The sequence below is a fragment of the Nycticebus coucang genome, chromosome 1 (assembly GCF_027406575.1).
Source record: "Nycticebus coucang isolate mNycCou1 chromosome 1, mNycCou1.pri, whole genome shotgun sequence".
Classification (NCBI taxonomy): domain Eukaryota; kingdom Metazoa; phylum Chordata; class Mammalia; order Primates; family Lorisidae; genus Nycticebus; species Nycticebus coucang.
The window spans coordinates 27,098,661-27,342,453 of NC_069780.1; the positions used below are offsets into that span (position 1 = coordinate 27,098,661).

Below are 243,793 nucleotides of genomic sequence, written 5' to 3' on the forward strand. Positions count from 1 at the left end.
TTCCGAGGAAAGAGTAGATCGGAGTGCTACTTAAGGAATTCCTGACCTTTGCCTGGCTGGATTTTAGAATTGCCATGGCACAATGCCTCTTGTATCTCTGCTTTTCCAAATAGGTATATCTACAGCAGTCATTCTAGGCATGTCCCATCAGTACCTGTGAGGTGTGGGAGGGGAGATGACTTGTCTCTAACTCACAGGTCTTCAGATTGAGAGGTACAATAATTGAAGAGATATACTTAAAGAAATGTACCTTAAGAGGCTTATCTGCCCCAGAACCTGATTTAGATGATGAGATTCTAGACTTAGAAGTGATGGTGTATTGAGGTGAAAATTTGGGGACCTTGTGAAGAAGGAGTGAGTATGTTTTGCATGTGTGAGGAACACAAAGCCTCAGGTCCCAGAGCACAGACTGTAGTAACCAGCCTCCCTGATGACTCTCAATGATTCTTCCTGCTGGTAGTCACACTCCTATTGGGCCCGCTACCTCAATGAACAGGGCTGATCCATGCAACCAATAGTATGCTATAAAAATAACAGAGTGTGACTTGGTAAAAGACACTGCAGCATCCACTTTGCTTTCTCTTGGATCCCTCACCCTGGGGGAAAAGCCAGACGCCATGTCATAATGACACTCAGTCAGTGCCATGGAAAGGTTGGTGGAGCAAGGAATGAAGACCCATGACCAGCAGTAATTTACGCCTGGTGTGTGAGCCACTCTGGAAGCAGGTCCTTCAGCCCTAGTCAAGCCTTCAGACCACAGCCCTGGCCAAACACTGACTAAGACCTCCCAGCAGATTCTGAGGAAGAGCCATCCAGAAATTGTAGGAGATAATAAATGTTCATTGTTTTAGGCCACTAATTTTGGGGGTAATTTGTTACATCGTAATAGATAAATAATAGATAAATAAGCCTTATTTCATCTTATTTCAATTCTGGGGGTAATTTGTTACATCGTAATAGATAATAATAGATAAATAATAGATAAATAAGCCTTATTTCATCATATGAGTATACCACAAGCTATTTAACCATTCTTAGATTGCTTCTCATTTTTCGTAATTGCAAATAATACTCATGTGAAGAACCTGGTAATAAATATAAATGATCAATTGTCTGAAAGTATGTGTCTAAAGTCTCAGAAGTGAAGTCACTAGATATGAACAACACACATTTCAACCTACATTATACAAGAGTGTACTTTTTTTTTTTTTTTTTGTAGCCCACTTTATGGCCCTCTGTAGAGTGCCGTGGCCTCACACAGCTCACAGCAACCTCCAACTCCTGGGCTTAAGTGATTCTCTTGCCTCAGCCTCCTGAGTAGCTGGGACTACAGGCGCCCACCACAACACCCGGCGATCTTTTGGTTGCAGTTTGGCCGGGGCCAGGTTTGAACCCGCCACCCTCGGTATATGGGGCCGGTGCCTTACTGACTGAGCCACAGGCACCGCCCAAGAGTGTACATTTTACACAGTCTCTGCCATGCTTTTAGAAATCACGGGACACCGATATCCACTATCACTATTCTTACATAACATTGTGCTGGACTTGGTGCACTTAAAAAAAAAAAAAGGAAATGAAGTTAATAGTATAAAAGAAAAAGTTTAAACTTCCATCATATTCATTTGATCTGACAGATATGTGGAAAACACAAGAGAAATTACTGAAAAACTTTAACTGGTAAGAGAATTCAGTAAGGTGACAGGAGACCAAAGAACTACGTCTCTACCAGAGGTACATTTAAGGGGCTTTGAATAGAGATCCGACCAAGTGTATTAATAGGCATTGGCAGTAGAAAAACAGAGCTGTTTCTTGATTGTGTCCTATTTAATTCAGCTCATTCAACAAGCAAGTTACACAAATACATACACTAATTTTAGCTGTATAACACTTGAATACTACACGTATAATCCTCGGATGTGTGCACATGCACTTACAATCCCTCATCATCGTGGGGGAGTTGTTGTTGCTAATTTTGAAAGCACAATTAGCAGGAGGAAAAGAATGAAACATCTGGTGATTGGAGCAGTTTGTCAGCCTGAACCACCTTATTCCTTACCCAGCCCCGTAGTTTCTCCGGGACAAATGAGCCAGGTCCTTGTCATTCCGCACCTTGTTTCTGAGGCCTCGGCTGAGTCACTCTCCCACTCTCAGCAAGCTCCTACTTGTGAAGGTTTCTGCTAAATTATCCTGTTCCTAACCCTAAAAGTATGTTCAAGCCCAAAGGCCTAACTAGGTTTCTTTTTGAAGCTTAAATTTACAAGACTGCGTATTGTTAGTTCTCAGCTAGTCGTGGTGATAGATCCCTAGAACAGGTGGCTCTAGTTGCTGAACCACGAACTAGATTCTGCCTGTGAAATTTACCTACTTTATCAGATCCATTAGCAAGCAACAGGTTAATCAGAATAGGCTGTCTTTGCTCACTTTAGTGCACATTCCCTGAAGAAACACATCAACAAGGAAAAGGACTAACAGTGGGGAAGGGACTAAAAAGGGGGTACGGTCCAACAAGTGAACACCAGCTGTCTGGAGCAACAGAGACTGTAATCCCACTTGGCACTTTAGGGTACATCTCTAGGCTCAAGAACTCTTACAGTGGTAATTTTATAAACTTTTGGCCTCCCTGCCATATCTGACAAAAATCCCTAAGGCTCAAGTGTGTTAAAAGTTAAGACATAGGAAGATATCGGGATGTTCATTCCTGCCGCCTTCGCAGACACTGGAGAGCTGAGTGTGGCGGCCACTAAAGGGAGACTTGGGTCTGTGTGGGGCATGTAAGACTCTCCCATTTTTAGCCTGGAGACCTGTGTGCTACAGTATGTGCTGTGTTTACTCACAGTAAACTTCACCCTAGGCTTGTCAAAACCAGAACAACTTAGTTTCAAATGGTGAGAAAGAGAGAAAACATGAGGAAGGTATTCTAGGCATCCATCCGTCTATGAAACTATTAAAATAGCACATTCTGGAATCTCCAGAGTGTGAATTTTCCATCCTGCTTATAACACTTTACAGTCTTTCCATTTATATCACAAGATATTAAGGAATTCACAAAACAGATTTACAATTAATTTTATTTCAAGCGAATATATAGCATATCACGTTTGGTGAGTCAGAGAGAGGAAATCTGAAAGAAAACTGAAATAGTATGTTGTGAATGTAAAAAGAAGTTGAAAATCATGGCTCTATAGATAACTCCAGCATAATATATGGATACAGAGCAGAAGAGTGTCCTTTTGGAAAGTCAGCAGCATTTATAGGGCTCTGAGAGTTTAACCTTGATCTGTATGGAATTTCAGAAGCACATGTCTCAGTTCATGATTCAGTTTGATTCAACAGCTATTATGTGCCTTTACTAGCAAAAAGAAACAATGCACCAATTCAGTTCAGCAAATGTCATTGAGAGCTGAACATTAGGCTCTATGCAAAGCCCTTATAAACTCCCCAATAATGCCAAGCAGCAAATGACTTTTTAAAGCCATGTTACATATTGACTTTGTAATGCACAGTATGCATCTAGGCACAGCAGATTTACTTCCCTAATTATGTGTTGCTTATGCTAATATTAACATTAGTCTGTATTCCCTAATCGCCATCAGAGAAAGAAGTAGCTTTAAGACACATGCTTGGCAATGAGATAAAAAAGGACTGAAAATACTCAAATGTGAAAAATTTTATAATAAAAAAAGAACAAAAACTTTCAAAGATAAAACCTAGCTTCTCTTCATATTCTCTATTCCTTCCTCTCTATACCTTTTCTCTTTCTTTTTTTGTGTGAAATTATATAATGACTCCTTAGGATTATGGAAAATATTTGTTGCAATCTTTATAAAATCATGGATCATGGTAGGGGCCCCTACTAAGGGCTGATACTGCAAAATATGTTACCAAAAAATCTTCCCTAGAGCCCTGTGGAGAAGAGATATCATTATAAGTGTGGAGATGATGACATTGAAGCTGAAAACTATTTATATAACCAATAAAAGGTTAAATGAGATTTGAATATTGGTCCACAAATATTAAGACCTATACATTTCCACTATCCAATATACTCCAAAACTTAGCGCAATTTACCAATAGCCAACAGAGACATGGGCAAAGGAGAGGAACTGACAGTTTGCAGAAAACAAAATACAAATGGCTTTTTAAAATATTTTTTAGATGTCCAATTGTTAGAGCAGCCTAGTGGCTCAAAGTAGTAACCAAAATAACTTAAAAGAGCAAGGAAGTTTTTAGCAAGAAAACAAAATTTTATTAATGACTTGCAAAACAAGCCAGCCCCATCCTAATGACTGCAGGCTCCATGGAAAGCACAGTTTTGGGTTTTATACACAGCTTTGAGGAGTATCAGCTGCTTCTTGGAAGTCTCCTAGGGTCTTAATTAACTCTGTTCTCAAAACAACCCACCTGCAAGATCTTGGTAACAACCCACATGCAAGGTCTTAATCAGCCTCATTTCCATAATAGCCTCTTTGGAAAGAGTTATGGAGAATCCTCCAAGAACTCAAATTAGACCTCCCATTTGATCCTGCAATCCCAGTACTAGGCATCTACTCAGAAGAAAAAAAAAATCATTTTATCATAAAGACATTTGCACTAGATTGCTTATTATCATAGCTCAATTTACAATTGCCAAGATGTGGAAACAACTTAAATGCCCATCAACTCAGGAATGGATTAATAAGCTGTGGTATATGTATACCATGGACTACTATTCAGCCATAAAAAAGATGGTGATTTTACATCTTTTGTATTATTCCGGATAGAGTTGAAACACATTCTTCTTAGTAAAGTATCACAAAAATGGAAACACAATTATCCAATGTATTCAATATCAATATGATGTCAGTAAACAATCTAATTCATGCCAACGTAGGAGTGAAATACAATGCAATTCAAGTTGGGGGAGAGGAAATGAGGGAGGAGAGAAAGGAGGGGCTTGGGGTGCTCCCACCTAATGGGCACAATGTAGGCGTGATAGCGCACCTGTTGGGATACAACTTCAAGATGGACTCTATCTAACAATTTCAAATAATGTGACCTGGTTGTTTGTACCCTTACATTAAACTGAAATTGTAAAAAAGGATGGAAAAACAAAATAATAAAAAAAATAAATAAAAGGAGAAATACTCCCATAAAACCCCAGCTGCCAGACCCTCTGCCTCTTCATCAGTTTGTGTACAGAGCAGGCTTTCTGTTACCATAGAGAGTGCTCAGCTCTTTTCTCACCACACTATGATTAAAAACATATAGTACCAACCCTTCATCTTGCACTAGTCTAAAGCATGTCCTCACAAGTCACTGAGTCCAGAGGAAAAGCCTGCCACACCCAAAGGTATCACAGAAACTTCCCATACTGTATACTTGATATGTCAGTACCAAGGTTAGAACAGAAAAACCATTCACCCTTGGGCCTTTTTCCCTGTCACTGGTTAGGAGGCTCAGACTGAAGTTACAGTGCTTGTCAGAAATGCTTACAAAACTGACCTTTCATTGTCCCCTGTTGTACCAGCTGATACCTGGTCAGCCAGAGCTCTCCAGCCTCTCTTTCTTAGCCATGAGGAAGCACATGAGACCTCACTACGGAGCTCCTGAGAGAAGGGCTACTGAGTCAGCCTTCAAAAATGAAGGAGATTTAAAACACATTTTCCTGCTCAATTGCCATTTTGGCTCTGTGGGGGTTTTCAGCATGCTGTGGAGCTTTGTGTTAGAATTCAGATGTCTTGATAATGAAAATCTGTGTTGATCCTAGTGAATGGGATTGACTGGAATGCTACTCCCAGGGCAGAATGTGGTGTGTGAGGCACAGGATAAAGACAGTGCACATTATTCTATTTCTCCTTTGGGTTTGCGTGGATGTGGATTTTGTTTGTTGCCTCCACATAATTCTATCCAGTGGAACCTAGTGTTGCATATGTATAGGTTGTTCTAGGCATTACAGATGTAGGCAAGTACAAAACCAAGTCCCTGCCCTCAAAGAGCTTGATATCCTGTTAATATTCTGCCAGAGTCTATAGAAAAATATGTAAGTAATTCCATATAATGTAGCAGGCAAGTGACGTATGATGTGAAAAAAATTAAACCAAATAAGGAAGAAGAAACTGATAAGGGGTATATTTCAGTTGGGGTGGCCAGGGAAGGTGATTCTCAGGAGGTGCCACTTCTGTGGAAATCTGAGTGACGTCAGTGGTTATCCAGGGGATCCAGTGTACAGAGAATAGCAAGTTCAAAGCCCTGAGATGGGTGTGAGTTTGACAGAATTAGCAGAGGCTATATAGGAAGGATTATAACCAGTACTCTATTTTCAAGGGCCCCATTTTGAAATTTTCCTGCTCATTTCTTGCTATGCTCTTAATGAGGAAATTCTGACCTTTATCCTCCTTCTTTCCACCAAGCAGCTCCCTTGCACAAGTTTCCCCCATGTAATTATGTGCTTATTTAGATGTTTCAGAGACTAAGTCTCCAAATAACCCAGACCCCCTCCAGGAGAATACCTCCAAGCCACAGTTAACTACAGATAAACAGCCTTTGAAATAGCACCAGCGCATTTGCCAGGTGGAGCACTAACTCAAGCTAGTCATCCAGACAGGTCACCCTGACCAGCACCTTCCTGCCACGCCTGCATGCCCTTCATCCCACATTCTTTTAACCCCCTACCCTCATCTTAAGACTTGGAAATGGTTTCTCTGAGGCATGACCATTTCCCCGCTGATGGCTCTGGAATGAAGTCACGCCCCTTTCACTATGCTTTGTCCTTGTTATTGGCTTTTTGCAAGTGGTGAGCAGCAGAACCTGTCCTTGATTACAGGGTGAAGGAAGAAAAGGGGAGAATGGAGGGAAATGCATTCAGCAAAAGTAGCTGAGATCTCTCATGAGCCTTGTAGGGTTATAAGGACTTTGGACACTGGGAAGCCATTGAAAGGTTTGAGCAGATGAGTGACATGATCTGATTTACATTTTTAAATGATATCTTTGGACTCTATAATTATCTGAAAGTAAAAAATTTTTAGAAACATCTCTCTGGCTGCTGGGTATAGAGAAGACTACAGGGAGATGAGGCAGGCAGACTCTCAGACAGTCCCAGTGATCCCCAAGTTCTGGGCTTCCCACCCTTTAGAATGAGTACAAGCTGGACTTACTGACTCATTTATAATGAGCAGACTATGGCAGAAGGAAAGGGATGTCACCTCTGAGATTAGGCTACAGGAAGGCTGTGGCTCCCATCTTGAGCATTCTCTCCACATTCTGCCCTCCTCTTATGACAGCTGCTGTACGGAGAGGTCCACACAGTGTGGCAAGCTACTGGCACGCCGTCCAAAGCCCACAAGAGCTGAAACCTGCAGTGGCACAGGAGTGATCTTGAAAGTAGTTTCTTCTGCCCCAAATTCTGAGATAACTGCTGCCCAATAGGCAGCAACTTCATAAGAGACAGAAGACACCTGGCTAAGTGGCTCCAAGTTTCCTGATGCACAGGAATTGTGTAGCACTACATGTCTGTCATTTTTAAGCCATTGTTGTTTGGGGATAATTTGTTACATGGCTATAGCTAACTAATACAAGGGAATAAGGAGGTGTCACTTCTTGGAGAATCACTGGACTGTCTGAGAGTCTCAAGAGCAAAAGCAGAAACACCAGTTAAAGGTCAACGCAGTAGTTAAGAGACAGTGACGTGGAACAGGGCAGTTTAATAGTGGAAGTGCTGGGGAGGAAGAACAAAGGGGACAGGGACAGCAACATGCTCTCTGTGAACTGGAACCACAGCCCTGAGTTTTACTCAGGGGAGAATAACACTGGAAGAGCCTGTTCACGGTGTCAGATGGCAAGGACAGTTTTAGAAGGATTTTTACATTGGTTCCTCTAGAAAGGTGAGGGGACAAGAAGTCTGAGGAAAAGGCCTGGCCTGAGGCTAGCCTGGGACAGTGTGGCAGGGATTAAGAAGCCGATTGAGGGAGGCCAGGAAAGTGGAAGTGACTTTGGTCAAGACTAGGGGCTTTTAAGTGACCTCGTTTACTTACATTTTTCAAGCTTCAGTTTTTTTGACTGCAAAATAAGGATGATAATGGTACTGGGACAGTTGGAAGGATTGGCTAAGATAACGTGTGTATTACCCTTAGCACAGTGCTTGGAATGTAGTATGTTGTCAGCAGATGAGCCCTGAGCAGCCACAATGTGAACTGTTGCCTGCCACTGCTATTCCAAATCCCTGGAAACACACAGGGCTGTTGAAGGAGGCGGTAATGCCCTTCATCTCCAAGCAAAGCTGCACCGCTGTGTGGGAGATGACTAAGCCCAGTGCACACCACACAGCCCCGCGCAGCTATTCTTCTAGGAAGAACTGTGATCAAAAGCCCGCTTCACTCAGCCAGTGAGCACAGCTGCTGGTTCTCTCGCCCACCCTCCATAAGGGAGCCTTTAACCTGCCTTAAAGACAGCCCTGCTGCTGAGCTGGAAGTGCTCAGAGTGGGGACAGGGCTGATTCACTGGAGAAACAACACCATGCAGAGTGCCCCTCCTTCCGACCGCTCCATGCTCACTGTGTCACTGCATCCTCTTCCCTGGCAGCTATGGTCTGCTTTGTGACCTGGTGATAGTCAAAGAGACACCCAGGGAATGAACAGGTCGAGGTGTTGGTGGGTCACTGGAAGACCACAGCCCCACCCAGCCACCCACAAAGTGCAAGCTGAGCCCCAGGCTGGCTGTCATGCCATAGCTGTGAGACACACTCTGGCGTGGGTGGTACACATCCACCTGGGCCTTTGTGGTCCTGTCACTAAGAGCTAGTGCACAGCCTCAGAAAGCAAGACTGGCTCAGCAACAGATAGAGCCAGGGACAGAATCATCGCAAAGTAAAGCTGCCGCCAAAACTCTGCAGGAAAGAGTGGTCACCTTCTTAGATGATAATAACAGCAGCCAAGAGCACCATGAATACAAGGAACAAGGTTATCAACAGGCCAAACAAATATATGCCAGTGTATATAAAGGAGCATCATCTATTATCATTAAAAACGAAATAGTAATGTTCATAGCAGGAAAGAACTAGAAAGAACAAGTGTTTGTTTTATGTATGTATGTATGTATGTAATCTTCAAGCCCACTGTTCATTACAGATAGCCACCTGGATCCTAGAGGATGTCATCAGTCGGCTTCCTATTCTAAAATGAGAAACTTCAGAAATGCAAATGTACGTATAAATCTATTTTATGTACATTTATGTATCTATTTATATGTGAGCAGGTTTCACTTAGGCCTATAATTAAGCCATAACCTCCTGCTAATACGCACGAACAATTATATTTGGAAACAGAAGTATCAAAAGTTACACAATTTGCAAATTTTCTTAATATTCCTTCCCACTGTGGATCTTTGCCAGCATTCTGTCATTTCTAATCTGTGGTGTCAATTTGACAGTTAAACCAAACAGGAGCTAATGTTTGTGGCAGGAGAAAATAATCAGCACATCCATTCATTAGCATCCTGTTCACACATTCACTGTCAATTATAAATATTTGCTTGTGCTAAACTCTACCACCATCATTGAAGCCATTACTGCCTGTAACTTAGCGATATATTTGAAGAGTCAAGCTTCTGGCATTTTGCAGCTGGGGCTCAAGAATAATCAAAATGTTCATAAACTAACACTTGGGTCCCAGCAGAGTGTCTTACTCAAGATAACAAATGATTATCCTAAACAATGGACTACAAGTCAAACTCTGATTCATGAGTTTCATAATGATGTTTCTCAGTTATAGCCATTAGCTTTTGTTCAAAGACCTTTTTGATTGTTATTGGGGAAATTTTTAGGGGACATTCAAGTACATAGATGAACTTGTACATTGGCAGATGCTATGGCATTCTTGGGGGAGCTCCAGATCCTACTAAATGCAATGGAAGTTGTTAGTGCCCTATCCCGATTCCCTTTGGGGCAGCTGTTCCTATCCTCAGCTGCTATGAGGGGCGACTGCTAACTAGTCACAGCTGCCTCCTTCTCCAGAGACCTGTTCTCGGCCAAATGGCATCAGTCTTGATCCCCCAGAGGCTATGCCCTCCCACAGTCATCCCCAAACCTCAGCCCATGACTTGCTGGCATGGGGTGTGATGGGTTGGTTACCTTCTCTCAAGGGAGGGACCAGCCCTGTAGTGTAGTTCATGCTCCACAACTTCCCCCATAGGACGAGGCTGAAACTAGTCTCCTGGGAAGACTACATTGTTGCTTTGTCTTTTTTCCCCTGGCCTAATCTTGTTCTCTTACTCACCTTCTGCTGAGAAGATCCAGGGGAAAGAATCACTTGTAAGAGAATCCCCATCTCAGGGTCTGCTACAGGGACTTAAGCCAGAAGAACTTCTCTTTGTCCTCCTGCCCAGGCCCACGCTGAACCCTAAGATCCACCAATTGAACTGGTTGCTATTTCCCAGTACTTCAGGCAAATGGGTCTTTTGCCTTGTGGTAGTCTAGACATTTTCTCTACAGACTATGAGATTCACAGTCCAAGGATAATGTTTCATTGATCCCCAGCACCTGGCACAGTTTTGACTATCTCAACCTTGAATGACAAAATCCTTCTCAACCTTTCTTGAAAATAAATTAGAAAAAGGACAGGGTGGCGCCTGTGGCTCAGTCGGTAAGGCGCCAGCCCCATATACCGAGGGTGGTGGGTTCAAACCCGGCCCTGGCTGAACTGCAACCAAAAAAAAAAAAATCTAAATTAGAAAAAGGACAAAAAGCCCAAAAGAAAAAGAGACATAGAATATGAGCAAAGATAACTTACTAAAATGGAAATGGACACACACAAAAACATAAGGCATACTTCTATGCTTATTCTCACTCATAACAAGTGAAATGTAAACTAAAACCACCCTGAGATAATATTCTTCAATCCTCAGACTGAGAAAAATTATCCCCATCGACAGCCCAGTGATACTGGACTCTTGTTCTCCATGTTACAAATGAATTATTAGTCCAAGAAATGTCCTTGTGGGAATGGGAATTCACCATTGGAAAATGAATCTGATAAAGTTTTATAAAAACCTTCTGGCTCAGTGCCTGCATCTCAGTGGTTAGGGTGCCGGCCACATACACTGAGGCAGGTGGCTACGAAACCAACCCAGGCCTGCTAAAACGACAATGACAACTATAACAATAACAACAAAAAATAGCTGGGCTTTGTGGTGGGTGCCTGTAGTCTCAGCTACTTGAGAGGCTGAGGCGAGAGAATCATTTAAGCCCAAGAGTTAGAGGTTGCTGTGAGGTGTGACACCACGGCGACATAGTGAAACTCTGTCTCCAAAAAAAAAAAAAAAAAGAAAAAGAAAAAGACCTTCAGAGCTGTGGGTGAAAGGAGGGAAACCTCAGTCATTATCCTGAATATCTCCCTCCTCAGGAATGTTATGGAGTATATTATGTTCCTTCTCTAGATCATAAAAAAAGTGCTGCCTTCTTGATTTCCTCTATGTGTTCCACCCACGCAAGAGTCCTGATTGTCGCTTTTACCTATTTCTCACTTTACTCAAGATCTAAAACCACAAAACATCTTGCTCACATAAAGATCTTGGCTTCAGTTTGTCATGTTTTTCCTACCCATCTTTCCGCAAGATGAGATTGAGTAGAGTACACATCTTTATCCTTATGTATCTGCTACTTAAGTGTATTCCTATGTCTGCTTCCTCCACAGATCTCTGTGGTTTACAGCATTATCGTTCCCATAATTTTGCTTCCTCTCTCTGTAGAAAGAGTATAGTTCTTCACCTCCATGGTGTCAAGTTCGGTTCTGTAATTTGCTCAGGTCAGTGAAATGTGAGCAGACTTTGAGGCCATCTCCCATCAGTATGCTCTTGCCTGCTCTACAAGACCATCCCCAAGGCTAGTATATCCCAGAAAAGGTTTATTCTTTCAGCTGGTCTCCTCGGATAAAGAAAACATGGAGCAGAGACACAGAGGACATGCGTGTGAGTGAGAAATAAACCTTTGTGATCTTTAGCTCCTAAGATTTGGGGGTCAGTTGTTTCTGCAGTATAATGTAGCCCAGCCATCCACTATAACCTATAAGCTCCAGTAGATCATATTCTCCTTTGTATCCCAAACAGTACGTCACATAATCCTTGTGCACATTCAATAAAATTTGGCTGAATGGAATGTTTTTCTTCCTCTTTTGTGTCTCTTCCTTTCAGTCCAAAAGTCATTATGAAGGGCAAAGGAAAGGGTTGAAGAGATCTGTGGTGGCCCAGAGTAGGAGCCAGAGCATAAGAAGGGTGGGGAGATGGTTGAATAAATAAACATACCATGGATAATACGAATCAGATTTCTCACTAATAAGTCCTATTTGGGTGAATTGAAATTGGAGATGTTAATGTGGTGGTAGCTTACCAAAAAAACAGACATTGCTTTATGTGGCCCACCCTCTATTAGCAATGAATTGAAGCAAGATTGATGATAGTCAACATTTCCCATACCACTACTCACTATGGTCTGAATGTCTATGTCCCCCCCAAATTCATATGTTGAAATTCTGACCCCCACGGTAGTGGTAATGGCAGTTGGGTCATGGTTATGAGGTGACTTAGGTCATGAGGCAGAGCCCTCATGAAGGGTTAGGTCTAAAGGTATTCCTCATTCCTTCCACAATGTGAGGACTCAAGGAGAAGAGGCCACTTATGAGGAAAGGGGTTTTCACCAGATAACAAACCTACTAATGCCTTGATCTTGGACTTCCAAGCCTCCAGAACTGAGAAATAAATCTCTTTTGTTTCTAAGCTATGCAGTTTTTTATGGTACTTTGTTATAGTAATCTGAACAGACTAAGACACCAAGATTGAAAGTCTAAGGAAAATCATGGATCTAATACACTTTTGAAGTGGCTTCATCTTCAAAAAGTATATTAACAACATAATAGTTAATATTCCTGAAGAGGTAGATATCCATGTTAATAACTTTTAATTAATTAACAATGAGGATTATATTCTTTCATCCGCATCTCAAAGGGGTTTTCTACAACTTTATAAAATTGATTTCCCAATTGTCAGATGCAACAGGGGCATCTCTTGATCTAACATTATAGCTGCAGCAGGAGGAGGAAGAACCCACTGTCCTTGGGCTGGACACGTGGGTAGAATAAGAGCTCATCTATTTGGATTTAAGCTCGTTCACTCCGGTGTCATGTCATTTAGTGATATGTATATTTTGCCTCATTTTTAAAAACCTGTTTTGTTTTTTTTTCAAAAGGAAAAACAGCCTAGAGCATCATCAAACTTTGGGGCTCACTTTACCACAATGACCTATGCATATTATAACAACTTCATTAGCATAATGATACATGGGAAAGTTGCTTCCTAGGCATTCATGGAGCAAGAAATCCAGGCCCATCTTCTCTTAAAGACCTGAATTAGGAAATGCTACTCTTGGGACCAGATTTTGAGGGCTAGAGAAAGGACCTAAGGGTGGGAGGATCTTTTCACCTAAAAGTTTTCCTCTGAATTTATTTAGGTTAATCTAAGCCATTCAATATAGAAGAGAAAAATGAGAGCTCAGGGGTGGCTGAAATGTCAATCACAAAAAAAAGCTCATTCTGTTTCAGAATATGATGTGATTTCTTTGGGCAGGGACAGAAATAACACTCATTCTTGGATCCAGCTTCTTGAAGAGGCTGAGAAATATCTTTGCCCTCATGGCCTCCTAGTTCTGTTGAAAGGCTGTGTATCTCAAGTAGGGCCTCAGGGGGACAGAGAACTAGATCGTCAATAACCAGGAAAGTCAGGCATTAAACTGTTTTCTACTGGAAGCTATCCTGGGTACCACAGTTCCCAAGATGACAAAGCACCACCTGTGCTCCCTACTCTAGTGGGACAGGCAAATAAACCAGTCACTGTGATACTTGGAGTGGGAGAACTGCATGCCAAGAGTTGACAAAACACAAAGGAGGGGATGACTAACACCGTCTGGGGACCTGGGGGGTTCACAGAGCCGGTTACTTTCGAAGTGTAAGAGTCGAATAGGAAGAGATGGTTAAGAGTCTAATAGGAAGAGAACAGGAGATGGAGGGTTCCAGAAAGCTGGAGCTTATTTTTTTGATTACTTATTGACTATTAAAGTAATAAACATTTGCTTTAAAAATATGGAAATACTAAACAAAAAGAAGCAAATCAATGAATCCCCCCCAAATCCCCAGTGACTCATAACTCTAATAGTTAGGGACAATATTATGTCAATAATTATCATTTTGCCATAATTCCTTGTTTTATTTTTCTATTTTTTTTTTTTTTGAGATAGGGTCTTACTCTGTTGCCCTGGTTAGAGTGCCATGGTGACATAGCTCACAGCAACCTCAAACTCTTGAACTCAACTCTTGCCTCAGCCTCCCAAGGAGCTGAAACTAAGGGCGCCTGCCACAAAGCCCAGCTGATTTTTCTACTTTTAGCAGAGATGGGGTCTTGCTTTTTCTTAGGCTAGTCTCGAACTTCTGAGCTCAAGCAATCCATCATGTCAGCCTCCCAGAGTGCTAGGATTACAGGCATGAACCATCACACCTGGCCTATTTTTCTATGCATTTTAATATAGAATTGTACCTATACTATATTTACAACTTGGCCTATTGCTTATTCCAAAAACATATTCTAGCATTTGGTAAATCAGTATTTGATAGCATCTTACTATCTCATCAAACATATTTTTCATAATATATGTAAAGCATTAATCTATTGTGGATGTTTTTGCTCTAAGTCCTCAATTACATAAAGAATGCTTATGTGTGTGATTTTTTTGCCTTATTTCAGAAGTCAAAATTCTGGGTTAAAGTATAGGGACACTTTTAATGTTCTCACTAACTGCTTGTATAGCTTTCTACAAAGGTTGCACCAATTTAAATTATCCCTAGCAGTATATGACAGTGCCTTTCTTACTAAATCTTTACCAAGAGCGCAGATAATTTTTTAATGGGTTTTCATTAAAGTGCGCTAATGTGTACAGCTCACTGGAATAGTACTATTTTTAAAATATTCAATAATTTAATAGGTAAAATTTTGCATTTCTTTCATTATTAGTAAAGCTAAGTGTTTTCTCCTGTTTATTAAATCTTGAGCTTGCTCTTTTGTGAATTGTCAGTGCATGGTATTTCTCTACTAAGGTCTAAATGGTTTTTTAAAATCTGTACACTTTATTTATATTTGTCATATTTGAAGTAAACATCTTCCCCAAATTGTTTCTTTCCATTTTCTTTGTGATATATTTTGACAATCAAATTTGTTTTTTTTGTGGTTTTTGGCCAGGGCTAGGCTTGAACCCGCCACCTCTGGCATATGGGACAGGCGCCCTACCCTGTTGAGCCACAGGCACCGCCCGACAATCAAATTTTTTATTGTTTTTGTGGTCAATGTTTTCAATCCTTTCTCTTTTTTTTGTAGAGGCAGAGTCTCACTTTATTGCCCTCAGTAGAGTGCCGTGGTGTCACACGGCTCACAGCAACCTCCAGCTCTTGGGCTTACATGATTCTCCTGCCTCAGCCTCCCAAGCAGCTGGGACTACAGGCACCCGCCACAACGCCCAGCTATTTTTTTGTTGCAGTTTGGCCAGAGCTGAGTTTGAACCCACCACCCTCAGCATATGGGACCTGCGCCCTCCTCAAATTTTTTATTGTTTTTGTGGTCAATGTTTTCAATCCTTTCCTCTTTGACTTTTTAAAGTAGAATTCAAAATATTTTCAGATTTCTTGAGACTTTATTTTTTGACTCATAGGTTATTTAGAAGTATGTTGTTTAATTTCCAAATATTTGGAAATTTTCTCGCTTTCTGTTATAGATTTCTAGTTTAACTCCATTGTGGTTGGAAAACATTATTTGTCTTATTTTTATGCCACTGAATTTGTGAAGGTGTGTTTTATAGCCTAGAATTGGTCTATCTTGCTGAATATTTTATGTAAGTTTAAGAGGATGTGTATCCTGCTGTCATTGGATAGTGTTTTCTATAGCGTCAATTAGATCCAGTGGATTAATGGTGCTTTTTAGATTATTGATATCTTTTCTGATTTACTGCCTGCTTGATCTATCAGTTACAGACAGAATGATCCAACCATAGTACTGGATTTACCTATTGCTCCTTTCAGTTTGATTTCAGTTCTATCAATTTTTGCCTCACGTATTTTGATGCTCATTATTAGGTGCTTACGTGGTTAAGGTTGTTGTGTTTTCTTGGAAAATTAACTTTTTATCATTATGTAATGCCCCCATTTTAGTCCTGAAAAATTTTCTCATTCATAAATCAGCTTTGTCTGAAATTAATACAGATACTTCAGATATTTTTGATTAATGTTAGTATTGTATATCTCCATCTTTTACTCATAATATACTTGATTCTTTATATATAAAATGGGCTTTTAAATTGGGTCTTTAAAAAAAGTCTGTGCTGACAACTTCTGTCTTTTATTGGTATATGTACATCTTTCACATTAAGATCTTTACCAAGAAGACCAAGTAGGGTTCCTGGAGGGAAAGATCATAAAAATGCAGGGTATCCCTCAAGACTTCAGGAGTTTCTGTCACTGTAGTATCTCCAGGAGGACCCAGGTGTCTCTGCTGCAGCTTCTCTCACCTTGGGACCTGCAGGTCCTGGGAGATCTCTAGGGAAGTTGGAGGGACACATCAGAAACAGAGAAATGCTAAGACTTCACCAGAATCACTGATCCACAAGGATCGGACAAGAACCAGTTGAATACAAGACTGAGCCACCTAACCCCACCACACCAAGCAGGTTTCCCCAGCCTCAGACTGTAATACTGTACAGGTCCTTTTCAAAGCTAAAGGGGGAAAAGTTGCAGTCATCAGTCCCAGATCCTTAACAAAGGGCTGGTTAACCACAACTCCAGGAAACTCCAATCCAATCTCACCTTACCAGATCACCTAGCCAACAGTGAAAAACAATCATGAGGCAGAATCAGCGGAAAAACTCTGGCAACATGAACAATCGGAGTAGATCAACTTCCCCAAGAAATGATACAGCAGATACAGCACAAGATCCCATTCACAAACATATGGCTGAGATGTCAGAAATTGAGTTCAGAGTTTGGATAGCAAATAAGATCAACAAAATGGAGGAAATGATGAAATTAGAATTCAAAGCAGAAATTCAAAAGATATCTCAAGAATTCAAAGAATTTAAAGACAAAATGACCAAAGATTTTGTCACATTAAAGCAAGAATTTGCAGCCCTCAAAGATCTAAAAAAATACAGTAGAATCCTTCAGTAACAGAATGGAGCAGGCAGAAGAAAGGATCTCCGATACTGAAGACAAAGCTTTTGAATGCTCCCAAACACTCAAAGAGGAAAAAAAGTGGAGAACAAAAATGGATCATTCTCTCAGAGAGCTCTGGGATAATTCGAAGAGGTCTAATATTCGCTTTATAGGAATATCTGAAAGTGATGAGGTTGCTGCGAAGGATACAGATGCTTTGCTTCAGGCAATAATTAAAGAGAATTTTCCAGACATGCCCAGAGATTCTGAAATTCAGATAGCAGACAGTTTTAGAACACTGGCATGACTCAACCCAAATAAAAATTCTCATAGACACATTATAAGTTAACATGAGGAGAAAATTCTGAAAGCTGTAAGACGTAAGAAAACCATAACATACAAGGGGAAGAACATTAGAATGACTGCAGATCTCTCCGCTGAAACATTTCAAGCTAGAAGAGGGTGGTCATCGACCTTTAATCTCCTTAAACAAAGTAACTTTCAACCCAGGATCCTGTATCCAGCTAAACTGAGTTTCATCTATGATGAAGAAATTAAATACTTTAATGACATTCACATGTTGAGGAAATTTGCCATAACTAAACAAGCTTTTCGGGATATTCTCAGACCTAACCTCCATAATGAACAAGACAATCCTCCACCACCAAAGTAAACTCACTCAGAAACTTTTGATGAAATTCTAACTTCTATAGTGGTGAAAGGATTAAAAATGTTCACTGGGCTTTCAAAAAACTCGATACCCAAAACTCTGTCTGGCTTATCATTACTCTCAATTAATGTGAATGGCTTAAATTGCCATCTAAAGAGACACAGGTTGGCTAACTGGATACAAAAACTCAGTCCAGACATCTGCTGCATTTAAGAATCTCACCTTACCTTAAAAGATAAACATAGACTTAGGGTGAAGGGATGGTCATCTATAATTCAGGCAAATGGAAATCACAAAAAAAGCAGGTGTTGCAATTTTATTCGCAGATACAATAGGCTTTAAACCAATCAAAGTAAGAAAAGACAATGTTATTTGTTGAGGGCAACACTCAACATGATGAGATTTCAATTATCAACATTTATGCACCCAACCAGAATGCACCTTAATTTATAAGAGAAACTCTAACTGACATGAGCAACTTGATTTCCCCCAGCACCATAATTGTTGGAGATATTAACACTCCTCTGGCAGTGTTGGATAGATCCTCAAAAAAGAAGCTAAGCAAAGAAATTTTAGAATTAAACTTAACCATTCAACATTTGCATCTAATAGACTTCTATAGAACATTTCATCCTAACAAAACCGAATACACATTCTTCTCATCAGCCCATGGAGCATCCTCCAAAATTGATCACATCTTAGGTCACAAGTCTAACCTCAGCAAATTTAAAAGAATAGAAATCATTCTTTGTATTTTCTCAGACCACCATGGAATAAAAGTTGAACTCAGTAACAATAGGATTCTCCACATGTATACCGAAACATGGAAACTAAATAACCTCATGCTGAATGATAGCTGGGTCATAGACGAGATTAAGAAGGAAATTACCAAATTTTTGGAACAAAACAATAATGAAGAAATGAACTATCAGAACCTCTGGGATACAGCAAATGCAGTCCTATGAGGAAAATTTATAGCATTGCAAGCCTTCCTCAAGAGAATGGAAGGAGAGGAAATCAATAACTTAATGGGACATCTCAACTAACTGGAAAAGGAAGAACTTTTCAACCCTAAACCCAGCAGAAGAAAAGAAATAACTAAAATTAGAACAGAACTAAATGAAATTGAAAACAAAAAAAATCATACAACAGATCAACCAATCAAAGTGTTGGTTTTTTGAAAAGGTCAATAAAATAGATAAACCATTGGCTAACCTAACCAGAAGAAGAAGAGTAAAATCCTTAATTTCATCAATCAGAAATGATAAAGGCCAAATAACAACAGACTCCTCAGAAATTCAACTAATCCTTAATGAATACCACATAAAACTCTACTCTCAAAAGTATGAAAATCTGAAGGAAATAGAGCAATACTTGGAAACATGCCACCCTCCTAGACTTAGCCAGAAAGAACTGGAAATGTTGAACAAGCCTATAACAAGCTCTGAAACAGCATCAACTATAAGAAATCTCCCCAAAAAGAAAAGCCCAGGACCAGAAGGCTTCACATCAGAATTCTACCAAACCTTTAAAGAGGAACTGGTACCTATATTACTTAATCTTTTCCAAAACATAGAAAAAGAAGGAATACTTCCCAAATCATTCTATGAAGCAAATATCACCCTGATACCCAAACCAGGAAAAGACCCAACAAGAAGAGAAAATTATAGACCGGGGCAGCGCCTGTGGCTCAGTTGGTAAGGCACCGGCCCCATATACCGAGGGCGGCAGGTTCAAACCTGGCCCCAGCCAAACTGCAACCAAAAAATAGCCAGGCGTTGTGGCGGGCACCTGTAGTCCCAGCTGCTCTGGAGGCTGAGGCAGGAGAATCGCTTAAGCCCAGGAGTTGGAGGTTGCTGTGAGCTGTGTGAGGCCACGGCACTCTACCGAGGGCCATAAAATGAGACTCTGTCTCTACAAAAAAAAAGAAAGAAAGAAAATTATAGACCAATATCTCTAATGAATATTGATGCAAAAATATTCAGTAAGATCCTAGCAAACAGAATCCAACAACACATCAAACAAATTATACACCACAACCAGGTGGGTTTCATCCCAGGGTCCCAAGGATGGTTCAATATACATAAATCCATAAATATAATACATTACATAAACAAATTAAAAAACAAAGACCATATGATTCTCTCAACTGATGCAGAAAAAGCTTTTGACAATATCCAACATCTTTTCTTGATCAGAATGCTTAAGAAAATAGGTATAGAAGGAACATTTCTTAAACTGATAGAGGCCATCTATAGCAAACCCACAGCCAATATCATAGTGAATGGAGTAAAATTGAAATCATTTCCACTCAGATCAGGAACCAGGCAAGGATGCCCACTGTCTCCACTGCTTTTTAACGTTGTAATGGAAGGCTTAGCCACTGCAATCAGGCAAGAGAAGGCAATCAAGGGGATCCAAATAGGACCAGAGGAGATCAAACTGTCACTCTTCGCAGACGATATGATCATATATCTGGAAAACCACAGGGAATCAACTACAAAACTTCTAGAAGTGATCAAGGAATATAGTAACATCTCAGGATACAAAATTAACACTCATAAATCTGTAGCCTTTATATACACCAATAATAGTCGAGGGGAAAAAACAATCAAGGATTCTGTTCCCTTTACAATAGTGCCAAAAAAGATGAAATATGTGGGAGTGTATCTAACTAAGGACGTGAAAGTTCTCTATAAAGAGAACTTTGAAACTCCGAGAAAAAAATAGCTGAAGGCATTAACAAATGGAAAAATATACCATGCTCATGGCTGGGAAGAATCAACATTGCTAAAATGTCTATACTACCTAAAGCAATTTACAGATTTAATGCAATCCCTATTAAAGCACCTCTCTTGTATTTTAAAGACCTGGAAAAATTAGTACTTCATTTTATATGGAAACAGAAAAAAAACTCGAATAGCCAAGACATTATTCAGAAATAAAAACAAATCAGGAGGAATCACGCTTCCAGACTTCAGACTATATTATAAATCGATAGTGATCAAAACAGCATGGTACTGGCACAAAAATAGAGAGGTAGATGTATGGAACAGAATTGAAGATCAAGAGGTGAACCCAGACACTTATCGTCATTTGATTTTCGATAAGCCTATTAAAAATATAAATCAGGGGAAAGATTCCCTATTCAATAAATGGTGCTAGATGAATTGGCTGGCAACTTGTAGAAGACTGAAACTGGATCCACACCTTTCTCCTCTAACAAAAATTGACTCTCACTGGTTAAAGGACTTAAACTTAAGACATGAAACTATAGGGCAGCGCCTATGGCTCAGTCGGTAGGGCGCCAGCCCCATGTACCGAGGGTGGCGGGTTCAAACCCGGCCCCGGCCAAAACTGCAACCAAAAAATAGCCGGGCGTTGTGGCAGGCGCCTGTAGCCCCAGCTACTTGGGAGGCTGAGGCAAGAGAATCACTTAAGCCCAGGAGTTGGAGGTTGCTGTGAGCTGTGTGAGGCCACGGCACTCTACCGAGGGCCATAAAGTGAGACTCTGTCTCTACAGAAAAAAAAAAAAGACATGAAACTATAAATATTCTTAGAGAGAGTACAGGGGAAATGCTTGAGAAAATTGGCCTGGGAGAATACTTCACGAGGAAGGTACCCCAGGCAATTGAAGCAACACCAAAAATACATTACTGGGATCTGATCAAATTAAAAATCTTCTGCACTGCCAAGAACACACTAAGTAAAGCAAATAGACGGCCCTCAGAATGGGAGAGGATTTTTGCAAGTTATGCTACCAACAAAGTTCTAATAACCAGAAACGGAGAACTCAAACTTATTACTAAGCAAAAAACAAGTGATCCCATTTCATTGTGGGCAAGAGACATGAACAGAAGCTTCTCTGAAGAAGACAGGAGCATGGTCTACAGACACATGAACAAATGCTCATCATCTTTAATCATCAGAGAAATGCAAACCAAAACCTCTCTGAGATACCATCTAACTCCAGTAAGAGTAGCCCACATCACAAAATCCCAAAACAACAGATGTTGGCATGGATGTGGAGAAAAGGGAATACTTCTGCACTGCTGTTGGGAATGCAAGCTAGTATGTTCCTTTTGGAAGGAAGTTTGGAGAACACTCAGGGATCTAAATGTAGACCTGCCGTTTGATCCTGCAATTCCTCTTCTAGGTGTATATCCAAAGGACCAAAAATCATTTGGCAATAAAGATATTTGCACCAGATTGTTCATTGCAGCTCAATTCATAATTGCCAAGTCATGGAAGAAGCCCACATGCCCATCGACCCATGAATGGATTAATAAATTGTGGTATGTGTATACCATGGAATACTATGCTGCAGTAAAAAAAAATGGAGACTTTACCTCCTTTATGTTTACATGGATGGAGCTGGAAAATATTCTTCTTAGCAAAGTATCTCAGGAATGGGAAAAAAGTATCCAATGTACTCAGTACTACTGTGAAACCAATTTATAATAACTCACACTTGCACATGAAAAATGAAACACAACTTTAGCCTAGGATGAAGGAGGGAAGGGGAGGGATGGGAAGGGGAAGAGGTGGGAGGGATAGTAGGGGATAGTAGGGGGACCACAACTATGGAGCACATTGCAAGTACAAGTTGGTTCTATCATGTGTAGAACACAAATGTCCTAATGCTATAATTGGGTAAATGAGGTGAAACCTATGCTGATTAGTATGATGTAAGCACTCCAATTTGTACAAATAATCAACTCACTGAAATGGGCATAAACGTATTTATGATCTATGTACAAAAGACTTAATAAAAAAATAAAATTGGTGAATATTAAAAAAAAAAAAAGACTTCAGGAGTCTGACCTGACCCCCACACCAATCTACACTCATCCTCCAGAAATTAAATCAAAATTGCCATTTAATGGACAATTCTTAATTGATCAATGTCAGTGAAAATCTAGGCTAAGGAGATAATGATTCAACACATCTAAAAGACCATTTATTTTCAGATACACAACCATAGCGTAAGTATTCTGTCCAGAAATTTTCTGTGACATATCCTTTAAAATGAGTTGTTTCTATGACCACCAAAAGCACATTGCCACTCTACACCTGCAGAAGACCTCATAAAGCCAAATCTCGAGGGCAGAAAGTCAAGGAGAAGTGACATGGGAGGCAGAGTCGGTAAGGTAAGTCCTGTGTTTCTGGAGAAAGCAGCTCCAAGAGCTTCTCAGAAGTAACACACTAAACAGTGTCTTACACCCAAAGTACCCCCCCCCCCACTCTGCCTCTTTATCCTGCTGGTGACTTTGTATCTATCTAGACCTGCTCAGTTTATAGTCTGGCCAATGTCACATCAAGTCATTTTGCCCTAAAGAAATTTTACAGACTTGTATGGCTCGCACCTTCCTACTATGGTGAATGAATAAAGGCTCTAAATTTGTCTAACTTCTGGGTGAAGTTACCTGGAATCATCAGTAGAACTTAATAAAAATATCATGTTATGGCTTGGCGCCCATAGCTCAGTGAGTAGGGCGCCGAGCCACATACACTGAGGCTGGCAGGTTTGAGCCCCACCCAGGCCAGCTAAACAACAATGACAACTCCAACCGGAAAAAAAAAAAATCGTCCATTAGCCGGGCATTGTGGCAGGTGCCTGTAGTCCCAGCTATTCAGGAGGCTGAGGCAAGAATCACTTAAGCCCAAGAGTTTGAGGTTGCTGTGAGCTGTGATGCTACAGCCCTCTACTGAGGATGACATAGTGACCCTGTCTCAAAAAAAAAAAAAAATCATGTTGGGCGGCGCCTGTGGCTCAAGGAGTAGGGCGCCAGCCCCATATGCCGAGGGTGGTGGGTTCGAATCCAGCCCCCCCAAAAAAAATCATGTTAATTATATCACTTTAAGATTCAAGCCACACATACACGTGTGCACGCGCGCACACACACACACAAACATAATAATGAAGACAGTTAGATACAGGCTTAAGGTCAGACATAGAGATCAACAGAATAGAATTGAGAATCCAGAAAAGAAACTCTTATGTTTTTGACAAAGATATGAAGACAATTCAATGATGGAAATAATAGTCCTTTCAACAAGTGATGCTGAGATAGCTGTATATCCACATGCAAAAGAATGAAGTGGGATCATTATCCCATACCATATGCAAAACTCTTAGAAGAAATAAAGATGGGTGGCGCCTGTAGCTCAAAGTGGGAGGGCGCTGGCCCCATGTGCCAGAGGTGGTAGGTTCAAACCCAGCCCTGGCCAAAAACTGCAAAAAAAAAAAAAAAGAAGAAGAAGAAATAAAGATGTAAATAAATCTTTACCACCTTGAATTAAGCAATGGTTTCTTAGATATGATGCCAAAAGCACAACTGGCAAAAGGGACAAAAATAGATCATTGAACTTCATCAAAATTGAAACTTTCGTGCCTTAAAGAACATTGTCAAGAAAGTGAAAAGACAACAAACACAAAGAATGAAAGAAAATACTTGTAAATCACATCTATGATTAGGGACCTGTGTTTTGAATATGTAAAGAAGTCTTACGATTTGGCAATAAAATAAGAATAACCCTAGAACATAGATCTTAATTTCTTTTTTCTTTCTTTTTTTTTTAATTTTCATTTATTTCCCTGAGACAGCCCAAGCCTGCATTCTACTTGGATGAATTTTACAAGCTAGTTTTCTGCTGCTTCTGGTTTTAAATTTTAACCATGTTTCTGATGACAAGGAATGCTGCAAAAATACTTTTCTTCAACAAAGAGTTATGATCACAAAATAATTTTTATCCATTCTACAGTGTTTCAGAATTACCAGTTGATTTTTAAACACAAAGTAGATATAGATGCTAATGGTGGTTACAGCAAACTGCTATTCATATAACACTAGTGCTCAATGGGGAGGAGTTCTTTTTGTACAAATTAATTTAGGTCTAGATCTTGGTTTCTAATACCATTCTGCAGTGGTATCAGCTAAAGGAACAGGACTCTTTCAAGAAATGGTATTCTGTTATAGCAGCAGAAAACAGACTTTCCATGTTTTTCAAGCCAGGGGGGATAAAAAGAATAAGTCAAATAAATGTGACTAAGACAAATTTCAAACAATTTATAAAGGTATTCTGACCTCAAGAGACACCTTATAACTCCTTAGGCCTTAGATACAAACCATGCATAGGAGTACAGCGTAGAAAGGTAGAATGGGGAAAGAAACTAGATAAATATGCCTCAGCCAAGGTCAACACCAACAACGGTAAGCTGTGTCAATAGCATGTGAGGGAAATGGCACTTTATGTGGTCTTCCTTCCCAAAACACAACCCTGACGTAATCATGAGAAAAACATCAGGAAAGTCAAACAGAGGAACATTCTGCAAAATATTTGACCATGGAGGTCACCAAAAATAAGAGTAGTCTTAGAAACTGTCACAAAGCAGATAAGAGGGACCCTGGGGGGACATGACAGATATATGTAATGTGGGATCCTGGAACAGAAAAGCACATTAGGTAAAAACTAAGGAAATCTTAAGAAAATATGGACTTTAGTTAGTAATAATGCATTAATACTGGTTCATTAATTATAAAAAAAAAAACTGCCATACTAATACAAGATGCTAATAATGGGGGAATCTAGGTATAGTGTATATCAGCACTCTCTGTAATGCCCTCACAATATTTCCATAAATCCAAAACTGTTCCAAATATTGAAGTTTATTTTTCAAAAGATACAGTAAGTGAAGTTTATTAACAATTAAATCTAGGCACAGTGACTGATTCCTCTAATAACAGCAATTTGAGAGGCCAAAGTGGCAGGATCTCTTGAAGCCAGGAGTTTGAGACCAGCCAGGGCAACATAGTGAGATCTTGTCTCTACAAAAAAATTAAAAGTTAGACAGGAACAGTAGCATGTACCTGTAGTTTCAGCTGCTCAGGAGGCTGAGGAGGGGTTTACCTAAGCCCAAGAGTTTGAGATTTCAGTGTATAAAGGGGTTTGGGGTCACCAGATGAGGGGGTTTTAACACAAGGAGTGAAGAGGTTTGACACAAAGTCTGTGTCAGAGGACCGAGGAACTCTGGGAGGAGCCCTCCGGAGCAAACCTTGGGTCTGTATTTATTATCATAAAACGGAAGAAGTAGACAAAGCTGCTTGCCCAACATTAGCACTGATTAGGGAAGACATAAAGAAGGTCAGATAGAATGTCTGCACCTTTGTTTTGTAAAACTGCAGACCTTGCACACAGTCTCTGCCTCCAGCATCAAGAGACCTTTGGAATCTAGAGAATCTTTACCAGAACTATTAGGCCTGGTATTGTCACACCTCATATGCACAGTCTCTCTTGGAGGTACACCACTCACAAGCTATTCTCCTGATTCTCTAGATCTCTCGAGCAGGAAGTGAGTCGTTTTTGTTTTCCCCTTTTATTAAGCCATATACACATCAATCATGAATACATTTATGCATATGTGGGGTACAATGTGTTGTTTTTTTTATACAATTTGGAGTGCTTACATCAAACTAATTAATATAGCTTTCCCCTCATTTACTTGATTATTGTGTTAAGACGTTTATGTTCTATATTTGATAGATTTGACTTATACCCTTGTCATATGCTCCATAGGTGTGGTCCTGCCTTTTATCCTCCCTCTATCAAACCTCTCCCCTCTCCTCCCTTCCCACTCCATTTCTCTCCTTCATCTGGGGTGATAGTTGTGATCTATCTTACATAAGAAAGTGAGTAAATATAAATTGATTTCATAAAAGTACTGAGTACATTGGATACTTTTCCCTCCAGTCTTGAGATACTTTACTTAGGAGAATATGTCTTATGCTAAAGATCAGGGCTCAGTTTTCCCTACAACTGTACTCCAGGTTGGGCCACAGAATAAGAATCTGTCGCTAAAAATTTAAACAAACCTTTATACATGAATATTTAACATGTTGAATGTTCGTAATGTTCAATACATGAATATTATGGCATTACTCATACTAGCCAAAAAGTAGAAACAACCCCAGTATCTATTAACAAATGATGAGAAAAACAAAATTTGGTATACTTAAAAAAAGTGGAATATTACATTCAGCCATAGAAAGAAATGAAGCACTGTACAGGCTCATGCATGGATAAACCTGGAAAACATGTTCAATGAAAGAGACAAGACACAAAAGACCACATGTTCTGTGATTCCATGTACAGTTGTCTATTGGTATCCAGGGGGCATTGGTTCTAGGACCCTCATGCACACCAAAATCTGCTCATACTCAAGTCCTTCAGTTGACCCTACAGAACCCATGCAGATGTTAAAAGTTGGCCCTCCATATTCACAGATTCAACATCCCACAAATACTCTATTTTCCATCGTTGTTTGGCTGCAGATGTGGAACCTGATGATGCAGAGCCTACTGTACTCATCAAGAAAAATCCATGTGAAAAAAGTTGGAGAGAAAAGAGAAGGGGAAAATTAGTAAGAGATTATAAAAGGTCAATGGAAATCTTCCATGGTCAAAATTGGAATTGTAAAGATATGTCTATAAGATTTTATTAAAATTAAGTTAATATTAATAAAACACTAATATAAGGGAAAAAAAAGAAAAAGGAAAAATCCATGTATACATGGATCTGTGCAGTTCAAACCCATGCTGTCCAAGGATCAGCTAGTTGTGAAATGTACAAAATAGGCAAATGAGTAGAGATGGAAAGTAGATAGGTAGTTTCCAGAGGCAAGGAGGAAGTGGGGATAGAGCAGGACTACTAGTGAGTACCGGGTTTCTTTTGGTAGTGATGAAAATTTTCTAGAATAGATAGTAGCCCAACTTTCTGAATATACTAAAACACACTGACTTGTACACTTAAAATTAATAAAATAAGAAAAATAAGATTTTAGCCACACAATGAACTTCACCATTTTCCTCCAAAGAAGGAAAGAAGACATGTCATACCACACATATACTATTTTTGGAGAAACCAAGGCACCAAGTGAATAACCAAGCTGCTATCACCTTGATCAGCAATTATTGGGCACCTGGTTTTGGTTGGGATGCTACAAACCATGTCCCTGCAGAAGGTAACGCATGAAAAGGTAAAGAATATTCTCTGCCTACAGAAAGTAGGAGCCCCAGGATGAACACAGGTGTCAACACTGGCTCACACCTGTAATGCCAGCATTCTGAGAGGCCAAAACAGGAATATCACTTGAGGCCAGAAGTTTAAGATCAGCTTAGACAAAATAGTGAGACCTCCATATCTACAAAAAATAAATTAAAAATTAGCTGTGCACTATGGTATGCACTTATAGTCTCAGCTACTAGGGAAGTTAAGGAAGGATAAGAGCAATGAAGGGAAGCTGGGTTGCTTTTGACTAGGCATTTAGAAAACTCCAGGTTTGTTACAATCACTGTGTCAGGACTGGCTGTGAATACAGCTGAAAACATTGGATCTGTGCTCACCAGCTGTGTGGCTGCAGGCAGTGGCCCCCATTTCCATGGGCCAATGGAATAGAATACCAGAAGCCAGTCTGAGCAACAGAGACCTGCAATACCAACATGTGATACTTTTTATTTTATTTTGTCAAAGGCAAAAAATCAATGCTTCAGGGTAACTTCTTCTCTTACTAGAGAGAGAAAGGAGACTACCAGATTTCCCTGAGGAATTCTGAGGAAAACAATGTGATTAGACAAGAGAGCAGAACACACAGAAGCTATGTACGAAGGCAATTCAGAAGATGCACAAAGGTCCTCTCACCGCAAAGACCATGACATGTTTGCCCCGCCCTTGCAAGGGCTGGAGGCCAAAGAGCCTCACCTGAGGCGACAGTGAGGAGGGCATGGCAGGAGGTCCGGGTCAGGGAGGGGCTTCACAGGGAGAAGGAGGCTGACCAGCATTCAACTGAGGCAGAGACTCCTGATGTAGCTCTGACTGTGAGTCAGGATAGGAGAGAAGACCCAGCTGTTCCTGACCTGGATAAACCAGGTCACTGCTTGTTAAATGGCCCAGGCTGGCAATTGCCATGGAAACCATAAACCACTTTCTCAGAACCAGGAGGGCAAGAGAGGGGGGCTCTCTGTGGGTGAAGCAGAGGCTGGCGGGCCTGCTTCTAAAGCCCGTGCCAGGTCCATTTGTCTTCCACCTTTGGTACAACAATCTCTAGGCTCCTTCCATTCCCACTGGCTTCTGTGGGGAAACAGAGTGGAGAAGAGGTTAAAGAAAGGGTTTTTTTCCTGGTTTCATTGACAAAATGCCAGTTATTAATCAGAACCTTGTGATGCCAGGAACTCTGAACGAGACCCTTCCCATATTCCCAACAGCAAAGAGAAGTTGGCACTGAGTAGAAATGTAAATGATCACGTGTGTAACAAAGTGGATGTGCTTAACCCCCAGCGCTCAGGCCTGTTCAGGACCCACTCCTCCTCTGGTCACAGCATCCTCATTCTCTTTTGGGACATTGCCACTTCCTCATGCTTGGTCCATGTGGTCCAAGCGAAGCCATGCCCTGCCCACAAAATCCACACATCAGCAGTGACTCAGGTGTGGCCGATGAAAGTGTGGTTATTTGTCCATGTGACCCAGATACCTCTATGAGGATCAAAGGAATTTTTAGTTCAACTGTGAACGAAGGTGTTGTGTTTGAAAATGCAGTCACTAGCTCACTGCCTGAAGCAATAAGCTTGGAGCTGCCAGGAAATATCTTCTCTGAGTTGAGGAAGCTCTTCTGCAGGGGAAAGAAATCAGGTCACCTACAGAGGCAAGTAAAGCTGAGAGAGAGAGAAAGCCCCGGCCCCAGCTGACCCTTGATCCAGCTGTGAAGTCAGCTACCTGGAGATGTCCCAGATACATGAGCCTAAAAATTATCTTTAGATTAAGCCAGACTATGTTGTTTTTCTCTCTGTGAAGTGAAAAAACTTAACAACACTGTGAATTTATTGAATCACAGTTTTTGCTATAACTTCTGACAGGTGATTCTGTATAGGTCCCTCTGACAGCATAATTTTTGGCAAAACAAAGCTCGACAAAGCTTGTGGAAGGACTGCCAACTGACCAACTGGACAGGGCATGTGAAATCTAACAAAAATGACAAAGTTAAGCTCTAGAATTCAAAGAAAAAGAAGTTCTTACTTGGTTTTCTGATCAAATGACAGGGATAAGAATAGTAATAATGGTATGTAAAAGGTTAACCAACTGTTAAATTATTAATAACTACTTTTATTATTTAAAAAAATTATCATTTTAGGGCACTGAGAATTGAGCCTCCTAGAGCAGCACGCCCAGAAAGGCAGGTGCTGCTGCAAAGCCGCCTCCCCTGACCTGTCCCCTGCACCCCAGCCTGGTTGACTCCCCCTTAGTGATGGGCCACAGCTACTTAGGAGGCTGAGGCAAAAAGGATCTCTTGAGCCCAGGAGTTTGAGGTTGCTGTGAGCTATGATGCCACAGCACTCTGCCTAGGGCACAAGAGTGGGACTCCTTCTCAAAAAAAAAAAAAAATAGTAATAATAATTAGCCCCCTCTCCATCCCAAAATAAACCAGAGAGTATTTGGGTGAATGAAGAAAAAATGTGTAAGGAGTTACTGAAGTATTCTGTAAAAGAAAAGGAAAATCTCTTTTGTCTGTATTAGTTGCGAAGGGTTACTCTTTGGGAATGAGGGCTAATTATGTTGTATCTCATATAATTAGATTGATGCTTTAAGAAGGGGGCAATTTGTAGATTGGATCTCTGATAAAAAATACTTCAAAAACAGACAAGAAAGACCAAGAAATGAATGTACTACATAGAAAAGTATCTATGCTTTTCAAAAAGCAGCAACACGAACTTAGATGCAGTGACCTCACCGTTCAGTGTGCTCTACCACTTGGGCCCTTTCTCAGCATCTCCAGCAAGCTGCGGCCCTCAAACGTAAGAGGGCTCTGGACTGCATGCTTGCAACACCCTTAATAAGCATTCCTGCCCTTTCTGATGGGGTTAGTATGACAACCCCAGCGAGAATGGCCCACACTACAAAATTCCAAAGCTGCAGATGCTGGTGTGGACGTGGACAGGAAAGAACACTTTTACACTGCTGGTGAGATTGCAAACCAATACAGCCTCTATGGGAAGAAGTATGGAGAATGCTCAAAGAGTTAAAAGTAGACCTTCCATTTAATCCCAGAATCCATTTATTAGGTATCTACCCAGAAAAACAAAAAAAAAAATCATTTTATCATAAGGACATTTGCACTAGAATATTCACTGCAGCCCAGACCATAATTGCCAAGATGTGGAATCAACCCAAGTGCCCATCAACCCATAAATGGATTAATAAACTGTATGTGTGTATATATATATATATATACACACATATACATACATACTATGGACACTACTCAGCTATAAGAAAGATGGAGACTTTACATCTTTTGTATTTACCTGGATAGAATTGAAGAACATTCTTCTTAGTAAAGTATCACAGAAATGGAAAACCAAGTATCCAATGTACTCAATACTAATATGAAACCAATAAACAACTACATGCCCACATGAGAGAAAAATACAATGAAATTCAAGTGGGGTGAGGGAGGAGGGGGAGGAGGTTAGGGTTAGGGTTAGGGATAAAATCTGGTACTATTCACCACAAATGCTTCTATAATACTATGTTGGTGCAATTTGAAAAATAAAAATGGATGGGGGTAATAGATCTCCAGAGGGCAGATGTTCACAGCACACTCCAATAGCGCTGAGCCCTAGTGTCCCCAGCTATGACAGAGAAGAACTAGACAGGAGCACTTCAAAGTGCCATCAGTTCCTATGATTTTGTCACCCTATTAACTGAAAATAGGTGGAAGAATTCATAAGCTTTGAAAAAGAAGACATATATAGACAGATAAATAAAGATTCTTGGTATACTGAATCTCTCTTATACAGATGCACAGTACTGGTAAGTCGTACTATATTAAACAATGTTAATGGATGCTAAAACCCACAACATTTCCATAAAAAGCAACCTAAATGCTGAAATAACCAATCCCCACCATCCTCCCCCTAAAAACAGTTTAAAAAAATACCCATCTGATGGTTTCAAATATTCTCCTGACTAGAAATATTTTTAAAAAGAATCTAAGAAAGATTTATTCCATAAGGTGTAGAGAACTAGTTCTGGCTTACAGAGTTCAAGATCATGAATTGCTGGTTCAAGCACAGTGACAACAGGTTCAAGCTCTATTCTCTTGAAATTTTTAAGAGGAAAAAGTAGGTAGATGCTGGAAATTTCTCTTAAATTATAGAACAAAGTATCTGGCATATTGTACAGAGACACATTGTACAGGGTGCGATGGCCCACTGGGTAAGGCTGAGGCAGGAGGATTGCTTGAGCCCAGGAGTTTGAGGTTGCTGTGAGCTAGGCTGAGGCCATGGCACTCTAGCCTGGGTGACACAGCAAGACTTTTTTGTTGAATTAATAAAGGGAAGACTACAATACAGAAAATGCAAAGACACCAGACCCAGAAAATAGTCGATGTAATCACACATCAGAAGAGAGAGGTCCAAGTTTAGAAGATAATTCTCCTAGTCTTACCCACCACTCCACTCAACCTTGTGTCAGCATATTCCTTGTAAGGACTGTCATTTAACTCACAGATTTGTCCTTCCACTATCCTCGAAAGAACCTATTCATAATATAGGAAGAGACGACAGAAAAAAGGGGTCAAACATTCAATCAGCAGGGTCAGAATAGCGGCAGATTGCACAGTTGGGAGTTCAGTCTCAGACCTCATAGACCCAGTTTAAACCTTGGCTCTCACCACGGACTTGAAGCAAGTCATTGACTCTCTTTGACTTCAGACTTTCCTCAGATGTCTTACTCAGCTACTGATTATTCAAAGAGGTTTTAAAATAACAGGTTTGAGATATAAATCAAACGCCCTACCATTCTCATATTGAAAGTGGACAGTTAAATAGTTTTTAGTCTAGTCACAGAGTTGTGCAACTATCACCACACTTTTATTTTTATTTATTTGGTTGTTTTGAGACAGAGTCTCACTCTGGCCCTTGGTAGAGTGCTGTGGCATCATAGCTCACAACAACCTCAAACTCCTGGGCTCAAGTGATCCTTTTTGCCTCAGCATCCCTAGTAGTTGGGACTACAGGCACCAGCCACGACATTCAGCTACTTTTTCTATTTTTAGTAGAAACAGGATCTAATTCTTGATCTCGAACTCATGAGCTCAAGGCATCTTCCTGTCTTGGCTTCCCAGAGAGCTAGGATTATAGGCATGAGCCACCCAACCTATCACCACAATTTAGAATGTTTTCATGTGCTCATTAGCAGTAAGTCCACATTTCTCCCCAGCCTCCCTCCCCCCACCCTAGGAAATCACCCATTTATATTGTCTCTGTGGATTTGCCTATCCCGGACATAATATATAAATGAAATTACACAACATGATCTCACTTAACATAATGTTTCAAGGTTCAACTGCACTGTAGTATATATCAGTACTTCATTGCATTTTATTGCTGAAAGTTATTCCATTTTATGGATCTACCACATTCTATTTATCCATTTATCTGTTGATAGATCTTTACATATTTTTAAATGGCTACTGTTCCTTGGAGTGACATTTAAGTGGGTTGCTTTTTGGCTCATCTGCCTTATCTACAGCGGGGTTTCTCAAATAGCCAATTCCTCATCTGCCTTATCTACAGCAGGGTTTCTCAAATAGCCAGTTCCTCATTAAAATAGCTAGTTAGCCACCACCAAGCAAGTGTTCTTAAGATGTCATCACTGTCCTTTGCTCTGTCAATCAACCAGTTGCAAGATCATGCCTCTTTTGCCATCTTGACCTTGCTCATGGTCATGTTAAGGCACTGTCACTATCAACAACAGCACTGGCACCTTCTACATTTTCCGTTCATTCCCTCAACTACTGTCACTCTAACAATTCTTCGCCCTCGCCAGACTATCCAGTCCATCCATCCAACAACCTTTTCACTGTCCCTCAATCTCTTCATGTTCTCATTTCCTTCCTTACCCAGCTGATATGCCATGATCAACATCATCATCATCGACATCATTCTCTAGCAGAAAACCTCTACTCCTAGCCTCTCTGACCTCTGTTGTCCTTGCTGGGCAAAGTTGCAATCCTGGTCTAATGCTCTACTTACTCTACCCATATCTGAGCAGCTGACCATGACCGGAAAAGCCCACCCAGCATGCTGAGGAGAATAACTTCAAATTGGTGATTACAAATCCCAAGAGGGCACCCAGTGGGCCCAAGAAAGCCTATTTCATTTCCCTTGTTTATTTACTCTCAGTTTCCTCGACAGCTGTTTCACACTTCCTTCCCTCTTCTTAAATTTCTAGTCTCTGTACTCAATTTTGATATGAGGACAATTAATGACAATTATGGTTATGGGGGGAGGAACAGAAAGAGGGAAGGAGGGAGGTGGGTGGGGCCTTGTTGTGTGTCACACTTTACGGGGGCAAGACATGATTGCAAGAGGGACTTTACCTAACAATTGCAATCAGTGTAACCTGGCTTATTGTACCCTCAATGAATACCTAACAATAAAAAATTAAAAAAAAAAAAACTTTCTAGTCTCTTGCCCCTTCTCACTCTCACTGATGAACTTGCTTTTTAGTTCACTGAGAAAACAGCTGCAATCAGAAAATAACTTTCTCAACTTTCTTCCAGCAAATCTGCCAACCTCATTTCATCTGTATGCACATACTCTGCCTGCCTTCCAATTACAATGGATAAACCAATTTTGTCAGTGTGAGGGAATAGATAACACTTACGAAAGTTCTGAAAGGAGATTTAGATAATGTTGAAGAGTTTAGAATTTAATTAGTGAAAATTACATAGAAAAGTAATTCTAGGGCCAAATTCTCCATGCGTGCTAGATTCCAGCCCTACTATGTCATGCAAAAATTTGCACAGCCAAAAAAAAAAAAAAAAAAATCATACTTTGCCCCCTGACTCTCATCTATGGATAAAGTTTGCATGGTTATAATAACGAAAACTGCTGAATATTGACTTTTTATGCAGTTAGGCATCTTTTATTATTTTCCAACTATGGAAGATGGGAATTTAGCTTTCATACCTCCCTTATATCTCTAATAAAAATAAGAACTTTAAAAAATATCACCTCTCCTCTGTCATCCCTTTCTCGCTGCTTACAGAAGAGTCATACCAGAACATTTTTGAGCATTTTCCTCCATGAGGAAGGCTTCAGGGGTGGTTAAAAAAAAAACATTAACATCCCTCCTCTGCCATACCACTGGGATCTTGTCCCCATGTGTGTGCTCTCTCCATTGCTACAAAATCCAGCCCAGTAGCTATATATTCACCTTTCTTTTCCAATCATATCCTTTTTGTACCCATTATGTCTGAAAAAGTCAGGTACAAGATGGACAGAGACATTTTTAGGTAAAATTTACAAAGACCCATTATGTCACACATTCTGGCCCAAGTGGGCCGCTATGGGGAACTTGGCAAGCAGGGTTCTCAACTTAGTGCTCATTATTATGACCATGTCAATACAAAAGGAAAATCCCAGTGCCTGAATCAGAACAATGATTGAATCCTCTGTCCCTCCTCTTGGCTAGCTGCCACTTGGAGGATGTTCCAACAGGCTGGCCCAGCATTGCTGTTTAGAGGGAAAGAAAGAAGCACCACGACCCAGAATGCTCAGGACAGAATCCCAATATGTCTACTCCTCTATCACCACTGAGGAAGTGATTGAGAGGAAATTACTTCTTTTTAGAGACAGCTACATGCAGTGACCGAATTGCCTTACTAAAATGTATGGACCAGAAAGAGATGAAGAAGGTAGACTTAGAAATCTTTTTGAGGCTGAGCGTGGTGGCTTATGCCTGTAATCCTAGCACTCTGGAAGGCCAAGGTGGGTGGATAGTTTGAGCTCACAGGTTCAAGACCAGCCTGAGCAAAAAATCAAGACCCCTCCATCTCTACTAAAAATAGAAAAACTGGCTTGGTGCCTATAGCTCAAGCAGCTAAAGCGCCAGCCACATACACCAGAGCTGGCAGGTTCGAAACCAGCCTGGGCCTGCCAAACAACGACAACTACAACCAAAGAATAGCCGGGTATTGTGGCAGATGCCTATAGTCCCAGCTACTTGGGAGGCTGAGGCAAGAGAATCGCTTAAGCCCAGGAGTTGGAGGTTGCTGTGAGCTGTGATGCCATGGCACTCTACCCCGGGTGACAGCTTGAGGCTCTGTCTCAAAATAAATAAATAAAATAAAATAAAATAAAAATAGAAGAGGCAAGAGGATCTCTTGAGCCCAAGTTGGAGGTTGCTGTGAACTATGACACCAGGTACTCTACCCACAGTGACAGACTAAGGCTCTGTCTTAAAAAAAAGAAAGAAAGAAAGAAATCCTTTTGAGTTGCTTTTTTGGTTGGTTTGTGTTTTTGTTTTTTGGGGTGGGGGGCTTGAAGAGGAGGTTTGTTTTTGTTTTTGTTTAAGTAGTTGAATGCAAAATTAATACCAGAAACAACGACAAAAAGATATATACACACACACACGTACACACATGTACACATCAAGCAATTACAATATATAATAGAAGAACAGGTTAATGATCAAAATTAATATTGCCAAAATAAGAAATAAACATCAATGAGCCTGTGAATAGGACACCCTGAGAACACAATAGAATTTATATTATTTTCCAGCCAAAAGTTTGTATCTTGAATCTAACTATCAAAAAATATTTGGCAAACTCCAATTGAAAGACATTCTATGAAACAACTGACTCGTACTCTTTATAATGTCATTCTTATGAAAGACAAAGAAAGATTGAGGATTGTTCTCAAAAGGAGAATGAAGAGTCATGACAATCAATATATATATGATTCTGGACCGATTCTGACCCAGGAAAGAAAAAGACTGATACAAAAGACATGGGACAATTGACAAAATTGAAATGTAGACTGTAGATTAGATTATAGTATTCTATTAATGTTAAATGTCCTGAGTTTGGTTACTGTACTGTTGCAATATAAAGAATATTCATGTTCATAGGAAATATACACCAAAGAATTAAGGGGCAAAGGAGCAGTATAAAAGCAACGTATTCTCCAATGGTTTAGAAAAAATGTCTCTATATTGAGAAAGATAATAACATAAATGTGGCAAAATGTTAAAAATTGGTGAATCTGAAGACAGAGATTATGGGAGCTCTTTGCACTATTTTTGCAACATACAGAAGTTTACATTTTTAAAAAATAAAAATGAAAACCGAAAAAGATTTTAAAATCATACATACTTGGATAAACTTATGAAGAATACTTTAGGATCTCAATGAAGAAAACTTTAAAACTCTACTATGAGGTTACAAAAGGGGCCTTTTAAAAACATTTTCAAACATTTTTTTTTTAGAGACAGAGCCTCACTTTGCTGCCCAGGCTAGAGAGCAGTGTCACAATTGTAGCTCTCTGCAGTCTCAAAATTCTGAACTCAAGTGATTCTCTTGCCCCAGCATCATAAATAGCTGGGACTACAGGCATCCACTACCACATTTGTGTGTGCATGCGAAGATGGGGTCTCATACACCTACCAGTATTGTCCAGGCTGGTTTTGAACTCCTGGCCTCAAGTGATCCTCCTACTTCCGCCTCTCATAATACAAGATTACAGGCATGAGCTGTGCCCAACTAGAAGGAGTCTTGAATAACCAAAAAGACATATCCTAGAAAGAAATAGCTTCATTGAGATGTCAATTTTCCTTAAGCAGAAGCATAAATTTAATCTGATCTCAATTTTAATATATAAATAGTAGAAAATAATTTTTAAATACCATACTAGATATTAAAATGTACTATAAAGCCACAGCTGAGTAACACTATATAATAAATTAGACTGATTGATGGACTCATTACAAAGACAGAAATACATACAAACAAACCTGCAAATTTTTGGCCTATCAATTCTCATTGTAGGATTTTGTTGACATAGTGATATTTTCATGCATGGAAAATAACAAATATATAAGGTCATTCATTATAACATACTAGTATTATCAAAAGACTAGAAATAGCCTAACTATTCATTAATAAGGGACTAATTAAATACATTATGATCCTTTCATACAGTGGAATTCTATGCATCCATAAAAAGAAATTTGGGTGCTCTCTTTATACTGGTAACAATCTCTTAGTGCAGAGCAGTATATTTAGTACACCACCATTTATTTTTTTAAAGGAAGAGGAGGAAGAATTTACTTACGTGAGTCTCCATCTTTGGAAGGATACATTATAGTTGAGTGGCAGTGGGAATTTCTCACTACTAAACCCCAGAAGTAGGCAGCCTCCTCCACATGGTGGGGCTTCCATGTAGGGGCCACCCCTGTACATTTTCCAACGTGGAGGTGGAAAGCAAAAAGTCCGTTTGCTGGAATCATTTTGGCAAAGGAGAGGAAGGAAACGATTGAGCTCCACACACCAATTTTTTCCGAAATTCATCAATCATGTAAATCCGTTCTGAGAGCAGGACAGAAGGGATGGGATTAGAAACCAGGAGAGTTAGGGGAAAAGAAAAACCCTTCAGGCAAACATTGTGGGTGAACAAGAGGAATCCTTCCACACCCCCTGCCTCAGTGGGATGGAACAGAAATTGATAACCATAAAGGTCTCTGGGAACAGGCACTAAATACCTAGGGGCATGAATTAAGGGAGATCATTTACTGAGTCCCCTTTTGTATTTTTGAAATTTTGAACCATGGGGCTATACTCTTTTTTCAAATATAAATAGAAGTATCTCTATATGATTCTGTACAGATTAATAGCTGTAAGGAAGGGCTACAGTAATCAAGACTGAACTCATGCAGCATTTGCTTCAGGACTGGTGAAAGGAAGGAGGCTTTACCAAATTTGATAGGCTTTTAAAATTTTTCCACAAAACAAGTGATCTACCCAGAAAGTGTGACCTTCACAGCTGTGATTTTTGTCCTTGTACATGAAACGTGTTATTTTCCCATCAGTAATAGATAGGGTTTAAGAGTGTAGCTGCAGGAGGCTTTATCTGTGGTGAACCCAGGCTCTAAAGAAGAATGCAACAGGATCAGTGAACTGCCTTCCCAGCTTCTGGGGCTCATGAAGGGTGGGCACATGGCCGCAAGGGTGGAGAGCTCCTGTTAACCGACATTTACAAGGTTAAAGAAAGTCTTTTCCATGCTCTAAGACTGAGGTCCCTAAGCTCCATGGCCTGTTAGAAACCAGCCACACAGCAGGAGGTGAGCTGTGGAAGCTTCATCTGTTCCCCAGCTTCATCTGTATTTACAGCTGTTCCCCATCACTCACAGCATCGCCTCAGCTCTGCCTCCTGTCAGGTCAGCAGCAGCATTAGCTTCTCATAGGAGCTGGAACCTTCCTGTAAATTGCGTGTTGGAGGGATCTAGATTGTGCACTCCTCATGAGAATCTGACGCCTGATGATCTGGGGTGGAGCTGAGGCAGTGATGCTAGTGCTGGGGAGCATCTGCAAATACAAATTATCATTAGCAGAGAGGTTTGACTGCACAGAGACCATAATACATCAACGGCTTGCAGACTCTTATCACACACACACACACCCAACACACCCACACCCACACAGGCTGGTCCATGGAAAAACTATCTTCCATGAAACTGGTGCCTGGTACCACAAAGGTTGGGGACTGCTGCTGTAAGGGGCACTTCTCCTTCGGGTCATATTGGCCCATGCACAAGGGGAAAATGGACTCGTGCTGGTGGCCAATTTGTGTCTCTTCAGACTGACTCCCTTTTGCTTCTTGGACTCTGGCCAAATGGAGAAACTGAGACACAGCTCAGTAGCTCTCACCTTGACTCTGCTATTCCAGACCCAAGAGGTGTAGATTTTAGGACTACTCCTATATGTTAACAAATATATATTGGGGTTGTTTCACACATATTTTTACTTATGTTCCTGTACTTCTGATAGACTCTGAAGTGTCAAAGCAGGCATATTTTTAAAACAGGTGCTATAAATAGGTCCTGAGAGGCAGCCAAGGAAAATGTCACTAACTCACAGTGGCACTGAAAGAAACGTTTCAAAGAATAATTGACTCAAAGTGCTTCCTTGCTGGGCATGCAAAGACTGAAGCAATGGTGAAGAGATTTAATGTGCCAAATTTAAAAAGGGCATTTGGGACACCCTCCTTCCCCCGACCCTGTCCTACCCTCATGCCCTGGACTCCCTGCATGGAGAAACCAGCTTCTCCTTGATTTGCTTTGCTATATTTGAAGGGGGGGGGAGGGGGGTTGTGTAATTTGGGTTCTGAGTTTTCCACTTAGGAGAATAAAGTTAGGAGAATAAATTGTGTATCAATGAAGAAAAAAAGGAGAAGGAAAGGAGTATTAGGGGAAAGAGAAAATGTAAAGAAATCGTAAGCAATATTAAAAACAAGACCAACCAACAAACACACACACAACACCTAGCTCTTTTCCCAAACGCTGCAGCTTAGAGGCAGCCTCAAGAAAACCACTGCCCCAGAGATCCCCTGCCTGGGGCCAGTCATTTGTGTCCCAGGACCCCGGCCTGCCAGGCAAGGAGCTTCCTTTATGCCCCAGTGAAACAGTGGCTGGTCCCTAGACCAGAGTTTTTCTTTTGTTTGTTTGTTTTGGTTTTATTAAATCATAGCTGTGTACATTAATGCAATCATGGGATACCACGCGCTGGTTTTATATACAATTTGAAGTATTTTCATCAAACTGGTTAACATAGCCTTTCTGGCATTTTCTTAGTTGGACCAGAGTTTTGTGATGAGTTTTCCCCCAATCCATATAAAATTGACAAAACAGGGAGCAATGCACTTAACCTTTAATGAAGGTTTAATGAGTTCAAATAATTCCCTTTTATTCTGATTTTTTTTTTTTATCTTATGGAAATATTATATGTGTTTGCTTCTCTTCCCCCTGGTTGCTTTTAAATACACCTACCTGACAAAATAAAGTGATTGGAAACACACTCCCTCCTCCAATTTTAGAAATACACAAGCGCTGTCAGGAAAGTATGCAGCCATGCATGTCTGTATTTTTCATAGTATATGGCTGGATACTTTCCAGATAGCCTTTGGATGTCTCAGTGACCTACGAAATAGGATAACTTAGGAAACACTGATCACAAATGCCTGTTAAAGGGGTATCACAGGAAGTGAAACTCAACATAATAAAATGTGTTTAAGGCAGATAGATAGCACTTTCTGCTGAGAAGTCCACTAGGGGGAAAAAACAGATATCATTATGGCTAAAATGTACTTCAAATAAACATCAGAAATAACAGTGGATCAGCTTAGCAGGTGCACAAATAATCCTTTTAAATTGAAAATGTGTAAACACATCACCCCCCCAAAATTATATCAAAGAGTAATTTTAAAAGGTCTATTTGTCTTTACAGACAGCACTTTCTTCATAAATTCTTTTTTTACTTTAATACTTTTTTTTTTTCTTTCATCTTTTTTTTTTTTAATTGTTGGGGATTCATTGAGGGTACAATAAGCCAGTTACACTGATTGCAATTGTTAGGTAAAGTCCCTCTTGCAATCATGTCTTGCCCCCATAAAATGTGACACACACTAAGGCCCCACCCTCCTCCCTCCATCCCTCTTTCTGCTTCCCCCCCCCATAACCTTAATTGTCATTAATTGTCCTCATATCAAGATTGAGTACATAGGATTCATGCTTCTCCATTTTTGTGATGCTTTACTAAGAATAATGTCTTCCACTTCCATCCAGGTTAATACGAAGGATGTAAAGTCTCCATTTTTTTTAATGGCTGAATAGTATTCCATGGTATACATATACCACAGCTTGTTAATCCATTCCTGGGTTGGTGGGCATTTAGGCTGTTTCCACATTTTGGCAACGGTAAATTGAGCTGCAATAAACAGTCTAGTACAAGTGTCCTTATGATAAAAGGATTTTTTTCCTTCTGGGTAGATGCCCAGTAATGGGATTGCAGGATCGAATGGGAGGTCTAGGTTGAGTGCTTTGAGGTTTCTCCATACTTCCTTCCAGAAAGGTTGTACTAGTTTGCAGTCCCACCAGCAGTGTAAAAGTGTTCCCTTCTCTCCACATCCACGCTAGCATCTGCAGTTTTGAGATTTTGTGATGTGGGCCATTCTCACTGGGGTTAGATGATATCTCAGGGTTGTTTTGATTTGCATTTCTCTAATATATAGAGATGATGAACATTTTTTCATATGTTTGTTAGCCATTCGTCTGTCGTCTTTAGAGAAAGTTCTATTCATGTCTCTTGCCCATTGATATATGGGATTGTTGGCTTTTTTCATGTGGATTAATTTGAGTTCTCTATAGATCCTGGTTATCAAGCTTTTGTCTGATTGAAAATATGCAAATATCCTTTCCCATTGTGTAGGTTGTCTCTTTGCTTTGGTTATTGTCTCCTTAGCTGTACAGAAGCTTTTCAGTTTAATGAAGTCCCATTTGTTTATTTTTGTTGCTGTTGCCATTGTCATGGCAGTCTTCTTCATGAAGTCTTCCCCCAGGCCAATATCTTCCAGTGTTTTTCCTATGCTTTCTTTGAGGATTTTTATTGTTTCATGCCTTAAATTTAAGTCCTTTATCCATCTTGAATCCATTTTTGTGAGTGGGGAAAGGTGTGGGTCCAGTTTCAGTCTTTTACATGTAGACATCCAGTTCTCCCAACACCATTTATTGAATAGGGAGTCTTTCCCCCAAGGTAAGTTCTTGTTTGGTTTATCAAAGATTAGGTGGTTGTAAGATGTTAGTTTCATTTCTTGGTGTTCAATTCGATTCCAAGTGACTATGTCTCTGTTTTTGTGCCAGTACCATGCTGTCTTGAGCACTATGGCTTTGTAGTACAGACTAAAATCTGGTATGCTGATGCCCCCAGCTTTATTTTTGTTACTAAGAACTGCCTTAGCTATACGGGTATTTTTCCGGTTCCATACAAAACGCAGAATCATTTTTTCCAAATCTTGAAAGTACGATGTAGGCACTTTGATAGGAATGGCATTGAATAGGTAGATTGCTTTGGGAAGTATAGACATTTTAACAATGTTAATTCTTCCCATCCATGAGCATGGTATGTTCTTCCATTTGTTAATATCCTCTGCTATTGCCTTTCTGAGGATTTCATAGTTTTCTTTATAGAGGTCCTTCACCTCCTTCGTTAGGTATATTCCTAGGTATTTCATTTTCTTTGAAACTATGGTGAAGGGAGTTGTGTCCTTAATTAGCTTCTCGTCTTGACTGTTATTGGTGTATACAAAGGCTACTGACTTGTGGACATTGATTTTATATCCTGAAACATTACTGTATTTTTTGATGACTTCTAGGAGTCTTGTGGTGGAGTCTTTGGGGTTCTCTAAGTATAAGATCATGTCGTCAGCAAAGAGGGAGAGTTTGACCTCCTCTGCTCCCATTTGGATTCCCTTTATTTCCTTGTCTTGCCTAATTATATTGGCTAGAACTTCCAGCACTATGTTGAATAGTAAAGGTGACAGAGGACAACCTTGTCTGGTTCCAGTTCTAAGAGGAAAAGCTTTCAGTTTTACCCCATTCAGTAAAATATTGGCTGTGGGTTTGTCATAGATAGCTTCAATCAGTTTTAGAAATGTGCCACCTATGCCTATACTCTTCAGTGTTCTAATTAGAAAAGGATGCTGGATTTTATCAAATGCTTTTTCTGCATCTATTGAGAGGATCATGTGATCTTTATTTTTGCCTCTGTTAATATGGTGGATAACCTTTATGGACTTGCGTATGTTAAACCAGCCTTGCATCCCTGGGATGAAGCCTACTTGATCATGATGAATGACTTTTTTGATGATAAGCTATAATCTATTGGCTAGGATTTTGTTGAGAATTTTTCCATCTATATTCATGAGTGAGATTGGTCTGAAATTCTCCTTTTTGCTTGGGTCTTTTCCTGGTTTTGGTATCAGGGTGATGTTTGCTTCATAGAATGTGTTGGGGAAGATTCCTTCTTCCTCAATTTTTTGGAATAATTTCTGCAGTACAGGAATAAGCTCTTCCTTGAAGGTTTGATAGAATTCTGGAGTGAAGCCATCTGGACCAGGGCATTTTTTAGTTGGAAGCTTTTTTATTGTTTCTTTGATCTCAGTGCTTGAAATTGGTCTGTTCAGGAGGTCTATTTCTTCCTGGCTAAGTCTAGGGAGAGGGTGTGATTCCAAATATTGATCCATTTCCTTCACATTGTCAAATTTCTGGGCATAGAGTTTCTGGTAGTATTCAGAGATGATCTCTTGTATCTCTGTGGGATCAGTTGTTATTTCCCCTTTATCGTTTCTGATTGAGGTTATTAGAGATTTTACTTTTCTATTTCTAGTTAGTCTGGCCAATGGTTTATCTATTTTATTTATTTTTTCAAAAAACCAACTCCTTGTTTCATTAATTTTCTGAATGATTCTTTTCTTTTCAATTTCATTGATCTCTGATTTGATTTTGGATATTTCTTTTCTTCTACTGGGTTTAGGCTTAGATTGTTCTTCTTTTTCCAATTCCATAAGATCTCTTGTGAGATTGTTGATGTGCTCTCTTTCTGTTTTTCGAATGTAGGCATCTAAAGCGATCAATTTTCCTCTCAAAACTGCTTTTGCAGTATCCCACAGGTTTTGGTAGCTTGTGTCTTCATTGTTGTTATGCTCAAGGAAGTTAATGATTTCCTGTTTTATTTCTTCCTGCACCCATCTGTTATTCAACAGAAGATTATTTAATTTCCATGCCTTTGGGTGGGGTTGAGCATTTTTGTTAGAGTTGAGTTCCATCTTTAGTGCCTTATGGTCTGAAAAGATACAAGGTAAAATTTCAATTCTTTTGATTCTGTTGATATTTGTTTTGTGTCCCAGGATATGATCAATTTTGGAGAATGTTCCATGGGGTGATGAGAAGAATGTATATTCTTTATCTTTGGGGTGGAGTGTTCTATATACGTCTATCAAGCATAGTTGTTCTAGGGTCTCATTTAAATCTCTTACATCTTTGTTTAATTTCTGTTTAGAGGATCTGTCCAGCTCTGTAAGAGGTGTGTTAAAATCCCCTGTTATGATGGTATTATCAGATATCATATTGCTCAGACTGAGTAAGGTCTGCTTCAAGAATCTGGGAGCATTTAAATTGGGTGCATAAATATTTAGAATTGAAATGTCTTCTTGTTGTAGTTTTCCCTTGACCTATATAAAGTGACCATCTTTGTCTTTTTTGACTTTAGTTGCTTTAAATCCACATGTATCTGAAAATAAGATTGCAACTCTTCTTTTCTTCTGAATTCCATTTGCCTGAAAAATTGTCTTCCAACCCTTGACTCGGAGCTTTAATTTGTCTTTTGAAGCCAGGTGTGTTTCTTGCAGACAGCAAATGGATGGCTTGTGTTTTTTAATCCAGTCAGCCAATCTATGTCTCTTCAGTGGGGAATTCAAGCCATTAACATTTATTGAGATAATTGATAAGTGTGGTAGTATTCTATTCGTCTTATTTGGTGAGAGTCCATTGCTTAGTTTTATCTTTTGCATCAGTGTGGAGGTTAGGTTCTGTCCTTTGATTTCTGAGTTCTTACTTTGCTGCTGATCCATTGTGGTGGTCAGTGTGCAGAACAGGTTGAAGTATTTCCTGTAGAGCTGGTCTTGTTGTGGCAAATTTCCTCAATGTTTGTATATCCGTAAATGATTTGATCTCCGTCAATTTTGAAGCTTAGCTTAGCAGGGTACAGAATTCTGGGCTGAAAATTGTTCTGTTTAAGTAGATTAAAGGTAGATGACCATTGTCTTCTTGCTTGGAAAGTTTCATTAGAGAAGTCTGCGGTAACTCTGATGGATTTGCCCCTGTAGGTCAACTGGCGCTTACTCCTGGCAGCTTGCAGAATCTTTTCTTTTGTCTTGACTTTGGACAGGTTCATCACAATGTGTCTTGGAGAAGCTCAGTTAGAGTTGAGGCGACCCGGGGTCTGATAGCCCTCTGAAAGCAGTGTGTCAGAATCTTTGGTGATGTTTGGGAAATTTTCTTTTATAATATTCTCTAGTATGGCTTCCATTCCTCTGGGGCATTCTTCTTCCCCTTCTGGAATTCCTATAACTCGTATGTTGGAACGCTTCATAAAGTCCCATAATTCTGACAGTGAACGTTCTGCTTTCTCTCTCTTCTTTTCTGCCTCTTTTACTGTCTGAGTTATCTCAAGAACTTTGTCTTCTACCTCTGAAATTCTTTCTTCTGCATGGTCTAACCTGTTGCTGATACTTTCCATTGCATCTTTAAGTTCCCTAATTGACTGTTTCAGTTCCTTCAGGTCTGCTATATCCTTTTTATATTCTTCATATCGTTCATCTCTTATTTGATTCTGTTTTTGGATTTCCTTTTGGTTATTTTCCACTTTATTAGCAATTTCCTTCATTGTTTCCATCATTTCTTTCATTGTTTTCAACATGTGTATTCTAAATTCCCTTTCTGTCATTCCTAACATTTCTATACTGGTGGAATCATCTGCAGTAGCTACCTCATGGTCCCTTGGTGGGGTTGTTCTAGACTGGTTCTTCATGTTGCCTAGAGTTTTCTGCTGATTCTTCCTCATGAGTGATTTCTTTTATCTGTTTCCTTGCCCTAATTTTCCTTTCACTTCCTCTTGCTCTTTAAGTTCTTGTGCCTGTGGACTAAGGGTTACAGGACCAGAAGGGTGAGAAGGTTGAAGAGCAAAAAAAAGGGGATGAAAGAAAGGAGGACCGAGTGATAAGAAAAAAAGAAAGATAGAGAATGGAGAGGGGGTGGGTATAAGGAATATTGACAAATAGAAGAGAGGCACAGAAAGAGGGAGACAGGGCAATATAGGTGTACAGTAGGGTACTTTGACACAACCTTAAAAAACCCCACCTTCTGGGGGTGCCCAGTTGCGTGGTTCCCTTGAGGTCAGCAGCTCTTTGCTAACCTGATCAGACACAGTACCCCACCTCCACCAAGTAGAGAGGAAAGACAAAAATGCTACAAATCAAACCAAAACAAGCAAACAGAAAACTTTACAGGGATAAAATTGGGTGAAAAACCAAATTATATCGGTAGAAACACTAGCAAAAATGAAGTTGAAGTTATTAAAAAAGGCAGCAATGGGAAATTATAATTAAACTAGGAAAATTGAGAAAGAAAAAGGGATCTGTGTGGAAAAGATTGAAATTAAAAAAACAAAAGAATATCAGCAACGTCAAAATAAACAAACAAAAAAAACAACCAAGCAAAAAAAGAAAGAAAAAAATACACAACCAAAAACAAAGCAGTTTGTATATGTTATTGAATATTGTCTGGGCAACACGTGGTCTTCTGGGGTATGAGATGTTAGTCACAGTTCAGATACGACTGGAGGCTGCTGATTACTCAAACCCCAGCAGGTAGACACCCTGAATCTCTCTTCAGCCTACTTAAAAGGCACTTTGAACTTGTAAACTTGCTGAGCAGAAGCTTTCCCAGCTTTCTTGCTGGAATCGCTGCTGAAGTGGCTATCCACTTACTCAGTGTGCCAAAACCGGTCTCACTCTGCCCCTGAGGGTTAGGGCTGCAAGGCGGCTCAGACCCCACCCTTAGGCTACTTGGTTGCTGGGATACCAGCTCCCACCCGTTTCTAGCTCTGCGACCCTGAGGGCGGAGCTTGCCGGGGCAGATCACTGACAATGGATCCGTGTGACCCACCGCCAAACACTATTAGCTCCGTCTGGCTCAGCGGCTCAGACTGGGGCCCTAGACAACGGCCAAAGTTCTCGCACTCCCGCTCAGGCCTTCCCCAAGGCAGTTCAACTCAGTGCCAAGTCCAAGGACATCAAAACAGTTCACAGGTAAGGCCTTTCTGGTTTGCATTCTCGCTGCTACTGAACTTACAGTTGTGGGTGGGTTTAGACGGATTGAACACACGCGACCACTTGCCGGTTTTCCACGGATTTAGTCCTCCTCTTGGGGTCCAGAAGTCTCTCGCTGACTCCCTGTATCCTCATAGGAGTGATGATAGGCAGTTCCCACCAGCCAGAGACGCCTGGAGTCCTATCTCCCCAGACTCACGGTGCCCAGATGCAAGGAAGCTGTTACTCGGCTGCCATCTTGCTCCGCCCACTCTACTTTAATACTTTTAACAATTATCATTTAAAAAACCAAAATAGAAATTTACTCTTATTTTGACAATGGTAAAATCAGAGCACAATGTCAACATAAAGTCCAAAATTTTTCACTCCTGTGATCCTAGAAATCATATTTTATCAAGAAGTGTTAAAATGTCAGAAATGGCATATGTCTATATTTCCATTCTGATATACTTTGGGATTCAAGTTTGCTGGAAATTTTGTAAACCTAAATCTCTGAATCTGAATCATCTGGATCTCTTTCTTCCAGAACAAATGTCTACAACAGTAGACCTCAAGTCTGATAATAAGACGTGAGTGTGGTTCTTCAAGGGTTAGAACAATGCCCTGGAAATCATAATAGATTCATAGGATTGGACAGTAATTCAGAACTCTCTTTACTTAGCAATTCTTCACAACGTTTTTATTAAGTGTTTTTTTAAATAAAAGAGTCCTATAGTCAGACAAGTTTAGGAGATCCTGCAAAATGTATTTCTCCTTTGAAAATTCACAATATACATTGGCATGTTAAAGATTTTGAGAAGTTCTGCATTACAGAAATCTTAACATGGCTTATATGTGGATATGTTATATATTAAGAAAAAAGAAAGAAAAAGAATAAAACTTGGCTTAATGTAATATTCCCAAACTTTGTTCAGCATTTAATAATCATGAAGGAAACAGACTTTGGGAAACAAAGATCTAATACAAACCATTTCATTGGTTGAAAAATGTGGGTCAGAGAAAGGTAAAGAGACTCCTCCAACATTATTCTAGTAGGTAGTAGAAGAGTCAGAAGGAGGACTGTAACCCGGCCCCCATGGATACCAACACAGGGCACGTTCTACTATGACATGCTACCTTTCTTTCTTCTCATAAAATCTTCCTTGTGATGGAAAACATGTTATGAATATAAAATAAACTCAAGTGGGGCAGCACCTGTGGCTCAAAGGAGTAGGGCGCTGGCCCCATATGCCGGAGGTGGTGAGTTCAAACCCTGCCCTGGCCAAAAACTGTTAAAAAGAATAAATAAATAAACTTCAAGTGGATACAAAGTGTACTCTCATCAACTTCCTTGCCCTTCCAGTTGATGTTCACACATTTTTAAAAGTTAAAGGTAAGGATGTGTATATAGAAGGAAGAAAGGAGGCTCATGATTGTTGTATGACATGAAGAAGTTGCTTTTTCCATAGGCTACTGTTATAGTCAGATTATGTGTTATGTGTATGAAAACTGAGATAAAGATAGGAGCTTCTCAGTAATACAGGGAAGTCTTCTATGGGGATCAAATTATATGAGTTACTATTTGAACTGGGACATTCTGTATCAGAGATTTTTGGAGGCATGTGTCTGACAACTGATCCTTCAAATGTAAAATAATATATTATCCAACGTAAATTCTCCACAAAATATGTTCATGCAAAATATGTAATCCCTAAAACTTTTATAGAAATTTTTTTCATTTACAATGTAATAAAACTTAATTTTTAAATAGGGTGGCGCCTCTGGCTCAGTGGGTAGGGTGCTGGCCCCATATACCAAGGGTGGTGGGTTTTAACCCGGCCCCAGCCAGCTTAAAAAAAATATATTGAAATAATTTTCATGTAGCATTGGTGACACATACTTTCTATTAGTTTAGAATATTGTGAGGTGTTTAATTATGGTGTACCTGAACGATTTTCACTGGTCCCTTAAAACAGGCCTTAGTGATTCATTTTTTACCAATGAGTTAAAAAAAGAAAAAAACACACTTCCAATTTCATAATTCTTTTTATAGTGTAGAAACCACTTCTGAAACATAATTAAGAAAATTTTTGCAAAATGTTTTTAAGAACTGCATCTCCAAATTATTCCACATAAAAATCTTCTTGTGATGATTAGAGAATAGAATTTCAGAGTGGTCTTCTTATAATTAATGACAGAATGGTTGGTAACAGTGGCTGTCTGCTCTACAATATGCTGAGACAAAACTAATATGCAATTTGTTTAAAAAAAATGCAGTTCAGTATCTGTCACTTTTTGTCACTTTTTAAAACTCCTTTTCATGAGAATATTTTTCTCAATTTAAAAATATTTTTATTTTTTAACTTTCTTTTTTCTTGAGATGAAGGTCTGGCTTTATTACCTGGGCTAGAGTGCAGGGACATTATCACACCTCACTGCAACCTCAAACTCATGATCCTCCTGCTTCAGGCTTTGGAGTACCTGGGACTACAGGTGAGTGCCACCAGGATGGGCTATTCTTTCTTTTTTCTTTCTTTTTTTTTTTTTTGTAGAAACGGGATCTCACTCTTGCTCAGGCTGGGATTGATATCCTGGCCTCAAGCTAGGCCTCAATCCCGGCAGGGCCTCCTATCCCTCTTTTGAGACTTAGAAGTCAGGTAAGTATTCTTATTTGATTTTTAAGGGCACTTACACAACTCAGCGATGCCTTACACATTGCCTGCTGCACTTTACCATCAGCCCTCACCCTCACCCGGCATCAGCAGGCAGGATGTGGAAGGGCCCAAACCTTGCTATTTTCCCGTCAGTTAATTTTCATAATAAAAGTAAACATAGTCTCCTATCTATTATTATTTTTTATTTTTATTAAGTCATGTACACGTAGATCATGAATACATTTATGCATATGTGGGGTACAATGTGTTGATGTAAGCAATCTGACATGCTTATATCAAACCAATCAACATAGCTTTCACCTCATTTACTTGATTATTGTGTTAAGACATTTATGTTCTACACTTGACAGATTTGACTTGTACCCTTACAATATGCTCCATAGGTGTGGTCCCACCATTTACCCTCCCTCTGTCAAACCTTCCCCTCCCCTTCCCACTCCATTTCTCTCCTTCATCCTGGGCTATTCTTGTGTTCTATCTTTCATAAGAAAGTGTGAGTAAATATAAGTTGGTTTCATAGAAGTACTGAGTACACTGGATCCTTTTTCCTCCATTCTTGAGATACTTTACTCAGGAGAATATGTTCCGGGTCCCTCCATGTAAATGTAAAAGAGGTAAAGTCTCTATCTTTTTTAAGGCTGCATAGTACTCCATGGTATACATATACCACAATTTATTAATCCATGCATGGGTCGATGGGCACTTGAGCTTCTTCCATCCCTTGGCTATTACAAATTGAGCTACAGTGAATAATCTGGTGTAAATATCTTTTTTGCAAAGTGATTTTTGGTCTTTTGTATATTCTCCTAGTAGAGGAATTACAAAATCCAACAGCAGGTCAATTTTTAGATCCCTGAGTGTTCGCCAAACTTCTTTCCAAAAGGAACATAATAGTTTGCATTCCCGCCAGCAGTGGAGTAGTGTTCCCTTTTCTCCACATCCATGTCATCATCTGTAGTTTTGGGATTTTGTTCTGTGGGCTATTTTTACTGGAGTTAGATGGTATCTCAAAGTGGTTTTGATTTGCATTTCTCTGATGATGAAAGATGATGAGCATTTTTTCATGTGTCTATAGATCGTGTGCCTGTCTTCTTTGGAGAAGCTTCTGTTCGGGTCTCTTGCCCACAATGAAATGGGATCACTTGTTCTTTTCTTATTAATAAGTTTGAGTTCTCTGTGGATTCTGGTTATCAGACCTTTGTCGGAAACGTAACCTGCAAATATCCTCTCCTATTCTGAGGGCTGTCTACTTGCTTTATGTACTGTGTTCTTGGTAGTGCAGAAGCGTTTTAGTTTGATCAGATAACATATATTATTATTTTTTTAATCACAGACTGGCTTCTACAATGTCTCAAAAGAAAACAGAATTCAAAAAAAGAAAAATTACAGATGAAGGAAGATTGTTCAGTGAAAAGTGGACAGATGACTACTTTTTTGTTGAGGCAAATAGTAAGGTACTCAGCTTAATTTGTAGAGAACTTGTGTGAGTTTTCCATGATTATAATTTGAAATGGCATTATATGCAAAAACGTGCTGCCAAATTTGATATGTATGAAAAATTGTGTCATAAAGACCAAATAGTGGAACTGAAAAAAACCTATTTTCTCAACAATTTTTTTTTTTTTTTTTTTTGAGAAAGAGCAACTCAAACTCTTAGGCTTAAGCAATTTTCTTGCCTCAGCCTTTGGAGTAGCTGGGACTACAGGCACCCACCACAATGCCTGACTATTTTTTGGTTGCAGTTATAATTATTGTTTAGCAGGCCCAGGCCAGGCTCAAATCTGCCAACCTTGATATATGTGGCCAGCGCCCTACTCACTGAGCTACGAGCACCGAGCCTCAATCATTTTTTTTAAAGTCACAAGTCAGATAAATTCCATAATAAAAGCTAGTTATATGACATCATATTTAATAGCAAAAATCAAAACCTTTTACTGATGGTGAGTTTATTAAACAATATATGGAAGCACGGCAGACATAATTTGCCCTCAAATAAGGGGGGATTTTTTTGTTGTTGCTATCTTTTTTTTCTCTTTTTAAATTTCAGATTAATATGAGGGCACAAACCACTAGATTATATAATTTAAGCATGACAGGTAAAATCAGAGGTATAGTTGTATCCTACACTCAGGGAGTATATCCATGCATTGCACCCACTGGGTGATACGCCATGGACCCCCTTCCCCTCCTCTCCACTTCTTGAGTTTAATTGATATTTTCTCTCGTGTGGGTCTGTGATTGTTAATCTAGTTTCAAATTGGTATTGAGCACATGTGATGCTTATTTTTCCAATCTCGTAATACTTTACTTACATTTACTTTAGTGTTCTCCAAATCCATCCAGGTTGTTACATTTACTTTAATGTTCTCCGAATCTATCCAGGTTGTTAAAAAGGATGCAAAATTTCCATCATTTTAGGGATGAATAGTATTCCACGGTATGCATTATACTACAGTTTATAAATCCATTCATGTGTTGATCTGGGGATATTGCTAAAATCAGTTTGTCTTGCCAGACTATAGCCAGATGAATTGAAGAAATTGGAAAAATTTATCAAAAGAAGTTTGGAGAGTAAAGCTGCTAATTTTAAATTTTATGGATTATACTCTCCAATTAAAAAGCAGATCATCAGAATGGATTAAAAAAGCAAGAGTAACTCAAATATATTCTATCCACAGGAAATGAGCTTTAAACATAAATACACAAATAGATTGAAAAACAAATAGAAATAGTTATGTAATGCAAACAATAAACATAAGCAGGGTGAGATGGGCATACAAACATTAGTGACTATACCTGACAAAACTAGTATCACAAAGGAAGGCCACAGGGTAATGGTACACAGATCAGTGCACAAACCTGAAATAAAATATTAACAATTAGAATCCAGTAGCCCATGAATGTGGTAATAGTCTATGCCAGCTGTGTCCAACCTTTTGGCTTCTCTGGGCCAACTGGAAGGAGAGTTGTCTTGGACCACACATTACATACACAAACACTAACACAGCAGTATCTCACTTCCCTTTGCCATTTGTTAAAAAGGCCACCTTCCCCCTCACCCCCACTGATATGTACTATCATCTCGGTCATGAACCAAGTGCTCATAAATGCATGAATCTTTTTCTGGGCTTTCTATTCTATTTCATAGGTTCATTTTCTGATCTTTCTACCAAAAGAACATATTTGAAATTCTTAACACTTAAAAGTAAGTCCTGACACTTGGTAGAGCAAGTTCTCTCAACAAATCTTCTTTGAGAATTTTGTCTATTCTTAGCCCTTTTACTGTTAATTTACACTTTCCATTGCTATTTCGATTAATATTGAACTGAATGTATAGCTCTATGGGCCAATCTGGGTGAATTAACAGTTTTACAGTATTGGGTCTTCCATTTCATAAACATGACATCTCTCTCCACCTAATTAGGTCTGTTAAAACTTCTTTCAGTAATATTTCTAGGTTTCTGCATAAAGGTCTTTCACAGTTTTTTCATTAGATTTGTTTCATTAGGTATTTTTTTGCTCATGCTAAGATCTATTTTAAATTGCATTTTCTAATGGCTTGTTAATGGTATATAAAAATTAGATTGAGATACTGCCTATGAACCCAGGAACCCTGCAAAATTCTGTGTTCACAATCCTATCATCTGAAATAATGACATTTTAAAAAAAAAAGTTCATACTCCTATTTAATGCTATTTTCAGACTGAGTGATCTCTCTGGGGCCTCCTGCAATGCTCAGCAGAAGTGGGTGAATTTTTTCTTCTCCCATTCTCAACGGAAACCTTTTCCTGATTAAATATAACATCTATTGTACATTTTGATAGTTACCTTCTATCAGCTTAAAGAAGTTGCCTGCTACTCTTAATCTACTAGTATTTTTCAAAATCATGAATACTGAGCTTAATATAATCCTTTTTATGTATTTGAGATAATCTTATAATTTTGTCTCCTTTAATCTATTAATTGGTGAGTTGTTACTAAATTTTCTAATGTTAAACCAACCATGAAGTTCTCACATAAATCAAATTTGATCATATATTGTCTTTTTTATGTATTGCTGAATTTGTTTTAAAATTATTTTATTAGGATGCTTACATTCATGTTCATAAGTAAAACTAGCCTTTAATTTTTTTCTCCACTTGTCCTTGTTGGGTTTTTATATCAAGATTTTAGAAGACTTTCAAAATGAGCTGGAAAGTTTTCTTCATTTCTTAGTCTCTGGAAAAGTTAGAAAGATTGGGGTTTCTATCTAAATGTTTGGCAAAATTCATAGTTAATGCCAACTGGGCCTAAACACTATTGTGTGTGAGACAGGTTTCTGATAATGGATTCAATTAATAGTAGCTTGATTCTATTCCTTTTTCTTCTGTAGTTGAAGTTGCATTTTTGTTGGAATTTGTCCATTTAAATCAAATTTTCAAATTTACTGGCATAAAGTTGTCAAAAATATCTTATGAAAATAAGTAATTCAAAATCTAAGCTGCTGGAACACTAAATTATTTTGAGCCCTAAAAGGAATGTGATTATGGGGCCTGAGTCCTATGACAGGCAACTGTAACCTAAGCTGCTGTAACCAAGTAGCTATTGTCTTTGTCTCTCTGATTATACATTGACCTTCAATCTTACCTGCATTATTTCATGAAATATTGTAAATGACTGAAGGGTGTCAGGGAAGACTCGCTCCCTCTTCACTGTTGACTTTCGTTATAAATTAACCTTCCTTTTACCTTTCTCCCACAAAGACTTCAGAGCTATACCATTCCCTTAAGATGGAATGTTAAATACACTCTTAAATTGGAAAGAAAATGAGGCCTGGTGCAGTGGCTCACACCTGTGAGGCCAAGGCAGGAGGACCCTTTGAGGCCAAGAGCTTGAGACTTCATCTTGACAAAAATAGAAAAATTAGCCAGTATGGTGGTGCATGCATATAGTCACAGCTACTTAGGAAGCTGAGGCAGAAACACTGATTGCTTAAGGCTGGGAATTTGACCCCACTGCACTCTAGCCTGGGTGACAGAGCAAGAGCCTGAAAAAAAAAAAAGAGAAAATGAAAATCAACTGTAAGGAAAACACATCATGGCTCTGTGCCTGTAGCACAGTGGTTACGGCACATGCACGGAGCCTGGCAGGTTTGAACCTGGCCTGGGCCAGCTAAACGACGACAACTCCAACAAAAAAATAGCCAGGTAAGGTGGCACCTGTGGCTCAAAGGAGTAGGGTGCTGGCACCATATGCAGGAGGTGGCGGGTTCAAACCCAGCCCTGGCCAAAAAAAATACTGCAAAAAAAAAGAAATATATAGCCAGGAGTTGTGTCAGGCGCCTGTAGTCCCAGCTACTTGGTAGGCTGAGGCCAGAGAATCGCTTAAGCCCAAGAGTTTGAGGTTGCTGTAAGCTGTGACGCCACGACGGCACTCTACCAAGGGCAACATACTGAGACTCTGTCTCAAAAAAAAAAAAAAAAGAAAGAAAGAAAGAAAAGAAAAAGAAAGCAAATCATACAGAATAAAAACTCTTAATAATTATTTATTATAACTGTTAAACCAGCCTGTATAGAAAATATCGGCATCCTATTAAATTTCCTTGTTTTCTTCCTATATAAGCAAAAACTTAAGTTTGCAGCACTGACTCCATTTTGCCAGGAGTCTATGTATCCTGGGATGGCCATTTCCAGATTTCACTTTAATAAACTCTAAAAGTGGATTCTGACCCTTTTGATAATTTTAACAATTTGTTATCTTTTAGTATTTGTAGACTCTGAAGTGATATTTTCCTTTAAATTCCAATCTAGGTGGAGTAGTTTTGTTTGTTTTTGCTTCTTTATTGCACTAAACAGATTGATCAACTGTATTAATCTTTATGAAGAACCAAGTTTTAGCTTTGCTGATCCTCTCTTCTGTATTTTTGTTTCACTCTTTCTCCTTTAATATGTCTTTGTTTATATTTCCTTTTTAACTTCTTATGATGAATGCTTATTAATTTTCAGCTTTTTTCTTTTGTAATATAAAGGTCTCTCTAAGTCGTGTTTTAATTACATCCCCCATGGTGAAGAGTCTTTGTCAATTTGTTTTTCTACTAAAAAACCTTATGTGTTTTTTTGTTTTCCTTTGAGACAGAGTCTCACTATGGTGCCCTTGGTAGAGTACCATGGCATCATAGCTCACAGCCACCTCAAACTCTTAGGCTTAAGTGGTTCTCTTGCCTCAGCCTCCCAAGTAGTTGGGGCTACAGTCACCCACCATAACATCCGGCTACTTTTTGTTGTTGTTGTTGCAGCTGTTATTGTTGTTTAGCTAGCCCAGGCCAGGTTCAAACCTGCCAGCCTCGGTGTATGTGGCTGGCATGGTAACCACTGTGCTACGGGCACCGAGCCAAAACCATACGATTTTTAAATCCTGCTTATTTGTCTCCTCCTTTTGGAATTTATATGCTCCATGAAGGCAGAAATTTTTGTCTATTTTGTTTGATGTATCCCTAGCAACTAGTTGTGCTTAGCACATAGTAGGTGATCAAAAATATTTAATTTAATGGACAATTTTAGAAGTTGATGATTGCTACAAAAAATAGAGTTGGGTGTGGAAGATTGAGAATGCAACATTGGGTTAACAATGCAATAATTTCAGGCAGTACAGTCAGGATAGACCTCACTTAACACTAATTTGAAGAAGAAAAGGAAGGTACCACATGGACATCTGGGGAAAAGAATTCCAGGCAGAGGAAAATGTTGGAAGGCCTTGAGCTGGAATATTCCAGAAACATCAAGGAGACCAGAGTAGCGGGAGTGGAATTAGCATGGAAGAGATTTCTAGAAGATAGAAAATTAAAGAGGCAAAAGGGGCCAAAGCATATAGGGTCATTTAGATATGAAAGAACTTTGGCTTTTATTATAAAAAATAAAGAGCTATTGCAGAGTTTTGTGCATAGGCATTGCATTTTTAAGGGATAATTGTAAGAGATCATTCTGGCTGTTGTGAACTAAAATAACATCTTAAGGTCCCCAGCCAACCGAATGGACCCCACTCTTGGCCAAGGAGATCCCTTAAAAAAAAAAAACCTTAAAACTAAGTTGCTGGCCATGAGCAGAAAGGAGGTCAGCACCTAGTTGTGCTTTGTCCCTTTTGCAATTATTCTGTGTAACAATAAGATATAAAATCATTAACGAGCCCAAGGCTACATAAAACAAAGGTTAAATCACACCTTGCAGGTCATCAATTTACTTAACAGGTACCTTGAGTCTTGGTACATGTCAGGTGGTTTGTCTATGATTAACAGACTTCCTTATCTTAACTTGAAACATTCCAAACCTTCAGACTAAGCTTCATTTCTTTATCCAATGACAAATCAAAGAATCTTTAAACTTGCCTATCATATAACCTGTAATCCCCGTTTTGAGAGGGATGTCCTGCTTTTTGGGGCCAAACCAGTGTATGCCTTCCATGTACTGATTTAGGACTTCACGTGTAATTCCTGTCTCCCTAAAAGGTATAAACTGTAACCTAATCACTACAAGTCCACTTGCTCAAGGTGTGGCTTTCTAGGCCCTGGTCATGAATATTTAGCTCAGAATAAACGTCTTTAAAATTATTTTACAGAGTTCAGGTTCTTTTCCATTGACACTGTGCTGAGTATATAATATAAGGAAGCAAGGAAAGAAGGAGAGAAGTCTAAAGGTAGGCTAAGCCTTATCAAAGTGACTTCAAGCAAAAAAATGGAAGAACAAAATTGAATACAATTGGTAAACACATGGCCTTTTCGAGTTTTGCTGGGAAAAGGAACAAAGAAAGGATTCAAGCAAAAGCAAAGGATTTTTTTGTTTTTTGTCTTTTTGACAGGATCTTGCTGTGTCATCCAAGTTGGAATGCAGTGGTATCATCCATCATCAGAGCTCACTGCAGCCTCAAACTCCTGGGCTCAAGAGATATTCCTGCACTAGCTTCCCAGGTAGCTAGGATTACATTTGCACACCACTGCACCCAGCTAATTTTTCTGTTTTTTGTAAAGACGGTGCCTTGCTATGTTGGCTGGCTGGTCTCAAACTCCTGGCCTCAAATGATCCTCTTGTCTCAGCCTCCCAAACTGCTAGGATTACAAGTGTAAACTACTGTGCCTGACCAAAAGTTTTATTTTTAACTTGGTAAGGATAAACAGATATTTATATGCTAATGGAATGGCCCAATAGAGAAAAAAAGCATGGGCGTTTCCCCCCAAACCAAAATTTAAAACTCTAGGAGAGGAAAAGAACCAGTGAAAGAGGGATAAGGGTGAAGAGCAAAAAAGATCAAGGGTCTAATGGACAGCAAGGCCACTGAGAAGATTTTTATGCAAATACCGGTTTTGAACTGTAGCTACCGATAAAGCCATTTCCCCTGTGAAGTGTCAGAGTAGATGTCATATCTCCATTCTCTTTCACATAGCCAATTTATAATTATGCATCAGGAGACTATGCTTTCCCGCAGAAGTGAGAGAGGCTTTGTCAACCTTTTCTCTAACCTCCACAGGTGGGTGGCTGTTGACCCTCATTACCACCATGTCTTCTGTTTATTTTATTTTCTGGTATACTAGAGGTGGCTTATCTTAATTAAATCCTACCTCCTCATGCCCTATACCATATTCCCTCATCAAGGGACACACTGTCTGTTCTCTTTATTTTGCAAATATCGCAGCAGAATTTAATAGGTAGGTTATTTGCCAGCAAAACGCTCTGTTAGAGAAAGACATGATCATCTAGATCAGAGTTTCTTAACCTAAGCACAATGGTAATTCTCTGTTGTGAGGGATGCTGTCTGGTGCACAGTAGCACCAGCATTCCCGGCCTCTCCACCAGATGTTAGCAGCACTTTCTCTCCCTACCCAATCCCAATGGTAACAAATAATATCTCCAGACATTGCCCAATGTCCCCTAGGGATCAAAAATCACTCCCAGTTGAGAACCTCTGATCTAGATGTAAAATTTCTTAATACATTATCAATAGGTTCTAGTGGTATCAATTATACATGGGAAAAACTCTGGAGATTTATTAGCTGTATCTTTATTCTCTGCTTTATTTATGTGTAATAGATGCCATGGTTAACTCTCCACTTCTTACCACTATTCTCAAAATGAATATTATGGACCCTCATTTTAAAATTGGTACCTTTGTACACATGATTGGCCTGGGGAGAATGAAGGAAAGAGATTAGGTAGACTATGGAAATTTTAAAATACCATTGCTGAGTTTTTATTATCAGAGGCTCTTCAAAATATTTGCCTCAAGCATTGCAGGAGAGAATTTTTTTCTATCAGCTGATTGCTGATAACCTAAAATTGGTCTTCTCATCATTGGACCCATAAATATGTATAACTTTTGTCAGGTATCAAAAAAAAAAAAAAATAGAACAAGAAAAGCTCACTCTAGCTTGAAAATTGCAGGAATTTACCCTATCAGAATTCAAGACTTAGTGCAGAGTTATAGTAGTTAAGACAATGTGGGACTGGCACAGGAATATACAAATAGACCAAAAAAGAGAATAATTAGCAAAAGGCTAATTTATGATAGATATCAGTGCAAGTCTGTAAGGGAATGAATGTCTTTTCAATAATTAGCACTATAACAATCAAATTTATACAACAAAATGAAATTTGACCCCCTACCAAATGTGATATACAAAAATTAATTTGAGATGTATCACAAGTCTCAGTGTGTAAGATAAAAGAATAAAGCTTTTAGAATAAAATGAGAATTTCTTCAATACAATCTTTAATAGAATACTAATCATAAAAGACTGACTTCATTAAAATTAACAACTCTATTCATCAAAAGACAGGATTAAGCAAGTCAAAAAGCAAACCACAGACTGAGAGATTTTCATGATACATATACCAACAAAGGCTCATATCTAAATCAGTAAGAAAATGACAAATAATTCAATATTTTAAAATGAGCAAAAGACCTGAACAATTCCATCACAAAAGAGGCTATTTAAATGACCAACAAGAATATAAGGTGCTCAACCGCTCTCATATCCTTTCTAATTTCACATGTTACAAATCTGACAAAGAGCTAATAACCAGAATCTAATAAGAACTTAAGCAAATCAACGTGAAAAGAGCAAACAACCCCATTAATCATTGGGCAAGAGACATGAACAGAATCTTTTCCCAAGAGGACAGATGAATGGCCAAGAAACACATGAAAAAATACTCACCAACCCTAATCATCAGAGAAATGCAAATCAAAACCACCTTAAGATATCACCTAACCCCAGCAAGATTAGCTCAAATCACGAAATCCTAGTGCTGCAGATGCTGGCCTGGGTGTGGAGAGAGGGAAATACTTATGCACTGCCTGGGGTGGGGGGTGGGAGGGTGGGATGCAAACTAATGCAACCTTTTTGGAAAGAAGTATTGAGAATCCACAAAGAGCTAAAGTAGACCTTCCATTTGATCCTGCAATCCCATTACTAGGTATCTACCCAGAAGAAAAAAAAATCATTTTATCATAAGGACATTTGCACTCAAATGTTTATAGCAGCTCAATTCATAATTTCAAAGAGCTGGAAACAACCCAAGTGCCCATCAATCCATGAATGGATTAATAAACTGTGGTATATGTATACCATAGAATACCTTTAAAAAGATTTGGTTCTTTTGTATTGACCTGGACAGATGTGGAGAACATTCTTCATAGTAAAGTATTTCAAGAATGGAAAAGCAAGTGTCCCATGTACTCAATACTAAGTCAAAACTAGTAGGTTTACAGCTACAGGCCCACACAAAAGAAAAGCACAATTAAATTCAAGGAGGAGGGGCTCACTATGTTCTCATCTAACATGTACAAGGTAGGTATATAGGGTATACCTCCTAGGTAAAGGATTCAACTATAACTCAGAGTTTACCTTACAAACACAAACAATGTAACCTAATCATATGTTCCTCATGTTAATCTGAAATTTTATTTTATTTTATTGTTGGGGAATCATTGAGGGTACAAAGAACCAGGATACACTGCTTGCATTTGTTAGGTAAAGTCTCTTTTATAATTGTGTGCCGCACCTAAGAGGTGTGCCATACATCATGACCCCTCATCCCCTTCCCTCCTTCCCTCTCTCCACTTCCCTATTCCTCCACCCCCCACCAGGTACTAGCATCACTTGTCCTCATATCAGAATTGAGTACATTGGATTCTTGCTTATCCATTCTTGTGCTTTACTAAGAGATGTAAAGTCACCATCTTTTTTATCAGCTGAATAATATTCCATAGTATACATATACCATAGCTTGTTAATCCTTTCCTGGATTGGTGGGCATTTAGGTTGTTTCCACCATTTGGCAATTGTAAACTGAACTGCAATAAAAAGTCTAGTGCAAATGTTCTTATGATACAAGGATATTTTTTTCTTCTGGGTAGATAACCAGTAATGGGATTGCAGGATCAAATGGAAGGTCTACTTTAGCTCTTTGTGGACTCTCAATACCTCCTTCTAAAAAAGTTGTATTAGTTTGCAGTCCTACTACCAGTATGAAAGTGTTCCCTTTTCTCCGCATCCAGGTCAACATCTGCAGCTTTGAGAAGTTGTGATGTTGGCCATTCTCACTGGGTTAGATGGTATCTCAGAGTGGTTTTGATTTGCATTTCTCTAATGATTAGGGATGAACAATGAACCTAATCACATGTATTCTCATATTAATCTGAGAATTTTAAAAAAGAAAAAAGATGACTATAATCAAAGATAAATTACAACAATACAGGCAAGCTGGTCTTCTGTAATAAAGATAGATGAATTGAGAAAGAGTTAAAAATGACCAAACTGTGGTCAATTGATGCTCTCAATTGAAAATAAGGACTATAAATGTGGCCAAATAAAGAGGTTTTAGGAACACAGAGCAGATCCTTTTACAGCAGCAGTTTTCAATCCTGACTGCACATTGTATTGCCTGATGATTACTTGAGGAGTTGGAAAAAGTACCAAAATGGAAAAACTAGATAGATGAGTAAAGACATGAAACATTTCTAAACATATGCACACATCATATAAAACTTAAAATACATTCACTACAGTGGGACGCACATACACACCCCCTGAGATTTGAGAATTAAGTTCGAGAACTTATCCTAGGAAAAGTGCTACACATCTCATTGCTAAATATAGCTACAGTCACCTTCAAAGTACTCCCCTTGAGAAACACTGGCACCAATGCCAGTGCTGAGTCCATCTTTCAAAGCAATATTGGAACTCTTTTTCTGAAATGGCCATCAAAGCTGTTATATTATTACCCTTGATGGCCTGAATGTCATCAAAATATCAATATTTCCTTTATTTTGGAGTAAAGAAAAAAGTCAATGGAGGCTGGATTAGGTGAGTAGGGATAGTATTCCAATATACTTATTTGTTAACTGGCTAAAAACTCTCTCAAAGACAGAGCTATGTAAGCTGGTAACATTATCATGATGCAAGAGACAGGTGCTGTTGGCCATGATTTTCAGTTAAGATTCTCCTGTTTCTCTATCAATGTTTACTTGGTCTGCCATGTTTCTCACAGTCAGCTGATGATTTTGATGCACAGTATGAATTTTTGCAATGTTTTCACAATTCTGCTCATTACTGGCCTACCTGACCTCTCTTCATCAGTGACACTTTCTCTCCCCTCAGAAAAATGTTTAATGCATTTGTACACTGCCATTTCCCCCATAAACTTGGACTAACATGTCTCTGACTTGACTTCCACTCTTGCCAAGTTTAACAAGAAATTTAATGTTTGTTCATTGCTATAACTCAAGCTCTTAGATTCTCACAAATCACAGAAAAACACAACAGTAGTGAATACCACTCAGAAAGGCACCACCATATGTCAACATGAACACAGCTATGCAACACTGATATACCAAGGTTATGAAACTACTGAGTTGTTTGTACAGTGCTGCCAATGTAAGCACACAGTGGCAAGTTTGCGAAGTTAATTGTCACACCTTGTGTATGTGCATGTGCATTCAACATCAACCCAAATAGAAGTATATCAAATATACCAAAATACCACTTTTTATTTTCCATTGCCCAAAACTGAAACACTCACATGCTACTACTCTGTTGGCAACAAGGTGTGGAAATAGCCACTCATACACTGCAGGTGGGAATGCACATTGATGCAAATCTTAAGGAAGGTTAACTAACAACACTGCATGTACATTTACCTTTTAATCAAACAATTCACATCACATGTCCAGGAGTTTACTCTTAAGATACATGAAAATACGCCTGCACAAAGTTACTCATTGCAGCATTGTCTGTCACTGCATATGTTAGAATGTATATGGTCATCTGTAGGAGAGTGGTTGAATAAACCATGGTATAAACAGACAATATAGAGTACTGTTTCTGCAAGTAGGAATGAGTATGGTCTCTATGAATTGATGTGGAACAATTCCCAGATACACTGTCAAATGAAATAAGCAAACTGCAAGAGTGCCTTCATTGCTATCCTTTGCGTAACAAACAAAAAATAAAATATACATATACCTACTCCTTTGAGCAAAAAGAAAGAAAGGAAATAAAGCCCAGAAACTGAGTTTGGTTCTTACAAGGGGTAGGTTGGAATGGGGTAGAAAGGACAGAAGGAATTAGGGGGAAAGGAAGCATAGCATGTTTCTAAGTATAACTTTATAAACCACTCTAAATTTTGGGACTATGTTAATTAATGTCTTACACATGTAAGGGAGAAAAAGGGAAGAAGGAAAGGGAAGAAAGAAAAGGGCAAGGGGAAAAGCAAAGGAAGAGAAGGAAAAAGGACAGAGCAGAAGAGAAAAGAAAGAAAAAGAGGAAAGGAAAAAGAATAGAAAGGGTAGAGAGGAGGGTGGTGCCTGTGGCTCAGTGGGTAGGGCGCCGGCCCCATATACCAAGGGTTCAAAGTTCAAATCCAGCCCCGGCCAAACTGCAACAAAAAATAGCTGGGTGTTGTGTGGCAGGCGCCTGTAGTCCCAGCTACTAGAAGGCTGAGGTGAGAAAATTGCCTTAAGCCCAGGAGTTGGAGGTTGCTGTGAGCTGCGTGAGGCCCGGGCACTTTACCGAGGGTGATAAAGTGAGACTCTGTCTCTACAAAAAAAAAAAAAAAAAAAGAGAGAGAGAGAGAGGAGAGAGAAAAGAAAAAAAAAAAAAAAGAAAGGGCAGGCAAGAGAGAGATGAGGAGAAACAAGAGATGAGGAGAAACAAGAAATGATTGAGGCATAGGGACCTAAAATGAAACACAAACAGAAAAAAATTAATCAAATGATATTTAAATTGATGACATAACCACACTGAAGGCTAGAATGGGTAGAGGAAGTAAGTTTTAAACATAGTATTTAAACTATGTACCCTAAATCTAAAGATAAAAGGAGCTCCCAAAATATAATGAATCCTATTTTAGAAGGCTAAAAATTCTTAAACTATATTCTGAGCATTCTAGGATTGAATAAATAATACGTTGGGACCTGCTTTCTCACTATATGTAAAAAGGAATTATATATGTGTATTTGGAAAAGAAGATTAGAAAGGTTCCTGTGGTGCTGAATTGAAATTAGAGATACTGGTGTGCACTCATAGGCTTAAGGGATATATGTACAAAGGGGTTTTGAAACAGAGGTGTGTACGGGTATATACACATAGGTTCTTCTATCTCTTAGATCTGTATACTGTGACAATTTATAAGCAATGACACCCTGGTAGCAATTAGCACATCAACCGCCCAGATCGTGGTTACTAAATTCCATTCTCCACTAAGGGAATCAGGGTCTATGGAGAAATTGCGAATTTTCGGCTACAGAAGGTAAAGTACAAGATGAGCCAAGGTAAGCCTGGGAAGCCCTTTTGTATCCAAAAGTAAATTCCACTCAAAGAATGATGTTGAACATGTCAAAAGAATAAGTGGCTCCCATTAGCCAAACCTGGGATCACTTGAGCACCAAAATAAATGACAGCAAAGGATTATGACCAATAGAATAAAACACAAACCATGAGTCTATACTAAATTAAACATGGGAAACCTCTCCGTATAACAGGAAGCTAATGTATACAATGACAGAAATATAAAAACCACCATTTGGCAATCGTCATCATAACTGGTTCTGGGAAGACCATCTAAAACTTTGGGGTAAACGGGTTATGTATAGTTTCAAAGAAGTTCCACTACAAGATATTTATGAGAAAGGGAGAAATTAGTTTATAATGGGAAACCTGTAGGTTATCTACCTTAATCAAGTGATCAAAGTTAACATCGCCAGTTCATGGGACAAATGGATATTATGTGCTCCTTGTTATGATATCCTGAGAAAAACATGACTTTTGTTGTTCCTGCCAAAAGTGCACAACCTGACCTTAATCACGAAGAAACACTATTCATACCTAATTAAGAAACATTCTACAAAGTACCTTACACACATTCTTCAAAAATGTTAATGTCATTAAACCTAAAGGACTGAGGTCCTGCTCCAGATTAGGAGACTAAAGGGGTTGGGAGTGGTGGCTCATGCTTGTATAATCCTAGCACTTTGGGAGGCCAAGGTGAGAAGACTGCTTAAGGCCGAGAGTTCAAGACCAGCCTGACTCCATATCTGGGAAAAAAAAAAAGAAAGAAAGAAAAATTAGTTGAGTGTGGCGGCGCAACAAGAGTTGAAGACTGCACTCCAGCCTGGTTGAAAGAGCAAGGCCTCATCTTAAGGGGGGTGGGGGGCTGGGGAGACTATAGGGGTATGACAACTGAGTGCAATGTATAAACTTTCATATGCTAGCAAGGTTTTCATTTGCTATCACAGACAGTATTGGGACAGATAATAAAATCTGAGTAAGTTGAGTAAGTGAATTAATATTATATTTTTATTTTGATCACTGTACTATGGTTATATAAGAAAATGTCCTTGGTTTTAGGAAATATATACGGATTGGTATATACGGATTGGCTGAACTCAACTGGTTCAGGAAAAAAATTAGAAAAAATAATAAATGTGATGAAAGTGTAACATTTAATAAATCTGGGTGAAGATATACAGAAATTCTTGTGTTATCATTTTTATGGAACTCTGACATTATGCCAAAACGAGAAGTTCAAAAAAATTATCTGGGGTTCACACATAGTTCTGAAGGAAAACTGTCCATTTATGATTCTAACCTACATAGAGTTCAGGGATTAGGGAGAAGCGATACTAGATGGGAGGAGTTCAGGACAGTTAATACGACTGACCTACACTGCAATGGAGAAATTCTACACATTCCTCTGTATGATAAAGCATACATCTTTAGTTTTCATCTTTCATCTTTTAGTTTCAAATAACTTTATATTGGACAATAAAAGGTAAATACTGTTAGAAATAAAAGGGAGAATCAGGCATATCTACAAATCTATTATACAAGAACTACAAACCCACAACTAGTCCCACCTCCGCAGTATTGTCTGTGTCCAGGATTTTCAGACTAACTGGACACCACAGCAGGACCCCTATAACTTAAAGAAATTTTAAAAAGAGTAATCATTTAGTGAATGTATTTAAGATTGGGACATATTAATTAGATTCCCATGATTTCATGTTCTATTTTGTTCTCCACTATCTATTCAACACAAGACATTAGACAATATGTGCTGAATGGATAAATAGTGACTCTGTTCTTTGATGCTTGTGGGAGATTTAGTGATAAGAAACATCTTTTAACGAATCAGAATTCTACTGGGATAAAAAAAGGAGTGTGCATGTTTCCCTTCCCCTCTTAAATCTGGAATAATACCACATTTTGATAAGGTGAATATAAGGTCTTCCACTATACCAACAAAAACAAGTATTCATGTTATTACAGATGACACAGGCTAATTGTCATGAATCGTGTTAAGATTAGGTAACTAGTCTTGCAGTTTAATTATTGTTCTAACCCCAACCCCTATAAAACATATTCTACAGACAGTCTATCTAAAGCCAACATTAGCACTTTTGGTAGATTACTTAACTGATGTAATAGTTAACATTGTCATGTGGCAAGACAATTCATTCAGTTATCTGGGAATATATTTTGTATTTATGTTAAGAGCTTAGATAGATGTTCAATTAACCAATGAATTATATAAACAAATAATAAGGGCTTTAGAGTTTTTTATGACCAAGGATGTTAACTTATAAACTGCGGTATAATTTTCATAGGCTCATATTCCCAGGGACACTTTTTAAACTGCAAACAGAGACAGACTCAATGAAGAGGACCGAGATCAGTATTTTACAAACAAGCCAGGATCAATGATATGTAGCTGTCTATAGTCCTAGCTAATTGGGAAGCTGAGGCCAGGAGGATGGTCTTGAGCCTAGGAGTTTGAGGTTGCAGTGTGTTATGATTATGCCTGTGAACTAACACTGCACTCCAGCCTGGGCAACATAGAAAGACCCTGGCTCTAAAAGGTTAATTTAAAAAAATTTTTAATGAGATGAACTAGCATAGAAAGTCCCAAAATGCATTCCATGTGGTAACATCAAATACAGCTCAACGAAATTTTTGTTTTTACATATATATTATATATACGTAAGCTGAGCCACAATATAAAATGCATTTCTTACTGCAGGCTGCAGTAAGAGACATCCGAATACCACTGTTTTATGCTTTAGAACTCTTTCCGGTAGACCCTAAGCCCACGTAGACCCATCTATGTGCTGATTTGGTGGCATTCCATTCAGGAATATTTCACTTTTAGCCTAAAAAAAAAAAAGGACAATCTTATTCTAAGCTCAGCTCCTAAAGCATATGACTGCCCTTCAGATACATGTCCAAAAGTAAAAAGCACTGCCATTTGAGACACTAAAAGCTTATTTGAGAAACAATACATACAGTACAGTTGTCCGGGAGAACTTTTGGAGACAATTAAAAATAAACTATTATCTGCACTGTCCAAAATAACCACTAGCCACACGTATTGAGCACTTAAAATGTGGCTAATACGAATGAGGAACTGATTAATTTTATTTAATTCGTCACATCTGCATAGTAACTGCCATTTTTGACAGCATAGAGAGGATTAAACATTTGATTTTGAAAATGTAGTACGTGGACAAGGAAATGATGAATTTATGAGTAACAGGTATCGTAAACTACCCTGATGTGACCATTGCATAGTGCATGCATGTCAAAATACCACACATATACTCCATAAATATGTATAATTATTATGTATCAATAAAAAAGAGATTTTCAAAACACGATACATCGATGAAAAGGATCATCTGAATCACTTGATTTTTTGTTGTTGTTGTTGTTGTTGCTGCAGTTTGAACCAGCCAGGGCTGGGTTTGAACCCGCTACCTCCAGCATATGGGGCTGGCGCCCTACTCTTTGAGCCACAGGAGTCACCCCATCTGAATCACTTGGGAGCGTCTTAGAAATGCAGAATCACAGACCTAACTCCATGCTGTGAGTCAGAACGACCAACTGACTGATGTGCACAATATTTGAAAGGTCTGACCTACAGGACTGATTCTCAATGGGAATAGTTCCACTGAATATTACTGTGCCAAGGAAAATTTATGGTACACTTTGGTTAGGGACGATACACACACACACAGAACACAGATCTGTACACCTAAGAGCTGGTATCTCAAATAACATTCAAATTACCTTGCCAGACATTCATGTAAATTTTTTCTAAGTCCATAGTTTGATAATCTAATTCCATCTTCTTACATTTTTTGTATAACTTTAACATACTCTGAATTTTCCAGGCATACCACATGTGAATTGAGAAAAGATATGCTTTGTCCAGAACTTTACTCAGTACTGCACTTTCAGAGTAGCCTGTATTTAAAAGTATTTAAAAGTCATGCTTACACTGTACTAGGTATACATTTGATTATCAGATTACTTCTTTATAGTTAGCAGTGAACTGAAATATTTTATTACATACTTTATTAAAAAACTACTTCCCTCTTATTTCCCCTATTATTTTGTCTCCATTATTTTTCCCAGTTAGGATTTTTTTTCTTAAAAAAAGTAAGTTATATTACCCATGAAATTCATGTCAGGATAATAGTTAATGTGCTATGTTACATTCGTTTTTACATATGGAATGCTAGGTCTGACAGATTTAAGAATCACAGATTTAAAGATTATTGTACCCATTTCCTCTAGAATAGGGTACCTTAATTTGGGAATACTGTATAGGGCTCTCAACCTAAAGAATCCATGCAGTGACTTCAGGAGATCTACAGAATTCCTAAATGGTACATACAATTTGATATAGAGTACATGTATCAAATCATCATAAATTATCAGAGTGCAGCCATTCTGAGGGGATAGCACATAACTTTATTCCATCTAATACAACTATTAGATTAAGAATCACACATTACACCTTGGCTGCATCAAAAACTTGCGTCTTCAAAAATATGGTTGATTCCTCAGTTACGTTTAAGGAATTGCAATTAGTATCACTTCACCAGCCTACATTGACAGACCTTTAAAAAACAATCCTACCAGGATACTGCTAGTGTTTTTTTCTCATTTAATTATTTTGATGGCCACAGTGGCCCATGCCTGTAATCCTAGCCCTCTGGGAGGCCAAGGCGGTGGGATTGCCTGAGCTCAGGAGTTTGAGACTAGCATGAGCAAAAGAGACCCCCATCTCTACTGAAAATAGAAATAACTAGCCGAGTGTGGTGGCAGACACTAGTAATCCCAACTACTTGTGAGGCCAAGATAAGAGGATCATGGTGGCGCCTGTGGCTCAAGGAGTAGGGTGCTGGCCCCATATGCCGGAGGTGGCGGGTTCAAACCCAGCCCCGGCCAAAAAAACCACAAAAAAAAAAAGATAAGAGGATCATTTGAACCCAAGGAGTTTTAGGTTGCTGTGAGCTATGATGCCATAGCACTCTACCCAAGGCAACCCAGTGACTGTCTCAAAACAAAAACAAAAAAATGTGTAACTGTTACACAGCATGTTAGTCACTGCTTTACTTAACACTGTTAAGATTCATGGAAGAAGGCTAACACCCATTAAGCCGATGCTGTGCACCAGTTACTATGCTACGCTCCACAAGAGTAACTGCCCTCTGATAGCACTCCCTGTTTCACAGATGAGGAATCTGGCTTAGAGAACGCAACTAACTTAACTAAATTTATACCACTGACAGAACTAGAATTTCAATGTGGGCTGTCTGCCTCCCAAAGCACATATATGAGCAAGTGGCTGTTTTTTCTTTAATCTTACTATAAAATATTGCAGGGTTCCTCAAACTACAGCCTGCGGGCCACATGCGGCGGTGTGATTGTATTTGTTTCCGTTTTGTTTTTTTACTTCAAAATAAGATATGTGCAGTATGCATAGGAATTTGTTCATAAGTTTTGTTTTTTAAACTATAGTCTGACCCTTCAACGGTCTGAGGGACAGTGAACTGGCCCCCTGTTTAAAAAGTTTGAGGACCCCTGATCTATTGGAGCTTCTCTTCCTTTGGAATAGCCTGCTAGGGCGGCACCTGTGGCTCAAGGAGTAGGGCGCCGGGTCCCATATGCCAGCAGGTTCAAACCCAGCCCCCACCAAAAACCAAAAAAAAAAAAAAAAAAAAAAGGAATAGCCTGCTAGATTACTCAGGACAAAAATTGTATTATACAAATGGCAGCTTCCTAAGAATGCCATTAGCATCTTGGGGTGAATCGCTTCTCCCTCTCATTTGGTCACTTAGAATGGGATGCATTTGGGCTTAATCTTTTTTTCACATTTTCCCTTTCAAGTTTTTTCCTTCTTGCAATAAGGCAAGGAATAAATGCACACCACATACATTAGCAAGAGAGTGTGAATACAGCTTTAATGGACAATTCAGAAGCCACATGGAATCATTCTTATAATTAAAAATGCTTATTATCGGGCGGCGCCTGTGGCTCAGTGAGCAGGGCGCCGGCCCCATATGCCGAGGGTGGCGGGTTCAAACCCAGCTCCGGCCAAACTGCAACAACAAAAAAAATAGCCGGGCGTTGTGGCGGGCGCCTGTAGTCCCAGCTACTCGGGAGGCTGAGGCAAGGGAATCACCTCAGCCCAGGAGTTGGAGGTTGCTGTGAGCTGTTTGATGCCACGGCACTCTACCGAGGGCAATAAAGTGAAACTCTGTCTCTACAAAAAAAAAAAAGAAAATAAAAATGCTTATTATCACTATGATAATCACTATGATAGCTCCACTATTTTCCACTTTTGAGAGAATCCTGGTTACCTTGCCTGATTTCTAAAGAGTAGAAAAAGAACACCAAACAAGCAGATAAGTAAATATTGAGCACATGTGAGGGCATAGGCAAAAAGGTAGGAGATCAGTTGGGACGTCACTTAGGATAAGAGCTCAGACAGGGATAATCAGAAGACAAATTGAGAAACTGCAGTGGGCTTGGAGACACTGCCTACATGGAAGGTGAGAGGAAATACATATTAGCAGTGACTGACATGCAATGTAACAAACCAAGCTCAGTTGACTGCATTGATGATAAAGCCATTATTAGGTAGGGAAAAGGCTTTAGAGATTTACTGGAAGTAAAAAGGAAATGGAAAGCAAAACATTCATTTTTTGCCAACAATACCATCACTACAAAACATTCAGAATAAGGGTCAGCAAATTTTTTCTATAAAGACCTACATAGTAATTATTTTAGGTTTTGCAGTCTCTGTTACAACCAACCAATCCTGCCATTTGTGGTACAAAAACAGCCATGGACACATGTAAACAAATGAGTGTGGCCAGGTTTCAATACAGCAGATGTGAGCCACGCTGGCCCACGAGCTATGTCATTTGCTGAAACAGACACCTAGAAGGCAAGGAGAAATGAACCTAAATGGGAGGGAGGGTCATGATTAAAGACAGAGATTTGGAAATTACTGGCACAAATAAAGTGACAGGATGGATAATCCAAGAATAGTAGAGATAGAAGATAAGAACATTTGGAGACAGAACTTTGAAAACAACATGCAGAAGAGATAAATTAGTGGCTTCAGAAAGGAGAAAAGGTATGCTAAATAATCACTTGAGTCCCTTAAATATCATTCTGGCTCAACTGCAAAACTCTCATGCATAGAAAAGCATAGGACACTGCAGTATTTAAGTATGGTTATTATCTGAAAGTTATCATCCAAAAGGCAGTCCTAGAACACAGAAAGAGCCACCAAAGTATACATAATATGCTTAACTAACTCTTTGACATAAAGATGATGCAAAATGGATCAAGGTGAGACAAACTGTATACTTCACATGTGCCATGGAGTACCCTACATACTAACACATGTCAGGCATCATGCACGAACCATTCACCCAAAAGTGAATCAAAGGTTGAAGTCAAAAAAATAAAGCAGAAAAATAATACCCTTAAGAATAAATCAAATGCCAAGAGAAACTGCAACAATAAAAATGTGTTTGGGAAATGGTCCATGTAGAACACTGTGATGCCCTGGGCTGAGTACCATGGCCTCATAGCTCACAGCAACCTCAAAGACCTGGTTTCAAACAATCTGCTTGCCTCAGTCTTCCAAGTAGCTGGGACTACAGGTGCCTGCCACAAAACCCTGCTAGTTTTTCTGTTTTTAGTAGAGATGGGGTCTTGCTCTTGCACACACTGGTCTGGAACTCCTGAACTCAGGCGATTCACCTGTCTTGGCCTCCCAGTGTGCTAGGATTATAGGCAAGAGCCACTGCGCCTGGCCACCAAAATTATTAAATGAGAAAACAATGCTAGCATAAAGGTTTTTGTGTCCAAAAAGTAACATATGTATACACACAATTGTACATCTCATCTATGCACAAAAAATTTCTAGACCTGTACACGAAATATGAGTAGTACCCTTGAAAAAGAAGAGTGGCATTGAAGGAGACAGGAAACTATAACTTTCTACCTTTCCATAGAGAAGAAAAATAAAATAAGCATTTGTTATGACTGGTCAAACATTAAAAAACTCAGATTAGTAATTTGTGAAGGTGAATGAGAAAATGCAGATGCAATTGCATTTACAATACTATAACATACTTAAAAATGTTAAATGAGTATGTACCCAGGGAATGATGGGCAAAGGAGCAGCCCAGTGCTACTGGGAACCTGGGAGTAGTGCTTCTCAAAACTTATGTGAAGGACCAGTTTTAAGCCTCAAATTATACTGTCAGATATGCTTTGGCAAAATAGTTTTTAAAAATTACTAGAAAAATGATTACATACTTTTAATGTCACAGTAATATAAAACTGCTGTAGAAGTTTCTAGACACTCTCAATTTTCACACAGCTGCCCAGAGACATGCTGAATAATTTTCTCAATGTCAATCTGGCCTAAAATCTTGAATTTGTGTAAAAAGGATATGACTCTTGAGTTACTTTTTTTCACTATTGAACAATGAACATACTCTCTCTATATAAAAATAATAATTGGAAATAAAAGGTTGGATAGAGACTTGTGTCATTAACTTGTTTTAATTTTAAAATGTAGAACATTTTTTTTGGTCACTATGTCTCACTAAATTATCCCTTTGAATGCAACTTTAGCATTCAAGAATCTCAACTCCTATCAATTTGTGTATTTCACTTTATCTTGCCATTTACCTTAGAAGGTAACTTAGTATACAGACTTAAAATTGTATGTGGCAATACACTTGTGTCACTTAATGACAAAAATATGCTGAGAAATGGGTTATCGGGCAATTTTGTTGTGTACTTAGATGGTACAGCCTATTACTATTCTACTCCATATGGATAAGTATTTGTGTGTACCTAAGCATAAAAACAGTACAGTAAAAAATAAGGTATTATAATCTTATGGGACTACAATCATACATACAGTTCACAGTTGACTAAGCCTGTGTGACTATCCACTTATCCCATACTTCTGTAAACTCCCAAACCTTTGCCTCCAAACTTCCCCCAACTAACTAGTTTAGGTGGTTGTTAACAGAGTGAATGTAGTAAAATTTTCCATGTATTATTGCTTCATTACTAAAGGGAGTAAAACAGTACATGTATATATGCCCATATGCCCTCTTATAAAGACTGACTACAATCTGACATAATTTACTACAGCCTATTAGATAGGTCTAATAATAATGATAGATCCTAATAATGTGATTTAAAGTCTCTGGAACCAAATTTCCAAAATTCAAATCCACACCCAAATTATATTAAAGTTACTAAACTTCTCAATGCTCTGTTTCTCATTTGTAAACATGAGGATAACAACACCTATATCCCAAAGGATTATACAGGTTTAGTGTGCATATAAAGTGACTAGCACATTGCCTGACACAGAATTAGTACCATGAGTGTCATAATTATTTTATTACACGGTATGTATCAAATCCTCTGTAGAATTGAATAAACATTAAAGTCATTAATATATCACATCCCTACAATGAATGAACGAACTGCTATTCATTCACTAAAAGGCTATTCAATTCTCTATTATGAAAATATATCTATTTATTCCTCATCTATAAAATGCCAATGAAAAAAAGAAAATATATCTATTTATAATATCCTGTTGGATTGGGAGGAAAAAGAATAAATATCTATTTATAATATCCTGTTGGATTGGGAGGAAAAAGAATAAATTGGGAGATTATGTATAGCCTAATTTTATGTTTAGAGAAGGTTAAGTTATGCGAAGTTGCATACCAGTGGCAATCGCTAAAACTGATTCAGAGTAATTTATCATCGCTCCCTGCCTCTGAAAAAAAGATCTAAAATAAACTTTTGATTTTAAAATGGTTAAGGATGTAAATAATCAAAGGCTACAAATTACCTTTTTTCAAAAATTTAGAACTGTACATACTTAATATTTCTATTCCACGCCTAAACGCTGGTTGTTTCTTAAAAACGGACTGCATTAATTTCTAATATTATAGATGATATACTACCCTAAACTTACTCACTGCCAATACACCACTATTACTTTTAAGCAAGCTCTTAATGTGCTCACAACCATACATCTCAACAAAGACAATAAATCAGCTTAAACAGTCACCCAGGCTTAAAAAGCAAATATTGGGTACAGTACGCGGACGTAAACACAAAAGATTCAGCATTTCTAGAATACTGGACAAGAGGTGTTTGTGACATTGAGAGTACTTACATGATAACCTTTGGTACCCTTTAAAACTGTTTGAAAGTTCTACAATAAACTCAATACTATTAATTTCATGTTTATTTCATATAGTATTTTTGTGATATTTTATCAGTTTTAAATGATCAATTCATAATCACCATTTAAAGACAAATATTACTCTCAACTAAAGTTTCTGCTTCCTATATATACTTCAGCTTACCCTTTGGTCTATGATAGCCATACCTCATTTCATAAGATCCCAACTATACAATTACATATTATATACAAAATATTTTCAAGTTTGCTTTCAAAGAATACCTATGAAGATTAGATCAAGTTTTCAAGTTTACAGAAAACCATAACATAATAATTTACCACTATAAATAATGTCTTAATAGCTGTTTATTCCACTCTATTTATAGCAACACTAACAAAATTCATAATGCACATCCCCACCACCACCTGTACTTTGCCTATACTAACATTTTGACACTTACATAAGAACATCTCCATTAGGCAACCAAGTTTTACTACTGTTCCTACCAATCGAATGGGGATGCACCAAGATCCCAATTCTCATGAGTTTTAACATATTAAGAGAGTATATATTTTTACCTAAGACTGAAAGGCTGTACCTTACTTTATAAAAAACAAAGATAGCCACAGCAATTTAATTCCATATATATACTACCTATTCAATTTATTACAAATTGTAATAAACATAATCATCAAACTAGTGCTCCAAACTTACGTTGTTCATGTGGAAGACACTACAAAAGAAGACACAATAGAGACTGCCTTGCAAATACAAATTCCTTCTATAGAGATGGAGAAATAAAAGGACAAATCTAGTTGTCTAAAAGACAATTCACTGTACACATTTTATTTACAGTTTTGTACACTGTCTTAAAATGAATAGGACCGCTTTTCTACTTGAGCCATTTTTAACCAAAGCAAAATAACCTAATACAAAGTGTTAAAATACAGCATAAAGATACAAAAACAGACATACTACTTCTAGTTAGGAATGTAATTATGATGTTACATTTTTTTAATAATCCACAATTATGTTTAGGAAATCACACAAACATAGATCACTGATTTGAATGAAATGCATAAATTTGTAGCAAAGCTTGGTAGTTACAAAAAACAAAAAAATTACCAAAGAATGCACAAAATTAATGTTTATTCCACCTTTGTGTCATATTCCTGGATCCTTCACCAATGTTACATGAGGAAAAAACAAAAGCAAAACAAATGAAAAACTGAAATCAGAATCACTAATGTTATCAAGTAGGGAAACAAATAAATTAAAATCTAGCAGCCATCAGCAAAAGTACAGCAAAGACACTGCTGTAAAAAGAAACAAAGAAAATTGCTAGAAAACTGTATGCATCATACTCTTTCAAACCAGCAAAATATGCTCCTGCATCCAATGGAACATAAACAGAACTTTTTCCCTGTAAAGTATAGAAATGCAAATTGTCTTTTGAATATCATGGATGGGTAAAATGTGTTTGTAATGGTAATTCTACTGAACTATTACAGAGTGGGCCAGGAACACATTTATGGATTCTGGGGACAATGTGTACTGTAATTCTTTGATTGGGATAGTGGACACTCTAGCCAAAATTAAAAAAAAAAAAAAAAATATATGAACACAGAAGTACAAGACAAAGGCGAATGAGACTTCTCTTATATCTTAGCAACATTTAGATGGAAATCAAATTTAAATGCAGTCCACTCTGCTTTTGAAGAGGCTTTGGTTCAGCTCCCAAATCTCGATTGCTTGACGCAGTCTCCTATGAGAATACTCAGAAGGTGTCTTCTTAAACAACAAACCTATTTTTAGTGGTGGAGCCGCTCTTAGTAGCTGTGTCTGCATGGGACTGATAACCAATCACTATCTTTGGAGGAAGTCCTAACCTTTCCTTATATACCCTCCTAGAAGAAAAAACAGAAGAAAAGTAACCATTAATTTTTATTCACCAAAACTAGGTAACTAAAAAAATGTATGATTATTCTCTATATTTAAAAAGAAAAGAAAACCTGGACTTGAGAGTGAAATGAGAAATTGCATACCCTTTCAGCATAATTTACTCTTCATTTTAAACATAATCTTAATCACTTAATACCTGAGAGCCAATTAGGTATGTTATATTTATTACTAAATTATAGTAATAATTACTAATTATTGTAGCGTGATAATTATTAGTAAATCAATTGTGAACAAGGCAGAGACAAGCTCCAGGCTTGTGGTGTTTACAGTCTAGTAGGAAAAACAAATAACCACAAACACATATGACAGACCTCACTGCATGTATACTTAAATGAAAATCAATAACAAGCACATGTCTATTTTTATTCTTTGATCTAAAATATATTCTACATATGAACCCTAGTAAATATTATAAATACATATAAATTAGTAATTTAAATGTAATTTATATGTATTTATAATATTAAATTACATTTACCATACCTATTATTGACAAGGTTGAACCCACGAAAACACTTTAATAGGGAGATATGTGATATTTTCAGAATAAATTAGAACATACATAATTTCTACCTTACATATTAACTCTACAACCTAATTTTCAAATAAGATGCAACTCCACTATAAAAACAAAATATAATGAGTACCAAAGAGGACAAATATGGCAGTGCCTGTGGCTCAGTGGGTAGGGCACCGTCCCCATATACCAAGGGTGGCAGGTTTGAACCCGGCCATGGCCAAACTGCAAGAAAAATACAGCTGGGCATTGTGGTGGGCACCTGTAGTCCTAGGTACTCGGGAGGCTGGTGCAAGAGTTGGAGGTTGCTGTGAGCTGTGACATCACAGCACTCTACCAAGGGCGATAAAGTGAGACTCTAGCTCTTAAAAAAAAAAAAAAAAAGAGGACAAATATGTAAGAACAGTGTTGCTACATAACAAGGAAGTTCTAACCTCATCAGCAAAGTTATGGAAATCTCTACTTTAAAACTCACATGGTCAAAAGGATCATGTTAAGGGAAAGAAGCACATCCGAAGGCTGAGAAACAAAAATCAGGCTGTATGCCTATGGCTCAGATGAAAAGCGAATATGAGAGAAGGCTGATAAGCTCTTGAGAAAAAGCCCACAAAACACCATTAGGTCACCTTAGGAATTAAGATATTTATTCTACGAAACAAACAGCAAAAATTCAAAAATAAGAAGCAAAATTTTAACTAAAAATAAAAGAGTACATATTTCTATTAAGTTAAATCCTCCAACACAACTAGTTTTCATTTTCCATCCTCCAGAAGATTTTACTACCTTACCCCCAAATAAATTATTTAAGAATAATTGTATGATAAAGTTGCAATTATTAACAGATTTACATTCAGATATGATGAGTTCCTTTCAATTATAGTTGACCATTAAAATGTCAGAAACTGAGAACAGAGTCAGGCAACATGGGTTAAAAAAGAAGGAAAAATCTTGCCCTGCAGAAATGAAGCCAAATGTTTCATAGAGATTTAATATTAATAAAAATACAAAATGTCTATAAAAAATTCATAATTTAATTCTTTTCAAAACTTAATTCGAACAATTAAGTTTTGATGTTGGCAGAAAAATTAAAAATGATAACAAAGCAACAGTCAACTCCTTTAGCTCTTATAGAAACCTCATATAGAATGAAACTTGGAAAATCCCTGTTATCTTTTGATAGAGAAAATAATGAAGCTCATAGGAGAATTCATAACAATTTGAAAAATCAAAAAAGGGCAAACCAAACAATCTGTGACCTATTACTGAGTGGCATCTAATTTTAACATGAAATTTCAGGTCAAATATTACTAATTTAAATGTAGTAAAAAGAAAATTCTAGTTTGGAGAAAAAAATGGCCACATTTACAAAGAATAAAATGCACTAAAAAAGGTTTAAAAAAACCAAACCCTCCACATGTGGGTTCTAAATACGAACAAAAATCAAGATATGTTACTTAAATTTTAATGAAAATTCCATGTAGTGTACACATGTACTAAAAGTACATCTATACCATTTGCCAATATTCACTGAATTATTGTGAGCACTATATATTAGCACATTTCAAAGGAGTGCTCTCAAATAGCACTTTTTAAAGGACGAAAAAATACTTACATTCTCATTCGGTAAATGAATAAAATGTTACACATGCCAAAGTAGAATGCTCTAATGATCATATATTCCATTACTAAGGAAAAACAATTGTACAGAAATGAGAAATATATGAACAAGACGCTGAGCACCAATACTGCAGTTCAAAATTATAAAAGTATTCATGAAAACAATACAAGGAAAATAATGATCTACCATCAAAGTATATCTAAAGCTACAAATAAAAGAAGTTCTGGTTTTTGCTATCTTAATATTGTAAAAGTAGGCAAATAGTAAAACGTACCCTATATGTGTAACAGCTTCTCTGTTTTCACATTCAGTAGTCCATATTGCTATCTTATCACCTTTAGCTCTAACATTAACAACAGCTCCACATACATCATCACTGTAGTCATCAAAAGATTCTCCAATAAGGCACAGCAGCTTATAAAAAAAAAATTACATTCAATAAATTATAAACAGCTTAACAGACTGCAAATGTCTCTACCATATTTGTATAGATCCTTTTTAAATCAACAGTTGACTTTTTTAATGTCTAACTTTGTATATACAGTTGTTATATTAAAAAAATTCATGTTTTATTTATTTACTACCAAGAACATTAACATCTTTAACTTTTTCTGCAAATTGGACAATTGATACGAGGACACACACAGAAATTGAATTATTTTATTAATATTCACTTGCTCCACTGCTATTTATATAAATACTGAAATAGCCATTCATGGTTACATTGTTTCTTGTTTTTAATGAGTACTTTGCTAATTTTTTTAACTGTGGTAAAATATACATAACATAAAATTTATCATTTTAAACATTTTTAAATACACAGTTCGGTCGCAATAAATACACTCAATATTGTTGTGCAATTATCCTACTATCCATCTGCAGAACTTTGAATTGTAAAATTGAAATGTTCTGATTTTTACATGTGGAATTAAGGTGTTATTTACTTGAGATGTTGTTTACTAATAATCTCCACACGCACACCCCCCAAAATTATTTTTTTGAAACACTTATTCAAATACAGTAGAACCTCCATAGTTGACCACCCTCCTACACTGACCACCTCCTTAAGCCGACCTAATTTTCATAGACCAGACATGTACTACATGTAGGTATCAGTACTGCAGGCCTAGTAGTTCCTTACCGAACATCTCTGAATGTTGACCAGTTTAGTTATATTCCCTTAGGTGCTCAACTTGATAGTGTCTGGTTTGTAATTAGCACTTATTAAGTTATAAGTTAATATTCAAATTCATCAGAGTAAGTTCCTTAAAAGGAAGGGAAGAAAAAATTATCCAATGTGGCATAGCTATACAAATTTTTGTCCTGGACTTCCAGGTTATAAGAAAAAAAAAAGAAAGAAAGAAACAGCTAGACCCATGCTCCTTTTGTTCCCTTGCCATCTCTGCGGTGTCACCCTGTCCATATGGTCTAAGATGATTCATTATCACATCAGCACTTCAGCTGACAGGAATAGGGGGGAAAAAGGGCAAATGATAGGTTTACCCATTTCTTCTATAGCATATCACAGAAATTACACATATCATGTTTGCTTATGGATCATTGGCCAACACCTAGCTACAAGGAAGGCTGGGAAATGTTATCTTTATTCTGGGAAGCCAAGTACTCAACCACATTTTATTCTGGAAAAATGGAATACAGATACTAAGAAATGAGGGTATACGTAGCAGTCTCTGTCCCAAAGTGGGAGAAAACATTTTGTAAACTCTGTTATTGCTGACATTTAAGTTATAAGTTAATAAGTGCTAATTACAAACCAGACACTATCAAGTGCTATGACACAAGGCTATGAACAAAAGATGTAGGGTTGAGAACTTGGGAGTCAAAGGACTACGGAAAATATTTATGGTATTAAAGCCAAAAGTTCCAGGTTATATCACAACATGTAAGTTGAATGGTACTAAGCAATAATTTCATTGTTTCTTTTATTAATTTATTAATCTATGGGGTTCAAAACTTTATGCAAAATATAAGATTCTATAATTTTAATGACCAGAGTGAGAATCAACTGCCAATCACTTTATGTCTGACTCATAATGTGGTAGGATCTTTTACTGTACTAGTGGAACAAAAATAATTGCTGACTTAAATATTCTAGTGTGGACATCCTTATCTCCTATTAAATTAAATAACCTAGGTAAAATGTAATGTAATCTAAGTTCCAGTATTCCAAAACTGCCTCTAAAACTGCTTTATAATCTTAAAACCTTACTGTCTCTAGCCAAAAGCGATCGAGGTCACTTCGTCTCTGCTGTTTGTTCAATGTAATTAGCCATCGTCCTCCCCGTTTGTTTTTCTCATCTTCCCACATAGGCTCAATACCATCCTACAAGGTTAGAAGACAATACAATTAGCCAAAAGTTACCCTAACTTTGAGAAGAAAGCATTAGAAACAGCAAGAAGTAACACTGTCAACTTTTTACTTTATTACCCATAAAACTGTCACTGATGTAGTTTTAAAAAAGCATGTAAGATTGAAAGTAGAGGCATGAGATTGAAGAATTAAGTCATGACTTTGTCACTTATTAGCATCAACCCTTAGGTTTCACTTAATTTGGACGTTCTTAAACTTTGTGAGTAGCAGACACATTTTAGAAGCTATGTACACATCTACACTTAAAAAAAACATGCAAATATCACACAATCAGAGTTAACGAATGCCCCATGACCCTATACCTAACAAAACCCATTCATAAATATCTCAAGGACTTATGCACCAAAGGTTACAAACACCTGACAGTCTATTTAGTATTGAATATATAAAGAAAGAATTGACTTGAATAATCAAAGGTCTCTTCAAAATCAATCTCTGTATATGCCCACAGAGTTAAGACCCTCAATTTCTATTATTTACTAAGCCAATTTAATTATTAGCCTGTACATCATAGTATAAATTATTACCACGTTCGTGGCAAGATTTCTTAATGAAATACCTGAATAGTCCAGTCCTATAATAAATATAAGAAATTATCAATTAAGCATACCTTAAAAAGTGAGTAGTCACAGCCAGGCATTAAATTACTAGACAATTGGATATGGTTGTATAAACTAGGTAAAAGAAAAAGATAATTAAAAACAGAGAATGTGAAAAGTAGAATTTAGGAGCTTATATGTATATTTAGAAAATATGAAAAAGATAAAATTTCATTTTTACTTGTTTTTATATGGAGTCAATTTCTAAAATAGACAAAAGAGATCTTAATAGTTCAAGAATCAACTTCTGATGATGCATACAATTTTCAAGAAAATATTTTAATGACTTTACTGATAAAAGTATTTTTACATACTAGTTAACTTAGTACACATGTCTATATTATATTTAAGAAACTCAGAAGAAACATAAGTTACTATAAGAAAATGGAAGAGAAAAGACCATTAAGATTGCAAAACCAAAACAGTCAAAAAGACCAATGATTCCCAACCACCACAAACGGTTAGCACAATAATCCATTTGGGGAGCTTTTAAAAAAATATACTGTTCTAAGCCCTACCCTTTGGGATTATAATCACTTAAATATGGGGTACAACCCTTTTAAACTATTTCTCAAATATCAAAAGTAACAGAATTACATTTGAGATGACTAAGATATTCCCTTGCCTGAAGGCAGGAAGCTAGATCACTTGATCCCCTGTAGTCTCTTATAGCAAAATTGTTATAAAATTGCAAACAGAATAAGAATTTTTTCCTCTTTCCAATATTAGATAGCAGAAATCATTATCTTAGCTATATCTATAGACCGTGCGTGATTCAATATACCTAGTCGATATACCGAGGTTTTCTTGATGGTATTTTGATCTGGTCTAGGAAAATTTCAGTATAGTCTTAAGAGTTGGCATCCTTTGGTTCAAATCCATGTATTAACAAACAAATCCACTTTGGGTGAGACAGCATAAGACCACATAAGGTTTGCTGAATCACTACCTAGTAACTCTTTCCAAAATACATTATCAATGCCAGCCTCCACTAGGCAACAGAAGAGGCCTGGATACTAACAGTGACCATGGAATTATTAACATCACCACTGATTTCATAAAATGAATGGATGTGTGGCAGTGACCTTCTCTGGTAGCATTCAAGGTACAAAAAACATAGATGCTTCTTTTGCTTTTACCTTTCTCTTTCATAATGCTAGAGTCTCATAAGTTAATAATAAGAATTTGTAATTGCACATTTCAAGATGATCCTAAGACTACAAGACTATAAACACAAAAGGACTCAATGGTTATGTACACAAAATTTGCTAGGAAAAAAGTTAGAAATTAGGAAGTGACTTGGTTATTTATAGAAGGCTCATGGATTCCTTCATATCTCTAAATTATGGTGTAAAATTCCACTATATGCAATGACCTTGCTTACACACATAATTAAAATGTGAAGCAATGCTCTAATCAGAGAAAAGTTAGAAATACAATTATATAAACTGGTGAAAGCCAAACAATCTAGATAAATGCAAATCTGATGTGAGGGGGTGGTTTAGCAATCTCCCTTTCCCTCCGTAGGAGACTGAAGAGCTTTTTCAGTGAAGGAGACTGGAGTGAATTCAAGAATCTTAAATAAGCACAATTAAAGGAGAAAAATCACTTGATGTTTTGATGAAGGGCAAAGAAGAATAACTCTAGTTTAACTAGAGCTATGAAGTAGGTGGGCTTAGAACAGTAGAACCTCCATAACTGACAACCTCCCTACACTGACCACCTCAAGTAAACCTAATTTTCATAGACCAGACATGCACCACATGTACGTATCCAGTACAGTGGGCCTAGTTCCTTATGCTGACCACCTCTGTATATTGACTAGTTTTTTATAATCCCTTGGGTGGTCAACTCATGGAGATTGTACTGTAGTTCTACTCTTTTTCTTTTAATAGGTCAATGCTTTTAATGAAAAATGACACAAAGTAGTTTATAATTTATAGTTTCTTTAGGTATTTGCCTTTTTCAGTGATAGAAATGCATACCAAATGTCTATTACAGATCAAGCACTGGAAATATACAGACAAATGTTGTTTCTACCCTTGAGAAAGTATGCATGTATGGATATTACAACCACAACCCATTCTCTTGTGTGAGCAGAACACACTCAGGGTTGCATTAAAACATAAGAGCAGCACCACTAATTCAGCGTGTATATTACCCTAAAATAAAGATGTACAACTTAGAATATTTACATAATTGAGGGAATTTAAAGTTCTTGAAAATGTTTTTAGTAAGTTTTGCCTTTCATGCCCTCAAATAGTATCATTCTACCTATAATCCCTACATATTCTCCAAGTAAATAAACTAAACTAACTTGTTTTTAGAGAATCAATATCAAAACTTCTTGCAAAAGATTTATAATTTTTATTTTATTTTGAAGTTATGTGAAAGTAGGTAATCTCAAATCTTATTCATAAATCACAAATCTCAAAAATGAATTCAACTATTCTTCCTGAAGTTGATCAAAATATAATGAAATTTATAAACTATCATCACAGATACTATCATTCCCTTGACAAACCATAAATTTTGAACACTTCAGCCTTTGATTTCAAAACCCCTGCCACAGAAATTCCAGAAGTTACCTTGATAGAGCTGGCAAAAATGGGGGTCTAATGATGCTCTGGAAAACCCAGTTATAAGGAAAATGTATCTAGGCAACTGAGAAAAGAAATAAGTTCCAAATAGTTGTCAAAAGTTCTGGGAATGGGCCGGGTGAGGTGGCTTACATCTGTAATCCTAACACTATGGGAGGCCAAGGCAGGTGGATTGCTTGCCCTCAGGAGTTCCAGACCAGCCAAAGCGAGACCCTGGGCTATTTTTGCCGAGCATTGTGGCAGGCACCTATAGTCCCAACTACTTGGGCGGCAGAGGAAAGAGAATCACTTGAGCTATGTGAGGTTGCTGTGAGATAATAAGGCCATAGCACTCTCCTGAGGGTGACAAAGTGAGACACTGTCTAAAAAAAGTTCTTGGAACAATAAAGGATTCTTAAGTGAAGGATATCTTAGGACTAAGAACAGAGAATACTCAGAGTTAAAGAATGACCAGACTGAAGCTTTGTCAAACTGATGGGCATAATCATCTATTCAAATAATCTTAAGGAGACAAAAAAAAAAAAGTAGTTCTATAGATGAATGTTCATTAAATGGTCACCTCACCTTTCATTTTGTGAATTTGTTTTAAAATGGCAAACTACACAACTAATGAAACGAATATCCTATAATAGTTACTTACGCCCAAAAGTCTTCAACAGTATCAAACTTAGAGATCAGCCGAAGGTTTGCTTGCCATGTTTTGCTTTTATCATTTTTAAAAAACCAGAGCGCCCATCTAAAATAAAAAGTTAGTGTCAAAAAATGGTAGTTGTATATACCCTTGTTCACAGCAGCATTATTCACAAGTGCCAAAAGGTGGAAACAATCCAACTGTCTATCAACAAATGAACAAACAATAGTATACATCCAATGAAACATTAATCAGCCTTAAGAAGAAAATTCTGACACTTGGTAAGACATGGATGAAAGCTGATGACATTATGTTAAGTGAAATAAGCCAGCCACAAGAAGAGAAATATTGTATGATTCTACTATGAGGTACTGAAAGTAGTCAAGTTCACAGAAAAAAATAGTGGCTGCCATGGGCGGGGGTATAGAGGGATGGTGAAGAGTTGTTTAATGGGGTTTATAGTGCTAGATTTAGAAGATAAAGATAGTTCTAGAGATTGGCTGCACAACAATGTGGATGTACTTAACATTATTGGACTATACATGTAAAAATGGTTAACATAGTAAATTTTGTTATGTGCATATTGCCACAAAATTTTTTTAAACAAAAATTCATAAAGTTATTATTATAATGGCAACTAATGAGTTATAGTCTCTTTTTTTCATTAAAAAATATTTCATTAAGCCTATTACATAACAGATTCTCTGCTATAAGCAAAGACCAATGAGGCTCATTACCCAGGGCAATTCACAGAAATGTAGCAGAGAGACAAATACAGTGTGCTAATTACTGACAGAAGTAAACAAGTACAGTTTTCTAAGAAAACATTTAACCATAAAGGAAGTTGAGGAACAGGAAGGCTGAACTGTCTGTCAGAGGAACAAACAGCTATTAGAAGAAGAACAAATGGGAGCACTAGGAAGGGAGAGAATGATTAAATGTGATTCAGTATGTACTCAAATACTTAACTCTAAGTAATGGTACACATATATGCTCTGAAATAATGTACATCAAATTCTATACACTTGTAATGTTTCTGTCAAAATAATTTTATTCCTACATAATACATAACAGTTTAAATATATACCTAAGATATAATTATATATAGGCATAGCTTAAGAGATACTGTGGGTTCAGCCCCAGGCCACTGTAATAAAGTGAATATCACAATAAAGGGAATATTACCATCAAGCCAGTCACAATTTTTTTTCATTTCCCAGTGCACAGAAAAGTTATGTTTACACTAGTCTATTAACTGAGCAATAGCATCCTATCTAAAAAAAAAAAGTACATATCTTAATTTAACAAATACTTTAATGCTAAGGATCACCTGACCCCTCAGGGAGTCATAATCTTTTTGCTGGGAGAGGGTCCTCCCGCTTTGATGAATGCCAACTGATCAGGTAGCAGGTAGGTGGTTGCTGAAGGGTGAGGTGGCTGGGCCAATTTCATAAAATAAGACAACAATGAATTTGGTTGCACTGATTGTGCCTTTCACAAAAGATTTCTCTGCATCGTGCAATGCTGTTTGTTATCATTTTACTCAGAGAATTCTTGAGTAAAAATCTCAGAAAAATCGGAGTCAATCCTCTTGTCTCTTGCTGCTACTTTACCGACTCAATTTGTATAATATTCTTTTTGTCATTTCAACAATGTTTACAATGTCTTCACCAGGAGTACATTCTATCTCAAGAAACCACATTATTTTCTCATTCATAAACAGAAACTTCTTACCTATTCAAGTTTTATCATTGAAGCAATTCAGTCGTATCTTCAGGCTCCAATTCTAGTTCTTTTTTTATTTCTACCACATCTGCAGTTATTTCCTCCACTAAAGTCTTGAACCCCTCAAAGTCAAACATGAAGGTCGGAATCAATTTCTTCCAAATTCCTGTTCATGTTCATATTTTTGGAAACAAGATATCACTATGCTGCACAGACTGATCTCAAGCAATCTTCCTGCCTCAGCCTCCCCTAGCCTGAACTGCAGGTGCATTCACCATATACAACTCATTTTAATATTCTGACATCCTCCCATGAATCATGACTGTTCTTCATGGCATCTAGAATGGTGACTCTTTTCCAATTTACTTTGCCCAGATCCATCAGTAGAATCACTACTGCAGCTGAAGCCTTACAAAATACATTTCTGAAATAATACTAAGAAATGAAAGTTGAAATTCCTCGTTCATCCATGGACTACAGAATAGATCCTGTGTACATTTCCACCAGAGCTCTTAGATGACCACGTGCATTGTCAATGAGCAATAAAATTATTTTTCTTTTTTTTTTTGAGAGAGTCTCACTATGTCGCCCTCAGTAGAGTGCTGTAGTGTCGCAGCTCACGGCAACCTCCAACTGTTGGGCTTAAGCGATTCTCTTGCCTCAGTCTCTCAAGTAGCTGGGACTACAGGCAAGCAGTAAGATTTTGAAAGTCTTTTTTCCTAATATCCAGTGATCCTTACTATAAACAAACAGATGTGCTGTCATCCAGCTTTGTTGTTCCACTTGTAGAACACAGGCAAAAGATTTAGCATCTGGGATTTTGGGAATGGTGAATAAGCACTGGCTTCAGCTTAAAGCCACTAGCTGCATTAGCCCCAAACAAGAGTTAGCCTGTCCTTTGAAGCTCTGAAGCTAAGCTTTCATTTCTCCTCTCTAGTTATCAAAGTCCTAGATGGCATCATCTTCTGCAGAAAGCTATTCTGTCTACACTGAAAAACTGGTGTTTAGTGTAGCCAGCTTCATCACGGATACTAGCTGTATCTTCTGGATAAGCTGATGTAGATTCTTTGGCAGTTGCTGCTTCATCTTTATGTTACAGAGACATCTTCTTTCTTTAAACCATGCACATGAACCAACCTCTGCTAGCTCTTTTTTTATGCAGCTTCCTTACCTCTTTTATTTAGCCTTCATAGAACAGAAGAGAGCTAGAGCTTTGTTCTGGATTAATCTTAAAAGAATGTTGTGGCTGGTCCAATCTTCTATCCAGACCACTAAAGCTTTCTTCATATGAGGGGTAAAAAGCTGTTTCACTTTTTAATCATTTGTGTATTTTCTGGAGTAGCACTTCTAATTTCCTTCAAAGAAATATTCATTTGCATTCACAATTTAAGAAACTTTTGGTGCACGAGGCCTAGCTTTTGGCCTATCTGACTTTTGTCATGCTTTCCTCACTAAGCTTAACTTCTAGCTTTTGGTTTAAAAAGCTAGAACACTTAGAGGTTATCATAAGGTTATTAACAGGCCTACTTTCAATATTGTTATGTCTCAGTGAATAAGGATACTCAAAGAGAGGGAGAGGATGAAAGAATGGCGTAATTACAATTGGTGTAACAGTCAGAATATACACAACATTTATCAGTCAAGTTTGTTGTCTTACACAGGTACAGGTTGTGGTACCCCTAAACCAGTCACAACAGTAACAAAGATCACTGACCATGGATCGCCATAACAGACATGAATACTGCAGTTGCCAAAATGTGACACAGAGACTTGTGAGCACATGCCATCATTCACTGACAGACCTGCTCAACACAGGATTGCCAAAAAATTTCCCTTTGTAAAAAAGGCATTATTTGCCATGTGAAATAAAATGGGGTATACCTGTATTTTCTATTGCTTGAGGATAAATTCATGTAACTTTAAATAGTTATATTTAAATGTATCATCCCAAGATGGTTCACCTTTAGAAGAATTAAATTCAATACTCTCTAAATTACAATACTAAAGGTAAATCAAGGGGAAACTCCATTTTCTCAGCAAAAAAAGTATCTCAAGAGCGTTCCAAATTGAATATATATTATCAGCCGTTCTCAAAGTGAGGTTTGCAGACCCCTAGAGCCTTTTTTAAAAATAATGCTAAGATGTCATTTTATTTTTCACTGTGTTGATGTTTCTACTTACAGTGCAATAGCAAGGGTGGCTAAATCTGCTGGTGCCTTAGCAAGAATCAAGACAGTAACAGCAAATTGTACCAGTAGTCCCTGTATCCTTCATTACTGCCAACTTTCAGGATAATAACAATGTCAATTTCACTTAAGAACACCCCCAATGAAGAAATAAACATTACCAGTTTCATTAAATTTCCATCTGTTTACATGTCTCTTCCATGTTCAGCACAAAATGTACTTCTACTGCATAATAAAATACAACATTTAGGTGATTTTTGAGATTATGAGGTGAGCTAGCCACCTTTTCCATGAAACAACATTTTTACTGGAAAAAATAACTGATAAACCATGGTTATTTCTTGAAAAATGAGCAGATTAAGCCTGTTGCTTAACGTGCTGAGCTTTCAAAAGAAAAAAAAAATCAGAATTTTGGATAAGTTTCATTTATCACCTTAAGCTTAACAACTTCATAAAAATTGAAGACCTTTTGGATGAATTCAGAGGTATACAATAAAATGTGTCAACATTCAAAAGATCCATATAACTCACTGAACCAGTGTTTTCTAAATATTCCAACAATATACGATGTTACAAAATCATACATAGGTAGAACATTCACTCCAAATGCAAGACAGACTAATGGATTTCAATGTAACAAAGTAGGAAAAAAGTTCTTTGATGTGGTTTCTGATTCCATATTGCAACTAACCTGTAGGAAACCTACTTATCAAAAGAGAACATTAATGGACCCGTAATTATTTTAAAAGACTATGAAAATTCTCCTCCCTTTCCCAACCACATTATCTATTGAAACAATGTACCTCCACAGACTGAATGCAGAAGCAGCTATAAATATCCAACAGACTTCTACTAAATACAGTGGTTAAGGAGATTTGTATTTCAAATATTTTCATTCAAAAATGCTTACACTGATGTGATGGGTTTTAAAAAATATACATATAATTTTACATTTCTCAGGTTTATTTTCAGGTAGAATTATACATTCATTTTAAATGTGAAATATAAGACAATGCCTTATCGTAATGTAAATATATATTTTTCTTGAACAGGGAATCAAAAATAAAAAATACATACAATAGCAATAGACAAATAAGCATATCAAGGCTGTGTGGAGTTCTCAATAGTTTTTAAAAGTGTATAGGGGCTGTGAGATCAACTAGTTGAGAACTGCTTATTTGAATAAAATGATATAACCATGTAATAGATTACTATGCAGCTATTAAAAAGAGTAATTGTGTGGTAAAGTTTTCCTAAGACTTATAGCAATCCACAAGCCATGGAGGAAAACTGGTATCTGCCTACATGAAAATTAAAACTCTCTTTTAAAAAAACATACAATTCCACAGATGATGTTAAAGTCAAATAACATGGATAATCTATTTCACTAAAGCCGCGAAGGATATATGCTTTAATTACTTCTCCCCACATCACAGCAACACTAAAAACTGTGTTCACTAACAGGTAGAAGATACACAGAATTAGCTTTGTTATAAAACACCACTGGAAAGACAAAAAAATAAGTTTTTCTGTTACTATTAGGTTGAAATATATAAAACGTCTACTGATCAGCTGTTTGGCTTAATAACACATGGGGAAGGATTTCACTCTTCAGAAACTCTATTTAACTTTGATGTCCCACTAGCTGAAACAGTCTCCACTGTCTAGAAAACTGATTTTCTCCTCATAAGAAAAAACTGCATAAACATACTTGGACTACTATTTCACTAAGTTTATCATAATACAGGAAAAATAAAAAAACGCTGAAGTCATGAAAGGAAAAAAATATTTTCTTCATCAATGAAACTAAAATATAAATAGGCTTGTGAGCCCTTTTAAGTAAACACAATAAGAAGTAAATAAAAAGAAAGAAGGAAAGACAATGAAAAGCATTGAAATACTACAAGATCCTCAGATATTAATTCCAATTTACTTTCCTCCAGACTCTTGCGATGTTTCTGCACTGCTACTTTCTTTCCACCATCAATGAATTCAAGATAATTTCATATAATCCAGAAAAACAGTAAGCACAAACACAAACATACTGGGAAAGAGTGGGTGGAGTTGGGAAAAACCATATAATGAACTACTACTCAGCTTCCTATTATACACTGTTAAGTACCTCATCTTAATCCTCTCCTTTTGCTCTCCTAACTTATCTGTATCTTCAATACAAACCACCAACCTCTAAACTCCTTATTAATTAGCTCTCCTTTCTCCTTCTAAGTCCAACTTCAAAATACCTGTTCTTGCTCTATAACCTAATCTCTTTTTTCATCATTTATATGCTACTAAAACACATTCTCCTAAAATTGTTCAATCCAATGGGTTATTCTGAGACTTTATTTGACCATTTAGTAATATGCTTATTAGAACAAACACTTTCTTGGTTTCCATGACCACCATTCTTATTTGTTTCTCAAGAGAACTAATTTACTGTTGTGGTTTCAATCATCACCAATATACTGCTGAGTTTCAAACCAATTTCTCATCCATTTTTTTCTGAGCTCCAGACTCATACTTAGGCCAGGCGTAGCACACACCTGTAATCCTAGCACTCTTGGAAGCCAAGGAGTGCTTGAGGATGGATTGCCTGAGGCTCAGGAGTTTGAGACCACCCTGAACAAGAGTGAGATCCTGTCTCTACTAAAAATAGAAAAACTAGTTGGGCATTGTGGTGGGCACCTGTGGTCTCAGCTACTTGGGAGGCTGAGGCAATAGCTTGAGCCCAAGAGTTTGAGGTTGCTGTAAGCTATGATGCCCCATGGCACTGTGCCCCGGGGTAACAGAGTAAGACTCTTTTTTTTTTTTTTCCTTTGAGACAAAGACTAACACTTAAAACTGCTTGCTAGTCATGAGTCATCCAAGTGAAGATGGAACCTTCAACCCTAGTGTATCTAAAAGGAGTCTCATCTAACTTTCCCTTTAAAACTTGCCCTGCTCACCATTTACTTTGTTGCCAAAGTTAGGAAACTTAGGTGTCAGAGAGCTTACCTGTTCTGTAGAGGATGTTTAATATAGTGTTCTGGGTTTGCAACCTCCTGATTAGATTCTGTTTTCTCCTCTTCTGCAGGTGGGGGATTAGGAGTAGGGGTGGTTTCCTAATAGAAAATAATATAAGACATTTTAAATTTCTTAACATACTTATGATGCCAATATTCTAAATAAACTTCAACCAATATTGCAGACAATATCTTTTAAAGAAGGAATTAGAGATCACTCCCATAATAGGCCAGACCAACAGATCAACCTCTAAGAAAAGCACAAGACTTTTCATAAAGAGTAAAGTATCTCTTAAGAGCTAAGAGTTTCTCAAATTTAAAAATATAATAATTATATAAATTTATCCCTCCACTTGCACATTTTTTTCAACATCAGTAAGGATGCCATAGACTATGCAACAAGTTTAGAAAAATGAACTATTTTTCTTAACATACCATCATATTAAAGTACTATATAAGATATTGGAGATTAGGGGGCTGGGGTTAGGGGATGATGAAGGATTAAAACTAAAGTTTCCAGAGTATAACTATAGTACAATGGCAAACCAGGTCCTTGCCTTCACGGAGCATACTATTTTCCCTATTATAATTTGAAAGTTCAGAAACTTGGTATTTTCAATGGGTCCTACCTAACTAAGAAGGTGGACATTGGGTTGAACTTAAATCTTTTTTTAGGCCAAGCATAATTAATACTGTCATCTAAAAATCTAGAGGTGGGGGGGTAGTAAGTTCCCACCTAATGAGTACAACGTAGGGGTATATGGTACACTTCCTGGGTGAAGGACTCAACTGCAATTTGGACTTTCCTTACAAATGTAAACAATGTAACTTAATCATATGTACCTTCATACTGATCTAAAATTTAAAAAAAATTAATTAAAAAAGTAAAAAACTAAAAGTTCCAGAAAGAAAAAGAGTGGGGGATAATTTAAAATTGGTGTTCACCACATTCCTCCATTCTATTAATAAACAGGTGGTAACAAAACAAGATAGCCAAGAAAAAGCACCAGAAGCTGAAACAAAGACTCATACAAAAAAAGGAGATGGGGGAACTGCAACAAGTATTTGTGTATCAGTGAAATAATTACAGATTATTGTAATTATTGTTAATATAACAAGATATTCAAACTAAACTAAATCAGACACACATAATCTACCAGACCCAGAGCAGACATGTGGTAAGTACCCATTTTAAAGAATACATTTCTTCTTCTTCTTTTTTTTTTTTTTTTTTTTGCAGTTTTTGGCTAGGGCCAGGTTTGACCCCACCACCTCTGGTATATGGGGCCGGAGCCCTACTCCTTTGAGCCACAGGCGCCGCCCAGAATACATTTCTTCTTATCAACACATAACTTATAGGCTTCTATTAGCCTGTAAGTCCACTCATGGCAGGGGCTATGTCTTGATTTTGCTCACAATTGTATTGCCATTGATCACAGTGCTTATTAACTCAATAGGAACTTATTGGCTTGATAAATGAATACATTTAAATGTTACATAGAATAGTTAAAGGCTCAAAAATTTATATACAGTGATCAATGGCTTATAATGACCAAACATTTTTACCAGCATTTCCTCATCAACTTAAGTTTTCAAACAAATGATAATTACCAAACACCCTTTTCAGGGAAGGTCAGGAAGAAGGACAACTGCCACCTTCCGGATCGCCCTGCTCCAACACCCATTTTCTACCCCACTAGCTTAAAATGAACAGTAGTCCCAAGATAGACAGTGGGAGTCTCAATGGAAACAAGAGTTAGGGACTGACAAGACAGGTAGGCTTTGGGGGACAGAGTATCAGAGAAAAACCAGCTGTAGGAAAGAACTGAGCCCTACAAAAATCTACATAAAAATCCCTCACAGGTCCCTGGTGAACTCCTACAGTGGCATTTTTGAAACATAACTGTGTGGCCTAGCAGGACAAGCTGAGCCAAAACCTCAGAGGTTGCACAAATTAGAGAAAATGAATTCAGGCTCAGCCAGAATAAGCAAATGAGAACCTCAGCTTTCAATTGAAATCACAGACAGAATAACCTAAGAATGAGGATCATGCCCTTAGCTCTAATGTTGCAAGCTTATGATTAAGGCAAAACTGAAATACACCTAACAAATCCCAAAACCAAGCCTTGATGGGATCAAGTTAATAAACCTATAAATTAAATGCCTCCAAGAGTCAAAGTCTATACTCTTCAGAGGAAGACAATGTAATCCTAAACCTCTATAAATGTTATAATATCTAGCAAATAATCAAACATTATTTGGTATGCACCAAACAACTAATTTTTTTTAAGACAGAGTGCTGTTCTGTTGCCACGGCCAGAGTGCCTGCCATGGCCTCAGCCTAGCTCACAGCAACCTCAAACTCCTAGGCTCAAGCAATCCTCCTGCCTCAGCCTCCCAAATAGCCAAAACTCTAAAGGTGCCCACCTCCATGCCTAGCTAAGTTTACTATTTTTTCCATAGAGACTAAGGTCTCACTTTGCTCAGGCTAATTCTGAACTCCTGATCTGCAGCGATGCTCCCACCTTGAAGCCACTGTGCCCAACCCAAAAAGCTTTTAAATGGCTATCTAGAGATTAAATTGTCCATGGAAGGACAGCAGAAATGACCTAAACAATAGAGTTAGCAAAGACTTAAAAACTATACTGCTAAGGTAAAATAGAAGAAAAGATGGAGAGAAGAGATAAAAACATTGGGGATATGTGAAAAGAGAATTGGAATCTATTTTTAAACAGAATCAAATAGACATGCTGGAACTGCCAACTACAATATTTGAAAATGAAAGCTCACTGAATGAGTAACAACAGACTGAACTCAGCAGAACGCAGGATTAGTGAACTCAAAGACAGATTAAAAGAAATATTCAAACTAAAGCACAAAGAAGGGAAAAAACATTGTAAGAAACATGTACAACATGGTTAAAAGACACAGGAACAAGATGAGAGAGAATGAGACAGAACCAGTGCATAAAGAAACAGACCAAAGCTTACCAAATCTCATCAAAAACTCAAGCCACATACTCAAGCAGCTCAGGAAACTCCAAGCAACATAAATACAAACAAAACTACAACTGGGCTCATTAGAATCAAACTACTATAAAATCAAAGAAAGACAATAGGGCGGCACCTGTGGCTCAAAGTGGTAAGGTGCTGGTCCCATATGCTGGAGGTGGCGGGTTCAAACCCAGCCCCGGCCAAAAACTGCAAAAAAAAAAAAAAAAAAAAAAAAAAGGAAGACAATATAAAAAATAGTCAAAAAAAGCCATGTTTATGGGCTTGGTCCCTATAGCTCAGCGACTAGGGCACCAGCCACATACAATGGAGCTGGTGGGTTCGAATCCAGCCTGGGCCTGCCAAACAACAATGACAACTACAACCAAAAAATAGCCAGGGGTTGTGGCAGGTGCCTGTAGTCCCAGCTACTTGGGAGGCTGACGCAAGAAAATTGCTTATGCCTAGGAGTTTGAGGTTGCTGTCAGCTATGACACCATAGCACTCTACCCAGGGTGACAGATTGAAACTCTGTCTCAAAAAATAAATAAATAAATAAAGCCATGTTCATGGAAACAAGAATAACTAATTTAACTGAAACTATAGAAATCTTTAAGAAAACAGAATAACATTTTACTGCTGAAAGAAGGTAGAATTCGATGTCAAGGAAAAATATCCTTCAAAAATGAAAGAGAAGGACAGTCTCAGACAGACATACCTACCCCAACTCCCCCATGGCACACACCCACACCCCTCCCCTGTGGATCCAAAGAGGAATACCAAAGTTAAGTCTTTGGCCTGTGGTAAAAGATCTCAGGTGGGAGCATAGAGGTATGAAAACAGCACTAGAAAAGGTAAATTATGTGGGCAAATATATAAAAAAATAATAATGGTATAAAGGAACAATTAAAACAGTATCTTGTGGAGGTTAAAATAATGATAAGGCTACCAAAGGCGTGGGCATATGTGGGTTTATGCGGTTTGATATACCAGTTAAAAATATTCTTCCTCCCAAAGTTAAAATAGCACTGCAAATTCTCTTAAATTTATTCATAAACTGAAAAAAATCTTCATTATAAATCATACTTTCACAACACTTATTTAAACCTTTTACCTCAGCAACACAGAAAACAATGAAGTGATTACAATTAGTACTTACAAGTTTGATGGAATCCCAAATGTCACCCTTTAACTGACTTAGTACCCTTCTCTTCTTTTGTATTATACTATACTTCTCACTATTAGGAGAAGGATGGAAGACTAAGATGCTATCAAGTCCTTGGACACAGAGGAACTAAAAGCAAGTCATCACAGGAAAAAAAAACAACACATTCAATTCCTACAATTTTTTAAAAAGCATTGTTCTGAACTAAAAGAAAATTCCTACTTTAACTGATACTGTAGTCTTTATAAAAAAAAATCACATAATTTTGCACTTTTTGTAAAACTAAAAGTAGCTATTCATTTTAAAATAAATGTATGTGGATGTAGGAGTATAGTAACTTAGAATCTTATAGTCTTAACTTTTTGTTGTTGTTGAGACAGTCTCATTGTGTTGTCCTTGGCAGAGTGCCATGGAGTCACAGCTCACAGCAACCTGAAACTCTTGGGCTTAAGTGATTTTCCTGCCTCAGCCCCCCCCAAGCAGCTGGGACAACAAGGGCCCACCACATCGCCCAGCTGTTTTTTGTTGCAGTTGTCACTTGCTTAGCTAGCCCAGACGGGGCTCAAACCCGCCACCCTCAGTGTATGTGGCTGGCGCCGCAACCACTGTGTTACAGGTGCCAAGCCCAGCCTTAACTTTTAACATTATATAAATATATTAGATGTTAAAACAAATGCTCTGAAATATTAAGAATGTTCATTGGCCACATACTCATCTTTTCATATGACTGACAATATGATCCGTACAAGAACTAAAAACTAGATTTCAATTTTTTAAATTCTTGTATTTTAAATTAATATAAGGTTACAAATGTTTAGGGTACACTGTTTTCAATTCTAAGGTAATTTCAAGATGTAGTTGCGCCCTTCACCCAGACAGCATAGTGAACACCTTCACATTTTACACTTAGGTAAGATCCCACCAAGTGTACTCCATCCTTTTCCCTCCCCTCTCACATGTTAGACTGTATTTGTGTTTTATCTTTCATGTGGGTGTGTAGTTGTTTATATACTGTTTTCATATTAGCATTGAGTACACTGGACTTTTTTTCCACTTTTGAGACACTTTACTAAGAAGAATGTATTTCAACTCCACATTTCAAAGAAAAAATTCTATTTTAACAGATATAAGCCTCTTTGTAAGCTTCCTACAAAGCAAGATAGTAAAATAATTTTAAATTTATATTCCATTTAAAAACAAAAATCTTTTATTAGAAAGTCCCATCATATCCTTCTGTCTACTCTCTCAGGCTGGTGATCTCCCAGTGAGTAAATTTCACTGGAATTTACATCTTAAATGACCATATCTTAAAAATATTTCTAGGTTTTAAAATTATCTGGACAAGAAAGTAAAGGATAATTTAACAGATTATAGCCACTCCCAAAGTAATCAAACACATTTTTAACCTCAAAGACAATCTGCCCTTGAAAAACCATGTGTAGAGTGTTTCAGGTAAGAATAAAGTCATGGGGGCGGCGCCTGTGGCTCAGTGAGCAGGGCACCGGCCCCATATACCGAGGGTGGCGGGTTCAAACCCGGCCCCGGCAAAACTGCAACAAAAAAATAGCCGAGCGTTGTGACAGGCGCCTGTAGTCCCAGCTACTCGGGAGGCTGAGGCAGGAGAATCGCCTAAGCCCAGGAGTTGGAGGTTGCTGTGAGCTGTGTGATGCCACGGCACTCTACCTAGGGCAAAAAGTGAAACTCTGTCTCTACAAAAAAAAAAAAAGAATAAAGTCATGGGATGGTGCTACATTCATCTAGAAAAGGGTAACCAGCATGGCTGAAAGAAAGGGGTCATGAAACCAAAGAAGGAGCTAGAATAAATAGTAGGTTGAAGTGAGAGTGTGAAAGGCCTGAAAGGTCAGGCTAAAAGTGTACCTTTCATCTTGTGGACAAGAGAAGCTAGTAACTGGCAGGCCAAAGAGATTCAAATCAGGTGGCAAGTAGGGGACTAGAAAAAGACAACCAATTTGAGTGCCACATATTAACCCTGGTTTTAGATTTGCTGAGTTTTATCAGTTTCAAATAAAAATGTTCAGTATTTTAATTTAGCAGTCCTAGGGCTGATTAGGTTGTAATAGCAACAGAAGAATAATGAAGGGGAAGAAAAGTTAATTTGGGGCAGGAAAAGTCTAGCAATTAGCTGCAAAGAATCTCAGTTTTTTTACTACGTTCCACAAAAATTAGCACATTATCAGGCATAATATTAACCTTGTGGGAGAATCCTAGTATTATAAAGATAGCTATTTCCCAAATCTAGAATCATCCTATGATTTCCCTAATAAATCTGACTAAAGGTTAAATTCTTCTCACCATGTTCAAATCTACATTGCTTAAATTCCAAAACTATGGTGTGCTTTGAACGTTTTGAACGTTCAAGATTACTCAGCAAATCTCGACCCACACATGCTTATAAACTATCTCCTACAAAAATAATGATGAGCTCTCCCCACCATACTCCAATTCTGACCTCCATTACCTTCATTCAGCAACTATTTATACCAAGGAACTTCCAGGATTTTTTCTGCAGATTCAGAGATATCACCTAACCCTTAATTTGAAGTATGTAAAAATCAATACTTCTCCTGGCACTAATACTGGTTTGAATATGTAACTCAAAATGTAGCCCACAGACTACTGCTGGTCTTCAAACCGTCTGCGGTCACCAGTAAGGAAGGGTAAGTATAGAAATGGAAAGCAAACATTTAGGAAACACACAGCAATCTGACAATTTTATGCCTGCTGAAACAAATCAACTTCAGGCTTACATTTAGTTTACTTTAAAAAACAAAACAAAACAAAACTTCATCATTTTACAAAAGTATTAGATTGAAAATTGTTCTAAGAGAAAAATGGGTTTTCACAAAAATATAAGATGCACTGTTTCAAATCACACACTCTAGAATCATGTTAACCAGGTAGGAATCCCAGCTCTGCCATTCACAGCTGTGTAATTCTGAGCAAGTAACTTAAGCTCCCCGAGCCTCAATTTTCTTATCTTAAAAACGGGTATTGTAGTGTTTATCTCACAGGACTAAATGAGTTAAAAAAGGAAAAGCATTTAAATTTGTCTAGTACAAGGGAAAAACAGAATAAATACCACCTCTAAAAGAATAATGAAAAATTTTAACAGTATGGTTGCTTGGTTTCCCATTCAGCAAATATTTATTCAAGGTATAATGTACGGCCAGAAACAGGGCTGGGTATGCTCTTTGATTTGTTTTAGAAAGAAAAAAAAATATTTTAAATTATATATATATATATATATCACTTTCATCTATTCCCTAAAAATCTTTTTATATGATGCATCTAAGGTAGAGGGAATCACCCTTTTCCCCAAGAGCAATAGTGACCCATGACAACGTAAAGTCATTTTAAAGTAATATTCAAACGAGAAACACTTACCTTGCTTTTAAAGGTACTCCCAGATACCTTATTTCCCTTTTTCTATACTGAAGGCATCATACCTTTGATCTCATTACCCACACTCTTGTCCGCAATGGAAATGTGGCAGTAAGCTGAACTATTTATTACCAAGAAATTGCACAAAGGACATTGAAATCAAGCATCAAAAGCAGATCACAGGGGTTAGAGAAAAGAATAAATTGTAGATTAGGCTCATTTACCCACATGCCATCCTGTATGGTCTAAATAATGAAGTCTATGAATACTGGGCTCTGACTTCACTACACCATTTCCTTCTGATAAACAGCAAAAGCAATCCCAGATTTACTTTTTAATTTAATTTAATTCCCTGATGTATAAGGAAGTGATACATAAAAGCTGTTGAAAACCCAAGCTCAACAACAGAGACTGGATCCACCTAGGGCCCCTAATTTAATCAAGTATAGTAGGAGACAAGTATAATGGGAGAAAAAAAATTTTTTTAAATAGGAGTTTAAGTGACCTGGGGCAAGTCCTTAAAATAGCTGTAAGCACCAGTCTCCTCATCTGTAAAAAGTGTTGTAAAGATTTTCATTGACAATCTAAGAGACCACACTTCAGTGATAAATAATCCTCTGCTACCATTATCCACAGTACTCAGACATATCCAGAGCTTAGAAAGACAAGAGAGGATGAGTAAATGAGCACACAGAGCTAGATTTCCAAACTCTGGGAAGGTTTGGCTAGTCCTTTAAATTTTAAGATAAGGATGATTTTAAGAACAACAGAAGTTAAATCACTAACAATCATATCCAAGTAATATATTGGAACCTAAAACTGAATGAGTCATGCCCTTTACACTATGGTCTTTGACTCATCAACTTCTATCTACACCCAATCTTTATACCAGATCTTCCCTGCTCTCTTCACACTCCCAATCACATAGTCTGGATATGGGAAGAGAAAGAGCTAGTAACTAGTTTGGAAATAACTACCCAGATGTTTCTGTTACCATATCCAAATTATTCTTAAACTAATCGTTCCCTTCTTAATGACACAAAATAAATGTGTCAGGATCAAACAATGGCTAACAATCTCCAGTAGCATTGCCTTATTTCCATCCCCCTTCTTGCTTTACTATTTCTTTAGTTGAATTGGAAAGACCATTTGTAGCCACGTCAGAAATGTAAATGCTACATAGGCAAAGATAGCAGTAATTACCTCTACAAGTTACTAAACTAACATGCCAGTAAACTGAAGGCACTACTTTAAATAAAGTATGAAACAGACTGGGCATGATAGCTCACACTTATAATCCCAGAGCTCTGAGAGGCTTCTAATGTAGGAGGATCACAATATAGCAAGATATTTCATTTCTACAAAAAAAAAAAAAAATTATTAGCCACTACATTTTTAAAATTTAGTCCCCACTACTTAGGAGGCTGAGGCTTGACCAGGAATCAGTTACAGTGTGCTATGATCACACCAGGCTGGGGCAACACAGTTAGACCCTATCTATTTAAAAAAAGGTTTGAAATAATAAGAAGGATAGGCAGAGTATGAACAGAAAAGAGTAGTGCTTTATGATTTTTAAAATGGTCATACGGGATTTGAGACCTGCCTGAGCAAAAATGAGACCCAATCTCTACTAACACTAGAATTAGTAAGGTATGGTGGCACAGGCCTTTAGTCCCAGTCAGTACTTGAAGACTAAGGCAGGAGGACTGCCTGAGCCCAGAGTTTGAGGTAGCAGTGAGTTGGGAGGATGCCACTGCACTCTAGCTAGGATGACAAAGAGACTGGGGAAAAAAAAAGAAAGAAAAAGAATGGTAATATCAACTTTCCTACTTCATCTAAATTATGAGTTTTTACTAGATAGGTAACATTTACTAAATAGTTACTATCAGTAATATATTATATATTAGGTATTCAATTTTCACAATACTGTGAAATTACTATTCTCTCCACTCTTGAAATAAAACTTAAGCTCTGGAAATTTAAAATGTCTCAGCTGTAGTCTACATTTAAATCCAGGACCATCAGCATTTATGACTTGGGTATTGATACCACATGTCTTTTATGAGCTTCTTTCAGCATAATTATTACAAAACCCTCATTCACTCTCAACATACTCTTTCCAGGCAACATAACCCTCTAATATATAGGATGTTATGTTCTGCTCAACAGCTTCAGAATCAGCACCTTCCCTCATCTTGCCAGTGTATGTCACTGCCAATCAACTAGTTAAAAAAACCCATGAATTGGGGTGGCGCCTGTGGCTCAAAGGAGTAAGGCGCAGGCCCCATATACCGGAGGTGGCGGGTTCAAACCCAGCCCTGGCCAAACACTGCAAAAAAAAAAAAGGAAGAAAAAGAAGTAACAACCCTGAATTGTACACTTTGCTCCCCACCCCCCCCCCAAACACACACAAAATCCACTATTAGGAAAAAGCAAGTGAATGCCAACAATTAATTGTAGTGAGTTTACATTATTATATAAGACAGCATACTAAAATGCCTATTGGCTAAATAAATAGCCAGGTAAGTAGAACATTTTTACGACTACAAATAACTTAGATGGGAAAATTACTAAGTACAAATATGTAAATAGACTTCATATATTCCTTGAAAACACTGAAACATAGCTACAGATGATTACACTGTTTTGGTTTTTAGTTCTCAAACGTCTATTTACAGCAAGGAATACCAGCTAATCTGGCATCAATCATCATGAAAGTGTGGCTGTGGATTTTGCAGGTCTTCTTCGTCTAAAATAAAAGATTGAAATCATGACCTTTGTACTTGAGCCCTAATAAAGAAAGCTTAAGAAGAAAAGCAACATACAGAGACTTAGCAAAATACAAAAATCCTTCAAGGTTAAAGAACTGCTCATATGGAAAAATTTTTTCATGTCAAAGACTCTAAGACCTTGTGTTAATTCTGATTCAAAAGACAGCACCTTTTAATATCCTTTTCAATTAATATAAAACGACATTTAAACAATAACAATAAACTGGTAGTTATGACGAAGTATACAAATTGTCTTGTTCCAAATACTTCAAAAATTTAATAGCTATTCAGTCTGTTTAAATAATAATTATTACATCAAAATCAATGACTAGCATTAAACTCATGTGTAAACGGTTAGTTTGTTGAACTACAGCTAAAAATTTATATTTTTGGATACTAAGCAACCTCAACTTAACTATATATTAATTTAAAAAATCCCTACAGCTCATGCTTGAATTTCTAATTTTCTAACATATAATTTTAAAACTTGGAAGCATTCTTAAAAACCAGAAAGACTTATGGGCACCCTTCTGAAATTTAAAATAAACATTTGCCTGCCCAGGCATGGTGGTTCAAGCCTGTAATTCCCATACTTTGGGATACCGAGGCAGGGGTATAGCTCGCAACCAGGAGTTTAAGACTAGCCTGGGAAACATAGCAAGACCCATCTCTACAAAAAATAAGAAAAATTAGCTCAGCATGGCAGTGTGTGCCTGTACTCCCAACTACTGGGGAGACTGAGGCAAGAGGATCATTTGAGCCCAGGAGCTCAGGGTTACAGTGGACTATGACCATACCACTGTACTCTAGCCTGGCAACCGAGAGAGACCTCAACCCTAAAAAATAAACAAATAAATGAAAATAAAATAACTACAGAAAAAGTTAAATATTGTACAAAAGTAAAAAATAATTGAACATACATAAGTAACACCAAAATGACACTAGCACAAGCATTTACACTGGCCAAAAGTATGTTGCAGTAGCATGGTAATTTCTATTTCAATTTTATTTTTTTGAGACAGGGTCTCACTTTGTCACCCTTGGTGAGTGCCATGGCGTCATAGCTCACAGGAACCTCAAACTCTTGGGCTCAAGTGATTCTCTTGCCTCAGCCACCCGAGTAGCTGGGACTACAGGCCCCCGTCACAATACCCGACTATTTTTAGAGGTGGAGTCTCTAAAAACTCTGGCTCAGGGTGGTCTCGAACCTATGGGCTCAGGCAATCCATCAGCCTGGGCCTCCCAAGAGCCTATTTCAGTTTTTTAAAGCTTTATAGTAAATATCTGAAAGGCAACACTTTCAAAGAAGGATTTAATTGCTGAATAAGTTTATATCTTTTAAAAGGTTGAAAAGCATAACTACAATTTAATGACACTAATTAAACTTCAGTTCTTAACAAAATCAATCTTATATCAGTTACAGTGGCTCATGCCTGTAATCCTAGCACTCTGGGGGACCCAGGCAAGAGGAGATAGCTTGAGCCCAAGGGACTGAGATTTCTGTGAGCTGATGATTCCACAGCCCTCTTCCCAGAGCGAGAGAGTGAGATTCTATCTTTAAAAAAAAGAAAACTGATCTTTACATGTCAGTTTAAACAAATAAGTAAACTCTTTATATTTTGTTTTAAAGTTCAATAATATTAAAAGTTAAAGATTAAAATTCCAATGTAAACTGTAGCTTTAACAAGGAAATTGGACTTGTCTTTTTATATACCAAAGTTTTAAAATCACCTTTGAAAAGAAAATATATAAATTTCTTTAAAAAAAACTAGAAAACCAAGTATAGTAATATAGTCAGTTTCATAGGTGGATTACATAGTGGATTACATCCTGAATTTAAGTTAACGAACTTACAGAGCTTCCACACAGAAAAAGATCTATATTCTTTAACCTAGTAATTAGACTTTTAAGAGGTTTCTTTAAACAAACTGTCACACAATGAGGTTTTTTTTGCAGTTTTTGGCCGGGGCTGGGTTTGAATCTGCTGGCACCCTACTCCTTTGAGCGCAAGGCGCCACCCCACAAAATGAGTTTTATATTAATAAAGGCAAAACAAACACATATATCTATCAATCGATACAACCAAAAGGTAACAGATATATCAGGGTATTCATGATGCAGACACTAAATGTGATGCTTGGAAAAATTATTTTAAAAGTAGATTTAAATGTGGAGAAAAGTAGATAACAGAACCATATAAACAATATGCACTTTTTTTTTAAGCGTTTTACTTTTAGGAAGTCCTAAATAAACTGTAGTAACATCCAGACAATGGAATACCATTCAGCATGAAAAGACACAGAGGTAACTTAAACCATATTACTAAGTGAAAGAAGCCAATGTGAAAAGATTACATTTTATATGATTCCAACTCTCTGACACTGGCATAAGCAAAAAGATCAGCTGTGGGTGGGTGGTAGGAACAGATAAGACTGTTAGGGCAAACTATTCTGTATGCTACTGTAATGGTATTTACAGGTTACCATACATTTGACAAACTCCAAGAGTGAACCCTAACATAAAGTATGGGCTCTGAATGACAACGACCAGTCAATATATGTTCATCAACGGTAACAAATGTATCCCTCTGGTATAGGATATTGATAGCGGGGAAGCTGCGCATGTGCAGGGGCAGAGAGTGTATGAGAATTTTCTGTACCTTCTGCTCAATTTTGTTGCGAACCTTAAATTGTTTTAAGGAAGCAAAGTATTTAAAAGGAAAAAAAGAAAAAGTCACAAAGAGGGACACAGTAGGAAAAAAAGTTGACAAATAAGTGAACCAAAATATTACCAGAGAATACAGTTGCTGGATTTTGATTATTTTATTTACACTGATTTAAATGCTCCAAATTTATTATAATAAAATCATACTAAATCCACATACGTGAGTCTACTTCTGGATTGGTCAGTATGTTCCAATAATCTGACACTCCCCTCCTGCACTAGTATCTATCAGATCTTTGAAAGTTACCTTTATTTAATCATGTTTTTACTTCTGATGGGGCAAGCTCTTGTATTTCCCTTTTCCTTTTCAAAAATTTATATCTGTTTATAATTCCAATTCTCATTTGTTTATGCTTCCAAAAAAACTTCACAGTCATTTGTGTATGTGTGAAAGAGAGAGGGAGACACACTCACTATGTTGCCCAGGCTAGAGTGCCATTATGTCAAGCTAACAGCAACTTCAAACTACTAAGCTCAAGCAATCCTCTTGCTTCAGCCTCCCAAGTAGCTGGGTTCACAATCATTTCATAAAGCAATAGTTGCACTTTCTTTACAGAGCCAGAGAGCAAATATTTTAGAATATTTTATCATTTATTCTTCTTTTGTTCTTTTCACAACCCTTTAAAATGTATAAACCATTCTTAGCTAGCAGGCCACACTCTGCAAACCCCAGGACCTCACCTGCAAAGATTTTGGCATTTTGATTCAGTTTACACTGAATTTAATTACTAAATTCAGGAAGAACTAGTATCTTTCCAATATTAAATCTTTTCAAAGGCAAAATTATGATACTTCATTTACTAAACTCTTCTTCCCTTGTATTCCTCAGTAGAGTTGTACTATATTTATGAATCCTGCAAATTAGCTGTCAGGTTTACAATTCCTGGGCACTTGAGGAAGGCACTTGTACTTGGGCACATGAATACTGCAAATTACTTGCTAGGATTACGATTATTATTATGCCAATATTATAGAAAAAGTATAACACAGTATTCTATAATCGAATGCAACAGTAAGTTACTTTTAAAACGTTAACTATTATTTATTTCTTTCTTTCTTGTTCAGGTAAAGGGAGAGCTAGTTTAACACTGAAGAATGCCTGGCACCTAACAGGCACTCAGATGTTTGAATAAATGAATGATTCTAATATTGCTCCCTCCAAAAATCTCACTACAGTAAAGGGATATAAAGGAACACACACACTAGTGTGGGAAGAGCAGGAAAAAAGAGGAGATGGAATGTAGATGGACAAGTGGAAACTAATCTATGTATTATTTAGCAAAATCCTTAGAGTCAAAAGCTGGCAACACCTTTAGAACTGAGAGCAAAGGGAGATAAATTAAAGAAAATTCCATGAAAGCTATTTAGGAAGCAGCTACATTACTCAATCTCCATTGCTACTCCAAGTCACTGGGTTTGCATTCATGAGTTCAGAAATAAAAATAAGTAACTTGGAGGAAAAAGAAAATGCCTTTAAAAAATTATAGGTCTATATATATCCTCAAAGGGATAAGTTAAGATTTTACATGCATGTTAACAATTACAGGCATCTATAAATGTGAACATTCAGAAGACAAAAAAGAAGGGTAGAAGGAAGGAAGAGGGAGAGAATAGCTGGAAACTTAACGTGAGACATAAAAGGCTGGAAAATAAATGAAATGTCCCAGAGAATCAGTCCAAGAGACCCTAGATCTGAATAACTATTTCAAAGAGGACAGAGGGAGAGGAGAGAAGAAAAGGGATTCACTAATAAATCTGTTAAGACATGATGGATATGAACTGCCATATTAAAAAAGCCCAGTGAGTACCCATGAAATGAGGACAGAGAAAAAGTCTACATTTGTAGGGAATAGGGATGAAAGAGGAACATGTCACACTTAAAAGCAAAGCCATCAGAATAATTTGAGACTTATTAATAGCTACAAGAGAAATTGAGTAATTTCTTCAAAATTCTAAAGAAAAGAATTCTATGCCCCAGCCCAATCACAGATATGACACTGCTTAATATTCAAGGTTTCAAAAATCATTTCTTTAACACCCATGTACTTTTTCACCAAAACTAGGAGAAAGGTGATTCATCAAAGTGAGACAAGAAACCAAATAAGAAGATGCAGGGGCACAGCAAGCAAGAGTGCTGGAACCCAGAAGACAGGTGAAGTGAAAAGTGCTCCACAGAAGACAGACGTTTACCACATGTAAAAAGCAACAGTCCAGATTGGAGCAATGTGATTCAGGCGAATATGATTGGAGTAATATGATCTGATGGGTGTGATGTACAACATGCCTTATTACTCCACCTTTTCTAAAAAAATACCAAATGTTCCAGTGTGCCTGGCTCAAACTGGGTTCAGATTATTTTTCTTAGGAGCCTTCATCTAACAGTGGCAATTCTGTCCTTTCCTTAGGCACCATTCTAGGTTTTTAGTTTTTTTCAAAACTAAACAACACATACCTGAAAGATACACACATTGGAGATTATTATTAAAAACAAACCAAAAAATCAACAAATAAAGTAAATGATTAACACAAAAATCAGGATAGCAGGTGGGGGAGGGCTGAAGAAATAAGAATATAAGTGAAATATAAGAACAAGTTGAGGTACTGATATAATATCCTAAGACATGGGTACACAGGTCTTCAGTTTATTTCTCTAAAACTTATGCACAGTTTATACTTTGTTTCTACACATAAACATTTCACTGTTTTAGAAAAGGGAAAGAATTCTAAAAAAAATTACAGCCTGAAAGCCAACTATAGTTCCAAGTGTTTTATCCGACCAACAATTTTAAAATTTTGAATTTGTTACCAAACATCTACCTAACAGATATGCTACCTCATGCATGCAATGATACAGGTACAAGGTTAGCACAGCAAGGTTTGAAACAGTAAATCGCTGCAAATAACAAAAACGTTTATTAATAGAGAAATATCTGTGTTGTAACCATGTCATGTAATACATGTATCGTCAGGGAAAAAAAAGGTAAAAGCTTTATATGTTGATAGGCAATGCTCTAAAAGACAGAGTAAGTGAAAAACAAAGTACCAGACAGAGGAGTACACATAGAAGACTACCTTCTATTTTTTAAAAATAGAGGGTGCAAAAAAAAAGTATACATATTTTAAGAAAAGATAAAACTTTATTAAAATTGTAATACTCGAGTCACATTTGACTTTTGCAATTCTAAGAGGTGCTTTTAGAGTCTAAAGCAATACTGGTAATTTGGTAGCCACAAGCTACTGTAGCTAATGAATTTAAAGTTATTAAAACTAATGTTTAAAATTTATTTCCTTGGTTGCACTAGCCACATTTTCAAATGCCCAATTACCAAGTGTGGCTAGTGTCTAATGTATTAGACAGCATAACAGAATAAATACACCATTATCACAGAAAGTTCTCTTAAGATAACCCTTTTCTACATGGATCCTCAAAAAACTGGTAACAGTGGGTACTCTGGAGAGGGGAATGAGGTGGCTGGGGAAGATAGGTAAGAGATAGGCTTTTCACATTACATAGAATTGAGCCTGACCTAGACAGTGTCCTTCGTATTTTTTCATGTTAATTCGATCCTTGTTTTATTTCAGCATAACTGGTTTCCTTTGGAATCCTATGTATTGTCTTTAACACATTTTTAAACACTGTAAGATCAGAACAACAGGCTAAGAGTGCTAAAGTGATCCACATGAATTTTAGACCATGAGTATGCATTAATAATTCAATTTTTAAAAAACCCATAAAAATAAAACGCTAACTACCGTTATCTATAAACCAGTACCCCAAAGACATTTTGCAATCCAAAATAAAGTACAGGCTCAGCATCTGTGGCTCAAGCAGCTAAGGCGCCAGCTACATACACCTGAGCTGGCGGGTTCGAATCCAGCCCAGGCCTGCCAAACAATAATGATGGCTACAACCTAAAAATAGCTGGGCATTGTGACAGCAGTCCCAGCTACTTGGGAGGCGGAGGCAGGAGAACGGCTTGAGCCCACGAGTTGGAGGTTGCTGTAAGCTGTGATGCCACAGCACTCTACCCTACCCAGGGCAATAGCTTGAGGCTCTGTCTTAAAAAAACAAACAAAAACAAAATAAAGTACAAAAGTTTTTCTTTCTTTCTTTTTTTTTTTTTGTAGTTTTTGGCCAGGGCCAGGTTTGAACCCCCCATCTCCGGTATATGGGGCCAGCACCCTACTCCTTAAGCCACAGGTACCACCCTAAAGTATAAAAGTTTAAATGAAAAAAATATATCACTCTCAATCTCACCATCCACAAACCATACAGTATTTCAGAGATAGGATCTTGTATTTCATCTATATGTGTATAATGCTGACTGACCATCAATGTTATCCCTGATGGACAAGTTTTACAGAAGGTAAAGAGCTGGACTTTAGTTGTTTTGGTTGAATTTTAGTTTAGTTCTTTTTTAACAGGATAATGCTTGAAACCTGGGTTTGAGTTCTATTTTCTTATGTAGGAATTAACTATATGACCTTGGTAGAAATTTAAACATCACCTATAAAAACATTCATTTATTTATTTATATGTACATATCACCATTCCACAAAAACATCACATTCTCTTGCCTTGGTTAATACGCAGTTATCAGACCTTGTGGCTAGAGGGGCTATTGTACCATAAGAATTTTTTAGAGAGATACTAATATGCTGACTTAAGTAAATACTGTCACTGTAATACACAGAGCATAGAAAAAATATAACTAATTCCTATATAGCATTTTGTAGTAACAAGCTTAAAATATACAATAAAAAAATAAATATGCTGCAAACCTTTCACCAAAATCACTGAAAGTGCTAAAGTAGTTAAGAGTAAATTCCAAATTCACAAACTTTTAAAAATTGAATAAAACTTTTTCTACTTGCAAAATATTTTAACTGGCAAATCATTCTAACTGGCAAATGCCAGAAATCAAATGAGAGAGAAGGGAAATAGTCATTCACTTTCTTTATCTACTCACAAAATTAATCATATTAATATATGATTGGTGTATGTTCTTGTTTAGTTCTCAGATTTACACACCAAGGTACTATTTTCTTAAGTCTATACTTTTGTTATCCAACACAGTAGTACAAAAGAGCCTAAAAACAAATATCCACACATTTTATAGTTGTAGTAAATTACCTAGTTAAATTTATAAAAATTAGTTTCCCCTTCTGAAGTCACCCAAACAAAATACATTGCTTGCCTATTGGAAAGATAATGTCATAGTTAAAAACGTAATACTCTATAATTTGGTTGCTTTTTAATTTGAACTCCACCCCACCACTTATTAGCTGTGAGATCTTAGGGCAAGTTAGTCACACAAAGTTACTCCATCTCAGTGCCTTGGTTTCCTCATCTGTGAAATAGTATCACCTACCTATAAGGCTGCTTAAGGATTGAATGATTAATAGATGTAAAGCCCTTAGTGCAGCGCCGGACACACATAAATGCCATGTCTGCAATTATTAATAAATAAAGATCACCTACATTAAAAATAGCTGTTACTAACAGGCTGTGTTTACAAGGTCATTTTTTTTCCAGTCAGTTGCTTAGACTATTAATCCATATCCCTAGAAATCCAATCTAGTTAGACATGTCATGATTCTACAGAGACTTCCTGAACACAGTGTGACTAAACTTCAGCTTCCTAGTCCTTCTAGTGAATGATAGTATCAGAAATTCTAATTGAGGAAAAAAATTAGATTTCTGACTATATTCTCAGGTTCTGGAAATGTCAAAAAATGACTACCAGTATTTTAGAGATAAAAATAATCTTTTCTAACTATCTGCCATAGCTCAGTGGTTAGCACGCTGGCCCCCACACCAGGGAGCACAACAGGGATGAGTTTGAACCTTCAAACTGGCCCGTCTGATTAACAAAACAAACAAAAATATTTAATAATCTTTTCTTTTTTTCTCCAGACACAACTAGGGACTTTTAAAGAAACACTAGTGATTTTTATGGCAGGGACAACAGTGGGAAGAGTATCTGAGAGTTATACATTCATTTCTTATTTACAGCCAAGGGTTGATAATCAAAAGGCAGCTATGTGAAATTCCTAGCAAACAGAGAAAAAGGTATGTATATGCATGGATACACCTGCATGTAAAACATTCATGAAGTATCAACTTCACCTAGTTCTTTGTAACTGACAAATGGTCATCTTTGAATACTGCATTTAAAAATCAAAATCACTAGGCTGGGAGCAGTGGCTCACACCTGTAATGCTGGCACTCTGGGAGGCAGAGGCGGGAGGACTGCTTGAGCTCAGGAGTTTGAGATCAGCCGGAGCAAATGCGAGACCCCGTCTCTAAAAAATAGTGGGGGTGGGGTGGGAGGTGGGGGGTGGAGTTGTGGCAGGTACCTGTAGTCCCAGCGACTTGGGCAGCTAAGGCAAGAGGATCACTTCAGCCCAAGAGTTTGAGGTTACCATAAGCTATGATACCACAGCACTCTGCCCAGGATGACAAAGTGAGATGTTGTCTCAAAAAAAAGTCAAAATCACCAGAAGATTATCTTATTCCCATTTTCAGCTAGACTTAGAAATTTCAGTCTTCCAGGTCACACATATATTAAAATGAGACTATAATCCATGCCCATTTCCATTTCTCAAAAAAGTCTCACACAAAGATGGTGCAATCCCCTGGTACCAGTAGATTAATGAAATTTCCAGGGGTAGAAGGAGAGGAAAAGTAGAAATTACTATTGCTAGAACAAGTACAGTAGAACCTCCATAGTTGACAACCTCCCTATATTGAACTTTAAGTTGACCTAACTTTCCTATATCATATTTGTGATGCACATCCAGTCAATATAGTAAGCATAGTTCCTTATGGTGACTGGCTTGTTACAATCCCTGGGGTGGTCAACTTACAGAGGTTCTACTGGTATTTCAAAGGTCCCTTGTTAAGTCCAGGACTGCTAATCCTTCTATTCTTAACCTTATATACATTAAACAGAACATTCTGTAGTTTTATTGCCTACAAAATTCTGTCCAAACTGATTAAGCTGACATAATGCATTTTACATATTATTCTCTGCAACGTGTGTAAACTGTCATGTCTACGTTGAATTAACTCAGACTGTAAAATAAAGTGAAATCTGGAATGTAAACACCAAAACCAAATATACTGTATTTGGTTTAGTAATGAACTTTGATATACTGGGCCCTTTCATTGAAGTAAAAACATCCATGTTGTTGCAAAATTGACTTTATATTCAAATATGTTGAATTATGTAAGACAACATATATTTTTTAATATATATTTACTTTTTTTTTTTTTTTTAAAGAGACCAGTCTTGCTACATTGCCGTATTGACCTCAAACTCTTGGAGTCAAGTGAGCCTCAGGCTCCCAAGTAGAAGGGACTATAGGCACACCCCACTGCACTAAGGTAAGCCTTATTTAATCTTAATAAACTCTATGCAATACAAGGCATCTTTCTAAAGTAGGAAAAAATGAGACATTAGATCAGCTGATTGTCCAACTTGATTCACTTATAAAATTAATGTACAGTTTACAAAATTCAAGAGATACAAGTAAAATTATATACCTGCAGTTTAACTGAAGAAACCAAAATTAATCTCTTACCTTGAAAAGAACAAATCAGTACAAAAAAGTCTAATAATGAAGAATGCAGAATGAAGATAAAGCTAGCTACAAAGAAACATAACCCACTGAAGGTTAAGATAGCCTGGGAAAATTGCCTTGACATTTTCACTGACTATTCCCAAGTCTAGTTTTGACCTAACCACATTTCAAATGCCAATAGGGTTAACAGAGTATTTTGTCCCAAGTTCAAAATTTTGCAATATTACCTGTAAAGAGGTGAAATGGTTCTCTTAATTTTCCCTTTCAAGCCTCTTATACTTCACTGCAATCCAATCCTAATCAGTCTCAATTGCTTCAAAAAAAAAAAAAAAAAAACGAACTATTTAAAACTGTCAAAAAGAATTCTATATAACTAGCCTATAGACAGGGTGCATTAAAAGTACTAAAAATATGCACTTCTCACCACAAATGAAGGCTGAAATTTTATTTTACATACATCCCCAAACTAATAGTTTCTATCCAGGCTCCCACTTTCACGCACTTTAGATTTTTAGATTCCTCTACTCCCCAAATTTAAATGCAATATCCAAATCTCCCCAAGTTAGCCCTAGAACAAATACTGTATCACTAACCACATCCCTGGGAATTAAGCTCCTTAAGTGTTTACATTTCAACAAGGTATAGAATCACATATTGTATAACTTTGTATCCCAAAGAACACTTGGTACAACAGTCCTAAACATATCAAAGACTATAAATATTTACTGACTCAGAATAGTCCTTCACAACTTTATACTTCTGTAATGTCAAAATAAAACTGCATAGTTTTTAAAATCCAAGGGACCTAAATATTAATGACATTTCACTCAAATCATTTTTGTCTTATTGGATTTGCCCCTATTACCAGATGTAATGCTTTTTACGGACATTAGTATAGTGGGTAGGAGCAAATCCAATCAAAAGTGGACATCAGAACCTGTCAACAGAGTTTTAAATTTAAATGCTACATATTTATCTTTCATTAATGTTATGTATGTAACGTTAATGCTCTAAAGGCAGTTAATCGTATCAGGAACTTAATAGACAGTTTTGCAGTCAGCCCAATTCTCAAGAACATAAATGAAAACTCATGCCAATAAAAGAACAAGTAACAAGGAGAAAAACTGCTTTAAGTTCTGGCAACAAGGTAAGGTTGATCAATGTAATGAAAAACAAACCTTTTTCGCAGTCTTAAAAGAGTTTTTGAAATAGTTAAAAGTCTTTAAAAGTCAAAGCAAATTGGTAAACCATCAGCAAAACCACAAGTTGCCATGAAAAGATACACAGAAATATCTGACAACCAAGGTCTAGAACTGGTTCCAGAATGTCAAAGGTTTTCTGGTTGCTAACAAACTCCATTATGCATCCAGGACACTGTCACTTAGGTTTATCAGTCCTAAAAAGGCAGCCAAGGCCCAGAAATTTCAATGAGCCAGGGCCAGCAAATCCAAACTAAGACAAAGATACCCTGTGCTTTAGGAATAACTACTAACTTTTTGCCCTGATCAGCTTGCATCAGTTAAGTTTAAAATGGTACCTAAATAGAAAGGAAACCCTGTAGTATGGTTAAAGACGAAAAAAATCAAATGAAAAAATAATTTTAAAAGTTAAGTTTCTATTTCCAGTAAACTTCATCTTAGAAATGTTACAGAAAATAAAGACTCAGAAGAACAGATGGATCTAGACCTGTTCGCATTCTCCTAGGCGTGCGCACTGCGCTGAAAGGATGAATGAATGAAGACCGGCGCGTGTGAAAAGCAGGAGGTCCGGCCGGCAACTAGACCGGCAGCAGCGATCTCCAGGCCTCGCTCCTCCCTCTTCCCTCCTCCATGACAGCCCAGTCCCAAGCATGGAGGGGCGAGGACAATGTGATCCCCCTTCTCACCACCACCACCCCTCATCCTTCTAGAGCTTTCGCCGCGCAACGCGGAGTTTTCCTCCCCGCCTCGACCTTTCTCGCCTCCCCTACGGCCAACCCCAGTAACTCTCCGGGGCGCTGGAGTAACATGCGCTCGCCCCTCTCGGCTCCCCTCGGCGAGGTCGAAGCTTTTCTGCGCTTGCCACAGCACCACCCCCGCCTAACCCACCCTCCGGGCACACGCGCCCACCGGCTCCCCAGCCCACTGGTCTACTGAAGACCCGCGCGCGCCCAGTTCTCGAGCCCCTGAGCCGGATCTCTAGAGGAAAAGAGGGAGAGAAAGGCTGCCCCGAGGCTCCCTCCTCCATCTCTTTCCAGGCCGGCTTGCCGCCCACCTCCCTGCAGATCCTGGCGCCCTCTCGGAGCCGGCTCCGCGCACTCCTAGAAAGAAGACACAATCCCCAGACATATCTCAGAGCTCGGATCACCCTCCTACCCTTGCAGACACCTCGCGGCTCCGCAGGAGGCGCCACGCGCCCCTCCCCCACAACTCTCCCCCAGTTCTCGGGCCCCCACCGGAACGTGTGCGCTACACGCCGCCTCGGCCAGACTCCGGGACGCCCCCAATTGCCAGCGGAAGGTCAGGTCCAAGATGAGGGGGAGGGGGCGGCCAGGATAGAGTGCGCGCTGGGAACGCCGTCCCGCGGGGTCCCCTAGTCCGAAGGGAGCCGGAGCGCGGGGACCGGTGGGGGTGGGGGCCAAAGGCAATACTCACCGGTTCCACAGTCGCCATCTTAGATCGATCTGATCGCACAACCGCTCCTGAAGGGGGGGGGGGTGAGAGGAAAAAAATGAGATTCAAACCGGATTGGCCAGCTACTGTTCACGTGACGGACGTGTCCGTTTGGCCCTGGCGGCGCCTGCGCAAGACTGCGGCTGCGTGGGTAACGAAAGGCTTCTGGGAAGTGGAGTCTCCCCTTTTTTTTTTTTTTTTAAGGCAAAGAAGTTAAAAAAAAAACGGTCACGTGGTCGATGGGTAGGGTGCGCGGGTCTCAGCCTCGGGGACACTCGCGTGCGGGAGGGTGGATTTTATACTTTTTTTCTCTTCCGCCTGTAAAGCTGCGGTCGCACTTACTGCCAGGCATGCCTATTCTGCCCTTTGTCGCCCTGTCCTCCCATCTTCCCGGAAGGTTGGGAACTGCAGGCTCAGCACACACAATAAAGCTTCATTTGCTTAGTTGAGGTCCTAGGACGAGTTGCTTGTGTGTTTATTTAGTTTTCTTTTGCCTTCCCACCATTTTCTCTTAGTTTCGAAAAAAGGCGGCGATAGAGAGTCGTTTAAGCAATCAACCCTCCCCCGTCCCCCGGCTCTGCTAACGCTGGTGGTCACTCGTTGCCATCACTGAGAAAAGGGAAGGGCAGGACCGCCTGCAGCACCCACTTGCCACGGGCTGGGGGAGAGGGAGTGGACCCGACAGCTTTTCCTGGCCCAAATCCTGAGATAAAGACCTCAGGGCTAAAAATCTTGCGTGGAAGTCAAAATTATTTGGCAGTTCTGTCCAATCGGTTCCAATATTCTGCTTTAACGTGAACGGAAATAGCCTTAGTCCAGGTGCCAGCCAGGGAAGCCACTTGGGGCCCCGCTGACTAAGCCCTGGACTGACAGTCAGGAGTTGTTAGGCTGGGTCAACTATGACTTGACGTTGACTCATTCTCCTTAGGCGAGTGACTTAATCATTCAGTGCCTCAGCTTTTTCATTTATGAACCAAAGGTGATAAAACACTTACCTCACAAGGGTGTGCTATGGTAATGACTGTAACCAGCTTTGAAAATGCATCGGACTCTAGAAATGCTCTGTAATAAGCAACTGTGTGCTTTCCTAAAGATCAGCTGCTTCTCTGCCTGTTTTTTAAAACAATGTTTTAAGTTTTCCTCAAGTTTACTTTGTTGCATTATGATGTGCACCAATGCAGTTTTAAAGATTCAAGATCATTTTTTTCTTTACAGCTGTCGCTGCCCTTGATGGAGATTTTAATATTTAGGAAATTAAGGGCAATTAGAAATTTGTCCCCATGCTGGCATCCTACATTTCCTTTCCCTCTAAAATTTTGTGCTATCATTTCTTAAGACAGTGTTACTCTGCACAGTCTGGCTGTTAGGACATCCAGTAGAGATGAAGAAATCTAGTAGAGTGCTATTGTAAGGTTCTAAGGAGGAACACACTATCTGGTTACTATACTTAAGGATGTTAACACCAGGAAAAACAGTATAGGGAAGCTGCCTGTGCCTGGCTATTTATGGTGTTGCTGATGTCCAGAATTGTGTCATACCTATTATTGAGTACATAATGGATGTTTGGGTTGACTAACACATAATTGAGGCTGTATAAAAAACTCAAAGCCATTGCCTGTTCACATGGTTTGGTTTACCTGGAAAAGCTTTTTTTCTGATCAGCTTAGCTCCACTAGGTTTTAAAGTAGATAGAATTCTTAAAAAATAAAAATAAATGGATTTCTACTTAGAGCCTATGTACTGTTACTTAAACTATCCAAAGTAATTACAGTTGATGTTGATTTTTTTTTGCTGGTTAAAAGTGGTATCCAGTTACCTTTCTTGAAGAGACAACATAGGTGTTCTATTTTCATGAAGCTGTTAACACAGCAAAAAATCAGTAAGATGGACAGGAAATACCCAAAGAGGCATGAAAGCCGGTGATGTTCTTAAACCTTTTTTCCACAGTAGCTCCCATTTTTGTTAAGTTTTCTCTTGATCGAAAACATCCCTAGACTTGTCAATCTGGATTCATACTTTCACAATACTTACATGCTCTATTCTTTATAGTTTGATTACTTTCCATTTTTGTACATGTTGCATGTGTTTTATGGCACATCCATGTGTTTGCCTAATTGAGATTCTACCACGTGAAGGATTTGGTGATTAGGCTTTTCCGTAAGTGTGTGTCTGTGCTTGTTTGATTTTGTTTTTGCTAATCTTGGATATACAAAGCAGAAATTTTGTTTTATTTCTCTGTTCACAAAAAATTATATTACTACCACATTCATGCTTTTATTTTAGAAAAAGAAACTTTAATTAAAAATTAGGTTTATGAAATAGGATATAGCATTAAAACACTATTCTACTTGATTGAAGTATCTTGTTTATACATAACTACTTACAGCCCGCAATAGCATCATAGTAATTTATTCATATGCCTGAGATGATTAGATATCATTATCTGTAAATAACCATGATCTTTTCTTTACATAATATATTCCTTGAGCTGGTATATTAGTAGTCTTATAGATTTAACTCACAGTAAAAATCTTAAAATAATGTGATAGAAGGCATAATTTATTTACCTGCTCGTCGTTGAAATTTTATTTAGGTTTTCTAGATAAACAAAGTCATCATTTTGTTGGGCTTTTCAACTATGGTTCAAATTGATCATAAATAGTATGATCAATCCCTGCAAATTATTACTACCCACTATCTAAGTTTTTGTTGTTGTTTTAAAATTCCAGGCTTTGGAATTTTAGAAATTTCTAGTCTTTGATCAATAATAAGCAATCTTTTTCTTCTTTTCTTTCCTTTTTTTTCCCCTTTCTTTCTTTGAGACTTGCAGTTTTATTAAGAAAACGAGAGTTTAACCTATACAAAAAGAAAGACCTTCGGATCCCGCAGCGGTGGGTGCTGCGGAGACTGCACAGGCTGCTATGGTGCTGCTGGAGGAAGGGGCTGGGAATGGCCTCCATGCCGTCCCGTGGGCAGATGAACACCACCGATGTGCCCCGCACACCACCAGGCCCAGCTGGCGCAGTGCCACCATGAGCTTGTGCTGGTCATTGGGGTTTCTCATGTATTCAATGGTGTCATCCAGCACAAGGTTGAGGAGTGAATCGAACCCTTTGGGGATTGTGCTGGCTTCGCCACCTCCCTGGAACTTCACACCAATGGTCTTGTCGATGTACTTGGACAAGTCCAAAATTCTCTCTTTCTTTTTCTTCTCTTTGTCCTATGGGGAAAGTGAGGCAGGGAGCTGTGGCTCCACCCCATGCAGCTGGCTCCTGGCCTAAGCAATCATTTTTAAAAAATGTTTTTAGCCTTTGAGACACAAGATATAAAATTACATAATAAATGATTCCTACTATTGTAATAGTGAGTATTTAGATATAGTCTAACCCAGGGGTCCTCAAACTTTTTAAACAGGGGGCCAGTTCACCGTCCCTCAGACCGTTGGAGGACCCGACTATAGTTTAAAAAAAAAAAAAAAAAAAACTATGAACAAATTCCTATGCACATTGCATATATCTTATTTTGAAGTAAAAAAATAAAACAGGAACAAATATAATATTTAAAATGAAGAACAAATAAAGTCAACAAACTTACCAGTATTTCAATGGGAACTATGGGCTGCTTTTGGCTAATGAGATGGTCAATGTCTGGTTCCATATTTGTATTAGATTGGAAATTGTTTGTCACATATTTGTCACTGCTAGTTGTAACAAGTGATGCAAGTGTGCATCAGTTAGTCCCGAGACTGAGAGGAGGAGTCGGAGAGTGCCTCACACATTCCACACATGGGCACTGCCGGCCAGGGACAAGTCAGCTGCTAAGCAGGACAGGCAGCAGTGGCAAAAACACCGGGTGGGCCGGATAAATGTCCTCGGCGGGCCGCATGTTTGAGGACCCCTGGTCTAACCTTCAGTGAACATTAACATTCTTTTAAGCCTTGTTCATTTTATTTTAAACTAAGTTGCACCTGAACTTAACATTATGCTCCATTTTTTTATTGCTGTCATTTTCTACAATTATGTTCCTTTAGGAAAAACACAATGTGATGGCTTCTAATAGGATAAATAGTCTTTTAAATTACAGCTGTATAGTTTAGTACTTAGGAACATGAGCTGGTGGCAGACTATCTTGCTTCATGATCCCAACTCTACCACTTATTGTATGAGCATAAGCAGGCTATTTAGTCTCTTTGTGGCTCATTTTTCTCATGAATGAGAAGAGCAAAATAATATTATTTGTCTTGTATGGTTAGGGTGAGGAATAAATGAGTTAGCTTACATAGCATGCTTAGAATAGTTCTTAGAACACAGTAAGCACCCAGTTTTACCAATAAAGAGCATGATGAAATATAATATTAACATGTTTCTTATTTCTAATTTTTAGTAGAATGTAACATGTTTAAGAATTCTTTTGTTCAGAGAGACAATTCTTTTGTTATCTCTGACGATATTCCAAGCTTCCAAATATTCAAAGACAGTAACATTTATTGATTTCCTACAACATACCAAGTATTTCTCATATTGATTACTTCATTTGACTTTTACAACAATTATGTGAATTTGACATTATGATCTCCATTTTTATAGGTGAAGAGACTCAGTAAAATTAGGTGACAAGTTTAAGTTCACACAGGTAGTGTTGAGCTGGAGTTTAAACGATTTTCTTGGCTCCAAGACTGTTTCCTCAATAGCAGCTTTCCATAGGCTCTTTCAAATGCCTAGTCCTCTAGTTCTATTCAGAGGACTTCTAATTCCAAGTTCACTTACAAAACTGACCAGAAACCATCCAAGAAATATCAAGTTAGTAATGAGGACTATGTAATCAGTGGAGGATATTTAAAGGACATAGGAAGCACAGGCACTTCCTTCCCAGACTGTAAAATCTGGTTGGCATACTAAGTCATAGACATATAAATAGTTCAGTGCCCATATAAAGAAGTGTGACTAAGAACCAAAAGGATGCAGTTAACTAGCACCCTAACCAGCACCCGTTCACATAATGAACGTGCCAGTCTCATACTTCCTCCCCTTATTTCAGTCAGGTCTCTGTTCCAATGTCATCTCCGAAGGGAAGTCTTCTTTGACCACTCTGTCTAAATTAGCATTCTGGTTACTCCTTATACCCCTACTCAATTTTAGTTTTGTTCAGATCACTTCGTAATCCTAACTCTAAACATGCTATTGTAGTAAACATTTAATTAATTATCCTTTGTCTCTACTACTAAAATATTTTGCTCCTTGATGATTTGTAGGTAGATTGCTAACAAATAGTTGGGAGAAAAATCAAGTGGAATTTTTTTAAAGTCTAACCTCAGGACTAACGATGTAAATAACAGAAGAGTTACTGTTGCTAGGTGCTATGTAGTTTACATGTATTACCTCATCTTACCTCATTTTTATCTCAAAAACAAGGTTGTGAGGTAATATACGGAGTTTTTATAATCATAGTTCTATCTTTGGGGCTTTTAAACACCATGCAATAATAACTAGGTGGTAACTGGCTCATCTAATAAGAAAGATCATTGTCTGAAATAGAATCTGCAGAGTATCTGAAAAATTCATGAAAGTAGTATGTTGAGCCAGCAATATGATAGTTCCCCAAATGAACTTAATTTATCTATAAAATTAAAATTTGGAATAATTTTAAATACATGGGATAAGATAATAGTTTTTAGAAATAACTCAGTATTATAAACACCCAAAATTTAGTCAGAGATTTGGGTGGAACTTTCATTGCTATACATCTGGGTAAGTATCTGCATTATATTTGTCTAAAGAAAGAAATGTTAAATAGACTGAAGTTGGCTGCTTACCATCTATAAAAAAGGAATCTAGAATGACAGTATTTTGTGATCTGTCTATAGCATTGTTCCAGGCACAGGGTGCGTTGGCACAAAAATAGGAACCTCTGTTCCATTGTCCCTCATTGAGGATGGTTGGTTGAGGACACAAACCATACAAGTAATTCACCATGTTTTGATTCCAGCCTTAGCAAGCAACCCTATGATAAAAATACTTTCCCATATTGACTTACCTGTAGGACTCACCAGGAGACATCAATATCCAGACCACAATAGTTATATTGCTCAGACTCAATTTTTTAAATGGGGCCAGGTGTGTTGGCATGCACCTATCATCCCAACTACTAAGTAGGCTGAGGCCAGAGGATCACTGGTGCCCAGGAATTTGAGGTCAGCCTGGGCAACACAGTGAGACATCATTTCTAAAAAATAAAAATAAAACAAAATATATATATTAGTTTTTTTTGTTTGTTGGCTTGTCATAATTATCCTTTATAAGTTTGGCTAAGGGAAAACTACCTCTGTAGACTGGATTTTCTCTAGGTCCTGAGATTATGGTGATTCTCTGAAGAAATGCCTTCCTACAGGAGCTATGTGGGTGACTAGCCATCTTTCCCTGGGACTTGCCATGTGCCTTTCTTGCTATTCCAAGTATATCATTGGAGATCTGTGAATGAGGAATTTTTTATAGTTTAAAAAATATTAATGTATTTTTGTGTGTGTGTGTGATTTTTTTGGCTGGGGCTGGGTTTGAACCCACCACCTCCGGCATATGGGACCGGCGCCCTACTCCTTGAGCCACAGGCGCCGCCCAATATTAATGTATTTTAATAACAAATTTGCAGAAACAGCAGAAAATACAGGCACCATTAAAAACATGTATGTATCGTAGGACAACTCAGAAAAGTATAGTGAATGGAAGGAATCTACTGAATGATAAGCCTATGTACCATCTAGTTCCACCAATGAGAAATTTACTTATTTTTTAAAATTCCAAATGCTAGCATTGTCAAGAAAAGTCTAACAGGTTTATTTGTAATTGTTATAAATGTGAACTTCTGAAACATGTTCACTGCAACATTTGACTGACTTTAATGCTTTATTCATCTGCCTCTAACCTCTTAATTTTAGAGTTTGAGAGACTGCAATTCTCATTATCTATTCAAGATATTGCTTAAAAACATGGGCTGTACTCTAAAAACCCTACTACAACCCTATGTGTTTCAATTAGTTTATGGAAAACCATGGTTTTATAAAAATAATAAGGGTGGCATCTGTGGCTCAAAGGAGTAGGGCACTGGTACCATATACTGTAGGTGATGGGTTCAAACCCAGCCCTGGCCAAAAGCTGCAAAACATAAATAAATAAATAATAAAATAATGGTAATAATACTCAGAAGCAGCCTATTATACAGCTTTGAAATAACTCCAAACATTTACATAGTTTGCTATGTGAATGATATTTGTGTTGTGTGGTAAGAACATGGAGTGTGTGAATGTTATGTCACACTTTGTCAGACCCTTTATGTGACTTACTGAACTCAACTACTGAACTTCAAAATACAAATAAACTCAAGAGTTTGGCACTTTGAGAGCTTAGGCCAGGGAAGGCTACACTGTCAGCTGTGTCTCAGAAGACTAGCTACTTAGGCAGTGACAACGCCACACCCTGTTAGCTTCTGAGCCCATCTCCAAAGCATCAGTAACACACTGACACCACCACCTAGGGTCAAGGGAATTTATTTGTGTTATTTCAGATTTCCATTCTGTTGGAATGCCATCTTGCCTAAGAATGGTTTCAAGGTACCCTGCAAACTTCAACTAGACTTTACTTTCCACCTTTCCACAGAAGCCTGCTTCCATTCTATTGAGTCAATTGAGCAACTAGGCTTTTCGAATTTACCATGTTGTTAACATACGCATCTATCAAATTATTTTCTTTGAGATTTGTTCTAGTTATTCTCCTCAACCTAAGAAAAAGATTTTTCTTTGTATGGCAGTAAATCTTGAGATTTGTGAAATCATACTTTGATAGTCTCTTTATTTTAACCATGCAAAACAATGCCACTTACATCATTTGAACAAAATAAAAAAATCTGTATTAAAAACTTGCTATGTAAGAAGTCTTATCCTCTTTATGAATGCATTTAGTACAAATTGACCAACAGTTTTCAGAGCAAGTGGAAATTGAGATAACAGGTGCCCAGCACCTGAAATTAGAGATAGTCAACTTTTTTTTTTTTTGTAGAGACAGAGTCTCACTTTACCGCCCTCGGTAGAGTACCATGACATCACAGGACTCACAGCAACCTCCAGCTCTTGGGCTTCCGCGAGCCTCCCAAGCAGCTGGGACTACAGACACCCACCACAACACCCGGCTATTTTTTTGTTGCAGTTTGGCCGGGGCTGGGTTTGAACCTGCCACCCTCAGTATATGGGGCCGGCGTCCTACTCACTGAGCCACAGATGTTCAACTTTTAAGAAGGAGAAAAAGGCTTGAGCCACTTCTGTGTATTAGCCGACTAGGTATGCAGACTATGTATTTTTTTAATTTTTTGCAATTTCAGTAGATTTAGGGGTACAAGTGGTTTTCTGCTATGTGGATGAATTGTATAGTGAAGAAGTCAGGGGTGTGAGGGTACCCATCATCTGAATAATATACTTTGTACCTGTTAGGTACTTTGTGATTCTTTTTTTGTTGTTGTTGTTGTTGTTGCAGTTTGGTGGGGCTGGGTTTGAACCCGCCACCCTCGGCATATGGGGCCGGCGCCCTACTCACTGAGCCACAGGCGCCGCCCCAAGGTACTTTGTGATTCTTCACGACCCTCCTACCCAGAGAGTGTATTGGGTTATTAAGTATAAATCTCTGATTTCCTTAAGAACAAAATTTGACATTTGATCTCTCTGACATTTCACTTTGACACACTTTGGAGGTTTGTGTGTGTGTGTTTTGTTTTATTTGTGAAGGTACATCCTCATTCTTTCAAATTCATGTTTGGGCTTGTGATTATCTTTAAAATACATTTTTAAAGCAATTTTGTGAAACCATGTGCAAGTCAAAAATGTGTGTTATTTTTGAATATGAGTTCCTTTATGGAACTAATGCAGGGCAGACAGGTCGAATATCAACGAATTGTTTGGGAAGGATGCAGCTAATGATCGCACATTACATTGATGGTTTGAGAAATTCCATTCTGGTGATTTTAATATTGAAAATGAATCATGTGGGTGACCTGAGACTAAGGTGGATAATGATGAGCCAAAAGCTGTAGTGGAAGCAAATCCATCTCAACTTATGCAGGAATTAGCAGTAAGGATGTTAGTATTCCAACAATATTGGACAATTTGCAACAAATCAGCAAGGTATAGAAGCTGGATAGATGGGTTCTGTGTGAATTGAACAAGTCAGAAGAGAAATTGCCTCAAAACTTGCTTTTCTTTGCTGTCACATCATAAAAGCAAACCATTTCTGTGTATGATGGAAAGCGAATCTTTCTGACAATTGCAAGTGTTCAGCACAACGGCTGGATAAAGTGCCAAAACACAGTCCAAAACCACATATTCTCTTGTGATGAAGAAGAAGTTAATAGTATCTTTCTTTTCAAAACAGTTAATATATCTGTTTGGTGGTCCAGTGCTGATATTATCCACTATAGCTTCATGAAACCTGGTCAGTCCATTACAGCAGATGTGTACTGCAGCCGACTGGACAAAATGATGAGAATGCTTGTGATTAAGCAGCCAAGATTGGTCAACAGAAACAATCCTCTTGGAAGACAACTCTCAACATATTGCCCAAACAGTGCTGCCTCAAACTATAGAGCAGCGGTTCTCAATCTGTGAGTCGCGACCCCCAGGAACTGTATTAAAGGGTCGTGGCATTAGGAAGGTTGAGAACCGCTGCTATAGAGGCTGGGCTTGGAAATTCCTTGTCATCCGTAGTATTCACCAGGCCATGCACCAACTTATTACCATTTCTTCCAGGCTTTGGAACACTTTTTGCAAGGAAAAATACGGAATTCTCAACAAGCTGTGGAAAATGCCTTTTTTGATTTCAACACTGCTCGCTTTCCAGGCTTCTTCGCTGCTGGCATAGACAAGCTACCATTAAGATGACAAAACTAGGCTGAGCAAAGTGGCTCACACCTGTAATCCCTGCACACTCGGGAGGCCAAGGTAGGAGGATCACGTGAGCTCAGGAGTTCCAGACCAGACTGAGCAAGATTGAGACCGCATCTCTACTGAAAATAGAAAAATTAGCCCAGCATTATGGTGCACGCCTATAGTCCCAGCTACTCTGGAGGCTGAGGCAGCAGGATCGCTTCACCCCAGAAGTTTGAGGTTGCTGGAGCTAGGCAGACACCACAGCACTCTAGCCTGGGCAGCAAAGTGAGACTCTGTCTCAGAAAAACAAAAAAAGATGACAAAACTATGTCAATAATTTAGGTACATACTTTGGTTAATTGTACTGCTTCTTGTGTGAGATATAACAAGCTACACTTTTGATTCAAAATCAGACATTTCATTAAATCTGAAATGAAATGTCTGATTTATATTTACCTTGTAAAAACTGACTTCTAGCACTGGGTGCAGTAGCTGATGCCTATAATCTTAGCACTTAGCAGGCCAGTGCTGGAGGATTGCTTGAGTCCAAAATTTTGAGACCACCCTGGGCAACATAGCAAGATCCTGTCTGTACAAAAAAGGAAAGAAAAATTGGTGGCAAGTGCCTGTAGTCCTAGCTACTGGGGAGGCTGAGGCAGGAGGATCACTTGAGCCTAGGTGTTCCAGGCTGCAGTGAACTATAATCATACTACTGTACTCCAGTCTGGGCAACAGAATAACACCCTGTCTCAAAAAAAGAAAAAATCAAAACAAAAAACTGACTTCTGAGAAATGACAAATTACCATAGTTGGCAGACTTATGAAACAAACTGTTTGATTTATTGTGAGGTAATTTATGGAAATGACACCTTAAGAAAAAATCTGAGCCAAGGCAATGTGGTGAGACCCTGTCTCTACCAAAAAAAAAAAATCAGCTGGGCCTGGTGGCAGCCCTGTAAGTCCAAGCTACTGAAGAGACTAAGCTGGGAGGATCAGTTGAGCCCAGGAATTTGAGGCTGCAGTGAGCTATGATTGTGCCACTGCCCTCCAGCCTGGATGACAGAGCGAGGCCCTATTTCTCATTAACCTTCTCCTTATATCCCTGAGAGTCCAGAGAATTTATTCAGATGAGAGTTAAATATGATTCATATTTTATTTTATAATAAAATAAGATGTTCAGATTAGTAAACATGATCTTATTTCTTTTTATTAGAACTTAATTTTTTTATGCTGAAGGAGTTTTGGTAACATAAGAAAATTAGAAAATATCAATAATCATTGCTAAAATGTTAAAACCAAATGTTAAATTATTGTTTTGTTCATTACAAAAAAATTCCAAAATGTAATTAATATTTGGAAGGCAATGAATATTTCTTAAATGAAAATATTTTAGAGTGAAAGCATTTAAATTAGCTTATTTTGTTTGTTGTCTTAAAAAAGAATATTGCAACTATACCACAACAAAGCTGTAAAGGGGGGTGTTAAATATAGGAAATTCAAACTATTTTCTGACCTTACTTGGAGAATAAAGTATTTGAAGTATTCATTGGAAACCATGTAATTTTTTTTAAAAACTTTGTAATTTTTTTGTTGTTTTGGAAGATTAGATCAGCTGATAGAAGAGAAGATCACTTACAATATTGGACTTAGCTCTACTTTTTAAAAAACTACACTCACATCCAGAGGTAAATTTTGTTTTATTATTTATTTCCTTTTTAACTCAGAACTGGACTTTAGTATAATATTACCCTTCGAGTATAAGAGAGAAATATCTGAATGTACAAACTAAACTTTTGTTTTTCAAAATGGCTAAGAAATCTTGGAGCAGGATTGGAATTTTACAAATTATTTCTTTTTTTTGAGACAAGAGTTTCACCCTGTCACCCTGAGTAGAGTGCTACGGCATCACAGCTCACAGCAACTTCAAAGTCTTGGGCTCAAACGATCCTCCTGCCTCAGCCTCCCAAGCGGCTGGGACTACAGATGGCTGACACAATGACTGGCTAGTTTCTCTTTTTCTTTTTTTATTGTGTTTTATTATTATTTTTTTAATTTCAGGTTAATTTGAGGGTACTAAGAATTAGGTTACAATGTTTGCATTTGTTAGATAGAGTCACTGTTGTAGTTGTGTCTGGCCTCTAGGAGGTGTGCCATATATCCCTACAATGTGCCCATTAAGTGGGAACGCACCCATCTCCCTCCTTCTTCCCCCTCCCCACATCTTGAATTGTATTGAATTTTTCTTTCGTATGGGCATATTAGATTGTCTATTGGCTTCATATTAGTATTGAGTACACTGGATACTTCCTTTACCATTCTTGTGTTACTTTACTAAGAAGAATGTGTTTCAACTCCATCCAGGTTAAAACAAAAGATAGGAGGTCTTCATTTTTTTGTGGCTGAATAGTATTCCATGGCATATATATACCATAGCTTGTTAATCCTTTCCTGGGTTGATGAGCATATACGTTGTTTCCACATCTTGGTGATTGTTAATTGGGCTATGATAAACAATCTAGTGCAAATGTCCTTATGATAAAATGATTCTTTTCTTCTGAGTAGATACCTAGTAATGGGATTGTGGGATCAAATGGAAGGTCTAGTTTGAGTTCTTGGAGGATCCTCCACAATTCTTTCCAAAGAGGCTATATCAGTTTGCTGTCCCACCAACAGTGTAAGAGTGTTCCCTTCTCTCCACATCTATGCCAGCATCTGCAGCTTTGGGACTTTGTGATGTGAGCTGTTCTCACTGGGGTTAGGTAATATCTCAGGTGGTTTTGATTTGCATTTCTCTGATGGTTAGGAATGATGAGCACTTTTTTGAGACTGTCTCAAAAAAATAAAGAAAGAAAATGTGTTTTTTTAAGAAAGTAGGAAAAATCTCTCCTACTATCCTAATATAGCCATGTGTCAACACTTTATGTTTTTACAATTATAGGGCACAAACAATTTTCAATTCTGCAGTATTTCATGTGACATCTTATTGAAAATATTTTGGACATTGTCTATAGATGGATAACAATTTTTAAACAGTATTTAGAAAACATTTTTTTTTTTTTGTAGAGACAGAGTCTCACTGTACCGCCCAGGTAGAGTGCCATGGCATCACACGGCTCACAGCAACCTCCAACTCCTGGGCTTACGCGATTCTCTTGCCTCAGCCTCCCGAGCAGCTGGGACTACAGGCGCCCGCCACAACGCCCGGCTATTTTTTTTTTGTTGTTGTTGCAGTTTGGCCGGGGCTGGGTTTGAACCCGCCACCCTCGGCATATGGGGCCAGCGCCCCACTCACTGAGCCACAGGCGCCACCCTGGAAAACATTTTTAAACTTACAGAATAGTTGTAAATTCACCGAATATGAACTTGGTACATTGCCTTTCTTAGTCTGTCATTACTTCTGAACCATCTGAGAGGAAGTTGCAGACATAATGACCTTTTACCTCTAAAAACTTCAGCAATTTCCTTCTATTAGTAAAGACATTTTTTAATAAAGCCATAATGCAATCAACACAGTCACAAAATGTAACATTGATTTAATACTTTTATCTCAAATGAAATCATAAAATCCAATTTCACCAGTTCTTGTAATAATCACTTTTATGGAATTGTTTGTTCCGATCCAAAATTTAATCCAGGATCACTCATTGCATTTGTGGTCGTGGCTCTTCAATTTCCTTTAACCTGAAACAGTTCCTCAGTTTTCCTTTGTTTCTCATACATTAATACTCTAGGGAGTAAAGGAGAATTATTTGAAACAATGTTCCTTAATTGGGTTTGTCTGATTTTTTTCCTTATAATAGTTTAACACTCAATTCTGATAAGGTGACCTTGTTATGGTGACAGAACATTTTTTTTTTTTTTTGTGATAAGAGTCTTGCTCTGTGGCCCAGGCTAGAATGCCCTGGTATCAGCCTAGCTCACAGCAAACTCCTGGGTTCAAGGGATCCTCCTGCCTCAGCCTTCTGAGTCATTGGGACTACAGGTGCCCACCAAGGGATCCTCCTGTGTCAGTGTCTCAAAATGCTAGGATTATAGGCATAAGCCAGTCAACCCACTTGGCAGAACACTTTTGAATTTGTGCATATTTGGCATAAATACTACAGAAATAATATGATGTCCTTCCTAGTGCACCACATCATCCATTGGTAACATCAGTGGCTTCAAAATGGTCCACTAAATAGATATAACACAGTTTTCTTAACTAGTTCCCTATGGCTACATATTCAAGTTATCTGTATTTTTCTCCTATTACAAATAATGTCCTAATGTATAGACTCACTACAAATATGTTTTCATATTTTATGTAATTCCCTCAGGATAAATTTTCATCAGTATAATTAAATGGTTTATAGGATACAAACATACTTTTGACTCTTTATACATATTGGAATTCATAGTGCTCTCCAAAAGTGTGGTATCAACATAATGTGTCACTGCAAACTTACCAGCTTTGGGTATTAAAAGGAATTAAAAGAATATATTGTTAATGATTCTTATCACTAGTTTCAACATTTATTTATTCATGGCCTTTATCTTGTTCTACTACTTATTATTTTGAAAATATGTTTAAATCTATAAGAGAGTTGAAAAAGTACAACAAACACTTATAAACCCTTCATCTAGATTCTCTAGTTGTTAATCTTTGAATCAGTAAGATTTGATAAGCATATTTGTGATGTTACAAAGTGTGTAGTGTAGTAGCCAAACAGGCCTGTCCCTCAGAATTAGGAAAATAATAGGATATCATAGGTGCAAAACAGATGGGTAGCCAATAAGGCTACTGTTTAATTTGTACTATCCCACCACCAAAAAAAAATTAATGATGGATACAAAGAGGCTAAAGGCAGTTTTACCAATGAAACATCACAATCTCTTGTCCAATTCCTGGACCTGAGACAATTTTAGACCCCAAATCCATTGACTGAAGAAGTTGGGTACCAGGAGAAGGGAACTGTGGCAAAAAAATGGGCATAATGATTCCGCAGTCCTAAATGGATCTATCATCATTTATTTGTGTAATTGTACACTTTGGCAGTGGTCCCCAACCTATTTGACACCTGGGACCAGTGTCAGGGAAGAGAAGGTGGAGTGTCGGGGTGGAGAAGGTGGGACAGGAGGTGGAGCTTAGGTGGTGATGCTGTGTAGCCTGGTTCCTAACAGGTCATAGACCAGTACATGTCCTCGGGGTTAGGGACCACAGCACTTTGGAAAGGAGAATACCCAAACACTTCTAATATTGTTGGACCCAGGTTTGACTTACCATTGATAACCAGAGCCCTAAAGCATTATCTTAGCTCCCCTGTTAGAGTGAGAACATATAGTATTCAAATAATAAGTGGGATTCTGGCCAGGGTCTGGCTCACTCACTCACAGTAGTGTGTCTACAAACCTCGCCCTCCCCCACCAACTTGTCTGTTCAAATGTAACTTGAATAGACACACTTGGTAGGTAGACTCTTGGCCCATGGGAGAAGAGCTGTGATAGTGAAGCCCCTGAAACTTTTCCTCCTTCCACGCTAATTAAGATAATTAACCAAAAGCAATATACTTCTCAGAAAGATAGTGATAATTAGTACCACTCTTAAAGCTCAAAATAATGCAGGAATATGGTCTCCATTGTCCATCTGTCTCATGGAAAAACTAAATAGATCCCCCAAATGACAATAGATTACTAAATTCAACTAACAGAAGCCCCAGTTGCTGGTGCTATAGCAAACATAGTGTCTTTGCAATAGCTGATTAACATGGCCTCAGTATGTGGTATACATCCATTAATTTGATAAAATGTCTTTTCCATTTGATAAAATGTCTCTAATGTCTTATCTAAAGTGAGGATTAGAGAGACTTTGCATTTACTTGGACACAACAGTATATATTTATAATTTTGTCCCAAGCCTATGTCATAATATGGTATGTTATTTGCTTCTGTCATAATATAGTCTGAAGAGGTTTTGATTACAGGCAGTCCTGAGTTATAAATGTCTGACCAACATAAAACTCACAAATAGAGGCTATTACAGGTAATAGGTAAATGTACCTGTTCCAACTTACATACGAATTCAACTTAAGAGCAAACCTAGAGAACCTATCTTGTTTGTAATCTGGGAGCTGTCTGTATTTAGACATCCTGCAGAACATTACGTTCACTCACAATATTAGTAACATCATGCTTATCAAACTATGTGAGCAAAAATAGCCTAGCACATTGGGGACCATGGTAAGACCCATGTGCATCAGAGCATGGTAGATAAACCCTGCTAAAATTCAGAAGCTTGCCATGTCAATATAATTTTAGTCCAGTGGTCAGGGGCATGCCAGGATACCCCATCCAAAGTAAAGGATTGATTATCGTATCTCACATCTCCCACAGTGAAAAAGGAATCACAACACTAGATGTGCCTCTTCAGGTTCTGGAAGAAGCACCATCTATATCTGGGATCAGGTGATAATGAAGCCTACTAGCTCTAAGTAAGGCTCAGAGAAGAAAGGGCTTTGATGTAGGACCACAGTGTGGTGCAAATAGCCTTGCCTCTTGGGCTGTATGGGGCTTCTGTATACCTAGAAGATATACGGTGTTAAAGATATCAATGTGGAATTTTGGCAAATCCCTGTGGGATAATCACAAGTCAGGACTTGTGTTCTGAAGCAAGACTATGCTATCTTCAAAGAGAACTTTACTCCTTTTAAAAACCACTTTCTGTCATGTATCTGCCCATAGGGGTCCAAGTGCAATATGACCACAACTACCTGTGATGAGGTGGGTTCCATCAGACCTATAATACCACAGGGTCAGCAGGCCAAGCAACAATTCATTAAGAGATGAAAGTGATACATCTGGAATCAGCATAAATAGGGCCCAAGTACACAAGCAGGCTGCATCAAGACTTCTTCAGCTCTGCAGAGAGTCCTTCATGGTCAGCTGATGGAGGAGGGAAGATCAAGCTTGAATTATGGACAGGTCAACTCAATGTATGGACACAAAATAAAAATAGATGGAAGCGCCACTCCAGATCCATATGAGTGTGGCCTTGACAAACGCTGGTGAGTGAAATTCCTCCCAGTGAGTACACTGGGCACCTGATTCTCCACTTTGTGTGGAAAGGTAAGTGGCCCAAGGTTGGAACATAAAAACTTAAGGGCAGTGGTGAATGGCTTGGCCAGTTGGACAGGAACCTGAAAGAAGAAATGTCAGAAGATTGGAGTTAAGGTAGATATGGGAAGAGCATATGGATGAACCTATGAAGATCTTTGATGAAGTAGGAAGATCTTTGATGAATAATAAAGGGCTTTGTGTCACATGTTAATGTCTACCAGAGAATGAAAGAGACATGAAACCAATGAGAATACAAAATGACTTGGCCACTTGATATCAGCCAGCCTCTGTCATCACCCACCTCAGTGCTTACACAATGGGTGGATGAACAGCCTGGCACCCATGGTGCCAGGAGATGAAGGCTGTGCATGGGCCCAAAACCATGAACTTGACTTTCCAAGGCTGGTCCAACTGCTGCTACAGGTAAACTCCAACTTTGCAGATGGAATTAATTAATCCTGTTAGAAGTAACAGACTTGATGAGCAGGAGGCGGGCTGTTGTTAAGCAGTGGGGGAAGGGAGGATATGTTTGATGCCCAGGAGATCCAGTTGGGTGCCACTTGGTACTTCCTTGCCCAATTTTTGACAGCAAATGAATAAGCACAGAAACTAGCCTAAGAAGGACATGACACACAGGAGATAAGACACCTAGGATAGGCTCTGGATCAAAGTGTGGGGCAAGGACAGAGACCAGCCAGTGTGCGCTCTGAGAGTGAGGAGAATCCTGAGCGGATAGTGGAGGAAGGAGATGATAAGGATTGGCTGCAGCCCTGAGGTCAGCTGCTATGGTATAACTGTAATTCCTTCTGCCCTCCCCTACTTCCAGATTTCTCCTAAGAAGGTCTATTAGAATCCCAGGGAGCTGTTCCAGAATGTATGTAAAGAGATGGGTCTGAGGTAGCACTGGGAATGAACTATGTGCACACTCCAGAGAGCTAACAAGATTACCCTTCAATGAACAGAGTCTACTTTCCAGGAAACTCAACCAGCAACAATCATTATACCTACATAATATTTAAAAATTTCAAAGGCTGTAAATTTGATATGTAGGTGTGGAAAAAATCTATATTTAGTACATTTTTAAATAAATATTTTGGGCTGGGCACAGTGGCACACACCTGTAATTCTGGCATTTTGGCAGGCAAAAGTGGGAGAATTGGGGCAGCGCCTGTGGCTCAAAGGAGTAGGGCACCGGCCCCATATACCAGAGGTGGTAGGTTCAAACTCACGCCCTTGCCAAAAAAAAAGTGGGAGAATTGCTTGAGTCCAGGAGTTAGAGACCAGCCTGGAGCAACAACATGGTGAGACTTCATCTCTACAAAACATTTTATTTATTTATTTTATTTTTTATTTTTTTTAACTTTTTTTTTTAATTAACTGAATATGGTGGCCTGCACCTGTTGTCCAGATAGTCAGGTGGCTGAGACAGAAGGGTCACTTGAGTCCAGGAGTTTAAGGTTACAGAGAGCTATGATGACAGCACTGGACCTCAGATAATAGGGCAAGATCCTCTCTCCAATAAATAAATAAATAAATAAATTTTAAAAGTTGTATTTGAATTGACCCAGAGAAGTTTATGATTAAATTGTAATTTCCATATATTGGGAAAATATGTAATGGCATAATTTATAATCAAACTCTGAGTACCTATGTTAAGCTAAATATGAGAAAGAAAGAAAGATTTTAAGTTGCAACATGACATATCTGACAACTAAAACTGTGATTTCCATATGTGTTTCTAAATTATTATGTGAAGAATTCCTATGTCCTGACCTAAAGGTTCATTTTTGCTATTTAGGATAATGCAATTTGAGTATGTGGCTGAATGTTAGTATATTTGAATGTATACCTTACTCATTTATTTTATTTTTCTAAATAAAATATTTTTAGGGATAAGGTCTTGCTATGTTTCCCAGGCTAGTTTTGAAGTCTTAGCCTCAAGAAATCCTCCTGCCTTCGCCTGCTGAGCAGGTGGGATTACAGGCTTGAGCCACCACACCTGGTTCTAGTATATTTAATTCTATATTTGGAAATGCTAAAATCCAGGAATTGTCCTTCATATGTTATTTATAGTGTCCCTGCTATTTTGTTTTGATTGAGAACAGGTAAAATTTTAGTATTCAGACTCACTGACCCAATTGTCTCCCATCCCCACCATCAAATTACAGCTTCTGCCTATTAGGGCAAGACATTCCCACTCAAGTGACATTAATATCCATCTAAAAATAATTTCTGAAATTCACCAGCTTAAGATAAAGTTGGACCTTTATTTATCCAGCCTCCTCCAATGTTAACCAGATGTTTTATTTTTAAAACAAAGCATACAGAATATTAGGTTGGTAGTGGTGGCTCACACCTATAATCCAAGCACTTTGGGATATGAAGGCAGGAGAATAGCTTGAGGCCAAGTGTTTGAAGCCATCCTGGGCAACACAGCAAGACCCCATCTCTTTAAAAATTAAAAATTGGGTGGATGTGGTGGTAGGTATGCACCTGTAGTCCCAGCTCTTCAGGAGGCTAAGGTGGGAAGTGGGAGGATCACTTGGGCCCAGGATGTTAAGGCTGCATTGAGCTATCATTTATCACATCACTGTACTCCAGTCTGGGAGACAGAGCAAGTCACTATCTTTCTCTCTCTCTTTTTATTTTTTTTTTTTTTTTGTCTTTTTGAGATAGAGTCTTGCTGTCACCCTGCGTAGAGTGCAGTGGTGTCATCATAGCTTACAGCAAACTTGGCTTCCCAGAGTGCTAGGGTTATAGGCCTGAGCCTTCGCACCCAGGCTAAAACACTACTACTTGAAAAAGAAAAAGAAGAAGAGTTAGCAATCTTCTCTGATTTAAAATGATTGCTCAGTGTCAAGAGAATTTTCAAGAAATGAGTGTTGAGTTGTTTTGTCAGAACTTCCCACTATACAAATGGAATTAATTACCTGTCTGAATACTAGTAATTAATATGACATGAAACTCATTAATTGATGTAAAATGTGCTTTTATCTGTGAAAATTTAACTATTGGATAAGAATAGCTAATATATTTACATGACTCCTATTTGAATCAGTCTTAGTAATTTCTAGCCCAAAATTGTGAATTCTATCTGTATCTTGCCATCCTTACACTGGTAGTAATAAGGAAAAAGTTACTGGTAGTCTGGAACAACTAATTCTGCATGGGTAGTCCCTGAAGAAACAACATCCCATATTTACAACTTTTTAGGGTCCCGTTAGTGAAAATAAAGTCCAGAACATACCTCAAAATGTTTTGTTACCACCTAAACAAATAAATGTTTTGGAGATGGAGAGAATAAAATGAGAGTCTCTTTAAACTAAAGAGGATATGTTATTTATGGGTCTAGCCCTGGCACACTGGTGTAGTGTGAGAGTATTTTAGGTATACCATGAAAAATTTTAAAGATTATTAATTCAATTATTTGTGAAAGAAGTTCTAAGCATATTCTTTCCTTTACTCTTTGTTGATCAACATAATTTAAATGCATGTGGAAGTTTATAGGTTCAAGTATGCTGTGAGATAAAAAAGGTTGAAAAACATTGGTCTAGCATAAGCAAAAAGAAGGGAATTACTCGTGAATCTTATAATCAGAAGAACTTGGAAAAAACCAGAATGCAGCTAGGTCTCAGGAACAGGGAACTTGAACGACTCCAAAACTTCCTCTGTCTCTTATCTGCACTCTGTTTCATGCTGTCTTTACTGCCAACCGGCTTTTCCCAAATTGTAGGAAATATGGCTGCCAAGAAGGCTAACCCTCATTAATATCCTAAAGGCTTTGCATCTATGATGGCACTGACTCCCCTGCTCATGTTAAAGTGATCTTAGGGAAAGTAGAGTTCTAGGTCAGGTATGGAACAATCAACAAAGTCCAGCAGGGTGGGGTGTTATGATTGGCCAAATTTGGATTATATTGTCGTGGTATAAACCACGGGGTAGAGGAAGGTATTTGTAACAACTTAGTGGTTTCTGTCTGAGTCATAAAACTGGAGGAAATGGAAGAACAAATTGCAAAAAAAGAAAGAAATGATGTGTTGCAAAAAAAGGAGTGTTTGTTATCAAAGAAAAACCAAGACAAGAGCTTAAGATTATAAACAGATGAGTGATTAGACAGATTGATCAACCTAGACATTATAAGATGAATAAACTCAAACATAGAGGAAAAACTAAACCACATTTTCTTTTTTTTTTTTTTTCTGAGACAGAGTCTCACTGTACCGCCCTCGGGTAGAGTGCCGTGGCGTCACACGGCTCACAGCAACCTCTTAACTCTTGGGCTTACGCGATTCTCTTGCCTCAGCCTCCCCAGCAGCTGGGACTACAGGCGCCCGCCACAACGCCTGGCTATTTTTTGGTTGCAGTTTGGCCGGGGCTGGGTTTGAACCCACCACCCTCGGCATATGGGGCTGGCGCCCTACTCACTGAGCCACAGGCGCCGCCCCTAAACCACATTTTCAAAGAGCAATAACATGATAACATTTAGAAGGATAATCATTGTACATATCAGTGTATTAACAAAGCTTAATTCTGGAGAAGGGGTCATGGAGAGACTTAAACTTTTTATGTTTCTATAAAGTCTGAAACGTTTATGAGTATATATATGTATGTGTGATATCATACACACATTGTATGATATCAAAACTTTGATGAATATATATACACATTTGTTTTATATTGAAGTAAGCAAAGGTAGAAGAACCAAAATTTCTTAAGTCTTCAAAGAAGCAGTAATAGAGGAATATTATATACAGTTGACCCTTGAACAACAGGTTTGAACTGTAGGGGTATACTTATATGTAGATTTTTTTTGATGAATATATTGGAAAATTTTTTTGAGATCTGTGGCAATTTGAAAAAACTCACAAACCAATAATGTAGCCTAGAAATATCAAAAAATTAAGAAAAAAGTTGGGTATGTCAAGAGTGCACAAAATATATGTGCTAATCAATTCTTTATGTTATTGGTAAGCCTTCTGGTCAACAATAGGCTATTAGTAATTAAGTATGGGGGAAGTAAAAAGTATATGTGCATTTTTGACTGTGTTGGGGGCTCAGTGCCCATAACCCCCATGTGGTTCAAGGGTTAACTGTACTGGGAAACTAACAAGGTGTCTTGTGTAATGAAAAATACACTTTTGTCCATAGAATGTAACAGTCACCAATACTATAGATTTGAAATAAGGACAGAATAGCTGTTCCATTCACTGGGAGAAGACTGTAGGAGAAATAGCATCCAAGTTGATGAAATTGGTAAGGTACTGATACGAGATCATGAAGTGCATGAGTCTAGATAGGTAAGAAAGAAGAATAAGAGATTAGAGGAGTCTGAGAAAGTTGACTAGGGATAGTTCAAATATTTCTAAGATTCGAAGTTGTTGAGATAGAGCTATAGGTAATAATTTAAATAAAAATCACAAAAATGAGTAAATTTAGTTGGTTCACAGAACTAAAAGCAAGGCATGATACAAAGTGAGAATGGAATGAGAATGTAAAATGCCTTGCTAGGTAGGACTTGATATTTGCCTCATTACATTTAAAAATTGTTAAAGCTACTACTATAAATGGAGGCAAATTTCACTTTATTTATTTATTTAGAGAGTCTCACTCTGTCACCCTAGGTAGAGTGCCCTGGCATTATAGCTAACAGCAATCTCAAACTTTTGGACTCAAGCGATCCTTCTGCCTTACCCTCCCAAGTAGCTGGGACTACATGCACCCACCACCATGCCTGGCTAATTTTTCTGTTTTTAGTACATACAGGTTCTCGCTCTTGCTCAGGCTGATCTCAAACTCCTAAACTCAAGAAATCCATTTTCCTTGGTTTCCCAGAGTGCTGGGATTATAGGCATGAACCACCATACCAGGTTTGTTTGTTTGTTTGTTTGTTTGTTTTCCCCAGACTGTTCTCCAACTCCTGGCCTCAAGCAATCTTCCTACTTTGGCCCCCCAAAGTGCCGGCAGTATAGGTAGCAGTCACACTGTGCCCAGTGAATTTCACTTTAGAATAGTGTGTTCTGAGAAAAAAATCCCTGGAGTGGTGCTTTCAGATACGTAAATGTAGGAACCTAGGCACCTCTTGCCCTTTATTTTGTATCTTAACAATGCCTGCCCTTGCTAATACTCCTGTTTTGTCAATTTTCATAGAAAGCAGAAAGCCTCTTGAGTGAAAAGGAAAAAGGACCTTGATCTTTCCCCTTCCAATTTTCCAATTTGTTAGAATCTGTATAATAGATTTGATCATCCTGACTGTTAGCCTCTGGCAGAAAGTGACAGCAAAGCCACCAGGAATTACTCATGCAGAAGGCAGGCGTTGGGAGGGAAGTAGCCAAGGACTATGTGGCATAGCATATGGGTGACAAGAAGCTTTTTACTTCCCCACCTCACATCTTACTTCCCAAATATAAGTCAAAATGCTGGGCATGGTGGCTCACACCTGTAATCCCACAATTTGGGAGGCTGAGGCAGGAGGATATCTTGAGGCCAGGAGCTCAGGGCCAGCCTGGCCATCATAATGAGATCTCATCTCTTTAAAAATAAATAAAATTAGCCTGGTATGGCCTCCCAGCTACTTGGAAGGTTTAGGCAGGAGGATCACTTGAGCCCAGAAATTTGAAATTATAGTGAGCTATGATCATGCCGCTGCACTCCAGCCTGGACAACAAAGTGAGACCCCCATCTCTTAAAAAAATCAAAAGCTAGGGCTGCGCCTGTGGCTCAAAGGAGTATGGCACCGGTCCCATATGCCAGATGTGGTGGGTTCAAACCCAGCTCCAGCGAAAAACTGCAAATAAATAAATAAATAAATAAAAAGCCATAGTTTGGGGTCCAAACCTAGGGTGACCTATAACTCATTTGGACCAGCAAAGCTGTCGTGGCTGTAGTAGTAGATAAAAGCATAAACTCAAGCCAGGGCCGCTGGTAGACTGGCTCACTTCTCTAATTCTCCTATCCTGGACTAACAAAGTGGGTAATGGTTGTCATTATTGAATAGGTTATGAAACTAGTCACTCTCAGATGAATGCTGATGAAGGTAAGTGGAATCTAAAACCGTACTAATTTCATTTCCACCTCACCAAATGTGTTTCTTTTCTTGAATTTTTAACCAGGGTTAATGATAAAATCATCTTCCAGTCACTCTTTTTTCTGGAAATCTTGTCATCTCTCCAGAGATGGTCACTCCCTCGTCCTCCACATCTAGTAAACCAGCAAGTTTGAGCAATTTATTTGATATTCTCAAATATTTCCTCTCCTTCTCATTCTCAGTGTAATAGACGTGGTAGCCATCTACAGATCTGCAGATCTATAGCAGAGCTTTTTCTTTGTGGGGATAGCACTTCTCGTTTTGGGGGACCTACTCCTCTCTCACACTAACCATATGGTCCTACTGGGTCCCCTCTCAAATTTCCCTTTACTTCAGCTACAAGTGGAGGCACATGACCCAAGGTAGGAGTTAGAAAAAGAGACATAACTGAATGGGTAAGCGCAGATACTGACCTTACACAAGTCACAGTTATTGCAGTGGTCATGATGGATGGCTTCCCAGCAAGGGTCCCTCACAATGATCAGTCTAAGTCAGTAAATTGCCATACTATTACATTTGAGGTTGGATAATTCTTGGTTGTGGAGGCTGTTCTACCCATTGTAGGATCGTTAGCAGTAGCCCTGGCTTCTATCCATTAGATGTGAGTAGCAACTTTTCCCTAAGTTATGACAACTAACAATATGTCCAGATATTGCCAACGGCCCCCTGGAGGGTAAAAGCATCCCAGGTTGAGAACCACTGGTCTGAGCTTTTTGTGGTAATAACATTACTTTTTCCATTGGAAGACTTAGGAGTGCACAGGTCTCCTGTAACTGGCCAAGGTGGCATTAAGGGATTGTCCACTAGAGGGCTTCTGGGAAGATTTCTTCACTCCTAGGCAAGTGAACCTGAAGTGAGACTTTTTTTGGCTAGAAGTCATGTCTGTTTATGACTACTTGAACTTGCTGCAGCCACCTTGTGATGAAGCCAATATGGAGGGAGAAAGGGAGAAATACAGGAATGTAAAGTAGGAGATAGAAGAAATTCACGTCAGTATTGAGCTGATGCACCTGAAGCATCTTCTCTATCTACTATTTTCAAGTATATACAGACAGTGCCAAAAAACTGTGTAAACATATTGAGAAAGGAAAGTGTAATACTCAAGCAAAACCAGTTGCAATGGTTCATGGCTATAATCCTAGTACTCTGGGAGGCTAAGGCAGGAGGATCTCTTAAGGTCATGAGTTCAAGACCAGCCTAAATGAAGTGAGACCCTAGCTCTACTAGAAATACAAATATTAGCTGGATATGTATCTGTAGTCCCAGCTACTCAGGAGACTGAGGCAGGAGGATTGCTTGAGCCCAGGAATTTGAGGTTGATGTGAGCTAGGCTGAGGCCATGGTACTCTAGCCTGGGTGACAGACTAAGACTCTAAAAAATTGTAATACTCAATATATACCAATAATAAAAGATGACCATAACTCACATTTGACTTCTGCAATTACAAGAGGTGCTGCTAATGTCTTATTACACATTGGTATCGTGATTTAACTTCAAAAGTAACATTGCTCAAAATGTGTATATATATATATATATTTTGTATCCCAGGTATGTATAAAATCAAAAACATACATGCACCCAGGTGAGAGTATACAACATATACTTTGGCTGTACATATTTATACGAGATGCCTCCACATAAGTACAGAGAGTTGCCTGATTCTTTTCACTGACTACAATTGATTCCATTTTATAGGTGAAGAATAATTTATATAATCAGTATCCTGGAGTCTTTTATGAGTTTTTTATGAAAACATTTTTCTAAAGCAAAGAATGGTTCAATAAGTTTCCATTACACATAAGTCATTTCATGTGAGTCTGTCCATGGAATGGACATCAAAAGAGGAATTATTAGATAAAAGTACATGTGCACATGTGATTTTCATAGATGTCATAAAACTTCTTGGGTAGAAGTTGAACTGATTATATTCATTAGTGACATATGGCAGTGCCTGCTGCCTCATCCTCTAGTGAATATAGCAAGTTATCAAACTTTTCATACTTTAGTCATTTTATGAAATATGGTATGTACTGGCATTTTAGTTTGTATTATAAAAGTGGTCAAAATCCTGATCAAACTAAAAAGCTTCAGCACAGCTAAGAACACAGTAAGTAAAGCAAGGAGACAGCCCTCAGAATGGGAGAAGATATTTTCAGGTTATGTCTCCAACAAAGGTTTAATAACCAGAATCCACAGAGAACTCAAACGTATAACCAAGAAAAGAACAAGTGATCCCATCGCAGGCTGGGCAAGGGACTTGAAGAGAAACTTCTCTGAAGAAGACGGGTGCACAGCCTATAGACATATGAAAAAATGCTCATCATCCTTAATCATCAGAGAAATGCAAACCAAAACTACGTTGAGATATCTCCAGTAAGATTAGCCCATATCACAAAATCCCAAGACCAGAGATGTTGGCGTGGATGTGGAGAAAAGGGAACACTTCTACACTGCTGATGGGAATGCAAATTAATACATTCCTTTTGGAAAGATGTTTGGAGAACACTTAGAGATCTAAAAATAGATCTGCCATTCAATCCTATAATTCCTCTACTAGGCATATACCCAGAAGACCGAAAATCACATCATAACAAAGATATTTGTACCAGAATGTTTATTGCAGCCCAATTCACAACTGCTAATTCATGGAAAAAGCCCAAGTGCCCATCGATCCACGAATGGATTAATAAATTGTGGTATATGGACACCATGGAATATTATGCAGCCTTAAAGAAAGATGGAGACTTTACCTCTTTCATGTTTACATGGATTGAGCTGGAACATATTCTTCTTAGTAAAGTATCTCAAAAATGGAAGAAAAAGTATCCAATGTACTCAGCCCTACTATGAAACTTTCATATGAAAGCTATAACCCAGTTATAACCTAAGAATATGGGTAAGGAGGAGAGTGAGGGGAGGAAGGGGAGAGGGAGGGTGATTGGTGGGATTACACCTATGGTGCATCTTACAAGGGTACATGTGAAACTTAGTAAATGTAGAATATAATTGTCTTAACACAATAACTAAGAAAATGCCAGGAAGGCTATGTTAACCAGTGTGATGAAAATATGTCAAATGGTCTATAAAACCAGTGTATGGTGCCCCATGATCGCATTAATGTGCACAGCTATGATTTAATAATAAAATAAAATAAAGTGGTCAAAATCAAAATGAAATCAATTGTGTCAAACCCTGACAAATTATCATGCGCATATGCCAGATAACAAAAACTATCATGAAAGACTGCAAAAGCCACAACCTTGCACAGAGGCTGCCCTAACCTTAAACAAAAAGTACTTCTGTGAAAGATTAAAATACTTCTGCGAAGACATCTGCCCAGCAGTTGCCGGTCCAAACTGGGACTGATACCACCTTTGTTATGAATCTCTGTAGGCAAGGATAATTGTTTCGAAACAATCGTGTAATCTTCATTTTTCCTTTAAAAACCCTTGTCTTCCTTCATGTAATCTTCATTTTTCCTTTAAAAATCCTTGTCTTCCTTTACTCCTATCTTCCCATTGCAATGCTCAATCCTGAAAAATACCATTCTCTTTTAAAGAGTCTCCCTCTCTCTCTTTTATTTATTTTTGAGACAGAGTCTTGCTCTGTCACCCAGGGTGGGGTATAGTAGCCTAATCATAGCTCACCGCGGTCTCCAACTCCTGGGCTCAAGCTATCCTCCTGCCTCAGCCTCCTAAAGAGCTCAGGTTACAGATGTGAGCCACTGCCCAGGGCCTCCATCTGTTATTTAGGGTGGCATAATCTCGTATTAAGAAGCAGGACCTAAGTGGGCTAATCTTGGATGTATCAGTGAATCAAGTGGGGTACTCTCTACTTCCCTGGTTCACCTTTTCTTCCCTGATGAATTTCCTTTCAGGTCCTTAAGACTCACTCCTTTTGGTGAGTTCTTCTGACTTTCTCCAGGATCTGTTTTGGATAATGGCCACTTCATAAAGGATCTTGCAATTTTTTTTTAAACTATAGAATTCTTTTTCTTTCTTTTTTTCTTTGTCATTTCTGGCAAGTCCTTTTTGGTACAAAAACGTTTCATCTTTCTGGTGCGTATACCCTTAAGATTTCTACAAAATTTATGTTCTGTCTGTGAAAACTTTGTCTTTTCTGGAGAATTCACTTTTTTTTTCTGCATGCCTAATTTAATATTTTGTTTGCTCTGATACCTGGGTTAAAGTTTTTGTGAGCACTCTTATTTTGGTTTCCTTTTAGTTTAGTCACACATATCTGTAAATAATTGACTCTTTTACTTTTTCTCCTTGCTTGTTTCTTCACATCTTCTGAGTACAAAAATAGACATTCAGTGGTGGGCATGGGATGGCCAATTAATAGCCACTAGGATAGTCACCACCATCTCTAAGTGACTCTTATACATGTGAATGTCTCTGAAGAAAAAGTCTCCTGTGTTAAGATAAACTGGTCGTGGACAGGCAAGATTACCACTAGGGTGCTTGCCAGTCTTATGAAAATTTCTATACAACCAGAGAAACCCTAGTCACAAATCAAACAATTACAGCACAGGCTGTCCATCACGTATAAAAATAATCTTGTGCCATGTACACTTATAAAAGCAAAACACTTTCCCAAGACTCTTAAGTTTTCTTGACAGGGCTTGTAGAATTTTCTTTTGCTCTCTAGAGATTAATAAGAGATGGAATGAAATCTTCAATTTCTAAGGCATTCCAAGCCCTCTAGAGTGCCAGTCCCTTCATAACTTTTCCTCCTATAAGTATTTAAATCAATTGTCATCATGGGGAACATTTAAACTCCCTATGCTTGTTAGAAAACTGCAACTCAAGGATTACCATAGAAAGCCTTCTAGTTATCTTTTTTCCACCTACTTTGAGTCTGCAGGCTTTTCTGCTGCGATTAAGATACGCTTGCAGCATTCTAGCCAAGATGGTAAAAAAAATCTTAAAAGGCTTTCAAATTAGTGGCCTTACAAATTACAATAGTTTCACGGCATCCCATAACCTAGACACCTAAGAGTGATCTTTCTGGAAATGTAAATTTAGGTTTGCCTGGACAACAGTTGCTTAGGATGATGGGACAGTTAATTAAAGGATTGATAATCTAAAAAGAAAAGAACTAGATAAACGTCCATAAAAGCTAGGCTTTCAGAAGAAACAGGTCAAAATCTTCAGCTCAGACCAATAATATAAAGTATTTCTATCTGGCACAGAAATTGCTTTGTCTGCCATGCATAGACCAGAAGCAACAACAACAACAAAAATAAAAAACCCTGCAAATTTAAAAATAATTATTCTTTATCCATGTTGACTAATCAAGCAAATTGGACCAGAAAACAAAAGATAAATTTGTTACTAAAATTCAAGTCGTCTTGAAGACCTTGCTTTTCTTATACAATTCAACCAGTACTAGAAAAAATACAAACATTTGAGGAATTAACCTCTAAACTTACTTGAGAATTTTTTTTTTTAAAGGGAAAAGGAGGGGTTTTGTTTTTGTTTTTAAAACAAACTGCTACAGGGCGGCACCTGTGGCTCAGTCGGTAGAGCGCCAGCCCCGTATACCAAGGGTGGCGGGTTCAAACCCCGCCCCGGCGAATTGCAACAAAAAAATAGCCGGGCATTGTGGCGGGCACCTGTAGTCCCAGCTACTCTGGAGGCTGAGGCAGGAGAATCGCTTAAGCCCAGGAGTTGGAGGTTGCTGTGAGCTGTGTGATGCTATGGCACTCTACCGAGGGCGATAAAGTGAAACTCTGTCTCTACGGAAAAAAAACAAACAACAACAAAAAAAAACTGCTACAGAGGTATAATTTGGATCCAGCCAGTGAGATTACATTACTGTGATTTACAGTCTAGTGACTGTCTTTTAAAGGGAAAACTATAAGGTCTTTGCTTGGGCATATATGTGATTGAGGGTATTTATGTATGTTATATGTTGTATTTTTATGGTAAAATCTGGTATAATTGACCAGAAATTATTTGAGGAACTCTATTCAAATTGGCTTAGAGATAAAGGAGTGCTCATATAAAATTATACTTAAAACTGGTAGAATGTATAATAACTAACCCAAATGGAGTTTAGTTTATGTGACTTAAGTAAATCTTTGATGAATAATTTGGCTTTAAATTTGTTGGTAAAATAAAAATAGAAATGTCTTCAGAATTGTCAGTATGCATTTTTGCATATATTTATTGCTCAGATAGTTTTATATTTGTCTCTGCTAGATGTTTTAAGTTGTCAGAATTTAACACAAAGGTCATAAAGCTATGAATTGAGTATTAAAAGCAAAATGATCTTTGTATAACTCTTTGATAAGTAAGACTAGTTTAATATCGTTCATTTAATGAAAATGGCTATATCTTTAGCATAATCAACAAAATATCCATATATTTAAGTCTTTTACTAAACATGAATACCTAATACTCCCATGCTATAAAAAAAGGGTAAAAGGGCTCCACACCCATAGCTCAGTGAGCAGGGCCCAAGCCACATACACCGAGGCTAGCAGGTTGGAGCCCCGCCTGGACAGCTAAACAACAATGACACCGCAACCAAAAAATAGCTGGGTATTGTGGCAGGCACCTATAGTCCACCCAGCTACTTGGGAGGCTGAGGCAAGAGAATCGCTTAAGCCCAAGACTTTGAGGTGCTGTGAGCCATGACGCCACAGTACTCTACCAAGGGCAACATAGTGAGACTCTTGTCTCAAAAAAAAAAAGGGTAAAAGGAAAGGTAACTTGAAATAATGACTAACTCTGTCCAATAACTTAGTTTTTATAAGTAATCTAGAAATAATTGTTTAAAATAAATAAATTAGGTAAATACAAGTGGAATAACATTTATAAATGAACTTTTCATATAATTTGAGATTTTAAACTTATTTTAAAGTCTGAGTTATTTCCAAATAAGATAAAATATGAGGCTGGGTGCAGTGGCTCATGCCTGTAATCCTAGCACTCTGGGAGGCCAAAGCAGGTGGATTGCTTGAGCTCAGGAGTTCCAGATCAGCCTGAGCAAGAGTGAGACCCATCTTTACCAAAAATAGAAAAAGCTAGCTAGGCATCATGGTAGGTGCCTATAATCCTGGCTACTTGGGAGGCTGAGACAAGAGGATCACATGAGCCCAGGAGTTTGAGATTGCTGTGATCTGTGATGCCATGGCACTCTATCCAGAGTGACAAAGTAAGACTCTGTCTTAAAAAAAAAAAAAAAAAGAAAGCAAAAAAGATAAAACATGAGAACATCAATTACTGAACATAGGTTACTTTTAGATTCTTAAATTTTATAGAAAGACAAAACAAAAGATACTTCAGTCTGTTATTAAAGATGTCTTGTTCCTCATTGGAAAATTATTCTATGAGAAAGCACATATTATAAAGATTATAACAGATATATTCATAAACTGTGTTGATGTCTGACAGATAATTCTGAGTTGGCTTGCTTCCTGGGTTTTCACTAGAAATTGAGGTTACTAAAAATTTAAAAATCGAATTAATGTATGTAATTCTGTATGCAAGATGTATGAGAAATTCAGACGTGTTTTTGAAGAGAAAAACTGTAATAAGACTTGAGAATTTTTTTTAGAAAAGAATAATTTTGTTTAACATCAGGGGTTATTTAAGGTTATTTCAAAAAACAAATTTAGGATTGAGATAAAAACAAGACAGAGCAGAACCAGTAGGCAGAAGAGAGATTTGCAAAGTAAGTTATGAGTATAAGGATGTATTTTTGGTTAGGAAGGTTAAAAATAGAAGAGAATACTTTTTTTTTTATATGAGGGAGGTCTTGTGTTATAAAACTGAGAAGGAAAAAAAGAAAGCAAATTTTTGTCCTAAAGTTAAATGACTAGTTGTTTAAGAAAGAAGGACCATGTATAGAATAAAACTGAAGGTCTGGGTGGGTTGGAAAATTTCTGAGGAGGTTGTATTAATAAAAGGTTTTTGAAAAATGAATCCTATGAAAAAATTTGGTGTGCAATCAAGTTGACTAAACTTAGAAGGGAATTATTCATAAGTCTTTCTCTGGCTGGGCAATGTGGCTCACATGTGTAATCCTAGCATTTGGGGAGGCTGAGACAGGAGGATCACTTGAGCTCAAGAGGTTGAGGTTACAGTGAGCTATCATCAGACCACTTCACTCCAGCCTGGGTGATAGAGTGAGACCCTATCTCAAAAAAAAAGTCTTTCTAAAGATTGAGTACAGATATGTTATATATCCCTATATGTATGTATACATGTATGTATTTGTATATAAATAAATACACACACACAGGACAACAGCTCTGATGGCTATTACCAGAAAAAGAATTTCAAAATTGCTTTAAAGGGGGTGGCACCTGTGGCTCAGTGGGTAGGGCACCAACTCCATATACTGAGGGTGGCGGGTTCAAACCTGGCCTCAGCCAAACCGCAACAAAGAAATAGCCAGGCGTTGTGGCGGGTGCTATAGTCCCAGCTACTCGGGAGGCTGAGGCAAGAGAATCGCCTAAGCCCGGGAGTTGGAGGTTGCTGTGAGCTGTGTGATGCCGTGACACTCTACCGAGGGTGAAAGAGTAAAACTGTCTCAAAAAAAAAATAAAAAATTGCTTTGAAGGATGTACTAGGTGCTGCTGGTATCAGTGCATAGCTTCCCAAGGGGAGTTCTTCAAAGGTGACCCTAGTGATATTCAGTAATGAAGTATGTAACACTTTTTCTGGGATAACTTATTGAAGTTTATTGTCTTTATTGTCTGGATTCTAGGATGTTATTGAACTTTATTGTCTGACCTTGTATATCATAAGCTTGGACATGCACTTTTGCAGCATTTGATTGAATTCAAGTATCTTTCTTTCTTCTTTTTTTTCAACATAGGGTCTCACTCCCTTGCCCAGGCTAGAGTGCAGAGGCATGATCATAACTCACTGCAACCTCAAACTCCTAGGCTCAAACAATCCTCCTTCTTTAGCCTCCTGAATAGCTGCAGCCACAGGTGTGCACCACCAGGCCTGGCTAATTTTGCTTTTCTTTCTTTCTTTTTTTTTTTTTTTTTTGAGACAGAGTCTCACTTTGTCACCCTCAGTACAGTGGTGTGATATCATGGCTCACAGCAACCTCAAACTCTTGGGCTCAGGCAATCCTCTTGCCTCAGTTTTTTATTTTTAGTAGAGACAAGGTCTGGCTTTTGCTCAGACTGGTCTGGAACACGTGAGCTCAAGGGATCCACCCATCTCGCTTTCCCAGAGTACTGGATTACAGGTGTGAGCTACCATGCCCCTAATTTTTCTGTTTTTGTAGACATGGGGTCTCCCTCTTGCTCTTGCTGTTCTCAAACTCCTGTCCTCAAGTAATCCTCACACTTCAGCGTCCCAAAGTGCTAGGATTGATTATAGGTGTGAGCCACTCCACTAGGCCTCAAGTACCTTTACATTAAGTTCAACTTATAAGGAGAAGCACCACAATACAGAAGGCTTTTTCCTAGAAAACAAACATTTTGTATTTTATCAAGATAAGTTCCTGTGCTTCATCTTGTCTTTATGAGTTTTTTTTTTTTTTGAGACAGAGTCTCAAGCTGTCACTCTGGGTAGAATGTCGTGGTGTCATAGCTCGCAGCAACCTTGGACTCTTGGGCTTAAGCGATTCTCTTGCCTCAGCCTCCCAAGTGCTGGGACTGCAGGTGCCCGCCACAATGCCTGGCTATTTTTTGTTGTTGCAGTTGTCATTGTTGTTTAGCAGGCCCGGGCTGGATTCAAACCCAGCTTCAGTGTATGTTGCTGGTGCCTACCCCCTGAGCTATGGCCACTGCCTGACTTTTGATTGCTTAACAAAACTGAGCTTTAAAAGAGTTAGGGTTTGTTTTTATTTTGTTTTCTTCTTCTTCTTTGCCTTTTTTCCCCAACATAACTCCACCTCAGCCCACTGAGTAGCTGAGATTATTGTGTACCACCATGCCTGGCTTCTTCTTTTGAAATCTTTTGTTGTTTGGGTTTTTGTTTTTTTTTTTTTTGGAGACAAAGTTTCACTATGTTGCCCTCAGTAGAGTGTTGTGGCATCACAGCTCACAGAAACCTCCAACTCTTGGGCTTAAGCAATTCTCTTGCCTCAGCCTCCCAAGTAGCTGGGACTTCAGGCACCCGCCATAATGCCCAGCTATTTTTTGTTGTAGTTTGTTGTTGTCATTGTTTAGCACTTGGGCCGGGTTCAAACCCACCAGCCCTGGTGCATGTGGCTAGCACCCTAACCACGGAGTTATGGTGCTAAGCCATTCTTTTGAAAAAAAAAAAGGCTCAGTTGGTAAGGCGCCGGCCCCATATACCGAGGGTGGCGGGCTCAAACCCGGCCCTGGCCAAATTGCAACCAAAAAATAGCCGGGCGTTGTGGCGGGCGCCTGTAGTCCCAGCTATTTGGGAGGCTGAGGCAACGGAATCGCTTAAGCCCAGGAGTTGGAGGTTGCTGTGAGCTGTGTGAGGCCACGGCATTCTACCGAGGGCCATAGAGTGAGACTCTGTCTCTACAAAAAAAGAAAATTTTTTTTTAAATTTTAACCTCAAACTGTCACCCTGGGTTGAGTGCTGTGACATGACAGCTCACAGCAACCTCCAACTCCTGGGCTTAAGCGATTTTCTTGCCTCAGCCTCCCAAGTAGCTGGGACTACAGGCACCCTCCACAACACCCAGCTATTTTTTGGTTGTAGTTGTCATTGTTGTTTGGCAGGCCGGGGCTGGATTCGAACCCACCAGCTCTGGTATATGTGTCTGGCACCTTAGCTGCTTGAGCTATAGGCACCAAGCCTGAAATCTTTTGATTGTCACTTTGGTTAAGTGAATGAATATTATTTTGTGGTGATGTGGGATCCTATTTTGAGCAAATGTTTTAAACCTTTTGACATTTTTGGCAGGCTTCCCCAGTATCAAAGTTCTCAATTCATTCTTTCTAACATAGAATTAAATTTGATATTTTCCACTTGGGGTCCCTGGAGAGCCTCAAAGAATGTATCTCTTTTCTTGTAGTGATGTTAATAATTAAGCTTGTTTGAAGTATTAAATTGTATGGGAAGCATTGTCAGAGAACTGGTGCTAAATATTTATGTACTATGTTATTGATGTGACTATTACATAAAATTTTAAAAAGTTTGGTGGTACTGATGTGACACCGTCAGTCATGGTTCTGGTTGCTATCCTAAAATTATATATGAAACAGAAATAAGTCAATTGATGAACTTTCATCAGATTTTTAACTATGGATATTCTAAGCCGCTGTCATCCACAATTTTCATTTTTATCTAAAGCAGCAGTTCTCAACCTGTGGATTGCGACCCATAGGAACTGTATTAAAGGGCTGCGGCATTAGGAAGGTTGAGAACCACTGATGTAAAGGCATCTGTAATCAGATTCATTGAAAAAACTGTAACAAGTACTCTTGAATATAATTTTCTGAAAATTTTAAAATCAATAGACTAAGTAAAAATTTCCAGAACTCTAATGAAGGAACTAGTGAGTTTCTGAAACTGCTGATCAAAATCAAGTAAAACAAAAATTAATTACATGAGATTGAATAATTGACAAAGATAATGTTTTTACAACTTTTACGTGTATTTGAAATGTTATTGGTTCTTTACTTAAATATTTTGTTTTCCAGATTTAGGTAATTTTTTTTCTCTATAACTTACAGCAATTTGGTTTAGTGAACAAAAGTAGAAGTATTTGCTTTTCTTTCTGCTTCCTTCATTCTTCCAAAATCCAGAAACAACTGATGAGTATTCTTATTTTTCATGGCAATATAGCTGTTTGCATAAGTTTAATATGAGTCTGTTCTCTTTATAACAGAATACGCCTAGAAATAGTGGTCTTATTACCAAGATTTTTACTGAAATGTTATATTTAAATTGTTTATAGATACTGTAGACAAAAATCAAAGTCTGTCTTGGTTTGTCTTTCTACCCTGAAGATATTTTTAAACATAAGATTCCTATGTGATCAATTACTATTCCTGCCACATTTATGTAAGTGATCAGACCAAAGTTGATTAAACTATGCTTATATAGCTGGGCGTGGTGGCTCATGCCTGTAATCACAAGCACTCTGAGAGGCCTTCAAAGTTCTGGGTATGAGGCTGGGAACCTTTTTGTGCTTTCCACACAGATGATGCTGTTGTTCCCAGCACCTAGGAGATGGAAGCTCTGTGGGCCTGTACCTATCCTTTAAGATTTGCTTTTAGTTGTAAACCCAATACATGAGCTATCATGATTTAGCTGCTTTTTCTTACAACTATAGCAGCCTTATCAGGCTGTTGTATCTGCCTTGTCCTCTTTATTTCCACTGTAATTGCCCTACTTTGGATTTCATTGCTTTTCATCTGAGTTATTGCAACAGCAGCTACATTGGTCTTCATATATTCAGAATTCTATATTCAGTCCACCCTTCACACCTTTGAAAGTTTATTATTCTTTATATTGACAAGCCTAATTTAAGCACTCTATTCCAGAAGCCAACAAGTGCTCTCTGCTACCTATAAAATAAAATTCAAATTGTCTTTTTTCCACAAGTATCTAAGGTGAGTCTTTTCAGCCCTTTAACGGAGTATGTTGTGGCCAGGTGACTCACACCTCTAATTTCAGAACTTTGGGAGGCTGGAGTGGGAGGATCACTTGTGACCAGGAGTTTAAGACCAGCCTGAGCAACATAGCAAGACCATATCTCTACCTGAATATTAGAAAAATTAGCAGGGCTTGATGGCATATGCCTGTAATCCCAGCTACTGAAAAGGCTGAGGTGAGGGGATCCCTTAAGCCCAGGAGTATGAAGCTGCAATAAGATATGATCTTGCCACTACACTGGAGCCTGGGTGACAGAGTGAGACCCGATCCTCACCCCATCCCCCAAGAAAGTAACTTTTACTACATACTGTAGTTCCTCAAAGAGATACTATTGATTATAAGACATATCATTGATTTAATAACAGCTTTTGGATCAGGGACCAAGGGCAGTGTGGAGCCTACACATTACTCATAAAATACATTGTGATTTCACAATTATGAAAATGTAGAGGCAAATAAGGTTATTCTTGAATCACAGATACAACATTAGAATGACAGCAAGAAACAAACGACCTATTGAAAAGTCAGAGGAGATTTTAATTATCTGTAGAGACAGGGTCTTGCTGTGTTGCCCAGGCTCTTGGTCTTGAACTCCTGACTTCATGTGATCCCCCTGCTTCAGCTTCCCAAAGTGCTGGGATTACAGACAGGAGCCACTGTGCCTAGCTTGATTTATAAGACATGGGCAAAGCAGAAACAGAAAAGCATGCACAAAGTGAACTGGAGGTGAGACTCTATGAGTCCAAGTCTTAACTTGCAGGTAACTGTGTACCATCTGCAATAGAAATCAGGATAGGCCTAAGGGATGCAACAGGGACACCACAAGTTTCTGTATACACTGTCCATTTATGAAATGAAATAAATCATTCCATAAGAAAAAGAGTCTCCAAATGACTGAGTCGAAACTTCTTATGATCATGTTCATGATACAGAGCTCCCCTGCCCAGGGCTGGACAGGGAACCCCCTCATTTTCTAGCCCTCAGTGAGCTCAGAAATCAGAGTCCTCACAGACCCTATCTCTAGGCACAAACAGGCCCTTTACAGGCCACATTCTCTGGAAACAAACAACAGTCATAAAAAACCAGCCTGACTGATAGGTATCTCCCTTCTCCCAGAGCAGGGAAGCACCCCTCAGTGGGACCATATTCCTTTGTACTATGGTACTTCTAAAATTAACTTTTGCCCAAGCCCCTGGTGCCAAATGGTTGTGACATATTCCAGACATACATTCTATCGTCCCCAGATCCCCTGTCTGCAGGATAGGGAAAGCAATATGTAAACCCCTGGACAGAGGCCCAGACAGGCTTCCCCCCTTTGCTACCGTGGAAGCTTCCTTATTTACCTCTTATCTTTCAATAAAATCTGTCCTTATGCTTATTTGTATGGTCCGTGGATTCATTCCTCGAATCTCCAAGACCAAAGACTCAACAAAGAGAAATTCCATCCATATGATGACCACACCTGTGATTTGTCCACTGGTAATATTTGTTTTGGGTTTTCTTTAGCCCCTTTGTAATTTGGTATCTCTCGTGTCTGCTTTTTGCGTTGCCTATCAGCGCTGTCTTCTGCCACAGGGATTTTCCCCAAATGTTAGAATTCTCTTACTTCATGTTTATATCTCCTGGGTACATTTTTCTCTTCAACATGTATGACATTTCTATCTTGAAAAATTTTTAAACATTAATCCTTGCCTTATGTAAAAATGAATGAATTATAGATAATTTTGAGAGTTCAAAATCTTCCAACTTTTCAAACTTAAAAGGAAAAATATTCATATATAAGGTGAAGACATCATGATAATAATTACTTATTCTTTCCTACATGTCAGACAAATATTTTAAAGACATACATGTGAAATTTCACCCAATCCCTACCATAATCCTATGAGATAATGCACTGTTATTTCCTCGTTTTCAGATGCGGAAACTGAGGGACCGAGATGTTATGTATAATGTACAGGTTCACACTGCTAACCATACACAGTCAGACTATGAACCCTGCTGGTGGGCTTCCGGTCTGTGTTCCTAGCTACCTTGCCATGCTGCCTCAAGAAGGGCACCGTGGCTCACACCCTTAATCCTAGCATTCTGGGAGGCCATGGTGGGCAGATCATTTGAGCTCAGGAGTTTGAGATCAGTCTGAGCAAGAGTGAAACCCCATCTCTATTAAAAATAGCAAAATTAGCCAGATAAAATGGTGCACATCTATAGTCCTAGCTACTCCAGAAGTTGAAGCAAGGGGAATTCCCAAGCACAAGAGTTTGAAGTTGCTGTGAACTATGCTGCCAGGACACTCTACCCAGGGCAACAGAGTAAGACTGTCTCTCAAAAAACAAGATACAAAAAACACCAGCCTGAGCATTTAAGAGAGACATTCTTTCTTTTATACATGTCAATCATCCATTTGCTCTTTCTTTTATCGTATTATTTGGAATATATACATGAGAAAAATGCTCTTCTGTGCATGGCACAGACATTAAAAAGCAAATGAATCACAAAAAGTATTCCAGAAATTGAAGAAATGTGTAAATTCAGTACCAAAATAAAACAACTTAGTCAATTATATTAGTGATATAATCAGATTTGAAGTTAACTCTCACCTATTTCATAATAAATTATTCTTGAATTCCCAATACTTTTGATATTTCTCAACAAAACAAGTTCAAAACTTCATTTTTCCTATTTAATTTGGATAAATAATTTTCTCTAAGCAAATCTAATTTAATTACTTTCCACAGGTGATCCAGACAGAAGCAGTCTTTCTTTTCTTTTTTTTTTTTAGCACTTTTTTTTTTTTTTTTATTGTTGGGGAGTCATTGAGGGTACAATAAGCAATCATGTCCACCCAGCTCCCTCCTTACCTCTTTCTGTTCCCCCCCATAACCATAATTGTCTTTCCAGCTCCCCCCTTCCCTCTTTCTGTTCCCCCCCATAACCATAATTGTCATTAATTGTCCTCATATCAAAATTGAGTACATAGGATTAATGCTTCTCCATTCTTGTGATGCTTTACTAAGAATAATGTCTTCCACGTCCATCCAGGTTAATACGAAGGATGTAAAGTGTCCATTTTTTTTAATGGCTGAATAGTATTCCATGGTATACATATACCACAGCTTGTTAATCCATTCCTGGGTTGGTGGGCATTTAGGCTGTTTCCACATTTTGGCGATTGTAAATTGAGCTGCAATAAACAGTCTAGTACAAGTGTCCTTATGATAAAAGGATTTCTTTCCTTCTGGGTAGATGCCCAGTAATGGGATTGCAGGATCAAATGGGAGGTCTAGCTTGAGTGCTTTGAGGTTTCTCCATACTTCCTTCCAGAAAGGTTGTACTAGTTTGCAGTCCCACCAGCAGTGTAAAAGTGTTCCCTTCTCTCCACATCCACGCCAGCATCTGCAGTTTTGAGATTTTGTGATGTGGGTCATTCTCACTGGGGTTAGATGATCTCAGGGTTGTTTTGATTTGCATTTCTCTAATATATAGAGATGATGAACATTTTTTCATGTGTTTGTTAGCCATTCGTCTGTCGTCTTTAGAGAAAGTTCTATTCATGTCTCTTGCCCATTGATATAAGGGATTGTTGGCTTTTTTCATGTGGATTAATTTGAGTTCTCTATAGATCCTAGTTATCAAGCTTTTGTCTGATTGAAAATATGCAAATATCCTTTCCCATTGTGTAGGTTGTCTCTTTGCTTTGGTTATTGTCTCCTTAGCTGTACAGAAGCTTTTCAGTTGAATGAAGTCCCATTTGTTTATTTTTGTTGTTGTTGCAATTGCCATGGCAGTCTTCTTCATGAAGTCTTTCCCCAGGCCAATATCTTCCAGTGTTTTGCCTATGCTTTCTTGGAGGATTTTTATTGTTTCATGCCTTAAGTTTAAGTCCTTTATCCATCTTGAATCAATTTTTGTGAGTGGGGAAAGGTGTGGGTCCAGTTTCAGTCTTTTACATGTAGACATCCAGTTCTCCCAACACCATTTATTGAATAGGGAGTCTTTCCCCCAAGGTATGTTCTTGTTTGCTTTATCAAAGATTAGGTGGTTGTAAAATGTTAGTTTCATTTCTTGGTTTTCAATTTGATTCCAAGTGTCTATGTCTCTGTTTTTGTGCCAGTACCATGCTGTCTTGAGCACTATGGCTTTGTAGTACAGACTCAAATCTGGTATGCTGATGCCCCCAGCTTTATTTTTGGTACAGAGAACTGCCTTAGCTATACGGGGTTTTTTCCGGTTCCATACAAGACGCAGAATCATTTTTTCCAAATCTTGAAAGTACGATGTTGGTATTTTGATAGGAATGGCATTGAATAGGTAGATTGCTTTGGGAAGTATAGACATTTTAACAATGTTTATTCTTCCCATCCATGAGCATGGTATGTTCTTCCATTTGTTAATATCCTCTTCTATTTCCTTTCTGAGGATTTCATAGTTTTCTTTATAGAGGTCCTTCACCTCCTTCGTTAGGTATATTCCTAGGTATTTCATTTTCTTTGAGACGATGGTGAAGGGAGTTGTGTCCTTAATTAGCTTCTCATCTTGACTGTTATTGGTGTATACAAAGGCTACTGACTTGTGGACATTGATTTTATATCCTGAAACATTACTGTATTTTTTGATGACTTCTAGGAGTCTTGTGGTTGAGTCTTTGGGGTTCTGTAAGTATAAGATCATGTCATCAGCAAAGAGGGAGAGTTTGACCTCCTCTGCTCCCATTTGGATTCCCTTTATTTCCTTGTCTTGCCTAATTGTATTGGCTAGAACTTCCAGCACTACATTGAATAGTAAAGGTGACAGAGGACAACCTTGTCTGGTTCCAGTTCTAAGAGGAAAAGCTTTCAGTTTTCCTCCATTCAGTAAAATATTGGCTGTGGATTTGTCATAGATAGCTTCAATCAGTTTTAGAAATGTGCCACCTATGCCTATACTCTTCAGTGTTTTAATTAGAAAAGGATGCTGGATTTTATCAAATGCTTTTTCTGCATCTATTGAGAGGATCACGTGATCTTTATTTTTGCCTCTGTTAATATGGTGGATAACGTTTATAGACTTGCGTATGTTAAACCAGCCTTGCATCCCTGGGATGAAGCCTACTTGATCATGATGAATGACTTTTTTGATGATAAGCTGTAATCTATTGGCTAGGATTTTGTTGAGAATTTTTGCGTCTATGTTCATGAGTGAGATTGGTCTGAAATTCTCCTTTTTGTTTGGGTCTTTTCCTGGTTTTGGTATCAGGGTGATGTTTGCTTCATAGAATGTGTTGGGGAAGATTCCTTCTTCCTCAATTTTTTGGAATAATTTCTGCAGTACAGGAATAAGCTCTTCCTTGAAGGTTTGATAGAATTCTGGAGTGAAGCCATCTGGACCAGGGCATTTTTTGGTTGGAAGATTTTTTATTGTTTCTTTGATCTCAGTGCTTGAAATTGGTCTGTTCAGGAGCTCTATTTCTTCCTGGCTGAGTCTAGGGAGAGGGAGTGATTCCAAATATTGATCCATTTCTTTCACATTGTCAAATTTCTGGGCATAGAGTTTCTGGTAGTATTCAGAGATGATCTCTTGTATCTCTGTGGGATCAGTTGTTATTTCCCCTTTATCATTTCTGATTGAGGTTACTAGAGATTTTACTTTTCTATTCCTCGTTAGTCTGGACAATGGTTTATCTATTTTCTTTACTTTTTCAAAAAACCAACTCCTTCTTTCATTAATTTTGTGTATGATTCTTTTGTTTTCAATTTCATTGATCTCTGATTTGATTTTGGATATTACTTTTCTTCTACTGAGTTTAGGCTTAGATTGTTCTTCTTTTTCCAATTCCATAGGATCTCTTGTGAGATTGTTGATGTGCTCTCTTTCTGTTTTTCAAATGTAGGCATCTAAAGTGATGAATTTTCCTCTCAAAACTGCTTTTGCAGTATCCCACAGGTTTTGGTAGCTTGTGTCTTCATTGTTGTTATGCTCAAGGAAGTTAATGATTTCCTGTTTTATATCTTCCTTCACCCATCTGTTATTCAACAGAAGATTGTTTAGTTTCCATGCCTTTGGGTGGGGTTGAGCATTTTTGTTAGAGTTGAGTTCCACCTTTAGTGCCTTATGGTCTGAGAAGATACAAGGTAAAATTTCAATTCTTTTGATTCTGTTGATATTTGTTTTGTGTCCCAGGATATGATCAATTTTGGAGAATGTTCCATGTGGTGATGAGAAGAATGTATATTCTTTATCTTTGGGATGGAGTGTTCTATATGCATCTATCAAGCACAGTTGTTCTAGGGTCTCATTTAAGTCTCTTATATCCTTGTTTAATTTCTGTTTAGAGGATCTGTCCAGCTCTGTAAGAGGAGTGTTAAGGTCCTCTGTTATTATGGTAATTTCAGATATCATATTGCTCAGACTGAGTAAGGTCTGTTTCAAGAATCTGGGAGCGTTTAAATTGGGTGCATAGATATTTAGAATTGAAATGTCTTCTTGTTGTATTTTTCCCTTGACCAATATAAAGTGACCATCTTTGTCTTTTTTGACTTTAGTTGCTTTAAATCCACATGTATCTGAAAATAAGATTGCAACTCCTCTTTTCTTCTGAATACCATTTGCCTGAAAAATTGTCTTCCAACCCTTGACTCGGAGCTTTAATTTGTGTTTTGAAGCCAGGTGTGTTTCTTGCAGACAGCAAATGGATGGCTTGTGTTTTTTAATCCAGTCAACCAATCTATGTCTCTTCAGTGGGGAATTCAAGCCATTAACATTTATTGAGATAATTGATAAGTGTGGTAGTATTCTATTCGTCTTATTTTTTGAGAGTCCATTGCTTAGTTTTATTTTTTGCATCAGTGTGGAGGTTTGGTTCTGTCCTTTAATTTCTGAGTTCTTACTTTGCTGCTGATCCATTGTGGTGGTCAGTGTGCAGAACAGGTTGAAGTATTTCCTGTAGAGCTAGTCTTGTTGTGGCGAATTTCCTCAATGTTTGTATACCCGTAAATGATTTGATTTCTCCATCAATTTTGAAGCTGAGCTTAGCAGGGTACAGAATTCTGGGCTGGAAATTGTTCTGTTTAAGTAGATTAAAGGTAGATGACCATTGTCTTCTTGCTTGGAAAGTTTCATTAGAGAAGTCTGCGGTCACTCTGATGGATTTGCCCCTGTAGGTCAACTGGCGCTTACTCCTGGCAGCTTGCAGAATCTTTTCTTTTGTCTTGACTTTGGACAGGTTCATCACAATGTGTCTTAGAGAAGCTCGGTTAGAGTGGAGGCGACCTGGGGTCCAATAGCTCTCTGAAAGCAGTGTGTCAGAATCTTTGGTGATATTTGGGAAATTTTCTTTTATAATATTCTGTAGTATGGCTTCCATTCCTCTGAGGCATTCTTCTTCCCCTTCTGGAATTCCTATAACTCGTATGTTGGAACGCTTCATAAAGTCCCATAATTCTGACAGTGAATGTTCTGCTTTCTCTCTCTTCTTTTCTGCCTCTTTTACTATCTGAGTTATCTCAAAAACTTTGCCTTCTACCTCTGAAATTCTTTCTTCTGCATGGTCTAACCTGTTGCTGATACTTTCCATTGCATCTTTAAGTTCCCTGATTGACTGTTTCATTTCCTTCAGCTCTGCTATATCCTTTTTATATTCTTCATATCGTTCATCTCTGATTTGATTCTGTTTTTGGATTTCCTTTTGGTTATTTTGCACTTTATTAGCAGTTTCCTTCATTGTTTCCATCATTTCTTTCATTGTTTTCAACATGTGTATTCTAAATTCCCTTTCTGTCATTCCTAACATTTCTGTATAGGTGGAATCCTCTGCAGTAGCTACCTCATGGTCCCTTGGCGGGGTTGTTCTGGACTGGTTCTTCATGTTGCGTGGAGTTTTCTGCTGATTCTTCCTCATGGGTGATTTCTTTTATCTGTTTCCTTGCCCTAATTTTCCTTTCACTTCCTCTTGCTCTTTAAGTTCTCGTGCCTGTGGACTAAGGGTTACAGGACCAGAACGGTGAGAAGGTTTAAGAGCAAAAAAGGGATGAAAGAAAGGAGGACCGAGTGATAAGGAAAAAAAAAGAAAAATAGAGAAAGGAGAGGGGGTGGGTAAAAGGAATATTGACAAAAAGAAGAGAGGCACAGAAAGAGGGAGACAGAGCAATATAGGTGTACAGTAGGGTACTTTGATACAACCTTAGGAAAAAAAAAAACACCTTCTGGGGGTGCCCAGTTGGGTGGTTCCCTTGAGGTCAGCAGCTCTTTGCTAACCTGATCAGACACAGTACCCCACCTCCACCAAGTAGAGAGGAAAGACAAAAATGCTATAAATCAAACAAAACAAGCAAACAGAAAACTTTACGGGATAAAATTGGCTGGTAAAACCAAATAATAGCAGTAGAAACACTAACAAAAATGAAGTTCTAATTATTGAAATAGGCAGCAATGGGAAATTATAATTAAACTAGAAAAATTGAGAAAGAAAAAGGATCTGTATGGAAAAGGTTGAACTTAAAAAACAAAACAATAATCCACAACATCAAAATAAACAAAAAAAAACAACCAAACCAAAAAAAAAAAAAAAAACCCAACCAAAAACAAAGCAGTATGTATATGTTATTGAATATTGTCTGGGCAACACGTGGTCTTCTGGGGTATGAGATGTTAATCACAGTTCTGATACGACTGGAGGCTGCTAGTTTCTCAAACCCCAGCAGGTAGACACCCTAAATCTCTCTTCAGCCCACTTAAAAGGCACTTTGAACTTGTTCACTTACTGAGCAGAAGCTTTCTCAGGGAAGTGCTTGTCGCTGGAATCACTGCTGAAGTGGCTATCCACTTACCCTGTGTGTCAAAACTGGTCTCCCTCTGCCCCCGAGGGTTAGGGCTGCAAGGCGGCTCAGACCCCGCCCTTAGGCTACTTGGTTGCTGGGTTACCAGCTCCCACCCAATTCCAGCTCTGCGACCCTGAGGGCGGAGCTTGCCAGGGCAGATCGCCCACAATGTCTTCCTGTGACCCAGAGCCAAACACTATTAGCTCCGTCTGGCTCAGCGGCTCAGACTGGGGCCCTAGACAAAGGCCAAAGTTCTCCGCACTCCCACTCAGGCTCTCCCCAAGGCAGTTCAGCTGAGTGCCAAGTCCAAAGACACCAAAACAGTTCACAGGTAAGGCCTTTCTGGTTTGCAGTCTCGCTGCTACTGAACTTATAGTTGCGGGCAGGTTTAGACGGATTGAACACACACGACCACTTGCCGGTTTTCCACTGTTTTAGTCCTCCTCTTGGGGTCCAGAAGTCTCTCGCTGACTCCCTGTATCCTCTCAGGGGTGATGATAGGCAGATCCCACCAGCCAGAGATGCCTGGAGTCCTATATCCCCAGACTCATGGTGCCCAGATGCAAGGAAGCTGTTACTCGGCTGCCATCTTGCTTCACCTCAGCAGTCTTTATTTTCTTTGTTCTTTGGTCCTGTGAAATACTGATGGCTTTCTAAATTATTCTTCTGGATTTCAGTGATTTATTATTTATGAAATAATTTCTGCATAGTGCCTGAAAACTGGCAAGTCTATAATTAATCACACATATTGGACTAAACAGTTGGCTCTCACACATCACTACAATATTTTTTATCATTATGTTATCACCTGCTAATGTCTGAAGGGATGCCTTGGTTTTTCCTTCAGTGAGGTAAATAGTATAAGGGTTTGTGCAGCATTACTTGGAGATCTTCAAATCTACCAGATAGAACCAGGAAGGAAAAATATACAAAACAGTATCTGAGCATAGTAGAGAATTCTGATTTGAAGATAGCTGCATTCCAGACATAAGCAGGGATAGTGTGGTACTGTGGGCCCAGTATGTGGACAAAGTTCCCTCTTGAAAGAAATCAGCTTGTAGAAGACCAGGTTGGAAATAATGAACTTGAGTTTGAAAGAGAGCCTTCCTGGGAGGAGAATAGTGCTGTGTAGTTAGCCTTGTGGCTAACATTCAGCTCTTTCTCATTTACAAGTCCCTCGAATGGGTGTCTTGGTCCTATGCAGAGAGTGGGCTATAAGTAAAAATTGAAATTGCTGTTTGACCAAAGGCTGTGAAACACTATCACCACGGGTTTGGATTCTTCCTTTAGGAATTGAATTCAAGAGGAAGGGGCACATCTTTTCCTTTAGTGCCTTTGTAGTGGTGCTTGGTGAGAAAAGGTATTGAAGGCACTGCCTAAAGTCAACTTGGCAGGCAACACAGTGGTTGAGACCAGTGAGAACAGCCACTCATGGCCAAGCAGGGACAGAAGCTGATGTTTCGTCCTTGCAACACATGGAGGGAACTTGGTGTCTGTAGTGCTTGTCAGCTGATCCAGAGGCCTTCCTGAACATCTGCAGAACCCAGTGGAAATTACCAGGCCAACAGAGAGGGACCCAATCCTCAGGGGAAACATAGTGCTGGTGGAAGAGCTTTAGCTCCAGGGAGCTAATGTGGTGCCTGGTGGGTGGTTACTGACTCAAAGTGTTTTTGTGAACGTATAAAGAACCTGCATAAGACACCCACTAAAGATGCCTAAAACACCTCCAGAAACTGAGATTTCAAAAGGGGACTGAAGTCCTCAATGATATAGCTGACGCCATGAGCCATGGGCTATGGGGTTATTCCACTTAATGTGACCTTATTTGCATCCACAATCTGGTGGAAGCTGGGAAAATGGGTACATGAAATAATACAGAGATCACAATTCGTCACCAGAAACTGTCTGGAGTATCTAGAGGGCACTTGGGAACTTGTGTCATAATAATTTAGAGACAAATAGAAAGTGTAATCTTTTCTGGTCACAGGTTACAGTGCTGTATAAATTATTCTTTAAGACTAAATAATCCAGACTTTGGACAATGTACCAAGTTAAACTTTAGTCACTGTCTCATAGAAGTCCTAGGGCCAAACCTTGCCTATATGAGTTGTGGTGGGATTTTATCCCCAAAGGGAAAGGATAAATTTGTACTCTGCTGAGAGCAATAGTGGCCCTATTTACCCTACTTTTAATAGCAATACTGAACAAGCTAAGGCTTAAGATAGCTGCTGTCTGCTCACAGTCCCTTTCTAGGAGGTTCTTCTCTATAGTCCTCCTCTATAGCGTTACTTTTGCCTACAGTTCTCTTTTTTGCATAAAACCGCCCTGTCACGTTAGCCACAATTCATAAGAACAAGTTAGCTGGTTCAAGAAAATCCAACTCATCATTCAGTCAATAACCTATGAGTAAGGGGGAGAAGGGGACAGGTAAATTCACATCTAAAGGGTACATCACACACTTTCTGAGTGAAGAGCACACTTACACTTTGACTTAAAATATACAAAAGCAAACTATGAAACCAAAATGTGTGTACCTCTATCATATTCTGAAATAAAAAAAAAAACCCTATGAGTTGATCCACTGTCCAATGGGGATAATTGTGGATAACTAGACTGATGAACATCACCTAAAGGTAACTGGTTGAAGTGTATAAACAGGAAAAGACGAGAAAGAAAAACTAAAATAGATGCCATTATGCTGAACAAAATAAGAGGGTCAGCTTATCAGCAGCACCCAGAGCAAGACAATTGGACACGGAATAGTTGAGACTCCATTCTGGTGAGAGGTTAATTGGTAGGTTACTCGGTTTCTAGACCTGTTGGACATCATAAAGGAACTTCCAGTTCTCCAATCATGTTCTGTATCCTTGAGTCCTCGTAGCTTGGGTGTGCCCCATTCCTCTAACCTGCCAAATTCCAAGCACCCCCACACTGGGGCAGTGCCCTGCCAAACTCCAGACACTCCCATACTGGGGCAGTTCCCTGACAAACTCTAGATACCACCACACGACAGCAATGAATTGTGTCCATTTTTTAAAAATCAGCACCAATTTGAATAAGTAGGAAAACATATTCATTTACAAGGCATTAGTAATAAAGTTGTTAAAATGAGATTGAATCAGAAATCAAAGTTTAAGAAAAATAAACTAGTAAATATTCTAACTCTTGAGTACTGAGCATGAAATTTGAATCTGAGTTTCCAAGTATCTAAAGCAAAAAGAAACAAAATGAGTACAAAAAATATTTTTAAATATTTAACTTTTATCTTTCTTTATTTTTACCTTTCCCTTATTCTCATATCAGTAGGTAGTAAGGTCTGTGTTTTCTTCTTCAAGGTATAGTCTGTGGTAACGAGGGACATGGAAGTTGCCTGGAAAACTGTCTGGCTTTTATTTTAAAAGCCTAAGCCTCAGTAGAGGAGAGAAATTTTAGGTAGAGATAAAATAACTTGCAGAAAATCGAAGTGAAAAAGTTTCATGCAGTTTAGAAAAAAAAGACTCTACAGGCTTGATGATGGCCAGAGGAACTTGGGTTTTGGACTCGGACCCGGATCATACTTTTGAGTAGTACTGCTAGAGAAGGAGCAAAAATGACCCCCGGAAGGAATGGCTGCAGGGTGCCTGAGGTCCCAAGCATTTTCAGCCTTGCCAAAATATCCATGCTGCAAACCTGGTGGGAAATGCTGCTGGACCTGAAGGGACCAGGCAGACAGAGCATGGCCAGGGCTATGAAGGGATGACTAATGGCGGCACCCGTAGCTTGGTGGGTAGGGTGCCTGACACATACACCCAGGCTGGCAGGTTCGAATCCGACCCAGGCTAGCTACACAACAATGAGAACTGCAACAAAAAAACAGCCGGGCATACACCTGTAGTCCCAGCTATGTGGGAGGCTGATGCAAGAGAATCGCTTAAGCCCAAGAGTTTGAGGTTGCTGTGAGCTGTGACACCATGGCACTCTACCCAGGGCGACAGCTTGAGACTCCATCTTAAAAAAAAAGAGAGAGAGAGATAACCAATGACCATTCTGGTGGTGGCCCTTTCTGTCACCTCCCTGATGCCCTGGCACTACATAAGATCCCAGAACCATGAACAAGGCTGGGGAGATTGGGATCAAGTTTAAAGAACATATAATGTTAAATTCCCACATGCATGGGAGAATCCGGGGAAAAGGTGCTCAGAATCAGAAAGTATTCTGATGTAGAACACTTTTTGTGTACCTGTGTCTGAGAACTGTGATTTCTGGTTACAATACTTGTATTATCAGAAAAAAGAACCAAGCTCACTTCTGAATTTCAAACAGTAACAGGTTCTTTCAAATCACATGCCACAATGACATGTTAGGGAGTCATAAGTAATGGGGCTTTAAAGTAAAGAAGACAAATATCTGACTTCAGCCAGTCTCCCATTCTCCACTGGAACAAATCTGGAAGACCACGTGGGACATGACCAGTCTTGCCACTGTGTCCCCACACTGCTGTGTGGATCCCTGTTGCAGTCCTGTACATTCTGGTGACTCAGCTCCTCTCTGTAGCTGCTGTTCCTGCTACTGAGCAATGACCCAACTTCTCTCCATTGTCTTTCTTAGCTTTTGCCATTCATGGTTTCTGACTACTCTTGGCTTTTATTGTTTCATGGCTCCTGATCATTGCCTTTTCTCTGGGTGTTGGTTAGCTCTATTCTTTTCTTTTTTTCACATTCTACCCCCATAGTAAACTGCTGACTTACTCAGCTTTGCAAGACAGAACATGGGTCCAATTCATTTGATCTGAATCATCTGCTTCTCCCTCATCCAAGCTGCAGCCAGGGCTAGGGGTTCCCAGGCCTAAGTCTACTTCACAAGGAGTTGTAATTGTGGCAGACTTTGAGAAGAGTTTACACTTACAAGAGTGTGAACCGTGACCCAGACACTGTTCTACATGCTTTTCAGTTATTCTGTTCAACCTCTGAATAATATTCCCAGAATTCATCAGTATTTCCCAGGGTCTTACATCAAGTAAGAGGAAGAACTAGGACCTTAGCCAGACCTTCTTACTTTTAACCACTGCCTTTCCAATTCAACCTAATTTAAAGAAACTTTTATTGGAGTTACTGTATGTAGCAGGGTTTGGTGGCTAGCTGACCACCAGAGATTCTAATTCTGTGTTCACAATGTAGGGTTGCTACTGGGAAGCTTCTACCAAGCAAGGAACTACGTTTTCTAGTCCTTTAGAACCTAAGCAACTAGATATCTGGTTCTAGCCAAAGTGAACAGAATTGATGTGCTTCGCATCTGGGTCGGGGGAAGTAAGTGTCCACTGCGCCTTCCTCATGCTCTATTTCTTTGCTATGGAAATCTCACAACCCACCTATTGAAGATGGCAGTTCTAAAAATAGAAAGTACCTGCTTCCTTGAGTGATCAATTGGAGAAGAAATGCCCAGGAGAGCTACCTAATCAGGAATATCTGCTAGACTTTGCATGAGGAAGAAAGAAGATTTAAGGCAATGAAACTTAGGGCTGTTTGTTATGGCAGTTAGCCTATCCCAAGAAATACACCATGTAAAAATCCATTTCTTACAAATTTGCAAATTTCTTGATAAATATGCGGTTAAGACATCCTAACCATATAAATATTTTAGATACCTATATTTAGTAAAATTGCCTGAATGACTTTGACAAGGTCTCTGGGAAGAAAATATTGTAAATCTTTACTCATTTTTACCAAAGATTAACACATTATGATAGCAATTGACTCTTCTATTCCGCGTGTGTGGCTACATACGCAAATATGCTAGAAAGATGTTGGAACATTTTTCTCTGGATCTTCTAGATTTATATGAGTAATCAAGATTATCCATTAGGAAATACTGTGAATTGCTTCCACATTTCCTGGATCTAGATTTGGAAAGATCTAGGATAGAATATTTACCAATGCTATGGGCTAAATTTTGTCCTCCCTCCAAGTTCATATGTTGAAGTCCTAATCTCTAGCACATCGGAATGGGGCTATATTTGGAGAGAGGGACTTTAAAGAGATAATTAAGATAAAACAAGACCATATGAGTGGCCCTTATCTGGTTGCTTTCCTTATAAGAAGATATTAGGATGCAGCTAACTCAGAACGAGGGAGGACTATGTGAGGATGTAGTAAGGAGGTAGTCATCTGTAATCCAAGGAGAGAGCCCTCAAATGGAACCAGACTTGCTGTCGCCTTGATCTTGGACCTCTAGCTTCCAAAACTGGAAGCAAATAAATTTCTATTGTTCAAGCCATCTAGTTTGTGGTATTTTGTTGTAGCAGCTATATTAACCAGTATACCCCCCAAAGGCCCTCTGATTTCCTCAGAATCAGCATTCTGCATCTTTAAATCTCCTGTTGTCATAGACATAATCTTTTTTATGCTGAATAATCCATTTATTATACTGAAGCAATTTAAATTTTTTTTTAAAACGCAAAGTAGACAAGCACAAAGGAAAATATTATACACGACATTCCACTGTAATTGAATATTTCTATAAATCAAAAGTCACAATATAATACAAATAGGAGAAAACATATTAATATGGAAAACTTCTAAAGATAGAAGTTAAAGGTAAATATAACTTTTCTACATTTTCTAAATTTTATTTTATTATTAAATCATAGCTGTGTACATTAATGCGATCATGGGGCACCATACACTGGTTTTATAGACCATTTCACATATCTTCATCACACTGATCAACATAGCCTTCCTGGCATTTTCTTAGTTATTGTGTTAAGACATTTATATTCTACATTTACTAAGTTTCACATGTACCCTTGTAAGATGCACCATAGGTGTAATCCCACCAATCACCCTCCCTCCGCCTATCCTCCCTCCTTCCTCCCCTCCCTCATCCCCTTCCCCCTATTCTTGGGTTATAACTGGGTTATAGCTTTCATATGAAAGCCATAAATTAGTTTCATAGTAGGACTGAGTACATTGGATACTTTTTCTTCCATTCTTGAGATACTTTACTAAGAAGAATATGTTCTAGCTCCATCCATGTAAACATGACAGAGGTATAGTCTCCATCTTTCTTTAAGGCTGCATAATATTCCATGGTGTACATAGACCACAATTTATTAATCCATTCGTGGATCGATGGGCACTTGGGCCTTTTCCATGACTTAGCAATTATGAATTGGACTGCAATAAACATTCTGGTACAAATATCTTTGTTATAATGTGATTTTTTTGTCTTCTGGGTATATACCTAGTAGAGAAATTACAGGATTGAATGGCAGATCTATTTTTAGATCTCTAAGTGTTCTCCAAACATCTTTCCAAAAGGAATGTATTAATTTGCATTCCCACCAGCAGTGTAGAAGTGTTCCCTTTTCTCCAACTTTTCTACATATTAAAAAGTAATATGAACACCAAGAATGTAAGTCACAGTGACTATGAGAAAAATGAATTACTAACAATGATATAAATATTGCTGAACCTTGCTACAAATAAGAGAAATGCAAATTAAAGCCACAAAAATGTATTATTCCACACTCATTAAACACAGACATAATCTTGCACAGTATGGACAAGGTTCTTTATATTTTAGCTAATTTGTAATATTGTGAACACAAACATTTTTTGTTTATTAATTCCCTGAGCAAGAGCTTCCTGCTTGTATCCTATGAAATACCTTTATATTAATATTAGGAGCTGCTCCTTTATGTTCTGAGTTAAGACAGGTAATCTAACTTTTCAATTAAGTCAGGGATATCCGTACTAAGTTGCTCATTGTGTTTCAATCTTTGAATATCTCTAACAGTATCAGTAAGGAAGATTCTTTCAATAATCACTCAAATTTATCAAATGCTTTCTTCCTAAGGGACACAGAAGAGAGAGACGATATTAAGGTAAATATTTCCTTTAAATATTATTAAATATTCCAGACTGTCAAGAGCATAACATGATTCTGTTCAGGGACCTCTGTTTTCGTTTATTTTCAAGAAGGATAGAAACCTTGGAAGAACAGTTTCATTAATATCAGACTTTTCAGAAAGCCCTTCAAAAGCTTTTTATTGTCATGTCATACAAATTACAAAATCAACTATTTAAAGATAATATCATTGCTTTAAATAAGATGAAATGATGTTAGGAATTGGAAGCCTATTCTGTTCCTTTTTATTAAAAAAAATCAAAATACGTGTAATACATAGTAATGAACATAAAATTACTTGAGAATCTCTAAAGATACATTACTAATATTCTTGTAGTATAAACTATTATTGAAAAAGACTTGCCTAAAGGCTGGAAATGTTTTGAGAAGAAACGTGATTTAACTGAACGATATGGAAAGAGACAAAATTGCATTATTCAATTGCATTATTCATTTCGATGCCACTGAGACAGGGATAAAGCAAAGTGGACAGCTTAAGCAATCCCAGGTTACACATTGCTACTTTTTGAATTACCAAGAGACATTTGATTAAATAGCATTGCTCAGTCACCATGATCATTCTCACAACAGAAGCTGTACTCACAGCTGGATGGAGTAGCGTTCTCACAAAGGCATTCTGACCTTGGTAGCATGTCTGACCTTCCCGTGGACCCTTCCCTGCTAGCCCCTTAGATCTCACCTCCTGCATTGCTTTCAGACATGCCAGAATGGAGCCCAAGTGGAGTCTTGCCATAAATCAAGGTCCATGAATGGATGTGATAAAATTCCTATTTATATGCTACATGGTGTGTGTTCCTTTGAGAGACTTAAAGATATGCAAATAGAGTAACCACAAAGCACTGCTGAAGAAAGGATCATTTTGCTAAGAAAAGAAACAACAGAAATCAGTAAGTTTCCATCATGTGAGTGTACCACCAAGCAATGTGAAAAGGCAGCTGGAGAGGGCTTGTAAGAAGCTGATGCATTTATAAATTAAACGGATGCTTTTCCTTCATTTCCAAACTGGTTTGGTGTAGTGTAGTTGTCTTGCCTGCTGCCTACTCGGAAGACATGACAAAGCATTCTGTGTAATCTGAGCCCAAACTTTCCAGGCTTGGGCTCGTTGGCTCATGCCTGTAATCTCAGCAGTCCGGGAGGCTGAAGCAGGTGGATTGCATGAGCTCAGGAGCTGGAGACCAGTCTGAGCAAGAATGAGACCCTGTCTCCACTAAAAATGGAAAAAACTAGCCGGGAGTTGCGGCAGGCTACTTGGGAGACTGAGGCAAGAGGATCGCTTGAGCCTAAAGAGTGTGAGGTTGCTGTGATCCAGGGCACTGTACCCAGGCTGACAGAGAGCAAAACCCAAAAACTATGTTCCTTGCTGTGAACATAATTAGAATATAATCCTGGACAATCACACCTCTTTCTATCCTGCTAGCCTGTAGACAATGCATTATTTTCACAGTTCAAATGAGAAATAAAAGTTCAGAATTTACCATGAAGCTTTGGTGTTAATATGGATGTCAAAAATCCCACAATTTGTGTTAGACATTTGTCTAACATATAATTACTCAAAGTTTCCACTTGTTTTAAATTTATCACAAGCCCTCAAGACAGAGTGGTGCTTTCTTACATCTCATCTCCAAATACACTTCTTAAAAAATTACTTTTAGTTCAACTTGGCTGTGTAATCAATCTTAGGACAATTTTGTAATACATTGTAAAATATGTCAGCAGAAATCAATTCCAACTACTCATCAGTATCTCTTGCTAACCTCAAAGGGGTAGCAGATGATGCCACTTGCCATTTTAATTTGTTAAATGGTATTGAGGGAAACCAGATGTGGAACACATATTTCCCATTAAACTTTGTAGTGCCTGGTTGATATTTATTGGAGGCATTGAATTTTAGATAGCAGAGTTGTATTACCGCAAAATTTGAGTCACCTAATTTTAAGGCTGCATTGGCGAACGAAATGTGTTTTCAATGAAAAGTAGACAAGATAGTCCCATGAGTTTGTTAAGCTTGTGAGTCCAGAACTCTCTCTAACACTAATATTTGGAAATGCATAATGTGGAATTCCCCATCTTCATAACTGAACTGAAATCCAGAACTCGTAATGAATTAAAAAAAATAAAAAGTTTGGGGCAAAAGATGTAGGCGTAATATTATAAATAGCATATTATGTAAGTTAAAGGAATAATATTTCTTTTAAAAATATCTTTTCCCTTCTTTTAAAATCACCTTTAATTAACATTTAATAATTGTACATATTATGGAATTTAGTGTGATATTTTGATTTAGGTATACGATGTATAAAGATAAAATTGTCAATGGAAAAGAAGGCATACTCTGTACAATAATTATTCTGAGCCAAATTTGAGGACCGTGACCTAGGCAGGCATCCTCAAACTGTGGCCCGTGGGCCACATGAAGCGGTGTGAATTGTATTTGTTCCCATTTTGTGTTTTACTTCAAAATAAGATACGTGCAGTGTGCATAGGAATTTGTTCATAGTTTTTCTTTTAAACTATAGTCTGGCCCTCCAACGGTCTGAGGGAGAGTGAATTGGCCCCCTGTTTAAAAAGTTTGAGGACACCTGACCTAGAGCAACACCCAGGAGTCCTGAGTGAGGAGACTTGCTGTGGTGGGGTTAGAGTTTAGTTTTATACATTTTAGGGAGATAGGAATTACAGGTAAAGTCATAAATCAGGATGTGGAAGGCATAAATATATTGGTTTGGTCCAAGAAGGTGAGACATCTCAATGAGGGGGCTTACAGATTATAGGTGGGTTTAATGATTCTTTAGTTGACAATTGGCTGAAAGAATTAGGGTCTGTCTAAAAGACCAGGAGTCAGTGAAAAGGAATGGTTGTGTTAAGATAAGGGTCTGTTAATGAGAGACAAACTACTGGCGATATAGTTTGTTATATAAATTGAAGACCCACAGGTTTGTCTAGCATAGTCTTAGGCCTGTTAATGAACTAAAAGGATGTCTCTAAGAAGGGAGGGGACATGATGAGGCATGTCTGATTTCTTTTCTCATGGCCAGCAATTCAGTCTTAGGGTATCTTCTTGGACAAAAGGGAGTCCAGTCCAGTGCAGCCTTAAGACTTTATTTTAGGTCACAAAATCTTAAAAGCTTCATTTTAAGAAAGCATGTATTCATTAAGGCTTAGGCCAAAGTACCAGTGCATGGCCTGTTAGGAACTAGGTTGCACAGCCGGAAGTGAGCAGGGTGAGCCAGTGAAGCTTCATCTGTATTTATAGCCACTCCCCATCACTTATCTCACTGCTTTGAGCCCACCTTGAGCCAAGAGTTTGAGGTTGCTGTGAGCTATGACACCATGGCACTCTATTAAGGGGCGACAAAGTGAGACTCTGTCTCTAAGAAAAAGAAAAAAGAAAGAAAGAAATGGAAGTGAAAGCATGAGATTTGGAGCAGAGAAAGCTGTGACTTTAGGCACTGACCAGAATGAAATGAAAACATGTAGACTCTTTGCTGGGACTCCCAGGCCCCACTTTCCAAAACACAGGCAGTCAGATGTATTACTTATAAGATCAAGAGAAAAGATTACCAAGTAATAATATTTTGGGTTCCTAATGCAAGGATCAGCTTGTTGTCTGAAGTATTCAGCCAGAAACTTAGAGAGGAGATAAAAAAAACACAGAAAACATAAGAACCATAAGAGTCATGAAGAAGAAAAAGAATACATGTGTAATTGGAATTTTATTGTAAATTGGCAATTTACAATACAAAGCAATGTTACAATTTATGAAAACAATGTGGAATAATTAAATCAAGGTAACTAATATATTTACCACTTCAAATACTTATTTTTTATGGTGAGAACGTTTGAAATTTCCTTTCACCAATTTTGAAATGAACAATACACTATTATTAAATATCCACCATGCTGGGCAATAGATGTAAATAAAAAAGCTTTTTCTTTCTATCTGGGATTTGTGCTCTTTGGTCATTATTTTCCCATTCATCTCAACCCCAGCCTCTAACCACCATTCCACTCCCTGTTTCTATGAGTTCTATGGTTTTGAATCCCACATATAAGTGAGAACACACAGTATTTTGTCTTTCTGTTCCTGGCTTATTTCATTTAGCATAATGTTCCTCAATTCCAATCATGCTGTTGCAAGTTACAGAATTTCCTTTTTAATGCTGAATAGCATTCCATTGTGTGTATATACCATATTTTCTTCATTCATTCACCTATTAATGAAAACTCAGGATGATTGTATAACTTGGCTATTGTGAATAATGCTTGCAATAAACATGGATGTGCAAATATCTCCCTAATACATTGAATTTCATTTCTTTTGGATACATCTCTAATAGTGGAATTGCTGGATCATATGGTAGTTCAATTTTTAGTTTTTTGAGAAAACTTTATGCTGTTTTCCGTAATGGCTGTACTAACTTATATTCCCACCAACAGTGTACAAGTGTTCCCCTTCCTCAAAATCCTCATCAGTATCTGTTATTACCTATCTTTTTGATAAAGACCATTTTAACTGGGGTGAAATGATAACTTTACATCTTTCTTTTTCTCTTTTTCTTTCTTTCTTTTTTTTTTTTTTTAGAGACAGAGTCTCAGTCTATCACCCACGGTAGAGTGCTGTGACATCACAGCTCACAGCAACCTCCAGCTCTTGGGCTTAGGTGATTCTCCTGCCTCAGCCTTCTGAGTAGCTGGGACTACAGGCATCCCCACCCAATGCCCGGCTATTTTTTTGTTGCAGTTTGGCTGGGGCTGGGTTTGAACCTGCCACCCTCAGTATACGGGGCCAGCACCCTACTCACTGAGACACAGGCACTGCCCTACATCTTTATTTTTCTTTTCCCTTTTTTTTTGTTTCAAAGTAAATTTAAAAAATTGAGATATAATTAATCTACTATACAATTCAGTATTTTGTAGTGTATAATTTAGTGGTTTTTAAGTATATTTACAAAGTTGTACACTATTATCTAAATATAGAACATTTTTATCACCCCAAAAAGAAATCCTTAGTTACTCCCCATCCTCTTCTCTCTAAACCCTCAGAAATTTCTGCTTTACTTTCTGTTTCCATGAATTTAGTTATTCTGGACATGTAAAATAAATAGTATCATACAATAAATGGCCCTTCATGCTTGATTTAGTTCACTTTTTATAATGTTTTTGAGATTCATTTATATTGCAGTATGTATTCATTGCTTTTATGGCTGAATTATATGACTTACAAGGATAAAACATGTTTTTAAAAAATCTATTCATCACTTGATGGATATTTGAGTTGTGTCTTAGTTTTTTCAGATTGCTACAAGAAAATACTTTCTTATTTAACATAGTGTTGGAAGTCCTAGCCATTGCAATTAGGCAAGAGAAGGAGAACAAAGGAATCCAAATGGGGACAGAGGATGTCAAACTCTCCCTCTTTGCAGATGACATGATCTTATACCTGGAAAACCCCAGATACTCAACTACAAAGCTCTTAGCGATCAAAGAATATAGCAGCATCTCAGGTTACAAAATCAATACCCACAAATCAGTAGCCTTCGTATGTACCAACAATTGTAAAGCCAAGAACAAAATCAAAGACTCTATTCCTTTTACAATAGCACCAAAAAAGATGAAATACCTGGAAATATATCTAACAAAAGATATGAAAGATCTCATTAAAGAGAATCATGAAACTTCAAGAAAGGAAATAGCAGAAGATGTCAACAAATGGAAGAACATACCATGCTCATGACTGGGAGGAATTAACATCATTAAAATGTCCATACTACCCAGAGCAATCTATAGATTTAATGCAATCCCCATCAAAGCACCAATGTCATACTTTCAAGATCTTAAAAAAATAGTACTTCCATTCATATGTAACCAGAAAAAAAACCTGAATAGCAAATACAGTTTTTAGAAATAAAAAGAATTCTGGAGGCATCACTTGCCAGACTTCAGGTTATATTACAAGGCTATAGTGATCAAAACAGCATGGTACTGGCACAAAAATAGAAACACAGATCTATGGAATAGGACAGAGAATCTAGAGATGAACCCAACCACATATCATCATTTAATCTTTGATAAGACTAACAAAAACATGCAAATGGGAAAAGAATCCTTATTTAACAAATGGTGCTGGGAGAACCGGTTGTCCACATGCAAAAGACTGAAACTGGACCCGCACCTCTCACCATTGACAAAAATTGATTCTCGTTGGATAAAAGATGTAAATTTAAGACACGAACAAAAACAATTCTAGAAGATAGTGTGGGGGGAAACACTTGCAGATATAGGCCTGGGCAAAAAACTTTATGAGGAAGACCCCACCCCCATCCCACCCCCAGCAATTGCAGCAACACCAATAATAAATAACTGGGACTTGATCAAGCTAAAAAGCTTTTGCAAGCTCAGCTCCTGTAGCACAGTGGTTATGGCACCAGCCACATGCACCAAGGCTGGCAGGTTCGAAGCCAGCCCAGGACAGCTAAACAACAATGACAACTACGACAAAAAAAAAAATTGCCAGGCATTGTGGCGGGTGGCTGTAGTCCCAGCTACTTGGGAGGCTGAGGCAAGAGAATAGCTTAAGCACAAGAATTTGAGGTTGCTGTGAGCTATGACGACACAGCACTCCACCGAGGGTGACATAGTGAGAATCTGTCTCAAAAAAAAAGAAGTGGTCTGATCAACCTGCCACCAGGTAGGTGGATGATAGCTATTGAGAACTTAGTTTGGTCTCTGCTTCTGGAAGATTGGGCACTCAGCAGTGGCCGTAGCCAGGATGGCAAGTATAAAAAGTATTTTTTGCTGTATTTCCTAGTTTGTTACATCGAGTAGATATTCTTAACAAATTAAGCAAATCATCCTCTTAAAAGCTCTAACAGATGTTCATCAGCAAATAGTAATGGAGTATCCATTTTTGATGTGGTTTTAAATGCAAATGTCTTATTTTAAATATTTTAAGAATCTGCATAATTATGTTTAAGGTAGGTGTGGGATATTTTTCACCCTAATGATTCTGCATACACATTTTTAAATCAAGGCTAACAGAAAGTTTGTTCTTCATACAATTTAATCAAAGCATCTATTAAAATGCATTTAGTGCTTTACAATTTAGTAAGAACAAGATGTCATTGCTTGGAATGATAAACAACCTGCCATAACCTTGTTTTTAAAGAAAATTTAAAAAGTATGTTTTGGAAAGTCACTATGGCAATACAATAAAGAAAATACTGACTTTTAGAGAGGTTTCAGCTAAACGTGCTAAATTTCCATGCATTTCATAAGTTAAAATTATTATTGCAGGTACAATTTGTTATGCCCATTGTCTAATGAACTCATGGATAACACTTGTAGTACGCAGGGATATATTTTATGTAGCTGATGGCTGAAATGTGCATTTGTGTGATCCACTATTCTTTTATTTTGTTACTCTATACACACACACACACATCTAAACAAATGTACAAGTATATTCCATTTGTCTACTAATATAAATTATAAAAACCACTTTCTAGTATGTAATTCTAATGTGTGCATGCTAAAATTAAGCATTTTGATCAAGGTGTCTCTTCAGAGTAGGTCAGGCAATATTCACAATGTCTGTGGGTCAGTCACTGGCTCTGCCCATAATTAAAAAAAATTATTGTACTATACACTAGAAAAATGCATTAACTAGTATATATAAAATATTATTTTATCAATACCTTGCATAGGATGAAGCTGCATTTCTTGAAACAATCTCAAACTTACAGAAAATCTTAAGTATAGCTTAAACATTATTTTTTCTTAAGCTATTTGAGAGTAAATTGCCAACCTGATGCCCTATCATGTCTTCATACTTTAGAGTGCATTTCCTACAACCAGAATATTCTCCTATATAATCAAACACTACCATAAAAATTAGGAAATTACCTTTTATACATTATTACCACCTAATTCTTAGAGGCTATTCAAGTTTCACCGAATGTTTGAATAGTGCCCTTCAGAGCAAAAGGATCCATTTTAGAATCATGTTTTAATTTTGTTAGGTTTCCTTATTCTCTTTTAATTTAGGTTGGAAGTGGTGGCTCTTACCTGGAATCCTAGCACTTTGGGAGGCTGAGGCTGGAGGATTGCTGTGGCCAGAAGTCCCAGATTGCAGTGTGCTATGATGACACCACTGCACGTAGGCCCGGTAACAGTGAGACTTTGTCTCAAAAAACAAACAAAGAACGAAAACAGTAAGCATTTATTTCTCACAATTCTAGAATCTGAGGCGCCCACTGATCTGGTATCTGGTAAAGGCACCCTTTCTAGTTCACAGGCTGCTTTCTTACTTTATCTTCACATGGTAGGGAGAGAGACAGAGAGAAAGCAAACCATTATGTTTCTTTTCACCAGGGCTCCACACTCAGGACTCAATTACTCCCCAAAGGTCCCACCTCTTAATAACATCACATTGGGAGTTAGAATTTCCTCAGATGGATTTTTGAGAGGACACATTTAGTCCATAACAAACCCAAAACATTTCTTTTGCCTTTCCATTATTTTTCATGACCTTAGCTCTTTTGACAATTACAAGGCAGTTATTTGTGTAATGTTCCACAATTTTAGTTTGTCTGATATTTCCTCATGATTAGGTTAAGGTTATGGCTTTTCAGACGGGATGTCCCAGAAATGATACCACATTCATCTTACTGTATTCTGTCAGATGGAGAGCACAGTTCAATTTGTCCCATTGCTGATGTTTACTTTGATTACTTGATTAAGGTGGTGTCTGCCTGGCCTGCCAACTCTGAAACTACTTGTCCCATTTATAATTAATAAGCATATTTGATTTCTCATTAAATTGTCAATTTATTCATTTATCACTTTATATCAGTATGACCCATCATTTCCTGTCAGTATGAAATCATAGCCTATTTCAATAGACTATCATCTATTATTATTTATTTTGATGCTAACATTCTCTGTGAATCGGACACTGGGGATCTTCTGAACTTTTCCAGTTCTTTTGCTTGTTTTAAATGTCCCAAAACTCTTTGAGCACTTCCTGGCTTTCTGATGTAAGATGTCCCAGATTTTGTATTTTCCCTACTCAAGTTGAGAGACCACTCACTTCTCCAAGTTATTTGGTTCCTTTAACCATAGCCTGATATTTAGAAGCTGAGAGCTGGGCACTAGGTATGATCCTTGCTCTTGAGATGTCTTAGACTTGCTCAGTGGACAGAAGTAGCGAATGTGTATATTTACATATGCATATGTACACATATACATACACGTTCACATCTATATCTGGATCTATATACCTTTATATGTATGTGTGGAAAACCATTGCTCACACCAATTCTTCCAATTCTACTTCTACACTACAATTTGTTTTAGTTTTCTGTATTTATAACTCACTTCTCAGAAAGTGAAAAAACTGACCTCAATTATCCTTAATGTATTTATTTACTTGATTAATGTCCCATTGTATAAAACCAATTCTTCCTATCACTGTTATGCTCTAACACCCCACATTGGCCTCCCCTTTCCAAATGATGACTTCCTTACCTCGCACAGGCTCCAGCACCGCATGCCTGCCCCTTTCTCCATGGACTCCCTTCTCACAGCACTCAGGTTCTGACACCCTGTGCTGATTTATTCTGGGAGGATGTCCTTACCACTTTGGACTCTCTGACTTTCCATGCTGAGCTTCCTTCCTCCCGTGGACGCCCTCCTCATCACTCTCAGGGGCTGACTCCCCTTGCCAGGCTGCTTTCTAGGATATAGTAAGTCCTTAATAAATGTTATCCACAATTACTATTAATTAGTGCTATTGCACCAATACACTTTGTGTTTGGTTTAGAGGTAGCATAGAGAAGTTACTGATTAACTACAGCTAAGGATGTCAACAAAAATGTAATAGGTAAAAGTGATTTTGAAGCTGGATTGAAAAAAATAGTAATGTCAATAAAAAACCAAATGAGGAAAAGAGTCCAGGCAGAGGAAACAGCAAGTATAAGAACACAGAAGAATGAAATAGCACTGTGTGTTTAGGAAACCATGAGCAGTTTGCTGCTGCTAGTGTCAAAGACCTAGATGGGAAAAATAGAGATGAGGCTACTGGGTTAAACAGGTGGCACACATAAAGTGGTTTGTAGGTAATGAGCATCTAGAAATGATTTTTAAAATGTTCTTTTATTTTGAAATAATTTAAAACTTGAGGGGAATTTGCAAGACTTGAAGAAAGAATGCTGCTATACCCAGGTTCCCCAATTATTGATATTCTATCACATTTATCACATTTGTCTTATCATTCACTTTATCTCTCAGTATAGCTCTGTGTACGAGTATGGCTACAGTGTAACTATCAAAATCAGGGAATTCATAAGGATATAGTACAACCTATTTCCTTTACAGTAAAAAGTATTTTTTTCTTCTGGTCCCAAATCCAACCCAACCATGACTGTGTTGCATTCATTTGTGAGGTTTTTATAGGCTCCTTGGAAATGGAGGGGTTCCTCAAACCTTTCTCTTTTGGGACATTGGCATTTTGAAGAGTACAGGTCAATTATTTGTGGAATGCCTTTAGCTGGCTTTGTCTGATGTTTCCTCATGATTAGAGTCAATCATGCATTTTTGGCAGGAACACCATGAAAGATACACGGTACCGTGTTCTCAACGGTTCACATACAGAGGGGTACAAAGTCAATTTGTACCAGTGATTTTCATGTTGATAACAATTCAGAATATCTGCCAGGTATCTCCACTGTAAAGTTATCATTTTTCTTTTTTAAAATGTATGTTTTGAAGGTAGTTACACTTAGGTAAAAATATGGCAAACCGTATAAAGAACACAAGTGGAAACTTTCATGCAGCAATTCCACTTATAAGAATACAGCCTAACTAAATAAGGATGTATGCAAATTTTTATTTTCTTTATTTTTAATTTTATTAAATCATAACTGTATACATTTATGGGGTACAATGTGATTTTTAAAAACTTTATTCAAATAAATATGAGGATACAATATTTAGGTTACATTGTTCTCATTTCCAGGGTAAAGTTCCATTTGTAGAAGAGCCCTTCACCCAGGGGGCATGTTATACTCCCTCACCAAGTGCACATTAGGTGAGATCTCGTCTCCTGCCCTCGCTCCTTCTGCCATATGTCCTTCCTGCCCCCTCCCTCTACCCCCAAAGATACATGCAAATTTTTAGCTAAAGGATTTTCATTAAAACTTTTATAAAACAAAAATAGCCCAAATGTCTATTATGAGTGGGTTTGATTCAGTAAATTATTCATACAATAGAATATTATGCAGGTACCAAAATTATGTGGTAAAGGTATACTTAATGACAAAATCACAGCACAGTAATCTTAGAAAGCAGGTAGTTAAACACACTGTATGGTCCAGTTTTTTTTTTTTTTTAGACAGAGTCTCAAGCTGTCACCCTGCGTAGAGTGCCATGGCATCATATCTCACAGCAACCTCAAACTCTTGGGCTTAAGCGATTCTCTTGCCTCAGCCTCCCAAGTAGCTGGGACTACAGGCGCCTGCCACAACGTCCGGCTAAATGGTCCAGTTTTAATTTAAATATATTTTATATATACACGTGCACACGTATGTCAATGCATACATATATATTATATATACATATGGCCGTTGATTTTTTTTGGTTTACTAGATTTTATTACATTGTTATGTGTTGCTTATATAGTAAAACAAAGTTATTAAAATTACTGTAATATGCACTTTTCTAGCTTACTAAATATGGAAGTTTTAAAAGGATATGATTTGATAGCAAAGTTTACAGCATTTAGTTGATGCTCAAATAAATACTACTTTCTCCCTCTTCCTTCCTTAGAGAAGTATTCAAGCACTAGTTATAAAATGGAAGATCTGGGATGTAGTTTAAAAGATTTAGGGTTTGCAACAGATAACTTCTAATGCTTGTTTCAACTCTGACATTTCAGGATTCACACGATTTCCCCCTATTTACCTCTTAAACAATCAACTGGGATAATGCAAAAACTTGTTTGCATTGAATATCAGTTGTCATGTCACTATTACTAGCACCATAGATTGTGAATGGGGGTGGTGGTACGTGTAAAAAGAAAAAAACGTGCACGAGCGAGGGCAGATGCAAATCCCAGCTGTCTGCCTCAATGACAGCTCGCTGGCTCTCCTTTTTGTGAATGAGCGGTGGCCCTTAGACCGCAGAGCGAATATAATCAGGTAGAAACAGAACTTTAAAAGTGAACTGCTTTCCAAAGGGCGCCAGGCGAATCAACGCAGAAGAGTGGGACGGCCTTTCCACCCGACTGAGCGTATGGGTGACGTTCGGGGCTCTGGAATCTCCGTCAGTGGAGACAACTGCGTATGTGCCTGCCCAGGCACAGAGTGTGCCGCGAGAAGACCGCTGCTCCGGACCTCGCCTGGCCTTCACCACCCGGCTCTGGCCACGCTCGTGGGTGGGAGACACCCGGCGGACGCGGAGGATTGGTCCCTACTGGGCTTCGCCGGGGTCCTCACGTGCGCGCAGCCGCTGGGAGGCAGGGGAGAAGCTGGGAAAGCGGCGAGAGGCGGGGCGAAGGCCGCGGGGCGGGGCGCCGGCTGCGCGCGCGCGCGGGAGGTCGGGGGTGTGGGCGCGCAGAGTGGTCCGCGCCGCCCTGCGCTCCTCCCTCTTCCGCGCCCAGGCCCGCGGCCGGCCGAGCTCCTCCCTCGGCTCGGTCTCTGCCCTCCCTCCACCCGGCGGTCCCTCCCTCCGCCTCCTCCTGTTCCTCAGTGAGACGCTCCTCCAGCAGGCAGGCAGCATGGCGGCTGTGGAGACGCGGGTGTGCGAAACAGACGGCTGCAGCAGTGAGGCCAAGCTCCAGTGTCCCACCTGCATCAAGCTGGGCATCCAGGGCTCGTACTTCTGCTCGCAGGTAGGCGTCCGCTCCCTTGCGGCTATGCCGCCGCCGGCCGACCCCCTCCCCGCCGCTCCCCTGCTCTCCAGCCCCTGGGGCGAGTCGGGACTCGCTCCTCCTCTTCCCCCCGGCCGCACTTCCTCCTCCCCTTACCCGTGGCGCCGCCGTCGCCCGCTCCAGCCTCTGGAGCTGCCAGGACGCTCCGGACCGGGGACGCTCGCGAGGGCGGGGACGCAGTCCGCTGCCGCCATGTGGGCTGGGGACGGAAGCGACTTGTCCCGGGTCGCCAGGCGGCCGCTTCCCGCCGCGTATCCTCCGCCTGGGCGGGGACTGCCAGGTGTGCGGGCTGCCCAGCACAGGTAGCAACGCCGAGGAAAGGGGCAGCCCCAGTGTAGCGAGTCGCTGCGGCTGCAGCTCCCAGCAGGGCTCCGGTCTGAGGCGCTCGTCGGGTCGGCGGGCTGAGTGGTCACTCTGGTCCCGGCTGGGTTTGGGGATGGAAGCTGCGCGCTCTCTGGGGTTTGAGGGGTGGGTTGCCTGATGACTGCCGACGTCGCAGAGAGGAGGAATGCTAGCTGCAGCCCCACTTCTTTGTGTTTTACTACTGTGCTTTGACATTTAAGCAACTTTGGGGGTGAGAGTACATGGAAGTCTGTGTAATTCATTATTTTCCTTTGGTAAACAAAATTATTAATTTAGAAAACTATAAATTAATGGGATGAGTCACCTGGCTCTGTTACTGACTTTCTCACTAAGTGAAAAGGACAGCTTCATTGAGAGATGTACTTTTAGTTTTGTGCAGTGGAGGAAACCCAGCGTGGAATGGGGTCCTGACTGAGCCTTGCCGTGTTTATGTTTACTGAAAAGTGTTGTTGCTGCATTTCCGGGTTCAGAATAATGGCAGGGCAGCAATAGTATGGTTCTTAGTTACTGTCCAGGTTGAGGAGAGGCACATGAATATTCGAATATCCCAAGAGTGAATTGGTCTGCGTTGGGGGGAGGAGTCTGTGAATAAAGTTAGGAGTCCTGGTCAGGGCCCTGCCCCTGCCAATCGCTGTGTGATCTTGAGTTAGTCTAGTTACTCAATCTTTCTGAGCGCCAGTGTACGCTGTACATAGGGAATGCCGATGGAGTTCCATGTGTATTTCACAAGGTTCTTCCGAGACCTAAATTCACAAGGAATGTGAAATGTAAGGCTTTCTATTTTTAAAGGACGCCAATACGATTTAACACTGCCATGTATAAAAATATGAGTAAGAATGAAAGCAAATCTATTAACACAATAAATACAAGTATTTTCAAATAATATATTAAGATATATGTAAATAAACATAAGTAAAAGACTTAAAGTCATAACACTTGTAGATAAGCCATTGTAAGAAATCTTAGTTTTGTCAAATAGGTCTTGGTTATGGATAGGATATGATCCTTGACCTTGTTATCATTTGGAAAAAGTTGCACGTGGAGAAGTGTTGTTTGATCTAAAAATAGCATTGGGACTATCAGCATGCGAAACCTGGTACAGGTCCTTTTGATTCTTAAAATTTTTAAATTCTAATTTGTTGAGGCCTGTGTGGGACCTGGACTTGAAAAAAACTAATAGTTTGCTTTTGAGAATTGTATACCATCTGAGTAGAATAATGTGTTACACTGTCTAAAATTAGGTGGCATTTTATGATGAATGAATTCATGTAAACATTTCTGTAAGATTTAACAAATGTACCTTAAAACCATGTTCATTAAGCATAGGTGACTTTCAGTAAAAAGATTGAATTATTGGGGTTTGTGGAAAGATGCTATACATATTTATGAAAACATGCAGGATTTTTTCTGTGTTATAGGATGGGCGTATTACATGTTGCATTATCCGGGTATATTTCTGGTACCACGGCTGTATCTACAGTCAGATATATCCAGAGTGGTTCTCACAGCTTTGTCTTTTTCTTCATTCCTGTTACCACCTCCTACAGTCAGTTTTTAAGATTTCTCTCTAAGTCAGTTGTAATAGTCGTCTTGATTCATTTCTCTACTGTAATTCCTTATCTTGCAAACACACACCCACAAAAACAACAAAACCATAAATTATTCCCATAGTTTGATTATGCTTATTCCCTAAAAAAGAGTTCCCATTGCTTTCAAGATTATAGTCCCAAATTCAGGTTTACCCGGAATGTTACCTGTCTTTCAGGCCTAGCTTGAGACCTTGGGCAAGTCACTGCAACTTATCCTAAGCCGGTTTCTACATGTGTGGTTTTCCTAGCCATTTCTCTGATCATTTTGCTAGGAGTGATCTGTCTTCTCTCTATGCGTTATGCTTGGGATCTCCAAGCTGGCCATCTGGCTAACAACTTGTCTGTGGGAACAAGACTGCAACCTGTCTTTTTATAACACCACAACAGAAGTAAATCATTTTACTGTCAGGCCACCTTGTTTATTAACATTTTATAGATCTGTAATTACCTCATTTGTTAGAAAACAAATAAGAGTGTCCTTCTTTCAATCAGAAGATGAATTTCATAAATTACCTATCTTATCTTTGTCATTGCCCTATCCTCATTTTGTAGTACTATGCTTTGTATGCAGTTGGTGGTTGGTAAATATTTGAATTAATGAACGAATGTATCAAAGGTAGAATAGAGAGGTAGAATGCTGCATTTGAATTATGACTGCATCATTTATTAGCTATGAGACTTTGGGCAAATAACTTCTCTTGTTTGTCAGTTATATCTTTTTAAAATGAGTCACCCAAGTACTTATCTTGGCTGGCTTTGGTGGCTCATGCCTGTAATCCTAGCACTCTGGGAGGCCAGGGTGGAAGAATTGCTTGAGACTAGGAGTTCAAGACCAGCCTGAGCAACAGAGCAAGACCCACATCTCTGCAAAAAAAAAAAAAAAAGAAAAGAAAAATTAGCTAGTTGTGAGCATCTGTAGTCCCAGCTACTTGGGAGGCTGAGGCAGGAGGATTGTTGAGCCCAAGAGTTTGAGGTTGCAGTGAGTTGTGATAATGCTGCTGCATTTGAGCCTGGGTGACAGAAGGAGATCCTGTCTCAAAATATATATAATAAAATAAAAAAATAATAAATAGTATCTTCTTCAGGGTTTTGAGGAAGATTAAATGTTCAGTATGTGAAGCACTTAGCAAGTTAGTAAACTAGATAAATGTTAGCTCCTTTTATTGGAATACTGTGTTTTATAGTTGAGGAGATAAAAATATTTTTACCCAAGATGCTTAATTTTAAGAAAAGTTTTGGTTCTTTGAAGGAGTAAATCCTTTTTTATTTGAAAATTGAGCTTTTCAAGACTTCCTAAAGTTTGATTGTATTTCTTGGTGGAAGTGTCCCTTCTTGTTTAATAGTTTTTGCATATCTTCTTTTGTTGCATGTAAGCATTTTTTGAGGTTAAAGACTGCACTTTACTCATTTTTATGTTTTCTTGCACACAGTAGGCACTTATTTCATTAAATGAAAGAAAAGAATTGGGGTGGGACCCAATTATAAGAGGGACTTTACCTAACAAATGCAATCGGTGTAACCTAATTCTTTGTACTCTCAATGAATCCCAAACAATAAAAAAAGAAAAAGGAAAGCAATCAGTGGGCTTGCAATGGACAGCAAAGAAATTCTGCATTTATGCTATCCTTTGTAAAGGCTTAATAGTATACCTTGTTATAGATGTTCTGTCATTTATTTCTTTATTTACAGTTGGGTTTAGTTCTTTAACTGCTGTTTCAATTAGTGATAGCTTACAGTTTTTGCTGTTTTCTTTGGATTAAAGGATCAGCTAAGTCCCTGAGTCATCTGTAACTGTTTATGTTTGTTGGTATGACAATTTAAAAGGTAGTAAGCATTGTGTAAATGGAAGGAGACCTGGGTATAAATCTTTGCTTCTGTATCATGGTAAGTCATCTCCTAATTTGTAAGAGAGGACTAATGGAGCATTCTTCTCATGGAGTTGAGGGAAGGTGAATGCTAGCATGCCTGCCTAGCATAGTTTTCAGGAAATGGTTTTATTATGCATATATAACCTTATGTGTGATATTATGAAAATGAGTTCTAAGGAAGGTTTAAAAGTGTTTGAGAAGTGTTATTTATTTGTAACCATTTTGGACACATTCTGTAGCAGATTCTTTCAAAGAGGCAGAGGCAGGGTAAGGTGATTGAATCTTCAGGAAGAAAATATGGCTGAGCATCTTGTTTGGTTGGAGGTGGTCATTCTAATATGCAGCCTCTGTGAAATGAATCCTGCCCTCTGAAACTGTTTCTCCTTTAGTAACAAAGTTTCTGACAATGCAGAGTGTTTTTGGAATTCATCTTCATCATTGGAGATATTTTTATATTGTGCTTTTTATTTATAAGTGTGAGGATTTTCTTTGAATGCCTTATATTACTTCAGACCACCCTTAGATAATGCCATAAGTTAGTTGAGTTTGGGTACAAATGTTGTAGTCTCTTAATAAACAAAAGGATAGGATGAAGGTGTAGAAGGGTTATGAGTCGTTTTACAACAAAAATAGTTGCCCAGAAATAATTTCTGTGAAATATTTGGTGTGCATTATGTACATATTTGTGTATTCTTTTTAAATTTATTTTTTATTTTGTTTTTCTTTTGGTAGAGACAGGGTCTTGTTATGTTGTCCAGGCTAGTCTCAAACTCCTGGCCTCAAGCAATCCCCCCACTTAGGCTTCCAAAAATGGTAGAATTACAGGTATGAGCCACCATGCTCAGCCATACATATTTGAATATTCTTATATGTATTTGTGTGCATATACATGTATGTTTTTACAAAAATGGCACCTTAATATATGTAATCTCAAGGAATTTTCTGACCTTTATGTCTTAATCAGAATATTGGGAGTGTTGTGTCATGGCTACATTTACATAATTCTTTGTAAAGATGGTTAGGGGGTGTGTGGCCATTTGGAATTCTTTTATGCTGTAAGCTCTAGCTGGTGAATAAAGCCCTTCCCCTTATTAAAATAAATAAATAAAGACTGTTATGGGTGTACTGCCATTTATTCACTTTATGGTTGAATTTACTGGTGAATAAACTATGTTCTACCTAAATTCAACCATAAAGTGAATTTTTTTAGCTGCTATTTAACTCTTCTTCAGTACATATTCCTGGAAATTTAAGCTATTTTGCTTTACCCAGGATTATAGGATAATGGTAGAGCTGGTATAGGAACCCAGCATTAAACCATCCCAATCTGATTCTGTATCCTTATTCTGAAAGTTCTCACAGGGTATTTAACAGGTCATTGTTAGTTTGAGGGCCTTCTGGGGGTCAGTGGCATTTTGGTATGAATTATACTTACATTGCAGTAGAAGTTATAAAAAGAAAAAAAAAAGCATCATTTGATTGGTAGGTAATCAAAAGTTATACAAGTCCTAATTCCCAAGTTACCTTTTTGGAAATGGAAGGGCTGGAGGAAAAAGATGTGATCTTAATACTATTCGCCTATTTCGTGATTGGAAAAGTTTTAGTTTTTTTAGATGAGTTATTTTCAGATTTGGCAGATTTGCAAAATTTTTAGTTGTGTCTCATTAACTTTGGTAAAGGTGGCGTCCCAGTTAGTATGTAGTCACTGGGATGATATTCTGGCACTTTGAGAATGGGCATTTCTTTAGCAGTCTTTCTCCCGGTGGTCTTAGCATCCTTGATGGTCCTTGCCTAATTATTTCAGTGGATGTTCCAAATGGTGATTCCCTCACCTATTCTGTCATTATATAGCTGATCTTCTACTCCCTCCCCTTAAGGAAGAGTTTTTTCCTTCTTCAACTGGTGAATAAACTATGTTCTACCAAAAATGGTAGTAAAATCTTCCTGTTAAAGAAGACAGGTAATGGTATACTGGTCACTCCCAGTAGTTTCTCATTTCTCACTTAGGGACATATGGACTTTTTTCTTTTTGATGTTCAAATTGTCTCAAATTTGGTCAGCAGTACAGCCTTGAAAGTGATTTCTATATCCTTTTGAGCCTCTGTTAGCCTCCGATTGCTTCCTAGCTTTCTGGCACAAGGCAGATGGGATTTACCTTGCACTTTGCCTACCTTACATCTGGAATCAGTCTTGTTTCTAAGCAGCCCTGGCTTCTGGCAGGAAGGTCTTTAGGAACCTACTTCTCTGAGTGCTGGGTATGCTTCTTTCTACTGGAATAACCTTGGCTCTAGGAGAAGGGGTGGTGACATCTTCAAGGACCTTTGCTGATGTGGAGGACACAAAACAGCCAAGAAGTTTTTCAAGGCAGCTTTTCAAGGCAGCACACTAAATAGCTGAAAAATGGTATCAGTGAAGACAGGCTCCAAAAGTCCTCCTGAGAGAGCTAAGGGAGGGATTCTGCTGAATATAACCTATGTGTAAATAAAATAAATGATGAAGTCAATAAAAAAGGTGTGTATTGAGGTGATAGCTAGCACATTCTCTCAGGGAAAGGACAGATGCGTGTGTAGAAGTAGGAACAAGGGGAGACACAGGTGTGGTAGCAAGTAGATTAGCTTTGCTTTAGAGAAGAATCCAGGGTGGAAATAGAGGGAAATGAGACAGTCATTAGTAGGGATAGAGGCCTTGCTGTTCAGCTGAATATATTTTTTCAAAATGTAAAAATCTTTGTTTTTTATATAAAACGCAGTCCATGATCTTGTCAGAAATTTGTAACAGAAGTGTATAAAGTGAAAACTATCATAATTCTAACATCCTGAAATGTTCTCAACAGTTTGGTTTCTTATCTTTTATATGTATTACGCACAGGTTAAGGACAAGGATACTGTCTCAAAAGGACCTGCATTCAAAACCTGGATTTACTGTTAATAAACTTTTTTTAGAAGTGTTAACCTGTCCCTCAGTTTTCTCACTTATACAATGAGGTATCTCTAATAATAGTGTCTACTTTTTGGAATGCTTAGTATGTAGTAAACTCTTAAATGTTAGCTGCTGTTTTCTTTAAAAACAAAATCAGGATCATTGTTTCACGTTATATACCGCTATAACGTTTTATAATTCGCCTTTTGACTGCTTCAGATGCCTTATACAAGTGAAATCATACAGTATTTATACTTTTGTCATTTACTTCACTACATAAAATGCTCTCAAGTTCGCTGTATGTTTTAGTGTGTGACAGGAATTCCTTCCTTTTTTTTTTCTTTCCATAATTATTTTTTTATTGTTGGGGATTCATTGAGGGTACAATAAGCCAGGTTACACTGATTGCGATTGTTAGGTAAAGTCCCTCTTGCAATCATGTCTTGCCCCCAAAGGGTGTGACACACACCAGGGCCCCACCCACCTCCCTCCTTCCCTCTTTCTGCTTTTCCTTCCCCCTCCATGACCTTAATTGTCATTAATTGTCCTCATATCAAAATTGAGTACATAGGATTCATGCTTCTCCCTTCTTGTGATACTTTAGCAAGAATAATGTCTTCCACTTCCATCCAGATTAATACGAAGGATGTAAAGTCTCCATTTTTTTTAATGGCTGAATAGTATTCCATGGTATACATATACCACAGCTTGTTAATCCATTCCTGAGTTGGTGGGCATTTAGGCTGTTTCCACATTTTGGCGATTGTAAATTGAGCTGCAATAAACAGTCTAGTACAAGTGTCCTATGATAAAAGGATTTTTTTCCTTCTGGGTAGATGCCCAGTAATGGGATTGCAGGATCGAATGGGAGGTCTAGCTTGAGTGCTTTGAGGTTTCTCCATACTTCCTTCCAGAAAGGTTGTACTAGTTTGCAGTCCCACCAGCAGTGTAAAAGTGTTCCCTTCTCTCCACATCCACGCCAGCATCTGCAGTTTTGAGCTTTTGTGATGTGGGCCATTCTCACTGGGGTTAGATGGTATCTCAGGGTGGTTTTGATTTGCATTTCTCTAATAGATAGGGATGATGAATATTTTTTCATATGTTTGTTAGCCATTCGTCTGTCTTCTTTAGAGAAGGTTCTATTCATGTCTCTTGCCCATTGATATATGGGATTGTTAGCTTTTTTCATGTGGATTAATTCGAGTTCTCTATAGATCCTAGTTATCAAGCTTTGGTCTGATTGAAAATATGCAAATATCCTTTCCCATTGTGTAAGTTGTCTCTTTGCTTTGGTTGTAGTCTCCTTGGCTGTACAGAAGCTTTTCAGTTTAATGAAGTCCCATTTGTTTATTTTTGTTGTTGTCGCAATTGCCATGGCAGTCTTCTTCATGAAGTCTTTCCCCAGGCCAATATCTCCAGTGTTTTTCCTTTCCTTTCTTTGAGGATTTTTATTTTTCATGCCTTAAATTTAAGTCCTTTATCCATCTTGAATCAATTTTTGTGAGTGGAGAAAGGTGTGGGTCCAGTTTCAGTCTTTAACATGTGGATATCCAGTTCTCCCAACACCATTTATTAAATAGGAAGTCTTTCCCCCAAGGTATGTTCTTGTTTGGTTTATCAAAGATTAGGTGGCTATAAGATGTTAGTTTCATTTCTTGGTTTTCTATTCGATTCCAAGTTGTCTATGTCTGTATTTTTGTGCCAGTACCATGTTGTCTTGACCACTATGGCTTTGTAGTACAGACTAAAATCTGGTACCCTGATGCCCCCAGTTTTATTTTTATTACTAAGAACTGCCTTAGCTATACAGGGTTTTTTCTGGTTCCATACAAAACGCAGAATCGTTTTTTCCAAATCTTGAAAGCACGATGTTGGTATTTTGATAGGAATGGCATTGAATAGGTAGATTGCTTTGGGAAGTAGAGACTTTTTTTTTTTTTTGTAGAGACAGAGTTTCACTGTATGGCCCTCGGTAGAGTGCCATGGCATCACACAGCTCACAGCAACCTCCAACTCCTGGGCTTAAGCGATTCTCCTGCCTCAGCCTCCTGAGTAGCTGGGACTACAGGCGCCCGCCACAACGCCCGGCTATTAGGCAGTATAGACATTTTAACAATGTTGATTCTGCCCATCCATGAGCATGGTGTGTTCTTCCATTTGTTAAAATCCTCTGCTATTTCCTTTCTGAGGGTTTCATAATTTTCTTCATAGAGGTCCTTCACCTCCTTCATTAGGTATATTCTTAGGTATTTCATTTTCTTTGAAACTATGGTGAAGGGAGTTGTGTCCTTAATTAGGTTCTCATCTTCACTGTTATTGGTGTATACAAAGGCTACTAACTTGTGGACATTGATTTTATATCCTGAAACATTACTGTATTTTTTGATGACTTCTAGGAGTCTTGTAGTTGAATCTTTGGGATTCTCTAAGTATAAGATCATGTCATCGGCAAAGAGGGAGAGTTTGACCTCCTCTGCTCCCATTTGGATTCCCTTTATTTCCTTGTCCTGCCTAATTGTATCGGCTAGTACTTCCAGCACTATGTTGAATAGTAAAGGTGACAGAGGACAACCTTGTCTGGTTCCAGTTCTAAGAGGAAAAGCTTTCAGTTTTACTCCATTCAGTAAAATATTAGCTGTGGGTTTGTCATAGATAGCTTCAATCAGTTTTAGAAATGTGCCACCTATGCCTATACTCTTCAGTGTTCTAATTAGAAAAAGATGCTGGATTTTATCAAATGCTTTCTCTGCATCTATTGAGAGGATCATATGATCTTTATTTTTGCCTCTGTTAATATGGTGGATAACGTTTATGGACTTGCGTATGTTAAACCAGCCTTGCATCCCTGGGATGAAACCTACTTCATCATGATGTATAACTTTTTTGATGATAAGCTGTAATCTATTGGCTAGGATTTTGTTGAGAATTTTTGCATCTATATTCATGAGTGAGATTGGTATGAAATTCTCCTTTTTGGTTGGGTCTCTTCCTAGTTTTGGTATCAGGGTGATGTTTGCTTCATAGAATGTGTTGGGGAAGATTCCTTCTTCCTCGATTTTTTGAAATAATTTCTGCAATACAGGAATAAGCTCTTCCTTGAAGGTTTGATAGAATTCTGGTGTGAAGCCATCAGGACCAGGGCATTTTTTGGTTGGAAGATTTTTTATTGTTTCTTTAATCTCAGTGCTTGAAATTGGTCTGTTCAGGAGCTCTATTTCTTCCTCGCTAAGTCTAGGGAGAGGGTGTGATTCCAAATATTGATCCATTTCCTTCACGTTGTCAAATTTCTGGGCATAGAGTTTCTGGTAGTATTCAGAGATGATCTCTTGTATCTCTGTGGGATCAGTTGTTATTTCCCCTTTATCATTTCTGATTGAGGTTAGTAGGGATTTTACCTGTCTATTTCTCGTTAGTCTGGCCAATGGTTTATTTTATTAATTTTTTCAAAAAACCAACTCCTTGTTTCATTAATTTTCTGAATGATTCTTTTGTTTTCAATTTCATTGATCTCTGGTTTGATTTTGGAGATTTCTTTTCTTCTACTCACATTACGCTTAGATTGTTCTTCTTTTTCCAACTCCATAAGATGGCTTGTGAGTTTGTTGATGTGCTCTCTTTCTGTTTTCGAATGTAGGCATCTAAAGTGATCAATTTTCCTCTCAAAACTGCTTTTGCAGTATCCCACAGGTTTTGGTAGCTTGTGTCTTCATTGTTATGCTGAAGGAAGTTAATGATTTCCTGTTTTATTTCTTCCTTCACCCATCTGTTATTCAACAGAAGATTGTTTAATTTCCATGCCTTTGGGTGGGGTCGAACGTTTTTTGTTAGAGTTGAGTTCCACCCTTAGTGCCTTATGGTCTGAGAAGATACAAGGTAAAATTTCAATTCTTTTGATTCTGGTGATATTTGGTTTGTGTCCCAGGATATGATCATATTTGGAGAATGTTCCATGGGGTGATGAGAAGAATGTATATTCTTTACCTTTGGGATGGAGTGTTCTATATGCATCTATCAAGCACAGTTGTTCTAGGGTCTCATTTAAATCTCTTATATCTTTGTTTAATTTCTGTTTAGAGGATCCGTCCAGCTCTGTAAGAGGTGTGTTAAAGTCCCCTGTTATGATGGTATTATCGGGTATCATATTGCTCAGACTGAGTAAGGTCTGTTTCAAAAATCTGGGAGCATTTAAATTTGGTGCATAAATACTTGGAATTGAAACGTCTTCTTGTTGTATTTTTCCCTTGACCAATATAAAGTGACCATCTTTGTCTTTTTTGACTTTAGTTGCTTTAAATCCACATGTATCTGAAAATAAGATTGCAACTCCTCTTTTCTTCTGAATTCCATTTGCCTGAAAAATTGTCTTCCAACCCTTGACTCGGAGCTTTAATTTGTCTTTTGAAGCCAGGTGTGTTTCTTGCAGACAGCAAATGGATGGCTTGTGTTTTTTAATCCAGTCAGCCAATCTGTGTCTCTTCAGTGGGGAATTAAAGCTATTTACACTTACTGAGATAATTGATAAGTGTTGTAGTGTTCTAGTCATCTTATTTTGTGAGAGTCCATTGCTTAGTTTTATCTTTTGCATCAGTGTGGAGGTTAGGTTCTGTCCTTTAATTTCTGAGTTTTTACTTTGCTGCTGATCCATTGTGATGGTCAGTGTGTAGAACAGGTTGAAGTATTTCCTGTAGAACTGGTCTTGTTGTGGCGAATTTCCTCAATGTTTGTATATCCGTAAAAGATTTGATTTCTCCGTCAATTTTAAAGCTTAGCTTAGCAGGGTACAGAATTCTGGGCTGGAAATTGTTCTGTTTAAATAGATTAAAGGTAGATGACCATTGTCTTCTTGCTTGGAAAGTGTCATTAGAGAAGTCTGCAGTCAGTCTGATGGATTTCCCCCCGTTGGTCAACTGGCGCTTACTTCTGGCAGCTTGCAGAATCTTTTTTTTTGTCTTGACTTTGGACAGTTTCATCACAATGTGTCTTGGAGAAGTTCGGTTAGAGTTGAGGCGACCTGGGGTCTGATATCCCTCTGAAAGCAGTGTGTCAGAATCTTTGGTGATATTTGGGAAATTTTCTTTTATAATATTCTGTGGTATGGCTTCCATTTCCTCTGGGGCATTCTTCTTCTCCTTTTGGGATTCCTATAACTCGTATGTTGGAATGCTTCATAAGGTCCCATAATTCTGACAGTGAACATTCTGCTTTCTCTCTCTTCTTTTCTGCCTGTTTTACTATCTGAGTTATCTCAAGGACTTTGCCTTCTACCTCTGAAATTCTTTCTTCTGCATGGTCTAACCTGTTGCTGATACTTTCCATTGCATCTTTAAGTTCCCTAATTGACTGCTTCAGTTCCTTCAGCTCTGCTATGTCCTTTCTATATTCTTCATATCCTTCATCTCTGATTCTGTTTCTGGATTTCCTTTTGGTTATTTTCCACTTTATTAGCAGTTTCCTTCATTGTTTCCATCATTTCCTTCATTGTTTTCATCATGTGTAGTCTAAATTCCCTTTCTGTCATTCCTAACATTTCTTTATTGGTGGAATCCTCTGCAGTAACTATCTCATGGTCCCTTGGCGGGGTTGTTGTGGACTGGTTCTTCATGTTGCCTGGAGTTTTCTGCTGATTCTTCCTCATGAGTGATTTCTTTTATCTGTTTCCTTGCCCTAATTTTCCTTTCACTTCCTTTTGATCTTTAAGTTCCTGTGCCTGTGGACTAAGGTTTCAATGAGTCCTTTTGGTATAGGGCCAGAAGGATGAGAAGGTTGAAAAGCAAGAAGGGATGAAAGAAAGAAGGAAGGAACTAAAAGAAAATAGAGAAAGTAGAGTGGGTGCGTAAAAGGAATATTGACAAAAAGAAGAGAGGCACAGAAAGAGGGAGACAGAGCAATATAGGTGTACAGTAGGGTACTTTGACACAACCTTAAAAAATCCCAACCTCTGGGGGTGCCCGTGGTGGTTCACTTGAGGTCAGCAACTCTTTGCTAACCTGATCAGACATAGTACCCCACCTCCACCAAGTAGAGAGGAAAGAGAAAAATGCTATAAATCAAACCAAAAAAGCAAACAGAAAACGTTATGGGCTAAAACTGGGTGAAAAACCAAATAATAGGGGTAGAAACACTAGCAAAAATGAAGTTCTAGTTATTGGAAAAGGCAGCAATGGGAAATTGTATTTATACTAGAAAAGTGGAGAAAGAAAAGAAAAAATCAGTATGTAAAAGGTTGGAATTAAAAAACAGAACAAGAACAGCAACATCAAAATAAACAAACAAAAAATAAAAAACAACCAAAAACAAAGCAGTATATATATATCTTGTTGAATATTGTCTGGGCAACAGGTGGTCTTCTGGGGTATGAGATGTTAATTACAATGCTGGTATGACTGGAGGCCTCCGCTGATTTTTCAAACCCCACAGGGTAGAAACCCTAAGTCTCTCTTCAGCCCTCTTAGAAGGCACTTTAAGCTTCTAAACCTGCTGAGCAGAAGCTTTCCCAGGAAAGTGTTTGTCGCTGAAATCACTGCTGAAGTGGCTATCCACTTACCGAGTGTGCCAAAACCGGTCTCACTCTGCCCTGAGGGTTAGGGCTGTAAGGCGGCTCAGACCCCGCCTTTAGGCTGCTCTGTCACTAGGTTACTAGGTCCCACTGATCTTTCCTCTGCAACCCCTAGGGCGGACCTTGTTGGGGCAGTTCTCTCACAATGGCTCCCTGCAGCCCTTAGCTAAACACTGTTAGTCTTTTGGGCTCAGTGGCTCAGTCTGGGGTCCCAGACAACGCCCCAAATTCTCTGCACTCCCGCTCAAGCTCTCCCCAAGGCAGTTCAACTGAGTGCCAAGTCCAAAAACCCCAAAACAGTTCACAGGTAAGGCCTTTCCAGTTTGTAGTCTCGCTGCTACTGCACTGACAGCTGTCGGTGGGATTAGACCGGTCGAATACACGCGATTACTTGCCAGTTTTCCACTATTTTTGTCCTCCTTTTGGGGTCCAGGAGTCTCTTGCTGACTCTCTGTATCCTCAAAGGGATGATTATAGGCAGATCCCACCAGCCAGAGATGCCTGGAGTCTTATCTCCCCAGACTCATGGTGCCCAGATGCAAGGAAGCTGTTACTTGGCCGCCATCTTGCTGGTCCTTCCTTTTTTTTTTGATACAGAGTCTCACCTTACCACCCTCAGAGGGCTGTGGCATGATAGCTTACAGCAATCCAGCAACATTAAACCTGGGCTCAAGGGATCCTCTTGCCTCAGCCACAGTGCCAGGCTGTTGTTTTACAGACAGGGTCTCACTCTTGCTCAGGCTGGTCTTGAACTCCTGAGCTCTGGCATTCCACCTGCCTCAGCCTCCCACAGTGCTAGGATTACAGGCATGAGCCATCATGCCTTAAAAAGGAATTCCTTCCTTTTTAAGCTGTATAGTATTTCATTTTATGTTTACATCACATTTTGTTTATCCATTCTTCTTTTTGATGGGCGTTTGGGTTGCCTCTGTCTCGAGGTAATTGGGAATAGTGCTTGTGAATGTGGATGTATAAATATCAGTATCTCTTTAAAATCCTACTTTCAATTCTTACGGGCACATACCCAGAAATGGGATTGCCAGATCTATACGATAACTCTATTTTTAATTTCTTGAAGAACTGCCATGCACTGTTTTGTATTTCCAGCACAGTGTACAAGGGTTCTGATTTCTCCACATCCCCACCAATCTATATTTTTTCTTTTTTTTTTCTTCATAGTAGTCATACTAATGGGTGTGAGATGAGACCTTGTGGTTTTGATTTACGTTTGTTTCTCTCATTAGTGATGTTGAGCACCTTTAATAGGCTTGTGAGGTGCTTGTGTATCATCTTTGGAGAAATATCTACCCATGTCTTTTGCCCGTTTTTATATTAGGTTATTTGATTTTGTTTGATGTTGAGATACAGGTGTTCTTTATGTTAATCCAGATATCAACTCTATTATATATGTGATTATATCTGATAATTCTTATTTAGAGATCAGCTTCTTATCAGATATGTGATGTTGCAGATTTTTTCTCATTCAGTAGGTCACCTTTTCACTACGTTGATTTTTGTCTTTTTATGAGCAAGTTTTAAAATTTGATGTAGTCCTGTTTGTTTTTGCTTTTATTGTCTGGGTTTTTGGTGTCACATTAAAAAAAATTATTGCCAAATTCAATGTTATGAAGCTTTTCTCTTATATTTTCTTCTAGGAGTTTTATAATTTTGGGTCTCAAATTTAGGTCTTTAATATATTTGGAGTTAATTTTTGTATGTGTTGTTAAGATAAGGGTCCGCCTTCATTCTTTTGCCTATGGATATCCAGTTTTTCCAACATCGTTTGTGGAAGCGGCTGTTGTTTGCCTACTGGGTGGTCTTGCACTCTTGTCTGAGATTATCCAGCCATACCTATGAGGGTTTATTTCTGAGCTGTATTCTGTTCCATTGGTGTGTATATCTGTGTTTATGCCAGTATCACACTATTTTGATTACTGCAGCTTGGTAATTTGTTATGAAATCAGGAAATGTGAGTCTTCCAACTTTATTCTTCTGTTTCAAAATGGTTTTGGCTCTTTTTGTATATGAATTTTAAGATTTTTTTTTTTTTTTAAATTTCTGCAGAGTATGCCACTAGGATTGTGTTAGGGGTTGTACTGAATTTGTAGATTGTTTAGTAACATGTTAACAATGAGGCTTCCAGTCCATTAACACGTGTTGTCTATCTGTATTGTCTTTCCTTTCTTTTAGTTATGTTTTGTAGTTTTCAGTGTACAAGTTTTTTATCTCCTGGGTTAAATGTATTTCTAGGTATTTTTTAATGCTGTTGTGAATGGAATTATTTCTTAATTCCCTTTTCTGATTGTTCATTGTTAATGAATAGAAAAAAATGATTTTCAGGTTTTGATTTTGTATTCTGTAACTTTCCTGAATTGTTTATTAGTTCTAAACTTTTCTCGTGAAATAATTAGGGTTTTCTACACATAAGATCATGTTATCTGTGAACATGGGTAATTTTGCTTCTTTTCAGTTGGGTGTTTTTTATTTATTTATTATTATTATTATTATTATTTTTATTGTTGGGGATTCATTGAGGGTACAATAAGCCAGGATACACTGATTGCATTTGTTAGGTAAAGTCCCTCTTGCTATCATGTCTGGGTGCTTTTTATTTTTTTCTTTTGCCCTTGCTCTGGCTAGGACTTCCAATGTGATATTGAGTAGAAATGGTGGGAGGCATTACAGGCATGAGCTTGTTCCTAGACTTACAGGAAAAGCTTTCAATCTTTCACCATTGAGTATGATGTTAACTCCATCTATTTCTAGTTTGTTGAGTGTCCTGAAGGAGTGCTTCAAATGCTTTTTCTGCATTATTTGAAATGATCATACGATTTTTGTCCTTCATTCTGTTAATGTAGTATTGATTTGATTTTATATGTTGTGCTGTCCTTGGGATTCCAGGAATAAATCCCACTTGGTCATGAAATACAATGCTTTCAAAGGGCTGTTGAATTCTGTTTGTTAGTATTTTGTTGAAGATTTTGCATCAAGATTCATAAGGGATATTGTGTAGTTTTCTTTTTTCTTAGTTTCTTTTTCTGGCTTTGTATCAGGGTAATGCTGGTTTTATGCCATGAGCTTGAAAGTTCTACGTCTTCATTAGTTATTTGATTCTTCTCTTTTCTGAGTCTAGCACAGGGTTTGTCACTTTTGTTGATCTTTTCAAAAATTCTTAGTTTTACTGCTTTCTCCTACCCTCTATTTTATTAATCTCTTCTCTAATATTTTATTATTTCCTTCCTTTTGCAGCTCTAGATTTTGCCTTTTCTTCTTTTTCTAGTTCCTCAGAGAATAAAGTTGGTGGTTCCTTTGAGATCTTTCTTTTTTAACTCATTGACTGACACTATACCATTCTCCCCACCCCACCCCACCCCCGCCCTTGGACCACAGTGTTTTATTGGATGAAGAGATGTGTGAGTTATATATGCTTCACAAGTTCAAAACCAATGTAAATTAAATACAACTCACATGACAGCTAATGTGTTAAAATATGTGTTACAGCTGTACACTTTCCTCCTAACACTGCTTTGGCTGCATCCCATCAATTTTGGTATGTGGTGATTTTGTTTTTATTTGTCTTGAGGCTCCCTTGTGACTTTTTCATTGACTCATTGGTTAAGCAGTGTGTTTTTTCTGTCTGTGGATTTTCCAGGTTTCTGACTTTATAAAAACTGAAAACATTATATACATCTTTGCATGCTTATATGTAAAGTTAATTTCATTACTTCTAATGACCATATAAAGTTCACTTGCATGGTTGAATCATAATTTATCTAACTTTTATATATTGATGGTTATCTAAATTCTCTTAATTTTTCACAGTTATACATAATGTTATAGTGAGCATTAACTTGCATATGTTTTGCTTGTTTGACAGGTTATTTCCTTTGTTAACGTCCTGGAAGTGGAGTTATTGAATCAAAGGGTTTTTTTTTTTTTTTTTTTGTCTCTCTATGTCTTTATATATTAAATTAACCATTTATATGTATGTTATATTTCATACATATAACATTTTTAGTTACCAGTTGACTCTCTAACACTCACTAACATTATATGGTGTGCTCATTTGCTCACACCCTCATCAACATGAATTGATTTTAGATTTGACAGTAGAGAGACAAGGCGGGATCTTAAGGGTATAGGCGTAGGTGGTCACATTCTGAAAACCTTTTAATTTTAGCAACTACTTCCAGGATGGTTTGGAATAGGAAAGAAGTTAGAAAGGTTCGAGGTAGGGAGACATTTTGTGAAGGTGTTTGGAAAGTCAGTGGGACCTAAAATAAGATGGGAGTTATAGATATTAATTAGATAAGAAGAGAAAAGTAGGAAATGACTTCTGGTGGTGAAATGAGAACATAGTGTTCTTAACTCTGGTGGTAACTTTTCACTCTCCATTGATTTGCAGGGTAAAAATATTTGTCTTCCAAATAAATAAGAATGACCTATGTAACAAATCCCCAGAGATTCTGATTTAATTTGAGGTGAGAAATAGCACAGGTTTTTTATTTTTTTATTTTTTTAAAGAAAAGCTTTCCAGATGATTTTAGTGAGTAGCCAAGGCTGAGATCCATGTTATTCTATATTAGATCCTAAAACTAGAGAAGCCTGTTGGTGCTAAAGAAAAAGTGTGTTTTTTGCAGGGTGAAAACTGAAGTTTTACCTACCAGTTGTAATAGATAATAGTGTTATTATCTAGTGTTATTAAGTAGGTGGAGAATAAGGTAATAACACAAAGTTCTGTGACCATTGGTCTTTTTTGTTGTTCTTTCTTTGGAGACAGAGACTCACTCTGTTGTCCAGGCTAGGGTGCTATGGCATCAACCAGGCTCATAGCAACCTCAGACAGCTGGGCTCAAGTCATCCTCCTGCCTCAGCCTCCCGAAGTGCTAGGATTACAGCCACGAGCCCCCAGACTTGGCCTTCTCTTAGTATATTTATAAACATTCCTGGTTTCACTTTTTTTTTTAAATTTCCGAATATTATGGGAGTACAGATGTTTTGGTTACATGAATTGCTTTTGTATGGTTTGGATAGTGTGTGTTACACCTGTTTGATGTGAACTGACGACTCTTCTACTTGCTTGTTTTCCATTGAGTTTTCCTACCATCTGTGCACATGGGTGATGGATGATTGGTTTGTTCCAATTTAATAGTGAGTACGTGTGGTGTTTGTTTTTCCATTCTTGTAGTACTTGATTTAGTAGATCAGTCTCCAGTTCCTTCCAGGTTGTTACAAAGGTATTAGTTCACCATTTTTTTTTTTTTTAAATGGCTGAGTAGGCCTCCATGGTATACCTATACCACATTTCACTAATCCACTCAGGTATGGATAGGCTATTGGATTGAGTTCACATCTTTGCAGTTATGAACTGTGCTGCAGTAAACATTCCTGTGCATGTATCTTTTTGCTAAAATGACAAACATATTTTTCTCAGATAGTGTTTGCTTGGTAATATGTTTTATGTATGTAATACGTGTCCAGACAGATGAAGGTTGAAATATTTTTAGCTTATATGGTAGGTTCTATTCTCTTAAGTTTCTTTTTAAAGGGAGATCACCATATCTCTCTCCCTGTTTTTAAAAATTATCGTATAGTAAAGCTGAGTTCTGTATCCTGATTGTGGTGGTGGTTACCATATGGTAGAACTTTACAAGCCCCTACTAAAAGTCAATTTTACTAGATTGGGTAATAGGATTCTTCTAATTCTTCTTTTCAAAATTGTTTTAGCTAATATACTCCCCCCCCCTTTTTTTTTGTCACCCTCGGTAGAGTGCTTTGGCATCACAGCTCACAGTAACCTCTTGGGCTGAAGCGATTCTCTTGCCTCAGCCTCCCAAGTAGCTGGGACTGTAGGTGCCTGCCACAACGTCCAGCTATTTTCTTGAGACGGGGTCTCAAGTCTGGTTCAGGCTGGTCTCAAACTCGTGAGCTCAGGCAGTCCACCTGCCTCAGCCTCCCAAGTGCTGGGATTACAGGCATGAGCCACTGTGCCAGGCCTTTATACTTTAATATACATTTTTAGAATTACCATGTTCTATTAAAAACTCTTGTTAGGGATTTTGATTAGATTGCATTTTATATATCTATAGATATAGATAGATCAGTTTGGAGAGAAATGAAATCTCTCATGTTTAGTCTTCACTTCATGAACATAGGATTTATCTTCTTTGATTTATTTTATCATTGTTTTTTAGTTTTCAGCATACTGCTCCTATACATGTTTGTAAAACTGATACTATTCATTTTGGAAGGAGTGACTGTAAGTAGTATTGTTTTGTGTAATTTCTGTTTCCAGTTATACGTTATCAGTTAAATGGGTTGTTGTGCGTTGACTTTGTACCTATGATCTTGCTAAACTGATGTTTTAGTTATAGAAGTAGTTTTTTAAAATAAATTCTTGAGGTTTTTTATATAGGTAATTATGTCATGTTCAACTGGGGGCAGTTTTATTTCTTAACTTTCCAACTTCTATGCCTTCTGTTTGTTTTTCTTGCCTGTTGCATTATCTAAGACTTCTAGTATGATATCAAAATAGGAATACAGTAAAGCCTCCATAGTTGACCACCTCTCTACATTGATCATTTCCTGAAGTTGACCTAATTTTCATAGACCAGACATGCACCACATGTACTTATTAGTAGTAGTACGGTAGTCCTAGTTCCTTATATTGACCACCTTGGTATGTTGACTAGTTTGTTACAGTCCCTTGGGAAGTCAAACTTACAGAAGTTCTACTGTATTCAGAGTAAACATCTTTGCCGGTATCCTTATTTTTGGGAGAAAGCATTCTGTTGTTCCTGTTAAATATGAGATAACCTGTAGACGTTTAGATGACCTTTATCAAGTTAAGGAAATTCTCTTCGTTTATGGAGAATTTTATTATGATTGGCTATTGAATTTTATTCTCCACTATATTGTGGGTTTTTCTACTTCTTTGACTTTGTCACTTTTTGCTTTATGTATTTTGAAATTCTTTTGTTAGGTGCATATACAATTTGGACTGTTATGTCTTTTAAAAATTATTATGTAATTTTCCTTTTATTCCTGGTAATTTTCTTTGTTGTTGACACAAAATTAGTTTCCTGAAGCTCTGTTCATTTTTTTTTTTAATTTTTTGTGTGTGTTTGAGTGTTTCCTTTTGTTCTTTTATGTTTCCTCTGTCATTTCCATTATGTAATTGGGTCTAGTTAGTTATTTATTTTGACTGTTGTGTTTTTCAATTTTGAAATTTTCATTTAGTTTTTCTGTCTCTTTTTTTGGTAAAGACTTTCTCTCTTTTCCATTGGTAACAAGAGTGTTTTTGATTATTGGAGTATTTTAATAATAGCTGCTTTAAAATCTTTGTCATTTAAAACTAGCATTGGTGTCTGTTGATTATCTTTTCCCATGCGAGTTAAAATTTCCTTGATTCCTTATATGATAATTTATTGATATGATAAATTGATATTGGTACTTTGATAATTTATGTGATAAATTTAGATCGTATCCTAGAGATTTTGAATATTGTGAGATCTTGATCCTTGTTTAAATTCTATGGAGAATGTTGACATTTTTGGTTTAGTAGGCTACTGATCTGGTTAAATTTAGTCTGCAAGTTCTAACCTGCTTTCTGTGAATTGTGTTTCAGTTTTCAAAACTTTTGCAATAATAATTCCGATCTTTCCCAGTGCTCAATCTGAGACTTGGATAATTATCTGTGAGATAGTTCTGCTCTCACAAACATCAGAACAACTACTGAGGTCACTTACTGAAGCTCCTTTCTGGTATTTTCTGGTTCTTTGGGTGCCCTGGTTTTGGTCCTCTGACCAGAAAGCTGTGGTTTTAGGTACCTTCTTTCCCCTATGCTTCCACGACTGTGTCTGTGTCTGGAGCTTAATGGGAGGAGGCAGAGAGTAAAAAAGTCAATGGGGTTGTGGCCCTATGTTTCCTGCACCACAGTTTCACTGATCAGAGAAGAAAATGCCCATCCCTCAGAATTTTTGGCTCCTATGAGTGCTTATGGGTGCTACCTCAGGACTGCTTGGGGGCTGGGGTGGGAGAAAACAGAAGAGAAGACACATTTCTGCCCTCTGAGCATGAAGCATTCTGTTTTTGTTCCTTGAGCCAGAATAAAGGGCTTCTCTGGGAACAATGTTTGTCCCCTTGTGGTCACTTCTTGTTGCCCCCAGGATTTCAAAGTAAGGAAATGGAAAACTCATCACCAGTTTGGTGGAACTTTGAATTCTGGACTTTCCTAACCCGTCTGCTACTATTTACTTTTCAGAGTCTTCAAATAGTTTCTCTGTGCCTTCTGTTTGTATTTTATAGTCTGACTAAATGGACAATGGCTGTCGGACTTTGCAGTGTGTGGGTATTGATGCTTCTGCTCAGCATCTCTGTTTGTTTATTTATTTATTTATTTTAAAGCCCGGCTTCCTGAGTGTTGACCTGATATCTGCATAGCTTAGTATTCTTCTGAAGAGTGGTCACACCTTGTGCTCAAACACTTTGAGCCAGCCTGTAGGCTTTCATTCTCTGCAGTGGTCTGTGTGTAGGCCAGGCAGCCATTGGTGCTCTCAGACATGAGGTTCTGCGGCCTCGTGCATCTCCTTTTACAATGTGCAGGTTCCTCAGGCAATGGATGCTAGTCAGATACAAGAGCCTGCACTAATCACTAATTGTCTAATTGCATGTCAGTTTTCGTAAGCCAAAAATTGCCCCAGTGTTGACATATATGTTAATGATACTTATGTAGCTGCATCATGTTTTCAGCTGTCGATTTTAAAAATCTAAAAAAAATTAAAAAAAAAATGTAATTGGTGATAGTTAGAATTGTGCGCTTACTATTGGCCACACATTTTACACAGTTATTTTTCCTAATTTACAATTAAGGAAAGTGGAGTTTAGAAGCAGTGAGATTTTTTGCCGAGGCTGGGCGTGGTGGCTCACACATGTAATCCCAGCACTCCGGGTGGCCAGTATGTGTGGATCACCTGAGCTTGTGAGTTTGAGACCAGCCTGAGCTGGAGTGCGTCTCTGTCTCTAAAAATAGCTGGGTGTTGTGGCAGGCACCTGTAGTCCCAGCTACTTAATGAATGAGGATGTAACTTCACAATCAAAGTAAGTGTCAAAATGAAATGTTAGGGATACCAACTGCCTAACTTAGTTCTTGAGGAAATCGGACATTTCATACTTAACAACCACATATTTATGATGAAGAATCATTCAGAAAGGAAAGGAAGAGGTTGAAATTGCTGACTGAAGTTATGTTTCTTAAAATAAGGCACACTTATTTGCCCTCCTGTTTAAAAAAGACTGAATTATTAGAATTGACTATAAATAGGTACATGTAAGCAGGAAAAGCTTCACTACACCCCATTTCAAGGCAGTAATTGGATTCCCTCTCCTAGGACACCCTGATGTTAGTTACTGTATTTGTTTCCTGTTGCTGCTATACAGATTAGCACAAACTGGGTAGTGGTTTCAACAATGGAAATTTATTCTTTCGTAGTTCTGGAGGTCAGGAGTCTGAAATCACTGTGCCTCCCTCGTGCCTACTGGGTGTTCTAGGAGAGACTCTTCCTTGCCTCTTCCACCTTCCTGTGGCTGCCGGCATTCCTTGATCTGTGGCCCCATCACTCCAGTCTCTGCTGCCCTGGTCACATTACCTTCTCTTCTGTGTGGACAATCTCCTTCTCTCCTAGGACACTTCTGGGACATTTAGTCTTCCATCTGTATATTCCAGAATAATCACCCTACTGCAGAATCCTCAATTGGTTACAAAAACCCTTTTCTCAAATAAGTTAACATTTATAGGTTGTTAGATTTGGCATCTTTGGGTAGCCATTATTCAGCCTGCTGTAGTCATCATTGTCACCTCACTTCCCACCTGTTTTGGGTCTAGTAAACAGATGAGTGACAGTGCAATTTCAACCAATATATCTTCCAAAAATAAAAGTGTGGACTTTCTCCTAATGACTGTGGAGGTGGGCATTTTGGGTCTGGAACAGCAGCTTCACAGCAGTCATGAGGGACCCAGGCTTCATAGGGTGTGCTTTTGCTCTGTGGTCACAAAGCTGTTGCTTTGCCTTTGGTAGAACTACTGAGTTTGAAACAGGAAGCAGGGAAAGGACAAAGAGTAGAAAATGGGTGTCAGATGAGGCCACCTATTTTCTAAGAAGCTTTCCAGGAAGTGCCACCCAACAACTGGGTTTACAGTTGTCTCATGGCTGCCTGTATGGAGGCTGGGAATGATTTTAGCTGGATGCCTTTCAGTTTCCATTGTAGTAGGACTATGTCAGTGTTACAGAAAGGGGAAGATGACTGTGGAGCAGTCAGTTTGCAGTCTGTTCCAGGAGGTGATGGTGAAAACTGTTTGCATTTCCATCTGCAACTACAAAAAGCTTTTGTCTGTATGATAACGTTAATTTGCATTCATTTTCCCACATACACTGAGGACCTCTTCAATGTCAGGCCTGGTGGTTAAGTCCTGGGATATCAGTGATTCTCATGTATTGGTACTTAATAAGTGCTAGAAATAAAGGTAAGTGTTAAGACCCTAAGTTAGCTGATTTTGTATACATTATTTACCTTATTTATAATCTGCTATATTATCTTTTGGAGATTATCTTCTGGAGATACCAGATATTGATACCACATTATCAGTATCAGTCTCACTTAAGGTGAGGCAACCATGAGAATAGTTACCATCATTATTTCCTGGATTTGAAAATAGAATTTTAGAGGTTATATTGGTGTAATACATGATAGATGATAGAGCTTAAACAGACACATGCTTTCTACATTGTTTGCTGACTTGATGCTTTGAATGCGCACACACAAACAGGAAAGCACTGAGAAAGCATGGCTTTTAGTGAGGAAATCCTGGGTTGGAGTCCTGGTTCTGTCAGTTAATGGCTGTTTTCTGATAGACAAATTACTTACCTTCTCTGTGGTGCTTATGTTTTGTGATTCGTATCGTGGGAATTAGTCTGTATACCTTGTAGGGTTTTTGTGAGCATTAAGTGAGATAGTGCAAATATTCAGTAAGTGATAACTGTTACAGTTACTATCATTGCCTTCATTATGGTTTGACACTGTCTTTTCCTTTCTTATTCTGCACAGGTGTGTTAATACTGCAGGAATCACTTATTCCCGTTTTAGGTTATTGGGACTATCAATCATAATTTCCTTCTCTTTTGTAGCAGAATCATGGATAAATTTTGTTTTTCTTCCAGTTTCTTATAACTATGGAGCAGGGGAGGAATTTATCTTTTTGCCACAGGGACAAAGTCTATTTTATCTTCTGTATTAGTTTTCTGCAGTTGGCATAACAAATTAACACAAACTTGGTGGCATAAAACAACACAAATTTATTATCTTCTGGTTCTGTAGGTCAGAAGCCTGACACAGGTCTCAGGGCAAAACCCAGAGGTTGAGAGCTCTGTTGCCTCTCTGGATCCAGGGGAGAATTCGTTTCCTTGTCCTTTTCTCTTTTGTGAGGCTGCTCACATTCCTTGGCTTGTGACCAACTCCCTCCGGCTTCAAGGCCAGCGTCTTGCTGACCTCGTTTCTGTCATGAGATTGTTCCCTGATTCATTCTTCTGTCTCCCTCCTCCACCGTTTAAGGACCCTTGTGATTACATTGGACCCATCTGGATAGAAAGGGATCAGCCCTCATCTCACAGGCAGCAGATAAGCAGCCTAAGTCCCCCCACCCTTGTCATATAACCTAATAGTCACAGATTCTGAAGGTTCTGAGGATGAGGACATGGACATCTTTGAAAGGGCATTGTTTTTCCTACTACAATTTTCATCCTCCACAGAAGACTGAGCTCAGTTTTAGCTTCAGAATGGAAAATCTTTGTTTTGGATACATATTTATAAATTTGAGGTATCTTCAGGTTATAGATTATAGTAGAAATGAATTTTCTTAACTGTTGCAGGTTGCGGAGGATGTAAGAATGGTAAAGGGAAAGTAGTGAAGAACCTGGCCCAACAGAGAGAAACTGACCTTTCCCAGGCTCTGGGCAAGTTTAGGGGAGACAGCTTTACTGTCACTGGTGTAATGTGGTCTGGTTACTGCATAATTCTAGGAATTAATTCTAGGAATATTTTTCCTGTTTTTTTTCTTAGCTGTTCTCTTGTCCATGTCTTTTTTTTATGTCTGCAAAGATAAAACATTTGTAGGAATTTATGGATTTTCTTAAGTTTTTTAAATGATTTATTTCAGTAACTTGGAACTCTTTGAAGAAAAGACCATAAAAATCAAAGCATAAATAAGATGTATGTACAGTTGAATTATTTTTCTAATTTATTACTTGAGTTCAGTTTATTACTTGAATTCATTTTCCCAGTTTGTTACTTCTTACCAGTGTCTGAAATATGTTACATGAACATATTTTCTTTTCTTTTTTTTTAGAGACAGTTTCATTTTGTTACCCTCGGTAGGGTGCTGTGGCATCAGCTCACAGCAACCTCCAATTCTTGGGTTTAACCAATTCTCTTGCCTCAAGCTTCCCGAGTAGCTGGGACTACAGGCACCCACCACAATGCCCGGCTATTTTTTGTTGCAGTTGCCACTGCTGTTTTAGCTGGCGGGGCCGGGTTTGAACCTGCCACCCTCGGTATATGGGGCTGGTGTCCTACCCACTGAGCCATAGGTGCCACCCCATGAACATACTTTCTTAAGTGAAGAGTTGTGTTCTTAGTAATTCGTCCATTCTGATCAGTCAGTCAAGCAGTTACTGAAAGCCTACCATGTGCCAGGCACACTGGTTTATATAGTCCCTTCCCCTCCACGGATTATAGCCTTAGGGCTATCAGCATATGGGAAACATAGCAACTGCTCAGATGGATGGGTTTAGTGTGTGTTTGACTGATTGGGAATCTCACTACCGTAAACAATGGAAGAACCTGCCAAAATGTTCTTTGTGATTTTTTTTCCAGTGTATGATTGATTAATTGGCTAATGGTTCTTTTCAAATATTTAAAAATAATTTGATTAGATAAAATTGAAATATAACTGTGACTGTTTAACTATACGCTTCCTTTTTATTTGAAATATAGATTAATGACTTTCTGAAGTCAAATTTTAAATAGGTGTCATCTTAAGCTTTTCTGAAATATTTAATTTGCAGTTACAGATTTTGTTTTTTTGCAAATAAATTTTCCAGTAACTATTTCTTATGTATATTTCTTAAAATGTTTCTAATTAAGGAAGGGGTGACATTCATTCTTTTGTTCTTTTAGGAATGTTTTAAAGGAAGTTGGGCTACTCACAAGTTACTACATAAGAAAGCAAGTAAGTAAAGTCACATACTTTTGTATCATTTGTTTTAGAAGTGTCTTTTGTGCCAGAGAATAAGAATTCTTCAAGTTATAAAAGTGTGAATGTGAATGTTTTGAAAGTGTAATCCTGAAAGCTAGAATTACGACATATTTTTAATTCTTTGCGATACATAATCATATCAATAAAATGTGGCTGAATATGGAAAAGCAAGTATCCAATATACTCATTACTAATATGAAGCCAGTAGATGAACTAATTCACACCCACACTAATTCACACCCACAATTTAATTCAAGTTGGGGGGAAGAGAGAAGGGGATCAGCGTGCTCCCACTTAATGGGCACAATATAAAGGTTTAAGGCACAGCCCCTGGGTGTTGGACACAATTACAACAAGGACTTGACCTCACAAATGCAAACATTGTAACCTGATTGATTGTACCCTTAATCTGACATAGAAAAAAATAAATTGAAAAAATGTGGCTGAATAATATCTTTGTTAATCTTGGGTCACATTTTCACTTGAACCACACAGATAATTGTTGGGACAGAGGGACCTTGCCTGAGGAGGACCTACCTGGTAGTGCTCTCATCTTTTGTCACCCTCTTATCTTTGCTAGAAATGGTGGCGTAGTGTAGGCAGGGGGTTCATGAGTTACTCAGCTTCATTTAGCCAGCCCCCTTTTGCTTTTGTTTTGTTTCAATTTATATTGCTTTTTCTCCTCAAATTTATATTACTTTTGGGTTTTTTTGTGTTTTGATGTTATTACTTGAAGTCTTCTTTAATTTTCTTTTTCGCAGTTAATGTGTGTTAACAAAGTAGAACTCTTGACTGATGGCTTGCTGTGTTGCTGTCAGTCACAGTGATGTAGCTGTGATTCAGAAAGCCTTTCTTGCTCCACCTAATTTATCCTATAAATTCATGTCATTTAGTGTGACCTGTTTAAAACCACCTGTCACCTTGAAAGTGGACAAGGCCTTTCTGTTGTTGTAGCTTTGCGTCCTGATGGATGAGGGCGTGGCAGACAGCATGTGGGTCTTAGTATAACATTTGGTCATCTCATCTTGTATTTATCTACTTGTGACTCGTCTTTAGGAGTTAGCTGATTTAATGAAGTTTTATCAATTGTTTTTATCAAAACAAATCTAATTGCGATCAACCAAACCACCATTTGAAGGAAAAGGGAATACAATTTTTAAAAAGGCACATTTTCTTTGGTTGTGTAAAGTGAGGTCTACATTTAATGGAAAATGCTAGGTTACCGTGGGAGGAAATGTGGTTAAGGAGGAAAAATGATATGAATAAGTGTAAGTTTATCAAAGCGTGAAGGACAGGATTTGTTGATTTATTGATTTTGATTGTAGAGATGGATTTACATTTAACTTTATTCACACACACATTACATAGTGTATCTCTAATGTTTTAGGTGTTTTGCAGAGCTCTTTGAGCCATTTATCAGCATGTAATATCCGGGAAGTTAAAGCATAAGGAAGTATAAAGTTGGAGTTAAACAGTGTGTTAATAAAAGAGTGTGGAGTGGGTCTTTACCTCAGGTTTGCTAACTCATTAAAGTATTCTGTTTCTTCAATCCTGAATATCTAAGGGCTCTTTCCTTTTGATACCCACTACAAGAGAATTAGACAGTAGGCTGTGTAAAAAGAACATAATTATTACAACATGGGACTTAGGCTATTTGGATTTTACTTACATTCTGTAATACCTGTAGTATTCAGTATGGTACCATCGTATAGATGTGCCCTCTTGGATCTTCTGGGGTATTTTTCTTTAGCAAGCGAGCCTAATGTTCTTTACCCCTTTGGGCTGTGTTGGAGAGAGAGCCTTAGATGGTCATTTCTGTGTCTTTTACAGGTACACTGACCCCAGGTGCACTGTTGTGTAGTGGCAGTTCTAGAGGAGGAGGTGGTATGGGAATGGTTGATCTCCAGAGCTAGGAAGAGAATGGGGAAAAAGAATGTTTGGCCAGGAGGGACCAGGGCATCTTAGAAGATAGCCTGTTATTCCAAGAAACAATAGTTAGAGAATATATAGCAAGCGGTTCTTGTCATAAAGATGATATATACTGAGGCTTTCTCAAATGTAATATGCACTGATCTCTGATTAAGAATGCTTCATTTACATCTGGGTTCATGTGGGATATTGGTCTATAGTTTACTTTCAGTATCATTGACTGGTCTTAGTAGAGCAATTCTGGTGTTGTGAAATGAGAAACATTTCCTCCTCTTCTATTTTCTGGAAGAGATTATATAGACTTGGTAATATTTCTTCCTTAAACGTTTGGTATTCACCAGTGACCCATCTGGCTCAGGTGTTTTCTAGATTAGAAGCTTAATTTTTTGCACAGGACATAGGACATTTTCAAATGTCCTGTGTGTGTATGGTTAAGAAGACTAGTCAGATTGTAAAGCCCTTAATTAAAACCACATGTGCTGATTCTGGGGTGCAGAGTGTGCATAAGTAGCATCTACTTTCAGTCTGATGTGTAAGAGTTGTAGCACTTTACATCTCTAGACTGTATCATTCTACACTTTTGTATGTATCACTGACATGTTCGGCTCCTCTATTCGTCTCTCATTTTCCTGAAGTAAAGGGTGGAAGAATTTGACAGGTATCTTTTCAGTAGACAAAAATATGATATGAAATCTCCATGTTATAAAAGAACTCTTAAGTAATACTTGTTCTTCTACTCTCCTACCCTTCCACACTAATGTGCTTGGAAATGTGATACAATGTGTCAGAACTGGCTCCCCCAAGCTTTGTGACCATGGATTCAGCCTCACCTCTGAAATGCTGAAATCATAGGTTTGCTCTGAGGATTAAATAAGCAAACCCATGTAAAGTGCTTAGCATGTGTGCATGTGCACATAAAGTGCTCAACAACTATTTAATTACCATCTCTGGAAGAACGGAGTCAGAATTTTGACTAGAAAATCCCGTCCCAGGCAAAGCTTAGCCACAAGTGGTCATTTTGTATTGGCTAACTGGAAGCAGCAGCCTGCACAGAACCTTTCAAGGAAGACGGTGCTTGTGTCAGACCTGGCGTGTGTCAGGTGCTCATTGACAACCTGCACCTCACCTGGGCCTCTATTGCACTGTGATATTTAAAAGCTTATGGGTGTTTATTTACACTACGCTGTGCTTTTACAGCTTTTTTAAAAAGACCAGATATGCAGTTTTGCTACCACTTTCAGCTCAATTTGGATACATTAGATAGCTTATGTGTCTAGCACTTAAAGCTTAGATCAAATTGATCCTAAAAATATAAACTACCTTTTTAAGTGTGAATTTCCAAAAGTAAATTATACCTAGAGATTAGAAAAGAACTTGCCATATTTCATGTCCGTGTCTAGATAGCTTTTGGTCTGTATTACTAGCCTACTTTAAACTCTCTTTTGAATATAGATTGAGGACAGGTAAAAATGCAGATCAGACATTTATATTCTACATTTACTAAGTTTCACATGTACTCTTGGTTAAGATGCACCACAGGTGTAATCCCACCAATCACTCTCCCTGAAATGCCAGGAAGGCTATGTTAACCAGTGTGATGAAAATGTGTCAAATGGTCTATAAAACCAGGGTATGGTGCCCCATGATCGCATTAATGTACACAGCTATGATTTCATAATAATAATAATAAAAAAAAATCTTCCCCAGGGGGAAAAAAAAAGAATGCAGATCAGCAGGAAGCTTTGAAAGATTTTACACCATTTCCTGCTCCCTACCCAGGAGTGTATTAAAGCAGAAAGCCTGTGTCTTGATTGATATTCTGTCTTAGGTTTCAGGAGAAAATTATCCCCGAGGTTCATATTTCAGACAAAATCACTTAATGCAATTCATAGCTGAGTTAGCCTCCATTTTGAGCTGTGTTCTATTGTGTTTGACCCTAGTGGCAATAAATGGAGTCCATTTTTGTCTCCTGATAAGAAATAGTTTTCCTATTGATGTTAAAATTCACAGTGGCTTTCATTAAACTCCAGAGGGGAGAAATATATTTAAACTTCAGTAGCATAGTAGAACCTTCTTTTCTATTCCTTTACTTTATACATAATAATATACATGTGTTCTCTTCCAAAGTAATGTGAATGGATTTTCTATATTTTTACATTCTTTTCAACTGTACCTCAAGGGCTTTTCCATGTTGGCCACATGCTCTGAGGAGGGAATACTGGACTGGGAACTGGAGTTCTTGGATCACTGCCCGTGGCCTCAGTTTCCTCTTCTGTAAGGAAATTAGATTGTCTTTAAGAGCTTCTCTAGCTTAACATTATATGAGTGCATCTACTTTCCCTCATTTTGTATCTTAGATAGATTATGTAAGGGGGGTGTTTTCCTCATACATTTCTAAAAGTAATTTGAAGTCTGACTTGTAAAACCTTTATCTCAACACAGTATTTGGGTGGGCGGGACAGGACAATAAAACCTGTGATAGGCAAGGCCCAGTGGCTCACACCTGTAATCCTATCACTCTGGGAGTCTGAGACAGGTGGATTGCTTGAGCTGAGAAGTCCAGGTCCAAGAAGGCCTGAGTAAGAGTGAGACCCTGAGAAAACTTTTTCTTAGAAAAACTAGCCCGGCATTGTGTAGGGAGGCTGAGGCAAGAGGATAGCTCAAGAGTTTGAGGTTGCCATGAGCTATAAGGATGCCACCATGCTCTACTCAGGGCAGTGGTAAGATTCTGTCTCAAAAAAAGAAAAGCAAACCTATGATGATGTGACAGTAGTCAGGAAAAGATCTGTATGTTTTGGGAGGTGTTTGGGTCAATACTTGATATGGGAAGTACTCGAACTCCTATTATTTAAAGCCTTAAGTTAGTACTTTTATTTTACTTTGTGGATAAGGAGTGTACAGTGTGCTGCACAGAGGATCTGTTCTGTGTGAACAGGATTCTTAGTGCATTAGTAAATATAACGTTATATGTCAATGACTAATATGATTGTGCATGTGATGATTAATTTCTTGCGGGTTTTCAGTAAGTTACAACACATCATTTCCTCTCCTTATTTTTGCATTTTTTTCCTGCCTCCTCCTATTATCCCTTTCTGAAAAGAGGCAAATGATGGTCGTAAAATTTTAAAGCAATATGAAATTTTAAAGCAATATGAAATACTTGAAAGCCATTCATCAGCTAAGTGGAAAAGAATTATTTTTGACTTTAAATTTTCTTTGGGATTTCTTAGGATCTGTTCTTTTAGTTACAATGCAATTCATTTGTAACATCTGATCTCAGTTGCGAAGGTTTTGCTAAAGCATACATCATTTGATATTTTAAAATGGGCTTCCTCGGAACGCATTTATCATTTATTTGAGAAAAGTAGTCTGTGAGCTGTTCCTGTTTGATACTATGTAAAAACACAGAATATGTTTAGATCCAAGACACTTAGATCTTCTAAAAGGAGTTACAAGCCTAGTGAATGTAGCAGTAAAGCAGTAGCTTTGGTGATTTGTGGTAGGGTGGAGGTTTGCTGGATTTTTGTGCTTGGGGTCTTTAGCTTGGCTTTATGACAAGTTAATTAAAGTATGCTGTTGCTCTGCAGTTTGACCACTGAATCATTCCTTTCTTTCTCTCTCCTCTTTCTCTCACATCTCTCCATCCGTCTCTCAGAAGATGAAAAGGCAAAGAGAGAAGTATCTTCCTGGACTGTAGAAGGCGATATTAACACTGACCCTTGGGCAGGTTATCGGTATACTGGTAAACTCAGACCACATTATCCACTGGTGAGTAAATAAGGTAATGAGAATTTAACATTCTAACTTTCAGTTTTCTGTAAATGGTACTTACAATTTGTTTTCCAATAGTGAATCAGGTAATCAGGGTTAGGCTTGCAAAGGAACTTGTGTTCTAGCTCTTCAGGTGCATTATTTTGGAGCTTGGAGGGATAAGTGGCAATGGTGGAAGAAGTGGAAACATTTTTAAGCGAAAGACTAAAACTTCTAATTTTAAAAATGCCTGGGGTAATTTGGGAATAGCTATTATGTGACCAGAGTGATGGTAGTGTATAGAGTTGTTTCTTGGTATCTGTAGGGGATTGGTTCCAGGACAGCTACCTCCACCCTGTGCAAAAACTAAAATCTACCTGTTAAATCAGATCCCTTTAAGTCAGCCCTTTGCTGTCGACTGCTTGTGTAGCTGTGGATTCTGCATCAGTGGACTCAGCCAAATGTAAATAAGTATTTTTCATCCAAAATTGGTTGAATCCAGGACATAGAGCCTGCAGATATGGAGGGTTGATTGTATTACACTTCCCCCCAATTTTTTATTCTAATGTACTTCTACCTTAATTTAGGTGAGGCTTTTCTGCACTTTTTTTCCCTTCCTGTGTTCTTGGCAGATAGGAGTCCCGAGTTTTAACGTGTGTATTCACTGAAGTTGGACTCTATTTGTCATCCTTAAATATTTAAATTCTCTTTATTGATGATTCTCTTTTAATAAAGGGAATACATTTTTAATTTCAAAAATTTGGAAAAATATAAAAAACATCAAGTCTCTTTAATTCTACCTTCCAGACACAACGACTAGGAACATGTTGGTGTGTATTTATTTGGAGACATGTTATTATTGTGAGCACTTTGTGGGTCTTCATCTAACTTTTTTTTTTTTTTTTGAGACAGAGTCTTACTGTGTCACCCTCGGTAGAGTGCTGTGGTGTCACAGCTCACAGCAACCTCAAACTCTTGGGCTTAAGTGAGTCTCTTGCCTCAGCCTCCCAAGCAGCTGGGACTACAGGTGCCCGCCACTGTACCGAGCTATTTTTTTGTTATAGTTGTTATTGTTTGGCAGGCCCAAGCCAGGTTCAAACCTTCCAGCCCTGGTGTATGTGGCTAGTGCCCTAGCTGCTGAGCTACAGGCACTGGGCTGTTTATCTAATCTTAATCCTTAGGGGCCTTGGCCACTTTCCCCTTTATTAAATCTCCCACGAAATGGGTGGCATTAACTCTAAGGAAGCTTAATCTTAATGAAACAAATATATGCTATGATATTTAAATTGTTATTTAAAACTATTTTCATTCAAAAGCTTCTGAATGAGCTTCCTTTTAACTCTAATTAATTAATTAATTTTAGTAAATCATTTATAATTAACCTCTGTGATGTCTTTAGATGCCAACAAGGCCAGTGCCAAGTTATATACAAAGACCAGATTATGCTGATCATCCCTTAGGTAAGTTTTACTGTGCTAATTCTTTACATTTCATTTGTGGGCTTGGTGACTATTGCAAAGGGAAGGATTGGTTTTCTTTCATTGTGGGGCTTCTAATAAATATAAACATTGTGTTTTGAAGCTGTATTAGAATATTTAAGAGAATTAAAAATTCTTTTCTCATTAGACATCTATCCAGTTCTGAAAACATTTATGTAGCTGTTAAACACTGCATTCAAAAATAATACTGTATTTTTGTTGTTATATCAACTTCCAGATTAAAAAGTTTTGATTTGTAACATGTCTTCCTACCTAAATTAAACAGCATCTATTTACATAAAAGTAGATTATAAAGGCCTGATGAATGTCTGCCCTAAAGACTTTGGACGATAAAAGTAGTAGAAATAGTAACAATGGTGGTGATAACGATAGTTATGATGAGAGTGATGGTGATGATGATTCTGTAATAGTAACTGGTATTTATTTTTGCTTAACTATGTGTCAGGCACTGTGCTAAGTTCTTTGCCATGTGTTACTCCATTTAACACTTTCAACACGCCCGAGGTAGGTTCTGTTGTCTTCTCCATTTTATAGATCATGATAGTGAGAAATACTGAGAAGATAGTGATTGGCAAAATAGATAGTGGAGTAGTCTCTGACCTGGGGGCTTGTACTCATAATTTAAATTAGACTACATGAAATTACGATTTTGCATGTCAAAAATGATTGAATGTCAACAATTCCATGTGATTTGGTCTAGGAAGCTAAGCTATCTTTGCTCTGTTCTCCAAGAAGTGGAGAACTTCATTCAGTTCTTATGGATGTAAGTTTAAAATTCAGTTAAATCCCACTATTCCACAAAAATTGAAGGAAAAGATGATCCAAATGATAGAAGACTGCTCTGGATGTATAATTTTATTACTCTATTTAATATTCTTAAATATAATATTAACTCATATTTTTAAAAATATACATAAAGAAGGTAAATTCTAATAGAATAAAATGTTATGCAATGACAAGTTTGTCCTTCTCCTTAGAAGTAACCACTATTACCAGTTTCTTACAGAACTTTATTTTTTTTCTTACAGAACTTTAAAGACATATTCTATATATGTCAACACATTAGAGCCTCCCCCATTTATCCACAGAAGGAACAAACTATACATACCTTTCTGTGTTCTCTTATACTCCGTATAAGCCCAGATAATGCAGTCTCTTTTTAGTGACTAAAGTATTCCATTATGTAGTTGTGTCATAATTTATTGAAATAGGCTTCTGCTGATGGACATTTAGATTATGTCCTGGGTTTCCTTCTACCAGTTTGACTTCGGTAATTGTTTTTGTATTTATATCTTTGTCCGTGTGTGAGAGTATCTTTGTAGGTTAATGACGTCAAGTAAAATATGCAAATTAGCGTTTTTGATTTTGAGATGTATTATAGATTTCAGAGATTTCTGCCAATTGTTATTTCCATTAAAAACATGAGAGTCGGGTGGCGCCTGTGGCTCATGGAGTAGGGTGCCAGTCCCATATGCCAGAGGTGGCGGGTTCAAACCCAGCCCTGGCCAAAAACCACAAAAAAAAAAAAAAAAAAAAATGAGAGTCTCTTTTCTCCTCTATCTTTCGTAGCATACTGTTTTATCAAGTTTTCTGCTCTTTCCTAATCTGAAAGATGAAAAATGGTATTTTGCTGTTACTTTACTTTGCATTTTTAAATTATGGGTTAGATTGAGCATCTTTTTACATGTTTAAAGTCATTTGTGGGTTTTTTTTTTCTTTTGAACTGTCTATTCATATTCTTAACCTTTTCCCCCTATTAGATTACTAATTTTTTCCATATTAATTTATAAACATTCGTTCTATATTAAGGAAAATGATCTTTTGATATATGTGCTAAAAGTGTTTTTTTCCTAATTGACCATTTATATATCATTATTATAAAAATTTATCAGTGTTTTTCTTTTAAGGTGTGTATGGTTTTATGACTTAGCCCTTTCTGGTTTAGAAGTTAGAAAAGGATTTTCCTATGTTTTCTTTCATTATTTTCATGGTTTCCAATCTTTTTGCCTGTATGATAAAGATTTTTGATCTATCTGAAGATGATTTAGTATTAGGAGTTAAACAAGGATGGAGCTTAATTTTTTCTCACAAAAATACTTGGTTATGACATCACTGGTTATTTAAAAAATTAATCTTTTCCTTACAGATTTGAAATGCAACCAATATCATTATATTGCATTCTTACATGTTTTGGGATTTATTTGGAGTCTATTCTGTTTCAAAAACCTGTGTGTCTAATCATGTGCCGTTGCCAAACTTAATTATTACAGCTATATAATGTTTTAATATTTGGTAGGCCTTGTTGCCCCCACCTTTCCTCTTTTTCAGAATTTTCCTGGCTATTCTTGCATGTTTGTTTTTCCATGTGAAATGTAGAATCAGCTTTGTCTGGTTCCCAAAATTATCCAGTTGGCATTTTTTATTGGGATAGTATTAAGTTTATAGATTAATTTTGGAAGAATTGGCACCTTTACAATATTGAGTCTTCCTATCCAAGAACAGGGTATGTTTTTCTTCTTATTTAAGTCTCCTTTTATGTCTTTCAGTAGTGTTCTCAGATTTTCTTCATATGTCTTTTATTGTTAGTATTTTATCTTTTTAGTTATTTTTGTGAGTTGTATCTTCTGTATTTTTTAGCTCATTATTTGTATGTGGGAAAGTTATTTATTTTGATATATTTACCTTACAAATCTGCCAACTTGCTGAATCCTTACTTCTAGTCATTTACTAGATGATTCTTTTGTTCTTGGGATATATAATCATATCTGAAATTGATGAGAATTTTGTCTTTTCCTTTCTAATTTTATATATCTTATTTTCTGTCTCTTGTTTAATTGCATCTGTTAGTATTGACAGAACAGTGTTAAATAATAGGGCTGATAAAGAGGATTCTGGTATGCTAGTTCTTGGTTTGACATTTATGTTTAGCATGTTAAGGTGGTAGCTGGCCATGCTATCAGAATACCTTTCTGGGTGATTATTTTCCTTCCTTAATTTATGACTGTGATGAATTAGATAAACAGATATGCTAATATTGAACTATTCCTGCCTTCCGGTATGAATTTCGCTTAAATCAAACCATGGTGTATTATATGTTTATTAGATTCTATTTGTTTATATTTTACTTCTTTTGGCCATCAGTACTTTCAAACAAGAGGAATTGGTAATTCTGTTGTTTTTGTCAGATTTTGAAATAATTGCTATACAGGTTTCATTACTTTTAAATTCATGTAAAATTTGAAGTAAGTGATGAATTTCATTAGAAGATTCTTAAACTTTTTTTGACTATGACCCAGAGTGAGAAGTGGGTTTTATAACATGATCTTTGTTATGTGCGTGTAATAGCACTTCACAGCAGCACTTATTCTTACTCTGTATAACCTATTGTTTTCTATTGTATTTATTTACTTTTTGAAAAATGTTAGTTGTAGCCCATTTTAGGTCACAAACTGCACTTTGAAAGACATTGACTTAGGTTTTGCTTCAAAAAATAAATGATATTATTGACTCATTAGTTGTTGCAACAGTTGCTTCAAAAGGTACTGGTTGATCATGAGAACAATTTGTCAGTTTTTATGGTACTGTTCAAATGTGATTCATTTATGGAACTTATTAGCACACTGCCTGGCATATAATAAGTACTCCATAAGTATTGACTAATTTCTAATAGATCTGAGCATTTGTTCTTTAGAATTTTTTCTCCAATTTGTTTAGCTTATTATTTTCATGTTGAAAATATTTTTAAAATAACCTAACCTGGGTCCTCCCAGATTATGAAATACCATTGTGTGAACAGTGAGAAGTGACTAGTATTATGTCATCAGGGATATAATTACGCTACTAAATACATCTTTCCATTCATTTTAGTTTTGCTTACTGATTTTCTATTCCAGGAATGTCTGAATCTGAACAGGCTCTTAAAGGTACTTCGCAAATTAAATTACTCTCATCTGAAGATATAGAAGGGATGAGACTTGTATGTAAGGTAAAAGTTTTGTTCTCTCCCCATCCGTCCAACGAAGCAGCACATGTTTAAGTAGTACTTAGACACAAAGTCAGTGATTTACTGATTGATCAAGATATCAGATATCAGATGTTACAGTGTAAGACTATATATGACACGCTGTACTTATTTTTCATAAAACTTTTATTAGAATATATTTTTAGCCAACAATTCTTTTCTATATAAGTAGCCTATTTGAAAATTAATTTCATAGCTAATCTGTGTTTCAATGATAGTCTTTTTAAGAACCAGGATTTTATGATATTTCTCTTAATGATATTTTTTCCCCCACAAATTTATAATAATGTAAAACAAAGTTTAAGGCTCAGAGAGGGCTGGACTAAAGGTGCTATTGACCTATGATGTATAGTAGCAGTGGCTGTACTTAACAGATGAAATAATGAATTTAGGGCAGTGCCTGTGGCTCAGTGAGTAGGGCGCTGGCCCCATATACTGAGGGTGGCAGGTTCAAACCCAGCCTTGGCCGAACTGCAACAACAACAACAAAAATAGCCGGGTGTTGTGGCAGGCACCTGTAGTCCCAGCTACTTGGGAGGCTGAGGCAAGAGAATCGCCTAAGCCCAGGAACTGGAGGTTGCAGTGAGCTGTGTGACACCACGGCACTCTACTGAGGGCGATAAAGAGAGACTCTGTCTCTACCAAAAAAAGAAAGAAAGAATGAATTTGTATTTCTCTAAAGAAAAATAATTGCTATATTAATACTGTTCATTTAGATGTGGTTTTTGAGATTTTTATGCAGTGCTTTAAAAGTCATTTGATAATTTTCTTTGATAATGTAGAAAATTTTATATACCTGTCACTTATTTGTTGTGCTTCTTTGAGGATCTTCATTCATCTATTCTTTTATTTCTTTCTAACCTTCCCCATTATAGAAACGTGTGAAGATTCAATCTCCACAGTTGATTATTGTTTAGGTTATTTAGAATGTACATTTTTACACAAAAATCACTTCTGCTTACTTACTAAGCCATTTGCCAGTTAGACTAATTATTATTTAAAATGTATACTTATACATTTTATGTATGTATATATTATAAATATATATCTTACAAAATTATAATATTCAAAGAAGATTCATTTGACTAATCTTCCACAAAATCTAAGAGAGTCCAGAAGGTTAATGTTTCTATTTATATTTCATTTCCTTTGAATACATTAAAGTATTCCTTCTTTACAGCTCGCTAGAGAAGTTTTGGATATTGCTGCTGGGATGATTAAACCAGGTGTAACTACTGAAGAAATAGATCATGCTGTACACTTAGTAAGAACTTTATTTTTTATTTAAAAAATTTACATTGTTAAATGTTTTAGACTTCGCAATTAAGGAGACTTAAGTTATAAATAAATGTCTAAAGTAACCTGGTTAAGCTAACTTGGATGCAAGTTTTTGCTTTGCTTCAAATATGGAAAACATTTAACAGTTATTATTCCCATCTCTAAATAATGGTAAGGTCAGAAATGAGCTTGAAATATCTTGTTTCTGAAATCTCACATTTATAAGCCTTTAGTTCAGCTTTTATACATAGTAAAAGGATTACTTTTTATCAGTGTTTTAATTAAATCATGCCACTACATACATCAACTCTTATGAAATGAAAGAAAGTGGTCTAGTAAATATAATAGGTGTTTTTTTTTTAACGTAAAAATTTTCTACCTATCAAAGACGAGTAGCCAAGTACACATATAGAAACAGAATGTTCACAAAAGAAGAATGGTGACTATTTAATACAACACATGGAAAATGGACCATACTTGTTTTAGTAATCCAACAAATGCGGATTGTAAAGACCTAGTAAATTAGTTAAGTATTTTTAAAGATGTTTTTATCCATTGCTTGTGTGGAGATGATGATGCCAGTCTTTTGCTTGCTGTTGGTATTGTAAATTGGGACAATGCTTTTGACAGGATTTGACAACGTGTCTTGAACTATGAAAAGGTTTATAAATTTTTCTATTCCCAATTTTGTAAATCCTGATATTGGGGTATTATCCATCAGTTAGTATACAGCGTAGAGCTTGCAGTAATGACATTTGAGAGTTCTAAGAGCCAGACACTCTTTTAACACATTAACTGCCATGTGAGTTATATTTAAGCCTACTTTTGTGCCTAGGGCAGTGGTTCTTAACCTTCCTAATGCTGCAGTGTATTTTTACTGTTAAAAAGGGGTCGTGACCCACAGGTTAAGAACTGCTGGCCTAGGGGCTTGTGAAGCATATATAACTCACATGTCTCTGGACCTAATAAATCACCATGATGTCTGGGCACCCATTACTCAGTGGTGAGGGCGCTGGCCACATGCACTGGGGCTGGTGAGTTTGAACTCTGCCCGGGCCTGCTAAACAGCAACAACTGCAACAAAAAAATAGCCGGGCGTTGTGGCGGGTGCCTGTAGTCCCAGCTACTAGGGAGGCTGAGGCAAGAGAACTGCTTGAGCCCGAGTTTGAGGTTGCTATGAGCTGTGACGTCACAGCACTCTACAGAGGGTGACAAAGTGAGACTCTGTCTCAGTAAAAATAAATAAAAAGAATAAAACACCATGGCTGCAAGGAAAAACTTTTTTCTAATGTAGCAGTCAGTGTGTTCAGTGCTTTTCTTTAACTCATTTAGTCTCCCCAGCGCCCTCTGGAGGTAGAGATTGTTACCATCCCTATTTTATAGATAAGGAAACTGAGGAAGAGGGATTAAATTGTCTGAAGTTACTTGGAAATGATGGAATTGACATTTTCAGTCAAGACACTCTAATTCTGTATGTTTTCGACTCTTCCTTATACTGCTATGAGAGGTGTAGAAGTTTATCTGTTAGTAAGGGAAAAGCCATAAGGCATGTAGTTATTAGTTGTAGAAGTTTTTGTAATTGAGGAAACTTCAAATTAATTTAGATTTCCAGTAGTAGTGGAATTGTTAAAGTATAATTATGGTGTATTTTACAAATGGTATTTTACAGAACCATTAGAAAATTACTAGCCTACAGTATGTTGCAGTGTAGAAACAGCAATTGTGTATGCTGTGATGGCTACTGTGTGAGAACATCCAAGTGAAGTAAGGCTTATTATGGAAACCCGGCCATTTTTTCTCTGAGCTTTCATCGTTGTTCCACTGAATGTAGTGATTATTTCTAGAAGTACTTTACCATTTCTTAATTATACTAATAATTCTTTTTTTGGTCATAGGGATATAGGTTTGTTTCTATGTAAGAAATTATAATTATATTAAAACTGCTAATATTACTTTAAATCTTATCCCTTTACTTCAAATAACATGTTTTTAGTTATGCTAAGGTAACATTTGTGTGGTTATTATGTGGGATGAATATCACTTATCTGAAATGCATGGTACATAGAAAGGTTTCAGATTTCAAATCTAATTGGATTTTGGAATATTTGAGTTATACTTAACTCTTTGAGCATCACTAATCTGAAAATTTGAAATCCAAAATTCTCCGTTGAACATTTCCTTTGAACATCTGTTGATTCAAAAGCTTTAAGATTTTGGAGCATTTTGGAGTCTCAGATTAGGAATACTCAAGTTGTATGTGAATTTGATTTTCCTTTGCAAAATTACCGGTAAACCAGTTTGCATATAGTGTATATGATTGGCACAAACTCTGTTTGGATACTGTTTAAGATATATCCACTGTTTCTAAAATAAAATACTAAGTAGGTTCTTTATGGTAGCATCTGTCCAGCTCTTTTGATGTTTTTCGATTTATTCATTGTGTATGTAGTACAGATTAATTTTTTCCTTTTGCACATTCCGATTTATTTTCTGTTTTAATTTGTTATAGGCATGCATTGCAAGAAATTGCTATCCTTCTCCCCTGAATTATTATAATTTCCCTAAATCTTGTTGTACCTCAGTAAATGAAGTCATCTGCCATGGAATTCCAGACAGACGGCCCTTGCAAGAAGGTGATATTGTTAATGGTAAGGAATGTGTAAGTGACTTTTGTCACCATGAGCAAACAAAGTTTGGGGAATCTGTTGGTGACTTGTGTTTTTTTCTTTTTTGACTTGCTTTGTGTACTTAGACTTTTTCCTATTTGAAATTCAGTATAACTCTAAAATCTCCAGAATCCTTTTTGTTACGGTTTTGTGCATGTTGCTTTTGGTATATTTACTTCTAATATGATTGATGTGTTTGGTTCACTTGTGTTTCTATAATGTTAAATCTCATGTGATTGGTAAACAGGTGGAAAATGTCAATGAAATGTGGAAGTGATGTTAGGTCTAGTGTGTTTGGTTTTTGTTTTTGAAGTTCACTAATGGTTTTGAAGGGAAGACATCAGGCCAGGCTGGCTGTCTTCTTTCGTAGTCTTCTCTTCTTCTGCCCCCCCCCCCCCCCGCCGCCCTTTCTTCTCTCCCCCACCCCTTCTTTCTCTGCTTCCCTGCCCTTCCTTTTTGAGACAATAATCTTGCCCTGTTGCCTGGGCTAGAGTGCCATGGCCTCAGTCTAGCTCACAGCAACATTCTCAAACTGCTGGGCTCAAGCAATCTTCCTGCCTCAATCTCCTGAGTGGCTGGGGCTCCGGGAGGCTGCCATCATGGGTGGCTAATGATAGGCTTTCTTACAGATAAGGGGAAACCCTTAGTAATGTAGGAAGACCTTAAGAAAAAAGCTGAGAAATTTGAGAAGTGCCTTTTTCAAGTGAAAGTGGCTTTAAAGACCCTATGTTAAACTGGCTGGAGAAAGAAGCTGTAATTAACAAACACTATTGATGAAGGCTTCCCTACTTAGTGTTTTTAACATTGATACAATCTCTTTGGCAGTCAGATATCTTAAAGGACCTATATAAGGCTACAGAGGCTTGACCAAATGTGCTTACTAGATATACATTTGGAGTATTATATTGATATAGTAGTAAAGTATTCCTAAACATGGGGATAAAGAAATGGATGGATATTCACAAATAATGAAAGGCAAATGGAACTTTTGCCTTTGCCTTTTTTAACTTTTTAAAAAAGTTATAGTACAGTATAAGTTTTTCTATTTACTTATTTCCCAGGAGGAGGAAGAAACTCATTAAAGATAAGTGAAAATTAGGCTGGGTGTGGTGGCTCACACCTGTAATCCCAGCACTCTGGGAGGTCGAGATGGGTGGATTGCCTGAGTTTACAGGTTTGAAACCAGCCTGAGCAAGAGCAAGACCCCATCTCTAAAAATAGCCGGGCATTGTGTTGGGCGCCTGCATTCTCAGCTACTCAGGAGGCTGAGGCATGAGAATTGCTTGAGCCCAAGAGTTTGAGGTTGCTGTGAGCTATGACACCACATAGCACTCTACCAAGTGGGACAAAGTAAGTGAGACTGTCTCAAAAAAAAAAGTAAAAATAGTATTTTGTATTTAATGTCAATGTAACAGAGTCCTTAGTTTAATGTTACTAACTTGGGTTATTTACATTGCATGATTTTTTTTTAAAGTTGTAACTTTATTATTATGATTATTATTTTTAGAGACAGAGTCTCACTTTATCACCCTTAGTAGAGTGCTGTGGCGTCACAGCAGCCTCCAACTCCTGGGTTTAGGCGATTCTCTTGCCTCAGCCTCCCGAGTAGCTGGGACTATAGGCGCCTGCCAGTATTGTCTGGCTATTTTTTTGTTGCAGTTTGGCTGGGGTTGGGTTTGAACCCACCACCCTCGGTATATGGGGCCGGTACCCTACCCACTGAGCCACAGGCGCTGCCCACCTTACATGATTATATCCTGAATACATTTTTCTTCTGCTACAAATGATCTAATTACTATAAGAGTATAAAAACCCACTATCTGACTTGTGCTGCACGTCCATATTCTTATTCTCCACAGTGAGTAATACTAAACTCATGCATTAAACTCAAGGAGTTTCTGTTGGGCCATAACTCTTTATCCCTGGATGTCTGATCAGAGAATGTAGGAGTCATCTTTTTCATTAAGCTGCTTGATGCTGATATGTTGGAAAACTCGGTTTTGTTTGAAAATGAAAATAAGTGAGGTCTTTATATGCACATTCTCTTTCAGTGGACATCACTCTTTATCGCAATGGTTATCATGGAGACCTGAATGAGACATTTTTTGTTGGAGACGTGGATGAGGGAGCGCGGAAACTCGTTCAGACCACGTATGAGTGCCTGATGCAAGCCATTGATGCAGGTCAGCCTCAGCGCTGGGGACCCATTGGCACTGCTGTGCGTCCGTGTGCCACGTCTGACCCATCACTGCAGTGCTGTGCATTCTTTGTACCTCCAGCTTTGCCTCTTCCTGAGTTCTCAGGGTTTTAGCAGTAATGGATGTGAGGGTGATTTGAGAATCCCTTGACGGTGATGGACCAGAAGAATGCTTGTCATCCTGTGTCTCTTTGATTTGTGATTTATCTCCCTTTCTTTGCCTGATCAATGAGGAGTGTACAAATGGTTTTTAAGTGCATTTTTTATTCTACTTTTTAATTCTTTCAACTATGTAAATAATTATGTTCCCCTGATAAAAATAAATGAAAACTGAAGATTATGCGAGAAAAATGGGTGATTCTTTGTTACCATTGCACCCCACCCCCCTTGCTTCTCATAGCTTTTTCTTGTGAGAGGTATCCACTGTTAACATTTAGGTTTTCTCTCTCCTGTGCACTAATATGCACTAATATGTACCCATGTACATGTGCATATTTAATAAACTTAAATGAAATTGAAATATTCTGTAATTTGGTATTTTTACAACTAATAATATCTGAGAGATTTTTCCAAATTAGCTTACATACATCAATCTAACTCATCACTTTAATGGCCATGTATTATATTCTGTTGTATCAAAATTTCTCTGTTTCCCTACTGGATTTTGGTGATTTCCAGGTTTCTTGTTATGTTAGTACTGGGTAGAGATGTGAGTATTTCTGCAGGGTTTTTCTCAGGTTGTCTGTCTTTATCTATACAGACAACTTATCCAGGCTTTTTGTCTACTCACTGTCTCCTGGGGATGAGAGAAGGAAAGGAAAGCTGTTAACAATGGATTGTTGGAGTTGCTAACAGACCATTAATAAAAAGACAGACAGCTTGCCAGTTAAATCCTTACCATTTGCACTTTACTATTCAGTGTATTATCTTGCTTCCTCCCATCCCCTCCAGAAAACCCTGCTATATCAACAGTGTACTGAACAGGACAAAGTTTTTAGACAAATATAACAAATGTCTCTAATAACTTTGATCAGTTATTTTTATTATTTTTAATTCTTTAACATGCATGGGAGATGGTAAAGTTTTTACTAATTCAGTAAAGTTGGAAGAATAAAAATGAAAGTATATATTTTTGTGTATCAATATGTGAAATTTTTTTTAGCATTCACTATTGATTATTTTAATATTCAGCGACACATGGATTGTGAGAATAGAATTTCACTGTTTAGTTTCTCATTTGTGGAAGCTTCAGTTTTAAATAATTTTTAGGGTATCTGCCAGATGATATGTTTAATGTTTACATCATTTTTGCTTTTTGATTGAAAAAGCCAGGCGTCTGGAATGGGGTTTTGCAAAGACACCTGACTAGGTAACAGGAACCTTTCAGAAAGTAGCACCTTCATAACAGTAGGAGACAATCAAAGTGGCTTTATCTCTGCACAGAGCCCTTTGTATATGTCATTCTTGCTTCCCACTTTCTACCAATGTGACTGCTTACGTTGGTGTAGAGTGCTGGAGAGTTTGAAAAGTTGTTGAAATCAACCTTGTAGAGTTTCTTAATCTATGCATATAATGCATGTTGGGCCCGAGACTACTTTTTTGTCGTAGGGACCTGTTCTATGCACTGTAAGATTCTTAGCAGCTGGCTGTGTGGCCTCTGTGTGCCTTGGTGTTCTTACCTGTAAATTTAGGCACAAAGGCATATAAAGTGTGTAGAAAGGCTCCTGGCACATAGATAGTAATTGCTTAGTAAGTGTTAGTGGTCATTACTCTTTGTCACAAATCTTCTTTTTCTTTTCAGTCAAACCTGGTGTTCGATACAGAGAATTGGGAAACATTATTCAGAAGCATGCCCAAGCAAATGGGTTTTCAGTTGTTCGAAGCTATTGTGGGCATGGAATCCACAAGCTTTTTCATACAGCCCCCAATGTACCCCACTATGCCAGTAAGTACTATCCAAAGATTTGGAATATGCTAATCGTTTATTCAACAAATATTCATTCATACAATTAATAGGACTTACTTTTTTTTGCTCATTAATCCATTTTCTGGATCAGACTTCCAAAATGTATATTTATTCAAACATAATTCATGTTCATGTCTTATTCACATAATAGTCCGTGGCAGGTATTGTTGGTCACTGTGGGGCAAGGCAGTTACTCTGAGATCCGTGCTCTGTCATCTTCAACCTGTGGTTTTAAGGGTCACCTTGGGAGTTGCCCTTCTAGTCAAAAGATGGTGAAGGAGAGAGAAGCTTCTGAAGGGGTATGGTTGGAAGTTTTAATGAGTTAGCCTGAAATTGGCATAAATGACTTACATTTATTTTCCATTGGTAAGAATTCAATCACATGGCTGCATCTAACTGTAGGGGAGGTTGGGAAATGTAACGTAGTTGAGTACTCTGGACTAAATTTGGCCAACACTGAACAGTTTGCCAAGGTCTAGCAGTAACTGTACTGACTGAGTAGGTGAAATCAGTTCATCTTGCTTGGTTTGCATTCTTAATGTATGTCAGGTCCTGCATTACCTTTCCTCAAGTTGAGTGCAAGCCAGATGATAGAATAACTAAGGTAACAGTCTCTTCCAGAAGGTGTCTTCCAGTGTCTTCTCTGAGCTATTAGACTGTGCAGAAGTGAGTCTGTTACTTAGTGCCAGAAATAAAAGCTGTCCACAGTAGGTGACCTGGAAAGAATTTAGTGTGTGTATGTCGAACAGTGGTAAACACGTTTGTGTATTTCTTTATGCTAAAGTGTACATCTGTGCAGTAGTAGGAAGTGGTACCTTCCTTAGAATTCTTAGGAGGATTAAGTGAGATAATACATGGAAAGCACTTTGAAAACTCTGCACGAAAAGCATTGAATGTTAATTTTTAGAAGGACAGCGCTTGTGTGCATTATCTCATTTGATCATCACAACTCTTTGGATAATTTCTTAGCCTTTTTAAAAAATAATTCTGTGCTTACAGAGGTGATTTATTTGCTCAAGGTCACATAAACTAGTAATTAAATGCCAGAGCTAGCATTGGTACCTGGATTCTGTCTGGCTTTTTGGGGTCAGTCTTTTCTCCTATACTTCATGCTTGTGAGTAAGGACTGAAGAAATTTGGCACTGGGTCTCCTGTGGGAGCACCGAAGAATGGTTGAGATTTTGTTTGGTGCAGGGGATTTGCTTTGGTTCCAAGTAGAGGGGAAGCATGAATAGGTGCTTCAAATTGAGGTGAGCAGAGACAGGATAAGCTTGGCTGAGTGTTACGTGTTAAGGATTAGCTGTGGGCAGTGCCTGCGGGGTAAACGCCTGCCTTCATCTGGAGGATTCTTCAGAAACATTTTTTGGGCAGAAGAGTAGCTTGGTGAATGAAGCTGGCATTTTGGGAAGACTCATCTGGTAGTGGTGTCTAGGATGCATTGCGGATGGAAGCGACTCAAGGTAGGCTAATGGGCAGTTATTGTTGTAGTTCAGGTGTGAGGCAGTCAGGTCCTAGACCACTGTTTTTCAAACTTTTTTTATCTCACAGCACACTTGAACCTATAATTAAACTTCCGTGGCTGTTTAGAAAAGAAAGAGGAAAAAGAGAGAATACACTTACTGTGCTTTGAACTTCTTTCACAAATAATTTAATTAATCTTTAAAAAATGTCACGGCACACCAGTTGAAAATCGCTGTCCTACAGGTGCATAATTGTGGAAAGAAGGTGAAATGAGGGAGAAACCTCAACAGGACAAGCTGGAGCAGTTACTCAGAGCACAGCATGTGATATCTATCAATAAGCATTTACTAGCAGATCACATAATTCTTCCATATTTAAGCTGTGAATTGTGTTTGAAATAAAAGCTAGCAAAATAAATAGGTAACTTCTTTTGTTCTTGGTAAGCCCTGTAATCAACTGAATGTTATTCCCTTTCAAAGAATGGAAGTAGCTGTTTTGATCACAGTGCTGTCTGTGAGAGTGTGTGTGTAAGTGAAGGGGATGGAATGAAAAGAGTCTCTTTACTTGGAGAGGCAACACAGCTTGGTTTTAGAGGTGGATTCGGGGGGATGTTGAAGACAGAAGCATTTATGGTAGAAGAGGATATGGGCAGTGGTGGTGGTGTTAGCAAAATGTGATGCCACTGATGTGTAAGAGATGCCATCTGATGCTATCAGCATTTAATTAGATGTCAGAAATCTGAATAAAGAAGCAAGGACCAGGTATACCATTTATATATTTGGTATGTTTATGAAGGGTCAGTCAGGTATATATAAGTAAATCAGGTGTATATAAGTGAAAATGTGTTGTGATTGCTTTAAGGAAGTGTTAAGAGAAACTGCTGAGGAATTTTTTATATAGCAGAGATAACTATTGAAATGTAAATAATTTGTGCTTTGGTTTGTAACTTTATATTACTGACCAAAATAGGGAGGAACCAGGAAATTGTCGTGTAATTTTCGTCTACCTCTTCTGTGTAAGAGAAGTCCTTGTTAGTTGTGAGTAAATTTGCTTCTTTACTTCATCAGTGGTTCTCAACCTGTGGGTCACGACCCACAGGAACTGTATTGTATTAAAAGGTCGCAGCATTAGGAACGTTGAGAACCACTGATTTAAGTCATTAATGGTTGGGAGGAAATGATAACATCTCACAGTTAGAATATACAGGCGTGCCTTGGAGATACTGCATGTTTGGTTTTAGACTGGTTCTCAACCTTGCTAATGCTGCGGCCCTTTAATATAGTTCCTGTAATACAGTATTAAAGGAACAGTTGAGAAGCACTGTTCTAGACCATTGCAGTAAATTAAAGAAAATATGGCAATAAAGTGAGTCCCATAATTTTTTTGGTTTCTCGCTGACTATACAACTTGTGCTTACACTGTACTGTAGTCTGTTAAATATGCAGTAAGATTATGACTAAAAAAGTACATATTTTACATAAAATAATTTAAATAAAAAATACTTCATTACATAAAAAATGCTAATGATCATCTGTCTGAACCTTTAACAAATGGTGTTCTTTTTGCTGGTGGAGGATCTTGCTTTGATTTTGATGTTGGTGGCTGCTGACTGACCAGGATGGTGGTCACTGAAAGTTGGGGTGGCTGCGGCAGTTTCTTAAAGTAAGACAGCAGTGAAGTTTGTCACATCGGTTGACTCTTCCTTTATGAAAGATTTCTCTGTAGCATGTGATAGAACTGCACGACTTCTTTCATAATTGGAATCAATCCTCTCAAACCCTACGGCTTCTTTATCAAATAGGCTTATGTAATATCCTAAATCCTTTATTATTTAATCAGTGTTCACAGCATTTCATTAGGAATAGATTCCATCTCAAGAAACTACTTCTTTTGTTCATCTGTAAGTAGCAACTCCTCTCATCCATTTAAATTTTATCATAAGTTTGCAGTTATGTGGTAATATCTTTAGGTTCCACTTCTAGTTCTCTTGCTATTTCCACCACATCTGCAGGTAGTTCCTCCACTAGTCTTGAGCTCTTCTTAGTCACACTACAGTTGGAATCAGCTTTTCCAAACTCCTGTTCATGTTGGTATTTTGACTTTCTTCTATGATTTACAAGTGTTCTTAATGGCATCTAGAATAGTGAATCCTTTCCAAATGGTTTTGTATTTACTTTGCCCAGATCCATCAGTGGAATCGCTCTCTATGTCAGTTACAGCTTTACAAAATGTGTTTCTGAAATAGCAAGAATTGTGAAATTACTTCTTGATCCAAAGGCCACAAAATGGAAGTTGTGTTGGCAGGCATGAAGACACTGTTCAGCTCCTTGTCCATCTCCATTAGAGCTCTTAGGTGACAAGGTGTATTGCCAGGTAGCAGTAATATTGTAAAAGAAGTCTTTTTTTTTTTCTGAGCAGTAAATCTCAACAGTCAGCTTAAAATATTTGGTGAACCATACTATAAAAAGATGTGCTGTCATCTAGGCCTTGTTCCATTTCTAGAGCATAGGCAGAATAGATTTAGCCCAATTCTTAAGGGCCCAAGACATTTTGGAATGGCAGGTGAGTACTGGCTTCAACTTATAAGTTAGTTTCTAACTAAAGAGAATCAGCCTGGCATTGACTTCTCTCTTGCTATGAAAGTCCTAGATTGCACCCCCTTCTTCCAACGGAAGACTGTTTCATGTACAAACAGGTTAGAATCTGTTGTTTAGTGAGCCACCTTTATCAGGTGTCTTAGCTGGATCTTGATAATTAGGCACAGTCTATATCAGCACTTGCTCACCTTTCACTTTTATGTTATAGAAGTGGCTTCTTTCCTTAAACCTCATGAACCACAACCTCTGCTAACTTCAGACTTTTCTTCTGTAGCTTCATCGTCTCACTCAGTCTTCATAGAATTGAGAGATTTAGAGACTTGGTCTGAGTTAGGTTTTGACTCAAGAGAATGTTGTTGAGGCTGGTTTGATTTTCTATCCAGACAACTGTTAAAATTTTCATCTCAGCAATAAGGCTGTTCCAGTTTTTATCATTCATGTGTCAACTGAAGTATCACTTTTAATTTTCTTCAAGAACTTTTTCTCTGCATTCACAACTTGGCCAAGTGGCACAAAAATTCTAGTTTTTGACCTATCTCGGCTTTTGACATAGCTTCCTCACTTAGATGAATCATTTCTAGCTTTTGATTTAAAGTCAGACACATAACTCTTCATTTCACTCGATTACTTAGAGGCCATTATAGGGTTAATAACTGGCCTAATTTCAATATTGTTGTGTCCCAGGGAATAGGGAGGCCCAAGGACAGGGAGAGAGATTGATGGTGAAGTTATCAGAACACACAGAACATTTATCCGTTGAGTTTGCCATCTTCTGGGCATGGTTCGGGTTGCCCCCCCAAACAGGTACAACAGTAAAAGACTACTGATTCCAGATCACTGTAACAGATACAATAATAATGAAAAAGTTTGAAATATTGTGAGACTTACCAGAATGTGACACAGAGACATGAAGCTTGTGAGCATATCCCATTGCTGATGGACCTGCTCAGTGCAGGGTTGCCACAAACCTTTTATGTGTTTTTTAAAAAATGCAGTATCCGTTGCCGCACCCACGGCATATAGCCGTAGTGAGGCAGTGCTGTCCGCGTTACAGAACGACGGGAAGGTGGTTTGTGCTCCCCGGAGCTTTGCCCCCAGCGCCCCCAGTATGCACAGCATCAGAAATGTTGCCTAGCATGCTCAGTTACCCGCTTAAGTTTAAAGATTGTGGCGTCTACTCATGTGTTTGTCATCCTGTACCAGAAGTCTGTTTGTTCTAATAAATTGTCAATATGTACTTTCCTAAGAATGAGCACAATGCACTACTAATCCAGATAGAGCACAGCCTTGTGAGCTGCTAAACTCAGTGACACCAACAATGAGCACATAAAGATGTTTTCCCACCAGTGAGCTAAGACGATAAGCCCAAGGACATGAAATACAAATTATCTACATAAGTTACAAAGTCACTGAAACACATCCACCCACCATAAAGTCCTGTTCAGAACATCTTGTTTCACCAACTGTCACACATAATAAAAATCAATAGGAAAAATAATACTTGTCAAGGAATTTACTCTAAATCAAAATTATAATTATCAATAACAATAAGATCAAATAGTAAATGTAGAATTAGTCAAGCATTAACGTAAAGAAGATGTTAAGCTGTTCTAAAAAGATAATAAGAAACTGAGATAGGAGGAAGCGGGCAGAGTTGACTAATAACCACCACCCTCCAGAAGCGGAACTTTAAAACATAACAATGCATGATAAATCACACTTGTAAACGCAAAGATAACCCGCGCACGTAAGCGGAAAGATTGCATTATGTAAGCTCTGTAAAAATGTATAAATACCAACATGTGAACCCAGTAAATTTACAGCTGCATACTTCACCCGTGGTGTGCCAGACTGTCTTTCCTGCGCCGACCTCTCAACTTTCCTCGTTCCTTCTCCCTGCACTCCCTCGGACTGAAGGCCACCGACAGGGCGGTCCGTTACAGGTGGCGCCTCGAACAGGGACCTGAAGGACAGGCCACCGACTGAGCGGTCCGTTGCAATCCGTGAAGCACAACAAAAGGAGATATGCCTGTATGTTACAGTAATTACGTGAGCTAGACAGTAGAGCAGGTAGAAATTTTTTAAGAAGTACCTGGTCAGTGTCTGCAATATATAGTCCCTCAGATAATTGACATTTTCGTTGAGTAAGATATGTTGAGAAACTAAAAGTTAATAGTTTAAATGAATAGGCATCATAACTTTGCAATAGTCATAATGAATCCATGACAGAAACAGTAGTGGGACTTAGAATCCTGTATTGGTGCTGTCCAGTTGTCACTATTACCAAGGCACCTAGAAAGGCTGATGCGTCTGCCCTCTGGTGGTCAGACAGAGCAACGCAGTCACTCCCTTAGCTCACTCCTTTATTCGTTCTTACTTTTTAATTTGAAATTTAAATGGGCTCTCCTCTGTCTGAAATTGTCTAAAAAGGCCTATCCCTGTTTTTAAAAAGTCTTGGCCTTTTTGTGTAGATGGAAAATCTGGATACTTTAATTCCATAACTGTGTTTTTCTTGATGGTTCTGAAAAATACTCTCATATTAGCAAACTTGGATGAAAAAGGTAAAAAATTATTTGGAAGAGAAATGAAATTTGTTTTCAAGTAAAAATGGTCTCAGCATTTAAAATGAATAGATGAGTATACAAAAGTAGGTCTGTTCCCTTTTTGAAGGTGAGAAAAAGACAACTAATAAAATGTTATGAAAATCATGTAGTTATTTGTATAGATTGGGTCCCTGTACACAAAAATACATATACCCCAAAGAGGTAGAGGTCTTCTGGCAGAATCAGAAATGTTTGTTGTTCTCCTTTGAACTTCTACACCCGGATGAGTAATGGAACTTTGCTTGGTTCTGAGATTGCAATGCTAATCATGCAGTAACCAAGCGGTGACATTTTTTTCTTTTACAGAAGTGGTAATCATATCTGAAAGCCAGCCTACAAATATCTGTATTTTCCTAGAGAAAACATAACCAGAATAAATGTGCCCAGGACAGTACGTGCCCCAAAGTAGGTGGTGGTTCCAAGTACCTGTTTGTCAAATGATATACTTTAAGAAAGGGAATCAGGAAAGGAGAAAGTAATTTAAGAGTCATTGATGGGATTATAAGTTATGTACCCTTTCTAGTTGGTTATTCACTGAACACTATTATTGGTTTGCTATATTTTGAGAATATTTTTTCTTTAATTTTAGAAAATAAAGCAGTTGGCGTGATGAAGTCAGGCCATGTGTTTACAATTGAGCCAATGATTTGTGAAGGTAAGAAGGATTCAGTGATATTTTTTAATAGAATTTTATTTAAGTTATCAAATCAGAGATCTATTCTGCTTACTTTCTTTTCCACTTCTATTCCATCTCAAAGTTGGTTCACTATCATGTAGAGAACTGAACATTTTAAGGGCTGGTAAGAAAGTCATGAAGATCCTGTCAGGGTGCATTGTATGTGGTAATAATTAGGAGCTGCCTTAAGCCTGAGTAGAAGTTCTTACTTGATGTAGGAGGGACAGACGAGGGGACAGAGGCTTTATGGAGCCATCTACTTTGAGGCAGACACATAGTTATATAATTTAGTTCTACACCATTTTTGAGATAGGTGTTATTCCCATTACACAGAGAAGCAGAGTAGCCTTCAGTAGAAGGTAATTAACTTGCCCAAGTCATGTAGCTAATCATGCAGCAGAATGTGTTGGCACTCCTGTCGTGGGGCATCACATAGCTGTGGTCTGTAGAGAAAGCACAGCACAGACATCCGGAGCTCTGGCAGTCTGCATCCCCATGGTTGTCACTCCCTTTAGCAAGATTGAAGCAGCGATAGAAGACTTGGTGTCCTAATGAGGGCTCCTGACTGAGACTGGCAAAGTGAATGTAATAATTGGAGCGTGCTGTCTGCTCATTTTTCTCAGGAATTAGGGGATTCTGAGGGAGGTGACAGTAGTAAGGTTTGTGTGTGCTGAGGGCTGTATTAAAGGATACCTCCTTTCTGTACCCTTCCAGTCATTTTGTAACTAGTCTTGGAAGTGACTGCCATGCTCTCTTTCTTAGTTCTCTCTCTTAGTAGTGATTCACTAATCCAGCCTCCACTCGTAGTGAGGCAGTGTTTGCTAGGGGCCACATTAAAGGTTACCTTTTTAACCTGATTCATTATTCCTTTTCTGTAAAATGAAAATAATAATCTTTATCTTGCCAGTACCCAGGGATGCTATAAGAATTAGGTGAGATGATTTATATTAACTGCTCTGTATTCTTTTTTTTTTTTTAGATAGAGTCTTATTATGTCGCCCTCAGTAGAGTGCCGAGGTATCACAGCTCACAGCAACCTCAAACTCCTGGGCTTAAGTGATTCTATTCCCTCAGCCTCCCGAGTAGCTGGGACTACAGGCGCCCGCCATAGCACCCGGCTATTTTTTTATTGCAGTTGTTATCGTTCTTTAGCTGGCCTAGGCCGGGTTCTACCCCACCAGCCTTGAGGGTGGGTGGCACCATAACCAATGGGTTATGGGCACCGAGCCTGCTTTGTATATCTCAAAGGACTTCACAAATGTAAGGTAGTGTTTTTGTCGTCTTAGTGGAATGAGAATAAAGTTCTGATCATGTGTAACATCTTAAGAGCTGTAGGTATATTGGCATTGGGAGGAAATAGTGGGAGTTACGAGCCATTTTGGTTACATAACTGGCACCTCATTGATGAACATAATTTAGCATTTTCAGGAATAATCAAATAATTTTCTACAGGACCAGTACAGGTAATAGTCACCTTATAGCAGATATTCTTCAGTGTAACTCAACTAGGTAAAATCCCAGCTCTGGAATGGAAAGTCTCTTATCTGAAGGGGAATTTCCTCAGAAGAATAGTAGCTAGATATGTTTGATTTGACATTATTAAATATTCTGTTTGATCAGACTGAAATAAAATCAAAGTAATATTTTAAACCAATTTGTATGGAGGTCATTACATCGAGAAATACCTATTTACTCATCTTTAAGATGTTTGACAAGGCCTGAGTTAACTTTTCTTTAGCTACCTCATATTTTCTTTTTAGCCTAAGATTTAATATTATACAAGTAAATTACTTGACTGCAGAGTTTAGGTTCTGGGATTTGTTTGTGTGAGTCAGTGAATCCTAAAGTAATATGTTTCACCTAAAGATTACTCAAAATGAAGAATGTATTGGATTTTTTTGACATCTAATTTTGAAAGCTCTGTAAATACATATTTTTATAGTAGTTTCCAGAATTGCCTTTCTCATTCCACCTCTGCCTCGCATCTTCTGGGCCTTACTTTTCTATTTTCCCTTCAGTGTGCTCTACCCACACTCCTTTCCCTACTAACTATTGTCTCCCAGCTTCTTTCACTGGCCTTTTACTTCCTTTTCCATTCTGTTACATAATATTTTTCTCATCTTCTTGCACCAATCTCTTTCTTTCTCTCTGCCCCTCTTTCTGGTTATAGGGGTGTGTCTTACAAAACTTTCACCATCTGATTGTGGTGTCTGCCATTTTGAAATTGCATCAGGAATTAAATGCTACAATAAAAGTGTTGCACAATTTCCTTCACAATATGCATTAAATATGGTTTAGTCAGATGCCAGAGTTATACCAGGAAAGAGCTAAATTCATTAATTCAAGTTTTTCTTTTAGTTGTTTGGGATGCATTGAAGGTACAAAGAATTAGGTTACACTGATTGTATTTGATAGGTAAAGTCTCTCTTATAATTGTGTCCCGCCCCCAAAAAGTGTGCCATACACCGTGACCCTCTAGCCCCCATTAATTCAAGTTCTTAACTCATAGTTCTGTAATGAGTGTTATCAGTGTGTTTTCTAAAATGAAATCCAGCCCCTTTATTTTGGAAATTTTATCTTGATTTTATATTTGTGAAATATTTTTAAAAAGTGAAATAGTAATACACCTGAGGAAATTTAAACATCATCATCATTACTTTCATGATACTAAGACCAAAACGAAGTTGAAAATGCTTTGGTTAAAATTTTAAGTGAATCTTAATAGTGGGCAGCGGCTATGGCTCAGTGGGTAGGGCGCCGGCCCCATATACTGATATACTGAGGGTGGCGGGTTTGAACCCAGCCCCAGCCAAACTGCAACAAAAAAATAGCCGGGCGTTGTGGCAGGCTCCTATAGTCCCAGCTACTCAGGAGGCTGAGGCAAGAGAATTGCCTAAGCCCAGGATGGGGAGGTAGCTGTGAGCTGTGTGATGCCACGGCACTCTACCAAGGGCTATAGGGTGAGACATACTGTCTCTACAAAAAAAAAAAAAAAAAAAAAGCTTAATAGTGAATTTTCTACTTGGTTTTTTTCTTGATATGCACTTAACCTGGAGAGCTTATTTAGTAAACTGAGTGATTGGATTAAGAAATTGTTTTTGTTTCTTTAAGGTGGATGGCAGGATGAAACCTGGCCAGATGGTTGGACTGCGGTGACAAGGGATGGAAAGCGGTCTGCTCAGTTTGAGCACACCCTGTTGGTCACGGACACTGGCTGTGAAATCCTAACCCAGCGACTCGATAATGCGCGGCCTCACTTCATGTCCCAATTTTAATTTCTCACAAGATGGCACATCTCAGTGATATCTTCTTCCTGTACTGTGCATTTTGTTGAGAGTACAGAGAAGAAGCGGAATCTTTTTTATCACTTGTTTTGTTTTGACTGTAGATAAGAAAGGACTACAGCATTTGATGTGTGTCCTCAAGAACTTGTCTTGGGTCTGAAAAAGCTGAGAAGAATAAAGGAAACATTGCTCAACTCTTCAATGCCTACCCTCCTCCCCACCTCCCCATCTCTTTCTGTGCACCGCTTTTCTCATTGGCCCTTTGAGCACTTTTACTTAAATCTGCTTCTAGTTGCTTTTGTCACTGCCTACGAACCGGCTGTCAAGAGCCAGCTGCTTTTCAGGTGAATGCTGGAGATGAGAATCCTTGAACCTTTAGCAATATATGTTGCACCAGATTTTTAAAATTATCTGTATGGAGATATATATGTATATGTTTTAAATTCCATATACATAATCAACCAAACATGATGTGACCTGGGGTTTGTGTTTGGTTCTGCTCTGACAGGGTTATGTGCCGTCATACATGGACCCATAGTTTGCAGTGATTTAATTCCTGGTTGGGAATTGGCTTCTCCCCTACCCCATGCTGATTATTTACACTTGTTAATTGTGAGTAGGTAAGACTCACTCAATGAGACTTTCTCCAGTGTGTGTTCATGTATGTCAGTGAATGAATGTGATAAAATTCACTTTGGAAAAGGTTATTAGGCTTTTTAAAGTCTAGTTTTTGGCGAAAGCATAAAAAAAGAAAAAACACAGCTATGCTCCATGTGGTGGCTGGCTGTTGTAGGGCATGAGAATTTTTGTAATACATTGCTATTTCAGACCTCTGCTTGGTCAGAAATGGGAGGGGGAAAGACCCTCTTCCCTTCTCTATTTTATTTCAAGGACATACCTTGGAGGTACTCAGAGAAGGGTGAAGTCACTCTGTGGAGGATGCTAGGGAGCAAGTTCTACGGGGTCTCCAGCTATGAGCACAGTGTGTCAAGTGGGCTGTCAGATTCTAACCTGTAGTAGACCTGACAGTGATGAGAAAGGAACTTCTTTGTACTGTAACTTTGCAGCAGGGATGCATCTGTCCCTTGGTGTGCTGAAAACACACCTCATCTTTATGTAGTTGGGAGCCTCATTACATGTAGAAATGACCTCAGCTGCCCAATATCTGTGTTCCTTTCAACCATTGTCCAAATAGGAGTGTATCCTGTGAAAACATATCAGATCATAAAGTCATTGTCATTAGAGTGTACTTGATTACTTAAATCTGATGACTTTCTTGTAATATAATTTGATACCACTGACATTAAACTTAGACCATCTTTCCCAGAGTGCCTCAGACCATATTGCTTTAAAGTAATTATAATAATGTTTTCATTACTTTTATTATTTTAATGATTTAGTAAAGTGACTGAATCTGGTATAGACTTTTGGGGGTATGTGTGTGAAGTTTTTATCAAACTGTAATATTTGTGAATGGAATGCCTTGCAATATGAATGTTAATATAATGTGTAAAGGGAGATTAAAAAGTTTGAATGATTATCCTACCTTGGAGTCATTAACTTTGTTGCATTTCTTTGGGATTTTAGATGGTAGTGGTGGGCATGGGGAGGCTTTTTGAGATAGGGTCCTGCTCTGTCTCCTGGGCCAAAGTGCAGTGGCATCATAGCTCACTGCAACCTCAAACTCCTGGGTTCAAAGGGACCCTACCACCTTGGCTTCCCAAATTACTAGGATTACAAGTGTGAGCCACTGTGCCCAGCCTACATAAACTTTTAGAATAATCTTTTTTCCTGTCAGTCCTCCAACACCTTTGGAATTATAATCTAGAAGAAAAGAAACATTTGCACTTTATCTTCATTTTATGTCTTTTGCTGATAAAATGGGTTAATGGGATTAGAACCCCTTCAACAACGCATTTATACCATTTGCAACCTTCACGTCTAAGTTAATAGGCAAGAGGAGGTTTAGGGATTTGTTTGCCATTTTAACTTGATTCATTTGTCCTTTAGCTACTTCTGGTTTTCCTTGTTTTGGTTAAAATTGAGAGCAGGGTCCTCTACTTTGCTAAAGCCTCCAAAGCACCCTAATGATACATGTAAGCTATTGCCTTCTTTCTTAATTAAATTTTATTTTATTCTAATTTTTATTTTAAATTTTTCAAATTTATAGAAAAATGGAAAGCACAGTAAAATGAAATAATCATCTATCTTTTATCTATGTTTAACAAGTGTTATTTTGCCATCTTTAAACCCTTTTCTTTTGAAAGAAGCAGCATCATACTTTACCCATTATTTCAGCATGTATCTCTTAAAACAAGGATATTCTCTTACATGATCATGATGGAATTAGAAATTTAATATTGATACAGAATTATCTAATGTATAGTACATATTCTTAATTTTTCAGCTTTAACCCAGATATTCTTTAAAACTTTTTTCGTTTTTTTTTTTTAATCCAGTATCCAATTTCTTTTTCTTTCTTTCTTTTTTTTTTTAATGTTTTACGAAAGGGGACACTTATAAAATCAGGCCAGTTAGCTTATGCAAATCTGTTTCTCAAGGGTACAGGATAAAATAGGCAGAAGACCACATACATAGGATGATGTATGTCCCATTTATTGTGTCCTTACTACCTTATACCTGATACTTAATTTGATCATTTTGGTGTCTGTCAGGTGTTCTTGTTAAAAAAAAAAAAAATCTAGTGTAGGAGGAGTTAGTGGGAGACTATTTGGAGATTGTGTTCCCTCAATGGTTTTATCATTCATTGATAATCCTTGCCTAAATCCATTCACTTATTAATATTACACTGGTGGCTACAAGTTTGCTAAGCCTAGCATTGCATCTACATTTATTAGTGGACATTCTTCTTCTTTTTTTTTTTTTTTTTGAGACAGTCTCACGTGTTACCCTCCATACAGTGCCATGGCATCATAGTTCACAGCAACCTCAAACTCTTCGGCTTAAGCAATTCTCTTGCCTCAGCCTCCCAAGTAGCTGGGACTACATGTGCTCACCACAATGCCCAGCTATTTTTTTTTTTTTTTTTTAAGACAAGGTCTCTCTGGCTCAGGCTGGTCTCAAATTCATGAGCTCAGGCAGTCCACCTGCCTCGGCCTCCCAGAGTGCTAGGATTACAGGCATAAGCCACCACACCTGGCTAACTGACATTCTTCTACAAGAAGCCCTTTCCTCTTAGTCTACTCACTTTCTTTGAGTACTGATGTGGGGTCATGGATTATTTTTTAGAGTCCTAATTATGTAATAGTTCCAAATTTGGCCTGCATGTTTTGGGTTATTGTGAACCATCAGTCTTTGAGTACACTTCCTTGCTTTTTGCTTTAGCAAGATATCTATTCTAGGCTTATGTATTTTCCTGCCCCAGATTGGCTGTTTCTCCAAGAGGCCTGGTTTCTTTTCATGGGAAATGGTATTTGGAAATCAAAATCTGAGTTCTACTGGGGTATTATGGCTTCAAGGCCCTTTTAGGGAACAGACAAATGTATTTTTAATGGGTCACAGGTTCATTCTGATCCTTGCATCTTAAATGTAACAGTGATTTTCCTCTACCTTCTCTGTTGTTATTTGTATCATCCTTTTGACTTGCTGAGAATTTGCTTCCAACCAATTGTTTGAATATAGGAATGGCTTGGCCCTTACAAAAGGACCTGGCTATGGTTTAATAAGCTAATTTTTAGCAATGCATGAATCTTGGGGACAAAATATATAGTATGAGTTGGGAGGGTATTTTAGTGTCCTGGAATTTCGTAACTGTTTGAGATAGTGTGATAAGATTGTCGCCATTCACAGGAGGGGGTGCAGAACCCCCAGCTCTGATGGTTCCTGAAAGTGGGAGAATGGTGGCCCAGTGTGGACTGAGCTCAGTAGGCAGAGCTGGTCCCAGGCTCCGACTGGGCCACTGAGCAGAGGCTTGCCGGGGGTGGATTGAGACTCAAAGGTGGGGGTGTAGTCCCATCAGAGCTGGGGGTTCTTCACCCCCTCCTGTGAATGGCGACAATCTTATCACACTATCTCAAACAGTTACAAAATTCCAGGACACTAAAATACCCTCCCAACTCATACTATATATTTTGTCCCCAAGATTCATGCATTGCTAAAAATTAGCTTATTAAACCATAGCCAGGTCCTTTTGTAAGGGCCAAGCCATTCCTATATTCAAACAATTGTTTGGTTGGAAGCAAATTCTCAGCAAGTCAAAAGGATGATACAAATAACAACAGAGAAGGTAGAGGAAAATCACTGTTACATTTAAGATGCAAGGATCAGAATGAACCCGTGACCTATTAAAAATACATTTGTCTGTTCCCTAAAAGGGCCTTGAAGCCATAATACCCCAGTAGAACTCAGATTTTGGCCCAGTGAGCAGAGAACACCCTTGGATCCCTCTCTGTTAAGCAGGGTTTGTACTTCCTAAGACAATTTGATTGGAACTCATGTCTGGGGCTGTCCATCCAGGGATACTCTTAGGTTGACCTTTGAAGTTCTATAGTGGAAAAGAACTGAATGGTGGGGGCAGGGTGCCACAGCTGTCTGTATTGCTCCACAGCAAGATTTAAACCTCATGCCATGGCTTCTTAGGATAGGATGAGGTTGGCTAGTTTCAAAACAGAGCCAGCTTGTGCTATCTCACTAAGTAGGTCCTCAGAGTCTCCAGCCAAAACTCTGAAAGGGGCCTTTGTAAAGTTGAAGGGGATAAGCCACGATTACAAAACCTAGCACTTTGGTAAGGGGCCGATTAACTCTACTACCTAGGAACCCCAATTCAATCTCACACTACCATTTCTAATAACCAAAGGGTGGAAAATAAACATGGGGTGGAACCAACAGAAGAATTCTGGCAGCATGAATAACCAGAGTTGATCAACCCTTCTCCCCAAGGAATAACAAAGGCGATTCAACTGAAAATGCCATGCATAGACAAATGTCTGAAATGTCAGCAATCGAATTCAGAATATGGATGGCAAGTAAGATGAATAGAATGTAAGAAAAGTTAAAAATTGAAATCCAAAGAGTAGTTCTAAAATTGTCTCAAGAAATTAATGAATTCAAAGACAAAGTCATCAAAGATATGGACATAATGAGAAAAGAG

At 38.1% G+C, this 243,793-nt stretch overlaps 2 protein-coding genes and 1 pseudogene across 4 annotated transcripts; 1 reads left to right on the plus strand and 2 right to left on the minus strand.

Moving 5' to 3' along the window:
- Window positions 1-76,193: 76,193 nt before the first annotated feature.
- On the minus strand, window positions 76,194-115,956 carry EIF4E (eukaryotic translation initiation factor 4E). 2 transcript variants are annotated; one of them, XM_053554050.1, is made up of 7 exons: window positions 115,878-115,956; window positions 92,598-92,704; window positions 85,702-85,797; window positions 82,473-82,536; window positions 81,701-81,814; window positions 79,745-79,884; window positions 76,194-77,280 (listed from the first exon to the last, which is right to left on the minus strand). In XM_053554050.1, the coding sequence occupies exons 1-7, from the start codon at window positions 115,893-115,895 to the stop codon at window positions 77,166-77,168; spliced, it is 654 nt and encodes a 217-aa protein (XP_053410025.1). In that variant the 5' UTR covers window positions 115,896-115,956; the 3' UTR covers window positions 76,194-77,165. The 2 variants fall into 2 exon arrangements, with proteins under 2 accessions (XP_053410025.1, XP_053410017.1); XM_053554042.1 differs by lacking the exons at window positions 92,598-92,704; window positions 115,878-115,956 and having other exon boundaries at window positions 85,702-86,224.
- A 532-nt stretch (window positions 115,957-116,488) lies between these two features.
- On the minus strand, window positions 116,489-178,776 carry LOC128590102 (U6 snRNA-associated Sm-like protein LSm7; annotated as a pseudogene).
- Window positions 178,777-181,467: 2,691 nt separating this feature from the next.
- On the plus strand, window positions 181,468-240,221 carry METAP1 (methionyl aminopeptidase 1). 2 transcript variants are annotated; one of them, XM_053554066.1, is made up of 11 exons: window positions 181,468-182,113; window positions 208,678-208,729; window positions 214,341-214,453; window positions 215,835-215,895; window positions 219,828-219,919; window positions 221,136-221,219; window positions 223,743-223,881; window positions 225,951-226,082; window positions 227,898-228,041; window positions 235,313-235,378; window positions 238,511-240,221. In XM_053554066.1, the coding sequence occupies exons 1-11, from the start codon at window positions 182,000-182,002 to the stop codon at window positions 238,672-238,674; spliced, it is 1,161 nt and encodes a 386-aa protein (XP_053410041.1). In that variant the 5' UTR covers window positions 181,468-181,999; the 3' UTR covers window positions 238,675-240,221. The 2 variants fall into 2 exon arrangements, with proteins under 2 accessions (XP_053410041.1, XP_053410123.1); XM_053554148.1 differs by lacking the exon at window positions 181,468-182,113 and adding an exon at window positions 182,285-182,454.
- The last annotated feature ends 3,572 nt before the right edge of the window (window positions 240,222-243,793 follow it).

Bases quoted from the DNA above. Each gene is read 5' to 3' on its own strand.
- METAP1 (XM_053554066.1), top strand. From the start codon at position 182,000: ATGGCGGCTGTGGAGACGCGGGTGTGCGAAACAGACGGCTGCAGCAGT. The intron at 182,114-208,677 runs GTAGGCGTCCGC...TTGTTCTTTTAG, and splicing joins GCTCGTACTTCTGCTCGCAG to GAATGTTTTAAAGGAAGTTG. The intron at 219,920-221,135 runs GTAAAAGTTTTG...CCTTCTTTACAG, and splicing joins GGATGAGACTTGTATGTAAG to CTCGCTAGAGAAGTTTTGGA.
- EIF4E (XM_053554042.1), bottom strand. From the start codon at position 85,940: ATGTTTCATTGGATGTATACTATTGTTTGTTCATTTGTTGATAGACAG. The intron at 82,537-85,701 runs GTAAGTAACTAT...TCTTTTACCTAG, and splicing joins ACTGTTGAAGACTTTTGGGC to TTTATACAACCATATCCAAT. The intron at 77,281-79,744 runs GTACGTTTTACT...TTTTTCTTCTAG, and splicing joins GAAGCTGTTACACATATAGG to GAGGGTATATAAGGAAAGGT.